This window comes from Ahaetulla prasina, chromosome 8, assembly GCF_028640845.1.
Source record: "Ahaetulla prasina isolate Xishuangbanna chromosome 8, ASM2864084v1, whole genome shotgun sequence".
NCBI classification, from domain to species: domain Eukaryota; kingdom Metazoa; phylum Chordata; class Lepidosauria; order Squamata; family Colubridae; genus Ahaetulla; species Ahaetulla prasina.
This window is the reverse complement of record NC_080546.1, coordinates 32,155,755-32,444,112: the sequence shown is the minus strand read 5'-3', so window position 1 is coordinate 32,444,112 and position 288,358 is coordinate 32,155,755. Positions and strand designations below refer to the sequence as shown.

The window sequence follows — 288,358 nt, the reverse complement described above, 5'->3', positions numbered from 1 at the left end:
TTAAGTTCGCAGCGGAAAGTCCTAAGGTCAGGTATTTGTCGGAGTCCAGGGGGAAGCTCGTTCCATAGGGTAGGAGCCCCCACAGAGAAGGCCCTCCCCCTGGGGGCCGCCAGCTGACATTGCTTGGCTGACGGCACCCTGAGGAGTCCCTCTCTGTGAGAGCGCACCGGTCGTTGGGAGATAGACGTTGGCAGTAGATGGTCCCGTAGGTATCCCGGTCCTAAACCATGAAGCGCTTTAAAGGTAGTAACTAACACCTTGAAGCGCACCCAAAAGACAACAGGCAGCCAGTGCAGTCTGCGCAGGATAGGTGTTAAATGGGAGCTCCGAACCGCTCCCTCAATAACCCGCGCAGCCGCATCCTGGACTAACTGGAGTCTCCGGGTGCTCTTCAAGGGGAGCCCCATGTAGAGAGCATTGCAATAGTCCAGGCGAGAGGTAACGAGAGCATGAGTGACCGGAGAAGGAGAAAAAGCTGAGGAAATTGTTGGCAGTGCACATTGATGGGAAAATTCTGCATAATATTGGGAAGAAGGATGTGGGTCTAGTGACGAGTAGAAAGCCTGGCAGAATGGATTGCTTGAATGCTCTGAGTAAGATCTAGTACTATAAGAAGCCTTCTGTCATGAAAATTAAGAATCCGCTCTTTCCAATCTCCATGCAGGATTTCATTTTGCAAACAGCTGGCAATAGCTGCGCTTACTTGGATTTGCCTTTTCACTCCCTCACCATATGATCTATTCATGCCTCAGGATGGCTAGAATAGTCCTAATCAGAGAACTGTACCCCTTTTTACATAAAACCAAAGACTGGGGACTGGGACTCACCTGACAGCATACCCTTAAAGAAGCTTTATCTTTTTTTGCATTCACCTAGTGGCTATGGAGTTGCAAAAAATACATGTCTGAGTTAAGAAGTCTTTTAATAAGTCTTCAGATATATGCCCATACATGCTGTAATCAATCAAGTCACTCCTTGTTGGTGCCTTCTCAGCTGAGATATGTATTTTCCTGGAACTGCATGGCTACCCTATGATGCCAAGGAACATTCAGCTTCTTGAAAGATGACAGGTGTGGCATGACAGCCCACACCCACTCTCAGGCACATTTTCAACTTTGGATCCAAAACACGGCACATTCTTAGTCAAACTGTGATGTGTTGAGTCACACCGTTTTGAGACTGTATCTTGGCAGTGGGCAATTTGGAACATATTTGTCAAGAAGATATGGTTTGTGATGATGGCTTCGGTCTTTTTTATATAATACTTTTGTTTTTTTTTAAAAATACAGTAATACAAACCTAAACTAATACAAACTACAAAGAATAAAAAGGATAAAACTATGAAGAATAAAAAAAATGGAAAGTGTTCTCTCTAGCACGCTTATGGGTTTGGAGAGAAGATACACTGGGAGCTGTAGTCATGGATCTGCACACAGGCAGCTCAGGTCTTAGTAGACAGCCCACAACCTGTTAGATGTCAAAGTTCTTTTCAAGCACGGTGGAGGAACATCATCATTATGGGTTTGGAGAGAAGATCCCTGCTATACTTTTACTTCCCTCTAAAGCTCCAGGGAACTTATGTGAGAATTAATTCTTTTCATTTGCAGGATAATTTGAGCTGAGATGGCTCAAAGACACCAGGGAGAGAGTTTTAGAGAATATAGCCTTGATGTTTCTTCCTTTTATTTAATTATGTGCCCAAGAATTGTGCATGACTTCCATGGTTCTGCTTTCAGTGGTCTGCCACATTCTTGGTTGGTCATGCATCCGTAAGTCTTATTGAATATTTCAGGAGGGAATTCTTCTTTGTGACTTTTTCGGCAGGATTGCTGCTGTCACTTCTCAGCAAGACTTCTGTCCTTGAGAAACTGTTGGGGGAAAAAAAGTATTTTTCCTCTAAAGAATTTCAGAGAAAGCTTCCACTCAATTTGTCTGCTCAAATTGCATGGAGAAATTTAAAAGGCCATTTATGCCAAACTCTGCCAGGAAGGAAATGAGAGATATTATTCACTCAAAGCAGCAGCAGCAACAGCTGTTGTTAAAATCAATCGGATGGGTGGTAGTGGTTATGTTATTGGTGGAAATAAGAATAAGATTTACACCTCGTCATTCTATCTGAGAAAGTTAAGGGATGTGAATTAAGAAAAAATGCAGTTTAACGTGGGTTATCGGGAAAAGTGCCAAGCAGCAGCAAAATCAGGAGATCCAGACAGTTAAAATGGGTATAAAGCTTTATTGTAAGCACGAGCTCTCTATAAGAAACTGAACTATTAATGGCCAAAGGAAACTAGCAGGAGACAAGAGTAGAAGGAATTCTAGGTGGGATGGACTTAGAGCTCTGGTGGGCACGAAGGGACTCATGACTAATGATGCATATGACCCCTCCCTCAGGCTCAGCCTGGTCATTTCCTACAAACAGATCTTTAGTGATACCAAAGCTGAATCAAATTGTTGAGGGGAAGTTCATGCCCTATAACTGTAATGGCATTAATGATTTTTGAATTAAAGTTCAAAATCCTGAAGGTTTATCTGAATATCCCCTGGATAAAATTCTGAACTTGTTGAGTCCTTGTTCTGAGTCCGGTTGAGACATTCAGCTGAAGAGATGGAGGGGTGACTGGAAAGACAAACAACAGTGCCTGTTGACCCTATTGCTGTAAAGGCTAGTCTTTTAAATGAGGCATTGCAGTTATTTTCCCACAATTCTTTTCTTATGAAAACAACACAGTTCTTCTCAGAATTATACAATGGCCCCTGTGGATGACAGATAATCAACGATCTCTAGTCTTTAAACTTTCTTTCTTTTCATGGAGAATTGCACTACTTGACTCAAAATTGGTTTTTCATCTGTAAGGACAATAGTATTTGTAATATGATGATTGAAAATAGTGTGAGTAAAAGAATCCAATTTCTATAACTACTTTTCACCTCAACGTCTCAATGTCTTAATACCTCAAGGCATTAAAAGACAATGGATGGATTTATTTATTGAATTACTGCTTATGATAAGGAGAAAATACATAAGAACATATTGATAGGATTCCATAAAGTTATAGACTTTAGTTAATTTAGACTATTTGTGATAGACTGTTATAAGTCCATCTTTCATGGATTTCACTGTTATTTTGCTGAATTTTTCATCTACTCTGGGAAATTGCTGCGTTGATATAACTATCTCAGTCCAAAACTTTATCTAAAGCAACATATAGAGCAGTATTACAAAATGATTGTGTTGTCTCTTTTCTTGGGTTGTCTCTTTAACTTGTTTCTTTGTGTAAATATGTCTATGGAGATTCTCAGTCATCTGGGTCATAGTTGTTTTTCTCCTTGAGGAAGAAGATGACGTTTTGCTTCTCATCCAAGAAACTTCATGGGTTCTGACAGGATGGTGGGGGCTATGGAGGGATTAGTTCTGACAATATTGGGAGGGGGGTTGGAAGGATTGTATTTCTTTGATGTCATCTGGTCTTAGCACTCTGCCTAAGAGCTCTTGAGGCCCTTTGGGGGCCCGCAGAGTCATCCATATCCAGTGGTGGGATTCAGCCAGTTCGCACCACTTTGAGAGAACCGGTTGTTAACTTTCTGAGCAGTTTGGTGAACTGTTTGTTGGAAGAAATCATTAGGGCAGAGAACCGGTTGTTAAATCATTTGAATCCCACCACTGCCCATATCAGAGTGGAAATGGGGTTGGAATCTTCTTAGAACTGCTGAAAGGACTGTGTTGTAGACAGGAGATAAGTGGTGTGTTAGCCCACCCCCCCTCTGCTGAGAGAGGCTCAATGTTAACATAAATGGCCTTTTTTACCCATCTTTCAAACCAATGATTGGGCTGAAAATTTCTGAAATGGAATCCAGACAGAGCAGTTAACCACCAATACCCTGTGTTATTGTGCTTGGTCATTGTGAGGCAATATATCAATGGGTTGTTGTCAGTCTTGACTTCAAACTCCTCCCACACAAGTAGTATTTCAGCTTATCCACCACTTCCCATTTTAACACCAGGAATAAGTCACTAGGAAAGAAAGAAAAGGGGTATACAGTATGCAAAATAAAGAATAAAATGTTCCAAATTAAGAACACAGTCGCATCATTCAGAAATCCAGTGTTTCCAATGCTGTGTTCTTTAGAACATTTTGAGTATTTCAACACTGAGAACAATAAAAACTCAAAACAATCTCTTGCATCCTTATTTTTCATTTTATAATTGCTTAAATAGTTGGGTGTTATCTATGCTATCTAAAACCTACCGCTCTTCTAAATGAAATGAAAATAAACATTAAAAAATAAAATGTTTTAAAATCCCTACAGCAAACAAAAACATAAGTTGAGCATGTATTGTAAACACAAGCTAAGCTGCATGAACAACATCACAACTATAAAAACACACTTCATTCTTTGGATTTGAAGCTTCTTTCTGTAATGCAAATGCAGCATTGTGTGCACTTTTTCTTACACAGTTTGTAAACAGTCTTTTAAAAAAAATTATTTGTACAAAAACAAGTCCTGAATAGATACAATTTATATTTGAAAATATATTACTTTTCATTAAAAGAAATTCCAAAGCAGGATAAAAATTTTAAAAAATGGAGGACACTGTAGCCCATGAAGTTTAAATTCTAAATTTAAATAGGAACAAATATAAAATCTACAGTAAATATACCATTCAGATAAAAAATTATGGGTTTTTTAAACATCTAAAATGGCTTTCAATCTCTGAGCATTGACTCTATCAATTGTTGCAACTGAGTTTATTCTTGACCTGAGCTAAATAGCTTGGAGTAAAACATTAGAACATGAAATGTTTTCTTTGGGGTGTTGAAAACTTGAAAATTGTGTTTCAGAACAGTGAATAAACCACTACAGTGTATTGACTTTTCAAAAGTATAAATGTGCGTACATATTGTTTCTAACGAATTGTATAAGATCAGCTCTGTGAAAAATTAATATTTACAGTTACGTAATCAGTCAATGTCAAATTAGTCACATAGTTATATTTTAAGGAGAATGTGAACCAATTGTATTTGAAATCTGTCCTCCATTATGATATGAATTTTAGTTCTGCTGTACCTGATTAGAGTATCAGAGAAAAATATTTGGCGCGAAGATCTTTCCCTATCTTTTATAAATCAGATTTAATGACAGAACTTGAAATGTTTCCTGAAGGAATCTCTTATTTTTGTAATCAATTCTCTGGAACTTAGTGACTGATATTACAAGAATTTTTTTATTTTGGTTTCAAAAAATCTGCATTCGTGGGGTGGGAGCAGCAAAAACATAAAAATAATAAAACCTATTTATTTTAATCAACTATTGAGGAATTGAGAAGAATAAGAAAGAACCCTGAAAATTCAGAATTTTCTTCCTTGTTTTCTCAAAAGGAATCATCACTTGTCAGTTCTTCTGCATAAGTCATAAGACAACAGCATGGAATATTTGGAAAATATAGATGTGATGTGGGAAATATTAACTGAAGAATGTTGTTTCTTTCTTTCTTGAAGTATTGGTGGCAACTGTTAGACGACAAAGGATTTTATTTTTAACTCAGTAATATACAGTGCTTAAATTGGAGGAGAAAGACAGGATCAAGCAATTGCACAGCCCTGAAGTTACTCACTGGCTCAGTTCACATATGGCGTAATACACTTGATTAACTCACAACAAATGGGGTCACATAATATATTAAATCACCATAAGCTCTTCCAAGTCTAAAAACCAGGTGGGCATGTACAAAGGGAAAGAGGGAAAGAGAGAGAAGGAGAAAAGGCAAAAACCAAAGAAAAAAAGCAATCTTTTTTTTCCTTAAGCCATTAACCACAGATCTATTCCTTTCCATTGCTAAGACAGTAGATCAGTGGCTCATTCATCACTTTAATCAATAATGTAGTTTGCCTGTTTTGCTTCTTGTGTTGAAGAAACACCAGTCATGGTTTGTGAAATAAACATTATGGCTTTACATGATGGGTGGATTCAAGCAATTATAGTTTATTCAGCAAGTCATAATTAAAAACTGCTTTAATGTAATGTCTGAACTTGCAAATATATGACAGCCTTTGCCAACTAATGCCCAAGGAACCAATTATTTAATACTGCATGTATATGTATGTTATCTATGTCCATATCTAAACCTACATGTCAGGGATGTCAATTTTGATCGCGTCATGTGACGTATCATGACATTTTTTGCCTTTGTGGAGCTCTGGTGGGCATGGTCTGCGCATGACACATCCAGCCCACGGGCTGCCAGTTTGACAGGCCTGCTACATATAGTCATTATTTTATACAGAATAAATTTCATTCAAGAAATGAAGTTAAAATAATAAATTTTGAACACGCACCAATAGTGATCTGCTTGGATATATTATATCGGGGTGTCAAACTCAATTTAACTGAGAACTGCATCAGGGTTGTGTTTGACCTCAGGGATCTGGGGTGGGCATGGCCAGTGTAAGCATGACCAGCTCAACATCACTCATCTCAGGGGCGCCTGTGGCAGCCTGAGTGCTCTGCCAGTGAAAATGGGCTCCTGAACTCCGTTTTTGGCTGTGACGGCCTCCTGCAACCCTCTGCCAGCAAAAACAGAGTCGGGAGGGCTGTGCATGGCCCTTGCAAGCTCCATTTTTAGCTACGATGGTCTCCTGCAACCACTCCCAGCGAAAATGGAGCCTGGGAGGGCCCTCCAGAGCTCCATTTTCACTGGTAGAGGCACCATGGGCCAGTCCTTCACTGTTTCCAGGGCGGTCTGTGGACCAAATCTAAACATCCCATAGGCCGGATCTGGCCCATGGGCCTTGAGTTTGACACTTCGTCTTATATGATTAATGTCAATTGTCTATATATTCTCTTCATTATGTTTAGTATTGAAGAATAATTTAGGATGAATAAAACCCAAATACTGCACACCTATAATATTTACATCTTGATATGATTTTTTATTCATCAACAACTTCATTAGAGTCATTTGTAGAGATTAGAAGTAAAGCTAACATTCTGACACAATGTTTACTGCTGCTATATCTAATCTGGCCGTTAGAAATAGTTTATTATTAGAACTATGCAAGATTACTTAAAACATTACATATTTTGGGACTGTATCAATTGCCTGTGGAAAATTTGATTAAGTGCCAAGTTAAGGAAACCTTGGTTCTTCACTGAAGAGGTACGATATTAGAAAATCTGACATCTAATAAATATGCACCTTGTTTGCCAAAAAACCAAGTCAGATGAATCTATTTGGGTCAGCCAAAATCTAGCAGAGCTTGAGAACGAACCAAATCTCGTGCCCTGCTTGTTTCTTTTCAAGTCTTTTCAAACTAGAGCTGCAACAATGGATTTGGCTAGTTGGGATCAGCCAAATCCAAGTTTGTCAACACGCTTGAAACACAGCACACATGTGGTGCAACAAAACTGGGGAGACAATGAGAGAGCTAGAACATTTCCTTTCTGGACAATGTCCAAACCAGGGTTAGATTTGCCATCAGAAGCTGCTCCTAATTGGAGAATTGGTTCATTGCAGGGCTCTCTCTGCTAACTGACTTTGAAATGAGCCCAACGCTCAATTTCATTAACCACTGAGGAGGCATCCAGTAGGGAGAGACGGTGCAAGGCACATCCTTCTTTTATTCACAGATAAACAGTGCTCCTTGAGTCTATTATCTTCATGTGACAAATTTCCCCCATATATTGTAAGTAGTTTTAATTACATCTTAGGCTGTATTTAATTGTCTGGTTTTTTACTGCTGCTCCTGACAGCAAGACAGGTTTATATATATAATCCTGTCTTCAAGTCCTTGTGCTATGGGACTAGAATATGTGCCTTGAATATGAGGTATCTTTGTTATGCATCCTGGGTCATCTTGTAAGATCAGTAATGGGTTAAAAAGAATCACATGCAAGAAAAACCTGGCAGAGGTGGTCCTCAACATACAACCAAGATTTATTTTGCTAACCGAGACAATTGTTAAGTAAACTTTGCCCCATTTTATGACTTTTTCTTGCCACGGTTGTTAAGTGAATGATTATAGTTATTAAGGTAGTAACGTGGTTGTTTAGTGAGCCTCATTTCCCTGTTGACTTTGCTTGTCAGACGGTCGCAAAAGCTGATCACATGACTCTGGAACACTGCCACCGTCGTAAATATGAACCAGTTGCCAAGCGCCTGAATTTTCATCACATGACCATGGGGATGCTCAAGGGTTGTATCAGGGATAAAATTCACTTACCTTCCCTCCTGGTTCGCAAATGTGCGCGCATGTGCAGAGGCTTAAAATCATCGCAAAAAAGCAATGTCATGACATCTGCGTGGGTGGGGAAAGCCTCCCGCAGCCACTCGCCCGAGCCGGGTAGAATCGGCTGAATTTCACCCCTGGGTTGTATGTGTGAAAAATGGTCATAAATCACATTTTTTCAGTGCCGTTGTAACTTTGAATGGTCATGAAATGAAGTTTTGTAAGTTGAAAACTACCTGTACTAGATGAAATAGAAAAGATAGCTTGAATTAATGACCTTTTCTTTTTTTGCCTCTCTTCCTGTCAGGGCTGCCACTGAAGAGAAATCATCAGAAAAAATCTTAATTATAATAATGCAATAATATTAATATATAAGAATAGACATAATCCAATCACAGTTTAAATTAATGTTTTTGTAAAGCAAATGGTTTTCAGGATGGACACGGCATTGGAAGGGAAATCTTTAGCAATTCTTATGTTAAAAGGGCAATGAATTGAGGAAGATTTCATTCAGCTTTAGAGGAACGTATTAAAAAACAATATGATGAAAAGGGGTCACATTTTTCATCAGACATGATTTAGTATAAGGGAATTGAATGCCACACATTGAAGTAAAACTTGGTGCAACTCAGCCTTTTCCAATTTGGTGCCTTCAAAATGTGATAGGTTGTTATCTCCATCAACCCCAACCAAGGACACTCCAATTTTCTATATGACACAGATTACTTCAGCCTGCTTAATAATAGGTTTGGCCCATAATTCACATATCAGAGGCAGGAAAATGTTTGCCCTAGAGATGTTACTGAATTATAATTCCCATTCAGTGAAGATACCAATGAGGAACAATGTTTGCTTGTTTATTCATGTCAGAAGCATCACAATTCTATATTTTGGATGCTTCTGGATTCAAAGGATTATTCAGCTGTAAATTGTTGTCCAGGGGATGCCCAAATGTATTATCAGCACACATTCTTTGGGGAAGCTCTTTTCATATACCCCATGAAGAACAGTTATTCAGCAACATTTGAAGGATTCCCTTGTCTCTTCTTGATGTCTACATCTTTCTTTAATTAGTGTTCTAGATATTGCTTTTCACATGGAACACATCAATTGCTATTCCGTATTATTCAAGTTTCTGATTGCCCTCCCCCCATTCCTGGAAAATCCATTTCAACACAGAAGCCTAGTAGGACAATATATGAATGGAAGGAAGGGTTTCTTATAAAAGAGAATATTTGTAGCTGAGGGTTGAAATTAGGGTCCTTGGTGCGCTCTATGCTTGGCTGTTTTCTTGCAGACGTTTCATTGACCAAACTAGGTAACATCATCCGTGTTAGTAAGGAATGGAGTTTGCTCTCAGTTTATATTTTAATGGCTTGCCCTGGGATGGTCTTACAGGTTCTTTGGTTGATTGGGCAGTTTACTCTTGGCTTGTTTGGCAGTTTCTTGATTGGGGTATCGTTTGCTTTATTGTTGGTCTGATATTAATCTTGGAGTTAATCTATGCTCAGCTGGGTGCTGATTGTTGCTGGGGAGGTGTTTTTGTCATTTTGTCCTCTTTTTAGCTTGTTGATTGTCTCTTTGGCAAAGTAGATAGATATTTTTTACGTCTATGTATCAGTGGTGAAATCCAAATTTTTTTACTACCAGTTCTGTGGGCGTGGCTTGGTGGGCGTGGCAGGGGCAGGATACTGCAAAATCTCCATTTCCACCCCACTCCAGGGGAAGGATACTGCAAAATCTCCATTCCCACTCCAGGGGAAGGATACTGCAAAATCCCCATTCCCACCCACTCTGGGGCCAGCCAGAGGTGGTATTTGCCGGTTCTCCAAACTACTCAAAATTTCCACTACAGGTTCTCCAGAACCTATCATAACCTGCTGGATTTCACCCCTGCTATGTGTCTATTGATGGCTAACTTGTCACAGTGCCAGGCTTCCCTAGCATTTTTGGACTTGGCTTGGTCTAAGGTAGTCACAGTTTCTCAACTGAAACTATGAAACTAAGTCTGTCCATTGGGCTTCTTCCTTTTTCTCTTCAACAAGTCTTCTGCTGTGAAGGTAAAATCAGCAACTTGATAAATTGCTTCTCAACATCACATTTCTAGGATGTGCTCCTTTTTCCCTTCTACGGAGATCAAAAAGGAAGAGCTGTTTCTGTTTTCAAACGCTTTCAGATTTATCTGCATCTATTTTCTTCTACCTATTTTCTTCAAACACATAATTTTCTAAAATATATGTTTTTGAAATATAAGGCTGTATTTCAACTGGCTAAGTGGACGACATGTCTGGCAGTTCAAACAATTCTATTTTGCATAGTAGTAGTTTTAAAAAAAGGATTGAAAATAACATCTTATAATTCTGTAGTGCTGTGTTTTTAATCCTACATAAATCCTTTGCTATTCCACACACACACCCATCTTGTGGTGATGTTATACATGTAAGTTCCCACAGTCAGAAATAAAATAATGTCATTTATTTGTTGAATCATTGCTTAAGTAAAGAATACTGTATGTCCCATTATTGTGGCTAATTTGCTTTTGGAGCCAAGTGATACAATTCAAAGTGTTAAAATTAAAACAGACTTATACTACATCTTGAAGGCAGGACAAGAAGCAATGGATGGAAAGTAATCAAGGAGAGAAGCAACCTAGAACTAAAGAGAAATTTAGTGATAGAACAATTAATCAGTGGAACGACTTACCTCCAAAAGTTGTGGGTGCTCCAACACTGGAAATTTTAAAGAAAAGATTGGACAACAATTTGTCTAAAATACTGCAGGATTTCCTGATAGGGAGTTGGACTAGAAGACCTCCAAGGTCCCTTCCAACTCTGTTATTCTGTTATTTTGGGGTTTTCATGGAGAGCTGATCCTTCTCAGTGTCTCTTCTACTTATGTGAAAATTAAGAAACACATATCTTTAGATATCTTTAGGTATGTGTTCTATTTTTAGAAGAATGGAAATGTGACTGGTGTCAACTTTGAAATGATATTAAAGTTTCAAACATTTTGCTTCATTGGGTATTTTAAGTTACTTGAACTGTCTTAATATATTCAGTCTGTTCATATGCTTTGTGTTTATATTTTATAGCTATTTAGTTTTAAAATCACATATGTGTGTGGTAGTGCCTAAGTTGATTGGTCATACAAATAAATGCATTGCCACATCTGGAATACTGGCATGACTTGAGGGCTGAACCAATAGAACCTCTGACAGTCATAAAGCTGAATTCCAAGTTTGTGTTAATTGGTATACTGCCTTTAACATGTTATTAGGATAGAAATTATATGGAAGGAAACTTAAAATGAATGCATAACTACAGATTTATGAATACATATAACATCTATGTTTTATTATTTACATGCAGCTTCATTTCATATTAACTTCTCAAACTTAACTGAAAACAGTTAAGATGGCAAAAGTATAAAAAGAAAAATTACAAAGCCTGGGTTCCTGTTTAAAATACCACATCAAAAGAATATTGAAAACTTGTAATATATTCTGTAAATCACTGTAAATACGAACACTTCTGACTGTGCGGAATGAATTAAAATATAACCCCCTTCAAAACACTATTTATAATTGAAACTACACCCAGTCTTTTTATTCTTAGAACAAGAATGTGATGAATGTAATGCATTTTATATATGTAATGCATTTTATATATATATGTATATATATATATAAATATATATATATATATCACATCACATTCATCAAATAGTTAGCAGCTTAATCTCTGTGCAGGCTATCTATTATATTTAACATTAAAGGTTACTTAGTTTCCTGCCTAGATCACAATGTAGTCTTCAGGTGGAAGGAATCAAGTGCCATGAATAACTATGAATTGCTGTACAGCTGCATGCATTACATTTTTCTATGGCTGAGTGTATATTGTAATTTCACCACGTCTAATTCAATAAGCCAGTTTGTTAAAAAGTTGTGCCACATACATACCCCAAGGTGCTTTTCCAAAATTCAAATGGAGTTGAACTGGAGTTTGGACTAAACATAAACTGAAGAAGCTTCTTGGATGAGAAGTGGAATGTTTTCAAAGAAAAAAGAAAAAACCCAAGAAAGCCCAGTTACCTTTTGGAAATGCACCTTTGCGACAACCATGACCTGGATAATTGAAAATATGCATAAACATCACACACACACATGTATATACACACACACGCATACTTGTATTCATTCATTCATTTGATGGGTTCTGAGTATAAGCTGCAATGTTTTAACCTTTAATTCAAACAACCTGTTTTTCTTTTTAAATTAAACTTTGATGCTTCTCTTTCTCACAGGAAAAGAAGATGAGAAGGTTGGATCTACTGCAGTGCAGAGATATTCCTTTATAACAGTGTTTCTCAACCTTGGCCATTTAAAGATGTGTGGGCTTCAATTCCCACCACCTGGGAATTAATTGATTAATTAATTAGTCAACAAGTACAAGGAAACAAGTAACAGTATAGACATAGTCACATGATTATTTTTTTTGACACAATTAAAAGGAAATAAATAAGCAAAACATAACCATAAACACATAAAATGAGTACATATAAATGGGGACAGTAGGACAGAGACAGTAGGCACGCTGGTGCGCTTATGCAGGCCCCTTAGGGACCTCTTAGAAAACATGAAAGGTCCATGGTAGACAGTTACGGTAAAAGGTATGGGGATTAGAGAGGCTAACAACAGGATCAGATAGAGTGTTCCAGATATTTACTACTCTATTGCAAAAGTCATATTTTCTATAATCAAGATTAGAGTGAATTACATTGAGTTTGAATCAATTGATAGCCCTTGTGATATTATGGTTGAAATTAAAGTACTCATTTACAGGTAGGACATTTTGGTAAATAATCTTATGAACTAGGCTTAGGTTGGAATGTAGACAGTGTAGTTCGAGGCTATCAAGGCCTAAAATTTGAAACCTGGTGATATAGGGAATTTTGTTTCGAGCAAAGGATTTGGGTACTCTTCTAGTAAAATTCTGGGATTTGAAGTCCACATATCTTAAAGTTGTCATGATTGCCATGATGTTGCTCTATAAAATTTTTGTGCCGGTTTTACTAATATGCAATTTGTTCCCTTTGAATGTCATGCTGTAAATAAATCTTGGAGGACCTTTAACAATAAGCCTATATTACACAGCACATAATTAATCCTATAGACTGAGCTATTAAATAAATGATACAGATGACTCTGGCAATATTTGTTAAGCTTTAGACAAAATTCTTATGCTATCATCTTTGTCTAAAAGTTGAAAGATACATTCTGATAATCAGAACTACCTACATAGCACTGTTACATTTTATTTATTTATTTATCAGAGTTATAAAACTGTACAGTATAAATGGTTGTGTATTATAAGAATTCATTCATATTGTTTAATATTATGTGTGAACTATGTCATTTTGTTTATTTATTTATTATTTATTTTATTTATTTGATTTTTATACCGCCCTTCTCCCGAAGGACTCAGGGCGGTGTACAAGCAAATAAAAACAGACAAGACAATATTATATAAAATGCAAGATTAAAAAACTTATTATAATTTGCCTAAAAATTTAAAATATATAGAAACTAAAACCCCGTTTAAAATTAATGATAAAAACTATAAAATCCATAAAATTTAAGCCAGCCCCGCGAATAAAAGATGTGTCTTCAGTTCGCGAAAGGTCCGAAGGTCAGGTATTTGGCGTAAACCGGGGAAGTTCGTTCCAGAGTGTAGGAGCCCCACAGAAGGACCTTCCCCTGGGGCCCGCCAGCCGACATTGCTTGGCGGACGGCACCCTGAGAAGTCCCTCTCTGTGAGAGCGTACGGGTCGGTGGGAGGCATGTGGTAACAGTAGGCGGTCCCGTAAGTACCCAGGCCCTAAGCCATGGGCGCTTTAAAGGTCATAACCAAAACCTTAAAGTGCACCCGAAAAGCCACAGGTAGCCAGTGCAGTCTGCGCAGGAGGGTGTTACATGGGAGCTCTGTGACGCTCCCTCTATCACCAGCGCAGCTGCATTCTGGACTAACTGAAGCCTCGAGTGCACCTCAAGGAGCCCATGTAGAGAGCATTACAATAATCCAGCGAGAGGTAATGAGTGGTGACTGTGCACAAGGCATCCCGATCAAGGAAGGCGCAACTGCGAACCAGGCGGACCTGGTGGAAGGCCCCCTGGAGCGGCCGTCAAATGATCTTCAAGCGACAGCCGCTCATCCAGGAGGACACCTAAGTTGCGCACCCTATCCTTTGGGGCCAATAACTCGTCTCCAACAGTCAGCTGCTGCTGCAGCTGACTGAATCGAGATGCCGGCATCCACACCCACTCCGTCTTGGAGGGATTGAGCTTGAGCCTGTTTCTCCCCATCCAGACCCGTACGGCTTCCAAACACCGGGACAGCACTTCGACAACTTCATTGGGGTGACCTGGGGTGGAGAAGTACAGCTGAGTGTCATCAGCGTACTGATGGTACTTCACCCCAAAGCCACTGATGATCTCACCCAACGGCTTCATGTAGATGTTGAACAGAAGGGGCGAGAGAATCGACCCCTGCAGCACCCCACAAGTGAGGGCCCTTGCGGTCGACCTCTGCCCCCCTGTCAATACCGTCTGCGACCGGTCGGAGAGATAGGAGGAGAACCACCGATAAACGGTGCCTCCCACTCCCAATCCCCCCAGCCGGCGCAGCAAGATACCATGGTCGATGGTATCAAAAGCCGCTGAGAGGTCTAATAGGACCAGGGCAGAGGAATAACCCCTGTCCCTGGCCCTCCAGAGATCATCCACCAATGCGACCAAAGCTGTCTCCGTGCTGTAACCGGGTCGGAAGCCGGACTGGAACGGGTCTAGATAGACAGATTCTTCCAGGTTTCTTTAAGATCTTTCCAGATTCTTTAAATGTTCTTCTTTGTAATTCATGATTTATGCCTTACCTATTGTGGGTTTTTTTTAATGAATTATGACTAATAAATTATGGCATAATATGCATACCAGGTTATAGTATGGCATAGGGCCGGGTTACTTACGGGACCGCCTGCTGCTACCGAATACCTCTCACCGACCCGTGCGCTCTCACAGAGAGGGACTCCTCAGGGTGCCGTCGGCGTGACAGTGTCATCTGGCGACACCCAGGGGAAGGGCCTTCTCTGTGGGGGCTCCTGCCCTCTGGAACGAACTCCCCCCAGGACTTCGTCAACTTCCGGACCTCCGAACCTTTCGCCGCGAGCTCAAAACTTACTTATTTATCTGCGCTGGACTGGGTTAGTTTCTTAAGTTATGGGTTTTTAATGGGTTTTATCTCCAAATTTTAATTGTGGCCAATTTAAATAAGTTTTTTACTAGTATTTTAATTGTATTTATAATGTATTGTGCATTTTTTACTTGGCTGTGAACCGCCCTGAGTCCTTCGGGAGAAGGGCGGTATACAAATTTAAATAATAAATAAAATAAATAAAAATAGTTCCTTAAACAAATTTTGGATTAAAATAATTGGCTTTATCATTATACACAATCTTTGTAAATCAATTCAATTTTACAAAGCTAATTAATAAAATTCCTTGGTGTAAGAAATAAATTGCTTTTTTGCAAGAAGGAAAAAAAGAAAATAGAGCCACAAATTTACCATCAGTCGTTATGAAAATAAATATTAAATGAGGCATGTTCACATTTCAATTCTATTCATTTTCATAAGATAATGATGGACTTATCATGCCAACGGTTGTTTAATCGTTGTTTACTGACAATGACTCAAAGACATAGGATTGTACAAAGAAAAGTCCAAGAGTTATTTTCAATCATATAGCCATAAAACAGATCATGACCACTCCTTATTTGAACCCACAGCTGACCATGACCCGGGGGAGGCGCAAGACTTAGCTGAGGTCCCGGAGGTCCAGCGACGCCATCAGGTTTCCGAGGGAAACGGCAGGGAAAAGTACAAAAGTAATCCAAGGCCGGATGGCCAAGAAAAAGAGTCTGCAAGTAATCCAGGGCCCGATGGCCTAGAGAAAGAGCTGGGAGGAGAAAAAAGCCCCTCCGACCAGCTCAAAACACCACCCAGGACTGAACCGCGCAGGTCTGAAAGAATTAGGAGACGCCCAGGTTATTTGCGTGACTACGTCGAAAAATAACATGTAAATAATATGTAAATAGAAGCAAAGTGTTTTCTGGGAGGGGAGGAGTGTTATGTATTCATGTATGTACCTTTAAATATTTGGGCGGGAAATCAGCACGTTGCTGATTGGACGAAGCCGCCCATAGAACTGTATATAAGGAGAGGTTTTTCCCCAGCTTGGTTGCTGGGTTCACCATATATTAAAGAGCTGTTGTCACTACCCTGGTCTCCAGCCTCGTTACTTCCCGAACTTAACAAGTGGAATGACTTACCTCCAAAAGTTGTGGGTGCTCCAACACTGGAAATTTTAAAGAAAAGATTGGACAACAATTTGTCTAAAATACTGCAGGATTTCCTGATAGGGAGTTGGACTAGAAGACCTCCAAGGTCCCTTCCAACTCTGTTATTCTGTTATTTTGGGATTTTCATGGAGAGCTGATCCTTCTCAGTGTCTCTTCTACTTATGTGAAAATTAAGAAACACATAACTTTAGATATCTTTAGGTATGTGTTCTATTTTTAGAAGAATGGAAATGTGACTGGTGTCAACTTTGAAATGATATTAAAGTTTCAAACATTTTTGCTTCATTGGGTATTTTAAGTTACTTGAACTGTCTTAATATATTCAGTCTGTTCATATGCTTTGTGTTTATATTTCATAGCTATTTAGTTTTAAAATCACATATGTGTGTGGTAGTGCCTAAGTTGATTGGTCATACAAATAAATGCATTGCCACATCTGGAATACTGGCATGACTTGAGGGCTGAACCAATAGAACCTCTGACAGTCATAAAGCTGAATTCCAAGTTTGTGTTAATTGGTATACTGCCTTTAACATGTTATTAGGATAGAAATTATATGGAAGGAAACTTAAAATGAATGCATAACTACAGATTTATGAATACATATAACATCTATGTTTTATTATTTACATGCAGCTTCATTTCATATTAACTTCTCAAACTTAACTGAAAACAGTTAAGATGGCAAAAGTATAAAAAGAAAAATTACAAAGCCTGGGTTCCTGTTTAAAATACCACATCAAAAGAATATTGAAAACTTGTAATATATTCTGTAAATCACTGTAAATACGAACACTTCTGACTGTGCGGAATGAATTAAAATATAACCCCCTTCAAAACACTATTTATAATTGAAACTACACCCAGTCTTTTTATTCTTAGAACAAGAATGTGATGAATGTAATGCATTTTATATATGTAATGCATTTTATATATATATATATATATGTATATATATATATATATAAATATATATATATATATATATATCACATCACATTCATCAAATAGTTAGCAGCTTAATCTCTGTGCAGGCTATCTATTATATTTAACATTAAAGGTTACTTAGTTTCCTGCCTAGATCACAATGTAGTCTTCAGGTGGAAGGAATCAAGTGCCATGAATAACTATGAATTGCTGTACAGCTGCATGCATTACATTTTTCTATGGCTGAGTGTATATTGTAATTTCACCACGTCTAATTCAATAAGCCAGTTTGTTAAAAAGTTGTGCCACATACATACCCCAAGGTGCTTTTCCAAAATTCAAATGGAGTTGAACTGGAGTTTGGACTAAACATAAACTGAAGAAGCTTCTTGGATGAGAAGTGGAATGTTTTCAAAGAAAAAAGAAAAAACCCAAGAAAGCCCAGTTACCTTTTGGAAATGCACCTTTGCGACAACCATGACCTGGATAATTGAAAATATGCATAAACATCACACACACACATGTATATACACACACACGCACACTTGTATTCATTCATTCATTTGATGGGTTCTGAGTATAAGCTGCAATGTTTTAACCTTTAATTCAAACAACCTGTTTTTCTTTTTAAATTAAACTTTGATGCTTCTCTTTCTCACAGGAAAAGAAGATGAGAAGGTTGGATCTACTGCAGTGCAGAGATATTCCTTTATAACAGTGTTTCTCAACCTTGGCCATTTAAAGATGTGTGGGCTTCAATTCCCACCACTTGGGAATTAATTGATTAATTAATTAGTCAAGTAACAGTATAGACATAGTCACATGATTATTTTTTTTGACACAATTAAAAGGAAATAAATAAGCAAAACATAACCATAAACACATAAAATGAGTACATATAAATGGGGACAGTAGGACAGAGACAGTAGGCACGCTGGTGCGCTTATGCAGACCCCTTAGGGACCTCTTAGAAAACATGAAAGGTCCATGGTAGACAGTTACGGTAAAAGGTATGGGGATTAGAGAGGCTAACAACAGGATCAGATAGAGTGTTCCAGATATTTACTACTCTATTGCAAAAGTCATATTTTCTATAATCAAGATTAGAGCGAATTACATTGAGTTTGAATCAATTGATAGCCCTTGTGTTATTATGGTTGAAATTAAAGTACTCATTTACAGGTAGGACATTTTGGTAAATAATCTTATGAACTAGGCTTAGGTTGGAATGTAGACAGTGTAGTTCGAGGCTATCAAGGCCTAAAATTTGAAACCTGGTGATATAGGGAATTTTGTTTCGAGCAAAGGATTTGGGTACTCTTCTAGTAAAATTCTGGGATTTGAAGTCCACATATCTTAAAGTTGTCATGATTGCCATGATGTTGCTCTATAAAATTTTTGTGCCAGTTTTACTAATATGCAATTTGTTCCCTTTGAATGTCATGCTGTAAATAAATCTTGGAGGACCTTTAACAATAAGCCTATATTACACAGTACATAATTAATCCTATAGACTGAGCTATTAAATAAATGATACAGATGACTCTGGCGATATTTGTTAAGCTTTAGACAAAATTCTTATGCTATCATCTTTGTCTAAAAGTTGAAAGATACATTCTGATAATCAGAACTACCTACATAGCACTGTTACATTTTATTTATTTATTTATCAGAGTTATAAAACTGTACAGTATAAATGGTTGTGTATTATAAGAATTCATTCATATTGTTTAATATTATGTGTGAACTATGTCATTTTGTTTAAATGTTCTTCTTTGTAATTCATGATTTATGCCTTACCTATTGTGGGTTTTTTTTAATGAATTATGACTAATAAATTATGGCATAATATGCATACCAGGTTATAGTTCCTTAAACAAATTTTGGATTAAAATAATTGGCTTTATCATTATACACAATCTTTGTAAATCAATTCAATTTTACAAAGCTAATTAATAAAATTCCTTGGTGTAAGAAATAAATTGCTTTTTTGCAAGAAGGAAAAAAAGAAAATAGAGCCACAAATTTACCATCAGTCGTTATGAAAATAATATAGTATTAAATGAGGCATGTTCACATTTCAATTCTATTCATTTTCATAAGATAATGATGGACTTATCATGCCAACGGTTGTTTAATCGTTGTTTACTGACAATGACTCAAAGACATAGGATTGTACAAAGAAAAGTCCAAGAGTTATTTTCAATCATATAGCCATAAAACAGGTTACCAAAATTGTGACTCAGTTCTATTTGTAGCCAACCACTTACAGCAGGGGTCTCCAACCTTGGCAACTTTAAGACTTGTGGACTTCAACTCCCAGAATTCCTCAGCCAGCAAAGTCCAGAAGTCTTAAAGTTGCCAAGGTTGGAGACCCCTCACTTACCGTATATATAGCCGCAGAGCATTCTCACAAAAGACGAGGCCAAATATTTCCCCCTTTTCTCATTTTTTTAGAACTAGAAGTAAATTAGGTGACATTAACCTTACAAGCCTTAAGACATCCATCCTACTCCTTGTCATTTGAACCTGTCTTCAAATATGTTAGTCCTCTCTACTTTTGAAGTGTGACCTTTGATGTGCCACACAAAGCCTGCGACAGCGCTTGTGTATTCCTAGCATAGTGTAATTAAAAATGCAGCTTTAAAAATGCTTCATGTAAAGCCACTTACATCCGATGCTGAAATTGTTTTATTATTGTGGATTACCTACAACCGTATCCATTTATATTAAAAGCAAGGTTGCAAAGGAAAAAAAATCAATACAATGTAGATTCGCTGTTTTTCTTTCTAGATTTTCCATCTCAGAAAAAGAAAGAGAAACTGAAGGCTGTTTTTTGTTCTTGACTCAAAAAACACATTAGTTAGCTACTAAAGCTGTGTGAATCAAATTCTCTTAGTGTATCAATCAAAATTACATTTGTGCTTGCTTACCCACTGCATAGCAATTTCTGTGTAGCCGTTTCCTTTTAAACCTGCTGGAATTAAAAAGCAAAGTTCCAAATATCCCTTCTTTCAGCCTATCCCTCCAAGCCCTATCATATTAAGTTACAAATGGGTATCAGTTGTGACCCAATTTAACATCAGGGCAAGTAGATGTTTTAGATTCTGGAGCTGCTCTCAGCCATCTGAGACAGACGTTTTGTATAACTTCTCATAAACATTTGGAATCTCGCTGCAGCCCAGTCACAGCTGTTGAAGGTACCAAATGCATTTATGTGGTTCAAACTCTGGCACCTGCTGCAGACAAGTTGTGGTTACGTGATAAGACAAACACAAACCCGAGCTATGTTTACTTGACCCCTGTGGCCGAGCACTTTTTTTTGTAACACATGTGTTTAATAGTAATTATGATATCCATATTTCTTTTAGGTAATGCTGCTAACCATCCCCATTTTTTCAAAGTATTTCCATATACTCTAGAACAGGGGTCTCCAACCTTGGCAACTTTAAGACTTGTGGACTGCAACTCCCAGAATTCCTCAGCCAGCTTTGCTGGCTGAGGAATTCTGGAAGTTGAAGTCCACAAGTCTTAAAGTAGCCAATATTGGAGACCCCTGCTCTAGAAGAGTTACATTTTGTAAAGTTCTTAATAGAATCTTCCTCAAACTGCTACTTATCAAACTATTTCATCCTCAGCAAGAGCCACCATGCTAGAGATTATGCATAAGAAACCTCTGTCTACCAACTTGGACTGGATGAACATGGTAGATTATTGTCCCTAACTTTTAATGAAGAGCCTTTCATCCTGGATTGATTTGGGATGATAATAACAGCATCATGGATAAGAAGCGAAACGTCTTCAAAAGAAAAAACAAGGAAGTCCAGTTGCCTCCTGAAAAAGCACCTTTGTGACAACCATTTATTTATTTATTTATTTATTTATTTATTTATTATTTAGATTTTTATACCGCCCTTCTCCCGAAGGACTCAGGGTGGTGTACAGCCAGATTATAAAAACAATACAATGTACAAATTAAAAACAGAGATTTAAAATAACATATTCTATAAATGGCCGAAAATTTAAAACCATCAAATTGAACCCATAAAATTCATAAAAATACCCCAATTAAAATTATTTAAAATTCAAAAAGTTTAAAAAATTTAGGCCAGTCCCGCTTGAATAAATAAGTGCATTTTCAATTCACGGCGAAAGGTCCGAAGGTCAGGTAGTTGACGCAAACCAGGGGGAAGTTCGTTCCAAAGGGTAGGTGCTCCTACAGAGAAGGCCCTTCCCCTGGGGCCCGCAAGCTGACATTGCTTGGCGGACAGCACCCTGAGAAGACCCTCTCTGTGTGAGCGTATGGGTCGATGGGAGGCATAAGGTGACAGCAGGCGGTCCCGTAAGTACCCAGGCCCTAAGCCATGGAGCGCTTTAAAGGTGGTAACCAAAACCTTGAAGCGCACCCGAAAGACCACAGGTAGCCAGTGCAGACTGCGCAGGAGCGGTGTTACACGGGAGCAACGTGTGGCTCCCTCGATCACCCGCGCAGCTGCATTCTGAACTAACTGAAGCCTCCGAGTGCACTTCAAGGGTAGGCCCATGTAGAGAGCATTGCAATAATCCAAACGAGAAGTGACAAGAGCGTGAGTGACCGTGCATAAAGCATCCCAGTCAAGGAAGGGGCTCAACTGGCGAACCAAGCGCACCTGGTAAAAAGCTCTCCTGGAGATGGCCGCCAAATGATCTTCAAATGACAGCCATCCATCCAGGAGAACACCCAAGTTGCACACCCTTTCTGTTGGGGCCAATGACTCGCCCCCAACAGTCAGCTGCGGTTGCAGCTGACTGTACCGGGGTGCCGGCATCCACAGCCACTCCGTCTTGGAGGGGTTGAGCTTGAGTCTGTTTCTCCCCATCCAGACCCGTACGGCTTCCAGGCACCGGGACAGTACTTCAACAGCTTCGTTGGGGTGGCCCAGGGTGGAAAAGTACAGCTGCGTATCGTCAGCGTACAGCTGGTACCTCACCCCAAAGCCACTGATGACCTCGCCCAACGGCTTCATATAGATGTTGAACAGGAGAAGCGAGAGAATCGACCCCTGAGGCACCCCACAAGTAAGGCGCCTCGCGGTCGATCTCTGCCCTGACCTGGATGACTGTGTATCTCTACAGACTTTTAGCTATACAATTTGAGATGAACACCCTTTGAATGGTGTGGGAATAGGAATGGATTTCCAGAGGAAAAAATTGCAGACTACAGGAACCAGGAACACTACTCAGGTGACACAGATAAAGCTGCAAGTGCTTCAGCAACCTCTAAAAGGATGCAGATTATCAGCCATCTGCAAGGAATATAAATCCTTCCATTCCCCACCATCCAGTCAGAGCTGAAGAAGCTTCTTGGATGAGAAGTGAAATATCTCCAAAAGAAAAAACAAATTGCCTCCTGAAAAGCACCTTTGGGACAACCATGACGTGGATGACGGAAAATCTCTACAGACTAATAGTCTTATGGGTACAGTACATTAAAAATGAAAGCCAGTTTAGTGCAGTTATCAAGGCATCAGGCTAGAAACTGGGAGATCGTGAGTTCTAGTCCCATGCTGGACCTGAAGCTAGCTAGGTGATTTTAGTCACTGTCTGGTAGCCCGAGGAAGGAGAGAATGGCAAATCACTTCTGAAAAAAAACTTGCCAAGAAAATTTCAGGGACCTGTACAGGCAAGCTCCAAAAAATGGGAGCAATTGAACGGAAGAAAAAAAGAAAGAAACAATATTTACTGTTTACTATTTCAAAGTTATCATTCATTGTTTGATTGTGAACTATTTGTTTTAGTATCTTTCATTCTGTGTTTTATATAGCACAATAGAAACAGTCATTTGTCATTGTTTACTGCTTCTTTACCGTAACATCAATTACACAAGTCCTTGTAAAAAAAAAGAGTTTAGCCTTTCTCATAATTCTTCTAAGGAATGCAAGGACACTGCTCCATGCTTTGTGCTCATGCATGTACAAAAACACTCAATGCGTATATAAAATGATGCGGGCATAAGGCATCTCTTTTAGAGGTGTGACATTCAGAAAGGATATTTATGTGTTCCGTTTTAACAAAATGGAAATATCTCCTTCTAAATGAAAGATAACTGTCTAAAACCACTCTTAGAATAAAAAAAATCCTCCACAGTTATGTTCTTCATACGCAAGCAGACTCATTCATGGTACAAAGAAAAAATTTAAATCCACGAAGATGCTGAATGCTTGAGCAAAGAGAAAAGAGAAATGATTCAGGGATTGGGTAAAAGAAGTACAATTTAAGATTGTACGGTATTGATTCAGAGTACCCTCTAAATTAGAAGGCAAGGGCTCCCGATGAAATCGGTCTACACTTCTCTCCTTCAGTTGCAGATTTATATCTGTACCTGGTTATAAATCTGTCACGTTAATGGGAAAAAGTTTTCGTAATAGGGGGACAGTGGCGTCTCTAACAAACAGGGAGAACACAAAATGATGGCACTATTACTCAAATGCTACAATTATATCCTCTCATGTCTGATTTAGGGAAGTCATAGCATTGGTGTGATGATGGTGTCAAATGTATAAGAAGCAGTAAAAAAAGTAATTGAGAAAATAACTATGCAGAAGCCGCACGTTGAAAAAATATGCCCGTATTATGCTGGTGAAACTGCCATTTCTGGAACAAAATTGGAGTTTGAAACACGATGTTGGATAGACAGCTATAGCAGTTTGCTGCTTGTCTCCAAAAACATCAACCAAAAGTATAATAATAATTATTTTTTATCTTTTCAATTTTTTATTAGTTTATATTATACCGTAGCATACAAAGAAAATACAAAAGTAAATAGTCGGGAAGTTAGGGAAGGGAAAAGGGAAGAGACAAATGGAGGGGTGGGGTGGGAAAGGGCGAAAAAGGAAGAAAAGGCATTGATTTCTGACTCCTTCGTGCAGTAGAACAAGGCATTAGCATCAAACCTCAACTTTTTAGTTTTACATAATAGTTTAAACCAGCCATTTCTATAACAACAAATCTATCTAATTGGTGAAACCCAAAATCAAAGTTTCATTTTTTCCACCTCAAGCACAAAGTCCAGAAGCGGTTTCCAAGTAGAAATAAAAGTATTTGTATTTTTTTTCCCTTTAGTCAAAACAGTCAATTTAGCCATCACCATCAGTTTTTGAAGCCATTCATCCATTTTGGGGATCAAGGTGACCTTCCATTTCTGTGCATAAAGTAGTCTTGCTGCCATCAACATATATAACATCAAAGTTCCTAATTTTTTTTTCCAGGTCTTTTTCCATTAAACCCAAAAGAAAAGTATCTGTTTTTCTTTCTATATTCACTTTAAGAATTTTCTGTATTATTATTTTTAAGAAAAATGCTTGTATATGTATGTGTGTGTTTATTAGCAAGATAGATAGATAGATAGATAGATAGATAGATAGATAGATAGATAGATAGATAGATAGATAGATAGATAGATAGATAGACAGACAGACAGACAGACACATACACATACACATACACACACACACACACACACACACACACACACACACACACACACGAGGGTAGTTTTGTACTACTCCAAATATTTATTTTTTATTTTTATTTTATTTGCATTTATATCCCGCCCTTCTCCGAAGACTCAGGGCAGCTTACACTATGTCAGGCAATAGTCTTCATCCAATTGTATATTATATACAAAGTCAACTTATTGCCCCCCAACAATCTGGGTCCTCATTTTACCTACCTTATAAAGGATGGAAGGCTGAGTCAACCTTGGGCCTGGTGGGACTTGAACCTGCAATATTGCAGGCTGTTGCTGTTAATAACAGGCTGCATTAGCCTGATGAGCCACCAGAGGCCCATTATATAGCCCCATTAGATTGACATTGGTCATAAAAGACTTCACCAACATATCTGAGTACAATCCTTGGATATTGATGGATTGATCTCTTTATTGATATCATTGATAATTGATATCATTAAGGAAAGCCACTTATAAAAATAATACATAAAAAACAAGTGCACTATTGCCTTAGCCCATAAATCAGAACAGTTAGGGGGAAAAAAACCTTGTTATATTTCCTGAAAAAAAAAATACTTTTTTTCAAATAGGTCTACAGAAGAAAGAAAAAAAGTGCTTTAATTATCTGCCACAGGACCAGAACAACCATTATAAAGTTTATATTTTTAAAATAATTTTCTGGAAAAACTTATTCTTTCATGTGTGTTTAACATTCTCAGTATAAAAAGGTTATGTAATAGCAGTGCAATTGTGTTTTAAAAAATGAACAAAGGGATCACTTTTTAAAAGAAATGTATGTGACATAGACATCTTTATTTCAAGCTATAGTTCTATCACCATATAGTCCCAAACTTGAAAGACAAATTAGGTGAAGAACTATAAATAAATACTTATAAAATAGCTCTTATGAACCAAATTATTAGAAATGGAGGTGACCTTAATAAAGTTCTATGGGAGATTTTTGAATGCTTCATTCAAAAACCCAAAGACTGCATTTATTTATTTATTTATTTATTTATTTGTTTGTTTGTTTGTTTATTTATTTATTTATTTATTTATTTATTTGTCAAGAACGTATTAGGTAATAAGTATAAACATGGATCGAATATATAAAATAGATACAAATAGAGGAAACATTAGGACAGGGACGGTAGGCACACCAGTGCTCTTATGCACTCTCTTACAGACCTCTTAGGAATGAGGTGAGGTCAACAATAGACAGTCTTAGGTTAAAATTTTGGGGGTTTGGGGATGAAACCACAGAGTCCGGTAGTGCATTCCAGGCATTGATCACTCTGTTGCTGAAGTCATATTTTCTGCAATTGAGCTTGGAGCGGTTCACTTTAAGTTTGTATCTATTGTGTGCTTGTGTATTGTTGTGGCTGAAGCTGAAGTAGTCATTGATGGATAGGACATTGTAGCAGATAATTTTATGAGCTACGCTTAGGTCATACCGAAGGTGGTATAGTTCTAAGTTTTCTAAGCCCAGAATTTCAAGTCTGGTGGCATAAGGTATTTTGTTGCGAGCAGAGGAGAGGACGACTCTTCTTGTGAAATATTTCTGGACGCATTCAATTGTATTAATGTCCGATATGTAGCGCAGATTCCAGACCGATGAGCTGTATTCGAGAATTGGTCAAGCAAATGTTTTGTATGCTCTGGTTAGTAGTGTGATATTACCGGAGAAGAAGCTACGCAAGATTAGGTTTACAACTCTTAATGCCTTTTTGGCGATGTTGTTAAAGTGGGCTTTGGCACTTAGATATTAGATATGAGTACTCCAAGGTCCTTGAGAGAAAAGGGTCATCTACAAGGTCATGTCCACTCAGCTTGTATTTTGTGTTCTGGTTCTTTTTGCCAATGTGTAAGAGCATTTGTTCATTGAGATTTATCTTTATCATTATCATTATTTATTTATCATTATCATTACTTATGGGGTCCAGATTTTATTCAGCTCAAATGTTTATGAGTTCTGTAGAATGACATCATGAAAGGAGTTAAGTTCAACAATAACTTGAGAATTACATGTCATCCAGTCTTTTATAAATCCTCCTGGAGTATCAATCGTGGTGAAGCTGCAATTTCTAAAACAAAAATTCTGGACAGAGATGAAATATATGCAAAACAACTTCACAAGTGGACCATTCTGGCAGTAGTGTATAAATTTACAGACAGCCCACACATACAAACTCACCTCTCAATCAAGTAGGGCCGGTGAATAGCGCAGGCTGGTAAAGCCTGTTATTAAGAACACAAAGCCTGCAATTACTGCAGGTTCAAGCCCGGCCCAAGGTTGACTCAGCCTTCCATCCTTTATAAGGTAGGTAAAATGAGGACCCAGATTGTTGGGGGGGCAATAAGTTGACTTTGTAAAAATATAGAAATAGAATGAGACTATTGCCTTATACACTGTAAGCCGCCCTGAGTCTTCGGAGAAGGGCGGGGTATAAATGTAAACAAAAAAAAAAAAAAAGTCCCTGAAAAACTGCCTCTCCTTTTAAGAATTAGCATGGTTTCTGAGTATTTCCTGTATTTTTTTAGAAAGAGGAAGTTGTGATGATGCTTCTTAAGTGAGAACATTTTCCTGATATCTTACACAGAAAGAAAATATGTTGAAGGTGGCTAATGGATTTGCAAGTGTCCAGCTCAAAGACAGAAGGCTGAGTCATCTTGTTCCTTTTTGAACTACTAATGTGTATCCTGAAGGTGCTTTTTCAAAAGGCAACTGGACTTTGTTTTTCCTTAAAGATGTTTCGCTTCTCATCCAACAAGTTTCTTCAGGTCTGAAGTGAAGAAGCTTCTTGCGTGAAAAGCAAAATGTCTTCAAATAAAAACAAAGTCCAGTTGTCTTTTGAAAAAGCACCTCTGGGGAAACCATGATCTGGATAACTGAGAATCTCAGGGGTGAAAAGCTCCCGGTTCAGACCAGATCAGGCGATCTGGTAGCGATGGGTGCGGGTAGTTCGGAGAACCGGTAGCAAAAATCCCCCCCCCCATGTCCACCCAATCACCCAGTCCCCATTTGCCTACTTGCTGCTTCTTTCAGGCTCGCAAAGCCTTGCTTTGGCTGCTGCAATCAATTGCATCAGCTAGCAACTGAATCTGCCTGCCTGCAATCCATCTCATCGGTGAGCAACTCAATCTGCCTGCCTCCAATTGGGTAAGTAAACGTGGGGGGGAGCTTTAAAAAATAGTTAATTGGGGTTTTTCTAAGGAGTTTTATTTTATTTTTTTAGACAGCAATTTAAAGTTTAGGAAGTTTTAAATTTAGCTGGTTTTATCTAAAATATAAATAAAATAAAATAATAAAATAAAATATTTGTGCAGCTTTGTGAGATTTGGTGTGTTTCTGTAGTGTTTCACTGTAACTACAGAAATACAAAAAATCTCACAAAGCTGTATGTGGCATTTTGTGTGTGTGAGAGAGTCAGTTGTATTGTGTTGTGCATGTGTAAAGTGTGAAAGTTGGTTTTTGAGCTTTTTGTGGCTGTGTGAGGTTCCTGCTTGTTGCAGGGGTCATTTTGGGTGAAGTGCAGCTGCTTTTACATTGTGTGTGAATCAATTGTGTTATGTTATGTTGTGGTGTGTGTGTGTAAAGTGTGAAGGTTGGTTTTTGTACCTCTTATTGTTTTGTGTACTTTGTTTATTATTTTTATTATTTTATATTATTGGCCATGCCCACCAGTCACCTGACCACCAAGCCATACCCACCAATTAAGCCATGCCCACAGAACCAGTAGGGAAAATTTTTAGATTTCACCCCTGGAGAATCTCCAAGATACTAATGTGTATGCCTCTTTAGAGATCCGATCTATTTACTATTGTGCAGCTAAATGTCTTGTTCCATTTTTGTCATCTGTAAGGGAGTAGCAGTAAAAAAGAATCCATGTACAAACAATTCTATATCTATAAATTATGCAGTAGTTTAGCCAGATATATAAAAGCAGTGATATGATTTTTATGCCCCAAACAGCTGGGAATTATACGCTTTAAAACAGGGGTCTCCAAACTCCGGTCTGTGAACTGGCACTGGGCTGCGGCATGCCAGAAACCAGGCTGCGCAAACAAACAAAGCCTGATCTATGGGATGCAGACAGCATGCAAAACCATACCCTCTCCAAGCCGCGGGAAAACCACTCTCTGCAGAACTGGTCCCTGGATGCCCAAAAGATTGGGGGCCGCTGCTTTAGAATGTCATTTGGCTATGTTATCCTTTAATGGGTAGAAAAGCAGGAGTGGCTACACGTGGAATCTAAATCAAAATCTTGATGCATTCTCTTCACTGGTCTAATTTATTTATTTATTTAATTAATTAATTAATTTATATACCGCCCTTCTCCCGAAGGACTCAGGGCAGTTCACAGCCAAATAAGAGCAAAGTTACAAAAAATTAAAAACATTTTAAAAAATCTAATTCAGATTAGGCCGAAACAAATAAAAACAGTGATAAAACCATAATAAAGCCTACATTTAAAATATGTTAGGCCAGCCCTGCGCGATAAAACAAGAAGGTCTAGTTCGCGCCGGATGGTCCGGAGGTCGGGGAGTTGTCGTATCCCCGGAGGCAGCTCATTCCAGAGGGAAGGAGCCCCCACAGAGAAGGCCCTCCCCCTGGGCATCGCCAGTCGACATTGTTTGACTGACGGTACCCTGAGGAAGCCCTCCCTATGGGAGCGCACAGGTCGCTGGGAGGCTATTGGTGGCAGCAGGCGGTCCCGTAAATAACCTGGTCCTATGCCATGGAGCGCTTTAAAGGTGGTAACAACACCTTGAATTGCACCCAGAAGACCACCAGAAGCCAGTGCAGCTTGCGCAGGAGAGGTGTTATATGGGAGCTTCGAGTCACTCCCTCTATTACCCGCGCAGCAGCATTCTGGACCAGTTGGAGCCTCCGGGTGCTCTTCAAGGAGAGCCCCATGTAGAGAGCATTACAGTAGTCCAGGTGGGAAGTGACGAGGGCGTGAGTGACTGTGCATAGGGAATCCCAGTCTAGGAAGGGACGCAACTGGTGTATCAGGTGGACCTGATGAAACGCTCCCCTGGCGACGGCCGTCATATGATCTTCTAAAGTCAGCCATACATTCAGGAGGACGCCTAAGTTGCGAACCCTCTCCATAGGGGCCAATGACTTGCCCCCAACAGTCAGCGATGGGATCAGCTGGCTGTACCAGGATGCCGGCATCCACAGCCACTCAGTCTTGGAAGGGTTGAGTCGAAGCCTGTTCTTCCCCATCCAGATACCCATGGCCTCCAGACACCGGGACATCACTTCAATGGTATCGTTGGAGTGGGTAAGGGTGGAAATGTACAGCTGAGTATCATCAGCGTACAGATGACATTGCACCCCAAAACCACGGATGATCTCACCTAGCAGCTTCATGTAGATGTTGAACAGAAGCGGCGAGAGAACCGACCCCTGTGGCAACCCGCACATGAGGCGCCTTGCGGCCAATCTCTGCCCTCCTGCCAGAACCGTCTGTGACCGGTCAGAGAGATAGGAGGAAAACTACCGATAAATGGTGCCCCCCACTCCTAAACCCTCCAGCCGTCACAGCAAGATACCATGGTTGATGGTTTCAAAAGCTGCTGAGAGATCTAATAGGACCAGGGCAGAAGAACAACCCCTGTCCCGAGCCCTCCAGAGATCATCTACCAACGCGACCAATGCTGTCTCCGTGCTGTACCCAGGCCGGAAGCCGGACTAGAACGGGTCAAGATAGACAGTTTCATCCAGGTACAGGGGGAACTGATGTGCCACCACACTCTCAACAACCTTCGCCAAAAAACGAAGGTTGGAGACAGGACGATATTATGCTAAAACGGCTGGATCCAGGGAAGGCTTCTTGAGGAGGGGCCTCCCCACCGCCTCTTTCAAGGCGGTAGGGAAGATACCCTCCGTCAAAGAAGCATTGACAATTCCTTGAAGCCAGCCTCGTGTAACCTCCTGTGTGGCCAGTACCAACCAGGAGGGAGATGGGTCCAATAAACATGTGGTCACATTCAGCCTCCTCAGTATCCTGTCCATGTCCTCGGAGCCACAGTATTGAACTCTTCCCAGATGATATCCTCAAAATCTACCTCCATCACCCCGCCCGAATCTACCCAATCTGAGTCCAGCCCTTCCCGGATCTGAGCGACTTTATCGTGCAGATATTGTCCAAAATCCTCAGCACACTCTTGCAAGGGGTCTTCCCGTGCTCCCTGATAAAGAAGGGAGTGGGTCACCCTAAACAGAGCAGCTGGGCGGTTATCTGCCAATGCAATAAGAGCAGAAAAATACTCACGTTTTGCCGCTCCTATCACCACTAGGTAGGCCTGAATATGAGACCTTACTAGTATTCGGTCGGATTCAGGACGGCTGGCCCTCCAACCACTCTCTAGGCGTCTTTTCCGGTGCTTCATCTCTCTCAGCTCCTCAGAGTACTAAGGAGCCAGTGAAGATCAGCACTGGGTCAGAGACCGCAAAGGCACGACGCGGTCCAAAGCCCCCATCACCGCCCTTTCCCAGGCGGCGACTAGTTCTTCAGCCGAGCCGTGAGCTAGATCCTCAGGAAATGGCCCAAGCTCCGTCAGAAACCTCTCTGGGTCCATCAGGCGCCTGGGACGGAACCAACGAATCGGCTCCGTCTCCCTGCGGTGTGGGTTGGCGGTTCAGAAGTCAAGTCGAAGGAGCGAATGATCTGACCATGACAGGGGTTTAATAACTAAATCCCCTAATTCTAGATCATTCAACCACTGTCCAGAGACAAAAATTAGATCCAAAGTGTTTCCCCCGATGTGAGTGGGGCCATTAATTAATTGGGTCAGGTCCAAGGCCGTCATGGAAGCCATGAACTCCTGAGCCACCGCAGATGCTTCACCAACCGATGGCAGGTTGAAATCCCCCATAACCATGAGTCTGGGGGTATCGACCGCTATCCCAGCTATCACATCCAGCAGTTCGGGCAAGGCTGCTGTCACGCAGCAAGGAGCCAGGTACGTAATCAGCAAGCCCACCTGCCTCCCCTGACCCCACTTCACAAAGAGAGATTCACATCTGGCTATCTGTGGTACAGTGACCTCCCTCAGTTCCAGACCTTCCTTAATAATAACCACCACCACCCCACCTCTACTCTGGGCCCTCGGCTGATGAAATGCACGAAAGCCCGGTGGCTTTTTCAGAGGTCATTTTTGTCTTCCGCCTTCTTCTCTAACTATTTCAGCCTCGGACCAGGTGTAATTTAGTCACTGTGGTGAAGTCATACCATGGTGTGAGGATTCCATTGCACATTGACAAAAGGCATGACGTTCCTCTAGATTAGTTTTTCTCAATGAGGTTTCATGAAAGATTGTGATTGGAAAAAAAAAACGTTTTTGAACTTTACACATTGCACAATGCTAGCACTTACAGTGATGGTTATTTTTATCAGCTACAACTCAGTTTCCAACCTGATACTTTTCTGATATTCTAAACACTGTAAAACATGAATTGTGTAAATTGGAAGTGAATTGTACTGTGCAGTGGTGGGTTTCAAGTTTTTTTACTACCGGATCTGTCTATTGTGGAGGTTTCCCCAAATATTTCATGTGTCATTTATCTTCAGAACCTGTTTGCAGGCAATATTATTGTTGCCACTCAGGTATCCCTTATTGTAGCAATTAAAAATTCCCATTTATCCATATGTATTATGTTTTTGTTCAAAATAGATAAAAGGTAAAGGTTACCCTCGCACATACGTGCTAGTCGTTGCCAACTCTAGGGGGCGGTGCTCATCTCCGTTTCAAAGCCGAAGAGCCAGCGCTATCCAAAGACGTCTCCATGGTCATGTGGCCGGCATGACTCAATGCCATAGGCACAAAGCCACTCTTTTTGTTCAAAATACTTGGGATTAAATTATACATTTTTTTCGCCAGACATTGCATAGATGAGTCTTGAGAGAACTAGTCTTAAATCAATTGTATTTGTCATTATTTATTGATAAACTTCGTACTGCATTATCATATTTAGCTTTCCATTTATATGCAGACATCTCAATCATTTATGTTAAGAGATTATGCAGAGAAGAATCTTAATATTATCATCATAGTGATTTAAATGAACTTTAAATTCATCTGGAACAATCTAAATTATTCTTAAATATTAATGAAACAAAGTTTGCTTAATTTGGCACAACATAAAAACTGAGTAAACTGAAGATGGCAAAACAAGGTGACTTTGGAAATAGTTATTGGCATGATAATTTTAAAGACTTCCTAAAAGGAGAGAATATTTCCCCCACCCTACCCTAAACCTGGATGTTTCCTTTTCCACCAGGGGGGTCCAACCTTCACAACTTTAAGACTTGTAGACTTCAACTCCTAGAATTCCCCAGTCAGCATAGTCTAAACCAGGGGTCTCCAACCCAAAGCTGGCTGAGGGATTCTGGGAGTTGAAGTCCACAAGTCTTAAAGTTGCTAAGGTTGGAGACCCCTGGTCTAAGCAATTGATTATTACAAGATCTGGAAAGAAGTCCACAATTCTCATTTGGAAACAGTAAATATTATTATGTTGTTTGGTTTGCTGGACTGGAGGAAAAAGTTGTTCATGTTTAGATCATTGGAGATACCGTAGAACAGATTGTGAAAGTTGCAACACATCTGTTGGGCGGGATAATCCATCTTTAGTTTGAACCTGTAGGCAAAATTTTTGGAACCATAAATTGCAGAAATATTAGCATATGCCAGTGTAAAAACAATTAGGTAGCCAAATCCATGTTAAACTTCTTCATGCTTTTTTTTCCTGAGCATTCATTGAACCATTCTAATCCTCTGTCTCTAATCTCTGAATATTTGCATTTTATGGAAAAGAAATACTGGCCCAGAAATAGATACTAGAGGCACTGTTTCAGTTATTTCAACTATAAAACTGAAAGTCAAATGAATAGACATATGAGATGCTTGAATAAAATAATATGATGGCATAACTTTTTATCTTTGGATGGAAATGTTTTTTTATTGAGTCATCACCACTCCTCTAAATAATTTAAGGAATACTTGGAATCACAGTACCATGATGGAATTGGACAAATGCTGTGTTAGGAGTGCATTTAACTTCCTGAAGGTTACAGAGGTGACTACATAAAAAAACAGTCTTTTCCAACATAACATTTCTCAGAATTATTAGGAATGCAAATCCCAGAATTTATTTGAATCTGCTAGCTAGAGCTATTAAATACAACCCATGTGGAAATTATCAGATTAGGGAAGGGTAGAGTGGAGTGGAGCATTCAGTGCAGGCTGTTTCTTTTGGAAAAGATCATAATCTGGATTCTATAAATAGTTTTGACAGCAATGCCAAGCAATCAGAAAGGGTGATAGTTTGTTTTTCTCCTGTCCAAGTTGATTAGTTTTCCAGTCCTTTTCATAATCATCACAACATGAGTTTGACTTTCCCATTGTGGCAATGTGCTGCCAAAGCTACAAAACACTGCATAGTTTACAGATGACTATCAGAAGTTCCTCTGAGTTTAATTAAAAAGAAACAAGCAAACTTTTCATCAGGCTGAATGATAGGTAACAAGAACCCTACAATTAGAAACTTGCAATTTAGAAGCTTCCCATCCTCCACAGAGTATTTCTGCAGTCAAGGAGAAGCCAACATTGTTTTGCTTGTCATTTACAATTTTGAGAGACTTGGAGAAAGGAGTTGGCAGAGGGCAATCTGATCAGTTTGATCTCTCTCTCTCCAGGAAGTTCCTGCTATTTCGCCACTTTTCTTTTTAGGCTGATTTCTACATTTTCTTTAAAAACAAATGTTTGGGGTGCAGGCACCCATGTGTTTTATTTTCTAAGGATGACTAATGCCTGGAAGAATTCTTTTGAACAAATATTTTGTTGGAGGATAATGCATTACTGTGCAAATGCCACAAAGTACTGAGGGTTGGTCTGTTTTTAATTAAAAGGATTACTTTTTAAAAAAAAAGTCAAGACACAATGGAGCGTGTCCATGGCAACATGTAACCCATGAGAGTATGGTTTTCTGTTACTATTCCTTTAATATAGTATTAGTTGAGGATCATATTTCTTTCCTCTGTCTCTGTGACCTGGCTAACCATTTCTCCAATCCATATTTTTCCCTTGCTTATTTGTATGTCTAGTAATCTGTAGAATTAATACTATGGTAAGGAGCAACCATAGTCTAGCTTAAAAGTCAGCAATATGAAAAAGTACATAAAGTTGAACCATAATTAAATCAATTATATGAAATTAAACACAGCTGGAGAAACAATATTGTATTTCTTGAGGCTTGGGATAAAGAACAAAAAATAAATTTAATTTAACTGGTGATATTTCTATGTATATTCTCATCATCCTAATAATATTAAATATATAGAACAATTTCTGTTAGAAACTACTGCTATTGATAGCTCTGGTAGATTTTATTTACTGTTCTGTTCTCTGTATTGCATTGATCTGAGGCATTTGAATAAATTTAGAGTGAAGAAGATTTATGTTAATATTAAAGAAAGTGGGTATGCTTAACACTAGAAAATCCATAGCTATTATAACATAAGCAGTGTCATAATAGGGAACTAGGAACATGCGGTTCCAGTTTCAAAGAGAACTTCATTGATCTAATAATCCATATATTATACACAAACATAGGCATAAACAATAGGCATAGCTCTGCAAGTTGTTTTAAAGATAGCATGGCCAATGAACAGATTGCATCCTTGATTTTGGCATTGTTTTGCTGTGAATATTATTCTGCTAAATTCAGTGCCTTTATTACTTTTATTGGAGCTAACTCACACATACACTTGAGGCTAGATAGAAATATTTCTGGTTCAGTTGCATACCTAGGAAAAAAAATGAGCCATATGTATTGCCTAACATCAGCACAAGCTGCTAAATATATTATGGATAATTCTATTTGGGAAACATGGAGGATAATTCAGTTCTTTCAGCGGGAGCAGAGTTTAGAGGCTGTAGCATTTTTAATGTTTTGCTGAGAAGAGACCCAAGATGGAATTGAGGATAGAAAATCATACTTGTATGTCTTTTTGCCCCTAACTTTTTAAAAATGTAATTCTATATTTTAGGTTAACAATATTCACAGTGCTGGGAGGCATAAAGGCCTTATCTTTCAATGTTTGAATATCCTTCAATATTATTTTTTTTTGTTTACATTTATACCCCGCCCTTCTCCGAAGACTCAGGGCGGCTTACAGTGTATAAGGCAATAGTCTCATTCTATTTGTATATTTTTACAAAGTCAACTTATTGCCCCCCCAACAATCTGGGTCCTCATTTTACCTACCTTATAAAGGATGGAAGGCTGAATCAACCTTGGGCCGGGCTTGAACCTGCAGTAATTGCAGGCTTTGTGTTCTTAATAACAGGCCTTACCAGCCTGAGCTATCCGGCCCCAACTCTGCTCCCCTTCTCAAATATCAAGTCTCTAAGCCTCTGGAATGAGAGCCTACCGCAGAGGTCTTCAAATTTGGCAGCTTTAAGACTTGTGGACTTCAACTCCCAGAATTCTCCAGCCAGCATAGCTGGAATTCTGGGAGTTGAAGTCTACAAGTCTTAAAGCTGCCAAGTTTGAAGACCTCTGGCTTACATCCTCTATAGAACAGTGCTTCTCCATCTTAGCAACTTAAAGAGGTCTTGACTTCAACTCCCAGAATTCCCTAGCCAGCATGCTAATTGGAGAATTCTGGGAGTTCTTTAAGTTGCAAGGTTTTGCAACTTTTCCATACCTTCTTAGGGCCATTGGATTGCATTCTTTTGTGAATTTTATTGCAAAAAAGAATGGGAAGTGATTCAGGGAAGTGAATTTCCATCCAAATGAGAAAACAATTTATGTCTTTCAATGCCAAACAGCTATGATCCATATATTGGTCTACTTTGAAATGAGAGCATTGCTTTATCCAAATAGTGTCATATATGGTTGCAAAATGAATGTTAGCATTTATTAAATATTATTATAAAGTATAGCAGAGAAAGAACATAAACCTTGACACAGTAAGTGGTCAGCAACTAAAGATCTCTTCTTTGATATACTGTAAGTTTAAGGGAATTTAAGATAGTTCACCTATTTCAAACCCATATAACTTTGAATACAGTATGATTTTCTACTCTGTTTCCAAAATAATCCACTTTTTCAAAAAAAAAATGCTAAAATTATATTTAAATTTGTTCAATGAATAATATGTTTCATTACAAAATCTGCATTTGTATATTTAAGTATATTAAAATGGTTTTTAGACATTTAAATCCCTAATTTTTTAATAGATGAACAAAGTCCCAAACAATGAGATTTGAGCCTTGAGAAATGTGAACGTTCTATTATTCCGGTGTCTAACTTTTTAAAAAAATACATAGAGAGATTCTCTATTGGTAATGATTATTATTATTATTATTCATATAACATGTAACAAAATAAAGCATGTTTCACTCAGACATAGAAAGAGACTCTGAAATATTTTTATTCTAGGAAACTTTGGCTTTTTTCTTTTAACTAGGGATAAACATGGAAATAAAAACAGTCTTTGATCAAGCTTCCTGTGTTTTCTGTTGAAAAGCAGCTTGTAATTGCATGCATTTTATTCAAAGAAACAGGAACTTGGTGGTCCCATTTCCTTCAAATGGAGTCCCATGCTAATTCATTTCTTGCAGCCAGTCTCATTTCAAGAGTAAACCTTCTTATATAATTATAATTATGGGTTGTTGTTTTTTTTTAAAGGAAGTACTAGCTTTTATCTAATATATCCTTTGGCTGAGGAAGTATAGTGAGAAAGCCTTGCCCAGCATGAATATTCAATGGACTAAGAAGAACACCAGCATGGGGATACTGAGATATACTACTGTATGCCAGTCTTCCTGTTTATTAATAATTATGGCCAATAACTTTAACAATCAATTTAATGAAAATATAGTTGAAAGGAGAGATATCATTACTTACCTTTAGCTTCATACAAAACCAGGAGAATAAAATGAATCCTCATTCTATTCAACGTTTACCCAAGACAGTCCTAGGTATATGTTTCACTATGAGGGTCACAATTACAGTTAAATCTCTCAAGTGGTAAATTACAGCAATGTAAATGCAACCATCTGCTAAGCTGGTTTTCTACCACCAAGGAATCTTTACTTTGCAAACACATAAAGTTTTAAATGTCTCAAACAATGCTATCCCTTTTCATTGGTCCTTTGGCTTCTCTTACTATTTTGATGTTTTAACACTATCTGGCTATTTGAAAATTGGAAGGAAGTGCAATAAGTAAACCTTTTAATATTGTTAATATGTCCCTCCTGGCTTGTGAAAGCTTCCTAGGAGTTGAGAGGCGGGTGGACTCTGGCAGTGATTAATGCTTCCCAACAGGAGGGGGCACTGCCCCAGCACTTTAAGGAGGCTGTGGCCCACCCTCTTCTGAAGAAGCCATCACTGGACTCAACCCAGTTGGATAACTTCCAACCTGTTTCCAATCTTCCCTTTTTGGGGAAGGTTGTCGAGAAGGTGGTTGCTCAGCAGCTCCAGAGGTTTCTGGATGAAATGGATTATCTTGACCCCTACCAGTCAGGATTCAGGCCTGGATTTGGGACAGAAATGGCATTGGTTGCACTTTTGGATGATCTCTGGTGGAAACGGGATGGGGGTAGTACATCCATCCTTGCTCTACTTGACCTTTTGGCAGCTTTCAGTATCATCAACCATAGTATTCTCCTGGAGCGGCTTCGGGGGATGGGAGTGGGAGGCCTTGTGCTATCCTTTTTCATTTCCTTACTCTGAGGCCGCTTTCAATCAGTGCTGATAGGAGGGGAGAGATTCAGCCCTCACCCACTGCTATGCAGGTGCCACAGGGCTTGGTACTCTCTCCACTCCTGTTCAACCTTTATATGAAGCTGCTGGGTGAGATCATCTGTCACCATGGACTGAGGTATCACCAATATGCAGATGATACTCAGCTATATGTCTCAGGCCATGGTGAGTTAAGTGATGCCGTGTCCTCCCTCTCACAATGCCTGGAGGCTGTTAGGGGTTGGATGGGGAGCAATGGATTGAAACTAAATCCTGGCAAGACTTGAGTGGCTCTGGGTTTGGAATTTGTTGGCTCTGGGACAATTGCCATCTTTGGTCTTGGATGGGGTGGCACTACCCCAAAGAGACCCTGTGCATAATCTGGGGCTTCTCCTGGTCTCATGACTCCTGCTTGAAGAACAGGTGATGGTCATGGCCAGAAGGGCCTTCGTGCAACTGCGAGTTGTGCACCAGTTACACCTTTTCCTGGACCGGCAATCCCTACTCACAGGCACTCATGCCTTAGTCACTTCCCATCTTGACTATTGCAATATACTTTACATGGGGCTGCCCTTGAAGAGCATCCGGAAGCTTCTGTTGTGCAAAATGCAGCAATCCGCAGTTTTGTGCAGATCCCAGTGTGCACATATATCACCTCTCCTGCGGGTGCTGCATTGGCTGCCGATTTGCTTCTGGGTACAATTCAAGGTGCTGGTTGTCACCTTTGAAGCCCTTCATGGCTTGGGACAAGATTATCTGAGGTACCGTCTCTTGCCGGTCACATCTACCCGACCCATTAGAGCAGGGAGGCAGGGAATGCTGCGGGAATGGTCCATCCCCAGGGAATGCTCCATCCCTGAGGGAGATACACTTGGTGGAACCCAGAAGAAGGGCCTTCTCTGTGGTGGCTCCCTCTCTCTGGAACATCATTCCCCCCGAGATTAGAACAGCCACACCCTAATTCTCTTCCAGAAGCTGCTGAAGACCTGGTTCTGCCAGCGGACCTGGGGAACCCAGAACAGATGGAGCCCATTAAATGGCTTGGGTGATCAGCTGTCGCTGGGGTGGGAGGTGGGGGTCAGGGATGATTTTATTACATTAATTTATTTGATTTTTTTATGAGTTTTACTGTTTTTAAATGTGTTTTTTTATATTCTGTAAACCACCGTGAGTCGCCATGGGTGAATAGGCAGCAATATAAATCTAATTAATTAATTACTTCTATAGAATGAAAGAGGTTTAATGAAAACAGCATATAACCAGAAGTCTTCTCTCAATTCTTCATAAACAGCCAACATAGATGAATTTAATGCAGATTTACTTAATTTTCAAATGCATATAATTGCTGATCTCACTGGATGATTCTGGGAGGCATATTTGTTGCATGATCCATGAAAATCACTTTCATTGTGACCAATATTAAACCCCAAAGAAAAGAAACAATGTGAACTACATAGAACTTTTTGTTATTACCCAGTGGATCACTGGGGAAATTACATGTTTACTATGAAGAAGGGTTATAGCTTACCTATATTGTCTTTGCCAAGTCCCAACCTAACCCAGGTAATAACATTTCTGAGTCAATAACTAACTTGTCTTTGTATGGCTTGAAATGCTACACAGCTAGATTTTTACAAAGACTTCAGAAATTATGGTACAGCACATTGTTTCTTTGAATTCTTCTGCAAATAAATGGTAAAATGCAGCTACTTCACTGGCTAATATCAATTCTCAAGACAAGGTTAATATGTGTGCAAGATTTAATGATGTTCAAGACTATACAATCATTCACTTTTTAATTTTGTCATTTTTGTTATAATCTGAAAATGATGTGAATATCCCATGCATAAATATGCCCTTCATTCTCATAGTGTAGGTGTACAAAATGATCACATGACCATAACAGTGTTAGAGAAAGTGCACACAAATAATATTTCAGAATTCTCTATCTAATTTGCAGGCAGAGAAACTGGACTACTCTGAATTTCTCCTGGGCAACCTTCTCCAAAAAGAATTATATACAAAGAATGTATATTTGTAAAGAATGAAGCCAGCATCAGCCAAATGATTATGTTACGCAGCTAACTCTTAGGAGTAATAATTCAGTTATATTTGATTAACCATTGGACTCTAGTAATTTCCTCTGGCTGTAGAAGACCAATCTTCATGTATAGCATTTGCAGAAAGAAGATGTAAGTTATGAATAGCAGAACAAACCCATCTGCATGCTGTTTCATCACTCAGTAGCCTTTGTGTATAGTATAGTATTCTGGGCTCAATGACATTGGAGATATTTAGGATCCAAGGACTTCATCACAAATTTTGTGATACAGATATGTATTAAATAATAGAAGCTAATGTTGTAAAAGAGAATTATGAATGCAAAATGACTTACGGCACTAAGAGAATTGAGTGTCATTTTAAAAAGAAAATCAGTGCTTGTTTATATTAGTAATCATTTTCTTCTGCTTTTAACAAGTTTTAATACAAACTAACCATATTGTTTTATAAAAATATATACACAATAGTATTACAAACACAATGTAAAATCAAAATTAATAACCATGGTAAAAATAATAAAAGGGATAAAAGACCTGGGAAATTATGCTACAAAAAGAACTATAAAATTGACTATATTGCTTATCTTCCTGTTCTCTGATTTCAAACGTCAATTTACTCATTTCTGCACAATCCATTATTTTCTTGATAATTTCATCTTGCAATGGCAATTTCTCATTTTTCCAATTCTTTGCAAATACAATTCTAGCTGCTGTTATTACATTCACAATCAAATATCTCAATTCTCTACTATAAGTTTCAGGTATGATTCCCAGTAGAAAAACTTCTGGTTTATAAGATATGGGACTTATTTTACCAATGGTTAGAAGGAAATTATGATAAAGAAGAATAGAGTTTTTAATAAGGTAAAATTTATTGAATGATATAATTGTTTTAAAATGATGGAATAAAATAGGCTAATAAGATAAAATATTGTTCCAGAATGACTATTAGGGATCAAGTGATTAAAATATGTGACTACAATCGGATGATAAAATGGATGATTAAATTAATGATAGGTAATTGTTGTTTGCACAAAAAAATTGTAACCCATACACCGACACATTGTATTTGAAATTTGAATGGAAGATGTTTTTATGTTTATGTTTGTATGTTTTTTTAAAAAAAATCTTTTAAAAAAAACTTTTCCAAAAAAAAATTGACTGTATTGTTCAAAAGTCATTTTTCTTGCTCCATTGTCAAAAAAGCCTGACAAAATACACCAACAATTCATTGATAAAAATCAAGTGTAGATTCCAGTGCTGTATAATAATTATTTTACTCAGTCCCATGCTCAGTGATATCATAAATAATTCAATTTAATTTTTCAAAGGTAGTGACCCTGCTTCACTGTATGGGATAGAGATTATATTTCCACCAATGATTGTTATTAAAACATACCCTACTAATCAATTATTTTTTGTTTCTATCCTGAACACAGTTAACTTCAATAGGATTTAAAGATACATATTCTGAACTTTTCTATTTTATTATTTCTTTCTGATGGATAATTCTATGTGTGTTCTTCAGGGAGAATAATATCTCTTTATTTAATAATAACGCTATCATTTAATTAATTGAAATCCTTAGTTATTCATGTAGAACCAACTGATAATACACAAATTAGATTATGAATGAAGAACGTTCACTATCTTCTACTTTTTCTGCACAAATATATATACTGTTCAATTGTTTATATTGTTCAATAGATGATCTATTGGGGCTGTTATAAACTAATATGGAATGCCTACATTCAGGCCACACAATATGTTGTTGTTGTTATTATTATTATTATTATTATTATTATTATTATTATTATTATTATTATTATTATTATTATTATTTATTAAATTTTTATACCGCCCTTCTTCCAAAGGACTCAGGGCGGTTTACAGCCATAGTAAAAAACAACAGCAATATACACGTAAAACCATAATTAAAAAACTGATTACACAAATGGCCCAATTAAAACATTTAGAATAAAACCCCATAAAATACAAAATATTAAAACATTAAAACTAATTAAAATCCCATTAAAAAATCCTATGCCAGTCCTGCGCGAACAAACAAATAGGTCTTCAGCTCGCGGCGGAAAGTCCGAAGGTCCGGCAGTTGCTGAAGTCCAGGGGGAAGTTCGTTCCAAAGGGTGGGAGCCCCCACAGAGAAGGCCCTCCTCCTGGGGGCCGCCAGCCGACATTGCTTGGTGGACGGCACCCTAAGGAGTCCCTCTCTGTGCGAGCGTACAGGTCGGTGGGAGGTATTCGGTAACAGCAGGCGGTCCCATAAGTACCCTGGCCCTAAGCCATGGAGTGCTTTAAAGGTAGTCACCAACACCTTGAAGTGCACCCAAAAGACCACAGGTAGCCAGTGCAGACTGCGCAGGAGTGGTGTTATATGGAAGCAACGTGTGGCTCCCACTATCACCCGCGCAGCTACATTCTGAACCAACTGGAGCCTCCGGGTACTCTTCAAGGGGAGCCCCATGTAGAGAGCATTACAGTAGTCCAAGCGAGAGGTAACCAGAGCATGAGTGACCGTGCATAAGGCATCCCGGTCAAGGAAGGGGTGCAACTGGCAAACCAGGCAAACCTGGTAAAAAGCCCTCCTGGCGACAGCCGTCAAATGATCTTCAAAAGACAACCGTCCATCCAGGAGGACGCCCAAGTTGCGCACCCTTTCCACGGGGGCCAATGTTTTGCCCCCAACAGTCAGCCGCGGCTGCAGCTGACTGTACCAGGGTGCCGGCATCCACAGCCACTCCGTCTTGGAGGGATTGAGTTTGAGCCTGTTTCTCCCCATCCAGACCCGTACAGCTTCCAGGCACCGGGACAGCACTTCGATGGCTTCGTTGGGATGGCCTGGGGTGGAAAAGTACAGCTGCGTATCGTCAGCGTACAGTTGGTACCTCACCCCAAAGCCATTGATGATCTCACCCAGCGGCTTCATATAGATGTTGAACAGGAGAGGCGAGAGAATCGACCCCTGCGGCACCCCACATGTGAGGGGCCTCGCGGTCGATCTTGCCCTCCTGCCAACACCGTCTGCGACCGGTCAGAGAGATAGGAGGAGAACCACCGATAAACGGTGCCTCCCACTCCCAAACTCCCTGGTTAGATGTCAGCCTTTCTCAATCCAGTTAGGGGTGACATGATAGCAATGTTCCCATATTTGAGCGGCTGCCATAAAGAAGAGGGAAGAGATGTCAGTCTATTTTCCAAAGCGCCAGAAGGCAAGAAAAGAAGCAATGGATAAAACCTGAACAGAGAGAGAAACAACCTAGAACAGGGGTCTCCAACCTTGGTCCCTTTAAGACTTGTGGACTTCAATGAAGTCCACAAGTCTTAAAGGGACCAAGGTTGGAGACCCCTGACCTAGAACCAAGGAGAAATTTCCTGACAGTGAGAACAATCAATCAATGAAACAACTTGACTTCAAAAGTTGTGGGTTCTCCAATACTGGAGACTTTTTTTTTTTAATTTTTTTATTACTTTTTTGCAACAAACAAACAAAAAGAAAATACATTATTACACCCTTGTGCTATACATAAAAAAAGGAAGATTTGGGTCTTCGGATATATCCTCACGATCGCCAAAATCCACGTTCTCGAGGTACAGGTACCGAAGCGTCCAATGTTCCAAGCGCAAAGTCCACAAATGGTTTCCAAGTCTTCCAGAAAATATCTTCTTTATACACACCACTTCTAATTTTAATATCACATGTCATTTTATCATTTAAAGCTAATTTCCACATTTCAGAATTCCACTCTTCTATTCTAAAAATCACATCTAGTTTCCAATATCTAGCTATTATAATTCTACCTATTATAATCATAATTCTAATCAATTCTTTTTCATATTTTGTTAATTCTATTTCCTTAATTACCAACAATAATATAGTTTCCACTCTCAATGTTATTACTTTCCCCATCATTTCAAATATCATTTTCTCCAATTGTTGCCAAAACTTTCTAACCTTATCACAATTATACCACATATGTTCATAAGTCCCCAATTCCATCTCACATCTCCAACATTTTTTACTAATTTTTTTATCCATTTGTGACAATCTTACTGGAGTCAAATACCATTTCCAAACAACTTTATAATTGTGCTCTTTAATCCTTATAGATAAAGTTCTCATAATTCTACTCTTCCAATTCACATTCCAATCTGACTCTGGTATTTCAATATTAAGATCTTTTTCCCAATTTGTCCTCATCACTCTTTGTAATTTTTCATCAGAATTTATAATCTTATAAACCCTACTAACGAGTCCCTTTAGCCCAATTTCATCTTTCATAATCCGAGATACTAAATATTCAAATTCAGTTTCACATCTATTTATCGAATAATTTTCCCTTAATTTTTTTGTCCATTTTTCTATCTGTATTTTTTCAAACCAACTTAACCCTAATTTTTCAATAATTTCTTTATTCCTCCTTTCATTTTCCATAACTTTTATCCAATCTCTAATAATTTCTATATTTTCCTCTTTAATCACTTCATTACGTTTTATATTATTTTTAATCGGCCAAATTCCAATTGTCTCCCCCAAAAAGATTATATCCGGAATTAAAATTTTAACAAATTTATTCCACATTTTACTTAATCCCTTTAACCAATAACTTCTACTTACACATTTTAAATTTGCTTTATCTAAAAACCACCTTGATCCAAATTTCTCTATATCCCTTAACTCTAAGTCTCTCCAATAGTTATCTTCACCTTTAAATATTTTTACCACTATCCGGATACCATACGCACAGTAATAATTAAATAATTTGGGGATTCCTAATCCACCTTCCTTTTGATTTTGATACCACATTTTCTTCACTAATCTAGGTCTTTTGCCACCGTTACAAAATTTATCCAATTTTTTCTGATATCCTTCAATATCTTTCTCTGTCAAATTTAGTGGTAGCATCTCGAATAAAAAGTTGAACTTGGGCAGCAACATCATCTTACACATTGCAATTCTACCAAACCAAGACAACTTTAAAATTTTATATTTATCTATCTTCTTCTCAATTTCATTAATCACCACATCATAATTAAGTTTTTTCAATTCTTTAACCTTGAGTGAAAGCACTATACCCAAATATTTCAATGTGTTTTTAATCCTTATCCCAAATTGCTCTTGCATATTCTCAGACTCATTACCATTACTATCCATCAATAATTCTGACTTTGACCAATTTACTTTCAATCCTGTCATTTCCTCAAATTCTGAAAATGAAAAAAATAATAATACTGGAGACTTTTAAGAAGGGACTGAACAATCGTTTGTCTAAAATGGTATACTGTAGGGTCTCCTGCTTGAGTAGGGGGTTTGTCTAGAAGAACTCCAATGTCCCTTCCAACTCTGATATTCTGTTATTAAGTGTCTTTGAGCATTAGAACTACCATGCTAAAAATTGAAATATTGGCTGGGAATTCTGACAATTTTATATCTAAAGCATCTGTGAGGTTATTATGCTATGGAAGGATGACCTTCAAAGCCCAGTAAATAGATATTAGCCCATGATTAATCACAAAAAGTAATCAATGTCTTGCCTAAGGTGTAAATAATTAGCTGTAGAGAAACAGCTGCTACATGACCTTAGACTAAAATCTTATACTTTCACTTCATGGACTCTAGTATTGTCTATGCTACTTTCCTGAAATCTTTTATCACCTCTACTTGGGCTAAGTCTCCAGCTAGCATCCCTATGTTCTGTTTTCTTAGGCTTTGTTTTCAGTTACATTATATTTAATTACAAAATTAAAAGTTGTCTTCATAAACTTTTGTACATTTATTAATTCAGAATTTATTCACAAGGTAACTAAATTATACTTAGGTAGCTAAACAAATTATGCAAAATTATACACCATGTTTTATATTTTAAAACCTGAAAGACTTCCAGTTTTAAGTTTGCCAAAATCTGCATCAAACCCAGTTGAACTGAGCCACAGATTAGCTTCTCTTTACCACATTCCAGCTGTTTTTTTGTTTTTTTTTAGAAACTGTTATAAGAAACATAACTTGTTAGTGTCATGTTTTAAGCCTCGTGGAGGTTGTGCAATCAGTTCTTGAGACATTATCTTCTTTATTATAAGGGCCAACCACATTAATTTTTGGTAAAACAGCAATCAAGTCTAATTTCTGGGCCAAATTTCTCCTTGTTGCTGTTGTTTTGGTAACAAGTTGGCCTCCCTAATCTTGCAGGATAACTAAATATCCTCATGGAAGGCAGTCAACTTCATGGAGTTACAAAACTGCCAGTTATAGTCCCACTATCTGACTTCAGTTTACCCTAAGAGAACTTGGTCAGTTCGGCCTTTTGGCACTAATATACAGTTCAGTCTAAGAAGAAGTTTTTGAACAGATCTAGTCTCTTCAGGAAGCTGTTCCCAAGTGCTAAATATTTAGCAAATACCTTTGCCCATAAAACAGAAAAGGATTCACCCTTGCCCATTATAATGTCCTGACATTCTTACTCCTAGAAATAATAATTCACCATATCTCTGCCCAAGAAAGATTCTATTCCTGTTTACTGGAAAAATTAGAAACAGTTTTTATGTGCTTCTATATCCTCTCTTCTATGCAGTCTGGCAGGTCCCTTTAATAATCTGTCTACCCTCTTATTTGCCAGCATTCTTCTAAGAAGAAGTTTTTGAACAGATCTAGTCTCTTCAGGAAGCTGTTCCCAAGTGCTAAATATTTAGCAAATACCTTTGCCCATAAAACAGAAAAGGATTCACCTTGCCCATTATAATGTCCTGACATTCTTACTCCTAGAAATAATAATTCACCATATCTCTGCCCAAGAAAGATTCTATTCCTGTTTACTGGAAAAATTAGAAACAGTTTTTATGTGCTTCTATATCCTCTCTTCTATGCAGTCTGGCAGGTCCCTTTAATAATCTGTCTACCCTCTTATTTGCCAGCATTCTTCTAAGAAGAACATATAATGAGGTACCTTCAGAAGACCAATTAAATTCACTGCAATCGTTAGAGGCTCAATTGTTTAGCAATTGAGTTTACCCGAAGCCTTTTAGGTAAGCATTTGCTTCTAATTTGATTGTGTGTTTGTTGCTTTCTGTTATGTTATGCTATTTATTTATTCATTCAACTTTATTGACTGCCCAGTGCCAAAACTGTTGTTCTATCTTTTTGGACCTAAAATTAAAATAGCTTATTATAAGCATTAAACCTGCAATCTAAATGAAACCTGGAGTGAACCGGCTGGAAGCAGAGTGATCCAATCTCAGAATATCTATGGCAAATCTAGACATCATTCTAAAAAGCAGAGACATCACCCTGCCAACAAAAGTGCGTATAGTCAAGGCTATGGTTTTCCCAGTTGCAATGCATGGCTGTGAAAGTTGGACCATAAGAAAGGCTGAGCACCAAAGAATTGAGGCCTTTGAACTCTGGTGCTGGAGAAGACTCCTGAGAGTCCCTTGGACTGCAAGGCGAACAACAAGTCAGTTCTAGAGGAGATCAACCCTGACTGTTCTTTAGAAGGTCAGATTCTGAAGATGAAACTCAAATACTTTGGTCACCTAATGAGAAGGAAGGACTCACTGGAGAAGAGCCTAATGCTGGGAAAGATTGAGGGCAAAAGAAAAAGGGGACGACAGAGAACGAGGTGGCTGGATGGAGTCACTGAAGCAGCAAGAGTGAACTTAAATGGACTCTGGGGGATGGTAGAGAACAGGAACGTTGTCCATGGGGTCGCGATGGGTTGGACATGACTTTGCAACTAAAAACAAAGAGTTTATTCTCCTAGGCTACTTCTCTGCTTTTGAATCTCCAGCACTGAAACTTGGAGAATAAGGCTTTCCAGACTGAAGTCAGAGGCAAATACTATTATTTTTCATAAACTTTTGTACATTTATTAATTCAGAATTTATAGCTAAGAGGAATCCATTAGACAATATAAAGAAGAAGCCAATCTTAATGAAATACTGTAGCATAAAAGTATAAATAGTATAATAAGGCATGAGCATGTTTTGCACACACATCTGTTTTCATCAATGTATGTAAGAATGTATGTTTAATCTTCATCGTATATTCCATCAAGGCAAAGATTAGCCCTGAAAAAAAATTACAGCTTTTGATTTCTACTCAGGATTTATTCACAAGGTAACTAAATTATACTTAGGTAGCTAAACAAATTATGCAAAATTATACACCATGTTTTATATTTTAAAACCTGAAAGACTTCCAGTTTTAAGTTTGCCAAAATCTGCATCAAACCCAGTTGAACTGAGCCACAGATTAGCTTCTCTTTACCACATTCCAGCTGTTTTTTTTGTTTTTTTTTAGAAACTGTTATAAGAAACATAACTTGTTAGTGTCATGTTTTAAGCCTCGTGGAGGTTGTGCAATCAGTTCTTGAGACATTATCTTCTTTATTATAAGGGCCAACCACATTAATTTTTTTGGTAAAACAGCAATCAAGTCTAATTTCTGGGCCAAATTTCTCCTTGTTGCTGTTGTTTTGGTAACAAGTTGGCCTCCCTAATCTTGCAGGATAACTAAATATCCTCATGGAAGGCAGTCAACTTCATGGAGTTACAAAACTACCAGTTATAGTCCCACTATCTGACTTCAGTTTACCCTAAGAGAACTTGGTCAGTTCGGCCTTTTGGCACTAATATACAGTTCAGTCTAAGAAGAAGTTTTTGAACAGATCTAGTCTCTTCAGGAAGCTGTTCCCAAGTGCTAAATATTTAGCAAATACCTTTGCCCATAAAACAGAAAAGGATTCACCCTTGCCCATTATAATGTCCTGACATTCTTACTCCTAGAAATAATAATTCACCACATCTCTGCCCAAGAAAGATTCTATTCCTGTTTACTGGAAAAATTAGAAACAGTTTTTATGTGCTTCTATATCCTCTCTTCTATGCAGTCTGGCAGGTCCCTTTAATAATCTGTCTACCCTCTTATTTGCCAGCATTCTTCTAAGAAGAACATATAATGAGGTACCTTCAGAAGACCAATTAAATTCACTGCAATCGTTAGAGGCTCAATTGTTTAGCAATTGAGTTTACCCGAAGCCTTTTAGGTAAGCATTTGCTTCTAATTTGATTGTGTGTTTGTTGCTTTCTGTTATGTTATGCTATTTATTTATTCATTCAACTTTATTGACTGCCCAGTGCCAAAACTGTTGTTCTATCTTTTTGGACCTAAAATTAAAATAGCTTATTATAAGCATTAAACCTGCAATCTAAATGAAACCTGGAGTGAACCGGCTGGAAGCAGAGTGATCCAATCTCAGAATATCTATGGCAAATCTAGACATCATTCTAAAAAGCAGAGACATCACCCTGCCAACAAAAGTGCGTATAGTCAAGGCTATGGTTTTCCCAGTTGCAATGCATGGCTGTGAAAGTTGGACCATAAGAAAGGCTGAGCACCAAAGAATTGAGGCCTTTGAACTCTGGTGCTGGAGAAGACTCCTGAGAGTCCCTTGGACTGCAAGGCGAACAACAAGTCAGTTCTAGAGGAGATCAACCCTGACTGTTCTTTAGAAGGTCAGATTCTGAAGATGAAACTCAAATACTTTGGTCACCTAATGAGAAGGAAGGACTCACTGGAGAAGAGCCTAATGCTGGGAAAGATTGAGGGCAAAAGAAAAAGGGGACGACAGAGAACGAGGTGGCTGGATGGAGTCACTGAAGCAGCAAGAGTGAACTTAAATGGACTCTGGGGGATGGTAGAGAACAGGAACGTTGTCCATGGGGTCGCGATGGGTTGGACATGACTTTGCAACTAAAAACAAAGAGTTTATTCTCCTAGGCTACTTCTCTGCTTTTGAATCTCCAGCACTGAAACTTGGAGAATAAGGCTTTCCAGACTGAAGTCAGAGGCTCACGAAGAATGATGACAGATTTTCAGCTCATCCAGGACAAAGACATGCACCCAAACCAACAACAGATCTATGACATTCTAGGACTGATGTAGATTAATTTCCTGCCACTTGAACCAAGACAAAGCAATTTGTTACAAATAATAGCCTGAAAGGGAAAAAGCAAAATGAAGCAAAAAAAAAAAAAAAAATCAGCTCCTCTTTGTCAATGTAAACCTGCAGGAGTCATCTTTCTGTCCTTGGATCGCCCTGCTGCTCCTGCTAACATTTTCCTATAATTAAAGAAAGTAATTCACTTATGATCTACTGGGGTATAAAAATGAAGTCAGAGGCAAATACTATTATTTTTCATAAACTTTTCACGACCTCTGATTAGCTATTCAATGAAAAGATGGAAAGCAATAAACCATATAGAAACTGGTAAAGATATCTCCCCAATGAAAATCTGTGACCTTTTCAACTCTACTGGGTTAACTGTAGATTGAACTATTGGATCAAATATAAAAAGCTTCTATACTCTGCAGCGCTTTTTCTGAATGCATACTTTTTCCTAGTCACTTACCGTATTTAGTGACGTCGTTCAAATAAAGAAATAATACTGTAAATTTTAGAATATCATTGGTTTTTAAATCTCGGATCAATCAATTAATTAATTGATTGATTTTCCGCCTTTATTATTTCTACAAATAACTCAAAGTGGCGAATGTATCCAATATATCTTTCTCCTCCCATTTTCCCCACAACAATAAACCTGTGAGATGGATTGAACTGAGAGAAAGTGACAGCCCAAAATCACCCAGCTGGCTTTCATGTTAAGGTGGGACTTGAACTCACAGTCTTCGACTTTCTACTCTGGTGCCTTAATCACTAGACAAACAGATAACTCTCTTTGATTAATCAACTGAGAAATCAGATGATTCCAGTGATGATTTAATTTTATTTTCTGCTCAGAAGACTTAATACTCTATTTTCTGATATGTATAGCAAAATTAAAATTAATATACTTTAATATTTTTTTAAAAGTATATATTAACCAAGAAGGATAATTAAACAATTTGGTATAGTCAAAATTGGGCTTTCTTTCATGTAATATTAACTGGTATTGGGGGTTAATATTTTCCATATATTATTAATGGATTAATTAATTGCATCTTTAAAATATAATTTGACTGCTTTGATTATTGTAATGGAACAAATTTAGTTTAGTTTAGATTAAACTAAATTAATTAGTTTAATTAATTTATAACTAGTTTAGATTAAACTAACTGGTCTGGTCTGGTAATAGACCAGAGCAACTTAAAAATCAAAATAAAATAGATCAAAATAGCAAAGAGGCTAAAATTCAGCCTCGGTCAACATCAGTAGTCAACACAGCACCAAAATAAAGCTGACTTCAGTTGTCAACTCCTATTTCAGTGTAAGACATTCTCATGTAACATTTTAATAACTACCAGAAGGCCTCTATTAACTGATGATGTCTCCAGTTTCTTCTATAAATGTTCTCTAGAAAGAAAGTTAATAGTTGCTTTAAGGTTCATGAATGCCACATAAAGTGCTCTCTGAGGGCTGGTAAGCACTTTTTATAAATCATTATAAAACTAAGCCCTGAACCATGCTGGATCTCCTCATCCTAAATCCAGCTTGCCCTTGAGCAAGTCTACCTTCCTCTTCTATGCCGTCCACTAATTTTCAAAATAATAATCTAACATATAGTTAGATTATATAACATATATAACACTAGGAATAAACTGATTAGAGGATGGATAAAGAGCCAGACCTGTCTCCTTTTCAAATTATGGGATCAATAATAGAGTTTTTCCATTTTGGCAATATGTTCTGTATTCAGATGACGGCTATGAGCAAAACCACTAAAATCTGTTCCTACCAGTCTACCCATCCACTTGATTTTTAACAATGTAGTAGGGATATTGTCCTCTCCTGCAGCTTTCCATGTTTTCAGCTATAACATTAGCTTAGCAGTTTCGGTTGGGAAAACAAGTGGCCAATCTTGTGCCTGTATGGAGTTATAAATGTTCAGTTTTTAAAATGGATTGATTTAAAAAAAACCTTTCCGTGTGGAGGCAGGATGGCGGATGTATAATGATCCCAAAATTCAGGAAGACCTTATCTTTAGCCAGATTTAATGCCCTCCCACCAGCCATTGCTGAAGGAAGACACCAAAAAATCTCCTTGAAACAATGACTAGGTCCTGTTGTGACCCAGGCCCAAGTAGGTAGTAGGAAACTCAGTCCATGAAAAAGCAAATGAACTTTATTTGAACAGCTGAGAATTACTTCATTCCCAGCATAGTTCAACTAAATTAAAACAAATTCCTCCCGACACAAATTCCTCAGTCCTATCGCAAACCTTGGTACATTTAGGCAAACTGCCAAAGGCCTTTCTTGGCAAACGTTCAGAAGTCACAAAAATAAATGCAAGGCATAGACGAAGCAGAAGATGAATCTACCAAAGTTGTTTTCCAGCAAAGCCCAAATGCCGTTGTTGGTGTGTTTTAAGCCTTATGGGAGGGGCCAATCATCTCTTGGCCCTACTCCCAAGTTGTCCTTTTTGCTTGAGCTGCTCTTGCCTTCTGGCAGCTCTTCTCATGCGTGCATTAGGAACAGGCTCCTCCTACTATCTACTACTACTACTACTACTACTACTACTACTACTACTACTACTATCAGTCTCTGGAGGCTCTGGAGTCTGCACCTCATCCCCCGATGGCCCTGGTCTCACCTCAGCCTCATCGCTGTCTGACTCGGTTGGCAGCTCCACAGGCTGCTGGTGGACCATAACAGATCCATACAGTGAAGGAATATGTGAATCAATGGAATATGTTGCCCTATTGCCCTCTCTATACAGATGCTCACCAGGAATTATTATTTCCATCCTTTAATAAATATCCATTCCAATCTATTTTGTCTCAATATTTTATTATTGGATCAATCTGATTTTCTACATCTTTTTCTACAGTCTTATGATAGTATTAACTCTGTTTTTAAATATTTTATTTCTTGTTCTAAAGTCTTACGGTAGTATTAACTCTAATGTTAACTCTAATGTTTTTAGATATTTTAGAATAACTATATTTTTCCTTTTATCTGAATCATCTGTGCCTTTTGTGTTTTATTTGTTGGTCTATGACCAACTAAATATTTAGTTTATTTGGAAAGCTCAATTGTTTGCATAACCTATCTGAATATCCCTTTTATTCTTTTTTCAATAAAGCTTTTTTACTTCCTTTTTTTGTTTATGAAATGAAATCAAGAATAATGTGGTCATTGTTCTTATATAAAATACACTGGTGACTTATGGAGGATGAAATGGCAGACTGAAGACATCTCCACAAAAAATAGAGTCAACAATGATGGCAGAATAAAGAGAGTGAGTGGACCAGTCAGTTGAAACCTTCCAGACAAGGAGAGGATTTGAGATCACCACAAATGCTCCAGACAGCTGCTCCTCATAAGGGAACTACAAAATGGTGACTTTAGAGTTCTGGGTGGTGAAAAAATAGCCATCTTGTTGGAGCGTTTGAAAGAAATTGACATTTGCAAAATCCCTATTTAAAGCCTGTGTTTAGATAATTTGTTAAATTGTTTAAATTGTTTAAATAAACAAACAAATAATAAATTGACATTGTCAGTTAAGGACTCCTGAACTTTTGCATTTTCTTCATCAAACTGTGGTTGGATCTTCTTTTGCTAGAACCAGTTTTACAAATCAGTACTATTTAAAATGTGGCAATAATATCAGTTATAAAATCGTTCTGAGGCTTTTTCAATAATTCGTAAATATCTATAACTGTAATATGGAAAAATCTGAATTGGAGACCTATAACCATCATAAACAGGATACAGGATTTCTATGTAATCATCGCTTGAGTCTTGAATGTTATTTGAGACACAAAACATTTCCCCATTTGATGTTCCTCCTTCCTAGTTCTAGTATCTTTGAGAAATTTATAGTATACAGTATTTGTTGGATGCTATGTTCTCAGTAGATCAGAACAGAATAATATTGTAATTAGAAATATAATCCATGATCTAGTTCAACATTTAGAATGCCTACCAACAGTGTTCCAGGAAAGAAAAATACTTTTAAATGCCTTGATTGTCACTTAACAACCATACCTAAAGTAGGAGGTATATTATAAGCACAATCAGCCTTACAGTGGGTGAGATATATTTGAGCTATATGTATATGAGCTCACTGCTTTCATGGTGACTAAATTCTAAAAGTCTAATTTTAACATTGCCAGCAATAGCTAGTACAAGGTGAACCGCTGATTTTTCTTTTAGTAGAAAAGAATATGGAGTTTGGAATCCCGTACATATTCATCTGCTGTTTTGTATCTGCTTTTATTTGATTTATTATCTGTTGGTTTATGCATTTGTTTTCTTTTATTATGTATTTCTTGTTCAACTTCATGCATATGTGTATAGATAACTCAAAATATATACTCAAAAAGATTTCTTTAAATAACTATTGATTATTTTAACTAAGTGACATTAAAATTGAAGTGAGTTACAAATAAACATTTAAAACAATTTATTTTTAAACATAATTTACAACACAATTGTAGATAAGTCTCCCTGGAAGTGTTGTATGGATTTAGAAGTGATTAAATTTATTGAGATGTACAATGAAGTAAGCATGGAATACTATCTAATATTTCCTAAGTAATATCAAAATGCTGCCATTATTGTCATTTTGATAACAGAAAATTAGATTACGTGAATTTTTTTTGGGATTGTATTAGTTTCCCAAAATGCTAATGCAATGATGGCTAACCTTTTCGGCACCGAGTGCCCAAAGAGTGCACATGTGCCCCGCCCCCTGCACACATGCTCCGTGCATGCACGACAGAGACCCAAAGACCAGCTGGCCAACAGGGTACATGCACACATGCACGGCAGAACTGAGCTGGGGTGATGTGTCACATGCCCACAGAGAGGGCTCTACATGCCACCATAGGTTGGCCACCACTGCGCTAATGTATACTTCTTCATGGAGACAATAAATGCAAGGACTAAAAATATTTTAGCAGGAATAGGATAGAAAGATCTGCTACATTTCTCCCCATCCCTCGTCAAAGGACATATGGACTGGGACATTGGACCGTTTTCCAAATCCTATTTTACATTTTTACAGTAGATGGTTATGCAGAGAATAATATTTGTGCCAACAAAATTTTATTTGTTGTGATCAATGAGCAGAAAAAAGAGAAGCAGATATTTGCAAAACTGTTTCTTCCATAATGGAATGCCAGTAGATTTTTAATCCTAGCTGTAGGAAATAATAAAGGAAGGGAGGGAGGGAGGGAGGGAGGGAGGGAAGGAAGGAAGGAAGGAAGGAAGGAAGGAGAAAAAAAAGGAGGAGGAGGAGGTGGAGGAGGAAGGGGAAGGCATGTATTTATGTAAGTAGGTGAGTTCTAGTCTCTCTTATGTATAAAGCCGTTGGATGATCTTGGAGCAGTTATACTTTTTCAGCCCCAGGAAAGAAACAATGGCAAACCACTTCTGAAATCTTGCCAAAAAAACCGCAAGGATCAGTCCAGGTGCCAAGAATAACCCAAAGTCACAATAATACCTATTCTGAATATGTAAATAAAATAGTGATCAATGTGGTTACACTGTTTTCATCATTTATTCAACCATATACTGGCTGAATTTAAGATGATTAAAATAAACTGGAAATTATTCAGCGGCATAAAAAATGTATTCATGTAGCAACTCAGAATCTCCAGTAAGGATTTTTGCAAAGTTGTACCATTTTTTCATAACACTGAGTGAGAAAGAAAAATACAAAACAATTTATTTTTAAACATAATTTACAACACAATTGTAGATAAGTCTCCCTGGAAGTGTTGTATGGATTTAGAAGTGATTAAATTTATTGAGATGTACAATGAAGTAAGCATGGAATACTATCTAATATTTCCTAAGTAATATCAAAATGCTGCCATTATTGTCATTTTGATAACAGAAAATTAGATTACGTGAATTTTTTTTGGGATTGTATTAGTTTCCCAAAATGCTAATGCAATGATGGCTAACCTTTTCAGCACCGAGTGCCCAAAGAGTGCACATGTGCCCCGCCCCCTGCACACATGCCCCGTGCATGCACGACAGAGACCCAAAGACCAGCTGGCCAACAGGGTACATGCACACATGCACGGCAGAACTGAGCTGGGGTGATGTGTCACATGCCCACAGAGAGGGCTCTACATGCCACCATAGGTTGGCCACCACTGCGCTAATGTATACTTCTTCATGGAGACAATAAATGCAAGGACTAAAAATATTTTAGCAGGAATAGGATAGAAAGATCTGCTACATTTCTCCCCATCCCTCGTCAAAGGACATATGGACTGGGACATTGGACCGTTTTCCAAATCCTATTTTACATTTTTACAGTAGATGGTTATGCAGAGAATAATATTTGTGCCAACAAAATTTTATTTGTTGTGATCAATGAGCAGAAAAAAGAGAAGCAGATATTTGCAAAACTGTTTCTTCCATAATGGAATGCCAGTAGATTTTTAATCCTAGCTGTAGGAAATAATAAAGGAAGGGAGGGAGGGAGGGAGGGAGGGAGGGAAGGAAGGAAGGAAGGAAGGAAGGAAGGAGAAAAAAAAGGAGGAGGAGGAGGTGGAGGAGGAAGGGGAAGGCATGTATTTATGTAAGTAGGTGAGTTCTAGTCTCTCTTATGTATAAAGCCGTTGGATGATCTTGGAGCAGTTATACTTTTTCAGCCCCAGGAAAGAAACAATGGCAAACCACTTCTGAAATCTTGCCAAAAAAACCGCAAGGATCAGTCCAGGTGCCAAGAATAACCCAAAGTCACAATAATACCTATTCTGAATATGTAAATAAAATAGTGATCAATGTGGTTACACTGTTTTCATCATTTATTCAACCATATACTGGCTGAATTTAAGATGATTAAAATAAACTGGAAATTATTCAGCGGCATAAAAAATGTATTCATGTAGCAACTCAGAATCTCCAGTAAGGATTTTTGCAAAGTTGTACCATTTTTTCATAACACTGAGTGAGAAAGAAAAATACAAAACAGATGTTATTTACAAGCTTAATGCACTGCTAGAAGGTGAATGGATAGTGGATTAATTAATGAGTGCGGCAAAGGAACTGCATAGGGCAGAATTCTCCATAAAATTAAAATGTACAGAATTATTATTGGTTTGGGCATAATTATCCATAATAATTTATCTGACTGTGCATGAAGTGCAAATAAATTCATTATTATGCTTCCAGGAAAGGGAAAGAATGCAAAATAAACTTTTTAAAAATGCATTAATGTTTAAACTTGTTAGTCCAAACTTTTAATTTTATATCTTTAAATACATTTCGCTTTGATGAACAGGAGGCGAAATTTTCACACACTTTATTCATTACCTTTGCAACCACAGAAGCAGATGCATTGTCAGTATCCAATCCATAAAGCATCAGATGCCAGCAATGGATTATGATCCCAACACCTGATAACAGAAGATGCTTTCACCAGCAAATTAATTTCACAGTTAGAAATTAGCAGCCCAAAGCCTCAAACCTCCTGCTGACTTTATGAATAGGCAAATAAACAAGATTTAATTCAGAGTGGAATGGTCCCAACTAAATTTTGGAAACAGAATTCTGCCGTCAGATGGAATTCTGCCATCAGACATTATTTTGGTGAGAAAAAGGAATGAATGAAAATGAATAAGGGGGAAAAAAATCAGAGAAATGAACAGGACAAGCAGTACAGGTATGCATCATAAAGCGATTATCCCATTTAGTGACTTATTTCCAGTTATAACAACGATGAAGAAATAACTTTGTGACCAGTTTCGCATTTATGACCTCCACACAAGTCTGTAATTCACAAAGAAGATTATAAGATTATAAAATTGTGATGTACGCCTCGAGTCCACTTCCCTTAACAACTGAGTTGCCAATCCCAGTTCTGGTTGCTCTATGTAGACTATTTTTTCACTAGTGAATAAAGACCAAGGGAGGACATATCAGGCACAAAAAGGATCAGGACCATACATTAAATTGCAGTTCAACAATTTATTACCAAGCCTATGAACAAAAATTTAGTCACCTAATGTTCAATATTAAATAAGTGCCAGATGAGGATCAACTGAATTCAAGAGAAGCTGGAGTTAGATAATTTGTGGCAACGTTAAGCTGATGATGTGCTTAACTCCGACTCCAGCCCTGCCTGCTCTTTTCCTACTTGGGAGTGTCATCAATTACTGTAACAAAAAAAAGTTATTCTGAAACTATCAAAGATGGATAAGCAAGATAACTTGTTGATCCCAGGCAGGCTAATGAGCCCATGAAAACTAAGTTATGTGGCCAAACAAAGATTCTTTTTATCCCAACACTATGCTGGGCATGTCACTTGCTCCATATGTGAATTCAAAGGAGCTTATAAAAATGTTGCATATTGACCAGGGGTGGGTTTCACTTACCTTTGCTACCGGTTCGCTTGCACCACGAGGCTTCTGCGCATGCACAGTTCATATTTAATGACATCCAGGCGGGTGGGCAGAGTCTCCCGCCGCCGCTGCTACCAGTTCTCCTGAACTGGGACGAACTGGTAGCAACCCACCACTGATATTGGCTGGAGAGAAGATGAGCAACACCACAAAAGAACAAATTGAATTAAAATGGCCACTGTTAATGGATTTGCTGCAAACCTTGTTTGTACAACAGTCAGAGAGTCAGAGAGTTGTGAGTAGCTTTCTATGGGTGGAAGACTTAAGTAGAATTAAGTGGTATGAATGCTTTGATAAAAATGATACAAGACCAATTTTGTAACTTGGGAAGAAGAAGAGCAACAAAATGGATGCTTCCCTTCTACAGAGGAACAATTGCCCAAGATATCTTCAGATTCTTTTTAGGAAGAACTGCTCAGAGTTTACAAGAGCAGGGAGTAATATTAGAGCAATCGCTGAAAGATTTGTAAAAGGATAATGGCAGCAGATCTATGCAGAATCTAGGTATTGTGTTACTGTCAAGTAACACAATACCCAGTGGTGGGATTCAAGTAATTTAACAACCGGTTCTCTGCCCTAGTGATTTCTTCCAACAACCTATTTGCCAGACTCCTCAGAAAGCTAACAACCGGGTCTCCCGAAGTGGTGCGAACTGGCTGAATCCCACCACTGACAATACCCCATTTGGGAAGAAACACCTGAGACATTTGAGCATTCACTATGGGCAGACCCTCCTCATGGAATTAAGCCTTTGAAAACATGGGAAATTAAAGATTAGTAAAAAATATTCTGAATAAAGCTTCTTTACCCAGTAAGAGGTTTTTTAGTATGAAGTCCCGTTGCTAAGAAACTGTAATTACAAAATGTCAAGATGAAGTATTTTTAAATAGGAAATATTTATTGTTGAAGGTATTTATCTGTGAGGGTTTTTGGGCAGAAACAAACTGTGGATTACATTGTCCAAACTTGTTTGAAACAGCCAGTAATATCTTTTATATAATTTTATAAAACAATATTCATTCTTTCAACAGTTCCATCGCTTCACATTTTTATGACTTTTTTTCAAAGACATCTATTTAGAGAGATAAATAAAATGTCTTCCATACTAGTTAGATACTACAAAATAAATCTCATGTTTCAATGGGGGTGGGGGGAAGGGCAGATTATCCTATATCAGTGATGGCGAACCTTTGACGTCACTGCGTGCCAGCCTGCATGCGGGAAGTGGCCTGCAAAACCATCCCCGAGGTATGCGCGGCCCCACTGGCCTTTGAGCATGTGGGAGCGCTGATATCCAGAAGAGCGGCGGTCCATCGCTCATGTGGGAATCGGCACCCAAACACCCGGATACCAGCATGGACATGCACCCGATGAACAGCTGGCCATCATACATGCGCGTGATGTCAACCTGGACATTCAGGTGCCGGCCTGCGCATGCATGACAGAATGCTGCTCTTCTGGGTTCTGGCGCTCCTGCGCGCACGTCGGCCAGCTGACCGGCGCACGTGTAATCACAGAAATGCAGAATAGGAGCCAGCAAGGACGCGCATTCTTCACGGGATGGTTTTGCATGCCACTTCTGGCACGCATGCCATAGGTTTGCCGACACTGTCCTATATCATGAATTTGCCAATCCTGGCACAACTCCCCTGAAATCAAATATATTCTCAAGCTCTTTTCCAGAGGCTCCACTCATGATTTCCATTCACAAGAGTGTCAGAATGAGGTAAATTTGGAAAGGCAGAAGATTTTCAAAAAAAAAAATGCTGGTGGTACAATATGGAGAATGAAGAATTAATATGACAGAATGGTGCATAAAAGCTGAGCAGCACAAATGATCAGGTTGAAATATTTGCTAATTTGATTAACCATGGTTTAAGTTAACAAAAATTGGCAGAGTTTACATAACATGATAAGAATGTGTAGAAAACTTCCATTTTGAAGAACAGCATATCAATCTATAAATTAAACTCCCCACCCAAAGCCTGAACCCAAACAAAACACTTAGAGTAGCATGCTGGATAAATCAAGCATTAGTGTTTCCTTCAGAGAGACATACAATTCTAAACTCAATTGTACGTATTTCAGCATTACAAGATTTGCAGTCCGGATTTTAGATTTTAGTTAATTTTGCACCTGTAGACATTAGTTAGATACTTGGCTAAAACATTAAAATTAGATATTTCCAAGCTGGGAATCCTTCAAGTTTCATTTCACTTGTCAAATAATTGCTCCAGGTATGCAGGATGACTTTTTGGAAGGGACATTCCTTTCTTTCTACTTCCTAAATAGATCCAGGAAACTTCAGACCTATCAGCTGACCACAATACCTGGGAAGATTCCGGAAAAGATAATCAATGAATTAGCAAACACCTAGAGGCAAACAAAGTAATAAACAAAAGCCAACATGGTTTTGTCAAAAATAGATCACACAAATCTTATTGCATTCTTTGACAAAGTGACACAATTAGTGGACCAGAGGAATGTTGTGGATATAATTTACTTAGACGTCAGTAAGGCATTTGATAAAGTAGACCATAACCTACTACTTGATAAGATAGAAAAATGTGGGTTAGACAGCATCACCACTAGCTGACTGGCTGATCAACCGCACTCAATGTGTAGTCCTCAATGGAACTGCATCTACATGCAAGGAAGTATGCAGTGGGGTAACCCAACGTTCTGTTTTAGGCCCAGTACTCTTCAACATCTTCATCAATGAGTTGGACAAGGGATAGAAGGGGAACTTATCAAATTTGCAGAAAAAACCAAGCTGGTAGGAATAGCCAACACTCCAGACGATAGGCTTAAGATACAGAAAGATCTTGACAGACTTGAACATTGGGTGCTATCTAACAAAATAAAATTCAATGGTGAAAAAAGTAACGTTCTACATTTGGAAGAAAAACAAAAAGCACAGATACGATATATGTGGTACCTCACTCAATAGTAGTAACCATGAGAGAGATCTTGGAGTCCTAGTGGATAATCATTTAAATATGAGCTAGCAATGTGCAGCAGCTGCCAAAAAAGCCAAGACAGTTCTAGGCTGCATTAACAGAGGGATAGAACCAAGATCATGTGAAGTGTTAATACCACTTTATAATGCCTTGGTAAGGCCACACTTGGAATACTGCATCCAGTTTTGGTCACCATGATGTAAAAAAGATGTTGAGACTCTAGAAAGAGTGCAGAGAAGAGCAACAAAGATGATTAGGGGACTGGAGGCTAAAACATATAAAGAACAGTTGCTGGAATTGGGTATGCCTAGTTTAATGAAAAGAAGGACTGGGGTGACATGATAGGGGGTTGCCACAAAGGAGAGGGAGTCAAGCTATTCTCCAAACCACCTGAGAGCAGGACAAGAAGCAATGGATGGAAACTAATCAAGGAGAAAATCAACCTAGAACTAAGAGGATATTTCCTGACAGTTAGAACAATTAACCAGTGGAACAACTTGCCTGCAGAAGTTGTGAATGCTCCAACACTGGAAGTTTTTAAGAAGAGATTGGATAACCATTTGTCTGAAATGGTATAGGGTTTCCTGCCTAAGCTGGGGTTGGACTAGAAGACCTCCAAGGTCCCTTCCAACTCTAATATATTCTAAATTAAAATACTTAATTACTGTTCCTAGAAACTTATACAATTAAGTAAAAGAAAGCAAAATTAGCCTTTTACAGCAAGGGTCCCTAACCCCTGATCCCAAACCATCTCCCCCACCGCTGAAACCACCACTACCAGTCCATGGAGCCAGGAAGGTTGGGGACCACTTGGGCTACAGCACTAATAGTAATTGTAGATACTTTTCAATTTACAACCACAATTGCAACCAGAATTGCCATTGCTAAGCAAGACAGTTATTAAGTTAGTTGTTCCTGATTTTACTACCTTTTATGCCAGGCTTGTTAAATGAATCACTGCAATTGTTAAGTCAATCAGATTTTCCCAATGGACTTTGCTTGTCGGAAGCCAGCTGGGAAGGTTTCAAATGGCAATCGCATGACCCCAGGATGCTCTAACTATTATAAATTCATGCCAGTTGCCATGCACCCCAATTTTCACCATGTGACCATGGGGATGCTGCAGCAATCGTAAGTGTGGTGACTAGTCATAAGTCACATTTTTCAGTGCCGTTGTAACTTCAACCGCTTGCTAAACAAATGTTTGTAACCTCTATGGTGCAGACTGTTGATATTATTGTTGTTAAGTTCGGGAAGTAACGAGGCTGGAGACCAGGGTAGTGACAACAGCTCTTTAATATAGGGTGAACCCAGCAACCTGGCTGGAGAAAAACCTCTCCTTATATACTGTTTAACCGGCGGCTTCAACCAATCAGCAACGTGCTAGTTTCCCGCCAAAATATTTAAAGATACATAACACTCCTCCCCTCCCAGAAAACACTTTACCTCTATTTACATATTATTTACATGTTATTTTTCGACGTAGTCACGCAAATAACCTGGGCGTCTCCTGATTCTCTCGGACCTGCGCGGTTCAGTCCTTGGGAGTGGGTTGAGCTGGTCGGAGGGGCTGTTTGCTCCTCCCAGCTCTTTCTCTAGGCCATCCGGCCCTGGATTACTTGCAGACTCTTTTTCTAGGCCATCCGGCCTTGGATTACTTGCAGAGTTTTCCCTGCTGTTTCCATCGGGAACCTGATGGCGTCGCTGGACCTCCAGGAACTCAGCTAAGTCTTGCGCCTCCCCCGGGTTATGGTCAGCTGTGGGTTCAAATAATGAGTGGTCATGATCTGTCTCATTTAGCTCGGGTTGTTCGGCTATTCGTTTCCTTATCTGATCTATGTGGCGCCTCCATACTCGGTTGTCTTTTAACTCAACTAAGTATGATTTTGGACCGGTTGCTTTTATGATTTGCCCTGCTAGCCAACTTGGGCCGTCCCCATAGTTGCGGGCCCACACTCGGTCGCCTATGCCCATTTCTCTCGTTTTTTCCAGTTCCCCCTTGTAACCCTCTGGTGTGTAATGGGGATTCAAACGGTCAAGTGGGCACCGGAGCTTCCGTCCCATCAATAATTCGGCTGGGCTTCTGCCTGTAGCAGTGCTGGGGGTTCTATGCTGGACAGCCAGAAAGAAATCTATCTTTGTTTGCCAGTCGCCTGGCTTGAGCCTGGACAATGCCTCCTTAGCGCTCCGGACGGAACGCTCTGCAAGGCCATTCGACGCAGGGTGGAAAGGCGCAGAGAGGGCATGTCGGATGCCCTCATCTGCCAAGTATTCCTCAAACTGGGTTGCCGTGAATTGCGGGCCGTTGTCGGATACTAGCGTGTCAGGCAACCCGTGGGTTGCGAATAGGTGGCGCAGGGCTGCGATTACTGCCTCGGCTGTCATGGATTTCATGAGGATGATCTCCAACCATTTAGAGAAAGCGTCGACAACCACTAGGAAGGTTTGGCCGTGGAAAGGGCCAGCAAAATCAATGTGGATTCTCGACCAGGGCCCTTGGGGTTTTCCCATTCCTGACTGGGGCCGTTGGGGGTAGAGGTCTGGACTCTTGGCAAGCCTGGCATTTTCCTACCCTCTCAGCAATTTCTGAGTCCATGAGTGGCCACCACACATAGCTTCTTGCTAGCCCCTTCATCCTTACGATCCCTGGGTGACCCTCGTGGAGGAGGTCCAATACCCTTTCCCTCAATTTCTCCGGGATCACCACTCGATCGCCCCATAGCAGGCACGCCCCTTGAGCCGAGAGTTCCCCACGTTTTTTTACAAATTCCTTAAACCGTTCGCCCGGCGCAGCGGGCCACCCCCTTTGTACCCAACCGAGTACAGTCCTCAAAGTAATGTCCCGGTATGATGCCCGAGCCACCTCCTTAGATGTGACTGGGCCAGAGTCCAAAGAGTCAATTAGCAGGATGGGCGTCCCCGGAGTGGGGTCTTCGATCGCCCCTGGTAGTGGGCATCTGCTTAACGCGTCCGCATGCCCCACTTCTTTTCCCGGTCGATGCTGCAGCTTGTAGGAATAAGCGGCTAAGAAAATAGTCCATCGGGTCAATCGTGGCGAAAGTGCCACAGGCGTTGGGCGGTCGCCAGCCAGTATCCCTAACAGCGGTCTGTGGTCAGTAACAATTTCAAAGTCTCTCCCAAAAACATATTCGTGAAACTTTTTTACCCCTGACACAATTGCTAGCGCTTCCTTATCTAACTGGCTATAGTTCCTCTCTGTGGAGGACATCGTTCTGGAGTAGAAGGCTATAGGGGCTTCTGTGCCGTTTGGGAGTCTGTGGCTGAGCACAGCCCCCACCCCGTAAGGGGAGGCATCGCAAACCAGTAATAATGGCAATGAGCTATGATACTGGATCAGCAGGCTATCGCTCGAGAGTAGGTTTTTTACTGCTTCGAAAGCCCTAGCTTCCGACTTTCCCCAAGACCAAACAGTATTCTTTCCCAGAAGCTTATGCAGCGGTTCAGCAACGGTCGCCTTGTTTTTTAAAAAGACCGCGTAAAAATTCACTAGCCCCAGGAATGCCTGTAGCTCTGTTTTGTTTTTGGGCGCTGGAGCCTTTCTGATTGCCTTGACCTTGCTCTCAGTGGGGTGAATTCCTTTCTTGTCTATTCGGTAGCCCAAGAATTCGACGGATTCTACCCCTATCTGGCATTTGTTCACTTTAACCTTTAGTCCGCTGACCGAAAATGCCCAGAACTTTTCTCAAACGTTCCCCCAATTCCTCTACGTTTTCTGCCGATATCAATACATCATCGAAGTAGGGAACTACCCCTGGGAGCCCTTGCAGAAGTCGTTCCATTAAGTTTTGGAACAGCCCCGGTGCCACACTCACCCCAAATTGTAATCGGGTACACTTGAAAGCACCCCTGTGAGTTACAATCGTTTGGGCTTCGCTGTGTTGGCGCTCACGGGCAGTTGTTGATAGGCTTGAGCCAAGTCTAACTTTGCAAAGACTTGCCCTTGCCCCAAAGAGTGCAGCAAGTGTTGCACCTCGGGAAATGGTAAAGCCCTTTTCTGTACGGCTTTGTCTTACGTGGCCTTGTAGACAGCGCAGATTCTAATTGACCCGTCTGGTTTTACTGGGGTGACGATTGGCGTCTCCCACTTTGCGTGATCGACTGGCACCAGAATCCCCTGATTTATGAGCTTATCTAGCTCCTTGTCAATTTTGGTTTAAGGGCAAAGGGACTCTCCTTGCCTTTAACCTAATGGGGCTACCTGGGGTCTAAGTTGAAGGAAATAGGGGTCCCCTTGTCCTTGCCCAGGCAGTCCTTGAAGACATCTTGGAACTCGTTCATGAGTATGTCTTTCAGGTTACAGTCACTTTTGTAGATGCCAGTCACTCCCATGCCCAGTGCACGAAACCAGTCTAGTCCCAACAAACTAGGCAGGGTCCCCTTGACGATCGTGATGGGCAGGGTCTTCTTGTGTGGTCCGTACTCGACTCGGACAGAGGTGGTCCCTCGAACAGGGATGCGATTCCCTTGGTAGTCGTGGACTCGTGGCCGTTGTGTTTGCAGGTGGCGCCGCGACTGATGGCAGTGACTTTGCCAAAGTGTCCCAGGACATGATGGTGATCGCTGACCCGGTGTCCACTTCAGTCGGCACGGCACTCCTTCTATTTTGGGCTTGGTGAAGATCTTCTTCTCCACCCGGTTGCGCCTATGATCACCGTCGTTTGATTCGAGTTCGCGCTTTTTGTTTGAGCCAATCACGGGTCGCCTTGCCGATCCAGCGCTCTGATTGGCCGATTTGAATTTTCGGCGGAAGGTTGGGGAGCTCGACAGACTTGAGCTAGGTGCCCTTCTTCTCGCACCGCCGACATGTAGCGCCCTTGAACTTGCAGTGTTGGCGCTGGTGTTGACCTCCGCAACTTCCGTGATTCGTCCCGGTCTTCTTTGTCGCTTTCGGTTCGACAAACCCTTCCTCATCCTCACCGCCGGATTCGGTCTGGATCTCTTCTTGGTGCACGGGGTTGACTTTGCTCGCCTTTGTGTGAGTGGCTTTTGCAGGGTCTCCGCCGCTTGGGTGGACATTTCATGCGCTCTGGCTTCGCCCAGAGCGCCCAGCGAGATTGCTTTTGATAGCAGCCGCCCGCAAACGCATGTCTCTGACCCCGGATGAGTTGCTCCAGCAGCGCCTCGCCCAGGTCTCGTACCCACAGTCTTTGGAGGCTTTTCGCAGGGCGGCCATGTAGTCGCCGATGGATTCGCCCTCTAGCTGTCGGCGCTCTCCAAATTCAAAACGCCGCACGTATTTGGACGGCGTTTGCGCGAAATGGTTTTTTAGCAGGGTTTGCAGAGTTTGCCACGATACCGATTGTACCGGCGTTGGCTCTGTCAGGGCTTCCGCGATGTCGATGACCTCGGGACCGCAGTGGCTCAAAAAGTATGCCCTTTTGCGGTTGTCTGGAACTCCTTGCAGTTCGTTTGCTTCTAGAAAGCTTTCGAAACGGGTCATGTATGTTCCCCATTTCTCTCTAGCTGGGTCAAACGGCGCGGGCGGAGTGTAACTGGCCATCTCCGCGTTTCTGCCCTGTGTTTGCTGGGTTCGGTTCTCCTTAGCCTCGAGATCCCTCCTTCGTCGCCAGTGTTAAGTTCGGGAAGTAACGAGGCTGGAGACCAGGGTAGTGACAACAGCTCTTTAATATAGGGTGAACCCAGCAACCTGGCTGGAGAAAAACCTCTCCTTATATACTGTTTAACCGGCGGCTTCAACCAATCAGCAACGTGCTAGTTTCCCGCCAAAATATTTAAAGATACATAACAATTGTTGTTGTTGTTGTTAGTTGCGAAGTCGTGTCCGACCCATCGCGACCCCATGGACAATGTTCCTCCAGGCCTTCCTGTCCTCTACCATCCTCTGGAGTCCATTTAAACTCATGCCTACTGCTTCAGTGATTCCATCCAGCCACCTCATTGTCTTTCGTCCCCTTCTTCTTTTGCCCTCAATCTTTCCCAGTATTAGGCTCTTCTCCAGTGAGTCTTGTGAGTCCAGTGAGGTTCTTTTCCAGTGATATTATTATTGCAATATTAAGGACAGTTGCATACAGAAAATATTTATTTTCTAGCCGTGTACAACATGTTTTAAGTATGCATTTCTTCTTTCATTTCTTCTATATTTCACACATTTCAGATATAGTTATTGGATTGTTTACAGATGATGAATTACAATTGTTGAATTGTAGTTAGGATTTGTTCCTGACTGGAAGTTTTCACATTTGCTCGCCTTGTAGCCTAATTCATGAAGCGTTATGTTTATTCCTAGCTGACATCTCAGCTGATCATATACATTGATCCCTAGAGAGAAAAGAAATTGAAGTAGCCTTCATTCTATTTATAACACTGTTTGATACAAAAGAAGAAATCTTGGCAGCAACTGAAGGACATCCTTTTCTGTGTACAGTAGCTTGAAAAGAAAATTAGTGTACAATCCTCCTGGCACCAAAATATGAAGGAATTCAATATTCAGTAAAAACTTAGACATACAGCCCCGTCTGTGGATGAAATCAGCATCTGTTAAGTTGGCCAACTTCTAAATTGATAGTGCTCAGTCTTAGCAATCAGGTCTGGCAGTTATTTATTTTTTTGCAGCTTGCTTACAGATGTCCGATACCAATTTACTCATTATACTGAGAATTTCTTAAGCATATAAGAGAATTATCTAAAAAAATATAAGTGTCCCTCACTGCAGCTGAATGCAGATGAAATATTTTTCTTGGTTCGAGAGGAACTATCTACTAAAGCTGTCTAGAATATTTTATGGAATGTCTCAGAAATGAAAATGATTTACTGTCGTGCTAAAAATTGAAGAATTTATCCTTCTTATGTGACTTATGCTGTGTGCAATTGGGGAGAATAAAATTAGAAAGTTGTAGAACTTGAAAAGACTATGAATATGAACTACGAAACATATACCTTTTCTCAGTCTATTCCCTTTTTAGTTTTCTAGGGGTTACATTTTCTTTTCAATTTACTGAATCTTTTTCACCTAACAATATATCATTATTGCCATGTCTGTTGTCTTATGTTAAAAATTGGTTTTTCTGTTGTGACTTGTTGAAACCCCATTTATTTTGATGCAACAATCTGTTAGTCTAAAAATTGATACCAGAATCCTCCTGAGTTTTACATACCATACCTAATACAGCTCTCCTCCTAAAATTACTCTAGGAAAAGTTATTCTTTGTCATGAATAAGTACTACAGATGTAATGCATATTTACAAGGATATCGGGGAAATTATAAACTCAGTCAACTGGCATTCACTAATATTCCAGAGATGCCCTCATCTTAAACTGTCAAGTGAATGTCATGCAGGCAACGTTCTGAATTTAAATCTTTATCTCAAGCAGGGAAGTTAAAACCTGCATATAGGTCTCAGAGTTTTTTTTAACATTTCTCTTTCTAGAAAGTAAAATGGTTTGTTGTGGCTCCAGCCCCACCACCACCCCAGGCCTAGCCCCCTGCCAGAGAGTGACTCAGAGAGTGAGGGGGAAAGGCTGTCAGGGCTCCCCTCTGCAGGGCCAGCCTCTCTGGCTCAGCTCCAGGAGCCAGAGGCAGGCCAGGTGGAAGAAGTAATGAGGCCTCTGTCTCCTGTATCTCCCCCTGCCCAGGCAATGCTCCCAGACCCAGCTGTGGACAATCAGTCCTGGTTAGATCCCAGGTTTCGTAGACAAGAGAGGCAGGAACAACAGAAGAAGGGGTGGAGCAGGCCTAGAAAGTGCTGAGCCACACCCCACAGGGTATAAAAGCAGGAGGGGCTGCTCTACGACTTCGTGACGGACAAATCAAACTGACTGGAGAAAACTTGAACTGAACTATTTGACTGAGCATTTGGCTTGGAGTGCTGTTTGTTCCTGACTTCCTGGTTGACACGCCAGCATTAAGAAAGATAAAAGAAAACCTTGGCAGATGCCTGCTGGTTTGCTGCCAGAGCTGATAGCTGCCGTGGACTAAATTGCCAGCTAATTGAGTCATTTCTCGTGCCTCCCGGACTGAGGTGGGGGGACAGAACATGGTTATTTTAAATATCAGCAAGTTAGGGAAGGAAAGGGGATCTCTGGGAAAAAAACATAGCAATCTAGTGGTATCTTGGTAGTCAACTGCTTTGAAACTCATCAAATTTGATACTCAAATTTTGACGCAAATATTTTGTCTCAGTACTCATAATTTCTTTAGTACTCAGTGCACAAGCTAGAAGTTGCTGGGGTCAACTGCCTTATTTTATACAAATTAGATGGACATTACCTTATAGATGACCCTCACTCTTCAAGGACCTTGCCTAAAGATCTAAGTGCCAGAGCCCATTGTAACAACATTCGCAAAAAGGCACTAAGAGTTGTTAATCTAATCTTGCGTATGTCTTCTCTGATAGTATTGTACTACTAACTAGAGCATACAAAACATTTGCTAGACCAATTCTTGAATACAGCTCATCTGTCTGGAACCCGCACTGCATATCAGACATAAATACAATCGAGAGAGTCCAGAGATATTTTACGAGAAGAGTCCTACACTCCTCTACCCACAATAAAATACCTTATGCCACCAGATTCCAAATTTTGGGCTTAGACAACTTAGAACTATGCAGACTTCAATATGACCTAAGCATAGTACATAAAATTATCTACCACAATGTTCTACCTGTCAATGACTACTTCAGCTTCACCACAACAATACACGAGCAAATAATAGATACAAACTCAAAGTAAACCGCTCCAAACTTGATTGCAGAAAATATGACTTCAGTAACAGAGTGGTCAATGCCTGGAATGCACTACCTGACTCTGTAGTTTCTTCCCCAACCCCCCAAAACTTTAAGCTTAAACTGTCTACTGTTGACCTCACCCATTCCTAAGAGGTCTGTAAGGGGCGTGCATAAATGCATCCACGTGCCTACAGTCCTTGTCCTAATATTCCTTTTTTACTTACTCTTTTCATGTATCCAAATTGTATTTATACTTTTACCTGTTATCTTATATATGATTGACAAAATAAATAAAAATAAATAAAATAAATAAAATAAATAAAAATGAGTCACTACATTATTTCTTATGGAAAAGATGTGTTTGGTACTCGTTTTTGGTACTTATTGCATGTCCTGGAATCAATTAGCAATGAGTACCAAGGTAGCCCTATACATGAAATTCAGGAATTTTGGGAATCAAGACGAACCCTTGGTTTCAGGGACTCTGTCTTCAAGAAATGAATAAACATATTAACTAAAAATCTACCTTAAGGGTTTGTGCTTTACTTTGACCTTGTGTTTTTAAAGATCTTGGATGATATTTTGATAGCTATCTTTTTTTTATCTCTATGCTGGGTTTATATTTTGGTAAACTTTGAAATTAGATCTAGTCAATCAAACATCCATTGATAATTAGCAAATCGATGTAATTTTGTTATGCTCAAAATTTTATAATCTTAAACTGTCAAGTGAATGTCATGCAGGCAACGTTCTGAATTTAAATCTTTATCTCAAGCAGGGAAGTTAAAACCTGCATATAGGTCTCAGAGTTTTTTTTAACATTTCTCTTTCTAGAAAGTAAAATGGTTTGTTGTGGCTCCAGCCCCACCACCACCCCAGGCCTAGCCCCCTGCCAGAGAGTGACTCAGAGAGTGAGGGGGAAAGGCTGTCAGGGCTCCCCTCTGCAGGGCCAGCCTCTCTGGCTCAGCTCCAGGAGCCAGAGGCAGGCCAGGTGGAGGAAGTAACAAGGCCTCTGTCTCCTGTATCTCCCCCTGCCCAGGCAATGCTCCCAGACCCAGCTGTGGACAATCAGTCCTGGTTAGATCCCAGGTTTCGTAGACAAGAGAGGCAGGAACAACAGAAGAAGGGGTGGAGCAGGCCTAGAAAGTGCTGAGCCACACCCCACAGGGTATAAAAGCAGGAGGGGCTGCTCTACGACTTCGTGACAGACAAATCAAACTGACTGGAGAAAACTTGAACTGAACTATTTGACTGAGCATTTGGCTTGGAGTGCTGTTTGTTCCTGACTTCCTGGTTGACACGCCAGCATCAAGAAAGATAAAAGAAAACCTTGGCAGATGCCTGCTGGTTTGCTGCCAGAGCTGATAGCTGCCGTGGACTAAATTGCCAGCTAATTGAGTCATTTCTCGTGCCTCCCGGACTGAGGTGGGGGGACAGAACATGGTTATTTTAAATATCAGCAAGTTAGGGAAGGAAAGGGGATCTCTGGGAAAAAAACATAGCAATCTAGTGGTATCTTGGTAGTCAACTGCTTTGAAACTCATCAAATTTGGTACTCAAATTTTGACGCAAATATTTTGTCTCAGTACTCATAATTTCTTTAGTACTCAGTGCACAAGCTAGAAGTTGCTGGGGTCAACTGCCTTATTTTATACAAATTAGATGGACATTACCTTATAGATGACCCTCACTCTTCAAGGACCTTGGAGTACTCATGCCTAAAGATCTAAGTGCCAGAGCCCATTGTAACAACATTGGCAAAAAGGCACTAAGAGTTGTTAATCTAATCTTGCGTATGTCTTCTCTGATAGTATTGTACTACTAACTAGAGCATACAAAACATTTGCTAGACCAATTCTTGAATACAGCTCATCTGTCTGGAACCCGCACTGCATATCAGACATAAATACAATCGAGAGAGTCCAGAGATATTTTACGAGAAGAGTCCTACACTCCTCTACCCACAATAAAATACCTTATGCCACCAGATTCCAAATTTTGGGCTTAGACAACTTAGAACTATGCAGACTTCAATATGACCTAAGCACAGTACATAAAATTATCTACCACAATGTTCTACCTGTCAATGACTACTTCAGCTTCACCACAACAATACACGAGCAAATAATAGATACAAACTCAAAGTAAACCGCTCCAAACTTGATTGCAGAAAATATGACTTCAGTAACAGAGTGGTCAATGCCTGGAATGCACTACCTGACTCTGTAGTTTCTTCCCCAACCCCCCAAAACTTTAAGCTTAAACTGTCTACTGTTGACCTCACCCATTCCTAAGAGGTCTGTAAGGGGCGTGCATAAATGCATCCACGTGCTTACCGTCCTTGTCCTAATATTCCTTTTTTACTTACTCTTTTCATGTATCCAAATTGTATTTATACTTTTACCTGTTATCTTATATATGATTGACAAAATAAATAAAAATAAATAAAATAAATAAAAATGAGTCACTACATTATTTCTTATGGAAAAGATGTGTTTGGTACTCGTTTTTGGTACTTATTGCATGTCCTGGAATCAATTAGCAATGAGTACCAAGGTAGCCCTATACATGAAATTCAGGAATTTTGGGAATCAAGACGAACCCTTGGTTTCAGGGACTCTGTCTTCAAGAAATGAATAAACATATTAACTAAAAATCTACCTTAAGGGTTTGTGCTTTACTTTGACCTTGTGTTTTTAAAGATCTTGGATGATATTTTGATAGCTATCTTTTTTTTATCTCTATGCTGGGTTTATATTTTGGTAAACTTTGAAATTAGATCTAGTCAATCAAACATCCATTGATAATTAGCAAATCGATGTAATTTTGTGTTATGCTCAAAATTTTATAATCTTAAACTGATTCTATTAGTTTATTCTGAGGGAGGTTTCTCTGGAGATCAATTATCAGCTATATGTTTTATGTCTCTTATTACAGAATGTTTTGACTCATAAAGTTCCCCAAAAAAGTCTCTTCTCTTTTCCCTTTTCTTTTAAAAAAAACCCCCTTTAAGTTAAATAATACTTTAAGTAATTAATCAGACTCCAAAGAGACTGATTTCTCTAGTCACATCTTTTAATGCTGCAGAGCCAGGAAGTGATGCTATTAAGACAACAACCACAATATACCTTCTATTACTTTGTCAGTTTTGGAGAACCGGTAGGGGAAATTTTGAGTAGTTTGGAGAACTGGCAAATACCACTTCTGGCTAGCCCCAGAGTGGGGAGGGAATAAACATTTTGCAGTATCCTTCCCTGGAATGGGGTAGGAATGGACATTTTGCAGTATCCTTCCCCTGCCATGCCCACCAAGCCACATCACGCCCACCAAGCCACGCCCACAGAACCAGTAGTAAAAATTTTTTGAATTCCATCACTGGCAGAGAGGGATAATCCCCAAGCAGCTGCCCCAAGGCAGAAAGGCTATGTTGAGAAATAAGGCACCCCAGAGGAGTCCTAGGAGAGGAGATGAAGATGTGCAACCTTGTGAGTGCAACCTTTGTTTCTACATGTGAGTATCTATGGAGATTCTCAGTCATCCAGGTCATGGTTGTCCCAAAGGTACTTTTTTCAAGAGGCAACTGGATTTTCTGGTTTTTCTTTGAAGATAACATAACATAACATAACATCAGAGTTGGAAGGGACCTTGGAGGCCTTCTAGTCCAACCCCCTGCCCAGGCAGGAAACCCTACACCATCTCAGTCAGATGGTTATCCAACATTTTCTTAAAAATTTCCAGTGTTGGAGCATTCACAACTTCTGAAGGCAAGTCGTTCCACTTATTAATTGTTCTAACTGTCAGGAAATTTCTCCTTAGTTCTAAGTTGCTTCTTTCTTTGATCAGTTTCCACCCATTGCTTCTTGTTCTACCCTCAGGTGCTTTGGAGAACAGCCCGACTCCCTCTTCTTTGTGGCAGCCCCTGAGATATTGGAACACAGCTATCATGTCTCCCCTTCTTTTTGTTAAACTAGACATGCCCAGTTCCTGCAACCGTTCTTCATATGTTTTATCCTCCAGTCCCCTAATCATCTTTGTTGCTCTTCTCTGCACTCTTTCTAGAGTCTCAACATCTTTTTTACATCGTGGCGACCAAAACTGGATGCAATATTCCAAGTGTGGCCTTACCAAGGCATTATAAAGTGGTACTAGCACTTCACGTGATCTTGATTCTATCCCTCTGTTTATGCAGCCCAGAACTGTGTTGGCTTTTTTAACAGCTGCTGCACACTGCTGGCTCATATCTAGATGGTTATCCACTAGGACTCCAAGATCCCTCTCACAGGTACTACTATTGAGCAAGGTACCACATATACGGTACTGGCACATTTTGTTTTTTTGGCCTAAATGTAGAACCTTACTTTTTTCACTGTTGAATTTCATTTTGTTAGATAGCGCCCAATGTTCAAGTCTGTCAAGATCTTTCTGTAACTTGAGCCTATCTTCTGGAGTGTTGGCTATTCCTGCCAGCTTGGTGTCATCTGCAAATTTGATGAGTTCCCCATCTATCCCCTCGTCCAAGTCATTGATGAAGATGTTGAAGAGTACTGGGCCTAAAACAGAGCCTTGGGGTACTCCACTGCATACTTCCCTCCATGTGGATGTAGTTCCGTTGAGGACTACACGTTGAGTGCGGTTGGTCAGCCAGTTACGAATCCATCTGGTGGTGGTGCTGTCTAACCCACATTTTTCTACTTTATCTAGTAGTAGGTTATGGTCTACTTTATCAAATGCTTTACTGAAGTCCAAGTAAATTATATCAACAGCATTCCTCTGGTCTACTAATTTTGTCATTTTGTCAAAGAATGCGATAAGATTAGTCTGGCATGATCTGTTTTGACAAACCCATGTTGGCTTTTGGTTATTACTTTGTTTGCTTCTAGGTGTTCGGTGATTCGTTGCTTGATTATCTTTTCCAGAATCTTCCCGGTATTGAGGTCAGACTGATAGGTCTGTAGTTTCCTGGATCTGTTTTTCCTTTTTGAAGATGGGAACTACATCAGCTCTTTTCCAGTCCTCTGGCAGCTCCCCTGTGCTCCAGGATCTTTGAAAGATATAGTTCAGTGGTTCTGAGATCACGTCTGCCAGTTCCTTCAGAACCTTGGGGTGTAATCCATCCGGTCCTGGTGATTTGAACTCGTCTAGGGTAGACAGGTGTTCACTTACCATTTTCTTCCCTATTTTAACTTGTGTTTCTAATCTGTTTTTGTAGTGCTGTTTTTGATAGGTTGGATTGTTTTTTCCTTTTGTGTAAAGACAGATGCAAAATATGAGTTAAGTAGATCTGCTTTCTCCCTGTTGCTTGTCATCTTCTTGCCACTTTCTCCCAGCAATGGGCCAATTGTTTCCTTGACTTTTTTCTTGTTTTTAACATGTTGGAAGAAGCTTTTTTTGTTATTTTTTACTTTTGTCGCTAGCCTTTGTTCATTGTGAGCCTTAGCTTTCCTCACTTCATCTTTACAGGCTCGGGCTATTTGCTGATATTCTGCCTTAGTTATTTGCCCCTCTTTCCACTTTTTATATTTGTCCTTTTTGTCTTTCAATTTGTATCCAAGAAGCTGAAGAAGTGAAACGTCTTCAAAGAAAAACCAGAAATTCCAGTTGCCTCTTGAAAAAAGCACCTTTGGGATATCTGCCACTCACCACAAATCATTACCATATTAGCTTAAAGTTGAGTTAATTAATCTGTGATTTCAAAAAGGTGGTATCCTAAATAGGCAAAATTAGCATGTATAAATGATGAGACTATCAATACCACTTCAAAAGCTTTTTTCCTCACCCCTGCCAAAGGTGCATCATTTCACGCCTTTGCATGGAAAGCTGAGCCTTTTCAATGAGCGCTCAAGCTTTTCTTCCCGTGTCAGAATCTTATACTTATGGATCCAATGCCAGGTACTTAGTGAATGGTTGATAGTCTGAGCACGTTTGCTTGCGCCAGACATGCTCATTGTTTTTAATGATCGTTGCAGCTAAGATTGAATTGAAAGGAGGCTCAGAGGTGTTGCAGAAATAAGTTCGGAAAGTGCTATGCAACTAATGCTTCAGAGAAAAAAAGAAGAAATGAAAGTGAGCAAAACGTTTTGTATACTAACATTAAATCTCAAAAGTCTTAGTGTGGTTACAAAGACTGAGAAGAGAAGGTTTCAGCTCTTTTGTTTCCCCAATATACATTTTGAATAGAACAGAATTTGCCCTTTTTTTCCAAGAAAGGATTTGCCATTCAAAGGCCCAGTAAAAATGCAGGTGTTAATCCACTTAATTTTTTGGAAGACTATCTTCATAGCTTTCCTAGTTAAATGGCTATGGCTATGGCTATCTAACTAGGTATGCTATGGTCCATACAGCAGGAAGGAATCAACTTGAAGATGAGAAACCCTAGAAAAGAGCAAATACTTTTGTAAATAATGATGCAAAATGAATCTTCTTTGTGCATATCTATTGTGAGAAAATTGCCCGTTGTTTGATTATCTTGGGGAATGCTTGCAACCTACCTACAAAACAGAAAGACTGTTAGATTAAAAGCTTTTTAGTATCAATTTATTATAATACCTACAGTTTGCCTTTCTTAAAGAGAATGGTGCTCTGTTAGACATCAAAGAACATATTTCTCATTCTATTCTGGGTGGTGTTTTAGATCTTTAGTAAAGTTACCCATATCTACCTCAATATTAGAAAAGTACTGAAGAGTTGCAGAGTCCAAATGTCACCCCATTTATTTCAAATAACCAATCTTCTTCTATAGCCTTATTTGTACATAAATTGGGGGGGAACCCCCACAAGGCTCAATTAGATTTCTTTCCAGAATAATTTTTGGACATGACTCCTTAAATCAGGAGTGTCAAACTCAAGGTCTGCAGGCCAGATCCAGCCTGTGGGGTGCTTAGAGCTGGCCTGCAGGGCCACCCTGGAAACAGTGAAGGATAGGCCACAGTGCCTGTGGCAGCAAAAATGGAACTTGGGAAGGCCTTGTGCAGTCCTCCCAAGCTCTGTTTTCAGTAGCAGAGCTCTCGGGCCACCCCAGGTGCCCCTGACACAAGTTATGTTGAGCGGGACACACCCACCCCAGCCCCCCAAGGTCAAACACAACCCTGCTGCAGCCCTCACTGAAATCGAGTTTCACAATCCTACCTTAAATTAATTGGGTTATTGAGAGGTTATTCCTCATAGTACCTCACACTTGATAAGACATTATATGAAATATTAGTATACAATCTCCCTTTAAATTATGATACACAGTTGAGGAAAAACACAATAAATTCCACTGGACTCTCAGGTTCTGCTCAAAGAGCAGATGATGGACATGGTCAAGAAATCTTCTGCAGTACACAGATATATCACATCTGCCAAACTTGCCTATTTCTACATCAGGAGGTTCTGCTCAGTCACTCATGCCTTGAATTCTGTTTGGATTATTGAAACACACGCTACATATGGCTGCCTTTAAAATCTCCCAGGATTTGGCTCAGAATTCAACAGTACATATAGTTATAGCACAGGTCAGTACACTCGTGCTTCCTAGGTGCACTGGTTCCCAATAGGCTTCCAAATCAGTTAAATGCTGGCTGTGACCCATAAAGCCCCACATGGCACAAGGATGGGTTATTTGCAAGATGGTTTCTCTCCAATTGTCTCTGCTCACCACATGTAGAGAGTAAGGAAGGTGACCTTGACAGACATAAGCAAGATATTACCTAAAGAATTGACACTGAAACTTTTTTTGTATTCCAGAGCATAAGGTAATATTCAGAAGAAGCTTGGGTAGACATCTCCTTAATTCAGAAGGTATTGTACAATGATACATCTATGATTATTACCAACCTCAATAAAGTAGTTTTAGGAAAAAAAGTTGTTTTCCTGCCCTGGTTTATTTAGTGGGGCTGATACCATGATATTTGATATGATGGCCCTTCTTTGATCTCTTCTATAAAACAATGTCACCTAGTGGGATCCAAAAAGTGTGCCTTCTCTGTTGCAATACTGACCTAATTGAACAACATTCCTCACCCCCACTCCCACCTCACCCCTATGTTTGGATAGTTCCAACCTTGCTGGACTTAATTCTTTTCACTTGTTTTTCTTTCAGTCTCTGGGCAAGAGATGAATCCATTCAGAATTAGAGGATTTTGAATGGATTCTATAATTCAGAATAGACAATCAATTCTCTGTAATTTTAACCTGCTTTTATATTTATAATTGGTTTTTGTATCTATATACAGAATAACAGAGTTGGAAGGGATCTTGGAGGTCTTCTAGTCCAACCCCCTGCTCAAGCTAGAAGCCCTATAACATTTTAGGCAAATGATTGTCCAATCTCTTCTTTAAAATCTTCACTGTTGGAGAACCCACAACTTCTGGTGGCAAGCCATTCCACTGATTAATGGTTCTGTCAGGAAATTTTTCTTTAGTTCTAGGTTGGTTTTCTCCTTGATTAATGCATTGTCAGATAAACTTAGAGAGCAATTATGATTTCTTAAAAACATGTGTGTGCGTGTGTGTGTAAGGTATTATTCCGGACCACCACAGTGCAAGCTGGCCAAGGAGATTAGGGAAAACTGTAGAGAAGGGATATTGGAGATTCTATGATGTAAAAACAAACAAAACAAAACAAACCATTCTTTCCTGATACAGCTTACAGCTGCATCAGAAGACATAAGTCTGTTCAGCTTCTCCTTCAAAAACAAGAGATTCCTAGGCCTGTGAAGATCTCTAGACAAAATACACAAACAAAGCATCATGACAGATTCATAATTTGGAGGTCCAAAATAGCAGCCAAAGATTGCTTTCTATATGTTTTATTCCATTACAGTTATTACATTGTAAATTGGCCAGAGTTGTCTTGAACTGAATGGTCAGCATATCACAAGAAAGGAAGGAAGGAAAAAAGGAAGGAAGGAAGGAAGGAAGGAAGGAAGGAAGGAAGGAAGGAAGGAAGGAAGGAAGGAAGGAAAGACAGAGCTTCGTTATTTGTTATTTCATTGTTCTGTATTTCTTTTATATGTATTTTTATTTTGTTTTGTTTTGTTTCTGGTCCCTTGGTTTTTATGCTTCTATCAAATTGTAAGCTGTCCAGAGTTGCTTTTGTGGGTACAACAGCTATATAAATCCAATAAATATAAAACAACCACTAACAGCACGAAAGACTTATTTGATTGAAATTATTCAAAAGGCAGATTCTTTATTAATTTCCATACTACTAAAATATGGTGCTATTTGCTTTTAAAAATCTAACAAAACTAACAATTAAAGTAAAAGAAAGGAAAAAGTAAAGAATGGAAAGCAAAGGAAAGCCAAAAGTGCAAAAACAAATTCAAAGAGATAACTTCCAATTTTCCTTTACAGCAGATATAAGAAATATGGTGCTATTTGCAAGGTTAGATCTGTTTGTTTATTTTTTAGCTTCTGAAAAGTAACATCAAGTCAGTAAAGTCTCCTAGCCTGAGGTTATCCTATGGCAGAAAAAAGTGCAATTTGATCCTAGAAAGAATTCTCCAGTAAATAGGTTCATAAGGTTAGCTGAGAAGGACTCTGTAATATATTGTGCTCAAAAGCACAAGCAATAATTTTATTTTCAGTAAAGAAGTATCTTTGGTAGTGCCTTAGACTTATCATACAGACTTTCCTTCTAGCCCATAAGCTCTTTCTTGGCTGTATTAGCATTTCCTATTATATCTCACTGTGTGCAAGTTATTCACTCTGCTAAACAAATAATTCCCTCAACACTGTCAAACTATTTACTAAATCTGCACTGATATTAATCTTCTCATTGTTCCCATCACCCATCTCCTTCCACTTTTGACTGTATGACTGTAACTTTGTTGCTTGTATCCTTACTATTTATATTGATTTGATTGTTTCCTGATTGCTGATTTGTACCCTATGACTATCATTAAGTGTTGTACTTTATGATTTTTGACGAATGTATCTGTTCTTTTATGTACACTGAGAGCGTATGCACCAAGATAAATTCCTTGTATGTCCAATCACACTTGGCCAATAAAATTTTTTATTCTATTCTATTCTATTCTATTCTATTCTATTCTATTCTATTCTTGCATGTAGTACACAGGAAAGATTACGTTTTATTTTTCAGGATCTAGGAAGTTGGGTTAATGCAGGGGTCTGCAAACTTGGCTCTTTTAATACTTGTGGACTTCAACTCCCAGAGCTTTGCTGGCTGAGGAACTCTTGGAGTTGAAGTCCACAAGTCTTAAAAGAGCCAAGTTTGCAGACCTCTGGGTTAATGGAAGAATGTATTTGGACAGATGGATATACATATATGGATAGGGTCATGTGAGAGCTTCAGTATATGATAGGTGAATCTATGTGTCTTGCAAGAAGTCTGGATTGTATGACTATGTAAAAAAGCATGAGAAAAAGCCAAACAGAAAAATAAATAACAAGTTATCTTTCTCTACCTGTATGATTACAATCCTATACTCTTGTCAGCCACAAACTACCAGCATAACACATGAAGAGTTTGATTAGTTATTTTATTGCTCATGCCTATTTTACAGGAATCTTCTCAGACTAGCAGTTTGCCCCTGGGCCAGACTAGATAAGGTTCAATGGTATTCAGGGATGAAGGGGTTGGACCTTACTCTTTGTGCCTATATAATGATTTCAGACTAATTCCCCATTGACTCCTTCCAGTGATTCAGTCAGACTCTCTCCAACTCCCTCTCATAAGAATTCCTAGCCACCTTCCAATTTGATTATTGTAATGAGATCCACAAGGGGCTCCCCTTGAAGAGTATCTGGAAGCTTCACAATACAAAATGCAATGACCTCTGCTCCTTAAGTTGCAAGCCAGTCTGCTTCTGGGTACAATTCAAGGTGTTGGTTTTGACCTTTAAAGCCCTTCATGGCATGGGGCCAGGTTATGTGGGGAATCAACTCTCTCCAGTTATAGCTTCCTATCCCAGCAGAACCAGCAGAAGAGGCATGCTATAATCCCATCTGTTAGGAAGCTACACTTGATGGACCCAAGAAGCAGATCTTCTCTGTTGTGGTACTCGCCTTATGAACACACACACACACCCCAAGTGAGGCTGGCTCCACTCTGTTGATTTTACTGAAGTCCCTAAAACCTAATTATGCCACCAGGCCTGGAGACACAAGGACTAATGAGATACTGAGGTGGCCCAATTGTTGTTAGCATCTTTTACCCCTTCTTAGCCTTTAATTGCTTTTTTTAAAAAATCCTGGTTAAGATTATTTAAAAATATGCTAACAGCTTTATAGTTTTGTTGTATACCACCCAAAGTTATTTTTTCATGAGATGGGCAACCATATAAATTTGATAGCTAAATAAATAAAAAAACAAAGGGGTCAGATAAACGGCTGATCAACTCAGCATGTACTCCCTAAACATTATCCCCAATACTAGTAGCACCTAGTAGAAAAGATTTTCCTACACCTGCAATGAACATTAATAATACGTCAAAATTTTAACTAGTTATATATTAGACCACCTTAGGCTTTTTGTCTTAATTGCTTCACAACCAGCATATACCAAAGAACATAATCAATGTTGTTGTTTTTAAAAATGTTTTTAGCGATTTTATGATTGGTGCTTCCTATTTTAGGTGCATTGAACAAATAAAGCAGAAATAAAACAAAACAGAACAGCAAATTAACAAAAAAAGTAGAAACAACAAGCAAAGGGAAGAAATTGTCTAAGCTTATAGGAATGACAAAATGTGATTTTTTAAAAATAAACTCTGATTCACTAGCAAAAACAGCAAAATTCTCAAAGTCCCTGAACATTTTATGAACATGTAAGCATCTTTGAACATTAACCAGAGTGTTTCATCAAAGTTTTCTCTCTGCTATTCTTTACAAGCTGTTTCTGAAAAGTAGGCAGTTTAGTTGCAATATTTAAAGTTTAAAGCTGTCTATACCAGTGAATAGCAAGGTGAAATTGAGAGATATTTGTTTAATATGGCCCTAATAGTTGAAGGGGTGGCGGATTTGTTGGCTAGAAAGTTTTCACCCCAGGTTCGACACCCAAGTTCCACACGATGGGTGGGCTCCCATCCTCGTCCCAGCTCCTACCAACCTAACCGTTCAAAAGCATACAAATCATTATTATCATCTTCTTTTAACGACCCCATAATCCCTTGCAGAGTGTAGTCTGGGCAATTACATTGGAGCTAGCAGAGTTCAAAAGCATACAAATGCAAGTAGATAGATAGGTACCACAGCGTAGGTAACAGCATTCCATGACATCATGCTGGCTACATGACCACAGAAATGTCTTCAGACAGCGCTGGCTCATTGGCCTTGAAATGGAGATGAACAGTGCCCCCTTTAGATGGCACTGACCAGCAGGGTAAAATCCGCAGGGATTCCTTTACCTTTTGATAATTGAAGAGACACAAGAAAATGAACAAAGTTCAGACACACAGGCAGGGTAGAGAGTTTGCATTTATTCCTGTTTTGGTGAGATATTGATTTTTTTTTATTTACCTTTGTTAGTTAAGCTATATTTCAGTTTGCATGTATTTTCTGCCTATGAATGGCAGGAACTTGCTTCACAATTTCCGACAATCATGTCCGGATGAGCTCCAGGGCAACACAAAAAATCTGTAAACAACTGGTGCTTCTATTATCCATATCTGCCTTAAAATTCAAGCTAAATCTAAAAAAAATATATTAAAAAAGGAAGAAAAGTAAATATACGCAGTTGAAATGATACATCTGATTTAAAATTAAAGTATGCAATGACATTAAAGGATGAAGCAAATGCGCTTTATATGTGCATATTTGTATATCCAGATTTCCTTTCCAAGCAATCTTGCCAACTGACTCTTTCATTTCTGGTAATAATGATCCTGTGTGGCCTTAATATAATTTTTTGCTCATAGGCAACTATGTTAACATGTGAAATTGAATTTAATCCCTAGGTATGTTCCATGGATAATTGTTTTTATCTATGCTGCATTTGACAAAGGTGCATAGAGAAACAGCATATAATATAGTTAACAGCAGAAGTTAAGACTAAGTAGAGGCAAGGAAATTGTAAAGATTTCTCAAAAAAGAAAAAAAACTAAGAAAAAGGTAATTCACTGCTTCATTTTGAAATGAGTTCGCTTTGTATAATTGATTCCAAGTTACTGGAGCCTAGGTGTTCAGTCTGAGAACTTACTAGCGATACTATAAAGAGTAAATAAAAGCTTGGTTTTTTAACATTTAGGATAACCATAACATTAGAGGTGTGTTATGGGCTCTGAAGTAAAGCACAGCCTTCCTGTTGATTCCCCTTCACATGTGTAGCAGGACTTACTAATTGTTTTCTTATCTGTGATTTAAATTGCGCTTCATAGCTAGTGATACTTCATATGATACTGAATATAAAGCCACATTATCTTTACATGTAATTACTCTGGCACAGGGGTGAAATCTAAAATTTTTCCCTACCGGTTCTGTGGGCGTGGCTTAATTGGTGGGTGTGGCTTGGTGGTCAGATGGCTTGGTGGACGTGGCCAATAACAATAAATAATAAAAATAATAAACAAAGTATAAAAAAACAATAAGAGGTACCAAAAACCAACTTTCACACTTTACACACACACAACACAACTGATTCACACACAATGTAAAAGCAGCTGCACTTCACACTTCACATAGCCACAAAAAGCTCAAAAACCAACTTTCACACTTTACACACACACAACACAACACAACACAACACAACTGACTCACACACAATGTAAAAGCAGCTGCACTTCACACTTCACACAGCCACAAAAAGCTCAAAAACCACCTTTCACATTTTACACACACACAACTAACACAAACACACACAATACAGCTTTCTGAGATTTTGTGTGTTTGTGTAGTTAGAGTGAAACACTACAGAAACACACCAAATCTCAGAAAGCTGCACAAATATTTTATTTTATTTTATTTTATTTTATTTTATTTTATTTTATTTTATTTTATTGTGGACTTCAAATCCCAGAGTTCCTCAGCTAGCAAAGCCAGCCAGTTGATCACCGGGGAAATAGATTAGCTGAGCGATTGATGCTGTCTGGCTGAAACTGAAACTGCTTTTGGGCTGTGGCCATGAGTTCCTCAGTAATCAGGTAAGTGCCTTAGAATCTCTACTCTTACTTGTAGAAAACATGTTTTCTACAAGTAAGAGTACAAGTAAGGTTCTGCTATTTTTTACTTTTAAAGGCCTGTTTTGACTGAAGCAAAACCGGCTTTTAAAAGTAAAAAAAAACAAAACTCTGCAGATGGTGCAGTTCAGCAGAGGCAGGGGGGGCGGGGCCAGGGATTTTTGCTACCGGTCCTCCGAACCAGCAGCTGCCATCGCTACTGGATCGCATGATCCTGTCCGATCCGGGAGCATTTCACCCCTGCTCTGGCATAAGGATAGCACAACAAAGTTAGACAATTAGATTTGTACGAAATTTATCTACAAATAACAAAACTGATAAAATACATATAGTCAAATGTTTTCTCAAATGTTAGTTGCCAATAATTATTTTGCATCAGTCCAGTGCTAATGTGCATTTATTAACATGCATAAAAGTCACTTGTATACTGAATTTACCATATTTCCTTCCTCAGCATTTAGATCTGGTTATTCATTCAAATTGTTGTTGCTTCTTAGTTATTTCTAAGAAGCTAAACTATACTGGACAAACATAAACAGCCTAATTTTTAATATGAGAAGTTCTATCTTTGCTTCCATTGGATCAATTTCTTAAACTTGCTTGCTTGCTTCCTTACTTATTATTTCAATTTATAAAATGGCCCATTTTCCAAAATTGTCTCTCAATAGAATCCATAATACATCAAATAACAGGCCATTAAGGTTGTCTATATTCCAAAATACTGACAACAATTGTTTTCAATTTTCAGGAACGAGAATTTAAGATCAGTTAACTGTTGATTTCTACTTTTCTATTCATAGTAATAATGGTAGGTTCACACAATACGCATAACCTGAAAATCCATATTTGTTGAAGGATCTTGCAGGATAGTGTAAGACACCAACAATGCAGTCTCATTAATTTGCTGCTGAGACCTAACTTATTGTGCAAATTAAATTTATGTACACACTGCTCACCTGACTTTATAATGTGCAATGTCAATGTAATGTCTCATAGGACTGGGTTTTGATAAAAACATTCCCTATATTCTGAATATATATTCTGAATATGTTTGTATGTGTATTTTTTGTAAACATACATCTACCTATATACAGTTCTACAGAGGAATTATTGAGTCTGTCATCTGCACCTCTATAACTGTCTGGTTTGGTTCTGCATCCCAACAAGACAGACACAGACTTCAGAGGATAATTAGAACTGCAGAAAAAATAATTGCTACCAACCTGCCTTCCATTGAGGACCTGTCTACTGCATGAGTCAAAAAGTGGGCTGTGAAAATATTTACAGATCCCCTCACATCCAGGACATAAACTGTTTCAACTTCTACCCTCAAAACAATGCTATAGAGCACTGCACATCAGAACAACTAGACACAATAACAGTTTTTTCCCTGAACACCATCACTCTGTTAAACAAATAATTCCCTCAACACATAGTACAAACTATGTACTAAATATGCACTACTATTAATCTTCTTGTCTTCTCATCGTTCCCATCACCCATCTCCTTCCACTTACGACTGTATGACTGTAACTTTGTTGTTTGTATCCTTATGATTTATATTGATATTGTTTCCTGATTGCTTATTTGTATCCTATGACTATCATTAAGTGTTGTACCTTATGATTCTTGATGAAAGTATCTTTTCTTTTATGTACACTGAGAGCATATGCACCAAGATAAATTCCTTGTGTGTCCAATCACACTTGGCCAATAAAAATTCTATTCTATTCTATTCTATTCTATTCTATTCTATTCTAGTCTAGTCTAGTCTAGTCTAGTCTAGTCTAGTCTAGTCTAGTCTAGTCTAGTTTAGTTTAGATGATCAAGCAAGAACTGGGACTTTCATTGTTTGCATGCAGGCCAAATTGTATATTACAAATGTAGCTTCATATATAGATAGCATTCTTGTTTACACCATCATCTGTTACAAAAAAGAAAGCTATGAATAATTTTTAAAAATTCAACGTTTCTATAATGTTTACTTACTTTGAGTGCATTTAATAAAGATATTACATTAATAAGGAATCTGTATTTTTTTTAAAAAAAAATCTCAACCCTCAGATTACCTTTTCAACATCTGGCAATGGATTTTATTTAGCAATGCAGATATAACATTTCTTGGAAACAATTGGAAAACATTATTTCTAAATAAAAGTAATTTTGAATAAACAGAAAATTAAATCTCCACTACCAACAGAGACAATAAAGAATTAGTTCATTTGTATTAAGTCAAAAGCAGCAAACAGGTTTTAGGGGAAATTGTTATTATATATCTACATCTTGATTTTCAAATATATACCCTGTTTTCCCCAAAATAAGACATCCCCTGATAATAAGCCTAATTGGGCTTTTGAGCACATGGCGATAAGGCCAAGCGCTTATTTCAGGGTTCAAAAAAATATAAGACAGGGTCTTATCTTTGGGGAAATACTGTATATATTGAGTATAAACATATTTGGAAAAAGATGTAAAGTAAATTCATCATTAAATATTCCTCAATCTAACAGCTTGATCACCATATTTCTGCCCATCGCAAACAAAAAAAATCCAACAGTTAATTATAAATAAAATTGGCTACAAATGAAAAAAAATACATCTAATGTTAAGGTTTTCCAGTAGTGTAAGTTTCAAATAATTACAGAAGAAACTGTCAGCATCATTTTATAAGAGGGCATCTCCTCGAAAAGTCAATGTGATGAGTCATTTTTAGTTTAGTTTTAAGGCACTTGAGCTAGCAAAATCCTTAGAATGGAGAAAATAACCAATAGTTCAAGAGACCATTTTCTGACAGATTTACTGACTTGAAGGGAACTATTTTTTCCCCGTGTCTTACCTGCTTTGGTAAAGCTCTCAATTTAGTCCCAGTGTTGACTCATAGTTTTTCACATATAGGCTGACATTGTTGAAGAACAAAATATTTAAGGCTTTAAAATGGTCTAGTTATTGTACTTTGGGTATCTAGTAGAAGCCAGACAAGTGGCAGCTGGACTTGACTTTCACAGTTTGTCACACGGTCAGCTGAAATTATTATTGATAACATGATACTAGAGGACCAAGGCAGTTTAGGAGAAAGAGTATATATGTGTGTGTGTGTGTGTGTGTGTGTGTGTGTGTGTGTGTGTGTGTGTTGTGTACATACATATATCTTCCCCGTTCCCTTTTGTGGAATAATGAGTAAAAATAAACTATGCATACTGATTTTAAGAAGGAAAGTCACAATTGCTAAAATAATAATAATAATGATCCTATTTAATAAGACATTGTTATTGTAGAATGTAGCCATGCCTTAATCATTACCACAGTTGGGCTATAATGTTGAAAATGCTTTTAACAGTTGCTAGTTCTTTTAAGGCTGTTTCCCTGTAGGCTGCCATTAGCAATGTAAAAAATTGCATCATGAATTTTTCTGGAAGCACTTTAGTGAGTTTTGTTCCCTTTGGATTTCATAACTAAGCAAATGTTAGTTTTGAAGTCTACCTAACACTTCAAAGATTTCCAGTAAAAATACCTTGGAAAAAAAACTAGGAAAAAGTATGCTACTAAAAAATTGTGTTTTATTTTTTTATTTTTTATTTTATTTCATTTGTCAACAAATACAAGAAAACAAATAACAGAGTAGACACAGACATGGACATATGAAAAAATTTTGGCACAAAAAAAAGGATATAAATTGGCAAAACATAGCCATAAACACATAGATGTCAGCTTTGGAAGCCATACTAGGCTGAAGGCTTCCACACGCTGCCACATTCTCCTCTGTGGGAAAGGAGGGGAGAAGGGTGGTAGAGCAAGGGATGATTAGACATAACAACATTTTTTCCTGCCTGTCAAGGTCAGGCTGGGTTCGCATCTGGAGAAGGAGTGGCTGGAGTGATGCTTCAACATGGGACGGTTGAGGATTGGAGCATGTGACCGGCAGAGGGATCATGAGGGTGGAGATCTTGGGGTTTGTATTAGTGAGGGAGGAACCAGAATTCCCAGTTTCGGTTTTCATCCAACTGTGCCAGTTTACCCATGCTAGTAAAAGAACTTTGAAAGATGTTGGCTTGGGAGTCTTTTCTGCAGGAGGGGTTTTCTGGAACGCTGACAATAGAATGATTACATATAACTGGGAACAGTAGGACGGGGATGGTAGGCACGCTGGTGCGCTTATGCACGCCCCCTTAGGGACCTCTTAAGAAACATGAAAAATCCACGGTAGACAGTTTACAATAAAAGGTATGGGGATTAGAGAGACTAACAACAGGATCAGATAGATTGTTCCAGACATTTACTACTCTATTGCAAAAGTCATATTTCCTGTTTTAAAACAGTGGTCACCAACTCTTTGGGCACCAGCAACCGGTTCTATGGAGACAGGTTTTACCATGGACCAGAGGGGGCGTGGTTTCATGTGCTGCCTGAATCTTATGGATGGAGCTTCGCTTGTTTGCAGGGCCTGGTTTCTGGCATACTGATCAGTGCTGGTCCACAGATTGAGGAATTGGGGACCCCTGTTTTAAAAGGTATGTTATAAAGGAAACTTTCATTTTAAAGTCTGAGAAATTCACAAATTGAAGAATGACAAGAATTCTTCTGTATTTTAAAAATACGTAGACAAATTATTAAACATCTGGAGTGAAGTGATTTGTGCTGCCTTCAAATGTTGCCAGATGTTATGGATGTAAACAAAAAATCCTTTTAAAAAAAATAGCCATCTAAAACTGCTTTACTATTGAAGACAACAGTGCAGACAGGTTTTTAGTGATTTTTCACTTTCTTAACTGCTGTGATACAAAAAAACCCCAAAGAATTCAACTGGGATGCGGCTGAGCTGTCAGGTTGTAAAAAGTGGAATATGAAGTGCAAAGGCATCTTGTGCAAAAAAAAGAAAAAAGAAAACTACTTTTTAACCTGAAATTTTGATTTTCATATTGGTGCTGGTTACAATATATTGAATAAATTTCTTCTTATTTTTAAACTCATTTTTAAGAAGCATAAGTCTAAGTTTTTGTCATCTGAAGAAACAGATTAATAGATCTGAAGATATCTAGGGCCTAATATCTTCACAATGTACATTCAAGCTAGATTAGGAATTTCTATAAATGTATTTGCCTTCCAGAAGATTACAAAGGTGAAGGTCTGCCAGATGGTACATGACAAACTTCTTATAAAACTAAATCCTACGGCATCTCAGGAACCCTCCATAATTGGATAACAGCGCTCCTGTCAAACAGGCAACAAGTGGTCAAAATAGGCAGTGCCCTATCAAATCCCGCTCCTGTCAACAGTGGTGTCCCCCAAGGCAGCGTTCTAGGACCAACACTCTTCATATTACACATTAACGACCTCTGTGACCATATTATAAGTAATTGTGTTCTCTTTGCCGATGATGTTAAACTATTTAACACTACCAACAATGTGGCTACCCTTCAAAAAGACCTTGACTTTGTGTCAGAATGGTCAAAAATTTGGCAACTCCAAATCTCAACCAGCAAATGCTCTGTCTTACACATTGGAAAAAAGAATCAGAACACTAAATACAAGCTTGATGGACATTACCTTGTAGATGACTCTCACCCCGTCAAAGACCTTGGAGTTTTCATACCTGACTCTGTGGTCTCTTCCCAAAATCCCCAAAGCTTTAACCAAAGACTATCTACTATTGACCTCACCCCATTCCTAAGAGGTCTGTAAGGGGCGTGCATAAGAGCACCAGCATGCCTACTGTTCCTGTCCTAATGTTCCCTTTGATTATATCCAATTCATATGGTTATTTCATACTTATACTTATATATACTGTTGTGTTTCACAAATAAGTAAATAAAAATAAATAAAGATTGCTTGGGGAAACTATTCCATAGGGCAGGGGCAGCCACAGAACAGCCAAACTTCCTAGGCCCACTAGATGGCAATAGTTTAGGGAAGGGAACTAACTAAAGTAGTGGGATGGGCAGATACCTCCAGTAAGACCCTGAAAGATGCTTCAGTGGCCTTATCTCCCAGAAAAGCTTAGGTTTAGGTGATGAGATTACCAGGTTTTTCTTTTTCTTTTTTATTTGTTAACCTAATCTTGCGTAGCTTCTTCTCTGGTAATATTTTATTACTAACTAGAGCATACAAAACATTTGCTAGACCAATTCTTGAATACAGCTTATCTGTTCTGTTTCCCTTCCCCCAATACTCCCAGCAAAGAGTCCGTCAGAGGCCTTCCTTTTTTTTCCTTTTATTTACATAGATACATGTCCTGGCCACGTCTACCCACGGGCCTGCCAAGTTTCTGGAGATAACGAGGAAATTATAGATAAGGCCAGAATTACTCACGAATATATTCTTCCCTCCATGAAACAGTTAGCTCGCGCCAAATTCATTGCTTTGTCCAAGACAAAAAACCAGGAAGTCCCGCCTCCTATTTATAGTCTCTGCAGATGTCACTGCATGACAATTATGACTTGGCTTTGTCCCAACTCTTCCGCTGCTACGCCGATCAAGTCTTCGTAATCTTGCGTCACTCCAAAACTGTTCTTGGGCGTTGCCAAATCAGAAGAAGGCCGGGAGAATCAGGCCGTGCCGGCCTCCTCCTCCCTTTGAGTGGGTGCCAGGGAGGAGAGGGCTCAAGAGAAACAGGGCTTGCCAGGTCTTCTCCCTCATTTTCTGAATCATCCGAGTCCAGGAGTCTGGGTCCAGGAACCTGGGTCACAACACTATCCCTCACCGCAGGGCCCTTCCCCCGGGGCTGACGATCGGGATGCGGTCGGGCTGGGTTCTGCTCATGGAAGGCCTGCACCAGGTCAGGGGCATGAACGTCGGAGGCATCTACCCAGGAGAAATCAGTCCCGTATCCCTTCCACGCGATCAAATATTGGAAACGACCCTTTAGCCAGCGAGAGTCTCGTACGCTGTGGACTTCGTATTCCTCCGATCCGTCCTCGGCGACAGTGACGGGTGCTGTTGGGCACCGAAGGGGACCCGGTGTGGCCTCAGGAACCAGAAGGGACCGGTGAAAACGGGTGGATCCGCATGGATCGTGGCAGGGTCAGTCGGTAGGCTACGGGTTGATGACTGCCTCGACAGGGAACGGGCCGATGAATCGGTGGTCCAACTTCTTTACCGGCGGTCGGACGGGAGGTGTTTGGTGGAGAGCCACACCGGTCTCCAACTGCCAGCGGGGCGTTGCCCGTCGGGAGCGGTCGGCGGACGTTTGTAGTCCTCCTTTGCCCGATTCAGCTGCTGGCGTACCAACTGTTGGACCGCATGCAATTCCGTCAGGAAGGTCTGCGTTCGGGAACAGGAGAGTCGGTGGTGCCAGAGGAAGAGCAGCGGATGGTACCCACATTGGCAAAGAACGGGGTCATCTGAGTAGAGGTGTGCTGAGAGTTGTTAAAAGCAAACTCCGCCAGGGACAGGTAGTCGGCCCAGTTGTCCTGTTGCTGGTTGATGAAGCAACGGAGATACTGTTACAGTATACCGATGACCTTCTCTGTACCCCCGTCGGTCTCCGGATGGTGCGATGGCGACAGACATACCTGCACCTCCAACGCGGCCATCAGGCTCTTCCAGAAGCGGGCTGTGAACTGAACTCCGCGGTCCGAAACCACCCTGTCCGGTACGCCATGGGGGCGGAAGATGTGGCGCAGAAAGAGGCGGGCGTTTTGCGGCTGTGGGCAGTCCGCGGCATGGGATGAAGTGTGCCATCTTGGTGAGCATGTCCACCACCACCAGCACCGTGGTGAACCCAGAGGACGGCGGCAGGTCTGTCAGGAAATCCATAGAGATCGCCCCCCAGGGTCTGTCGGGTGTCGGCAAGGGCTGGAGGAGCCCGGGAGGGGCCCCCGTGGCGGTCTTGGCTTGCCGGCACGGTACGCAGGATGTCACGTAGGCATGTATATCATGCCGCACTCGGGGCCACCAAAGGTCCGTGTCACCAGGTGGAGGTCTTGAAGAACCCAAAATGTCCTGCTGCAGGGTTGTCGTGGCACTGGGTCATGACGAGGGCTCGGAGTGGTCCTGTGGGCACATATAATCGCCCCCGAAACTTGAGTAAGTCCTCCTCCAAGGTCCAAGGAGACGTGGGGCCCACCTCCGCTCTCCTTTGCTGCGACCAGGCGTCCTGGCGCTGCGCCTCGCACCTGGGCCCGCAAGTCCACTGGCCCCCGTGCTGCGGCCAAGGCTTCTGCCGGCAGCACTGTCCGTGGAGGAAGGGGTCCTTGGCGCAGAGGTACTCTGGCTTGGGGACAGGGCATCCGCCCTCCGGTTGTGACCGTTGGGAATGTAGGTCACGCGGAAGTTGAACCGGGCAAAAAATTACGACCACCGGATCTGCGGCTGGTTCAACTTCCGAGCTGAGGTGAGGTGCTCGAGATTCCGATGGTCCGCTCGACCTCCACCTGATGTCGGGCCCCTCCAGATGGTGTCGCCAAGCCTCGAATGCAGCCTTGATAGCCAGCAACTCTTTTCCCAGATAGTGTAGTTGCGCTCGGAAGGTTGAGTTTCCGGGAGTAGTAAGCGCAGGGAAAAGTGTGCCACCATTCGTCGGAGCCTGTAGCAGCACCGCTCCCAGAGCCACATTGACGCGTCCGTTTCCACCACAAAAGGCCGGAGCGGGTCGGGATGCCTCAGGACGGGTTCCGTGACGAAGGCTTTCTTGAGGGCTGTGAATGCTTCTTGCTGCGGGGACCCCACGAATGCAACCTTCTTCCTGAGGAGCTGGGTAAGTGGAGCTGTCAGTGTGGCGAAGCCGGGATGAAGGTCCGGTAGTAGTTGGCGAAGCCCAGTAGGCGCTGAACATCCTTCACCCGACGAGGGCTTCCCAGCTACACAAAGCTTCTACTTTACATGGGTCCATGGCTATGCCCTCGGGCGAGATGATATGCCCGAGGAATTCTATGGAAGTCCGGAAGAAGACGCATTTCTCCAGCTTCGCATTGAGTTGTTGCTCCATAGCGTTGCAGAACCAGACTGGCGTGTCGAAGGTGGCTTTCCCTGGACCGGGAGTAAATCAGGATGTCGTCAGGTAGATAACCACGAACCGATCCAACATGTCTCGGAACACGCTGCTCATGAAGTGCTGAAAACGGCGGGAGCATTGGTCAACCCAAATGGCATGACAGTGTATTCGTAGTGTCCGTATCGGGTGCGAATGCCGTCTTCCATTCGTCTCCTTCTCGTATCCGCACCAGGTTGTAGGCCCCGGAGATCGAGCTTGGTGAAGATCGTGGCCTCCCGCAACCTTTCCAGTAGCTCCGGGATGGCGGCAGGGGTAGCGATTCCGCACCGTAATGGCGTTTGGCGGTAATCACAGCATAGGCGCAAGTCCCTGTCTTCTTCTTCACAAAGAGGACCGGGGCCGAGAGAGGGACTTTGAAGGCGGATGAACCCTCGGGCCAGGTTTTTGTCCAGGAAGTCCCTGAGGCGGCCAACTCGGGCTCCGACATGGAATACAGGCGTCCCACAGGCAGTGGTGCGTTGGGCAGAAGGTCCACGGGCAATCGTGGGGCCGATGCGGGGTAGTCGGTCCGCCTCCTTCTCGCTGAACACGTCGGCGAAGTCCGTCAGCTCAGGAGGCAAGGTGATGGCAGCGGTGGGGCGTTCTGGCGGCACAGGTGTGGCGGATGTGATCGACGCACTGCAGACTCGGGAAAGAGATGGCGTTCGCGACCAGGCCACCTGAGGATCGTGGGTCGAAGCCAGGCCAACAAGGACCAAGGGAAAATGAAGGTCCGCCGTGACATAAAACTGGATCGCCTCCTCATGGTCCCCAATAGCCAGGCGCAAAGGCTGGGTGGCGAATTTAATGGGGCGGACACCAGTTCTCGTCCATCAATTGTCTCTACCCGCATCGGAGGGTCCACGGAACCACGGGACCGCAAACTGGGTCACAAAGGCCTGGTCCATAAAGTTTGTTGTGGCCCTGAGTCCACCAGCGCATGCGCCTGGAGCCCGTCCGACTGGTTCCCCAACCATATCCGTGTGTCCAGAATCAGATGCCGAGGGGCCCAGAGTCTACTTCCATAGCGTCCAGTGGGGCTTAGTACGTGCCCGACCTAGGGTTTCCCGAGGTCGGGCCTGCTCCGTTCGATTGGTCACGCTGTGATTCGGGGACGGCGTCGTGCCCGCCGCTTTCTGGGGCAAGAAGCGGCGTGGCGGCTCCCACAGTACAGGCACAATCCCCTTGGCGCCTCGGTTCCGCTCCTGGGCTGTTAGGCGAGGTCTGGCCGCTCCCAACTCCATGGGCTCTTCCGCAGCGTTACAAAACGTGGGGCGACCCTGGGTGCTGGTGGTGCAGGAAGTGGGGGTGCAGATGTCGACGGAGGGTCCCGGGGTGCGACGGTCGCCGCTTGCAGACGGGCATCGAGGCGGAGACAAAGGGCACCAAGTTGTCGAGGGTCCGGCGCCCACGCGGGCCAGCTCGTCTTGCAATTCCTCTGAGAGTCCCTCCTGAACGCGTCCCACCAGCGCTGCATCATTCCAGTCAGAGTCCTGGCACAAAAGACGAAATTCGCGATGTACTCCTGCAGGGGCGTTTCCCTTGACGGAGTTCCTTAAGGCGCCTGGTTGCCGCCAGCATTCGAACGGGTCCTCATACATGGTGCGCAGGTGCTGCCAAAACGCTGTTGGTCCGCCAGCAGGGGCTGTCCTGGAGCAAGAGGCGTGGCCCATCGAGCAGCCGAGCCGGAAAGAAGGTTAATCACGAAGGCCACCTTAGCCCGGTCGTCTGGGAAATCCTCTGGCCTCATAGCCATGTAGAGCTGGCACTGTCCCAAGAAGGTCGGGAACATCTCAGGCTGCCCAGAAAACTTATCCGGCACGGTTATCGGGCACTTGCGGCGAGGAGGAGGTGGGAGGATGGGGGGCTGCAGGCACATTCCTGGCAGCAAGTTGGCCTGCCAAGTGAGCCACTTGCTGCTGGAGCTGTTGATTAGCGCTGTAGCTGCTCTAACTGCTGCTGTACCTGCTGCTGATCCATCTTTGGTGGAAGATGTTTTAGTCAGGTCTTGGACAAAATGTTCTGTTTCCCTTCCCCAATACTCCCAGCAAAGAGTCCGTCAGAGGCCTTCCTTTTTCCTTTTATTTACATAGATACATGTCCTGGCCACGTCTACCCACGGGCCTGCCAAGTTTCTGGAGATAACGAGGAAATTATAGATAAGGCCAGAATTACTCACGAATATATTCTTCCTCCATGAAACAGTTAGCTCGCCAAATTCATTGCTTTGTCCAAGACAAAAACCAGGAAGTCCGCCTCCTATTTATAGTCTCTGCAGATGTCACTGCATGACAATTATGACTTGGCTTTGTCCCAACTCTTCCGCTGCTGCGCACGATCAAGCCTTCGTAACCTTGGCCCTCCAAAACTGTTCTTGGGCGTTGCCAAATCAGAAGAAGGCCCGGAGAATCAGGCGGCCCTCCTCCTCCCTTTGAGTGGGTGCCAGGGAGGGAGAGGGCCCAAGAGAAACAGGGCTTGCCAGGTCTTCTCCCTCATTTTCTGAATCATCCGAGTCCAGGAGTCTGGGTCCAGGAACCTGGGTCACAACACTATCTGTCTGGAACCTGCACTGCATATCGGACATTAATACAATTGAGCGAGTCCACAGATATTTCGTGAGAAGAGTCCTCCACTCCTCTACTCGCAACAGAATACCTTATGCCACCAGACTTGAAATTTTGGGCTTAGACAACTTAGAACTTCACACCTTTGGTCCGACCTAAGCGTAGTACATAAAAATCTGCTACAATGTCCTACCTGTCAATGACTACTTCAGCTTCAACAGCAACAATACACGAGCACACAATAGATACCAACTTAAGGTAAACCACTCCAAACTTGATTGCAGAAAATATGACTTCAGCAACAGAGTGGTCAAGGCCTTGAAGGCACTATCTGACTGTGTGGTCTCTTCGCCAAACCTCCACAACTTCAACCTTCGACTGTCTACTGTTGACCTCACCCCCTTCCTAAGAGGTCTGTGAGAGGTGTACATAAGCGCACCAATTGTGCCTACTGTCCCTATCCCAATGTCCCCATTTATTTGTAACTATCTTATGTATTCATAATCATGTTTATCATGTTTATACATTTCATGTATTCACAGTCATGTTTATACTTTATCTGTAATTTTATATATGCTTGACAAAAATCAATCAATCAATCAATCAATCAATCAATCAATATTCTTAATGAATTCAGATCCTGACTTCCTCATCCATCCAATTTCCAGGCTTCAAACATAATGACCAGCACCTTGAATTGCATCCAGAACTGAACTGAACTGTTCTGAACTGAATTTGGGACCTTATGCCTACAATCATATGTTCTAGCTCTAATGCTCTTCGACCAATTTCACCGAGTTGATACAAAGAAGCCATTAGAACATTTGTTTTTCATTTTGTTCTTTAGAATTTAGGAAAGAAAATGAAAACTAACTAAAATAAAAAGGTTGACTAATTCATCAAAGTGGGGTCATATATTGTATCTTCATTAATTCCTCTCTCTGCTTATAAAAAGTGAGTAACCTTTAGTTTGTTAATAATAAACAGAACAGGCAACTTATTGATCTGCTTATTCAATTTTTCTTAAACTGTAATGTCATGATCTTGCTAGGATATGATGCTTCTGAGTATTCTTACAAGAATCCTAACAATTGCTACAGTTGATTGATAGGAAGAGTGAGTAGCTGATGAACTGAACTCTCCAACTACTGGTGAATTTCTGCTCTCAGCTGTACTCTCCAGGAAAAGTAACTAAGACAGTAAAAAGTGAACAATCCCCGCTTGCAACCTGGAGTATTGCAATATTTTCCACCAAATACATGACACCCTTTACAGTTTCATAGATGTAAGAGATATTCTCAAAACCATTAAGACTTTGTGAGGAAATTGAGTAGCTGTTTGCCATTTCTAGTGGTTTTTTTTTCTCTCATATTCATGCCCTTTGGAAGCACCTGGCAGGGTACAGCAGGATCCAGAGGCAACCCATTAACTTCATGCCAGTTGAACATCCTTAAATATTCAAACTTTTTAAATAGACTTGTGATCCCAATGTGAGAATAATGCATCAAATGAAACTAGTACTGCCCATCATTTATATTTGTCCTTTAGCACAGTACCAGAGGAAGTGCCACCAGACATAGCAAAAATGTTTCAAAATGGCACACTTATTCCTTTCCATCCTGAAGAATATACCACAAGAAGATAATCAAGAGCCCAGCTCTACATCTAAGGATGTTGATCCTATAACATTGATCAGAAGTAAATTTAAGAAAGATAATGCATATTTGTTCTGTTTATGGTTTTATGATTCTGTCTCATTGTATATGATAACACTTTTGAAACTGTGAAGTAGTAATTCTGTGCACCGCCTAGAATAAATATTTATCTGTACATTGAATTACAATTCCCATGACTTCTAGACACCAGACTTGAAATCCTAGAATTAGAACTCCATCTACTTCGACATGACTTGTGTTTAACACACAAAATCATCTATTGCAATATCCTTCCTGTAAAAGACTACTTCAGCTTTAATCGCAATATTACAAGAGCAAAAAATAGATTCAAGCTAAATGTCAACCGCTTCAAACTTGATTGCAGAAAATATGACTTCTGTAACAGAGTTGTTAACGCTTGGAACTCATTACCTGACTCCATAGTCTCTACTCAATATCCCAAAATCTTCAGCCAAAAACTGTCTTGACCTCACCCCATTCCTAAGAGGACTATAAGGGGCGTGCATAAGAGCACAAAAGTGCCTACTGTTCCTGTCCTATTGTTCCCTTCATTATATCAAATCTACATAGCTGTTGTATACTTTTACTTATATATATATATATTTCATTCATGATGTGTTGTTTTTATCTATGACAATGTTTGTGTATACTGTTGTGACAAAAAAAGAAGAAGAAAATAGTTCTAAAAAAATTAAACAATAACTGACTAAACAAGTAATACTGGTGGTGTTAATAGCAATAAAAGCTAGTTTTTAAAAAGTAATAAGACAGGCAAAATAGATACAATACAAACAAAACCTCAGATAATATGCCAGTGTTTTTCCTCAGCCTCCCAAATATTAAATGTAATACTAATTTTAACAATAATAGTAGTATATAGTAGGACATTTGAAGGAGAAGGAAGCAAAGGAGAAGGAATTAATGCAGAAATGAGGGATCTTAATTCTAGTTAAATAGTGGGATATAGACTATCAAGGATGGCCTGAGTATACAACATTTTCATGTTAGAATAGAAAGTGAGGATGCTGTTTCTCAAGCTGCTTCTTAATTAGTGGGTATTAGTGAATATACCAGAGAATAATGTGCAGTGGTGATAGTTTCAAATTCTTCTTAGCATTAGAGAGAAAAGAAATTACAGGAAACAATGCTTTTAGCTATGGAAATCTCAAATATTGACTATTTTATTATTTCATATGCATACAACTGTGGAAGAGGAAGTATTATTAGAGAATCAAAAGGCAAAGATGAGTGCTTAATTGTATTACGGTTTCCCGAGGTTATGTAAAATAGATTATTAGATTTCACTAAGGATGAGATCAAAGTGCTTGCTTTTATAGTAAGCAATTTGCTATCTTAGCACATTCAGTTTTAGCACTGCAACAAGGTTCCATATTATCTAGAGACAATTTCTGAGAATACCATGAAACCAAATAAATGGATCCTAGAATAAATCAATCACTGAGATACCAGCAAGAAGGCCCAAGTTTAGACAAAGATGTTGTAAAGGGCTAACGCTCTGGAAGAGTCTTTAATACTAGACAAGTAGAAGGAAAGAGAAAAAGAGAAAGAGAAAAAGAGCTTGACCAAAGTGCTATGGATAGATTCAACTAAATTGTGATGAGTGTATCACTAGAAGACCTGAAGGACCAAAGTGGAGATAGATCATTCTGGAGAAGCTCTGTCTATTACTATTACTAAGTGTTGACACTGACTTAATCAGTCAGCAAATCAATAAATCAATCACCTAGAACAAGTGAGAACAAAGTTCATTCGAAACAAGCATAAATAAATAATGGGGTGATGTGAATTTTAAAATCAAGGATGTAAAAAGAGGGCATAGGATTAAATATTTAAGATTCTAGCTAGCTTCTTTTAGGTAAACTACATTCAATTACCATCTCCTTCCTAGTTTGTATAGTAATATAATGATTTTATGAAATTTGTTAGTAGGCTAATATTTTGAAATGTGATAGCCTGCATATACAGTAATTTTTTCCAAACCTTATTTTTAATTAAGCATTGGTACAAGTCAACAGTATTATGAGACCTTGATGATAAGGCCTTGAAAAATCCATATTGATACATCTGGGCACTTCCAATTTCTGCTTTGTAATTCAACTGGTTACTTTCTCCTGGTTATTTTGTCCTGGTTATTCCCCAGGCATCATCCCATGAAGCAGACTCGCAGCAGGTTGGCAAAGAAGTGTGACAAGGCTGTATATTATCCTCTTATTTATTCAACCTATATGCTCAATATATATTATAGGAAATTGCATCTATGGGAGAAGATGGGTGGAAGAAATATCAATAACAATACATGCAATTTACATAGACTTCTGTAAAGCCTTTGACTCAGTGGTATACGACAAATGTCTAAAACTAAAATCCTACGGCATCTACGGACCCCTCCATAATTAGATAACTGCGTTCCTGTCAAACAGGCAACAAGTGGTCAAAATAGGCAGTGCCCTATCAAATCCTGCTCCTGTTAATAGCGGTGTCCCCCAAGGCAGCGTTTTAGGACCAACACTCTTCATATTATACATAAACGACCTCTGTGACCATATTATAAGTAACTGTGTTCTCTTTGCCAATGATGTTAAACTATTTAACACTGCCAACAATGCTGCTACCATTCAAAAAGACCTTGACTTTGTGTCGGAATGGTAAAAAATTTGGCAACTCCAAATCTCAACCAGCAAATGGTCTGTCTTATACATTGGAAAAAAGAATCAGAACACTAAATACAAGTTTGATGGACATTACCTTGTAGATGACCCTCACTCTATCAAAGACCTTGGAGTTCTCATATCAAATGATCTAAGTGCCAAAGCCCACTGCAACTACATTGCCAAAAAGGCATTAAGAGTTGTAAACCTAATCTTGCGTAGCTTCTTCTCTGGAAAGATTACGCTACTAACCAGAGCATACAAAACATTTGCTAGACTAGCTTCCGGTGGCACCACTTTCCTCGCCGGGCGCCTAATCAAGGCGCTCTGCGCTGAAATCTCGTAAAAGTCGGCGAAACAGCGAAAATCAGCTGTTCGCTGGCTTCAACTTCTCTCCCTGGGAGAAAGGGAGAGGATAGAGTGGCGGGAGAGTGTAGATCTCCCTAGGGGCTTGGCTTTGTGAAGCAGAACCCCAGAGGGTTGAGTCCCACTGAAACCCTGCCGAACTCCGAACTTCAGCGCGCTCCTGCAGAAGCAGGAAAAGAAGAAAGTGTCCATCTCTGCCCAATTGATTTTTTCTGTGGATTTCTACATGCAGACGAAATAAACGCGAGTGAACAATTATTGGATCACAAGTATTTTTGACTTCCTAACTTCTACTCTTTAAAAAGTGGGGGGGGGATTTTTTTTGCCTTAACTGACTGTTTAAAATGGCGTCTGAGAGGAAGTGAAAGTGAAGTGAAGTGAAAGTGGAAGCTGGCTGTGTAACTAAGAAACGTTATTTGTGGATTGCAACGAATTGAGCTCTTCTATACGTAAAGGGGAAAAGAAAAGTTTTAAAGTTAAATTTTGTGACTTTAAAAACTGAAATGGCTACTAAACCACCTAAGACTGCTGGCAGAAGGGGATCTGAAGTAGCTTTGGAAAATATGCTTAAAGATCAAGGGAAAATGTTTGAAGAGAGGTTTAAGGAGTTGATGGAAAATAATGAGAAGATAAGAGAAGAAATGAAAGAGAATAATAAAAAAATAAGAGAAGATATTTCGATGGCTTTTCAAGGTTTGGCAAAAAGACTGGAGGGGTTGGAGGAGGAGGTGCAAGAAATTGCCCAGTCAAACCAGCAATTAGAAAATAAAATGGGAGGGATGCAAATAAAATTGGACAAAAATGAAGATCAAGTGGTGGTGATGCAGTATAAGATGATGGAAGGAGCACTGAGAATTAGGGGCTTACAGGAGGAAAAAGGTGAAGATTTAAAAAAAAATTATCAGAAGCCTTGGCTGAATTTATTGAATTTGATCCACAAGGGGTTGCTTATCAATTTGATAAAATATACAGAGTTAATTCCTGGATTGCTAGGCAGAAGAAACTCCCTAGAGACATTGTGGTTTACTTTATGAAAAGAACAATGAGAAACCAGATCTTGCAAGTTGCATATCAGAAAAAGCTGAAAACAGGAGATCAGGAGTTGAAGGTTTTGAAAGAGATTCCTCCCAAGATGCTAAGGGACAGGAAAGACTTTATATTTTTTACACAAGAACTTAAAAAGTACCAGATTCAATTTAGATGGGAAGTTCCAGTTGGTTTGAGAGTGTATTATCAAGGAAGAAGATATCAAGAGAGTCAAATGAATGTGGAAGTTGAGGTGACCCCAGTGATGTTATCATCTGAGGAACAACCATAAGAACAAAGAGTGACGAGGGGAGTCCTTAAGCACAAAGAAAAGGAGCAACAAATTCAAAGCAAAGGTCAGGATTCTGCTACAGAAGCGGTGGGAGGACCAAGGCCGAAGATAAGGGAGGAGGATCTTCAGCTGATTGCTCAAAAGCTTCAGGAGGCCAGTAATGGCAAATAAAATTCTGACCTGGAATGTCAATGGTTTGAATTCAGCTCAGAAAAGAAGAAAAATATTTCATTATCTGAAACAATTTAAAAATGATGTGATTTGTTTACAAGAGACACATATTAAATTATCAGATCAAAAATACTTAATAAATTCAAAATTAGGTAAACATTTTGTTGCTTCAGCTTTGGATAAGAAAAATGGCATAGTGGTATATTTAAGAAAGGATATACCAGCTAAGTTAATAGAGGCAGATATTCATGGAAGATATATTGCTATTAAACTTACATTAGAAACAAAAAAGATTCTTCTGCTGGGTATATATGCACCTAATCAGCAACAAGAAAAATACTATAGAATGTTGTACGATAAGTTGATTCTATGGGATTATAGATCGTATATTATATTAGGAGATTGGAATGGAGTAATTGATACACGAAAGGACAAGAGAATTTCTTCTAAAAAGATACCTGCACATGCAAAGCTCCCTAAATCCTTCTTTGAGATGATAGAAGATTTTGAGTTGAGAGATGTATGGAGATTGCGGAACTTGGAGGAAAGGGACTATACTTTTTTCTCTGATAGGCATCAATCTTTTTCATGTATTGATTTTATAATAACCTCTAATGATTTGCTTTCTAGGGTAAAGAAAATTAAGATATTTTCAAGATGTTTATCTGATCATAGCCCAGTTTGGATGGAAATGCAGTATGAAAAAGAAGGCAGAAGAACATGGAGATTAAATGAAAATTTGTTTAGATATCAGGATAATGTAAATCAATGTAAAAACCAGATGAAAGAATTTTTTTTATTATAATTTGAATAAGGAAACATCGATAGAAATGGTTTGGGATGCCAGTAAAGCTTTTGTGAGAGGTGTATTAATATATATTAACAACAGACAGAGAAATAAGCAACAAAGACAGCATAGGTATCTAGAAGAGAAATTTATAAGAAACAACAATTATTAATACATAATCCGCATGATCAAAAACTTAAAGATGCAATAAAGTTATTACGGAGTAAATTTAATATGATAATGGCTGACCAGGTGGCAACAAATATATACATTATGCCAAACATAATACTTTTTGTAATGCAAATAGACCTGGTAGGTGGTTAGCATACATTTTAAGGAAAAAATAAAAACAACATACTATAGAAAAAATAGAATATAAAGGTAAAGAGAGATATCAACCGGATAAAATTAAAAAAGCTTTCTTAGAATACTATACAAATTTATACGCTAAAGATAATATATTGAATAAGGATATCGATAATTATTTGAAAGATTATAAGGTTAAAAGTTTAACTTTAGAACAAAGGGAAGAATTAAATCAGCCTATAACTTCTGAAGAAATTATTTTGGTAATTAAGCAATTAAAAATGGGGAAAACTCCTGGTACGGATGGGCTTACAGCAAGTTATTATAGGAAATTACAGGATGAAATGTTAGGTCCACTTAAGGAATTATTTAATCAGATACAATTAGGAGGGGGAATTCTCCCTTCATGGAGAACTTCTTTTATTTCATTGATACCAAAAGAGGAACAGGATTGTTCTAAACCTGGGAATTATAGGCCAATTTCACTTTTAAACAATGATTATAAGATTTTTGTTAAAATAATAGCAAATAGATTAATGTTAGTTTTACAATGAAGAATTCATACTGATCAATCTGGATTTATAAAAGGAAGACAGATGAGGAATAATGTTAGGCAGATTGTAAATTTATTGGAATATTTAGAAAAGAAAAATCTTATTCCAGCAGCATTTATCTTCTTGGATGCAGAGAAAGCTTTTGATCGATTGCATTGGGATTTTTTATTTAAATTAATAGATAAAATGCAATTTGGAGATGGTTTTGTAAGAATAATTAGAGCGATTTATGGAGAGCAAACAGCCCAGATTAATGGTAATTTAACGGAAGCTTTTAAGACTGCGAAAGGAACAAGATAGGGATGTCCTTTATCACCATTATTGTTTATTTTAACTCTGGAGCCATTATTGGATAAAATACGAGAATCAAAGGAGACAGAGGGAATTAAAGTTAGACAACATGAATATAAACTGAGAGCTTTTGCAGATGACTTGGTGATTATTTTAACAAATCCCACAAACTCAAGTGTATCTCTGTTGGAAATAATTGATCGATATGGAAAGGTTTCAGGGTTTAAGGTAAATCAGAATAAAACAAAAGTGATAATAAAAAATATGACAAGACAACAGAAAGAAAAATTAGAGGAAATAACAGGATTGGAAATTGTAAAAAAGGTTAAATATTTAGGGGTTTATATTACACCATCAAATGTGAAATTGTACAAGAATAATTATGAGGTGTTATGGCAAAAAGTTCAGAAGGAGTTGATTGTTTGGAAAAAAATTGCAATTATCATTGCTGGGGAGAATAGTTATCAAAATGAATGTTTTACCTAGATTTTTATTCCTCTTTCAGATGATACCAATAATTTAAAAAGATAAAAATTTGGAGGAATGGCAGACTGGAATTAATACATTTATATGGGAAGGTAAAAAAGCGAAAAAATAATTCAAGATTCCCGGGAAAGGGGAGGTTTAAAAATGCCCAATTTTAAATTATACTATGAAGCAGCTGCTTTCTCTGCAATAAGTGATTGGTTTAATCTAACAGAGGAAAGAATCCTGAATATAGAAGGTTATGACTTGCTATATGGATGGCATGCATATTTAATTTATGACAAAAAGGTGGATAAGGCTTTTAAAAATTTATTTATTTATTTATTTATTTTTCATATTTTTATACCGCACTATCTCCCTAGGGACTCAGGGTGGTTAACAACCAGATAAAAATATACATATAAATACAAATAAAAACATCCATTAAAAAACTTATTATAATTGGCCGAATAATTAAATGATGATAATAAAAATAATAAAATCCCCATTAAAACCAATTCGAATTTAAAATCTAGTCCAGTCCTGCGCAAATAAATAGATGTGTCTTAAGCTCGCGGCGAAAGGTTCGGAGGTCAGGAAGTTGGCGAAGTCCTGGGGGAAGCTTGTTCCAGAGGGTGGGAGCCCCCACAGAGAAGGCCCTTCCCTTGGGTGTCGCCAGCCGGCACTGTCTGGCCGACGGCACCCTGAGGAGTCCCTCTCTGTGAGAGCGCACGGGTCGGGGAGAGGTATCCGGTAGCAGCAGGCGGTCCCATAAGTATCCCGGCCCTATGCCATGGAGCGCTTTGAAGATAGTCACCAAAACCTTGAAGCACACCCGGAAAACCACAGGTAGCCAGTGCAGTCTGCACAGGAGAGGTGTCACATGGGAGCCACGAGGGGCTCCCTCTATCACCCGCGCAGCCACATTCTGAACTAACTGGAGCCTCCGGGTGCTCCTCAAGGGGAGCCCCATGTAGAGAGCATTGCAATAGTCCAGACGAGACGTCACGAGAGCGTGAGTGACTGTGCATAGGGCATCCCGGTCTAGAAAGGGGCGCAACTGGCGAACCAGTCGAACCTGGTAAAAAGCCCTCCTGGAGACGGCCGCCAGATGATCTTCCAAGGACAGCCGTTCATCCAGGAGGACGCCCAAGTTGCGCAAAATCATGTATTAAGAATTGCTTTCTTGCGTGTTTGGAAAAAATACCCTTATAAACTAAATTATAAAGTTCCTATGTGGGCGAGTCCCAGGCATACAATAGAGAATATAAATATGGAATCAGGAAATGATTAGATATAAAGATCTTTTGTATACTGAAAGAGGTAATTTGCAATTAAAATCTCTGCATGTATTAAAAGAAGAAGGGAAAAATTATACTTGGTTTCAATATGGGCAACTATGTGCTAAATGGAAGGAAGATCAGAAAATTGGTATAGTGCAGAATGAGGCAAATTTGGTAAAGCAAATTAGAAATCAGTCTCAGGAGCATATAAAGAGATTGTATAACGTGTTACTTGAAATAGATTATGAAAGGGATTTGGTAAAGGACTGTATGATAAAGTGGGCACAAAATTTTCAGGAGCCAATATTATTGGAAACTTGGGGAAAAAATTGGGTTAGAAATATTAAATTTATGCAGGCACAGAATTTAAGGGAAAATGTTTTATAAAATGTTTTATAGATGGCATTTAGATCCTAAGAAATTGTCGTGTATGTATCCAGATATGCAAGCAAAATGTTGGAGATGTAATTGTGATGATGCTACATATTTTCATATTTGGTGGACTTGCAAGAATATTAAGGCTTTTTGGATAAGAATTTGGTGGATTTTACAAAATGTTTTGAAGAAGAAAAAGTTCCTACCGCAATTTTTTTTACTGGGAATTATCACGGACTGTACAGTAATTGAGACTAAATTGATTTTAAATCTAATAACAGCGGCAAGATTACTGATAGGACAGTATTGGAAGAAAAAAGAATTACCTACAATAGAAGAATGGATATTGAAAGTTGCCAATTTGACTGAGATGGCAAAAATCTCAGCCTTTTTGAAAGACAATACGCAAGAAAGATACTTAAATGAATGGAAAAAATGGATTGACTATATAGAATAGAATAGAATAGAATTTTATTGGCCAAGTGTGATTAGACACACAAGGAATTTGTCTTGGTGCATATGCTCTCAGTGTACATAAAAGAAAAGATAGATATCAGATGAAGAGATATCAGACTTCCTTTGAATGATTAGGATGTATTACTTCTGATTGCATTGGGGGAGGTTAGGATTTGATGAGAAATGCGGGAGTATAATTGAGTTAGGAAGGAAAATTTTTAGCATATGCTTATTTTATTTTTAACTATACCTTGTGTTTGTTCCGGGAAGTCGGGGGGGAGGTGAGGTTTTGAATGGACGGGGAGGGGGGGTAAGGGGGAGAGGGGAAAGGGGGGGAAAGCTTTTTTTTGTAAAAACTTTTTCAATAAAAAAAAAAACATTTGCTAGACCAATTCTCGATTACAGCTCATCTGTCTGGAACCCACACTGCATTTCGGACATTAATACAATTGAGCATGTCCAGAAATATTTTACAAGAAGAGTCCTCCATTCCTCTGATCTCAACAAAATACCTTATGCCACCAGACTTGAAATTCTGGATTTAAAAAATTTGGAACTACGCCACCTTCGGCATGACCTGAACATAACTTATAAAATCATCTGCTACAATGTCCTTCCTGTTGAAGACTACTTCAGCTTCAACCACAACAATACACAAGCACACAATAGATTCAAACTTAAAGTGAACCGCTCCAATCTTGATTGTAGAAAATATGACTTCAGTAACAGAGTTGTTAATGCCTGGAATGCACTACCTGACTTGGTGGTCTCATCCCAAAATCCCCAAAACTTTAAACTAAGACTGTCTACTGTTGACCTCACCCCATTCCTAAGAGGTCTGTAAGGGGTGTGCATAAGAGCACCAGCGTGCCTACTGTCCCTTTCCTAATGTTCCCTTTGGTTGTATTCATTTTGTGTGGTTATTTCATGCTTATACTTATATTATTTATTATTATTATTATTATTTATTCATATTTTTATACCGCCCTTCTCCGAAGACTCAGGGCGGTGTACAGCAAATAAAACGACAATATATATTGTTGTGTTTGACAAAATAAATAAAAAAATAAAATAAAAATAAAAAACTTGTGCTATGACACTACCCCGATAGCCCAAAATGCACAGGAGCTCCAAAGTCTAGAAGTAAAAATCAAAGAGCACAGTGAGAAAAAAATGGGACTAAAATTAAATATAAACCAAACTGAAAGACAAGAAGTAAAGTTACCAGCCTTAGAATTGGCAATAAATATATCAAACTGGTGCATAGTTTTTGCTTTTTAGGTTAAATCATCCACACTAAAGGAACAAGTAGTCAAGAAATATATTGCAGACTTGCAGTGGTTATAACAGCCATGAAGGCCTTGAAAAAGCATTAAAATGCTATGAAATATCTATAACTACAAAGACCAGAGTTGCGTAAGCCATGGTATTCTCGTCTATAAAAGTGAAAATTAAATTTTGAAGAAACAGGAGAGAAATAGTATTGACACCTTTGAACCTTGGTGTTAGAGAAGATTCCTTAGAATACGAAGGACAGCCAAGAAAATAGACTGATGGATAATTGAACAAATCAACTCATAGACTTCACTCAAGCCACATACAACCAGATGCAATTTATTTTACTTGGGACACACATTTTGTGAAGATGTAGTTTTCTGAAGAAAACTCCAATGCTGGGAAAGGTAAAAGTAAAGAGAAGAAGACAACTAGAAGCAATTTAGATGAACTTAATCACGATAATAAATACACCATTGAGTCCTGGAAGAACAGATTAAGGATAAATTGTCATAGAGAAAACCTATATATGCCGTTGCTAGAAGTTGAAAACAACTTGATCACATGTAATCAATCAAACAATTTGCCAAAATAATGCTCATGAGTCTGTTTCAAGGCTAATTATGTCAAATTTAAAGTTAAATTGACCCCCAATAAAGCCCATTCATGCAAAGTCAAATTTTCTGAACCAGTCAGTCATTGCTTTGATCCATTTTGCACAACTTATTCTCCAAAAACAAAAAATGTAGAGAGTAGTGGCTGAAAAAGTCAGATCACCATTTTAAAATAAGCTGTGATGGCACAGTGGTTAGAATGCAGTACTGCAGGCTACTTCTGCTGACTGCCGACTTCCACAGTTTGGTAGTTTGAGTCTCACTGGATCAAAGTTGATTCAGCCTTCCATTCTTCTGAGGTTGGTAAAATGAGGACCCACATTGTTGGGGGCAATAATACCCACAGATATTGGGGACAATATCTGTAAACCACTTAGAGAGGGCTGTAAAGCACTGTGAAGCAGTATTTAAGTCTAAGTGCTATTGCTATGGCTAAAATGCAGTAGTGGAGCCTTGGTGGCCATTGATTGCAGTCCTACTAAATGCCCCCTTTTCCCCCCTTTTGTTCAATTGGGTCCAGTTCTCAAAGACTGCCTGGATAAGTCCCTGCAGTTTTCTGGAAAGGTTTTTCACAGGTGATTTGCCATTGCCTCAGGGGTGAAATGCTCCCGGTTTGGACTGGCTCGTGCGATCCAGTAGCAATGGTGGCTGCTGGTTCGGAGGACCGGTAGCAAAAATCCCTGGCCCTGCCCCACCGCCTCTGCTGAGCCGCACCATCAGCAAAGGATTTTTTTTTTACTTTTAAAAGCCAGTTTTTCTTCAGCCGAAACATGTCTTTAAAAGTAAAAAAAAAAGCCTTTGAGGATCCCGCCCCTCAGCTGAGATCAGCAGAGACTTTAAACTTTAAAAAAAAAATTTAAAGTCTCCTCTGGCGATCTCACCTGAGTTCCTCATCAGCAGAACCTTACTTGTACTCTTACTTGTAGAAAACATGTTTTCTACAAGTAAGAGTAGAGATTCTAAGCCACTTACCTGATTACTGATGAACGCATGGCTTTTTTTCCAGCCCGAAAGCCGCAGCTTCACTTTCAGCCAGACAGAATCAATTGTTTAGCTAATCTATTTCCCCAGTGATCAACTAATGCTGGCCGGCTTTGGTGGCTGAGGAACTCTGGGATTTGAAGTCCACAATAAAATAAAATAAAATAAAATAAAATAAAATAAAATAAAATAAAATAAAATAAAATAAAAAAATAAAATAAAATAAAATAAAATAAAATAAATATAAAATAAAATAAAATAAAATAAAATAAAATATAAATAAATAAATAAAAATAAATAAATAAATAAATAAAATAAAATAAAATATTTGTGCAGCTTTCGGAGATTTGGTGTGTTTCTGTAGTGTTTCACTCTAACTACACAAACACACAAAATCTCAGAAAGCTGTATGTGGCATTTTGTGTTTGTGTGTGTGTGTGTGTGTGTGTGTGTGTAAAGTGTGAAAGTTGGTTTTTGAGCTTTTTGTTGGTGTGTGAAGTGTGAAGTGCAGCTGCTTTTACATTGTATGTGAGTCAGTTGTGTTGTGTTGTGTTGTGTTGTGTGTGTGTAAAGTGTGAAAGTTGGTTTTTGGTACCTCTTATTGTTTTTTATACTTTGTTTATTATTTTTATTATTTATTGTTATTGGCCACGCCCACCCAGTCATCTGACCACCAAGCCATGCCCACCAATTAAGCCATGCCCACAGAACCGGTAGGTAAAATTTTTAGATTTCACCCCTGCATTGCCTGCTCCCTAGGGCTGAGAGAAAGTGACTAGCCCAAAGTCACCCAGTTGGCATTGTGCCTAAGGCAGGACTAGTACTTATAGTTTCTGGATTCTAGCTTGATCCTTTAAATAGTACAACAAACTGGCTCTAGCAAATTCCCATTATTTGCAAAGAAATGAAGGATTTCTGCCAGCATTGAAAACCAACATATGAAGGGGAAAAAATCTCAGTGGCGTTTGTTATTTACCAATAGAGGAGAATATTTGTAGTTCAGGGCTGAAATGAGACTAACACTGATGATGTTACCTAGTTAGAGTAATGAAACATTTGCAAGAAAACAAGCAAGCTCAGAGAGCACCAAGGTCCCCTCAGTTTCTTATTTCTAAATATGCCAAAACAATCCCATCTATTGTTAAAGGTAAATGAAAAAAATGTGGATCACAAACATCCAATTCCCCCTTAGAATTCTCTGACAGAAAAGGAAAATTCAAGATTCCTTCAATGATAGGTAACCTTCTAGTCTCTGAGCAGTAAAGTTATCCTAACCATGATACCACCACCTGTGTGCTTGACCAATGGTATAAGATTTTGCTGCGCAGTGCAAAGTTGGTTTCCAACAGACGTAATAACACTCATGTACTTCTGAATGTTCTATTCATCTAGCCCACGGGTCTGCAAACTTGGATCTTTTAACACTTGTGGACTTCAACTCCCAGATTTCCTTAGCCAGCTTTGCTGGCTGAGGAACTCTGGGAGTTGAAGTCCACAAGTCTTAAAACAGCCAAGTTTGCAGACCCCTGATCTAGCCATAGAACATTTATCCAGAAACCTGAAAAGTCATCTCAGTACTTTTTTGACAATGAGAGCCAAGCATGCATATTCTTTATTGTAAGCCACAGTTTCTTCTGTGCTACTCTTCCATAAATCCCATTTTTACTAGAATGCTTTTCTGATGGAGTCATGAGCATCATTATCTTTCTTGCAGAACTGATTGAATTATGGTGGCAATTGTTTGTATACTACTATATACCAATTTTATTAACCTTGTCTATGAAATAAATGAAAACTAAACTTTCCTGGGATCTTTTGCTTTATATATCAATGAGACTACCTCTTTCAAATTTGAAAATAGGTACAGAATATGGAATACAGGGAAAGGGAGAAATTTACGTAACACTGATGTTTCTAACCCTTCTTTCTATCCATTGCATGTTCCAGTGTCCAGATGAAAAGAATATGGAAGAAGAGATGAGGTCTTGTTATTGGAACAGGCCTCCAGGCTGATATGCCTCCTGTATCAGTGATAAATGGATAAGAGTATTTCCAAATCCATGAAGATCTTCTTAGTTAGGAAACCTCTAACTGTAACAAAAGGTTCTGCATAGTTAGAAAAACTCTGGGGGAAAAAGTGGGAAAACATCAGGTAACTACAAATCTTCAGATAGAAATTACAGACTGTAGGGATAGCAATAGGAACAGCAATAGCACTTATATACCACTTCACCATTCTTTACAGCCCTCTCTAAAGCGGTTTACAGAGTCAGCATATTGCCCCCAGCAACCTGGATTCTCATTTTACCAACCTTGGAACGATGGAAGGCTAAGTCAACCTTGAGTTGATGAGGATCAAACTGCTGGCAATCAATAGAATTATCCTGAAATGCTGCGTACTAACCCATGTGGATAAAATGATGGATAAAATATGTGAGACAATACTGGAGCTAAAGAGCATGCAGATTCAATAGCTATGTGAGGATCATCTGCTCTATACCTTCTGTGCCATGTACCCAACTGGCAATGGCATGAAATGTGCAATCATGTTCCCATTTAAAACAATATTCTCTGTAGCTTATTCAGTTAGCCATGCAACTGAACTAATGTGAGTAGCCACTCAACACTGTGTAGTATCTTGACATGGCCCCATTTAGATAAAATTTTATGAATTTTGGAAAAAGGAGACAATAAGCAGACATAATAGAAGTCGTTCAAGTGCCATGAACTTCTGTCATTCTTAAGTGGATATCTTTCTTCAAATTCTCTCTAAGCCATAACAGCTTTTGCAGTAAAGTTGAAGAATGGAGTAGAAGTTCAACAAAGCTTTACCGCAACAAGAAAATGTACTGAGTAACTGAGAAATGAGGAAAGGAAGTGTGTAGCTCCTGGTTTTCTTGCCTGAGGCAAGCAGAAAATGGGGCATACCATACCTAATGAAAAAACATTTCAAGACTAGCTTAATTATTTTGAGACCTGGGAAGGAGGAAGAGGAGGAGTCACAACTACCACTCTGGCAGTAAGATGAATGATGCAATAAATAAACAACTTTTTTTGCACTTTTATTGCATGCAATGTTAGCCGCCCCAAGCCAGATGGTGCTGTGATTATTTTTTTCCCCAATCTTTTCATTAACTAATTTTTATTTTAGGAAAACCCTTCAATGTCAATTAATCTAACAGTAAACTTGCCAGGCCATGAAAATAGAAAAGCATGTTCAGCCATCATCTATTAAAAAGAAACAATGTCTAGTTATGGTCAACAGAACTGTAGTTTTGAAGAAGACAGGCAAAGAGCAGTTTGGGGACAATAAGGAGCTATCCAATTTAGTTGCAATAGTTAGGCTGAAATTTACAATGGCCATCAATTCTCATGCTTTTAAACAGATACTGATCACCAGCTGGGTATAGGAAAAGATTTTTCCCTCTGGTACGGTGCCCCACAACTGGCTGTGTATATTTTGTCTCCTGAGCATCAGGCCATTGTCAAAAGCAGAATATGAGACTGGATGGATCATTGATCTTTCCAGGGCATCAATCTCTCTGTTCTTAATTTTCTTTGCAGGCTGCTCAAACTGGAATCAAGTTATTTATACCAGTGTAAAATTTTCACAGCATATTGTAATAGTTTCAGCTATCATGCTGTTATCACAGATAACATCTTTAAATAATCCAACATTGCATCCCAAGCAGTACAACATCTTTTTATAGGAGTTGGGTGATTGGCTGGTTTTATTCTTAGTTGCACGGGGCGAAGGGAGTCAGCTGCTGTTGTCTTAATTATATCAGTTTAAAATCAAATATCAATGACAACATATTGCCAAGCAAACAGTAACAGTAACGCGAAGAAGCAACACTGATGAACTTTGAAGATGTAATTGAGAATTTGGTTTTGGGTTTCTTTAAAAAGAACTGTGTAAGCATTGCCTTATTACTTGGAGATTTATATGTTCCCTGCCTTTCCATTATTTCAGCAGTTCACCTGGCCTAGAATACGTGTGTACCACAAAGTCAGCAAGAGACAGGTGGGTATTTTTATAGATATAAATTACAGATACTCCTCTGAGCAATATATTCAGATTTTCTGAGAAAACTGGCTTGTTTTTTTGAAGAGGTTATTGTCAGCCGTCATCTCACGCTTACTTGTGCTTCACTGATATGCGGTGACAGTCTGCCATGAAGTGGGAAGGGGAGAAACTGAAAGTAGATACTATGCCATCTCGAGAAGCTGCTTCAAGGTCGCCCAGTTGGAAGAAGGAAGGAGTGGCTTACCAGATCATGCTTGAACTGACCATTAGGAAAACAGCTTGCAAGATTTTAATTGGTTACCTTGAGGTGGGAAATGAAAGACAGTTAAGGAGAAGAAAGGAGGGGAAAATATAACATAGGTATTTTGCAGTGTGAATCTCGGTTCTGGCTATGTGTTACTACAATATACTTGATCTCTTAATAAAAATATACCTTTCTCAGCAAATGGAGCCAAGGATTGTTTTCTACTTAGAGGTTTATGTTTGTGGCAGGTCTGACAATTATTGGAAATGAAAGTGAAGGTGGTTTGCCAACCTAATTTGTTTTATGAGGGATACTTTCATTTCTGATCCCAAGCTCTAATCAAATCAAAGACAAAATAAAATCTCTGAAGAGCAAAGACAGACTTGACTTTAAGATTTCACTTGTTACAAAGGTTCTTTCTCCAGTAAAAATTATTTTAATACAATGATAGCATAGCAAACCCATTCACTGTGGGCCGTTTGCTGTGGGCCATTTGCAGCAGCCTGTTCACCGCCACCATGGTCCATTTGGCATGGCCTGTTCAGTGCTGCACATTCGGTGCTACCTGTTTGCCATGGCCCATTCGCCACTGCCGCCAGGGCCTACTCTAAAACAACTGATCGGCGCCGCATCATTTACTGTATAAGACGCACCAAAATTTTCACTTACTTTTAGGTGGGGGTGGGAAAGTGCATCTTATACCCCAAAAAATACAGTAGATGAGATTCCAAAAAAAGAAAAAAATGGGGGGGGGGAAGGATTTGATGTGTACATGAATTAATGTATCAAGCAAAGTTCCTTGGAATCTTTCCCACGTTTATGAGTTCACAGGAAACCACTAGCCAAGAAGTGATGCGCTTTCTGGCTAACAACTTCATGCAAAGAACTTTCAGCTAATCAAGCTTGCTTGCCAGACAGAAATTGAATGTCTTGACTCAGCTTCTCCAATCCATGCCTTAAAAGAATAACCTTCAATTGTTCACAAACCCTAAGAAAGGAAAATGCAATGTAGTAATGGGCTTTTCTTGTTATGGCCATGTGTCATCACAGTTTTGCAAGCTGCATTTGGCTGCAAATTTAAGGTTGGCTATTACCTACAAAACTGTTCATGGTATAGGTTTTAGTTATTGGAGAGATTGCCTACCTCCTATTGTTTCAGCCCTCTCTGTGCATCGTGGCAGAATGGGTGCACTCAATTAAAAGTGATTATCCTATAGGACCGTGATGGCAAACCTATGGCGTGTCGGAAGCAGCACGCAAAGCCATCTCTCTGGCCACGCCAGCTGTCACCCATTGCTTGTCTGGGTTCTGGCGCGCGCATGCATGATGGCCAACTGGTCTTTGCATGCACGAGAGCACTAGAAACTGGAAGAGCAGCTCCCTGGCACATATGTCTGTGCTGGGAAGCTGAGCTTCCGGTTCTGGCGTGTGCATGCATGCCAGCCAGCTAGTCTTTGCACGCACATGCACGTCAGAAACCAGAAGACCAGGTGACCAGCATGCATGTGCATGCCGGAAACTAGAAGATCAGCTTCCCAGCACGCGCATGCATGCCAGGGAAGTGCTCTTCTGGTTTTCAACGCTCCTGCATGTGTGCATCAGGGAGCTGCTCTTTCGGTTTCCGGCTCACCCCTGTATGTGCACACGCACTCCCGTTTCGGCATTCGGTGCCAAAAAGGTTTGCCAACCCTGCTATGTAGAAGTATGCCTTCTCTGTTGCCACCCTTGCCTGCTGGAAAAGCATCCCCCAAGAAATGCATATGGTGTCTACTCTTCCAGGGTTCCAGCTTCCTAGCTTTCTTTCTAGGCCTGGGAAGGCATGTTTGTGTAGCCTTGAAAGTGTTTTGAATTGTGTTTTAATAGGTAGGGCGGTTTTAAATTGTGCTGCCATGTTTGTGTCACGTGTTTTAAAATGTTTTTAATTGTTTGGTTTTGTAAGCCTCCCATAATTTTCTGGAGTGGGCAGCTATACTACATTTGATAAAGTAATTAAATTTGCCAGCTTTTCTATACTTGTCATGGTGGCCAAATTCTGTTGCCTTCAAAGCTCCTAATGCTAGCATGGAAGTGTTCTATATTGAAAGTATGATCCTATGCAAAACACAACCACAAAGATAAAGTGGATTCTAGGAATTGAGAGATGGACTGAGCAAAAAATTCCTATTGTAAAAGAATGAACTGAGCCTCATATTCCTGAAGAAGCACCAGGGGTGGGTTCTACTTACCTTTACTACCGGTTCGCATCGTGCCCGTGGTTCTGCGCATGCACAGAAGAGTTTTGATGACGTTTGGGTCAGTGGGCGGAGCCTCCTTCCGGTTTTACTACTGGTTCTATAGAACCAATCCGAACCGGAGACAACCCACCACTGAGAAGCACCATTCACTGCCTTGAACCAGCATTTCCCAGACTATAGAAACCTTAATATATTAACATTGCTTGCAATCCTCACCCATTTATGATATCATGCAAATAAATGTGTGTGGGAGAGGGGAGCTCATCTCACATAGGTTCTGAATCAGTACTTTGGTTTGGCAGACTTCCAGGTAAGCTTATAAAATTATAGCCTCAGTAAACTGGAAAATTGGAAATAGCAGTGTACAACTAAGCTTTGGATGTTTCCCCATTACTGAATTAAAGTGCTCTCCATCTATCCTTGAGTTAGCAAAAAATTATACTGGCATGAAATTTGCTGCCCCATTGCTGATCTCTCTCTGTTCTGTCTCACTGCCAGTGATTGGAGATATGCATAATATGAATGAATCCTCTGGCTTTCCTGGATTTACTCTTCAGAATGCCACAGCCAGCAGGAAAACACAATGCAAAACTAGATTGACAGAGATCAGCTCTATTTTTAAAATTGTAAAAAGGTTTGAAATTAGCCATGCAGAAATGCTACCGTAAAAATAATGCAAAGCTATTTAATATACAACAAATAAAACATCTAGCTATAAGGAAAAAAGAAACAATGCAACAAATAAGAGATGCACCCACAGAGGGCCAAGTTTAAAAAAGTCAGATGGTAGCCATGATCAAATGAATGAAGTCCCCTTTTTGGATGCATCACAGTACATATTATAAAGGGGTGGGGGCTTCGCTCACGTGACTTCTGATATTCCCCCCTGGCAATCCTACCTGACAAGCAATATCACAAACTGCTTTGTATTTTATCCTTGAAGAAGGTTTACATGCAACCTACATGAGACAGTTACCTCATGATGCTGTGTTCCTTTGAGTGGAACGTGGTTACAAAGGCCTTTGTATTCAAGGCCTGACTTAGTACCATAAGATCAATGGTGAAATTCAAAAATTTTTGCTACCGATTCTGTCGGAGTGGCTTGGTGGGCATTGTGTGTCTTGTTGGGCATGGCAGGGTAAGGATACTACAAAATCTCCATTCCCTCCCTACTCCTGGGAGAAGGATATTGCAAAATCTACATTCCCTCCCCACTCCTGGGGGAAGGATATTGCATAATCTCCATTCCCACCCCACTCTGGGGCCAGCCAGAGGTGGTATTTGCCTGTTCTCTGAACTACTCAAAATTTTGGCTACTGGTTCTCCAGAACCTGTCAGAACCTGCTGAATAGCACCCTTGCATAAGATCCTACAGCTTGTCAGCCATTAAAAATGAACCATTTATGTTTTAAGTATGGCTGATTCAACAAATCAACATCTGCATTTATTTAATGTCCAGGTTATTTTAAAAAAACTGAATTAATCCATTTTACTGTGTCATATAACCCAAAACCTAAACTACAGTTAAAGCAATAAAAATATTTATTATTATTTTATTAAAGAAATATTTTTGCTTATGTTTATATGAACATATGTATATGAATTTGCAGTTCCATAATCTAGGAGAATAGTTTTATGCTAGTATTAGAAGGTTGCAATGTAGTTAACAATTCAAAATATGCATATAAATAACAACGTATCATAAGAATACGCAGATTATTTTACAGGATCTAAAAGGGATGTGGCCAAGTGTAACTTTTGAGACTCAATAAATAATAAAAATAAACAAGTAAGATACCTGAAAACAAAATAATTGAGAAAAACATCTGCTTATTTATAGTATTAAAAATACAAATAAATTTAATTTGAGTGTTTTTCTGATTGTATTTGAGAAAGTACCCTAAAAATGCATGTTTTTTTCAAATGATTTCCTCTCAGTGTGAGAAAAGCTGTGCACAAAAAGGCCATAGTTAAATAGCTGTGCGTGTATTTAGGTGTGTATGTCTGTACATGTGTGTGCATGTGTGTGTGTCCATGTATGTGAATGTACATGTGTGTATACATACACACACACACACATACTTTTAGTCTTTAAAAGTCACAAAGTTATGAAAGTAGGATAGCATAACAGAGTAAGAAAAATGGGACACGGAATCAAAACAAACTTAATAGCTTTGTTCTTTTGGATGCTTTGAGTTATACTTTACAATCAAAGAGATTCACAAAACCTGAGCTAATAATATCTTTATGCTTGTTCAGAATCTGCTTAAAACTTTCCTCTTTACTAGCTTCTATGGCTGAGATAGTTCTGGAACTTTAAACCTAAATGACTTCTGATTAATATTCAGAAGATTCAATTAGTATCCTGCACGAATCAAGAAGAGGGCCGTGAAAATATTTGCAGATCCCTCGCATCCTGGACATAAACTGTTTCAACTCCTACCCTCAAAACGACGCTATAGAGCACTGCACACCAGAACAACTAGACACAAGAACAGTTTTTTCCCGAAGGCCATCACTCTGCTAAACAAATAATTCCATCAACACTGTCAGACTATTTACTGAATCTGCACTACTATTAATCGTTTCATAGTTCCCATCACCAATCTCTTTCCACTTATGACTGTATGACTATAACTTGTTGCTGGCAATCCTTATGATTTATATTGATATATTGACCATCAATTGTGTTGTAAATGTTGTACCTTGATGAACGTATCTTTTCTTTTATGTACACTGAGAGCATATGCACCAAGACAAATTCCTTGTGTGTCCAATCACACTTGGCCAATAAAATTCTATTCTATTCTATTCTATTAGGCAATTGCCAAGCAAAATTTATTTATTTATTTATTTATTTATTTCGATTTTTATAAAATAAGCAGGAATGGATCAGAATAATAATAATTAATAATAATTATGCACATGACTTGTCTTTTCCAAACCCACCTGTGTATGTCTTGTTCGTGTAGGTATAAATTACTATACACCAAGTAAGCTCTCAAATATACAAGTGTTAAGTGATTCCTTCTGATCTGCCACAAAATACATGAAAGGTCAAATCCCATTTCTATTCTGCTTAGCCTTGAGTACTATCTGAATGGTCTTATTGTAGGGAATAACCACAACTGTCAATCTATGTATTCCACCTGAAAAATTAATAAGGCTTTCCTAAAACAGTCTCCCTCATCTGTCAAAACTGTAACAGTGGTGAGCCAGGAGGCCTTAAGGCATTTAAGCATACATGTTCCTTAGCACATGTGCAGTCATTACTATGCCAAGCCTAGATAGATTCCACTTAGCAACCATAAAATATATATTGCACTTTTTTTTTAAAAAATGAATGCCTGTTTCTTGGATAGTCAAGTGTTCTTCACCTATTAATCCTGTTAGGGAAGCTTTGGCAATATATTGATAAATGGGAGAGTAGAGAAGGTGGAGAAAATAAATCTGAAGTAAAAAAAGGTAAAGTCAAGCAAGTAAGTGCTCTGATTTTTCACTAAACTGGCAGGGTTTTAGATACTCTTTAAGTACTCTATACTTTTTAAGCTTTTGAACTGCAGGGTTTTATATACTCACAAATTATTTAATACTAAATAATAAGCAGAATGACTATCATTTGTCTGTAAACTGATAATCCTGCATATCAAGTTGAATAAATGTATCTAGTGTCACAAGAATTTTGGGACCCCAATTCAAGCTGGGATTTGCATAGGATGATAGTAGACCCAGCGGTTTGAAGAAGAAAAGGTTTATTTAAGAGTGTACAGACAGCCCTTAAAAGATAGCTACAAACTGGGCTACAGAGACTGATAATATTTATAGGATGGGTGATCCTTTGGTGGGGTGTGGGTACTTATATGAACTTGCACTCAGTAATGTTTAATTTGTTGGGTGTGCAGGTATAGTGGAAATGTTATCTTATTTTGCTGAATGTATTGTTTCTCTTTGATGTGTGCCTATGTGGTGGTTTTGTAATCAGGTACATCATGTGTGTTCCTAGGGAAATTCTGTATTGTGAAAGGATTTTCCCTGTCTGCTATTATTTCCATAAGTTAATTAGTTTAGTCTGGTCACTAATTACCAGAGGAGGAAGTGGATTAGCGATTTTTGCAACATAGTTTTTTAGTTTGGTTACTTGTGGGCCATGATGATCAAAAGGAGAGCCAGAAACAGTACAGGAATCAATTCAAGTTTGAATTAAAATTCTGTTCACAATTATTAAAAGTCTTTCCATACCAGTATTTTTAGTATTTAATATTTTTCTTTCTCTTTTTTCACAAAATTCTTCCAAGCTTTAGCAAGCATTTTTTGAAAATCCAATGTAGGGAAATAATTCAGGTCACTCTCTTAGTTCGGTATACCCTTTATAATTATTAAGAAACCTGCTGGTTCCCTTTTATGCCCAGTGTTACATATTTTATTTCATTTCATTCTTGTAGCCTGTCATTTTTAAATCCACTTTCATATCAGTCTCAGCCTTGTCAAGTAAAACTTGTTCTGTTTTCATAGCCTCTCTTAAACACAATCTATAGAGGTAGACATCTGGGTACATTATTCAAAAATATTCTTCTATATGTCCAATAATAAAATATTTTGCAACATTCTATATTTAATTCAAATTTAAGTGCTGTTTTCCTTTAATTGTTCCCTCTAATTTCCTCTAGTGTCCACTTCTGAAAGTCAAAATTCAAGTCAAAAGTATTTTCCCATGGGAAGGATTCTTATAATTAATTCTAAAATCTTATTTCTAATTTATCTGAAACCTTAGTCCATTTGTAATATTCTAAAATCATCCCTTTCTGTCCTCCCTCCACACTTTTAAGTCATTAAACTTGTATTTAATATTTCTGCCACTAAATATTAAGGAAAATTCACCTGACGATATAAAACATATCAATCCAAAGGTCCCTAATAGCTGAAAAGCAGACAACTTCCAAAAATTGCTGACTCCAATATCTGGAGCAATTCTGAGCGATATCAAGTCATCTCCTTGTGCAGAGAATGATGAAGAGCCAGCTCTTCATTCTGCTGTAGCCGTTGGCTTTTAGTGATCTTTAGTCTGCCATTTCTTCTTGAAGAGAAACTTCATTCAGAACATTATTACATCTCTAAAGACATATCCAGTAATTACTAGTTTCAAGAGGAACGTCCTTACTTTGCATATGCTTTTTACATGCACTATTTTTGCATTTGAATTTTTGCTATCAGATGCAAGTCCTTATATTTGTCATTAGTAAATATCCAGGCTACTCAAATCACTTCATTCATGGTTTTTTATTCTAAGGTATTAGACAACCTCTTCACTTGGGGTCATCTGCAAAATTAATTAATTAATTAATTAATTAATTAATTAATTAATTAATTTAGTCAAACACAGCAATATATATAAGTATAAGCATGAAATAACCACACAAAATGAATACAACCAAAGGGAACATTAGGACAGGAACGGTAGGCACGCTGGTGCTCTTATGCAAGCCATCATAATTTATGCAATAAATTGATGTATTATTTTTATATCTGCCAATAGATCATTGATAAATGTGTTGAGCAGCATGGGTCCCTTGATACTTTTTCACTAGGTTGATGCAGAACTATTTACAAACAGCTGTTTTGTTTAATTATCCAATCAGTTGCAAATCCACAGCTTGTAGTATCTTCTAGGTCACATTTATTTAATATCCACAAGAACATTGTGAGATCCTTAATCAAATGCTGTATCAAGATCAATCTATTGTATATCCCATTCTTCTACTAAACTAATCATTCTGCCATAAAAAAGAGTGATTCATCCCCCCAAAATTGTTCCTGACTAATGTGCTACCTGCTTATAAGGTAATTTTTTTTCTGTGCTCTCTCGTTGTAAAGTATCATTTTTTCTATATACTGCCAGACATGCTGTTTAACAATCAATTCTATTATCTTTCTAGTACAGACTTTAAATTAACTCATCCATAGTTTGCCAAATACTTCTTCCCTGTGTTGAATAAGTCTTCCAGCACATTATTGGAAGTTTCAGTCTTTAGAAGATTTTGAAGATTACAGTCAGCAGTCCACAGATCATTCCTGCTAGTTCTTTCAATACCCTGGTGCATAATTCATTTGGTCTGAGAGACTTAGATTCATTTAAAGTAGCAAGATTGATTCTTACTATATATCTATCAATCCATAATTTATTTAAGTGTTTCTATATTCGTCCATCTTAGATCAAACTCTGGGTGGTTTCCAAACAACAATTAAAACAATATGAATAATAAAACAACATAATACAAAATTGTATTAAAACGATAAACATTAAAAACTTGATATCAAAGTTATTTCAGGCCATTCAGCAGGTTCTGACCAGTTCTGGAGAACTGGTAGCAGAAATTTTGAGTAGTTCGGAGAACCAGTAGTAAAAATTCTGACTGGCCCCGCCCCCATCTATTCTCTGCCTCCCAAGTCCCAGCTGATTGGGAGGAAATGGGGATTTTGCAGTAACCTTCCCTTGGAGTGTGGTGGGAATGGAGATTTTACAGTATCCTTCCCCTGCCATGTCCACCAAGCCACACCCACCAAGCCATGCCACTTCCACCAAGCCACACCCATGGAATCTGTAGCAAAAAAATTTGAAACCCTCCACTGCTTCAGACGTATGTTCTCTCTTAAATCTTCTCACTTATCTCGCCCTTTTCTAATTCTTGGGAGATAAGACAGTTCTTCAGTGCTTTTTGGAGGATTAGGAAGGTAGAGGCTTGCTGAACTTCAAAGGGCAGAGTGTTCCATAGGGTAGGAGCATTTATGAAAAAGTGTCAATGTTTCAGGGAGGGGACTAGGAGCATGCCTACCCTAGCTGATCTCGTAGGATGAGTAGATGTCCTTATGGAGAGACAGGCTTGTAGGTAACTTGACCCTGTGCCACGTAGAATTTTAAAGGTGATAATCAGCACTTTGAATTGTACCCGCAAGGAATTGACAGCAAGTTATAGCTTCCAGGTAGTATTCAAGGGCAGCCCCGGGTAGAGCACATTGCAGTATTCAAAATGGGAAATGACCAAGGGATGAGTGACCATGAATAAAACCACCTGGTCCAGAAAAGGGTGCAATTGGAGCACCAGATGAATCTGTGCAATGGCTGTCATCTATTCCTTGACCAGCTGAAGGATTTCCAAATTGTGCACCAACAGTCTGGAGGAGGGCAACCCCATTCATAGTCAGAGGATATATCATGTAGGTCTGGGGGGAACTACTCTACCTTGCCAGGATTGAGGCAAAACCAGTTCCTCCCCATTCAGACCCTTATACCTCCAAGCACTTGGCCAATACTGCTACAGCCTCACCTGTCCAACTAGGGGTAGAGATGGTATATAATTGGCTTGCACAATGCACATTATCATTAGTATAGTGATAATACCACACCTCATATTGATGGATGGCTTCCCAATCAATTTCATTTAGATATTAAAAGGAAAGGCAAACGAGTTGAGTCCTGAGGCACTACACATTTCAAGGGCTTAGTACTCAGCCTCTCCTTTCCCATCGACACTGATTGGAATTGGCCATAGAGGAAAGAGAATCACCAGAAAGTTAGTTTACCTCAGAAAACCTTTCATTTTCCACCATTAAGGGCCTAATTCCATTTCACTGTATATTGATTCCTTTCTGTAATGTTGGCTATTCACTTAGCAGGTTTAGATAATAAAGAACAGATACGGCTCTTGAAAGGTAGCCCTATATTGATTTCATTACTGAACAAAATATTGACGAGAATAATAATTTAAAAATCCTAATTAATTTAGAAGGTGGTATAGCATTCAGCATCTTTTAATTCAGAAAAAATAAGCTTGCTGAAAATACATTAGAAGTTAGGCATAACAGCTGCCGATATTCACTAACTAATGTTATAAAAAGGAAAGTTAGATAAAAATGGAAGATACAACATTTTTAGAGAGGTTAAGAAATATAACATCCAGTTATATTTTCCAGTTACTGGATGCCGTCTAAATTGCCCTGAAGTTTAGCCCTAAGTTTCTTTCTGTTGGCTTAGTTTCATTTGTCTCTAAAGTACCTTTTAAATGAACCACTGGAGATTTTGAAACCCAACTGTCCTTTCAGACTTTTGTGATGTGTTGAAATTAGTTTTACTTTCTTTCAATGCTAGAGAATGTTAAGGAAATTTAAATAATTTGTGTTAGATAATGATATATATATATATATTTGTTTGTTTTCTGAGGTTTTCGTGGGTGTTTGTATGTAGGTCTTTGGTTATTTGAGTTTTCTCCCGCGTAAAATTGGAAGTGTCTTGCCAACGTTTCAACAAAGTCTCATTCGTCATCTTCAGGCTGGTGTTTACAGCTTCTGTGTGATCACAGCTGTTTCTTCCTTTTAACTGCTAGTGGGGGTTTGAACTGATTGGTTGGGAGCTTGGCTGTGTTCTGATTGGGTGGAGGTGTGTTCTGATTGGGTGGGGGTTTGGCTGTGCTCTGATTGGATGGTGGGGTTGGCTGTGCTCTGATTGGATGGGTGTGTGTTCTTTTTGGGTGTGTGGGGGCTTGGTTGTGCTCAGGTTAGTCTGAGTTGCAGGGAAGTTTAAGTTGGTGAGCTGCATTGCTGTTGTTTGGCTTCGCGTTCGTGGTCGTGCTACATCTTCATGGTGGGTGTCAGTCTGCTGCATGTATGGATTGGAGGGGTTTGAAATGGCTAATGTTGCAGCTGCGGTCTGGCTTCTGGTCCTTGGTTGTGCTTCCTGATCAGTGTGGGTTTGGGTCTGCTTTCTGGGTGGATGTGTGGTGGTGACATGTTGTGTGGTTCTCGTGAGTGTGGGTCTTGTGGGTCGCCAAGACACTTCCAATTTTACACAGGAGAAAACCCGAATAACCAAAAACCTACATACAAACACCTGCGAAAATCTCAGAAAACACACACTCACACACACACACACACACACACATATGCATCATTTAGATGTATATATAATGTGACTCGAAAAAAGGTGACCAGTATGCTTTCTTATATGTCAGTATGAATGCTCCATCAAGATATTTAACTACTTTCTCTATACTTTATTGTTAATAATCTTATTTAATTTAATTAACAATTATTTTAAAACAGCTTCATTTACAGATCCTGAACTTGTAGTTACTATATCTGAATTATTAGAGAAATGATCCCATTAACTGGGTACGAACAGATCTATCTCTTACCATGCATTCTATAAACTGTGCATTCAATAATGCAATTTACTGCATTACAATGCAGTAGCTAATTTACAATTTTTTTGTAAATAGGTCACTAATATTCTTCCCATTATAAACTTTAAACCTAATGATTCTTTCAACTCCACCCCTCCTGCCGAGAGTGACTGCTTCTTGCCAAGGATACCCCAAACAAATATATTTTGTTAACAGCGATGACACATATCCGACATTCCACAAACGTACCAGCAATGAACATGATGACTTAACTCATATAGACTTCACAGAAGAAAATGTTGGAAAAGCTCTTCATAACATAAAACCATCGCTATCTATTGGACCCGATGGACTATGTGCCTACTTCTTAAAAAAACTTTCCACTAATAAAGCAGAACCCCTAAGCATAATCTTTGATAAAGCTTTCACTACCAGTTCCCTTCCCAAACTGTGGTCACTGGCCACAGTCATCCCCATCTTCAAAAAAGGAGACCCCAGCTTAGTCGAAAATTACAGACCAATCTCTCTATGCTGCGTCACCTGCAAAGTCATGGAATCAATCATCAACCAATACATTACCTCACACTTAGAAGCAAACAACCTACTCTCCAATAAACAATTTGGTTTCAGGAAAAAATTATCATGCAACTTACAACTTCTCCACTGTAAAAACATATGGACTACAAATCTTGATCAAGGCAAAACAATAGATGCAATCTACATAGACTTCTGCAAAGCTTTTGACTCAGTAGTACACGATAAACTTCTCCTAAAACTAAAATCCTACGGCATTTCAGGACCCCTTCACAAATGGATATCTGCTTTTCTGTCTAACAGACAACAAGTGGTCAAAATTGGCAATGCTCTATCAAATCCTGTTCCTGTCAAGAGTGGCGTTCCTCAAGGCAGCGCCCTTGGACCAACACTCTTCATACTATACATTAATGATCTTTGTGACCATATCTCAAGTAATTGTGTTCTCTTTGCTGACGATGTCAAACTATTTAACACCACTGATAATACATCTATCATTCAAAAAGACCTTGATCATCTAACCGCTTGGTCTAAAACTTGGCAACTCCAAATCTCAACCAGCAAATGCTCAGTCTTACATATAGGAAAAAAGAACCCAAACACTAAGTACTTGCTTGATGGACATTACCTTACAGATGACCCCCATCCTGTTAAAGACCTTGGAGTTTTCATGTCAAATGATCTAAGTGCCAAAGCCCACTGCAAATACATAGCAAAAAAGGCTCTAAGAGTTGTAAACCTAATCTTGCGTAGCTTCTTTTCCAAAAACACTACACTACTAACCAGAGCATATAAAACATTTGCTAGACCAATTCTAGAATACAGCTCACCTGTTTGGAACCCTCACCATATCTCTGACATCAATACAATTGAACGTGTCCAGAAATATTTTACAAGAAGAGTTCTCCATTCCTCTGTAAACAACAAAATACCTTATCCCACTAGACTTGAAATCCTGGGCTTAGAAAACTTGGAACTCCGTCGCCTTCGACAAGACCTAAGTTTAACTCATAGAATCATCTATTGTAATGTCCTTCCTGTCAAAGACTACTTCAGCTTTAATTGCAATAATACAAGAGCAACCAATAGATTTAAACTTAATGTCAACCGCTTTAATCTAGATTGCAGAAAATATGACTTCTGTAACAGAATCATCAGTGCTTGGAATACTTTACCTGACTCTGTGGTCTCTTCTCATAATCCTAAAAGCTTTAACCAAAAACTTTCTACTATTGACCTCACCCCATTCCTAAGAGGACCATAAGGGGCGTGCATAAGCGCACAAACGTGCCTACCGTTCCTGTCCTATTGTTTTTCTTTTCTTCTATACCTTTATATACTATATAACCTTTCTGTATGATAGTTACATATATTGTTGTGACAAAATAAATAAATAAAAAATAAATAAATATTCTGCCAATGTGTTTGTATCTGGTGAACTCTCATATTTCAACTGCATCATGCTTTAGCACATGGATATAATTAGAAACAAATTATGTTTGCCACCTTTTGTTCTTTGGCATAGCAGTTTCAACAGGCCAACCTTTATGAAACATGATGTGAATGTTATTTCAGATATCAACTTTTCCACTTTTATAAAACTAGATTAGAAAGTGTCTTCATGTTCAGCCCAAAAACTCCAGCTATTCCTGCTTTCATCATTGCACAATCGTCTACATTAGTGATAGTACAATATTTTTTATATATGATAGTAACTGAAATATCATCTTGATATTTGCTATCCCATCAGTTTTTTTTTTCTGATTCAGATTCAAAAAGTATTCCTTCTGTGCCTCATTCAAAATCACTAGTGAATTTTTATTACTCGGTCTCTTTAATTGTAATCTTACCATGCATTCTATACATGTTAATCACTGTAAATTATGCTGGTGTAGGAAAATAGGAGAAAGAAGAGATATATTTTCCAACTTCCTTTTGCCATATTTTCTTTACCAAGTTTTTCTCCTCTGCTGTCAATATGACCAGCAGTCATATTTAGAAGTTATATTCTAGAACAGCAGTCACCAACGGTAGTCCGTGAACCACTGTTGGTCCACGAGAAAATGTTTGTGGTCCATAGAAAAATTATTTGCATTTATTAAATTGCATTAACTACGGCCCCTGGGACAGATATGTGCAATGAACGTTTGTGTTGCTGCAGCGAGTCTCCCCCTTTGGGGTCTTTTTGTGTGGGTCGGAGGGGGACAGAAATTCCTACTTGGGGTCTGCTTCAGCCTCCTGGTGCAGGGCTTTGGGCAAAGGCTGGAGGGATGTGCCGCTGGTGGCAAAGAGCTGGAAGGCCTTGTTCCAGTGGGATTGCATCATGGCCTGGAACTGGCTGACCATCTCAGCCCGCTGAGCCTCCAGATGCTGGTACCTGGCCTTGCACTCCTGCAGGGCTTCCCTCTGCTTGGAAAGCCTATGCTCGTAGTTCTCAGTGTGGTGTTTCTACTGCGTCTCCTTCTGATCCAATTTGAACTGAGTTGTTTTGCCAACTCTTTCTCATGGTGGCTGCTTAGCTTCAATAACTGCTTCCTGTTTGGGCCCTAAGGAGCCTGGGCAGGCAAGCGAGGAGTGGCTGGGAGGAAAGGGGTGAGTAGAGGCTGGCGAGGTGCCGCTTGAAGTGAGTGACATTGAGTTGGCCACGCCCCCCCCGTCACATGATCACCTACCCACGTCCACCCAGCCAGCAGATTAGGCAGATCGTATTAGTGGCCTGCGGGATTTAAAATTATGAATTTAGTGGTCCCTGAAGTCTGAAAGATTGGTGACCCCGGTCTAGTAATACTATAAGTTCATGAAATAGGAAAATCACATGAAATTAATTATTAGTAAAAAGGAGTCACAAGAAGCATTCCTAGTCATATTAATACATAATGATAGTGCCTATACCAAATTCTAATTAAAACCTTTCTTTTATGAATATGTCAGAACTATATGGGGACCTGTATTTTATTTTATTTGGCTAAATTTGAGTATTCCTTTTTTAGTGACAAAGCTAGGAAGCATAGTGCAAAGGCCTAATTGTTATTGCTGCTGGCACCAAAACTCATTAAATGAGGATGTGTCACTGAGGCAGAAAATACATCTTGAATGGGTGGGCATAAATAAAGGGACTTGGGTACTAAATAGAGAACCAAATATAATAAGGCAGAAAAGACGAAAGGAATTCCCTCCATGCATCACTGGTTGTCGTGTATTGTGTAAGTGAGCAGTTCTGCAAATCAGTCAGATACTTCAATTAGTTTTATTTTGAGCTTTTATGAAAAGGAAGAAATAATAAATCTCCATGTAAAAAAGGAATATGTTTTGCCATACAACCAGATTAATATATGTAGTAACTTGAGGTAGATCTTTAGAGTTTGAACATTAGGGATACAAAGAGAAAAGACTCGAGGAAAGTGCTATGCTTACTGGATCGTGATTCTGCATCAAATGCCATTTTAATCAACTCTCCAATTGCTAAACATAAATCTGTCTTTTTATAATGAAGCAGAAACAGCAAGCCAGATTTAGTACCACACCTGTTTCTACCACAAGAATAAATTAGCATTTACTATTTTTCTGTTAATTTATTCGTACAAAATTGGCCTCTGCTAATATAGAGGTCATAGTAATGAGAAACAGACCAAAAATGCTAAGTAAATCCTTTGAAAGTTTTGCCTTTTTAAACAACCACAATGTTAAAAGTAAAAAAAAAAGGAAGTACTTGAGCCAAATATACGTAAAGTAAAATGATTACACATTGAAAGGAGTATAAAAAGTTCTTAAAAGTTCTTAAAATGGAATTAAAAGTGTCACAAAGATAAAAGTTAAAATAACATTTGTTTCTTTTTAATTGTTTCTTGTGTATAATTTGATCTTTTGACAGGTTGTATGTTCTAAATGTTAATGTCTTTTGAATTCCATTATACAGTTTTAATGTAATAAAAACGGATTCTTGGTTTTCAAATGTTCCTTAAAAACTCCTGAGAATTGCAAATGCATTGACAGTATAGTTAAGAAATATCGTAAAATGAAGCCCCATAAACTGCCATGGTGTATTAGACATTCACAAACTCAGCATGAGCAGATTATGTTGGGCAGGTTTTTAAACATTATTTTTAATACACACTGACAACTTGTTCCATCCCAGCTGTGCTGGATGTCAGTAATCCTAGAAATTGTAGAAACTGTTTTAGTTATATTTGTTAGTTGCAAAGAAAACTTGTAATTAATAACTTGCACAGTGCCTAATTCTTTCAAACTTGAGCAACTGGCTCTGGATAGTGTATTTAAACCCTTGATCTGCTTTCTATAGTTTGGATTATGAAACCAAACAATACACAATTGATGTTTTCCCATGTCTTAGAATAGATTACGAACCACAGTTTTTCAACTTCTTTCCTCTATAACAGGGGTTTCCAACTTTGGCAAGTTTAAGACTAGTGGACTTCAACTCCCAGAATTCTTCAGCCAGCAAAGCTGCTCCATAACTCCAACCTTCTTTCATTTTTCTTCTAAGCTAGGGCTGTCAAACACGCAGCCCACAGGCCAGATGCATCACAGGCTGGCCACACTCACGCCCGTTTTAGCGAAGGGGAGAAAAGTCACAATACATGACGTTACAACGCCGTGACGACACGAGCTTGACACTCCTATTCTAAGCAATACTTATATTTTAGCTTCCCCTTATGAAATAAACCTGGATTACCACAGTATGTTATATGCAGAGCTATATGTGAAGATATATCCGAATCTCCAGTTAATGCATAGCAGTGAGAAAAGGACATAGTGATTTTGAATGGATGATTCCACCTGACTGGAATGTATTAATTGCTAATGTATTAATTAAACTCGAAAGCAGGTCAGGGATGCTTTGCGAGTTGACATTTAGCTTTCAAATCCAATTGAAAATGTTGGTTCTGAAGCTCTGAATAGATAGGCTATGAAGAGGATGTTTATTTGAATAGGCCCTATTTCTTGCTTGATTGATGAGAGATCAGTCTCAGAGGTTTTTCTTCTAGACATCCAGTGTTTGAAAAGGAAATTAATTTTCCTTGCAAAGTACTTTTATTTTTGTAATATCCTTACCATACGTCTTGCCTGGTATCTTCACGACAACATATCTAGAAGGAAGGAAAAAAGCTTTCATTCCTGGCAGACTTGCCTCAAAAAATTATCAGCTTTTTAAGTTGCATTGAAAATAATACTCATTTTAAGTTTCACAATTCTCTTGCTTTTGCTTTCATATTTGCAAACAGTTGCAAGGGATTTACTGACTAAACCCATGACAGCGAACCTATGGCATGTGTGCCACAGGTGGCACGGGGAGCCATATCTGTGGACACGTGAGCGTTGCCCTAGCTCAGCTCCAGCGTGCATGTGCATGCCAGCCAGCTGATTTTTGGGTCTTCCGGGCCCACTGGAAGTTGGGAAACGGGCTTTTTCCAGCCTCCGGATGGCCTCTGGAGGGTGGGGGAGGCCATTTTCGCCGTCTCAGGCTCCAAGAAAGCCTCTGGAGCCTGGGGAGGGCGAAAAACAGGCATACCAGGCACATCGGTAACATTTTTGCCATCGCATGCCAAAAGCGGGTGGAGTGCGGGGGAGTCACATGCATGCGTGGGAGGGAGGGGCATGGGGAGTCATTGAATTATGTGTGTGGGCATGCACTCCCCCGCTTTTGGCATGTGATGGCAAAAAGGTTAGCCATCACTGGACTAAACATTAATGTAATAGCACTTAGACTTATATACCGCTTCACAGGTCTTTACAGCCCTCTCTAAGTGGTTTACAGAAACAGCATATTGGCCCCAACAATCTGGGTCCTCATTTTATCGACCTGGGAAGGACGGAAGGCTGAGCCAACCTTGAGCCTGGAGAGATAAACAAAAAGCAAACTTTGTATAATATCAATATGAAAGATTGCATTATTTATTTGTAATGCGTCCTCCCTATTGTACACTTCTTAACTCTTCCATTTAACCTAGTTATATTAACCTAGCCATCCTTCAGCTGACAAATCAGAACAGGTATTAGAAAAACCCAAGTAGGAAGGGCTATTTCTTCTGCCTAGATCAAGTGTATCATAACTCTTTATTTTAACTATTGGAAGGCAGTTAATTTTCAGATTTCCTTACCAAACCTCCCAAGTGTGTTGTATTCTATGTACAACTAAGGGTATCCATATATAAGCATTGTTATCTAGCAATCCAATTGTAAGTTCAGACTTAAACAATAACCCAAATATCATCAAAGATGCCTTGAAACTATACCATCAGCAATTTTTCTACCTTTGTAACTTAATACTAGTATGGAATGCTGCAGGATGTCCAATAGTTTTAAAAATTAAGTAGATAGAAAAAATGTTTTTTAAACACATGCTTCAAAAGGGAAGTATTAATGATCTAGGTCAGAGTCCCTAAGTCCCAGTCTGTTGACTGGCACCAGTCCACAGCATGCCAGAAACCAGGCCGCACAAACAATTGAAACCTCATCCACAGGATACAGGCAGCACATGAAACCACACCCCCTCCAGTCCACAGAAAAACCTCTCTCCACAGAACCATTCCCTGGTGCCCAAAAGATTGGGGGCCAATTGATCTAAGTGATAACTGGCAGGACTCAATCTTTAGAAGCACTTTCTTATAAACTGGAGGTTTCATCGACAAGTATTACCATGAAGAAATTCAAGACTCTCTATTAGGATGCAAACTATAGTAAATCAATTATTTTATTAGTTAATTGATTAGTAAAATCATTTATTTGATTTTATTTTACTTACATCTTGCCTTTCACTGAGAATATATTGGTGCATGCAGAGCTATTCCTATTTTCCCTGAGCTAAGAAAGAAATGAGCCAACTCAGCCATTCAATGAGCCTCCATAGATGGTAGAATCTTCCTACTCCTGTTCCAACATTTTAACCATCTTTCTTTCTTTCTTTTTCTTTCTCTTTCTTTTTCCTTTTCTTTCATCTACCTACCTATCTACTTTCCTACCCTCTTATCAGTAATACACTAGAAGCTAAAGTTCAATGGTAATCATAAATATTCACTTCGCTGGCTTACAGCTTTACTATTCTTGCCATCCAGGGTCATTATGAATGAGGTAGCATATAGATTTAATAAATGATTATGGTTGGTCACACAGTCAGCCAGATAGAGCTGACATTCCTAAGGACCTGAGATAGCATATTTTAAAATAATTTTAAAGGTACCATTGCAGAATATAAACTGTTCTAAAGAAAGTTGCCTTTTGCCGTTGACGGGTGGTAATTTTTATGTGCACCAGATATTTAATTTTGTATTACTTTACTAATTTCAAAATAGCAATATCGATGAAAACTTATGCCAACATCTATGCAAAACAGATTATTTCTGTCCTGATCCAAAATTCAGACATCTTCCAGAGAGAATTATTTAGAAATATACTAACATTTATAATGCCCTCTATTTTTATTGCTTTTTGAATTAATTTTTATCTTTGTGGTTTAATGGGCAATTTGGTTGTTTTATTTTTATGCAATTTTATTTATATGTTGGATGTTTGACTGTTAATCTTATACCCCTCCAAAACCTTGTTTTGTATGGCAAAAAAGTCAATAATTTTTTCAAATTGATGTAGTAGCTCATTCACTTCATGGAACATTGGTGGATGGTTAGCTACAAGTACTGATATTTATCCAAGTTAGATGTTTTATTTATGCAGGAATCTTGCACTTAGGGAGTGTTGAATATATTGTAAATAGTTACTGCTCAAATTTGAATAATGCCTCTTGTTGAGAAAAAAGGGCAGATCTAGGAATGGTATAAAACCATTGATTTTTAGCATCTTCAAACTGAAGTTGCTTAGGTACAATTTTATGCTAATTCGAGGCTCATATGTGCAACTGGAACATACACATTTTTGTTTCATTACTTATTAACATAGCTGCTCCAATAAAGCCAGCATTCTCAGATCAAACTTTTATGAAGTGGATTAGAGAGATATATTTCCTACTGTGAATAATAATGCATCTTCATATATAATTGTAGGGGGAAACGTAACTGCTAAGGTGAGGTTCAGTGATTTAGCCCAATATGCCAATTATAATAGCCCAAAATAATGGAGATAGTCCCACTATAGCAACATATGCCTTTAGGGATTGTGTCTGGCAAAGATCAGTGACCTACTAATTCTATGCAGTGACAAGTGAACAATCAAGACTATTTGTATTTTGCATTAAATAAGAGCGGTGATTTGTGCTTATTAGTTGGTCTCTTATAGATTGATTGACCATGTCATATACTTGAAGTCTGATAAGCAGAAAATGTTAACTTCTAAAAGATTTGCAAAGAACAGAATTGGAATCAGTTTAGTTGCAGGAGTTGCAAGGACTTGAGCAAGCAGTTCCCAGGATTCAACACTGACCAGAAGTCACCAAATAAATAAATAATAAAAAATAAAATTCTGGACAGCAGAGAATAATTAAAGGATAGTTGAAAAGTAATTAACCTTTTGTCTATTACCCAAACTATTTTAACTGATAATTATAAGGCCCTTTCTCTCAAAGGTGGAAGTAATGTATTTCAAAATTCAAAATCTTAAATATATTTTCTGCAAACTTAATTTTCATTGAATTATTACTTTAGTTACTGTTGTGATTTTTCATGCTTTGAATGAATTGTGGAAATAAAAGGTTTCCAAATATTGCATGCGACTGACATAAGGAGAGGCATTTTTATATGCTTGATCTCATTTTAAATAGCAAAATTGACTTTGTCAAAGCAAAATAATCTCATAAACCATTAACTTATATATCAGTTAGCAGTCCATTAAACAGCAGTTTTAAATTAGCAACATATACCTTCAAAAACCCCTGCAAAAGTGTGTAAAAAATGTGTGCAAAGATAAGAATCATGAAGCCACAAACCTTCAAATTATACCAATCCGTTCAAACCTTTCAATTATTAAATATAAAATCTGAATTTCACCCAACTGAAATGAATATCAGAAAGATAACAACTGTTTATAGACATATCAAGGAGTTACTGTTTTACTTCAGCTGTTATGCAGCTTTCAAACTGTCAGTTTATTCCATATATATTATGTGCTTCCTGAAATTTCAAACCAACAAATGACATAATGTCAGGTTAAAGGCAGACATCCATATTCAAGTATTTTAAAAAGCATATTGTATTTCTGGCCGAAACAGAAGTTTGTTGGGAATAAAATTGAAGCAACTTTGAAAAATGAAGATAGCATTGAAATACAATTTTACCTACATGCTTAGTCAGAAAGGCAGTACAATGAATAAAATTTAAGGTTTTCCCAAATTAAATCTACCTTAGAATTTTTAGTGTAGCAGTTTGCAGTACAGGATAGCTTGTGTATATATTTATTCATCTAAACCAAATAAATTAGTGTTTATATTTGATTTTTGGGAATATTGGTATCAGTGCCTGCTAAGAAGCGTAATTTATTTTTATAAAATGTTATTGAACATTTCTTGCTTTTTCAGGTTCAAATTCAGTTTATTGAGAATAAACTGTTTATTGGGAATTTGGAAAGCATAAAATTATAATTTGGTAACTGTTATAAGGAGGCATATATAAAGTATCTAATTGCATTAGGCTAAAGTGAGCATTCTGCATAATTTTATATTATCAGGAAGGTAGGAATCACAGTGAAATGACTGTATTATAACATGCATTTTCCCATTCTTGAGATTCATTCAATTTCTGCATGTAACCCAGTTCTGTATCTTAAATAATTCTACAAAAATTTGTATTTGAATGTATATATTAAAAAAATGGTTAACATTAGTGACTTAGGATCTTTGCTTTGTTTTTACCCTTTTTGTTTATTCAATTTCAAATTTATTTTCCATGACAAAATTTGAAGGAAGAAGACTGCTAATAGAACAAAATAAAATACTATTCTTTACCTTTATGCTCATATGACAAAGATCATAATGTGGTGAAATAATTTTTCCTAGTGTCTATAGACAGACATTATTTCTAATTATTTGAGTCCACATATACTATTTGTAGGCATGTACATGAATATCACAATTATGGTGTAATTACCCTTGCTATTTATTCCAATTAATTTACTTATGTGTGTGTGTGTGTGTGTGTGTGCATATAGGGAGGGTTGAAAGAATTTTCAATATTATATTGCAGTGTTTTAATTACCACTTTGATTTAGTGCAACATTCCAGTTATTTGCCTCAAGACTGTAGACATTTCCTCCTATCTCCAAGAATTCCAAATTAGCTTCTTTTGGTACCGGTAGAACCTGTTATACTTCCTAGATATTGTATGATGATTTTCCCCAAGTGAAAAAAAATTGCAAGCTTATGAAACTCTTTATTCATCATATTTCTATTTACTTTATGCTCTTTAACTTCTCCTTATTTTTCATTAAACTGAATATTATTGATGCAAATTTCTGAATTAGATTTTAGCATTTCCTGATTATAATTTTCTAATAACTAGTAACTAAAAGAAATATGTGAAGTTCATTCTTCTGAAAGATGGGCTGACCATCTCAAGTATTAAAAAAGGAATACTGAAAGATGTAACCCATTATGAAATGAGGATAGGAATCTGCCAACAGACCTTCTTGGTGGCTCCCCATAGACTCCAAATAGCTTTCTATAGCGAGGAATGTCCCATTATTTCCTGGCTGATTATTAAATTTGCAGGACATTTTCCCTATTTGGTGATAGGGCAGCTTTTAGGACAGAGATTCTGTGAAGTGTATTTTGCTGTTCATTTGTTGAGTCTTAAGGCAATAAGAAGTATATCAGAAGTATATCAACTTACATGTAATAAACAAAAACCATTAATAGGGTTATTCTCTATGAATTGCAACTTCCTTTTGGTAGCTATTATTAAAACTCATGATTCACAGAAGTTGTTCTCATCCATCTGGAATCGTCCAGAATGCAGCTTGAGTTAGTGATCCAGTTTTATTCTGCTTATCAAGGGAAAAAGATTCTACGTACCAATTTTCTAATCATATGAAATTTCCTGTCCCTTTGCTTGCTGTCCCTTTTCCAATCCAAAAAGCCCCCATGTTCCAAGTATCATCATAATGGAGCAACACCGGTCTATTGATTATTGTGCCTTTTTGCAATTTTCTCTACAATATCTCAATGTTTTAAAAATAACTATTCTAGATCTGGTTAAATTTGTAATGAAAAACAATAATTTGTTTTATTTCCACTTCTACTTACCTCCAAAACATTTGTTCTTTGCATAGAAGCTGTGTATTACTTTGTTTTCATTAAGCTACCAGTTGTGCTTCCAAGATTTCTTTCTTATTCATTACCAATTCAATTACCAATTATCATGAAATTAACCTTTTTTTTGGTACCATCACTTTAAAAATGACTAATACTGAACCGTATTTGACCTGTCAATACCCTACTTTTCTAGTTTACAGATGTATTTTTGGTGCTTTTGATTAACTTTTTTTGTTCTAATTGCTTTAGGTAATTATGTCAGAAAGGCCAGTCCTTATTGCTCTGTAGATCATGTAGGAAAATATTCAATACCTTATTTACTTTTACTTAACTTAGGCTGTTTACATTTATAAAATCCAACTGTTGCTCCAATTCCTTCAAAACATGGAATCAAAAATGATTTTCAGTTGATTCTAACAACCAAGGAAATGAGGATTTTGCTGGAAATCTGAAAAGTCAATTCAAAATGTGTATGTTTATCCTATCACACAAGTAGATATAAATGCTTTTGTAATGTTCCATTCCATCCAAACTTGGAAATATTGCAGTATTAAATCATTAGTAGGAAGACTTTTTAACATGAAAAAAACACATTTTATTGCACTTAATTTATAAGAAAATAAAATTTCTAAGTGAATCAAATCATAGACACAATCCCTTTAAAGGTTTTTCCTCCATCCTGTCAGGTTGTTACATATCTAAAATTAACAAATTGAAATCTGATTTCTTTAAAAGAAACAGACTATAAATAAAACAAAACCATTAATAGGGTTATTCTCTATGAATTGCAACTTCCTTTTGGTAGCTATTATTAAAACTCATGATTCACAGAAGTTGTTCTCATCCATCTGGAATCGTCAGAATGCAGCTTGAGTTAGTGATCCAGTTTTATTCTGCTTATCAAGGGAAAAAGATTCTACGTACCAATTTTCTAATCATATGAAATTTCCTGTCCCTTTGCTTGCTGTCCCTTTTCCAATCCAAAAAGCCCCCATGTTCCAAGTATCATCATAATGGAGCAACACCGGTCTATTGATTATTGTGCCTTTTTGCAATTTTCTCTACAATATCTCAATGTTTTAAAAATAACTATTCTAGATCTGGTTAAATTTGTAATGAAAAACAATAATTTGTTTTATTTCCACTTCTACTTACCTCCAAAACATTTGTTCTTTGCATAGAAGCTGTGTATTACTTTGTTTTCATTAAGCTACCAGTTGTGCTTCCAAGATTTCTTTCTTATTCATTACCAATTCAATTACCAATTATCATGAAATTAACCTTTTTTTTGGTACCATCACTTTAAAAATGACTAATACTGAACCGTATTTGACCTGTCAATACCCTACTTTTCTAGTTTACAGATGTATTTTTGGTGCTTTTGATTAACTTTTTTTGTTCTAATTGCTTTAGGTAATTATGTCAGAAAGGCGAGTCCTTATTGCTCTGTAGATCATGTAGGAAAATATTCAATACCTTATTTACTTTTACTTAACTTAGGCTGTTTACATTTATAAAATCCAACTGTTGCTCCAATTCCTTCAAAACATGGAATCAAAAATGATTTTCAGTTGATTCTAACAACCAAGGAAATGAGGATTTTGCTGGAAATCTGAAAAGTCAATTCAAAATGTGTATGTTTATCCTATCACACAAGTAGATATAAATGCTTTTGTAATGTTCCATTCCATCCAAACTTGGAAATATTGCAGTATTAAATCATTAGTAGGAAGACTTTTTAACATGAAAAAAACACATTTTATTGCACTTAATTTATAAGAAAATAAAATTTCTAAGTGAATCAAATCATAGACACAATCCCTTTAAAGGTTTTTCCTCCATCCTGTCAGGTTGTTACATATCTAAAATTAACAAATTGAAATCTGATTTCTTTAAAAGAAACAGACTATAAATAAAACAAAAAAGGAGGAAAAAAAAGATCAGCTAGGATACAGTGTTAAACCACTTTCACAGTTCAACTTGAGTTGTGGCTCTTGGAGAATGAGGCAAATCAATTTGACAATTGCATTCTTTTTTATATGACAACTTTAACAGAAAAACTGAAGCATTTTTGCTTTGTCAGTTACTCACCCAACTGTAACAGCTATTCTCAAATTCTGTAAAACACTACAACCGACCAGCAATTTTGTTTTCACTTTCGAATATTTTTTTAAATATATTGTCAGTTTCGTGTCTGTTTATTCCATTCACCACAGCCCTCACAAAGAAACTTCCCCACAGAACAGGCTGCAAGAGCTTTGTTCTAAGGAATGTATTTTAATTTTTGTCCAGGAAAAAAGAAAAAAAAAGAAAAAAGAAAATAAGCGTTGCACACACTCTCTTTACTTGCAAGCAAACTTCACTCTAAACTGTCTGAAACTTTTCCATTCACAGCCTCTTAGAGGCACAGTTGGCTCAAGTTTCAGTGGCAAAAAAGTCTCTTCTCTGTAACCAAACTAGAGCAAATTTGGAATTCAGTCTGGGACTAAAACGTCACAGCAGAAAAAAAATAAAAATATTTTTTTTTCCTTTCATTTAGCAGCATAAATAAGTTTGGCCACTGGGAATACAGTACAGGGCTGGGACAACAATCCCATAATTGAAGACCTACTTCTAGCACCAGCATCATATATTAAATCCATCTGAGAAATCTTCAAATCCAGGACAATTTGCCACCTCAGAGTAACTTATGCATTGAAGAACATAGATGGAAGCAAGAGTAAAAGAGATCAACAAAGACTAATACTGTGATTGACATTGGCAATGGTTGGCAAAAAAAAAAAAAAGCTGTAAAACTGTACAAAACAATTCACAGTAAGTTTAGCTTTTCCACACATAAAGGACTCTGCTTTCCCAGATGCTGTCTTGTTTGAAAGACAATAACTGATAATGGAGATATGAATCTCCTTTCTAGAATAAGGTAGAGTAAAAGAACAGGATTAACAAGAATTGTAACAACTTCTACATCTCAACAAAGCTCAGTGATCATTGAGAGGAAAACAGAAAAGAAATAATTGCACCTGGCTTGATACAGAAAGTCACATTTTGCAAAGCTGGCCCTTTCCAAGGTGAAGTCTTTGATGTAAAGAGAAAAGCAAATGCCTCTTTTGTCAGTTACAGTTTTCAATTTTGTGTCTTCTCTTTTGTAGCCTGTAGGTCTTTAGGATCTGTTGCCCCAAGCCAACATCCTGCACCACCAAGGACAAGGGTTTTGTTTTGTTTTTTCCTTTTTGTAGAGGGAGGGAGAAAGGACAAGAACATCATTTGCATTTCTGGACAAAATAATCTTTTCAAGCTTCACTTTATATCCACATCAAAGTCCAATACCAGCAGCTTGGTTTCCTCAGTCCCATTCCGGCTTCCAACTGCACACACTAGCTTTGTGTTGGAGGCTCTGATCCGCCATACAACACCTCCACTTCCTCCACTTTCCAATGTAACTAGATTTCGGATAAATTCACCCGTTTTTAAGTCCCATAATTTTACAGTCCCATCATCTGAGCTGGTAATTACAAAGTTCTTGTTGAACTGTAAACAGGTCACAGCACTTTGATGCTTGTTGGGACCTAGAGTAAATAAAAATTCAAAATTAAGTTAGCAAAAAAAGTAACATCAGAGTCTACTAAACTAGAAAATACTATATTTTTCTATAAAGATAAAGATTTTCCTTGTCTGGTCGTGTCTGACTCTATGAAACGGTCCCCATGTCTGTTTTTTAGCAGAGGATGGACATTAAATCAATTAAAATCCAAAATACAATAGGTGGAAATGGGTTCTTTCTCCTAGTCTACTAATGACCTCCAGCATGGAATGTCATCAGAGATCCAGACCAAACAGCAGGCCTAGGTTTGGAGACAACCAGTGCAGCTTGGGCAAAGGGGTATTTACTTACCGGATGTGATGTAAAAGCTTTTTTACATATAATTATAATTTATTAAATTATAATTTATGTAGTACTGATTTTATAGCCCTTACATTTGTTTTACATTTAACTATTTTCTTTGGTTAAAATAAGGAAATTTGGAAATTTTTGTTTTTAAAAAATGCAAAATTTATTTATTGCTGATACATTTATCTTCAAAATTTTCTCTATTAGGACACAGATTATTTTAGACTGGTGAAATGTGGATCTGTCAATAGAGTGGACATATGAATGTGTATCTGAAGATAAGATGTTTTTCGGAATATTGTGCATTGGAGTTTATCTTTTTTAAAAGGGTAATGGTTCCTCTTTGTCAGGTTAAGCTTGGGTTTTTTGTTTTTTTTTTACATTTGTTTATATTATGATGTTGGGACAATTTCATGACTTTTAAATGAATTTTGTTACAGTTAAGAGGCGAGTTGTGGAATGTTCAGTTTTATATATGTTAATTAACGTTAAAGCTTTGAATGGATATTTTTGCTGGTAACTGGATTGAAGATGTTACTTATCTGATTTGCTATTAAGAAATGGGTACCGTATATACTCGAGTATAAGCCGACCCGAATATAAGCCGAGGTACCTAATTTTACCACAAAAAACTGGGAAAAACTATTGACTCGAGTATAAGCCTAGGGTGGGAAATGAGGCAGCTACTGGTCAATGTAAAAAATAAAGATAGAGCCAAGTAAAATAACATGAATATTTATTTGAACGAAAAACAATAAAAGTGCAAAAGGGGGAAGGAGGATTCCCAGCTCTAAACAAAGGGAAATCCCGGAATGCCAGCGCGAAAGGCGGTGCTCGCGTTCCTCCTCCCTTGCTCAAAAGCCCCAACATGATATTGGAATTGGATGCCATTATATACCTGCTGAGGATAATTTGAATAACTTGAAAGATATAAAAGCTCTAAACATATTTGTTTAAAAATCTAAAATCTATACTTAAAATAAATGAATATAAAGTAATAAAGTTCTTTAAAGTTGTAATTCACTTTGCTGCTGAAAAGAAAAGAAGCTTAACACCTTAAATGGTATTTATTAACTGAAATATCATCAAATCAAATATATAATGAGGTATATTATAATGACCTTTGTTTTCAGAAAGAAGCATGATGGAAGTTTTTCAATAAAGGGAAATATAGAAAAACTTAGTGTCATGCTCATATATCATCTTTACAGATGTTGTTAACACTATACTATGGCAGCATATGATGGTACAATGTTTCAATCAATTTCAGGATGAAAAACTCATCAATGAGGAGGAGGAGTATAATTTATTAACCTTGTATGATTTCAGTTTCTCAAGGACTCTAGAAGGACCGAGGAAGAAATCTCTGCCCCTCCCACTTTCCCTTTCCAACCCAGCCTTCCAAGGGGACCTTTGAGGAGAAATCTCTGCCCCTCCCACTTTCCCTTTCCAAGGCAGCCTTCCAAGAGGACCTCTCGAAAAGAGCGAAAGCTTTCTCCTGGCCGTTTTACCACCACCACACCCTCCACGCCGGCCATCCTAGGCTGGGTTAGAAACAAGGAGGGGGAAGTTCAAGGACCACATCGATGGCACGAGCTCAGATTGCCGGCTGGGGATGATGGGCGCTGCAGTGCGATCTCGGGAGAGACTAGGGGGGAAGAAAGAATGACTGTTTCCCCACACCCTAGGATTGGGGAAAACATTGACCCCCCCCCTTAGTTGCGGGAGAAGGGTTGCGCTTCAAAGCGGTCGCCTCCATCCATCAATCCATCCTTCCTTCCTTCCATCCATCCATCCATCCTTTTTTTTCCCCAGCGAGCGGTGCGTGTGTGTGACATGCAAGCAAGACGTCTCACGGGGCGTGTGTGTGTGTGTTTGTGGTGGGGGTCTCGTCCCAGCCACCCACCCACTCGCTCCCTTTCCCTCTTCGGAGCGTGGGCTGGTCTTAGAAGCCGCGCTGTCCCGGCGGGGCCGTCGCCTCCTCCTCTTCCTCCACGCTCGCTCCTCTTGCACGCCCCTCAACCCCCCCATCCCCCACCCTCTCCGCGCGTGAAGGTCACCTCCTCCCTCTTCCAGGCGGCGGCGGCTCCGAGCGGAGCGCCACAGCCGGCAGCTCCGCTTCCCTCCCACCTTCCTCCTTGCTAAAGGGCCAAAGTCGGCGGTGCCCGAAGCCGTTCGCTCGCTCGCTCGCTCGCTCCCAGCGCAGGAGATCGGAGGACGGAGGCCAGGGCGAACGGGAACCATCCCGCTTTCCCGGGACTGGCTTGTAGCCGCCCCTCACCCGGCTTTCTCTCTCTCCAAAGACGGCCAAGCACCTCCGCGCAGCGCCGTCAAAAGCAGTTCGACCAGGCGAAAGAAAAGAAAAGAAAGAGAGAGAGAGAGAATGAAAGAATGAAAGAAGGGAGGAACGGCCCTCCTTTCTCTCTCTCTCTCCAAAGATGGCCAAGCGCCTCCGCGCAGCGCCGTCAAAAGCAGTTCGGCCAGGCGAAAGAAAGAAAGAAAGAAAGAAAGAGAGAGAGAGAGAGAGAGAGAGAGAATGAAAGAATGAAAGAAGGGGAGGAACGGCCCCTCCTTTCTCTCTCTCTCTCTCTTCCAGCGCCGCCGAAGAGAAGGAAGGGGACTAGGGCACACAGGCGCGCACACACACGCACACACACAAAAAGGCCTTTCCTGCCCGCTCGCAAGATGCTCTTGGCAGGCTCGGAAGAGAAAGAGAATGGAGTAGGGAGTGGGTGGCTGGGGGCGCAATAAGCACGCGAGGCTATTTTTGGTTCTGCGAAAAGGAGGCGTGGGTAATTGTGCGTGAGGGGGTGTGCGCGTGTGTGTCCACATAGGAATAAATGCAGCGTCTTGCGCACTAACGAGAGCTAGCTGCCTGCGGTAGAAAGGACTCGCTGCAAGAGGAAGGGGCTGGACTGGGACCGGCTTGGCTCGGGTCCGCGCGGCGAACTGCTCAGCCTTGGGCAAATCCCGCCTCTTTGGCGTCTCCTGTGCGGCGTTCCCGAAGTACATCAAGACGTAGACTCGAGTATAAGCCGAGGGGGCGCTTTTCAGCACAAAAAACGTGCTGAAAAACTCGGCTTATACTCGAGTATATACGGTAATTGGATGAATGGTTTTATATTTCTGTTAGCTAAGAGAAGGTAAGGAGATTAAACAATTGCCACAAACAGGAGTTTTTTCCTTAGGGGACGGAAAGTTTTTCTTTATACATTTATTTTTCTTGCAATTCTCTCTCCACCCCCCAGCTTCTATTATGTTTAATTGTTTTATTAAGAGCTTTAATAAAATTATTTGAAAAAAATACTGTACAGGTTTTGTTTTGGTCTTATTCTATAAGAAACTCACACCAGACTGAATACAATTAATTGTTTTTAATTGTTGCTGCCACATTACAAGTGTGCTAATCCAACAAAGATACCTTTTGTGGAAATTTTAATCTATTATTTAAAAAATCAGTTCCTATAAGGTAGTTGAAGGTTTTATTTATGAGGAAGAGTATAAAAATTCAAAAAACTGAAATACGTTGTCTCAGATTATTTTTCTCATAGAATGCTTCAGTATAGATATAGTATAGTTCAGTTGTTTTAGTTGAGAAGCCAGATTTTTCAGTTTTTTCCTGTTGCCAAAATCTAGTTAAAACTCTTCAATGAATATTCAATTTCAGAGGCATACAAATAGCTAAACATCAGGTTGGCAGACCTAAAACTACTATATAATTCTGTGGTAGGAATTCTTACATGAATATTTATTTTATTTTATTTATTTATTTGATTTTTATACCGCCCTTCTCCCGAAGGACTCAGGGCGGTGTACAGGCAAAATAAAACAGATAGTACAATATACAATTTAAAATGCAATTAAAAAACTTATTTTAAAAATTGGCCTGAAAAGTATACAATGAACTAAAAACCCCATTTAAAATTAGTTAATAAGAAATTAAAATTTAATAAAATTCAATTTAAGCCAGCCCGAATAAAAGATATGTCTTCAGTTCGCGACGGAATGTCCGAAGGTCAGGTATTTGGCGTAAACCGGGGAAGTTCGTTCCAGAGTGTGGAGCCCCACAGAAGGACCTTCCTGGGGCCGCCAGCCAACATTGCTTGGCGGACGGCACCTGAGAAGTCCCTCTCTGTGAGGCGTGCGGGTCGGTGGGAGGCATATGGTAACAGCAGGCGGTCCCGTAAGTACCCAGGCCCTAAGCCATGGGCGCTTTAAAGGTAGTAACCAAAACCTTAAAGTGCACTCGAAGGCCACAGGTAGCCAGTGCAGTCTGTGCAGGAGGCGGTGTTATATGGGAGCTACGCGAGCTCCTCTATCACCAGCGCAGCTGCATTCTGGACTAACTGAAGCCTCGAGTGCACTTCAAGGGAGCCCCATGTAGAGAGCATTACAATAATCCAGCGAGAGGTAGCAGGCGCATGAGTGACCGTGCACAAGGCATCCCGATCAAGGAAGGGGCGCAACTGCCGAACCAGGCGAACCTGGTGGAAGGCCCCCCTGGAGACGGCCGTCAAATGATCTTCAAACGACAGCCGTTCATCCAGGAGGACACCTAAGTTGCGCACCCTATCCTTTGGGGCCAATAACTCGCCTCCAACAGTCAACAGCTGACAATTTCTATTTACAATTTCTTTAACTTGGTTTCCAAATCCAAATAATATTTTTCCTTCCATGAAACATATACCCTTATAAGACCTTTGAAAGCATCCAACAAAACCCTTGAGTTGTTTTTACTAATTGAAGAAAAATATCTCAAACCTCAAAATCCACATTGACAATTTAAGAGTGAAGCATTAAAATACCACCTGGAGAAAACTGAAGATTTATTTCTAAACCATTTATAATGTATCTGGAGCATGATCAAATATTGTTACCAAAAAGAGTGCAAGGAAATCTTTTTAAAAGTATATATAGTTCACAAATATGCAATAATATATAGACATGCATACATGTATATAGATTAGTACTGAAACACTTTTATGACTTAGTTACACAAGGCTGTGAAATCTTACCTTGTAACGTCTGTAAACACTGTCCTGTTTTGATATCCCAGATTTTGACGGTAGAATCTGCATTCCCAGACACAAGAATGTTGTCTTTGAGTTCCATTCCACTTGTTAATGACTGGTGACCTGTTAATGTGTGAATGCAATTTCCTGTTTCCACATCCCAAACTCGGATTGAAGTGTCAAGAGATCCACTCACCACATGGATACCATCAAACTATGAGAAAAGAAGTTTACATATATCAACATATTTATATTGAATTGTGATTATTCTTAGTTGCCTAATTGTATTCACAGTTTTATCTCTTCAGAATGTAAGTTGATACAAATCTGTGAATAGTTTGATATTACTAAGTTCAATATATATTAAGGGAACGTATGATATGACAAATTTATCAAAATTATCCAGTTTTTGTTAAGAATAAACACTTTGCCTCAGGAAGCTACTTCCTACTCATTTGGAACAAGAAGTCAGTTTTGGATATGGAGTAACTTTGCATTTTAAAAATGATTCGGAGCATATGTGCCGGCATTATTTGTAGGAGGAAGTGCAACCTGGAACAATGTTATCACAGTGAAAGTTATTCCCATATATTTAAAGTTTAATATGATTTAGACAGGATGAAAGATTCATTTTCTGATATCTATTAACAGACTGAAAATCATTTCTGCTCACCTGTAATTCTATATCTGAAAGGCATACTACAATATAGGGCACATTAATGCATATTTTCTTTTATTCCTGATATATTTTGATTTTAAAACCATTCAAATTAGAAGCACTTGTTCTTTTTTTAAAAAAAGCTAGCAGATATGGGTTACTAATTATAAAACACAGACTATATTCTCAACTATAGTTAACAAAACTGAGAATGATTAGCTAAAATAAAGGTCAACACAATTTAAATTCTCCATTATATGGTTAAAATTTGAACATAAATGTTTTTAAGCCATTCTGGATACATGTTTTACAGTTATAACAAATATTCTATATTCTTCATGGACAGTAAGTCATATTTATGTCAAAGTGTCAACCTTCCATATCCTTAAAGAATTGCAATAGAGAAATTTTAACAAGGCGTACTTGTTAAACATCCTTAGATACAGATGTTGTTAGACTTTTTAGTAGTTTGACTAAAATCATCAAAAAATGTAGTCATGACTAGCCTATCCCAGTAGTTTGCATGGATTTAGTTTAAATCTGACAGTCTGGATCCAACCCACTCAAACAATCAAAATATAAAATGTAAAATTTAATTATGACATATAGCTATGAAGAAATTGTAGCCTTTCAAGAATGTCTAATAATTTGAAGATTGTTTAATAATTTGAAGATCGTTCCTTTACCATTAAAAAGTACATTTGCAAATAAATAGATTTAAATAGATACTGTAAAACCAAATTTAAAAGATTTTTGTCCTTCCCAAAAGCTGGATTTACACATTTATTATTCTACAATCAAAGTATCTTACACATTTATAAAGCTTGTTTTTAAAAATTTCAAATGTTTCACTATTGCACAAGACAGTTTATTCCTTTTCTCTTTACAGGTTATCAACTCTGGGTAACTTTTGAAAAAGTATTTAAAAGTTAATGAGAAGAAATATAACCCCTTATTTTTAGTCTCCACTGCAAAAGGAGAAGGGCGAGACAACACACCAAAAATTAACTATTTTAATATTATGATGAACTGGAAGTTGGAAAATGGAAACTGTGCATTGCATGTAGACCATGAGTGCCTAACCTTGACATATATGACTCAATTAATGTTCATATCTGTGTGAATGTGTATGACAGAATGCCAGGTAGCTTGCCACCTTTCAGACATACTAAGATTAAATGTTGTTTCAAACCCTGCAAGATACACTGTCATCACGTAGTGGACTTTATATCTGATCTCTATCGGACAGAATCTAGTAATTGTTACAGAATCTAATAGTTACTTGTGCCAGCAGCTGCACACCTCTTCATTTACTAATGATACACATGCCATTCTTTGTAAGCAACCTCTTATTATACTTTGCATTGTATAAATTGATCCATCTCTATGCAAAAGAACAACTAGATTCAAATCTAGCACTGAAATGTCAGTACCAAAAAAAGAGGCATAGTAAGTCTTCTTCTCCCTAGTACAACCCAAACCTGATATTGATGTGGGTAGCCTTAAGCAAGCAAACAAGATTTTACTCCCAAATACCTGAGCTATGCTCCACTAAGGGATTCAGTTTTCTTATAAATTAGATAGTAAAGATTTGTACATGTTAATTAGCTCAGCATAATAATGCCAGTGTCATATCTAATAACTGTTTTGTGATATTTCTATTGCCAATATTATGGTCACTGACATCTTCTACATTTCACTACCATTAAATCTCACTTTGTACGTATATGTGTGTGTGTGTGTGTGTGTACACATATACATACATGCATACACACACACACACACACACACACACACACACAGAAGGGTATATAGACATATTCTTATCTAGGAAGTTATTCTGATAAAGTGATTTGTAGTTCACTTACACGATAATAAGTTTGTTAGTCTACATAATATTAGAAAATTCTCTATAATGATGTTCTGTTATTAAACTGGCTTTCAATGAACCTCAATCAGTGGTTATGGACAACATGCCATGATAAATATCTAATTGTCAAAAAAAGAATGTAACTTCAAGTGCTATAGATCAGATTCTCTAATCTCCACAATGCAACTGAAAAATAAAAAAAATAACCCTTGTTAAAATAATTTCATGTTTTTCTTTTATTTGTAGCAAGTATAGTAGAAGTGGATCCAATAAATGAAAAATGCAATAATCTCTATTAAACTGGTTTAAAAATTCATCTTAATGTTTAAAACATTTCAATTTGATTCAATGAAGCAAATTAATCAATACAACTATATGTACACTTTCTATTTTAGAAGTAGTTATATGTTTAAGTATGTGCATGAAAAAGAAGACAATTAAAATAAAACTGTTATAACTGTTTGCAAAACACTTTCTTTAAACACAAGTACCACTATTTCATGGTTCTTATTAACTTATTTCTTGGAATAACAAAAGTATCTCTGACACTCTAAGAAATGCTTTAAATATAAATAGACATTTATTGTCATTAACAGACACATTCAATTAGAATTATTTTTTTCAATTTAAGTATATTTAAAACTTACAAAGTCCATCTAAAATATTTTACCCAATTAATTAGTAACTTATTAGAAAAAAATCTTTACAGATCTTTCTGTAATACAAGAAAACACCATAATAATATATAATAAACATCCCTATTCATTCTCAATGATTATTATATAATTGCACAAGTTGTTCAATTTTAAAAGATATGCTTAAATTTATCTCTGAGCTAAATTTAAGAAACTCATCTCAAATGGATATGCAGTCAGAACAGCTAGCGCACTCCAGATTATCTGAACTGAATTCTTGTAAAAGTGCTCTGTGGCACTTTTACAAGAATTCTGAACACTCTGGCTGTGCTCTGTTTTTTAATGTCATAACATAAAAGATTAGACAAATAGGGAAAAGAAGAAAAAGGAAAATATAGAATGCATAGGCCAAATGATTTGACCTCGTTAGTTGCCAATAATGTACTGGGTGCTTAGCAAATATTAGGCACCAATTAATTACTTTGGTTGAATACTGAAGGCACAGTACAAAATGCTTACCTGTAATGAATAGACTCTATTAGTATGCCCTTGCAAGGTGTGTAGACAGGTTTCAGTTTCTGGATCCCAAACCTTGACCATGAAATCATAAGCTCCACTAACAACCCTCCTGCCATCATATTGTACACATCGGACTGCAGCTACATGACCCATCAGAACATGTAAACACTGGCCTGTTTCTATGTCCCAAACTCTCAGGGTGGCATCTCGAGACCCACTGACAACTCTAGGAAGTGGAAAAATAAAAATAATGTGGCTGTTTTAGCAGTATTTAGTCCAGACTAAATCCAGGGTTGTATGTTTAAGCAGACATTTAAATTGACCCAACTTATAGATAGGATGATAAAAAATATTTAACTGAAATATTACCACCAGATTTTTAGGCTGAAAAAGAAAATATATTTCCAGTAAGTTCTGGGATTTCAGAAATAAATTTGTCTTCGTCAGGAGATATGGAATTTAGCAACACATTAACATATAAAGATTGAGATTAAGACTCTTAAAATGTGTCCTCTAAACATCTTTATACAGGTATTTACAACAATTTACAACAAGTGAGTCCAAAATGTCTGTTGCAAAGCAAGACAACTGTTGAGTTTTGCCCCATTTTATGAATGTTCTTGGTACTGTTGTTAAGTGAATTATGCAGTTGTTAAATTACTAACATGGTTGTTAAGTGAATCTGCCTTCTCCACTGACTTTGCTTGTCAGAAGGTCACAAAAGGTGATCAAAAGGCCCCTGGGACATTGCAATTGTCATAAATAAGAACTAGTTTTCATGCATCTGAATTTTGATCACGTGATCATGGGGATGCTGAAAAGGTCATAAATGTGAAAAATGGTCACGTCACTTTTTTCAGAATTGCAGAAACTTCGAACAGTCACTAAATGAATGGTTATAAATTGAGAACTACCTGTATTTTTCTTCTATTTAATATCACATTATTTTACTTGGAACACCTGATTACAAAATAATCATATTGAACATGATATCAGGTTTAACCTACTTGCAGGTGTCACACCTGATCTGCCTTATATTTTAATATCTTGACTTAGAAACTATAACTGTTTACTTTCTTTGCAAGAAAATGTGTGAAGTACTTAGTACAAATAAATATTACAGTAAAAGAAAAAAACAGCAGGAAGAGCCTTCATATTGAGTAATTAAGTTAAGCAGTTTTCTATCACATCTTTTTGTATTCTTTTTTGGACTTCGCCAACTTCCTGACCTTCGAACCTTCCGCCGCGAGCTTAAGACACATCTATTTATTTGCGCAGGACTGGACTAGTATTTTTAAATTTTTAAATGTTTAAATTTTAAATCTGGTTTTAATGGGGTTTTATTATTTATATCTCTATTTTAAATATTCGGCCTTATGTAATAAGTTTTTTAAATTAATGTTTTACTTTGTATATATATATGTTTTTTATATGGCTGTAAACCGCCCTGAGTCCCTAGGGAGATAGGGTGGTATAAAAGTATGAACAAGAAATAAATAAATAAATAAATAAATAAACCTTTTTTTTCTCAGGAAAATTTTGATTTCTCTGAATTTGAACATAAACAAAAGAATAAAATGTATAACGCATAACAGTTTATTTGTATTTACAAGTTGTCTAATATTTTTATATTAAATATAAAACTTCAACAAACTATATACATAAAATATAATACTTAAATGTCAAAAGTATGTTTGTTACATTTAAAACAAAGGATGCAAGATAAATGCTTACCTTTTTTCATGGAGATGCATGCAACGCACAGTTGAGGTATGCCCATATAATGTATGTATACATTCTCCGGTCTCTGCATTCCACACTTTCAGGGTCCGGTCTGTAGATCCACTGATGATTATATTGTCCCTCATCTGTGAAGACCAGACCCCACCTGTATGTCCAACAAGTGTTCTTAAACACTGAAAATAGACAATTAAATCTGGTTATCATTTAGACAAACAAAATACAGATGAATTATTATTGCACATAGTAATATTCTGCATTCTTCAGGCTGATACCTGAGATAGTCATGTGGTAACATGAACACAACAATTTTCTCATTGGCCTTCTTCAATTGTCCCATTATATAAAAATGGATTAGTGGAACTGCACCAGCAAGTTAGTCAGGATGCATTGAAATGTATACTTGATTTGAATATGACACAGGAACAGCATAAAACTGTATGTTATTGCAACATGTGTAAGAAAGGAACAGGTTGCTTTTTAATGTTACTGCATCTTCAAACTTTGTTGGTTTTTTGCTGTCCAGAACTAACTTATGTCCCTGGATGAGGAGCTCATGAGACCCATGGGTTGCTTACCTGTTGGAGGGGTTCATAATTCTAGGAGAATGAGACTAGAATTACAGTAGTTTCTATACTTGTACTATAGAACAGGGGTAGTCAACCTTTTTATACCGCCCACTTTTGTATCTCTGTTAGTAGTAAAATTTTCTAACCGCCCACCAGTTCCACAGTAATGGTGATTTATAAAGTGTATCATTGTCTGCACATGTCCCTCGCGCATCGTGGATTGGGTTTGGGGGGGTTGCGGGCTACCAGCTCTGCTTGTCTGTTACAGCTGGGTGGTGTGGGGGGAGATGCGCGAGCTATTCTGGGATGAGGCTCGTTTGCCGTCGCGCTATAGGGCCATTTAGTTTCACTTATGTAACTTGAACTAAACTTTGCGCAGGCAATACAAATAGTATATTTTCAGAAATTTAAATTGTCATGGGGTATTTTATGAAAACCTAATGAAAATGTTTTTAAATAATGCTATAAAAAATTTTTAAAAAGTCAATTAAATTAAAAATGGATGCCGGCGGCCCGGTACAGTCAGCTAATTCCATCACTGACCATTGGGGACGAACTATTGGCCCCCACGGAAAGGGCTCGTAATCTGTGCGTCCTCCTGGATGCACGGCTGTCTTTAGAAGATCATATGATAGCTGTCACCAGGGGAGCTTTTCATCAGGTTCGCCTGATACGCCAGTTACGCCCCTTTCTGGATCGGGCTTCCTTATGCACGGTCGCTCATGCCCTTGTTACATCTCGCCTGGACTACTGTAATGCTCTCTACATGGGGCTCCCCTTGAAGGGTACCCGGAGACTCCAACTGGTCCAGAATGCGGCTGCGCGGGTGATAGAAGGAGTACCTTGTGGCTCCCGTGTAACACCCCTCCTGCGTAGTCTGCACTGGCTCCCGGTGGTCTTCCGGGTTCACTTCAAGGTACTTGTTATCACCTTTAAAATGCTCCATGGCCTAGGGCCGGGATATTTACGGGACTGCCTACTGCCACCATTAACCTCTCACCGACCAGTGCGCTCTCACAGAGAGGGCCTCCTCTGGATACCGTCAGCTAAACAATGTCGGCTGGCGACCTCTAGGGGGAGGGCCTTCTCTGTGGGGGCCCCTACCCTCTGGAACGAGCTGCCTCTGGGGCTTCGTCAACTCCCCGATCTCAGGTCCTTCCGCCGCGAGCTGAAGACGTTGCTGTTTCGAAGAGCAGGACTAGCTTGAACGTAGTTTTTAAATTGGGATTTTTAAAAAAGGGGTTTAATTGAGGTTTTAAATTTGTATTTAAAAGTTTTAGGGCATCAATTGAATTTAACTGTCTATTCTTTTAGCTGTTTATATGTATTATATGTTTTCTGTTGTTTTTTGGCTGTGAACTGCCCTGAGTCTTTCGGGAGATGGGCGGTATACAAATATAATAATAATAATAATAATAATAATAATAATAATAATAATAATAATAATAATAATAATAATAATAATAATAATAATAAAGTGCTTCAGTATTGGACAAAACCCCTACCGCCCACCATGAAAGCTGGAACGCCCACTAGTGGGCGGTAGGCATCAGACTGACTACCACTGCTATAGATCTATATTATACTACCAAGAATAAATATATGAGGTTTGAGAACACCACTGCATCCAGATCTCTCTCTGATCTCCCAGGCTGAAACAACAGGCAGAAACACATTTTACCAGCTGCAGCTTTACCCCTTTTTAGAAGAAATTCACTTTAAGGATGCAGTGCTTATGCTGAAAACATCCATGCTTAAAATGCTCTTGAACAGACTTTAAATGACAGTGATTTAAATTTGGTTATCTTAGAATTTAAAAAATTAACATTGAAGTTAATAGTTTTATTAATATTACAAATCACTGCAAGCTAATAGTTTCAGGGATAGTAGCATCAGGGATATAAATACAAACAAATGCTGTTCTATACAAGGACATTAGTAAAAATCACCATGCACCACGAAAATGTGATGCTCTTTTTTTTGCCTCCGCACAACCCGTTTTTGAAATCAGGGAAGAAAAAGAGCATCGCGTTTTCAGGCGCTGCACAGGAGATGTAAGGCAAGGTGCTGCCACCTGAAAACACTGTTGCCGCGATTCTCCACTGCTTGGAGATCTCCGCTGCCTCCCCAATTCCAAAAACGGGGTGTGCGGAGGCAAAAAAAGAGCATCACGTTTTTGGGCAGTTCCAGGCAGCGGAGATTGAAGCAACAGTGTTTGTGGGTAGCAGCGCCTTGCCTTATGCCCCCTGCGCAGCACCCATTTCGCCAACTGAGTTCCGACATCTGCACTTTCCCAGGCCGCTTCTGGAATCAGGCTCCAACCAAGGCAGCAAAGGCGCAGGGGGCTTGCCGGGAAGCCCAGCACTGTGTTTATGAGATGGCAGCGTCCAGGAGGATTGAGGTGCTGCATCTCTATCTGGCCTTGCTGCAAGAAAGCCAGGCTTTCAACTCCTACTGCTACAGGTAGGAAGATGGGGATGTCTCAAGAGTGGAGCCTTTGGTGCTAAGTCCCTCTTCTGCCCCCCATAAAAATCATCCCCCACCCCATCCATTACAGTTAAATGCACGTGGAGTGATAGGATTTGTTTTAAATGGATAAAAAGATCTGTGCTGCTCGTTAACAAAATCCGAGTGGAAGTGCCGGAAAATGCGACACATGGAGGCTGGCAACCTCCGAAGGGTGGGGGTGGGTGGGGCTACATTCGGTGTATATGATGTACCCAGATTTTCACCCTCTCTTTGGACGGAAAAAGATGTGTCTTATACTCCGAAAAATACGGTAGTTTTTTCTAACTTGAGGGGAGGGAAACTAGACTCCTTATAATTAATATAATGTGCACCCCATCTTCCTAAGCTAAAGAAGAAATGTATGAAAATCAGAAATTAGGTCTACATTCAAACACCTCTAGCAAAAGAGGTTTGCAGAAGTATTCGTTGTTCCCAATTGATCATTCTTCCCAATTAATAAGAACAAATAAACTCAGATTTATGAGTACTTCCCTAAAGCATTTCTTTATTATTTCTTAGAAGCATTTTCCTTCCAAGAACATAGAGGGTAAAGCATTAAACCATGTTAGAATTAACACTCTTCTGTGGAGAATATTAATAATTATTTGGTTAGATTACAGTTTTTTCAAGCTTCCCTTAAACATGGTTAGCCACTCAGATTGTTTTGAAATAGCTTTTGTATTAGCCAAGAACTTGCAAACTCCAAGAAATTAACAAGCATGTGGGAAAGCCATATTGATACAAATTTTATTTCTTTTTTTCCAACAGGGCTTATAGCAATCTGGCAGAATCATATCCATGAGGGGTTGATATATTAATTGAACAAAAAATTGAGATAATTTCATGCACAAATTCCATATGGATTATCTTAAATTACAGAGAAAGAGAGAGAGAGAGAGAGAAACAGACAGACAGACAGGGTTACTTGAAAATAGCTTTTAAATTTTTTGCTTTGAATAATTCTAAAAGATTCATAATTTTCATAAACTGCAACTAATTCAACATTTTGGCCAGTGACCTAATTTTAAAAACTAAACTGTGGCTAGTACATATGGTACCTTTGTCCTGGGCTGGAAAATATTCTAAATAGCCCTATTGTTTCTTTGGGCACTTTCTGCTACTAATTTTAGTTGTGTATAAGTGCTGGAAATGTGAAAGACAATTTAATTGGAATTTGAAAGTTCACAGTATTTTAAATATAATGGTTTTCAAACAGGTATTACCCAGACTGTAATAAATGAAATGGGTTAAATTCGAGTAATTAGTTTGGCTTAGTAGCTTAAACACCATCATAAAGGTAGTCTGAATTCTAGTGAACAGCGCTAAATGAATTAGCTATATCATCATCTGAGGAGACACACAAATTATTATAAATAAACACATATTTATTTAATTGTTATTTAAATTAAATTAAATGCCACATTCTATCTGTAACATTGCATTTTTTTCCTGTTTATGCACTACAATTATATTAAAATCATTTGTGGGGGGGAACAGCTATGTGGGAATACAAGAACTGCTAATATGCTGCCAGTGACAATACTGGATTCATATAAAAGAATAGTGCATATAGTGCAAAGTATGATATTGATCTCCACTTAACATTAAAGTGATGCTCAAGTAGTAGTTCAGTTTTTAGCTCAAACGTGCCTAAAAAATTATTGGTTATGAACCTTATATCATCCCCAGGCTTTGGGTTTTGTTCTCCATCTTGTAAGATGGCCTGCTCTGTTATAAAGCAGAATACCACATTTCATATATTAATAGGGAATTCTGTTTTAAAATGGGGACTGAAGTGAATAGGAAAGTATAGAAGATGAAATAGAACTATGCATTACGAATATCAGACTGAACTACAGAAAGCATGTTTTACAAAGCAAGGAATATATTTGGGATGAACTTTATTAAAAATGCAATAAACATATTTGATTTACCTTTCCTGTAACTGCTGACCAAACCTTTAATGTATTATCATCAGAACCACTGACTATTCGGTTACCACAAAACTGTAGACATGTGATTACATGATCATCATGACCTTTGAGCACCTAATAATATAAGAAAAAAACCCACACATCTCAGAAAAAACCAGAATTGATCATACCATTAAAATAAGAATTGTAGTTATTGTTTTTAATTAGGATATATTTATCCTAATACGATGGAACATGTGTTTCATTTAGCTCTCGGCTGTTTAATCCAGTTTACCTATGTGAACAAGTAGCAATCAACCCATAGCAAGCTGCCATACTGCAATATATAACATGATTTATCTTTCTATGCTTCTTTCTAGTATCAGTTTCCTACTATTAATTGTGACTCCATTTTCTATATATATAGGCTTTTTCAAATGAGCAACATTACAAATCCATCTGAGTCTCTGCTGACTTTTTACTAACCTGATATCTGGATTTCATTACTCACTGGACTGGGAAAGAAAAAAGAAGCCAATCCCATTGTGAAATTAGACAAAAAGCAGACTTTCTCTGTTTACTGGTGAAATAATTTATATCATATTTTTTTCCATAAAAAATTAAAAGGCATTCACAAGCTTTATATAAACTTCCATATGATAATGTTTGCATAGGCAAGTCCCTTACTAGTTCTTCCCTCAGAGGAACTAATAGATCTAAATATCCCAAATAAGTTTTTTCAAGAGGACAAACTTCCTTGTTTGTTTGGTTTTTTGAGCATGTTTCACTTCTCAACCAAAAAGCTCCTTCAGAATAGAATGTGATTGTTCTATTAGTACAATCTGGAAGTATTAAATTTACTGTGTTCATTTCATGTTTATGACATATTAAGGTAAGATATATACATCTTCCCAGGAGGTTCTTGCAGCAACCTGTTGTGGTTTGAAAACAACTGGAGATTTTGCTTTTCAATCTAACTTTGTTAAATATTCTCCTAGTTTGAATTATTTAGTACTTAATCTGTGAGGTATCATGACCAAATTCAATTTCCATAAGCTATGATTAATCATAATACTATTGGTTAAGTGACATGTATTTACAGTCACATCCAATTTTGTTAATATACACTGATACAGGTGTAACTTGATGCCTTGGCATATTGAAGGAGCACCTTTAACTGTTTGCAAAGTTCGCAAAAGGATAACACCATTGGAACTGATGATTTAACTATTATATTTTGCATACTATAATTTGCCTTATTTTTAGAAATATTTGCCCCCTCATTTGGTAAGACCCTGACAATTGCAGAAATCCATAAAGAAAGCAAGTATCTGTTAATGTAGGATATTATACCTGCTAGGGAGCCTCTGGAAGGAAGAAAAGCCACACAGAGACCAGTAAGATATAGAGTAACTTCCATTATTCAGAAAATGGATGTGTTCTGAGCAGTTTTACCTACCATAATTTCTAACTTGAATTTCTCAATAAATAGCATTGAAAACTGAATACAGCTCACTTTTAAATTCAATTTTTGTTGACTGTGAAAATTAACATATAAATGGAAGCATTTATACATTTTGTATAGGATATGCTAAATTGCAATGTATGCATTAAAATGGATATAGCTGCCAGCATAACAAGAATTGATAAAATTGTTTTGAGCTGCAGTACTTATAACATGTGAGAGAAAAAGATAATACAAAATATTGAAGCTGAACTTTTGCAAATTATTTGAACAAAGTTAGATTCTTAAATATTAAAAATAATCAGAACAGATCGATACTAACATGTGATTTTACTATGTTCATAATAGTCTATTCAAAGATGATTAGTTACCTTAGGAGATTTAAGTTCACCTCGCCGCCAGTTAGTATCAATTCTGTGCTGTCTGATGTAAGCACTTTTCCATGGGCTATGAATAAAGCCTGGTTTTATTACTTTTCTCCTCTTGATATGTAACGGTTCATCAATTCCTATATATTTTAAACAAACCCAAAATGATGTTAGTTGCATGTTTCATTACCCTTCTTTTCCAAAATGATAAACTATTACCAAATGTGTAACATACTTAGCGTTTCTCACCTGTTTGTCATGCAACTCAAAACTATTCTATCCTCCATCCAATTTATCCTAAAGCCTTACACTAGAACCCCTATTTATTTGTTATCTCAAATATCTCATTTAAACTTTTTAAAATAAATAGTTACTATTCTCTGTATAATAGCTGAGCTGCTGTGACTCATTTTCAAGCTTTATATATGATCTGGAGGAACATGAGGCACATCTCTTTCTGTTCTTTGAATCTACAAACAAAAGGTTCAGCAACTCTCAGGTGAATTCTACAATTGCAGCCTCAAATACCAGAATTTGTATTTATTGGCTTGTTCGATTTAACGTAACAAGTTAACATGTATTTGGATCTGTATTGCTGGTGAAATATAAATATTCAAAATAATTATCTTTCCATAACCAGAGGCATTTTTTCAATGAATCTCAGAAGTTAAAAATTTTAACCTTACCTTCTTCTCTGCACTTCTCTCTCCATAGAAGATTGTCTTCTGCCAGAATTCTCCAGTATCGACATGTTTGTGCTGCCTGCAGCAAGTCCTTGGGATCCAGGAAAGAAAGCACATATAGAGCCAGCTACAAAAATTAAAAAAAAAAAAAAGTGGAAGTTGAAACTCATTGAAAGAATTAGGCAATTTACTGGGCTTTATAGATTCACTTATATAATCAAGAAAGAGTGATTATAACAAACACAACATGCACAATGCCTGTATCTTCCCAACTTCTCCAAAATCCCAAGAAATAGCCTTGAATTTTAGAGGCATCTTCTACTACTACTACTACTACTACTACTACTACTACTACTACTACTACTACTACTACTACTACTACTACTGTGGAGTCCTTGGTACGCTCTTAACTTAATTGTTTGCTTGTGGATATTTCATTACCCTGCCGGGTGACATCAACAATATGAATGTGTATGGGGTTTGCTCCCGTATTAATATTCAGTAGCCTGCCAGTTTTGGTGTGTGGTTTTGTCCTTGGTAGTTTTTTGATTAGGGCATTGTTTTCTGTTTCATTGTTTCTCTGATGGAAATTCCAGTTAATCTGGTGTTAGCTGTTGGAAGGAATGTGTTTAATCTTTTTGTTTCCTTCTTAGCTTTTCTATTGTCTTGTTTGAACGGTGTATAAATATGGTTTTATATGGTGTCGACTTATGGCTGATTTGTCTGAATGCTAGGCTTCCAGGAATTCCATAGCGTTTTTGGATTTAGATTGGTCTAGGATGCTCATGAGCCAGCTTGTTCACAAGCCAATTTGTAGCCAGCAGTCTATAAACCAGGAGATCCACATTAGACATAAAATCAACTAGGGCTCTCTTTCAGCCCTAGGAAGGAGGGCTGGGAGTCAGTTTGATCTAGGTATCAGGCTAGTAACCATAATTCTCTCCTTAGGCATGAAAGCTAGCTGGGTGACTTTCAGCACTCTTTCTCTCTCAGTCCAACTCATCTCACAAGATTGTTGCTATGGAGAACATAGGAGGATGAAGAAGTATTATGCATGTTTGCCCTGTTGAGTTACAATATTTTTAAAAATAATAAAATAATTAATGGGGGATAAAAATAAATGAACAACCCACTTCCAAAAATCTTACCAAGAAAACTGCAGGGACTTGTCTGGGCAGTTGTCTTGACTTGAACACACACATATGCACACCACAAACACAAAAGGATGCTCAATTTTCCAGTTGAAATTGTAATTTAGCCAATCCATGTGTGGTAAGATCAAGAAGTTTTTATAGTGTTGCATTCATTGGATAGACTCTTCTGCCAAGCTCAGACAACACCAAGGACTCCACCTTTCAAACCTAAGCTACATATATTCTCTTCTATTGGAATCATCTATGGGTGTCAAATGCTTCAGAAAGCATGCAAATGGGAGATAATTGCATGTAGCAAACCTTGATTAAGAAATGACTATTTTTCTGCATGAATGCCTACGACAACATGCCCTGCCCACCACAGTCAAATATAAACCTCTAATAAACTGCACAGCTGGATGGAAAATAACTCAACAAAGCAATTGATAAATGATGTGGCTAATGATCATAGATGCTCACAAACACCAGCACACCATAAATAATCTCAAGGAGAAACTGGAGCAATCCCTAATCCCAGAACACAGAAAAATGCTGATAACCCATCAAGATTAAATCTCTAAGACAAGCTGGAAAAAAACAAAACAAAACTCCAAACCAAACTATACAAACTAAACCAAGAAACAAAGACACACCTGAACCCAAATGGGTAGTCAACATATCCAGCTGCCACTATAGAGCACAATATCCTCCAGAAAGGTCTCAACTATTTAACATAGACACTACTTATCAGTTAGAATTCTTTGCAGTCTTAGCAGCAGCATTAAACATCACAAGAAATCCAAGAAAACATAAAGCAATCTATCAATCATACCACAGAGCAGAAGAATACTGAAGAAGAACATCTTCTAAGTAATAAGGAAAGAGGAAAACATTAACACACTAGCACTCCTGGATATCTTCACCAGCAAGGGAAACAATGGCAAATTAGAAATGTAATTCTATTGAAAAATAACTCACACTAATCAAGTGCTCCATTACCAAGCAACAATCCAACCTCACAGAAGTGGATCTGTGTAAGAATGTTATACAGCAGCAACAGGGAACACCAGAAAAGGAAACAAGACTGCCTATATGGTATCTTCCAATAAAATGGATGCTCCTACAAGTTTATCAAAAAGTGCCTGACCACTCAACCCACCCAACTAACACAAGATATAAAATGGACAATATACCAAAAATATATCAGAAATAATTAACAGACAATTATAACCACACAACATTGCCAGAGCACAAAAAGCAAACAAATCCCTCCAAAACATCTTAAGTAAATGATCCAGGAGCCCAAGAATACAAAACAGAAACCATTTATAACACATAGTTATAGTGCTATTGCTATAGTGTAAGGAGTGTAAAAGCCACCAAAAGGAACAGAGATAGAACATTAGCAGAGAGTATCCATGAACTAAACTAAACATTAACTATATAAATATAAAATATAAATATAAAACATAAACTAGTTCTTAGAAGACACACGAAAACTCCTTAATCTCACAACACTTGGTCACTTTCAACCATAGTTTCAATTGTGAAACTGTGAGCATCCAAGGTAAATCCAAAAATACTAGGGAATTCCTGGAAGATTCAGACAAATCGGCCATCAATAGACACACAGACAAAAACTATTTTTACTCTCCATTAAAAAGAGACAGTAAGAAAGCCAAGAAGGAAACCAAAAGACCAGAACACATTCTCTTTAGCAGTCAACATCCAAATAAGCAGAGATTAATACCAGATAAACACTTAAGCAGAGAACAATACCCTAATCAAGATTCTACCAAGGGGGGAAAAACACATCTCCACCAAAACTGGTAGGGGAAGCTACTGAATGTTAATCAGGGAGCAAATTCATACTCACTCACATTGATGATGTTACCCAGGAGGGTAATGAAACTTCTGCAACCAATCATACTCAGAAAGCACCAAGGACTCCACAGTTCAACCATGAACTACATACAGTCTCCTCTATTGGTACTATATGTATTTCAAACTACCAGGTTACGGTAAAAATAATAAAACAGTAGAATAGACTATAATTTTTGAGAATAAATGGAATTTCTATATAACTAATAAGAAGAGTTGAAGACTTAATTTAAAACAATAAGAATGGTTTCTGAGGAAAACAGGTTGCAGCATAACTACACAATATAATCTGTGATTCTAATTATTTTGCTGAAAATAAATGATGTTCATTTATGAGGTGATCCTGAGTTGTGAAACTATATATAACAATATTATATTGCCTTATTTATTTAATGAAGCATTATGTATTTTGGTCTCCTTGATTTAATCAAAAATATTTATAGTTCTGCATTTGAATTTTCTTCAGTTCTTAATCTGGCAATTTATGCTCTGTAAAATGTGCATATTGTCCTAAATGTTCTTAATAGTATTGACATATTTTAACAGGCTAAAAACCTAATTCAAAGCAATTATATAAAGAAAAAATGAGACCATGATTGGAAAGAAACAGCACATCAATGAAAAAAATATAAAAGAAAAATACTACTCTATTTTACACTCAAATCATTGAAATGAACAAAAATCATTCTGAGAATTAGGGCAAATTATAAGTAAAGGTAGTAGTTCTAAATCTACTTTATTTTAGTAGTTCTAAAATAAAACTGTAAAGTCTAAGACTCTAAATACTTCCATTTAAGGGATATATATGAGTCCAAGGAGAGTATCTTAGATCAAATTCAAAATATTTCTGAACTAATCATAATCCTATCTTCTCAATTACAGGATGGTTTAGAAAATTATAGAGTATGGGGCCATTAGAAATTACCTCTTGAATATAGCTATCTCCTTCCAAACCCTTTACCTGCCATAGTAAATTATCTGTAAATTATTTTGTGCAACGAATCAATTTGTTGCACATTCATTTATTTCTTTATGTGATACATGATGGCCGAGGACTACCTATATACCAGGGGTTCCCAACCCTCCAGGCCACAGCCCACTACCAGGCTGTGGCCTATTTGCAATTAAGCCACGCAAGCGGCAGGCTGGCGTGTGCACACATGCACACAAGTCAACTTGCACAAGTCCAGGTGCATGTGCGCCAGCCTGCTGCTTGAGCAAGTTGAACTGAATTTGCACGTGTGCACCAGCCCACTACTCAATATGGCCCAATTCCCCTCTCCCCTCCCCATTGGGCTGCAAAACCGCAAAGGTTGGGGGACGCTGCTGTATGCAATGTTGAAATTCTAAAAGCTACCAAACTCTTTTAAGCGAATCAGTTTGATGTAGTGGTTAAGGCATCAGACAGAAACTGGAGGGCTATGAATTCTATTCCCATCTTAAGCACAAAGCTAGTTAACCGACCTTGGGGCTGCCACTCTCTTTCAATCCTAGGAAGAAGACAATGGTAAGGTACTTCTGAAAAACCTTGCAAAGAAAACTGCAGGGACTTGTCCAAGCAGCTGCCAAGAGTAAATTTAAAAAAACAAAAACACCTAGCTTAAAGAAACCGTCCAGATAAACCTCACCTGACTCTTGTTAGGTAATTGGGTTGTTGCTATGCTAAAAAAAAAAAAATAGGCCCAGGGCTTCCATCAGGCTCCCAACACTGGCTACGGAACTGGTTAACTGCTATAATAAGCTTTTCAAATGAGAACATACAATTGTTCTAAATCCAGGCTACTCACTCACCTTCTCCATTTCCCATGTCAAGACTACCATTTTGTCAAAGACCATGAAACACATATTTGAGAATTATTAATTCCCAAATTAATAATTCCCTCTATATTCAATTTGATCTTCATAATATGAGACAAGACAATGTTCCATCCCATAAATAAGTGAATCAGAATATTATTTAAGTAAGAATTCCTTAAGCTGAATATATTGAAGATATATTGAAGATATTGCTGGGAAGCAGACAGTTAGTAAAGTTGGGAAGCCTAGTGGAATGCAGCAATCTGAATTACTTTCCTTTAGGCCAAAATTATCATCATTTTGCACCATAATACCTGTGCCTTCCTTTCCCTGTACACATTGCAACAAAACGTTAAGACCTCAAATATGTTTAGAATGTTCAGTTTCCTGAAATATAGTATAGGTGATGGAAATGATTAAAAATACAGTCAACCAAACAACATCTATCCTGATAGGCTGAATGTGGCTGTTCAAAACTAGCTAATGCATTTTAAAATACATCCATCAAAACAGGATGATATACTGTTAAATGTGTTCATTAAAATTTGCCAAAAGATATTGGGACTGGGAGGGGAAAGGCGTTTGACAAAATAAGATTACACTCAAAATTATACAGCATTCTCATGACATTTTTTCAACCTTATTTTCACAGATTGACAAAAAAACCAATTAATTGAAACAGAAAGCATTCTTTGGAAAAATGGTCAACTAAAAAAAATGATTAAAACCTACTTGTCCACTTAATCTTTCCTTTCTAATTAATAGGATAGGATAGGATAGGATAGGATAGGATAGGATAGGATAGGATAGGATAGGATAGGATACTTAGCACATGTACTCCCAGTGACAACTTTACTGATATTCTTCAAAGACATAGTAGACATCCTTCTATGAGAAAGGATTTTAGGTAAACTGAACATTTAATTTTTAGGCAAAAGATTTGAAGAAATAACAGCAGGATCTTCTATTTAAGCAAAATTATTTTAACTAGAGAAAAGCTCATTCTAGCAAGAATCATTTACATATTTCTGGAGCTTTACCAACTTTTATCTGTGGATTGGGTGACATTTCCCTAGTCAGAGCTAGCTCACAATATGCGTTTCTTTCCTGGTCAAGGACCAGATGACCTCTTTGGTTAGGAAGGTTTTTTGATATATTCATCTGATGGGCCAACTGCATCCTTTCCTGGATTGGGAGGCCCTACTCATGATCATTCATGCCTTAGTCCTCCTCCCTTTAAAATCACTGCAATATGTTCAACATGAGACTATCCATGAAGACCACTCAGAAACTACAATTGGTACAGTATGGTTGGCACCAGCTGTAGCATGGTACCCTCCTGTAACACTATTACAGGTAGTCCTTGACTAAAAAATCATTTGTTTACCAACAGTTCAGTTACAACAGCACTGAAAAAAGGACTAACAACTGGCCCTCACAACTTACGACTGTTACAGTATCCCCATAGTCACGTGATTAAAATTCAGGCTCTTGGCAAGTGGCATATGTTTACAATGGTTGAAGCATCCCAGAATCATTTTCAACCTTCCCAGCCAGCATCTGACAAGCAAAGTCAAGGGGGAGGTACTTAATGACTGCATGGTTCACTTAAGACCTTCAGTGATTTGTGACAAGTGAGAGTCATAAAATCTCACTTAACAACCCCCTTAGTTAAGAACTGAAATTCTGGTCCCAAATATGGTTGTAAATTGAAAACTACCGGTATACAAGTTGTATTTGTTATTAGTATTAGTAATTGAATTTGTGAATTCAATTCAAGGTGCTAACTGTTATCTAACATGTCCTGCATATATAGAAGCAGGACTGGTTATATCCTATTATGTCTGCCCATTTGATAATACCCAACAAAGTCAGCATGCTTTGGGTTCATCTATTAAACAGTGTCAGTTCATGAAGTGTGGTGCTTCTGTCATTGTATATGCCCTCTGGAACATTTTCTTTAACATCTAACCAAATCCAATTTTATCTGCCTTCAAGAAAGCACTGAAGACCAGGCTCTTTCTGCCCGGTCACTGAGATAAGGCATAAAGAGTGTCCTTTAGTATGGCTGAATATTTTGTCACTGTCTACCCATCCTCCCCCGCATGGTTGTAAGAATTTTGTTTTAACTGTTCTACTTTCTTAAAATTTGTGAGTTAACTAGGGTCATGTATAAATAGGTGGCCATAAAAACTGAATAAATGAATAAGACTGCAATAAGATTGCAATAAAGATTTATATATTTAAATAAATAGGTCCTCTGTCCATTTTGTTCAAGGAAAATTCTACAAACTCTACAAGAGATTATGTCACACAAAATGAAACTAGTCCCCCCAGGAAAGATAATATGCAACCTTTGGGAAGCTAAATGCCAACAACGTAGAAAGTATTTAATCTAAATTATTTTAAATTAATTGTAAAGCTTCAAAAACACTACAAATAACAAAATGACCATAACAAAAGTAAGTTAATCAATGAAATGAAGCATTGGTCTTGCAAGCATTTTTATTTAAGCTAAGAACTACATTATTAAATCATAGTTTTCATCTTCCAGACTTTTTTTAACACCAATTAACAGTGTTATGCTGAAAATATTGAGGACTATAATTAGTTAGGAAATGCTTAAGGGTGGCAAATGATAGATTATATAGTCAAACAGTACCCAGAGCCCAATATTAAATAAGAATCCTCACCTCTTTGGGGAGCAAGGAAATGAAATCTCTTTGAAACTGGGGTTCGATCACTTGCATCATATGTTTCACTTGGGTAGGTTCACAACTATCAATCAATTCATCTAAGGCAAGCAACTTCTCCGGTCCACTCCAGCTCTGAGATATACAAAATTGCAGTTCCTTTTCATACTATTGTTTCAACAAACTGTACTTAGAAAATCTTTATAACATTTGGAAACTATTATAATGAACTCTTGAATTAAAAAAATATTCTTATTTTATTTAATCATTTAAATTCACTGGTCAGCTATCTCCAGTGGACTTAGGGTGGAGTACAATTAATAAACAAAAAAGCAGCAAGAAATATTAAATCAACAGGCATCCTAGACTGAAATACTCTGCTAACAAATCGCACAACACAAAATAGGGGCCATTAAATGTGACAAATATCAACCCCAGGTTGGGACTAGAATCAGGTTTTCAAGGCTTTCTGGAACCCTAAGAAAGATTACTAAAATTACTAAAACCTAACAGGTATGTTTAAGAGAACCAGTTTGGTATAGTGGTTAAGGAATAAGACAGGCAGGAAACCAGGAGTCCATAGTTCTAGTCCCACCTTAAGCAAAAGCCAGATGATGACATTGGGCCAGTCAGTCTCTCTTAGCCCTGAGAAGAACGGAAGGGCAAGCTACTTCTAAAATCTTGTCAAGAAAACTGCAGGGACTTGTCCAGTTAGACACCACAGTCAACACTGACTCGAAGGCACAAACTTAAAGTTAGCAGAATGTAAGCAAAAAAAAATGTTTAGTTATACATTTTTTTAAAGTTTTGAATAAAAATAAAACAGATTAAAACAGGAGTTCTATATTCATAGTTTTTAGCAGTTATCTGCAGATAACCATGTGATCAAAGCTGTACTCCTTTGTATTTTTGTGTGACATCAACACAGATAACAAAGGAAGTGACTACCATTTTGACTTTTTTGAGAATTACCCCCTAAATGTGGGTTAGACAGCATTACAATCAGATGGGTTCATAACTGGCTGACAAACTGCACTCAACGTGTATTCCTTAATGGAACTGCATGTATATGGAGAGAAGCATGCAGTTGACCCTCTGGAGTACAGAAAAGAACAAAGATAATTAGGGGACTGGAGGTTAAAAAGGAATGAAGAATGGTTGTAGGAATTGGTATATCTAACTAGAACTGACGTGACAGCAGTCTTCCAATATCTAAGAGGCTGTCAGAAAGAAGAGGGGGTTATCCTATTTTCCAAAGCAGCTGAAGGACAAGAAGTAATGGATGGAAATTTATCAAGAGGAAATCCAATCTAAAACTAAGGAGCAATTTCCTGACAGTGTGAACTCAGTGAAATGGCTTGCCTCCAAAAGTGAGGTTTTTAAGAAGAGATTGGACAGCCATTTGCCCAAAATGGTATAGTGTCTCCTGCTTGAGAAAGGGACTGGACTAGAAGACCTCCAAGGTCCCTTGCAACTTTTTTATTCTGTTCTATTATTGATTCCTGGAGTTAGATAGCAATGAAAAATGCCACATATTCAGTCTTTAAAATGTACTTCCTTAAACATGAGTATGCAAATTATACAGATAAGCATAGATTGCTTTATTGTATTATGATTCATCGATCAAAAAGTATCATTTGAGATTTAGGAGTACGTAATTTGCTCACTGACTGCAAATAAGGTCATTCTTATATGGACACAGAAAATAATTTAGTGATATTTAAACCCCTGATGTTTAAGTATTTTATACTTAAAATACGTACTTACGGGACCGCCTGCTGTTACCACACGCCTCCCACCGACCCGTACGCTCCCATAGAGAGGGACTTCTCAGGGTGCCGTCTGCCAAACAATGTCGGCTGGCGGCCCCCAGGGGAAGGGCCTTCTCTGTGGGGGCTCCCACACTCTGGAACGAGCTTCCCCCGGGTTTACGCCAAATACCTGACCTTCGGACATTTCGTCGCGAACTCAAGACTCATCTTTTTATCCGCGCGGGGCTGGCTTAAATTGGGATTTTAATGTTAAATTTATTAATTTTAAACGGGGTTTTTTAGTATGGTAAATTTTAATCACTGGGCTAATTTAAATAAGTTTTTTAAATCGTATTTTAAACTTGTATATTGTATTGTCGGTTTTATTATGCCTGTACACCGCCCTGAGTCCTTCGGGAGAAGGGCGGTATAAAAATCAAATAAAATAAAATAAATAAAAATAAAATAAATACGCTTATTTTGACTGTATGAAAATTCTGCTGACAATTAGCTGTCAAAATTTGCTAAATTTTGCTAATTTAGCTAATTTGGAAATTTGCTAAAATTTCCTTATAATTAAGATACATATTAATAATTGAATCAGCTCACCCTTCTATACTTTAAAATAGGATTAACAATTAACAATCCTATTTAAAGTTTGCCTATTTAAAAGATAAATCACTTTATCTTTATGATTACCCAATTCTCTAATATCCATTAAAGATGATCAACACTGGAAATTTTTAAACACTGGAAATTTTTAAGAAAATGTTGGATAACCATCTGACTGAGATGGTGTAGGGTTTCCTGCCTGGGCAGGGGGTTGGACTAGAAGGCCTCCAAGGTCCCTTCCAACTCTGATGTTATGTTATGTTATGTTATGTTAATTATGTTTCTTTTGTATTATGGAAATTCTCTATACACTTTTACAAGTATCAGATATACTTTTGCCAAATCTAACTCTGTCATTTATCTCAGGAATGCTGGAGAGTTCCTCAATTTAAGCACCCAGGTTGCATTATACTCTGGTCACCCTGGAGATATATCTTGTACATGTATGTTTTTCAGTATTTGCTTTGTTATATACCACCCAGAACCTTGTGACACTTCACTTTTTAAAAAATATATTTATTTCAAGAAAGTTGCATTAGGATGAGATTTTAGGAAGCAGAAATTCTACATGGGACATTTTCTAACATATTGAGGGAATCAAAATATGCATGCAGTTTTAGTAATATGCACTTTTGTTCTTGAATAATATGCATGTTCATTGTTTGACCATATATTTATAAAAAGTATTTTGGAATTATGTAATTAAGCTTATTCAAGAAGTATTAATTTTGTTACTATTATTCATTAATTTTATAACAATCGAACATAGTCTAATAAGGATGATTGAATTTTAGTTTTTTAGGTTTTGTGCTAGTAAATAGCTAATATGGTATATTATATGCTGAACTGATATTTTTAAATATTCAATGTCAGTAACTATATTCAACTATACTAAAAAATTTGAAATTACAACATGCTGATTTCTATGGATGTTATTGCATTTAATGTTTTTTAAACCAATACCATACACAATGATTTCTATATTAAGTGGTTTTTTTAAAAAAAAATTAATATATGAAGTATTTCAAGTAGAAATCTTTCATTTTAATTTATAACTAAGATCTATAAAACTTTATCTTTTTTGATTATGTGCCATCAAGTCAGGGTTAATTCGTAGCAGCCACCTAAAATAGATTTTCTCCATGACTACCTGTGTCTAACCTAGTTTTTCAATAATGCAACCATCACCAATGTAATTAAGTCCATCCACCTTGTTTTATACTTGGTACTGTGTCTTTAAACATACTTAATTAAAACACCGATACAGGACCAATTAAATGTGTACTGCATTATAATTTATTGTTTGACTTTGAAATTTAATAAAGATAATCAAAGAGGCGTGGTGGCTCAATTTAAACATGCTGGAGAAGGTCTGTGCTCTAGTGGTTCAAGTCCTACCACTGCATGATGGAATGTGTTCCCATCACTTGCCTCAGCTCCTGCCCTGCTAGAAATTTAACAGTATATAAATGCGGCGGGAAAATAAGTGTTTTTGTGTTTCACCACATGCTCTCCAATGCAGTGTGATGTCATGCTGGCCACATGACCACAAAAACGTTTTCAGACAGCACTGGCTTAATGGCCTAGAAATGGAGATGAGCGCTGCCCCCTAAAGTCAGCTATGACTTGTGGACAAAATACACAGGTTTAAAAGGTTTTAAAACCTTTTGTAAATGTTACCTTTATTTTATTATAATAAAGATTGGGAAAAAGAGAAAAAAAGAGCAGGATACACACAACACACAGTTTATTAATTTTCATTATTTCAAAAGAAGAGTAAAGAGAGAAAACTAAAGTGGTGTAACTTTATAGTGAAATACTCTGCATTTGTTCTAATAGATTCACAAAAGGGTATTCTGAATTATTACAATTAGCTAATTAAAGAAACTTATTATTACCTGAAACATTTTCAGCCATTCCTGAAGCCCAGTTGGCGGTTGGATAGATGTAATGCGACGGCGTTGCTGTCCTTGACCATTGGCTGCTCTCAGATCTCCAAATGTAGTTGGTGTTGCTGAACAAGGCACAAGCCCAGTAGTGCTATGGCAGGAAGTATAATTAATTCAGATTCCAGAAATATTTATTTCTATTAAATATCATATTTCCTTTAGCAAGCTCAATTCTAATTATTTAAGCAAATTTCATTATTATTAGCACATTTTACCCAATCCCTTCTCCTTTACAAATTCAGTGTTTTGATATTTTATGACTATGAAACTTCCAAAAAAGTTGTACTTAAACCCTATAAAAATTTTAAAGTGTGAGTCAAGTTTATTGAAGAAGGGATATTATCCAAAAGAGTAACAAGGAATTTGAAGTACTACTTTAGATGTATCAAAGGCCTTACACTGATTCACTAGTATTTTTGAGCTTCAGTTATGTAGTCAAATTACTTTAAATCTCATGATCCCTGGTGTTTATATACCAGTTTATAGTCATCTGGGCATTGCAAGGTACTATGCTAAATCTTAGCCATAAAACCTCAAAGTGAATTCATGCAGAAAGTGCAAACAAAAATAGAGAAAAACATAGCCACTGGGAATTAAAGAGAGCAACACTATACACAGGAAACTTGACTTTTTAATAAACAAACAAACAAATATACCCCCCCTCCATATGCACACTGAAAAGCAAAAGCAAATAAACCAATAAAACTTTTGAAAACATGTCAGGAAGAATTAGTACATCCAGTTATCATGGAATGATGACTGTCCACTGAAAACAGTAAGGAGTAAAATACACTAGTTGAGTATTTTACAGCTTATAGTATGCTCGGAAAGACATAGAGGGCTGGAATTACTATCAAGAGTAGAAGCATAATGCACAGATATTTTATTGCACCTTTACTTGTTAACAATTAATATGCAAGTGGTACTATAGCCGTCAGTTGACCATATCATTATGTAACTGGACCGCTGACTAATTCAACTTTTTCTTTTTCCTTCTCCCTTTTATAAGCTATCTAAATCTGTTCTGGATTGTCCAGAAAATATAATTTTAGAATTATCTTTATATAAATATCAAAACTAAAAATAGAATTTTAATCATCTTCCAAGTTAAAAGTACAAGTAGCTTCGACTTATGACCACAATTGAGGCCAAAATTTCTGTTTTGTCCCATTTTATGATCTTGTCTCAGTTGTTAATTGAATCATTGCAGTTGATAAATTAGTAACCCAGTTGTTAAGTGAATCTGGCTTTCCCATTGACTTTGCTTGTCAGAAGGTCACAAAGGGTGATCACATGATCCTGGGACACAGCATAAATATGAACCAGTTGCCAAGTATCTGAATTTTGATCACATGATCATGGGGATGCCACAAAGGTTGCAACTGTGAAAAACAGTCATAAGTCACATTTTTCAGTGCCATTGTAACTTTAAACGGTCACTAAACAAACTGTTGTAAGTCGAGGACTATGTGTATTAAAAAGTAGAGCTAAGAAAATATTCACGTTTTAAAATAATTTTAACCTCTATGGTATGTTGTTGATTACAAGCATATTTCATATGGACTTGCCTTTGAACAGACTAAATTATGAAAAATACTTAGCAAAATGTCTGAATAGCAATAATTTTTGCTTAGAAATTCAAAGCTTGAACTCCGTTTTTCTAATCAGTGCATCTATTGCTAACATACATTTGAATACTTAGCTGCTGACTTATTTCCTTCCCAGTTTTTCTGAGACTCAATTACTATAGGGCTAAATATTTGAAAAACATTTGTGTAGGAATACTAAAATGTATTTTTTTTAAAAATGGAGCTATGGTTTTCAATTCTCAAGTATTTACACTTAAGAAGGACTTCAGGAAGTAGGACTACGAAAAAAAACTTCTGCTTCAGAGACTACAATTAGGTAGACCAGAAGTCAAAAACACTCAGCTGGCTCAGTTAACTGCTTCAGTGTATAAGATAGCCTTTTGTGTTTAACAGCATCATTTTTCATTATATTCTCTCACTGAAAGAATGTCTATTAAGGATGGTATTACAGTGCAAATTAAATTGATTTTTCATAGAGTTAAATAAATTTTCTCTTAAGATTATAGTAAGAATTCCTTTGTATTAACTATTATTTTCATTTGTCTAATAAAAATTCAAGGAATTTTTGATTTCATGGATACAGGTTACTAAATGATGTGAAATCAATTCCAAATATTCGTGCCGTAATTCAAATCCAAAAAGTGACATTGCTTCATAGTAACATTGTCTTTAAAAATGCATTGTTTTATAGGAGTATTTATAATATCCCACCCCCACCAAAGAAACAATCAGAACGATTAGGCTAGAATGGAGTTCTCATATTTTTAATGTTAACTTCAGTCTCAATTTAAATCCAGAGTCACACTTTTGTAAGCTGGCGATCATACAAATATTTATTTATCAAATTTATCTGCTGCTCATCTTGCAGTTCCAAGAAACTCTGAGTATGATAGAGAATTTTTTTTAATATCTTAAAGTTAGCAGTGTTGAAGACATAATTGTGAATAACATATAAATGAATATATTTCAATTCATAAAGAATTTAGAAAAGAATTTATATTTAAATAATAGATAGCCTGTTAAAGCAAGTTTTACAGTGATGCAGATTTGTACATGACAAAATGCAGCAGAATTGTATTTAGTTGTTATGGCAACCAGTTAGTAGTAAAGCTGAACTGAATGCACTGATACTGAAATTCCTGGCCAAAAGAAATTAAAGGGTTGATAAACTGACAAGGCTGGCTCATGATGAATGTATGTTGCTTTAATTTATAAATGGAACTCCACACTCTGGTACGGTTATAATTCAATGAGTCAGGAAGTATCATGCTGTTGCATGCAAGAATATTATGATTAGCATCAAATATATTGTCAATTCTATATTCCAAACAATCCAGTAAACTGTTAAGTGTCCTGACCTGCAAGAGTCTTTGCATGAAGATAGTGCTATTAAAGCCCTATGACCCGTTATTTCTAATTCAGAATTGAAATATTTCTGCAGTTAGCACTTAAATGTCAAATTTCAGTCCTTTGCAGAGAACTGAATTTTGGTTTGACTATAAACATGAAATAGGTGCCTGGACAGCATATGATAAAGTATCTGAAAACAGATGACAGTTTATTATACCAAATTACCTTGTATATTCTGAGACTTTACAGGGCTTCTTTCCCAGTGAGAAAGAACGGACCTCCGAGCCATGGTCTAACTTTCTTTTCATCTGTAAAATGGGACAAGAGAAAAGATGTTAGCTTACTACCTTAAGGTAGAACTGTAATGAACAGTTTATATTACTTTGGGGGGGGGGAGAACCTTCTTTTTATCAACCCTTTAGCCCTTTTGAATGACCACTCTGATTTATAATTTAAAAAAATACAATTTAAATAATTCCAACAGTTCAACAACCTTCTGTGCAATCTTGCATGCCATAATTATTAGGCTTCCAGAATATTTGCTATATTTATTTTTACATGCTTACACATTATAATTTGTCTTCTATAATCTGGTTACATAGGTTTATATGTACTAGCTTTTTAAATTGCTCAGAATGAAAAAAATTGCATAAAAATACAAAGGAGGATGAGATTAAAATGAGATCCACACTGCCCTCACTTTAATAACTTTCTGAAAAGGATTAAAATATGTTTATTCTCCTGGGCCTTGGTATTGGATAGTTATGGAAGTCCTATGAAGTTTTTTTCGATCAGCTGTGTTCTTTCATATATATTTTTTCCCTATTTTTTTTTAATTGTAAGTTGTTCAGAGTTGAGGATTCGGGTGGCCTATAACTGAATGAATAAATATACAAAAAGGTTCTTGCATAATTATTTGGAAAACATTTTATGAAAAGGAATCAAAGACATTAAATTCCTTTTCTGTGAGATGTTCCTTGCATTTCTAACTCCTCTTGACAGATTTAATAATTTTTTTTTTAATGAGAATAATGCGGGGGGGGGAGTGTGAATGTATGGTGATTTAACTCCAATTTGCAGCGAGTTTTTTTTAAAGGTTTTGTTTTAAAAGTATATCTAAAAAGAAAATATACCCAGTAAACAACATATTGAATCAAACAAATTATTAAACGTTAATGCGCTCAGTGATTTTTAGAAACTTCTAGGGAAGCAATTGAAATTAAAACTGTATGCAAGAATTTTATAAAATAGTTTCATTACTGTATGAAATTGCTTAGAACAAGTTTATTAAAATCTATTTATATGCAAACTTTTCAAATTTGACCAATGCAGCCATAACTTGCTGTACACTTGCTAAATAACATAGCATATGTTTGAGCAGAATGATGAATATAGAAATGCATGGATTTTTATCATTGTAGATATTTTATAATACAATAAATGTTTTAAATAACTGCTATCATACCAATACTAATTTTCATATTGGTTTTTTAAAATAGCCTTTGTAATGTCCAAGGTACACTGCCCTTCAAAGCAAATTATGCTTATTTTTTATATTAAATGGATATACGTTAATTATTGAGCTGCTACTGGTGCTTTGGTGAGGATAACAAAGATACAGTAACATTTTCCAAGGCTTTAAAATGTACTTATGGGCTTTAACCCAATGTATTACATTTCATTTTGGACAATATTCTATGTAAATTGCTCTGCATATTCATTTTACTTTCTCAGTATTGAAGCTGTTCATACAGTTAACCTATCTTATGATTCTGGCTCATATGGAGCAGAACTCCGCATGTTACCAAACAAAACTAAAAACCAAAATGTGAAAACAACCTTCTTTTACAAGCATGCCTCTTCTTTAAAACAAGACACAGAATAACAGAAACCATATTTTTACCCATGTGCAGAATAAGGAAACCACTGAAAAAGGACTCCTCATATTACTACGGACAACCCCATATTAACATTAACATGTTTATTCAGGAAAAACGTTTTCAATCTTTAATTTGATTTCCTAAGGGATAGCATGATAAAAAAAGGCGTTCACAGAAAAAAAATATTTTTCTTCAGGCAAATTTTGGGAGTCAGAGCTGTAACAAACTCCCACTTTAAACACAACTTCATTGTCTGAGAAGTACAGGATATATTCAAAACAGTTTCTATAGTTGCCAAACTCTAATTTTCTCAATATTTATATTATAAACTTTTTCAATCCCTGTTTAATCTAGATTGTGAAATATGCAGTAGCTCTGCAATGCACACTGTATTAAAAAAAAGATCGTAATAAATTATTATACATCATCCTATAAAGAAGTTTATTTCCTCCAGAATAATCTAATGCAGAGCTACTACATAATGTAAAACATAATTCATAAATACTTATGAAAACATTTGCATTTTATAGCAAAGTATTATATAGTATTAGCATTATTATTTGAAAGAACAGATCCTGTAGCCTGTTTTCTGCACTGCTATTAGGAATGCACCAGGCACATCTTTAAAATTCCTCCCTGATGCAAATATTTACCTAGAAGCAAATAGAATTATTTGCTTCAAGGGCAGCAGCATTAATAAAAATACTTTTGTAAAGGCAATATGCAAAAGAGAATATGGAGAGAAAGTCTGCTTTAATAAACAGCTTAGAGTGCCGAGCTGAATGTGAAGACCCATTTCAGTCGAAGGTAAATAATTTGATCTTTCCCTGGCTTCTCATGCTGATTTTAAAATAAAAGCATTTCGCATCTCGCTGAGCCTTTTCGCTATTTGCCTTTATCCAGCACACAGAATTTTAAGCATCCAGCCACCCACCAAGAGGCGGGGGGAACCACGGAGATACTGCAGCCATCTACAATGATACGGATTTTTCCTCCCTTCCTCTTCTGCCTAACATACAGAATAATAATGCCTCTTTCGAAAGCGCGCGAGTTACTTACTTTGTAAAAAATCATCTTTAAAGTGCCGTAGAAGCCCATGTTGTCGGTATTTTTCCCCTTTAGAGATTCTGTGCCCCCAAGTATCCGGCTGCTTGGTAGTCGTTGACAATATAAACCTTTTTCAGGTAGATATGTCACAGACTCTAATGTGGACATGCTCGGGCACGTCAGAAAAGGAAGACTGGGCAACAGAACCAGCAGCCAAACTCCGCTGCGAACGAGAAGGAAGCTCGCGGTCCAACAGCTTCGCCCGGCACACATACATACATACGCAGGGGCTTGTCGAAGAAGAACTTGAAGGAATAATGAGATCGGGAGGGAAGATTATTGGAGGAGACTTTGCCCAGTCAAAGCCTCGACTGAAAGGATTCCTCCCTCAGCGGCGCAGAGAGATCGGATTACATCTTCCCTCACGCTGAGAATGGTGCAGTCCAAGTTTCAGCAATGCAGACTGCACATCAATTACATGGTGCTCCGTTCCAAGGAGCCTGTGAGCATACAGCATGGGAAGGACTTCGGCAGGAAATTAAAGCAGCCCCATGCCTTGCTCACATTGGCCACTGGGACTGGGGAAACACGGAAACTCTATCGTTCCGAGTCCGATAATTTATCTCTCTCGTTTTAGACAAGCCGAATAGTACTGGCTAATTCTAAATTGCCAGCTGCAGCAAACAAGTTAATTTTCTCTCATTACAACTGTACTGTGGCCCTCAGGCAAGCTGTCTGCACCTTTAAGCCAAACCTAATGGGTACAGACAATGCTCCATAAAGTACAGTTAATTGTATAATAATCTGAGGTAAGCATTCCTTTTGGCAATCTCATTTATTTGAGAAAAAAAGCTCATGACATTGGAATATTTAACATTCAATCCAATCTTATTAAGCATCATCTACCAGGAAGATACAAATATTAAGCTGCAATTCCAAAATGAGATCATCTAATTCATCTTAAATGTGGCATGCTGAAAATGTTTTCTAATTGCTTTTTGGTTAAAACTAAAATGAAAAATATTTTTTCCATGACTTTCCATAGTAACTTGCTTCCATCACACTTTTTTTGAAGTGTATTTTTAAATCTGTATTCCTTGTTTTAAGATATACTAATTGTAGCCTTTATTCAGAAAGTATGAAATGAAAAAATGAAAGTTACTTAGAAATGTTAACTGAATCAATATCTCAGGAGTCATGTGACCAATTTCTCTTTCACCATTAGATACTCCACAGTAGCCTATAAGGAGGGACATTCAAAGGGAAGGCTTGCATATCCTATCAGGAAACAAGCAGTGCCATGTTCCCTTTGATTAGTTCCTACTATTAGTAAGTACAGCTCACTAATAAAAGGAAGAAAAGAAACTTTTTTAAAATATGTATCAACTCGGAGCAAGACACAATTCTTGATTTCTTATGTTGATTTTAAGAGGAATAAACCATCATCACTTCTTCAGCTAACACATCATGGACAAAGCCATGGTCATTGCTACGAAGAGCTAACCAGATTTATATATATATAGCAGTTCAACATCTATAAAAGGAAAATAAATTATACTGCAGGGAGATAAAAGCAGTACAACATTATTCAGTATGTTCTAGATGACAAACAAAAAACGATCAGCAGAAGTTTGCTAAATCAAGTAGAACTATCACATATTCTGAACATGATGCTTTCTCTACTGTTAATAACTGCAGAATGGCACTTGTCTGCAAGATATGTTCATAGTTTCTCCAGATGGCATCCTTGCCATTAACACTGTACTTTGCCTCCCTCGTACTGTAGTATAAAATATTAAGAAAACGTTTTTCATTTTTTAAAATACTACTTAATTTGTCTACAGTATTATTTACTTGAATAAAATTCCCTTCAAGTAATTTGTTACGCTAAAAATGGTTCTTGGTTGCTGTTTTTTAAGTGTGCATAGAATATGTGAGTTTCTAACTTATTATCTATTAGTAAGCAACTCCACACACCATGATTGTTGTGATACATTTGCATCGTTGTGCTAATTCCAATCATAAGCAATGTAAGAATTATACACATTATATATGTAAGTCGTCGACTTACAACCGTTTGTTTAGTGACCATTCAAACTTACAACGGCACTGAAATAAGTGACTTATGATTGGTTTCCCCATTTATGACTGTTGCAGCATCAATCATGATCAAAATTCAGACATTTGGCAACTGACTTATATTTATGACAATTGCAGTGTCCCAGGGTCATGTGATCACCTTTTGAGACTTTCTTACAAACAAAGTCAATGGGAACTTTGCTTAACAATTGTGTGACAACAACTTAATAACAGCAGTGATTAAGCTGTGGCAAGAAAAGCCATAAAGTGGGGCAAAACTCACTTAACTGTCTCTCTTAGTAACAGAAATTTTAGCTCAAATGTAGTCCTAAATTGAGAACTACCTGTATTAGATAACAATAATGCTGCAGAGAATAAAATATATTTAAACCATTTAATGATTGCTATATATTTGCTTTTTATGCTATTGCTTAGCATAATTGCTTAGCATACAGTCCTGAAACAGTGCAGTTCTTGCCATATTATGAAACATAAGATATAATTCTGTATTTTTTTTCTTCTGTACAGTTGTGTCCAATTCTTAGACTGTCTATAGTTTTCTTGCAAGGTTTTTCAGAAGTGGTTTACCATTGCCTCCTTCCTAGAGCTAAGATAAAGTGACTGGCCCAAGTTTACGCATCTGGCTTTGTCCCTAATGCAGGGCTAGAACTCATAGTCTCCTGGTTTCTACATTGATGCTTTAACAACTACACCAGACTGACTTTCAAAATTCTATATAGAGATAACCAATAAGACATACAAGTATTGCATGTTTATTCTCATCTAATTACAGTCTCATGACAACAGATAGTGGGATCTTGTTTGCTTTTCTTCCCTGGTCAGTCACATCACCCCTTCCATCCACATTACCTCTGAATATTGGAAATTAAGTATGGAATAGGAAGCCAGCTTATGTAGAACCTTTATAATTCAAAACCCTGATAAATTTTCTGATGAAAATTTGATTTTCCAGTAATATTAGAGAATGAAAAACTAGTTTCTATATTATTTCATCGTAGGAACAGTTTAGGAGAGTACATATATGTACCCCAGGATAAACATGGGGCACCAATACAGTATATATTGTATACTGTATACATACATACATACACACACATACACACATACATGGATAATTCACAAATAGCAGAACCAGTTTGGTGTAGTGGTTAATGTGCTAGCCTAGAAATCAGAGACAGTCAATTCTAGTCCACATGAAAGCCAGCTTGGTGACTTAATGGCAGCCACTCTCTTTAAGCCCACCCCACTTCATACAGTTACTACTACAGTACAAATAGAAGGAATATTATGTATGCTTATCATCTTGAGTTACTTATAAAGTAATAAAGATAGGATAAAAATCTAATAAATTAAATATAATAAAATAAATAAATTTAGTTAGAAAAATCTATTTGAAATATCACACAGTACAATATCCAATTTAGAACACAACAGGTTTATAGACAAGAAGTAACTCAATGGCCAAATACATGCCCTAGATTCAAACCATTTAAAAAGTTACAAAGTATCTTTGTCTATGAAGTGATGAGATGATAGACTTTGTCTATGAAGTGATGAGATGATAGACTTGCTGTGGAGAAAGTCAAACAAAATGTTCACTTTACGTCCTTAAAGACTTATTACACCTGGTCTCTCCAACTATTCTTGATACAGTTATTAGATATATTTTGTATCTTGTTGGCATGCAAAACAAATTTCTAGAGGAAGTAAGAAGTTAATATTATTTTAATCATTATTTTTTCAGATATACCTCTATTCTCTTCAAAACAGATATGTAGCATAGTTTAATGGACTCCTGTGTTTCATTTTATTATGACAAATTCTCCAAAATTCAGGAAAAAAGCTGGTATTAAATAAGGTAATAACATAAAAATTTACAGGAAATTAGGCTGTTGTCTCAATAGTAAGGGGGGAAGAAATGAAAGTCCACAATTTACAAAAAGAATTGAGGTGCCAAGATTAAGTCTGTCAAAAACAAATACTTAATTAACAACTTTCCAGTAATAATAATAAATAAATCAGGCATAAAAAGGAATCAAGTGAGGATGAAGGAATCAAGAATACTCTGATCTGTTAGAGAAGGCAATCAGCTCCCTCAAGCTGCAACCTAAGTAAGTGCAGGTTATTTACTCATGCACAATTATTTTAAATAGTTGCAAGAACAATTTTTAAAATTTAAAGTTAGCAAATGTAAATACTAAATTATTAATTATAAAAATTATATCCTTATTATGAGGAGGAAGAGGAGGAAAACTTATTAGGAAGCCAAAATTCAAAATTGAGGAACCAATATTGAGTTCCACTCTATAATTTCTTCATAACCAGTATCCTATAATAAAATAGTTGCTCCATTTACGTTGGTATAGTTGAGAAGTTTTAAAGCATATTGTAGACTATCATCTGAATGTCTTAAAATTGCCATGGTGGTTTAGAAAGACAGGCAGGCAGGCAAGCAGACGGATAGATTCAGAGCTGTACTATGTAGTACTATATAGAAGGCAAATTACTTGGAGGCTTTAAAATGAAGTCTAAAATGAATATATAGCTGTTCATCTCGTTTTGGTTAAAAAAAGGAACATTTGTTTTGTTTGCTATTCATCCAATTAATGGATGAATGTTAGAGGAAAAGAAGGCTATGCCTATAGTTTTATGCCCTTTATCGATAGTGCTTGTTCTTGGTTGTTACTATTAAAGACCAGAACGATTACAAGACCATCTTTATAAATGATCATGAAAAAAGCAGCCTACCTTCCATATATAAATGAGACCTGCGTAGACCCAGAGGGTCAGTGTTTCTCTTTCAAAATTGTGCCTGTCTGGATTTCCTAGGTGATATCAGCTTGGACTCCAGATCAACAAAGATGAGGTAGCAGTTGTCATTTGGGAAAGCTTGATGGCTTTCAGAGGTTCTGTAATGCATTTAAACTGGATGAGAGACCTTGATGCAAAAGATGATTCTATCTACAAGCTGGCAGTGAAATCCCTAAATCTTGTAGTCCTTGAGGATTTTAACACGTTTCTGGATAACACAGACTTATTCTATCAATTATGATCCTGATCGAAAAACATTTAAGATCTTGAAGTATCCTAAAGGAAACACATGATCTATTTTTTGTCTTGGGGCATTGCAACATGATTTGAAGGTAAAGATGTTACTATTACTCCTCTATCATAATCGGATTAGTCTTTAACGGTATTGCAGCTTGCTGGAGCTACTCCACCCTTAAAATTAGGTAGAACCATTAGATAGGTCTGCCCCAGGCAGTACTGGACCTGGAGGATTTCAGCAACAGCTTAGGGTTTTTCCTAAGGTTCTGGTGGGCTTTGTGTCCGGGGCTATCAGTACTCTGAGGTATACCAGATAAAAAATAAGATACCAGAATTTCAGGAATGCTACTTTATTATTATAGGGGTAAGAAAAAAAAATCTTAAAAGCTTGTCCAAGTTCTCATATTAAAGATTACATTGCTGTAATAGAGCAGTGAAATATAATTATTTATATATGGTTACCACATGCACATATAGGTGACAAATAGCCATTTTCAGATGAATCTTTTCTTGGATTACTCAAATCACACAATCCAAAGCAATCTGGTGAAAAGGGTTCTCAAAAATGCTGATAGCTTTATTTTGATTAAGCTGTTCCAGTCAAAGTAAAAATATTTATTTTTTGTTTCATTAGCTGGGAAGGTATTATTCTGTGTCTTTTAAGGAAGTAGATGGTATACTTAAGGAAGGACTTGAATTCAGAGTCTCCCACTTTCTAGCGTGGTGCCTTAACCACTAAACCAAAGTGATATTGCCTTACCTTACAGTTGTAGATGTATGTCTGCATAATATAAAGTTAGGCTATGTCTTATTACAGATCACCTTCTGATCAGAAAATACTGCAAATCCAAGAAAGATTAGGAAAAAAAATTATGTTCTGTTTCATATATGCCCACTGACAATAAATTTCTTAAAAATGAAAACAAAATCCTACTTTAATATATATTACCTTATCCAAGCTGTGATCTCTCTGAAGTAATTACAAAAATAAGAAATAGAGGTTTTAGCAAGTTCTTTTAAGTTTTTTTTTAACTTATTGTCATTCAGGGTCTTATAAAATTTTAGAATAGAATAGAATAGAATAGAATAGAATAGAATAGAATAGAATAGAATAGAATAGAATAGAATAGAATAGAATTAGCCAAGTGTGATTGGACACACAAGGAATTTGTCTTGGTGCACATGCTCTCAGTGTACATAAAAGAAAAGATACTTTCATCAAGGTACAACATTTACAACACTTAATGATGGTCATAGGGTACAAATTTAACACTTAATGGTACAACACTTAATGATAATCATAGGATACAAATAAGCAATCAGGAAACAATCAATATCAATAAAATCAGAAGGATTACCAGCAACAAAGTTACAATCATACAGTCATAAGTGGAAGGAGATGGCTGATGGGAACAATGAGAAGATTAATAGTGCAGATTTAGTAAATAGTTCAACAGTGTTGAGGGAATTATTTGTTTAGCAGTGATGGCCTTCGGAAAAAACTGTTCTTGTGTCCAATTGTTCTGGTGTGCAGTGCTCTATAGCGTCGTTTTGAGGGTAGGAATTGAAACAGTTTATGTCCAGGATGTGAGGGATCTGTAAATATTTTCACGGCCCTCTTCTTGATTCGTGCAGTATACAGGTCCTCAATGGAAGGCAGGTTGGTAGCAATTACTTTTTCTGCAGTTCTAATGATCCTCTGAAGTCTGTGTCTGTCTTGTTGGGTTGTAGAACCAAACCTGACAGTTATAGAGGTGCAAATGACAGACTCAATAATTCCTCTGTAGAACTGGATCAGCAGCTCCTTGGACAGTTTGAGCTTTTTGAGTTGGCACAGAAAGAACATTCTTTATTGTCCTTTTTTGATGATGTTTTTGATGTCAGTTGTCCATTTTAGATCTTGCGATATGGTAGAACCTAGAAATTTGAAGGTTTCTACTGTTGATACTATGTTGTCTAGTATTTGAGAGGTGGAAGTATGGAAGGGTTTTTCCTAAAGTCTACCACCATTTCTATGATTTTGAGTGTGTTCTATTTGCTCGGTATGCAAATTGCAAGGGGTCTAACAGCGGATCCGTGATGGTTTTCAAGTAGGACAGCACTAGCCTTTCAAAGGTTTTCATGATTACAGATGTTAAAGCAACTGGTCTGTAGTTATTCAGTTCCTTGATGGTGGGCTTATTCAGCAATGGGATGATGGTAGAGCGTTTGAAGCAAGAAGGAACATAGCGCATCTCTAGTGATTTATTGAAGATATGGGTGAAGATGGGGGCCAATTGGTCAAATTTAATAAATAAAAAAATAAAAAAAATAAAAAATAAAAAAAAGTTCATACAGACCAAGGCTTCAACTGAAAAGGTAAGTGAACACATTTATCCAAATCAAATCAATTATTTTGCTATGTTGCAAGATCAGAAAATACTCCTCAAGCTGGTGGGAAAATTTATTTGAACAATTTCTATCTATGATTTATAAAGTGAGGGCTTTTAAATCTGTATTCTCAGAGATTTCCCATGATAAGAAAACAGCCTCTTTATTCTGATAAAAGACTTGGTTATGAAGAGGCCTTGATTCACAAGCATTTCACTTTCACTTTTTTTATATAAAAGATATTTGCCCTGGCGATAAGGTTTGGGGGTGTTGAGATTTTTTTATCCCACCCTTTATTATTTTTTATAAATCGCTCAAGGCAGCAAACATACCTTCCTTCCTTTACCAATTTTTCCCCAAGAATACTGTGAGATGAATTGGGCTGAGAGTGTGTTACTGTTCTAAAATCATCCAGGCATCTTTCATGCCTAAGGAAAGACTAGAACATACAGTTACTACCTTTTAACAACTAAGTTGAATTCAGTGTCTTTTTAGAGTAGGAGGGGGAAATGTTTTGTAACATTTTTAAGTGTCAGGATTTTTTGCAGCAACTTGCTTTGCTTGATTGTTTAACAGCAAAATCTCCATCAATTCATCTAAACAAATCTACTTGTGGGTGACATAATAACCTCTATATAGTACTCAAATGTAGCAGATGACAAGTTCAAAGCTAATAAAGCTTTTATCTCAAAAGGTCATTGTTACTTAAATTACTTTGGATAATTTAATGATAATGTTATTCACTAAATCATTCTCAATGCTTAAACAAAAGCCTCATTAATGTAATAAAACATTAAGTCCCCACCTACATTCATCATGAAGAAATACCTTGCAATTAAGAATGTCAGACGCCGTGAGCTGAAAACGCACCTATTTATTCAAGCGGGACTGGCCTAAAATTTTATTGGGGTTATTTATTTTTAATGTTTTAAACTGTTTTAAATTTGGCCACTTATAATATGTTTGTTTTAATTTCTTTTAATGTTTATACTGTGATTTTTACTTGGCTGTACACCGCCCTGAGTCCTTTGGGAGAAGGGCGGTATAAAAATTCAATAAAATAAAATAAAAATAAATAAATAAATAAGTAACTAAAAACAGGAGTTAAGTTCAAAGCGGTAACCATTTATTGCATGCTACCTATACCCAAGAATACAATCCACTAATGGTCAAGGCAAATTGGCACTAGATAAGGGTCAATGGAATTCACAGGGGACTGGACATAGAACTCTTGTAGCTGCGTAAGGATTCCATGAGATTCTCAGTTATCCAGGTCATGGTTGTCCCAAAGGTGCTTTTTCAAGGAGAAGTGTCTCCTTCCTTTCTAATTTCATAAGACCGCTAATATCTAACTGTCCCAGGGCCTTTGGGGAATAATATGGGTAGTTTGGGGAATTCCAGTTGCTAAGCAATACAGTCTTTCAGTCATCATGTGACCAGACTCAATATTACATCCATTTTTCCCACAGTTATTAAGCAGATCACTGTAATGCATCAACCAAATTATGCAGATGTTAAGCAAATATATACCGTAGTTGTTAAACGAATCTGGCTTTCTCCATTGACTTTACTTGTTGGAAGCCAGCTGGGAAGGCCATAAATCACAATCCTGGGACTGCAAGAGTTGCAACCGTCCTACATGCAAGCTGATTTCCAAGCAACCAAGTTGAAATCATGTGACTGTGGAGCTATTGTGACAGTTGTAACTTACAGGATGGGTTATAAATTACTTTTCCGCACCATCGTAAATTTGAACTGTCATTAAATGAATGATCTTAAGTTGAGGATTATCTGTATGTGGCGTGAATAAGTTACATCACCATTGATTGCATTTCTTATGTTGCCCTTCTTTTACTACTTATAATGTATAATAATGCTGTATTTATTGTTTTATGTATGGAGTCTTTGTGATACAAACAGCATATACTTTGTTTCATCTTTATTTATTTATAATAATCTGCCAGACCAATATCTTTTTAATAATAAAAAGACTTAAATTATATTAAATTTTGCTATTTAGCTTTGATTTTCTCTATTCTTGCCATTTTTGATTATCCATTTTATAAAGAATAAAAAATTTTTTAAAAAAGCTTTCAAATACAGCAATTTTTCTGTCCTTATAGCTTTAGCCCTTGATAAGAGTTTCGGTGAATTTTTTTAAAATTAATAGGTTCCACAGTCTGAAAAAGTTTGGGAAGCACTGATTGATAGCTTGGGCTGGCAGACCAAAGGAACTTAGAGCTAGATGTTTCCCATTCCTTCAATAAACTCACAGCTAGCATGCTGTCATGAGATTATTGTTTTTTAAAAAAGGAAAAGACAATACTTTCATTTAAAAATAACAAATATTTTTAGGACGAAAATAAATAAGCTTCCAAAGTGGAAGTCTTATTCTCTTGGAGAGCATACAGCTCATATAATAACTGAAGGGCTGAATGTTCTTTATCTAAACAAATCTGATCTGAGTTTTATTGTTCTGGATCTAAAATCAGTTACTATGGCTAGACATTGTTTTAGCATTCCCATGGCTTCACGTATATCACAAGGAAAAAGCAGATTTGTACATAAAATCATTACTTCATTATTTTCTGTAGAAAATATGGAATTTTACATGACTTTAAAAACTAATCCCAAAAACTAAATTAAAAAATATCCAGCACTACTCTTTCTAAAATAACTGTTCAAATATGAATAGAATCACTACAATATTCTCTGCTGCATCTCAGTTCAAATAATATTTCCATGAAGATTCTGCAATTGATAGTATGAGAAAAGGCATTCAAGCAAGTAGAAACAATAAAACTGTATTATAACATGAAGTAGTTTGGGGATGATGTAAACAAAAAAATATATCTTATTACAATCTCTATCCTAGAAGGATAAATTTATATCAGATTTGCTGCAATGGGATCATGTGCATGTTACATTTGCTTTTTAGGAAAAAGACAAAAGAAAGGCATTTTGACTTAGCTGGTCAAGATTTCTGGGTCTGCTTTATTTATAAATTCCCAGATTTTTTTGCATTTTTAAAAAAACAATTCATATCATATGTGAGAAATTTATATTGGTAATTTTTAATTCTGACTATATCATTTCTCTATATTTTTAAAATGTTAACATATTTATTATTATTTTATCTCATATTTATTACTTTAAAACATAAAGTTTGCATTTCTTTTCTTCATGATGTTGCTATTATAATTCCTATGGGATGAATCAAATGTAACAGAATCTTTCAGTTTATGCATAACTTTATGCAGGGCCACGGTGTGGCTCAGGCTGTAAGATAGCCTGTTATTAAACACAGCTGCCTGCAATTACTGCAGGCTCGAGTCCCACCAGGCCCAAGGTTGACTCAGCCTTCCATCCTTTATAAGGTAGGTAAAATGAGGACCCAGATTGTTGGAGGCAATAAGTTGACTTTGTATATAATATACAAATGGATGAAGACTATTGCTAACATAGTGTAAGCCGCCCTGAGTCTTCGGAGAAGGGCGGGATATAAATGTAAATTAAAAAAAACCCAAAAGCTACATTTATACTAGTCTTTGGATGACATAAATTATTAAATAATTAATTGAAGTCCATTATTGTATTTGGATGATGTACAAGATGATTTTGGAGTTTTAGGACAAAAATGTTTCTAAAGGATGCCTGCTAATTAGTTAAAGAGCCAGTGTCATGGTCAGATCATTTTCTTCTTCGCCTAGACTTTCGGACCGCCGCTCACCACCGCAGGGAGACGGAGCCAATGCGTTGGTTCCGTCCCAGGCGCCTGATGGACCCGGAGAGGTTCCGGACGGAGCTTGGGCCGTTCCCTGAGGATCTTACCCACGGCACGACTGAAGAACTGGTTGCGGCCTGGGAACGGGCCGCGGCTGGGGCTTTGGACCGTGTCGTGCCTTTGCGGCCTCTGACCCGGCGTAGATCTCAATTGGCTCCCTGGTTTTCCGAGGAGCTGAGAGAGATGAAACGCCGGAGAAGACGCCTAGAGAGTACTTGGAGGTCTAGCTGTTCCGAGGCTGATCGGACACTAGTGAGGTCCTTTACTAGGACCTACCTAGTGGCAATGAGGGAGGCGAAACGTTCCTACGTTTCCACCCTCATTGCATCGGCAGATAACCGCCCGGCCGCCCTGTTTCGGGTGACCCGTTCCCTCCTCCATCAAGAGGGACGGGATGACCCCTTACAGGGACGAGCTGAGGAGTTTAACGGTTATCTATACGATAAAATCGTTCAGCTTTGGGATAGTTTGGACCAAGATTGCGATGATCCAGCTGAGATGACAGAGACACGTCTTGTTGAGGTTATTTGGGATGAGTTTGAGTCTGTGGCTCCCGAGGACATGGACAGGTTGCTGGGGAGGTTACATGCAATTACATGTTTACTGGACCCGTGCCCTTCCTGGTTAGTGCTGGCTGCTCAGGAAGTGACACTAGGCTGGCTCCAGGGGATTATAAATGCTTCTTTGATGGAAGGGGTTTTCCCCGCCGCCTTGAAAGAGACGGTGGTGAGACCTCTCCTCAAGAAGCCTTCCCTGGACCCAGCTATTTTGGGTAATTACCGTCCAGTCTCCAACCTTCGCTTTGTGGCGAAGGTTGTAGAGAGTGTGGTTGCATGGCAGCTCCCTCGGCACCTGGAGGAAACTGTCTATCTAGACCCGTTCCAGTCTGGCTTCCGACCCGGTTATAGCACGGAGACGGCTTTGGTCGCGTTGGTGGATGACCTCTGGAGGGCCAGGGACAGGGGTTGTTCCTCTGCCTTGGTCCTATTAGATCTCTCAGCGGCCTTCGATACCATCGACCATGGTATCCTGCTGCGCCGGTTGGAGGGATTGGGAGTGGGGGGCACCGTTTATCGGTGGTTCTCCTCCTATCTCTCTGACCGGTCGCAGACGGTGTTGACAGGGGGGCAGAGGTCGTCCTCGAGGCGCCTCACTTGTGGAGTGCCTCAGGGGTCGATTCTCTCGCCTACCCTGTTCAACATCTATATGAAGCCGCTGGGTGAGGTCATCAGTGGTTTCGGGGTGAGTTATCATCTGTACGCTGATGATACTCAGCTGTATTTTTCCACCCCGGACCACCCCAACGAAGCGGTCAAAGTGCTGTCCCGGTGTTTGGAGGCTGTACGGGTCTGGATGGGGAGAAACAGACTCAAGCTCAATCCCTCCAAGACGGAGTGGCTGTGGATGCCGGCATCCCGGTACAGTCAGCTGCGGGTGCAGCTGACTGTTGGGGGCGAGTTAGTGGCCCCAAAGGAGGTGGTTCGCAACTTGGGCGTCCTCCTGGATGGACGGCTGTCTTTTGATGAACACCTGGCGGCCGTCGCCAGGAGGGCCTTTTACCAAGTTCGCTTGGTTCGCCAGTTGCGTCCCTTCCTTGACCGGGATGCCTTATGCACGGTCACTCACGCTCTGGTTACGTCTAGGCTGGATTATTGCAATGCTCTTTACATGGGGCTGCCCTTGAGGTGCACCCGGAGGCTGCAGTTAGTCCAGAATGCGGCTGCGCGAGTAGTAACGGGAGCCGCTCGTGGCTCCCACGTGACATCGCTGCTCCGTAGCTTGCACTGGCTTCCTGTGGTCTTTCGGGTGCGCTTCAAGATTTTGGTAACTATCTTTAAAGCGCCCATGGCTTAGGACCCGGTACTTACGAGACCGCCTGCTGTTACCCTTTGCCTCCCACCGACCAGACGCCTCACAGAGAGGGTCTTCTCAGGGTGCCGTCCGCCAAACAGTGTCGGCTGGCGGCCCCCAGGAGTAGGGCCTTCTCTGTGGGGGCAGTGACGCTCTGGAACGAACTTCCCCCTGGCCTGCGTCAAGTGCCTGATCTTCGGACCTTCCGCCGTGAGCTCAAAACATATCTATTTATTAAAGCGGGACTGGCATAATTTGTGTTGAATTTTAAATTGGGTATTCTTAATATTTTTAAATTTTTAAATCTAAATTTTAATAATCAGCCTTTAAAATTTGCTCTTTTTAATTGTTGTTTTAAATTGTATATATTTTGTTTTTATTCTGGCTGTACTCCCTGAGTCCTTCGGGAGAAGGGCGGTATAAAAATTTAATAAAATAAAATAAATAAATAAATAAATAATTGCAGCTATTAATAGAATTATATGAATACCCAATAGAATATCATCTAGAATATTTATGCAAGCAGTTTATTTAAATATGTTCAGTTTAATATTAAATAAAATCTTATCTTCAAGTAGAAACTACTTCCCTCCCTCAAAATAGGAAAATGTTGATTTGTGTAAAATTTTTGGTTCAGTGCTCTTATTTGTTTATCAGTAGTGGCTCTGTAGTACTCTGAAATTCTGAAACTAAACACGTTGGGTTCCACTAGCTAGGTCCTTTTATGTGCAAAGATATATTTTACAATTGTCTTATGATTATTTCCCAAATTTGTAACTATTGTTTCTTTATTAAAATATTTATGTTTTGTCTTTCAGTGAGATAATAAAGGCCAATAGATAATGAACAAGTCATATCATCAATGGGAAAATTGAGTAGACAGTTGTGCATTTTCCACTTTCGTCCATTAATTTATATTCTTAAAAGGGTTTCCAAAAGCTGAATACCTCTCAAGCTCTGAATTCATAGGCTGACCTTAGTCTTTCTCAGAATGATTTTTAATGTAGTCTGCTATCAGCAAAATCCGTTTAAAACACATGCCCCATCTGCCAGTTTCCCAAATGCAAAAGAACTTCTTATACTTGCAGACAGTGCAGCTTCTGCCTGCTTCACTCTTCTAAATACCAGCTGTATGATAATGAGCAAAAACAGCCGAAAAATACTGCATAGTAACAAAGCTGGTACGAAATGGGCAAAACAACGCTCCCACTCAAAGCAGCAGTGGCAGCATGAACTTTACAGATTATCCATTGAACAGAGATGGGGGAGGTTTGGGGGGAAAAGAAAAGGGCCTGTACAGATAGTTAAAGAAGGGGGGCAATCCACGGGGAAGAATGAAACTCAAGAAGGGGTACAGGCACTGAATGAAAAGCCTAAATTCTAAAGTACTTTTGTTAATATGCATGAATCAGTTCTTCACATTTTCTACAGCTTACTTCTGATGTACTAATGATATGCCAATTGCCATTCTGATCATTTACATATTCAGCCTATTTCCCAAAAAAGGCAGAAATTTCCTATAAAAGTTGTCTATTCATAAATTATCATTGGGATCTTCAGAGGCTATGAGGAAAGCAGTATTTAAAAATTACCATACATTATTTCTCATAGCTAAAGTTTTCTATTTCAACGAGACGTATCAATCACATTCTTCTGTTTATTTATTTCCCCTCCCAAAAAGGAGGGGCCATTTCAAAGCCAACAAGAAAAAAAAGTATTTTCAATGTGTGCTTCAGGAAATGTTAGTTTTGTTTTTCAAATCATACTGTATATACTTGCTCAATTCTTTGATTACCTGATACTCCAACCATGATAAAAACATGTTTATGTTAGGCATTCAAATATCTTACAAGCAGTATTATCTTCAGTAATGTACACATTTGTATAATTTGTATTGTTAGTCATGAATGATAAAAATTATGGCACCCACTAAAGCAGAAGGCAATGATCATCAGTTTCTTCTTCATTATCATCATCATCATCCCTTGTTTGGGAGCTTTCCAGATTAATCTTGCCAGTATTAATGCTGGCTGGAATGTAAAATCCATGAATCAAGGCAAGTTGGATGTGGTCAAACAAGAGATGACAAGACTGAACATCGACATCTTAGGAATCAGCGAACTAAAGTGGACAGGAATGGGCAAATTTAATTCAGATGACCATCAGGTATACTACTGTGGGCAAGAATCCCTCAGAAGAAATGGAGTAGCCTTCATAACCAATAAAAAAGTAGGAAAAGCAATACTGGGATACAATCCCCAAAATGACAGAATGATCTCAGTCCGAATCCAAGGCAAACCATTCAATATCACAGTAGTTCAAGTCTATGCCCCAACCACTGGTGCTGAAGAAGAGGAAATTGACAGGTTCTATGAAGCCCTACAGCACCTGATAGAATTAATACCAAAAAATGATGTGCTTATCATCATGGGAGATTGGAATGCTAAAGTAGGAACATAACCGGAATAACAGGCAAGTATGGCCTTGGAGTACAAAATGAAGCAGGGCATAGGCTGATAGAATTCTGTCAAGATAATACGATGGTCATAGCAAACACTCTTTTCCAGCAACCTAAGAGATGACTCTACATGGACATCACCAGATGGTCAACACAGAAATCAGATTGACTATGTGCTCTGCAGCCAAAGATGGAGAAGCCCTATACAGTCAGTAAAAACAAGACCAGGAGCTGACTGTGGCTCAGATCATGAGCTTCTTCCCTTGTTTGGGAGCTTTCCAGATTAATCTTGCCAGTATTAATGCTGGCTGGAATGTAAAATCCATGAATCAAGGCAAGTTGGATGTGGTCAAACAAGAGATGACAAGACTGAACATCGACATCTTAGGAATCAGCGAACTAAAGTGGACAGGAATGGGCAAATTTAATTCAGATGACCATCAGGTATACTACTGTGGGCAAGAATCCCTCAGAAGAAATGGAGTAGCCTTCATAACCAATAAAAAAGTAGGAAAAGCAATACTGGGATACAATCCCCAAAATGACAGAATGATCTCAGTCCGAATCCAAGGCAAACCATTCAATATCACAGTAGTTCAAGTCTATGCCCCAACCACTGGTGCTGAAGAAGAGGAAATTGACAGGTTCTATGAAGCCCTACAGCACCTGATAGAATTAATACCAAAAAATGATGTGCTTATCATCATGGGAGATTGGAATGCTAAAGTAGGAACATAACCGGAATAACAGGCAAGTATGGCCTTGGAGTACAAAATGAAGCAGGGCATAGGCTGATAGAATTCTGTCAAGATAATACGATGGTCATAGCAAACACTCTTTTCCAGCAACCTAAGAGATGACTCTACACATTGACATGACCAGATGGTCAACACAGAAATCAGATTGACTATGTGCTCTGCAGCCAAAGATGGAGAAGCCCTATACAGTCAGTAAAAACAAGACCAGGAGCTGACTGTGGCTCAGATCATGAGCTTCTTCTTGCAAAATTTAGGCTTAAACTAAAGAAAGTAGGGGAAAGCACCAGGCCACTCAGGTATGAACTAAATCATATCCCTGATGAATATACAGTAGAGGTGATAAATAGATTTAAAGAATTAGATCTGATAGACAGAGTGCCTCATGAACTATGGACGGAGGTTCGCAACATTGTACAAGAGGTAGCAACTAAAACCATTCCAAAGAAAAAGAAATGCAAGAAAGCAAAATGGCTGTCTGAGGAAGCTCTGCAAATAGCTGAGGAAAGAAGGGAAGCGAAAGGCAAGGGAGAAAGAGAAAGATACACCCAGTTGAATGCAGAATTCCAGAGAATAGCTAGAAGAGATAAGAATGCATTCTTAAATGAACAGTGCAAAGAAATAGAAGAAAACAATAGAATAGGGAGGACCAGAGATCTATTCAAGAAAATTGGAGATATGAAGGGAACATTTCATGGGCATGATAAAGGACCAAAATGGCAGGGACCTAACAGAGGCAGAAGAGATTAAGAAGAGGTAGCAAAGTTACACAGAAGAACTATACAAGAATGAGCTTAACATCCCTGATAACCACAATGGGGTGGTCACTGACCTTGAGCCAGACATCCTAGAATGTGAAGTCAAATGGGCCTTAGGAAATCTGAGCAACAACAAAGCTACTGGAGAAGACAGTATTCCAGCTGAGCTATTCAAAATCTTAAAAGACGTAAAAGTGCAGTAAAAGTGCTACACCCAATTTGCCAGGAAATTTGGAAAACTCAACAATGGCCACAGGATTGGAAAAGGTCAGTTTACATTCCAATTCCAAAGAAAGGCAATGCCAAAGACTATTCAAACTATCGCACCATTGCACTCATTTCACATGCTAGTAAGGTTATGCTTAAAATCCTACAAGCTAGACTCCAGCAGGATCGAGCAGGATCGAGAACTACCAGAAGTACAGGCAGGATTTCGTAGAGGCAGAGAAACTAGAGATCAAATTGCCAACATACGCTGGATCATGGAAAAAGCTAGGGAGTTCCAGAAAAACATCTACTTCTGCTTCATTGACTAAGCTAAAGCCTTTGATTGTGTGGATCATAACAAATTGTGGCAAGTTCTTAAAGAGATGGGACCATCTTATTTGTCTCTTGAGAAACCTGTATGCGGGTCAAGAAGCCACAGTGAGAACTGGACACGGAACCACTGATTGGTTCAAAATTGGGAAAGGAGTCCGGCAAGGCTGTATACTATCACCCTGCCTATTTAACTTATATGCAGAACACATCATGAGAAAGGCGGGGCTAAATGAATCAAAAATTGGAATTAAGATTGCCGGAAGAAATATCAACAACCTCAGATATGCAGATGATACCACTCTAATGGCAGAAAGCGAAGAAGAACTAAAGAGCCTCTTGATGCGAGTGAAGGAGAGTGCAAAAGTTGGCTTGAAATGCAACATTAAGAAAACTAAAATCATGGCCCTCTCAATTCCTGGCAGATAGAGGGTGAAGAAATGGAGGTAGTGACAGATTTTATTTTCCTGGGCTCCAAGATCACCACAGATGGGGACTGCAGCCAAGAAATTAAAAGACGCTTGCTCCTGGGGAGGATAGCTATGGCAAATCTAGACAGCATACTAAAAAGCAGGGACATCACCCTGCCAACAAAAGTGCGTCTAGTCAAGGCTATGGTTTTCCCAGTTGCAATGTATGGCTGTGAAGGTTGGACCATAAGAAAGGCTGAGCGCCAAAGAATTGAGGCCTTTGAACTCTGTTGCTGGAGAAGACTCCTGCGAGTCCCTTGGACTGCAAGGCGAACAAACAAGTCAGTTCTAAAGGAGATCAACCCTGACTGCTCTTTAGAAGGCCAGATCCTGAAGATGAAACTGAAATACTTTGGCCACCTAATGAGAAAGAAGGACTCACTGGAGAAGAGCCTAATGCTGGGAAAGATTGAGGGCAAAAGAAGAAGGGGACGACAAGAGAACGAGGTGGCTGGATGGAGTCACTGAAGCAATAGGCATGAGTTTAAATGGACTCCAGAGAATGGTAGAGGACAGGAAGGCCTGGAGGAACGTTGTCCATGGGATCGCGATGGGTCGGACACAACTTTGCAACTAACAACAACAACAAAGTGAGTTGTTATGTGAGAAATTTGATGTGCATTTTGCCCCATTTTATAACATTTCTTGCCACAGTTAAGTAAATCACTGTAGTCATTAAGTTAGTTACACGGTTATTCAGTGAATCTGGCTTCCCCATTGACTTTGCTTGTCAAAAGGTCACAAAAGGGGATCACATAATCCTGGGTCACTGAACCAGTTGCCAAGCATCTGAATTTTGATCACATGATCATGGGGGTGCTGGAAAGGTTGTAACTGTGAAAAACAGCCATAAGTTGCTTTTTTCAGTGCCACTGTAACTTTGAATTGTTGTAAGTCGAGGACTACCTGTATATTAATTCAGAGAAAACTTGTTTCGACCAAGATATACTTCTGTACACTTGCACTGAAGTATGTATATTGGTTGATATTTTTCTTATCTCAATGTTATTATTTTTCCTTAAAATGTAGTTGTATTTTAATGGTTATAGGATAGGTCCTATAACCATTTTTTCCTTACATCTTAACTATTTACGATAAATGTAGCCTGTTGTACAATCCTGATTTTTATTCATAACATTTTTCATTATATGCTGTATTATGTTCTGCATTACTGCTTTAGAAGCAACATATAAATCCAGTCAAGTTAGTATGCTAATTCTGATATCTAAATGCCCATCAGTCCTCAAAGACTGCTAAGCATATCATAGTCAATACTTTATAAAAAGTAATAAACTTCCACTGCTCACTGCTGGAAAGGAAAAAGAGATATTAACAGTTTTTCTTTTCTCAGTATATCTGTAAAAGAAATAGAGAAAAGTGTATTAAGGAATGAATACCAAAAAATTAAATTATTTTTCTGTTTGTTCATTTGGATTTTTTAAATACATTGGATTATTAGATTTAACTACAGCTTTATTGTATATATCTGAGTAGATACATACAAATACTAATTATCATACTTATTAATTCTAGAATATGTTAATTAATTTTTATTTATATATTTCTTTCTTATCAAATCCGTTTAGGTCAAATAGAATAGAAAGAAAATAGAAAAATTAGCATTAGCTTAATAAGATTATTTTTCCATACCAATCTACCTAATAATGCTTTAAATACAATATTTAAACCCTAAAATTTGCAAGGGATATACATAATTTTTGCAGAGGCAGAATTTGTTTAATGAAGTATAATTTCTGCAACATACTTATAGAGTTTGTATTAATTCATCTCAACACTTTTTTATCACAGTGTTGCAGTGCCCCTACATGTTCAGTAATGGAAAAGCATGTCATTTTATTACTAAACAGCATCTAAAGGTCTCAAAAATTGCTAGTACTTACTAAGTACTAGAATACTATGTTTTTTTAATAATGCATTTATTTCATGCTATACTGCATGTGAAAACAATCATATACAATGAAATAGCAAACTACCATAATTTATATAAATGAAAAATTGAGATATTAATACTTAGAAAAAAGTCTAGATGTTGCTAACATTCTATGGATCTGATTTCAATATTCAACCACCTTGTTCCATATAATTCAGGCTTTCATGGCATTCATGACAGTTGCCAAACTGTTTCAGTATCCTCAGTTTTGTTTATAAATTGGGATCCAATATGGCAGTCTGATATTTGGAAATCATGCTCCAATTTTTTCATCAGAATTAGAACAATGCCAATTGAGTTGAAGGTTTTGGAGCTAATAGTTTACGGCCTAAGTAGGAAATCTGTTGCAGACTCTAAGAAACTACAGGAGATTCCTGGAGGGATTAGATAGTACAGATCTACTCTTGTTGCATTTTTAGTTATTCCAAGGATGCAAATAATTTGATAGTTACACATAACATCTCTCTAGACAGAATCCATGCAATTCATTGCTAAGCAATCAAATTGAGAACAATAAAACAAGTTTAAGCATATATTAAACATTGCCAAATATACTTCTTTAAAAGCCACAAGCAGTCCAATTAAGCACAAATAAAAACTTAATGGTACAGTCTGCAGAAATAATGTACAAAAATTAAAGGTGTTTTTTTTTTACTAACTTCAACTGCTTTCTCAGAATAATTTAGAAAAACTCCTCTCTGCTTAAAGAGGCATCTAGGAGATTCCCTCTATAATATACTATGACATGAACTAGGCTTGTTAGAAATGCCCCAAAAAAGAAAAGTTATTTTTTAGGTATGTCAGAATTTAAATGCCCCAAAACAGTTATTTTGTTTAGGAATGTTAGAACTTAAAAGGAAAGGCTAGAGTTTGTAGGACTATTGGAAGGAAAAACAAATGGAAAAGTAATGAATAAGAAAGCAGAATGTCTTATTCATATTTATATATTTTATCAGAAGAGAAAGAAGGCACTAACGGTCCATTATTAGTTGAAGGAGAGAGCTTCTTAGGATAAGCAAGAAGAGAATAAAAGAACAGAAACTTTAATCATAGCGGACAATATGGCAGAACTATAGTCTCTGAAAATAACTAGAGAATTGGAATGGAAAAATGGAGAACAAATAAGGACAAAAATCTGAATTCCTAAACTCCAGAAATCATGAGCAATTCTTTTCAAGGAATACACATTTTATATTGTGTGAATATAAAAAGTGTATTCCTAATATAAAATCCCAACATTTTATGTTAATGAAAAGAAGGGCTAGGGGAGACATGATAGCAGTGTTCCAATATCTCAGGGGTTGCCACAAAGAAGAGGGAGTCAAACTATTCTCCAAAGCACCCGAGGGTAGAACAAGAAGCAATGGGTGGAAACTAATCAAGGAGAGAAGCAACTTAGAACTAAGGAGAAATTTCCTGACAGAACAATTAGTGAGTGGAACAACTTGCCTGCAGAAATTGTGAATGCTCTAACACTGGAAATTTTTAAGAAGATGTTGGATAACCATTTGTCTAAGTGGTGTAAGGTTTCCTGCCTGGGCAGGGGGTTGGACTAGAAGACCTCCAAGGTCCCTTCCAACTCTGTAATTATTATTATATTATTATTATTTAATCAGAAGAGCATCAACATGCAGCAGAAAAATAGTTGTCACTAGAAGGACGTCATTAAGATTTAAAAGGTTTCCATTCACTTCTCCAAAACACAGACTTTTTTATTTTTATTTTATAATTAAGAGGCTAAAACACACAAAATGTTTTAATGAGTTCAAAACACATCCCTATGTACTTATTTTCTGGTAAGGATGCAAACGTATTTTTCATGTGTTTAGAGAAGGCTGCCTGATTACTGCTGAGGGAAGGGGAGCAATAGATTGAGGTGATAAGTGGCTCCTATGAGACTTCTGCACTGACCACTGAGGCAAGAGACAGCTTTTCTGCCAGCAGCCACCAGGAAGCTGAAGGGATCTCCAGCTGCATTGATGTTGATAGTGTGACTGATATGAACTGTGTGGGTAATCCTCAGGGCATGTTCTGCCCCTTATTCAATGAAAGCCCCGTCAATTTACCCTCTGTCAGCTCCACTATTAAGGAAAGTGGAGTGAGGAAGCCTATGTACTCACGGGGAGAGTGTGTGAAGGAGTATTAAATGCAAACTTTTGAAATTACAAAAAATATTCTCAACAAGATAATCTTCCTTAACCCAGATTTTGCCCATTTTATGTTTTATCAGGGACGTGTGTTTGTGATGCTTGAAAATCATAGAAATCATAGAGCATAGAATCATAGATAAAGGCCATTTTGGGGCTGCCCCATCCTATCAATTGTTCTGGGCCCCAAAATTTATACTTTCTCTAATATTATTTAGGAAAGAGGTGAAGAGTATCATCGTTTTTTAGGCTTAAATGTAGGTGATTGTTTGATAGAATGTTATTATATATTGTCCTGATCATTGCTTAAGTACGTACTAAGCAATGTATGTACTACTTTGGTTTTTGTGTTGATTTTGATAGGGCTTATCTTTTTTAAAAAAAACCTTTTGTTTTATATTAATTGTTGTGAACATTTTAAGAGACTATGATTGAGCAGTGTACAACATTTGTGAAATAAGTTAATATGAACTACATTTTTTTATTTATTTATTTATTTTGTCAAGCATGTATTATATAACAGATATAAGTATAAACATAATTATGAATACATGAAATGGATACGAATAAAAGGGAACATTAGGACTTGGACGGTAGGCACGCTAGTGCGCTTATGCACACCCTTTCAAGACCTCTTAGGAATGGGGGTGAGGTCAACAGTAGACAGTCTAAGGTTAAAGTTTTGGGGGATTGGGGAAGAAACCAGAGTCAAGTAATGTATTCCAGGCATTGAGCACTCTGTTGCTGAAGTCATATTTTCTGCAATCGAGTTTGGAGTGGTTTACCTTAAGTTTGTATCCATTACTTGCTCATGTATGTAAGAACTGTATGTAAGAACCTGTAAGAACCTGTAAGAACTGCAGTGCTACACTGAAAGTATGTACAAGGCCACTATTTACCGTTTCCCCAAAATATGACATCCCCTGATAATAAGCCCAATCGGGCTTTTGAGCACATGGCAATAAGGCTAGGCCCTTATTTCAGGGTTCAAAAAAATATAAGACAGGTCTTATTTTCAGGGAAACACAGTATTTGTCAAGTATATATGCAAGCAGAAACTGAAAATCTAAATCAATGAATTAAAACTGCATCAGTCCAGACATTAGTTATTACCTTATCTTGAGATCCTTAAGCCAACCCTTGCACCACAAACATTCCAAACCTTGTTTTACCTATCTGATAAAGTAATAGTTAAACTGAATGTAAATTTGAAAATTCACTATATACAATTATGTCAATAATAATGCTGTTCAGGAAGAAGACATATTCTCGAGGAACAAGATCAAAAATATATGCAACCAGTAATTAATTAAAACCAAAATGAAATTAACATCAGCAAGATAAATATTGTTAACATCAAAAAGTAGGTCTGCAATAAACACTTCTTTCTTTCTCAAGTGCAGGGAACTTTGCCAAAATTATGAACTGATACTCATCTTGGAATTAGGGAACCTCTTAAAATGGGATGTTGAAGAACAACGTGCTATGAGAAAAATGTGAATGGAATGCAACTGCACTAAAGCAAATAGGCAAGATGGCCTGCATTCTTGTCAGCTGTTGGCGTTATCATGAGAAGAAAATGTATAACAGTGTTATTAATAGCAACTTGCTTTCAGGAATGTCTGCCATTTGTAGCTCAGAACAATTAGAACGGCATATTCATTTATGCACCACTAAAATACTAACATTGCATTCCATTGCAAATATTTAATAAAACAGATGTGATAGTCTGTAATTCAGTATTTGCAGACAAAATGTTAAATAGGGCAGACTTCTTTCACAGAACTAGATGAATTTTTGCCCTGAAAAGTCAACTTAAAGGTCCTCTTCCCTCGAAGTAAAAGGGATGAATTCTGAATTTCAGAGGTGGAATCTTCATTCTTGATGGTTAAAATTCTGCGAACTAAGAAATAACTGTTTTCAAATTTCATTCAGAACACAGAATGAAATGCTTTATCAGCATGTATTTTTACAAACATATATTTAATATAGTAAAAGTGCACTATTACAATATAGAGTATACTTATGCAACTTGGCCAAAGATTAAATTTCCGTGTAGTTAGATATATGTATTTCAAAACATTGTTTGAATTCTGCAAACTTTGTGAACTAATGAAGCCTAATAATAAATCCTTTCTTTCAAATGAATAGTTTAGTTTATAGCAGCGGTTCTCAACCTGTGGGTCGCGACCCCATTGGGGGTCGAATGACGATTTGCCAGGGGTCGCCTAAGACCCTCGGAAATATGGGAAGTATGCTTGCAAGTCGAAGAATCGCGCTCCAATGGTTGACTCCACAAGCTAGCTGCAGGCTCTTCAAATCGCTAGCCAAATTCAGCTTCAGGCGCGATGAATTCAAAAAGAGAGAAATCTTTGCTCTGATGTCTCCCTCTCAAGCCAGCTGCAATCACACCCAATCGCTAGCCTAATCTGGCTTCAGGCGCTATAAAACTTAATAGGGGAGGAGTCTCCGCTTTAATGCCTCCGTTCTCAAGGCAATCGCAAGCAGGTCAGATCGCTAGCCAATATGGCTTCAGGCGCGATAAATTAAAAAGAACAGTTTGCTGCTTTTTTTCCCCTTCTGCAGCTGCTGAGGCGCGCTGAGATCGCTGCCTATTACCGCGATGAATTTTATGGTTGAGGTCACCACATTGTGGGGAATTGTATTAAAGGGGTCGCCACATCGTGGGGAATTATATTAAAGGGGTCGCAGCACTATAAAGGTTGAGAACCACTGGTTTATAGTCTTTATCCAAGGATGTAAACTTGCTATGGTCACAAATGACCAAATGACCAAGGTCTTTTTAAAGCTGGCACTCTATAAGGACTCTCAATATGTAGCGACTTGGACAAGTCTGGCATTAATAAAAAGTTAGAGAATACAAAACCAGGGCATACATTTTGCTGAGATCAACTAATGGAGAAGCTGTTCAGATTGAAAGAGATGGAAATAAAAAGTAGGAGCTGCCAAACAGTACACTTTCTAAAAAAATGTAAATGCTAATCTTTGATTCATTGAACAATGTTTTGGGGATATTAACTATGAATCCAAGCAGAGATGCAAATAGTTGGTTTATATGTTTGAAAATATCTAGAACAAAGTTGGCAATCTGATGTTTTTGTTACCTGCCAAAGTGTATTTTTATTCCAAGAGGTAGAAATAATCAATCAAACAAACAATAACTAAATGAGATTACAAACATTTCCTTTGCAGCCCATCACACTTCTGCCCCATGCAACTTTTGCATATTAAATTTTAGTTTTAACTTTAATATAATGCTCCATTTCACAGATTTATTAGTTTCTAGGATAAACTTTATTTTATTAGGATGTCTTACTTATTTATTGTAAAATAAAACCTGAAGGTGGCTACAGTTCATTGACTAATTTCAAAATATGCTCAGCTGTTCAGGTTAGGGAGAAAAAAATTAAGCTAGGAAGCTATAGGTCATTTCAGAGATAAGAAAAATGAGCAAGGTCAAGTTTATTTGTCTGCTTTCTAGTACTCTATGACTAGCCGTGTGCCTCCATTTGGCTCTACTTGATTATTGCAAGTATAGATATTAAAATTTTATGAAGTTATTACTGTTTTACAATACTCAAAAGAGTAAAGTTAAAATTGTAACACTTTCAATATGAAGTTGTTATAAGTGTTTTTCAGTGTTTTTCACTAAATATACTACATAGCACCAAGAGTACAAAAGCAATGCATATAAAGTCAAGTCTAAACATCGTCTATAAATGCTATTTTTATCATTATCTACATACCATTAATGACATTATCAAGAAAACTTTTGGAACATCATAGAGCAAATAATTCTTCCAAATGCTACAAATCATTTATACATTTTACTGGATTGAATTGTGCACAAAAAAAGTATGAATAACTAATCATACCCCTCCAATCATTTCAGTATTGCATTACGTTAGGTTGCTACAATCTAAGTATCTCTATGTCTATTCCTCTTTCAGAATTTGCACATGGAAAACACTTGAGTGAAAACAGCCCTGTAGGCAACATACGCTGTGCTATATGGGGCTTTAAAGGTCATAACCAATATCTTGAATTGGACCTGGAATCAAACTAGTACCCAATGTAGCTTGTGCAGCAGAAGTATTATGTACACCCTTCTTTGGGCACCAGGATTGCTCACACAGGTGCATTCTGTAGCAGCTGAAGCTTCCAGATATTCTTCAAGGCTAGCTCCATTTAATCTGCACTGCAATAATCCAAACTGATGATGATGGTTATCAAACTTGCACTATATTAGCATAAGTTGTATGTCCATGTAGGATGTAAGTTTTTACTGTTAAGTGAGATAAGTAGAACTACTAATTGTCTAGAGCACCAGTGTCAAACTCACAGTCTCATGTGATGTTTCGTGATGTCTTTTCCCTTCGTGAAGCTATGGTGGGCCTACACATTTCGTATCTGGCTCATGGGTCACCAGTTTGACACCCCTGGTCTAAAGATATACTAAACGAACAAGCAGACTTCAATGTGTAAAATAACAGGTATATGACTAGATAAAATTAAAATAACTTCAGTTTCCAATTATTAGTAGAAGGCTGTAGCTTCTAAAATCCACTGAATCATATTGCAAAATTGCATGCTGTCATGGGAATAGTGAAACTGACAGATACTTAATGTTTCTGCTCAATGGATGACTGAATCAAGGCAGGAACACTATTTAGAATATGCTTCTTTGCAGTGAAATGAGCAAACCAAAATGACAATGTAACTTTCTTTAGTATTAATATTAAGCAAGATAAAAGTTTCAATCAGGAATTCTAATGATGAGCTTCTTAAGAAATATTGTATAAGTGTTATTTCATTTAGTTGAGAAATAGTTTACCTAATAGATGTTTCAGTTATAAGCTAGAGTGCTAAATAAGTTTCCATGTTAACATGAACACATCCAACACTTAATATATAGAGTTAGACCTCTTTATGCTTCTTGATTGAAGTAACAGAAATGTAGATGGCCACTGTTGTGTTCTATGGCCATTTATAGTAATGTGCTCAATGGAAGCTGAATATAACTAGTGATAGAGACACATAAGACATGAACTGTCAGATCTCCTAACAGAAAGTATTTTTACTGAACGGATTGCTGTACGCTTTTGCTTCCTGTACAGTGATTGAGTTCAAACAAGGAGAAAACTGGTGCTATAGAGGTTTAAATAATTAAGAATGTTCAAAATATTGATTGTATTTAAAATTTAAATATGCTTCCAAATGGTTTATCAGTCAACTCTTACCCATAAAGTAAGAGTTACTTTTTTTTCCTAAAAAGAAATAGTCTTAACCTTTCAGAAGTATTACTAAGCATCATTACCACCTCTGTCTTAATGTAAGTAAACTGTAGCATACATATCAGGTAACCCCACTGATAGATCATCTGACCTCAGTCTAAATGAGAAGGAAACTTTCTAGCATTATGTGCAAGCAAGATCATTTAAATACAATTATTTTCAGTGGTTTCACTGTGTAAATTTTTGAAAGAACAACAAATATCTTGCTTGGTTCGATATCTAATCATATCACAGGGGAAATTAATTCAAAAATACAAACAAAGCTTAAGTATTTGAGAAATATAAATATACTATGTTAAATTAAACAACTCATGTAATATTGTGTGATCAAAGCATGTTGTTGAAGTATAATTTAATTAGAATTCTTTTAAAAAGTTTTTGGAACTAGGATACATTTTAAAATAGACATGAAATATGAAAGCAATATAAGAAATAATTAATTGACTTTATTAGTAGTATTTAAAATTACAGTAACTTAAAAGCTAGCAATTTATTACTGAGAAACCAAGACTTTTTATAAGACATAGAAATGTTCAGTGCACTTTAATCATATAAAATATTAATGTTAACATTTCAACAAGGTTTAAAAAAGTTTCTCAAATAACATATATTTATTCCTCTTCTGTATCAGCAGTTACAAAGAGAGTTATCTTGCTGCAGCACTGAGAAAATTTCCAGAAAATGCTACACATTATTTTTTATAATCTTGTATTTGTTCTTTGACATTTATTTTGAGATTAATGTGTGCTAATTAAAAGGAATCAAACCTCCTTAAAGCATATATATATTTATTTTTCTTACTCTAACGTAATAAAGGATTTATGAACTGGAAATAATTACAACCAAGTTACAGTACTTAAGATACATAATTTCATACCTTAGATATATCCCTTCCCATACAAGGGGCAAACATTTTCAAACTTACCCGTCTACGACAAAAAGGAAGACCTTGGGTAATGATGCTGATGCTAAATATCTTCATCACAGTTTGGTGTGGCAAAGGCTCTTTTGTATTTGGGAGATCAAAAGAAACCAAGCCATGATTTAAGGGAGTTTTCCCTGGTTTTGACATTATACTACTGTCTCTTGGTCCAAAATTATTTGCAATCAAAAGGCATTACTAAAAAATAGTAATACAAAAAGTATCTGGTACAACTGAGGATTCTAAAGCAGAGATTCAGCTTTTCAGGGCCTTCTTTGCCTTTGTCTCAGTCTCTTCTAGTAAGTGTCTTGACCTGTCTGCTGCTAAGTGAAGTGCAAGCTATCCTAGCATAGACAGGAATTATAAATGACTATAGCGACAGACTGTCCCTGCCAATCAAATAGCTATTGGCCCACCCATGCAGTATCACTAACACATATACTATCAACATAAGTGACATGGAAAAAAAAGCAAATGCTTAGAACTAAAACAGCTGAGTTACCAAATTAAAGTCAATTATGGTTCTGATAGGAGTTTTAAATGAGACTAGGCTTTAACGTTTCCAATTACAACTATTTCAAACAAATACACTATTAAATCTTAATCATAGAAGCCATGAATAAATTATACCTATTAGGGCTTGTATTAATTGTGTACCCCTGTCTTACTGTCCGCACATATGTGTCTGTGTAACTCATTTATGTAAGATTTGATTAATTTGAAATATATTTTTATATTATTTTATATTATTATAAATATATTATTTATAATAAAAGGAAAAATGTCTACATTAGATTACAACAGTAGAATAAAATAGGGAGAAATGAAGAATTAAAAAAAAGTCATGGGAAAATTTTCTAGTAATACATTCGCCATTTCTTTCCATTTGTTTCCCACGATCTGGATATTGTGCTTTACAGTGAACCTTGAAGATTGCTATTATTTGTTTAGTTTATGTATCTTTCTATTATAATGGTTTTTTTTAATCATATTTCAAGAGTCTAAAATTGTCTTGCTATGTAATATACAGTGCATAAGGAAGCCAGTCCCATTTACACTTGATTAGACTTCTATTATGGATATATTCTCCATTTTGCCACTATTACATATTCTACAATTTTGCTCTCCAACTCCGATACTAGCAGCAAAATTCCACTAATATATAATTCCTCTAATATATAACATATTGTAACATGAATAAAGATTAACATGAAAAAAATGAAAAGTTAAGAAAAAGACAAAAGTGCAAGAAACACTATAAAGTAAAAAATGCCAAGTTGATTTAAAGAAATGAATTCCGATTGTCTTTATAACAGTTACAAACAGACCTATTCTTCTCCCTGCTTCAAGATTATATTACATAATTTCTGTCTTCCTATGGTCAACCCTTTTTAATCAGCAAATCCAAAAATAACTCATTTTATTTTCATTTTCAAAAGTTAATAAAGGATCTTTAGTCTTTTATAAATGTATTTATTGTTTAATCCCCAATCAAACAGGTTACTTTTGCCATTTCTGCAAATTCTGCCATTCTTCATAGTCAATTTCTCCATTGGGGAGTATTTTTCCATCTTTGTGCATGTAATAGCCTTGCTGCTGTTATCATTGGGAAAAAATCTTCCATAAATATTTTCTATTTGGCTGTTCATAAGAAAAGTTCTGGGTTCACTCTGATTATTAATTTTTAAATATTGATCTCAAAAAATTATTTCAATTTCTTTTTACAATCCTCCATTACTGGTTTCTTTTGTAGCAAAGTTTCCATTTATAATCAAAGCTTCCATTTATAAGTTCTAACTCTCCTCTTATATGTTAAAATCACTGGATTATTGAAAGTCATTGGCACTATATCCATTTTGCTAATACATGTAACAAGATTTTTAAAATCCAAAACATATTTATTCTTCAGCAAGATCTGTGTTTTTCAAAGAAATGTATTGTAGTTACCATGCCTCTATACATTCAAAGTTATCAATCATTTTTTAAAAAAAAAATGCCATCCGTTGCAGTCTACGTTACTGCTAACTTCAGGAATTCAATCCTGACTGGCTCAAGGTTGACTCAGCCTTCCATCCTTCTGAGGTCCGTAAAATGAGGACCCAGACTGTGGGGGGCAATATGCTGACTCTGTAAATCGCTTAGAGGGCTGTAAAGCACTGTATATAAGTCTAAGTGCTATTGCTATCGCTAATGTCTTTCACAGAGATTCTATATTTTTGTGGGCAAACTATGCCATTTCAGTCTCCAAAAAACCCGATTTCCATATGGCAAATCTATTTAGTTTTTCATTGTCCTTTAAAGAATGCAGCTTTGTTATCATTTGAGGCATATATCGGAATCTTGGTTTATTCAAATTAATTTCAACCCCCACATATTTATCATAATCACCAGTCAATACCCCTTTTTATCATAATTGTGGGTTTACATACAAAACAACTCCATTTTCCTTACTTGTCCCTGACATAATAAATTCTTGCCTCAAATGTTTATGAATCAAATATTTTTTTCCTTTTTGTTTCCTGTAAACAAATTACATCTTACTTTTAACTTTTTAAAATAGTGAAATATCTTTTTTTTCTTATTTGCAAGGTATTTGCCCATTTTATATTCCACATTAGGCATTTAAAACCCATGTTTATGTTGTGAACATAAAAAGTCTGTACCTGTAGTGTCCATCGATCCATTTGTATCTCCTCCAATTCCTCTTTAAATCTTTCAAGTAAATACCCTGCTACTTAGACTGAGTTAAGCAGAAATCTCTGCTGCTTAAAACGTAAAACTCTTACACGTGTCTGTTTTAGATTTTTTTTTTCTAACTTATGCAATAGGTCTTCAATGAGACACTCATTTATTTCTTCAAATATTGTTTTGTATTCATAACAATGAAGTTATTCAGTTTTCCTTTTTTTAGGCAAGATATTACAAAATTTAATGGAAAGATATGATTTTATGCATTGTCAAACCACAATCTCTCTGCTAGAAACCAGTAATTTTGAAGATGCATTCATCTTGAAGTTATTTTGTTATGATTCCTAATTTTCAATACCATTGTTCTTCTTCCTGCCATAACTGCTATATTTATGCCTAGCGCAGATTAGTTCTCTCTCCCCCCCCCCCCCAATGCAGGTGCACATTTTTCTCAAAGTAAGGATCTGGGAAAAGGTTTGATCCAGGTTGAGAATTAGTTATTTTTCATTTTTCTGTGCGTATTTTATTTTCATGGTACTATTCTGTACTATGAGTAAATACTATGAGAGAAAGAGAGAGAGAGAGAGATCTTTAACACAAAAATATCTGGCATTTAGAAATATGTTTTTATATAACACAGAAATATATTTTCAATAACAGATTTCTCACACAGATTTGAAATTCTGCATCTATTTAAAAACATATTTTAAAGACCATGCTTTGTTTTGTAAATTTTATGTCAGAAAGTCTACAGTGCAAAAATAATCATTAAAGTGAGATCATATTTTATATGATACTTTGCATGTTCAAGTAGCAACCTGCAAGAGCTTTGCAAAGGTAGGATTCCCCTTCAAATAGATGACCCGTAGTAACCTTCCTGTTATACTATAAGAAGTATATGTATTTGTATAAAATCTCAAATCCTGAGTTTACTGAGAGCTAATCACAATCAAAAAAGCAATTTTTTGTAAAAATTTTAATACTTAGAATAGTATTATAAAGGATAGTATTATAAAGGATAATACTATTTCTGTGCCTATATGAAATTTGTGAAACTTATTCAGAAAGCATTACATTATTCATGAATATTTATGTTTTAAACATGTTTTCATTACCTCATGCAGATATTTTATTTTTTTAAAAATACCTTGATTTTAAATTTTAGTATTGCTTGCTATTTAATTACTATTACACTGCTATGAACTGTTCAGCGGGGCACATAAAAATCCCAACTTATCTAATATCTTTCTGCTGTACCATCAGCATTACTTTGTGAAATATCTAAATACAAATTAATCTCATTTGTGTGTAGATAGCAGGATGGTAAGAGATTATTACAGGATATATTACTAGAATCAACCCTGTCCCTATAGATGACCAGGTTGAACCCGAATCCCTTCGTGCCAACAAGAGATCTAAGTCCAGTCCACCTTGAATTCCATTGACTCTTATCTACCGCCAATTTGCTTTGACCATTAGTAGTTTAGATTCTTGTAGCTATATTCATTTGAACTACCTGAACTCCTGATTTTCTACTCTCGACAGCCCCTTTTATTATAATCTCAGATAAATGTACTGGTGTTATAATTTATCTGGAAGGGGATTCCAAATTAGAAGAGGAAGGGAAAAGTTAGTTTCATCCATTCTTTGATTGGTTCAGCAACACAGTAGCAACAGTTTGCAAAATAAATTTCAGTTAACCATGTGCTAATCCCAAACTAAATAAAATTATCTCAGACAATTCTACATGAAAATAATGAAAAATATGTTCACAAAGTAAATAGTTAAACATGGAGGTTTATTTTGTGCACAGAACTTCAGCATTTCTTCAAATATTGTTTTGTATTCATAACAATGAAGTTATTCAGTTTTCCTTTTTTAGGCAAGATATTACAAAATTTAATGGAAAGATATGATTTTATGCATTGTCAAACCACAATCTCTCTGCTAGAAACCAGTAATTTTGAAGATGCATTCATCTTGAAGTTATTTTGTTATGATTCCTAATTTTCAATACCATTGTTCTTCTTCCTGCCATAACTGCTATATTTATGCCTAGCGCAGATTAGTTCTCTCTCCCCCCCCCCCCAATGCAGGTGCACATTTTTCTCAAAGTAAGGATCTGGGAAAAGGTTTGATCCAGGTTGAGAATTAGTTATTTTTCATTTTTCTGTGCGTATTTTATTTTCATGGTACTATTCTGTACTATGAGTAAATACTATGAGAGAAAGAGAGAGAGAGAGAGATCTTTAACACAAAAATATCTGGCATTTAGAAATATGTTTTTATATAACACAGAAATATATTTTCAATAACAGATTTCTCACACAGATTTGAAATTCTGCATCTATTTAAAAACATATTTTAAAGACCATGCTTTGTTTTGTAAATTTTATGTCAGAAAGTCTACAGTGCAAAAATAATCATTAAAGTGAGATCATATTTTATATGATACTTTGCATGTTCAAGTAGCAACCTGCAAGAGCTTTGCAAAGGTAGGATTCCCCTTCAAATAGATGACCCGTAGTAACCTTCCTATTATACTATAAGAAGTATATGTATTTGTATAAAATCTCAAATCCTGAGTTTACTGAGAGCTAATCACAATCAAAAAAGCAATTTTTTGTAAAAATTTTAATACTTAGAATAGTATTATAAAGGATAGTATTATAAAGGATAATACTATTTCTGTGCCTATATGAAATTTGTGAAACTTCTTATTCAGAAAGCATTACATTATTCATGAATATTTATGTTTTAAACATGTTTTCATTACCTCATGCAGATATTTTATTTTTTTTAAAATACCTTGATTTTAAATTTTAGTATTGCTTGCTATTTAATTACTATTACACTGCTATAAACTGTTCAGCGGGGCACATAAAAATCCCAACTTATCTAATATCTTTCTGCTGTACCATCAGCATTACTTTGTGAAATATCTAAATACAAATTAATCTCATTTGTGTGTAGATAGCAGGATGGTAAGAGATTATTACAGGATATATTACTAGAATCAACCCTGTCCCTATAGATGACCAGGTTGAACCCGAATCCCTTCGTGCCAACAAGAGATCTAAGTCCAGTCCACCTTGAATTCCATTGACTCTTATCTACCGCCAATTTGCTTTGACCATTAGTAGTTTAGATTCTTGTAGCTATATTCATTTGAACTACCTGAACTCCTGATTTTCTACTCTCGACAGCCCCTTTTATTATAATCTCAGATAAATGTACTGGTGTTATAATTTATCTGGAAGGGGATTCCAAATTAGAAGAGGAAGGGAAAAGTTAGTTTCATCCATTCTTTGATTGGTTCAGCAACACAGTAGCAACAGTTTGCAAAATAAATTTCAGTTAACCATGTGCTAATCCCAAACTAAATAAAATTATCTCGTAGATTACCCTCTTTTTTGTTACGCATTTCCTATGTCATGTGTGTGTGTGTTCGTGTGTCTATGTGAAATTATCTCAGACAATTCTACATGAAAATAATGAAAAATATGTTCACAAAGTAAATAGTTAAACATGGGAGGTTTATTTTTGTGCACAGAACTTCAGCATTTCTTCAAAGAAAACACCAATTCCTGTTCACTTCCCCTACCTGCTTTAAATTAGTGTTTCAAGAACATTTGTCTTCATTCCTACATTAAAATATTCCACAAACTATTTCAAATATGTAACACAAACCCAGCTGCATCATCTTGTGTTCTTCAAATATTCTAGAAATGTCACTCCAATCCTTATTGGATATAACATGATTTATGTGATTAAGTTAAACTCTTTGGTTTTCTTAGGATAGTACCAGCTGTTAGAATAACTACTACAGTTGCTCTTGAAGAATTTGCTTGATGATTGTTTTGTTTTTTTGTGTACTGGTACACCTTTAAAATATATGCAATAATACAGGCAATCTTTCTTTTATATGCATTTAAGATCCTAATTTTTAACAGAGTAAAGACTCGGAGGGTGATAATGCAGAAAAGAAAAATACAGTATTAGGGTACATCAACAGAAGTATCATTTTTAAATAATGGAAATAATTTCCACTTTACTCTGTGTTGTTCAGTAGATATATTGACTATTGTGTACATATGTCATTAAAGGTGATTACATACCTAATATGATCATTAAAAGAACAAAGAGAATGATCAGGTTGCTAGATAAAAAGTTATATGAGGACCTTGGTGGAAATTGTGCATTTAGCCTTCATAAGCAAAAGTGCTATCATATCCCATGGGATATGTTTTCCATTGTTCCAGACTGCAGAAACTAAACTAATGGATTATACTTTTCAACTGAACGTTAGAAAAAACAGTAAGACTGGTTTAATAAAACCAATAGTTATGAAAACTGGTAGGCTCTCCTTTGCTAGATGTGCTCAAACTCAGTCTAGAAAACCAGCTATCAGAAATGATTTCTATCCCAATTTATGCAATTTAGATTATAAGACTTAATCATATCACTAACTTTGTAAATAATCTTTGGAGGTTTTTTAAGGAATAGAGCAGGGTAAAAATGATAACAATACTACTTTTTTTAAAAAAAACACTATTTTCTCAATCAGTTCTATAAACCAAATATTATAATTTACAGTAGTATGTGCCTAAAAGCTATTTGAACATGAACAGGAAGAGAAAAGTAGACCAGAAGTCATTTTAACAAGCAATGGCAGCTGCATGATAAGACACTTAGATAAACAGTACTCCTGTATTAAGGGGGTAAAATGTCATGCATTGATTCTGTAGTAGCTGGAGAAAGTGATAAACCAGACTGTTACCTTATCATTTTTTTCTACTAAGGAAAGTTCTTGAAATCTGCTGAAATCCCTTCACTGAATGGTCTGGGCTGTGTTTGGATGGTTTATTGCACAAGGCCTTGTGATCTCTCGGTTGTTTAAAAATTGCTGAGAGGGTCTTTTCCTTTGATCCATCCTGATAGGCCACAAGTGAAACAGATTAACATGACTGGTGTCATGCAGTGTCAACATGGCACTTCTTTTTCCTGATTTTTTCATAGACTTAAAGTGTGAGAAGGAAAGAAACTCTGTTATGGCTTCTGGAATAAACAGGGAAGCTATCTGTAGCTTTATTTGGATAGTACATCAGATGAAAGGCTGTCAGTGTTTCATTAACTAAGCAGAAGAGAATGCAACTCGGACACAAACTCTATATGATTCACTAGTGTCAGCTCTTCAAGATAGGCCAGAAAACAGACACTGCAAAAACTATTTGAAGTCAATTATTGCAGGGTACAATATCAGATCTTAAAAGCCTGCCAGAAAGTACCCTATTTAAATTCCTGAAATTACACAAATTACAGAATTCTCCCATTTGCAAACTAAGGTACTATTACAAGGTTTCTTCGTGATCTGGGAGTTAACTTTCTTGTGAGATTAGCTGCAGGAAACTAAGGATATCTTTTTTCTTTTTCTTTTTTTGCATTTATATCCCGCCCTTCTCCGAAGACTCAGGGCGGCTTACACTATGTTAGCAATAGTCTTCATCCATTTGTATATTATATACAAAGTCAACTTATTGCCTCCAACAATCTGGGTCTTCATTTTACCTACCTTATAAAGGATGGAAGGCTGAGTCAACCTTGGGCCTGGTGGGACTTGAACCTGCAGTAATTGCAAGCAGCTGTGTTAATAACAGACTGTCTTAGCAGTCTGAGCCACCAGGCTCTGATGCAAACTGGTTTCTGCTACCTGTTTTAAGTAAGTCCTTATGAATTGATGTAGTTCCTTCAAGAGTTCTTTAACATCCTTTGTAAATATCTTCCCTCACATTAGCATTTAAACTGTCTTATGTGCCTCTGAATAGAAAAGTGAATAAAAATTGAATTATAGGTAATCCTCGTATAACAACCAATCATTCAGTGACTATTTGAAGTTACGATGGTGCTGAGCACAGGGGACTTACAACCACTTCCTATTGCAGCCACCCTAATGGACATGTAATCATGACTCTGGAGTTTAGCAACCAGCTTGCTATTACAACATCCCAGCACCCCATAATCACATGACCAACATTTGTGAAGCTCACTGCTGGCCTCCAACAAAGTCAGTAGAGAGACCATCTCGAAGTGACCACAGGATTCACCTAACAATGGCAATTGGGACTGATGGAACTGCCATCATAGGTCAGTGTGGTCATGAGTTAATGCTTTATGACATTGTTGCTCAGTGATAATTGTCAATCCCAATTACAATCAGTGAGGGTTACCTGTAATAGAAATATGATCAAGATAAAAGTGCCATAATATACAATTGGAACAGATCACTACATGTTGGCAGACTCTAGCTGTTACATACTGACAGTTGACTAGATCTAGAAATTAAGATCTCTTTATTCAGTATAAACTTTTTAGGATCTTTTCTAGTTTCCTAGAGGTCTAATTAACAGAATCTATTAGAGGAAAGATTCCAGTGAGTGCTCTTTGTTCAAATGAAAAATCTATATAAAGACAACTTTAAACTGCCTTGTTTATGTTCATTTCTTCCCATTCTTTCTAAAGGGCTTCTTGCTTCTTTTCAGAAGGAAGGGCAATTTGTAAATATTTATTATTTTTAAATTACTTTTTATTTTTTAAAATATTTTTAAAGATGCTTTTTGTATTGTTTTTAATTTTGTACATTGCTCAGAGTCATATTTGTGAGATGACCAGCTAAATAAATTTACAAAATAAATTTACTTTGATGTCTGTCAGTTTTTTTTTATCAGTGTGAGAAATAATTCACACAAATTAGTGGATTCACTCACCATGTCTGACTGAAATCAAGAGGAATCTTATTTTTGGGTACTTCAAAGAATAAAGGCAAAAGTTCTGAGGAAGAAAATTGAGATTGTTAAGTTAAGTCCAATTATTATGGTTTGTCTGGATAATTCAGTTCTGCATACAAAACTTTCAACAAGATAGAAAGATAACAATGTCCTCAGATGTCAACATTTTGTGGCTAGATAAACATGACAATGTTATGAAAGCAATTTGCGATTTTTTTTTTCAAAGACAGGGGTGTCAAACTGGCAGCCCGCAGGCTGGATGCGTCATGTCCATCCCAGCTCCATGAAGGCAAAAACTGTCACGATATGTCACGTGACATCAACATGACACGGCAAGTTTGACACCCATGTTCAAAGAGGTTTTCTGGATTCTTAATTTAATGTATAGGCCATTTATTGATAGTCTCTGATCCAAATACTAATCAACCCAATCCTGTTTAGTTTCTGAGTCCAGACAAGTCTAGCACCCGTTCAAGTCAGCATCGACATCTGTTTTCAACTGATGAGATGTTGCATTTTTTTTAGTTCAGTGCCACTGTCCTATACCATCTTAGTTCAATATCACAAAAATATTCCTTATTCAATGTATATATAATTGTATAGACAGCAAAGCTTTTTTCAGTTCTATCTGTACAGAAAATCCTGTACTTCTTTCATTTCTCCTATCTTTAAGACATTTCTGAGAGGGATCATAAATTCTGTTTGTCTTTGATTGATCACATTTTATAAATATACTTTGTGCTGACCAATTGTGCATTGTATCTACTATTTACTTCTCCCTAGGTCTGAAAAATGTATATTAATTTTAAATATTATCTATTTTCATTTTTAACTATTTTATTTCTTTCTGTCTGTTGGCCTTAGGGCCATAATAAAAAATTGATTTGATAGTCCAGTGCGTGCTGGAGAGCATCCTACTAACACCTTTTTTCTTATTATCATAGTTTGCTTTATAATATTTGTGATACATATGTATTATACAATCCTCTAAGCGTCAAGATCTCTTAAGTACTTCATACCTTGTCAACTTTGTTTATACTAGCTGCCCTACAGACCTAAAGCCTACACTATTAGGATTCAGGAACATCTGAAAACCTTCAAATGTATATCAAATAATTCCACTGACATCAGAGAGAGTGATTGAGGGAATAAGGCTGTTGTTCACTTAGTAATAATAATACTGATATACCTTCCAGTGATTCTGGGTGATTCACAATAAATTACAATAAATTGATTTTTTTTAAAATATAAAACAAGACAAGAACAACAGAACAGATGGAATGAAGGGAAAGACCTCACTGTCCTTTACCAAAGGCCTCAGTGGACAGCCAGGTTTTCATGACTCTTCTAAACAACAGCCGAGTGGGGCCCATCTGGATCTTGAGAAATTCCAGAGGGCAGGCACTGGTACAGAAGGTACATTTCCTGAGTCCTGATAGATTATATTGTTTAATTAAAGAAACCCAGAGGACGCCAATTCTAAAAGATCAAAGTGGTTGGGCAGATACTATAAAATAAAGGTGGTCCCTCAAGTAATTAGGCCCTATATCATGTAGGATTTTATAGATAACAGCTGCCACACCCAGAAGCAAACTCACAACTAGTGCAGGTTGCAAAGCAGAACTGTTATATGGGCATATCAAGGCATGTTCACCACTGCTCCCACTGCTACAGTTTGGACTATTTGAAGCTTCTGGATTGTCTGTTTCCAGGCAGCTGAATATGATAAATCTCTCTAGTCAACAGGAATAGTTTTTACTTCTCAAATAGATACTGCTTCAGTCTTTCAAATATTATAATAAAAGTGTCTGAATAAAGGTTAATTAATTAAGAATAATTAATTAAAAAAATAAAAAGTTTTTCAAGCAGTTTCAAATAGACCACTGTAAGATAATGCTAGCAAGAATACATTTAAACTACACATGAAAAGCTTAAATATTCAACAACAGAACAAACTACACTTGTCATCAAGTGTCCATATTAATGACTCCCAACTTAATAGCAATAGTAATAGCACTTATATACAGCTCCCTAGTGCTTTATAGCACTCTCTAAGCTGTTTACAGAGTCAACATACTGCCCCCAACAATCTGGGTTCTCATATTACCAACCTGGGAAGGATGGAAGGCTGAGTAAACCTTGAGCTTGTGAGGATTGAACTCCTGGCAGTGAGCTGAATTAGTTAGCACTCTAACCACTGCGCCATCACCACATGTGATTAGAATTCTCCTTAAAAGCTATGTACAACATTGTGATGCTGATACAAATCTTAAAGATATTTACCAAGTGCTTATGTAGATGTTGTACAAATTGTTCATTTCTGCTTAATATATCTATCTTCATTGAAGAGAGACAAAGTTTCCTGCCTGGGCAGGGGGTTGGACTAGAAGGCCTCCAAGGTCCCTTCCAACTGTTGTTATTATTATTATTAGATTCAAATTTACTGTTTCATATGGAAGCTGACTAAGTGACTTGGAACTAGTCACTCTTTCTCAATGCATTTCATGGAATTCTTGGTTAAAGAAAAGTTGAGGGGAAGGTTTTATACACCATCTTCATCTCCAGGAAAAAAGTGCAATAAATCTATCAAACTTTAAATAGCCAGATAACACAAGACAAGAAAATAGAACAAAGTGCACTATTAGTTGTAAGCTTGTAAAATTTATAAGGATATTGAAAATACACAATTATATAAAATATTCAATATATTCCAAATCCAATGTTTTATTCTTTACACTCAAGTGCCTTGACTGGTTCTATAATTAATTTCAAATATTATCTGACACATACATACAAATACAAATTAATCATTACAGGAAGCAGTTGCCTTAAATTGCTGGCAAATTGCATAAGCATTACAGTCTTAGTCTTTATTGAGTAATGTAAATATTTACTATGTAAATAGTAATCTTTGCTCCAAGAATATTTACTATGTAGTTAGCGAGTCCAAATTCTTTTTACTGGAGAGAATTTAAATGATTCTTATCAATTTGTTTGGATGAAATCTTCAAAAATCAGGACAAATACTCGTTTAAAATGTAATTCCATTCCATTATTGTTATAGTCAAAATCTAAGAGAGGAGGATTATCCATAGTTTGTTACTAATAATTTACATACATATAATAAACAATTACAGGTAGTTCCCATAATTTAGTGTTATGACAATACTGAAAAAAATGGGACTTGCAACCACTCCTCAGTGTTTTGCAAGAGAATCAGGTGATCCATGCCATTTGGTAAGCTGCTGATGAGACACAAGAAGAAACGGACTCTTAACTAAGTGCTATGGGGTTGCTTGTCATGCTGCAGCTTGGAGATCATTCGGGGCAAGATGCTCACAAGCCATGATGTGACAAAAATCCACATGATGTGCAGTACTTCTCGCTGCATTGCAGTTCTGGGACTGCTTGTACAGCACTGTTCAGGGGCTTTTTGGTATGCTGCGCCATGGGGTTTGAGATTGCACACCTCAGTGGCAGTGACAAGTCCAGGGGAAGGGAGAAAGAACACTCAACAATCAAGCCAAGGAGAAAGGTCCACTGGTAGCGGTAGTGGGAGAATACAGTAGGTTTTTTATGATGTTTCATTGGCCAAAAGAGCAGGGATGGAGGAGAGACAGACTAACGGGGAAATGCAGGGGAGGTAGTCCGTTGCCTTGGAAGAATGAAGGCTTGATGCTGGAAGGACTAAGTTGGATCCAGGTCGGTCCTCCCCTAACAATCTACAGGATACTAATACTAATGGATTTGCCAGTCCCAATTAAGGTTGAAGACTATCTGTATTCCATGTTTTAAAAAGTATGGCCACAATTGAGACCAGAATTTCAGATGCTAAGTAAGGCAATTATTAAGTGAGTCATGTTCAGTGATCCCTTTTGGCCATGGTTTTTAAGTGAATCACAGCTGTTGTTAAGTGAACCACACAGTTGTGAATCTGGCTTCCCCTAATGCTTGTCAGAAGCCAGCCAGGGGATCACAAATGGCAATTACATAATCCTGGGACACTACAACTGTCATAAAAATGCCGGTTGCCAAGCATCTGAATTTTGATCACATGCCCCTGGGGATATTGTGACAGTCGTTAAGTGCGAGTAGTTTGTTGCTTTTTTCAGTGCTATTATAACTTTGAATGGTCACTAAACAAATGGTTCTAAGTTAAGGACTACTGTACCCTTTAAAAAATATCAAGAATATGAAAAACAGTACAAATGTTATTTATTCTGCAGTATTATAGATGAAGACATCTAACTGCACCCTCTAGCGTTCGCAGTTGAAAATGGCATTTTAATAAGTTTAGGCAATATACAGCAACCTATTATGAAGTTTTTTAGTAATGTTTTATTGCCTTGTCAATTCATGCTTTTAACCTTCTTTCTTGAAAACTGCCTTGAGTTACTAGTCCATTGAGTGATCCTTTAAATCAGACAATAAATAAAATGCTACTGTACATCATCATCCAACAGAAGGAAAACATTGGCTAAGTTGCTAACCTAAACTGCAGCTTGCTGATAATGGCTTATGCACAAAGGCAATACTATAGTCCAGGGGTCTGCAAACTTGGCTCTTTTAAGACTTGTGGACTTAAACTCCCAGAACTCCCAGAAGACCCCTGCTATAGTCAAATGATAAGGAAATGAATTTTTGGTTCAGGAACCCAACCCAACTGCAAGATCAAATTAGGTTTGTGAATATATGTAGGAGGAGGCAAGTCTATTCCACATTCTTTCCTGATTAGCTAAAAACAGTTGTTAGTCCTCGACTTACTGTACAATCACAACTGGGATCAGAACTGCTGTCTTAAGCCAATATAGTCATAAAGTGAAATGTCACATGGCTGCACTAACTTATTGTGGCAACCCCAGTTCTTCCTGTTGTGGTTAATTTGGAATCACGGATCTTTAAGCAAATAACCACCCCAATTCAAGCCATTCCCAGCTTGATCCCTCCCAGCCTTGAGCTTCAGTAAGATAAGGGGCAGCCTCCAACTCCTCCCACCCACTTAAATTGCTCCCTGCTGTGCCATTTTGGCCACCCAGCCTTGCAAGCAGTCCCAGAACCAGGCAAGCTCTGGGCTGCTTGTCACATCCTGGGAAGCCTTCACTCCCTAGCAAGTGTCATTATTTCTGTCCCCATCCTGCCCCAGCAAGTGGCAGCATTCATTAACTTGCCAGCAAACATCAGCATTCTCCAGGAGCATGGTGCAAAAGGAAGTTTTGTGTACTGTGATGCCTTTAAGCTGCTTTGTGCAGGGTTTTATTTATTTATTTTCATGCCATGACAAGTCAGCAGGACAGGCACATCTCATCATGAGTTGGGACCAAGAAGACCTTGGTGAACCTCAGCAAGGGCAGTAGAAGGGTAGGATGGCAGGGGACCAAAAGGGCACAGATGAAAAAATAGGCAGGACAAGTTGCAGCTACTAAGTAGGAGAGTTGCCAAACACCCAGATTTTGATCACATGAGGTATGAATATGGGGGTGCTGCAATAGCCATAAACTTTGGACACAATGTAAGCCTCATCATTCAATGTCATCATAACTTCAGTCATTGAACAAATGGTTATAAATCAAGGACTACCTATACATACTTTTTCCATGTCATATCTTAATATAAGGGACTAGATTTTTGTTGTTACTTACACTGTGGATCCCTGTTTCACCTTCATAGCACTCGAAATAGTATTTTCGTTCCAATAGCAGGTTCAAATTAATTTCAGTAACTCACAGGCTGCCTCCCTGACATCTTTCCTGTTTGTACTTGGAATAGAAAGGGCGTTGGTTTACCTGAACGCATCTTCTGTCGATTGCAGGGACAGCAGTCAGATTGGGGAGTGACTCCTGTCTGATGACAACTGAGTCTGCCGGTTGAGAAGCTCCTCCTCTTCCTCTTGCCTCCCACTTTCAGATGAAGGAGATACGGCAGACTGGCATGCTGAGCTGAAAAAAACAAGGGGAGACCCCCCGTCCCGCCCCTCCCTGCCTAGCCTGTAACAGATCCCCGGAGGACCAGGAATAAATGACAGGGTGGGGCTGACTGCTGTCCCTGCAATCGACAGAAGATGCGTTCAGGTAAACCAACGCCCTTTCTCTTCGATTGCTGGGACAGCAGTCAGATTGGGGACATGCCAAAGCTGCTACCCTATAGGGAGGGATGAGAAACTGAGTCCGACGGTCCCGGGAGTGGAATAACCCTCTGGAGGACCCTACGACCAAAGGCACATCGGCTGATGCAAACCTGTCCACCTTATAGTGTCTAATGAATGGTGAAGGAGAAGACCATGTGGCAGCCCTGCAGACCTCCTCTAAGGATGCCTGCGTAGCCCAGGCAGCAGAGGTAGAGGCGCTACGGGTTGAATGGGCTGTGATGTGGCGAGGAATGGGAAGGGCTTGAGAGGAATAGGCTGTGGCAATAGATGCCCTAAGCCATCTCCCTAAAGTGGGTGAGGAAACCTTCTGACCTAAAGAGATTGGTTGAAAGGAAACAAAAAGAGCCTCCGATCTCCGAATGGGAGAACTTCGCTTAAGGTCTATCTGGAGAGCCCTGCGAACATCAAGGGTGTGCCAGGAACGTTCTAGGGCATGAGATGGGTTGGGACAGAAATTAGGAAGGACCAACTCCTGAGCCCTATGAAAGGGAGTGTTGATCTTGGGGACAAATGTGGGATCTAATCTAAGGACTACTCTGTCCGTGTGGAAAACACAAAGGTCCGGTCTAGAAGAAAGGGCTGCTAGCTCTGAAATCCGACGGGCGGACGTAATCACTACCAAAAAGACTACCTTATACGTTAGGAATTTCAGGCCCACCTCCCGTAAAGGTTCAAAGGGGGGTTTGGTGAGGGCATTAAGAACCCTAGAAAGGTCCCATGAAGGGAAGCGGTGTAAGGTGGGAGGTCTGAGATTGGAAGCAGCCCGTAAAAATTCCCGAATGAGAGGGACTTGGGAAAGGGAACCTCGAGCCCTGCAAACCCTGATGGAGGCCAGGGCGGCTACCTGCCTACGTAAGGTGTTAGGGGAGAGACCCGCATCTAAACCGTCCTGGAGAAAGTCCAAAATACGAGAGGTGGAAGCCTCAGTGGGAGCCAAGTTCCTCTTGGAGCACCAAGAAGCGAACCTAGCCCAAGTGGCGTCATATATTCTGTTCGTGGAAGCTCGTCTAGCTGACTGTAATGTCCTGATGACGCGAGGAGATACGTCTACTTCCCTCAGGAGGTGCCTGACAACCGCCAAGCGGTTAGCTGAAGCCAGCTTGCTGACGGATGTATCAGGGATCCCTGAGTCAGAACCACCTTGTGAGGCAGAATCCTCCAGGGAGGTTGGACTGATAGGGCTTGAAGATCCGCAAACCAGGGCCGACAAGGCCAATGAGGTGCTATCAAGATGATTTCCGCTTGCTCCTCCAATAGTTTCCTGACTACTTTGGCAATTAAGGAGAGGGGGGGGAAGCGTATAGAAGGCCGGGAGGCCAACTGCTGCATAGAGCATCCACGCCTTCGGCCCCTGGAGAAGGAAACCTGCTGAAGAACCTCGCTGTCTGGGCATTGGCCCGTGTGGCAAAAAGATCGACTTCTGGAGAGCCCAATCGGTTCGACAATTCCTTGAACAAATCCGGGTGAATGCTCCATTCCCCCTGGTCCAGTGTGGTTCGACTTAGCTTGTCTGCCTGGACATTCGCCACCCCTGAGATGTGAGTTGCCTTTATCGATCTGAGGTGCCGTTCCGCCCAAAGGCCCAAGCTCTCCGCCTCCCTCATCAAGAGCCGAGAGTGGGTCCCTCCGAAGCGATTGACATGGGCCTTTGCAGCCATGTTGTCTGTTCTTATGAGAATGTCGTGACCCTGAACTCTGTCCTGAAAGACCCGTAATGTCAGGTGGATGGCTCTCAGTTCCAGCCAATTGATATTGTGAGATAGATCGTGAGGGGTCCATTTGCCCTGAGCCATTTCTGACTCTAGGTGAGCCCCCCAGCCATAAAGGCTTGCGTCTGTGGTCAAGACCAGACGATCTGGTTCTCTGAAGACCGTGCCCTTGTTCACTGCTGGAGAAATCCACCAACGAAGAGACCTCCGAACCTTGGTGGGAAGAACTACTCTGCGAAGGGAGGCTCCCTGCAGCTTCCTTTGGAACGGGAGAAGAAACCACTGCAGGGGCCTGCAGTGAAGGCGTGCCCAAGGGACTATCCCTATGCAAGATACCATCTTCCCCAGAAGCTGGGATAAAGACCTCAGAGGAACAGGGTCCCCTGACGTGACTGACTTGACCAGTGACTGCAAACTGGTCAGGCGTTCCTGAGACAGAAATACTGTGGTGATAGATGTGTCTATGACTGCCCCCAGGTGTTGGATACGCGTCGTCGGTACCAAATGGCTCTTTTCTGTATTGATGGAAAACCCGTGGCTCCTTAAGACCCGAAGGGTCATAGACAGATCCAGTAGGGCTAGATGTACTGACCTGGATTGAATAAGGAGATCGTCTAGATAGCACTGAATTCTGATAGGCAAGGTCCGAAGATGACCTGCCAGAGCAGCCATTATTTTGGTGAATACTCGAGGAGCCGAGGCAAGGCCGAATGGGAGAGCCCGATACTGGTAGTGCCGACTCGCATGACAAAACCTTAGGTATTTCTGATAGGCTGGATGAATGGGGACATGGAGATACGCTTCCGTCAAATCTATTGAGGTAAGGAAATCCCCTTGGCGCAGGCCCTCCAGGATGGACTGGAGAGAGTGCATCTTGAACCACCGATAAACTACACGACGGTTCAGGGATTTTAAATCCAGAATTGCTCTCCATCCCCCCGAAGATTTCTGTACCAAGAAAAGGCGAGAGTAAAACCCCTGCCCCTGCTGGTCCTGGGGAACTGGCTGAATTGCTCAAATTTCCAAGAGGTGATCGATAGCCGATTCCAGCAGGAGCCGCTTTGCCCGATCCCGTGGGAGGGGGCATCGGAGAAATCGAGACGGAGGGGTGGAAAGAAATTCCAGAGAGAGGCCCAGCCGGACCGTCTCCCTCACCCAGGAGTCCGTGGTTGAGATCTCCCACTGGCTGGCAAAGAAAGCCAGGCGGCCCCCAATGGGAAGATCCACGGATTTGTCAGCGGTATCTATGGAATGAGCGACCCCTTCCCCCTCGAAAGGGATGCTTGGAAGGACCCCTCTGACTAGGGTTACCTCACCTATCCTGTGACCTACCCTGACGGGAGGGAAAATAACGCTGGGGTCTGTTACCTGAAGGTCCCTGACCTGAACCTCGAAAGGAACGAAAGGAAGAGCTAGCTGAAGGACGGAACTCAGATCTGCGAGAGAGAGAGGGAAGAACCCTACGCTTATCCTTAGTCTCAATGAGTAAAGGTTCCAGAGAGTTACCAAAAAGCTTATCCCCTTGAAAAGGAGCAGAGGCTAAACGCCATTTATTCTTAGCATCTGCCTGCCAATGACGGAGCCATAATAGGCGGCGTGAAGCCACCGTGGACCCTATGGCCTTGGCTACAAAACGGGAGGCATGCATAGTAGAGTCAGCTGAGTACTCTAAGGAAGCCACAATTTTATTGATGTCCTGATGAGAGCGGACATCAGAAGATGGTAAACGCTCCTGTAATTGTTTGATCCAAAGAAGGGCAGCCCTATTGAAAAAGGAGGCTGCCAAAGATGACTTGACAGACCAAGCAACCGCTTGGTGAGTTTTAACTAAGGAATATTCGGAACGTTTATCCTCTGGCTTAAGGTTCTCTTCCGGAGGTCCAGCCGTGACTGAAGGGGAAACTAATGCTGCTACAGGGGAATCTACCACAGGGACCTGAAGCAATTTAGAAACCTCGGGGGCCAAATTGAATAATCTTCTATCTAGTGCTGAAGGGTTGGGCCCCGAGGCAGGAACATTCCATTGGCGTATAAGAACATCCTGGAAAAGCCTGGGGCCTGGGATCTCCTCAGGTTCCAGAGCTGGTTCCTCAAATAGAGGAATGGAAGACTGACTAGGCTTGGAAACAGAATCAGAGGTAACTGGTGCAGCAAGGCCAGTGGAAACCCTGGCCTTATGCAAGAGAGACCTAAACAGCTGAGGCTTAAAGAGACCTACGAACGAAGGTTGGTCTGGAGAAAGGTCCTCATCCTCAGATAAATCTAAATCCCTTACATCCTCTACTCCAGAAGAGGCCTGGCTAGGAGGAGCCCCAGTGAGAACTTGAGCCCCTGAACGGGCCTGGTCCAAAGTCAATTGAGACTGGCATTCTGATGCACTATTACACTGTGACACCCAGGTCTCTGTTCTACGCTGCCATTCTGTAGCTAGACTCTTTTGAATTGCTGCTTCAATCATGTTGGCAATTTCAGGAGCAATAATTGGTTCTTTTTTAGAACCCCTGGGATCTGCTGTTTCCTCCCCCCCTACAGAAATACCTTGCTGAGGAAGGGGTAGCTGAGATGGAATATCAGAGGAAACCTCCTGTGAGCCATGCCAAAAGTCTCTCATTAATCCCTCCTGCTTTAGCCAAGAGAGATTCTCTATCAGGAGAAAGCGATAAAGGGGCATCTTGCTCAGTGATGGGGACCCCAGGACTTTGAATGGCAGAAGTGGATGGCTGGGCTGTGGCAACAGAAATGGTCTGCTGAGGGGAGGCCTCCTGAAGGGCAGAAAGTCGCACAGCCTTTTCAATGGCCTTCTCAATGGCCTTATGGCGTTTGAGGGCATCCTTATCCTGGGCTGGAACAGATTGCCTTGATTTAGAGGTTTGATGTCTAGAGGACTTGGACCTCTTAGAGGAATGAGATGACTCAGGAGATTCCTTTGAAGAAAGGCCTCTCTTGCGTGATTGATGAGAGGCAGAGTCAGCCATTCTAAATATGGACTAGGCCTCAAAGAGCCACGAGGCAAATCCAAAATGGAGGGAGCTAATTGTCCGATTAAAGCGGCCCTAAACAGAATCCAAACAAATAACAATAATGAGCTATAAGGGGGAATGGGAAAGAAACCCCCTAAGCTCTGTGCCCTCCAAGGAAAATCAAAAGAGAAGCTTCTCACCGTCAGAATAGTCTCCAGAGGTCCTTCCAACGTTTCCAGGCCCCTTTCAATCCAAGGAGAAGAGGCCTGTTTCCCACGAGGCTTCAGAAAGCCGAGGGAGGAAGCCGGTCCCAGGAGCAGCTGCAGCAGGAGCCTCCCTCCCAGCTCTGGCGGGAAACTTGAAAAGAAGGCTGTGAGCAGCTTCCTCGAGGCTTTGGAAAGCCGGGGGAGGGGGAGGGGGCGAAAACCGGTCCCAGGAGCAGCCCCTGCTGGTGCCTCTCTTCGCTGCAGCCAGGATACAGGCAATTACCTCTGCAGAGCTTCCTGGCTTGCCCACGAGGCCTTGAAAGGCCGAGGGCGAAAGCCGGCTTCTGAGCTTGATTCCAAGGCGTGAAAGGGCTGCAGCCTTGCAAAAAAAGACGTCCAAGCTCTATCAGAGAGAAGCCTGCCACCAGCGGGCTTGGGCATGAGCCTTTCTCGCTGGAAAGAGGCCCCCAAAGCAGTTAAATAGGGGAGCCTCTGAGGATAGTAAGGAAAAATTCCTTACTCCTCTAGTCTCTTTCTTTTCCTTTTTTTCTTTTTAAATCTAGAATAATTGCTGGGCAGCTCAGCAAAATGTGTCTTGTCTGATCAGAACTGAGTCTGAAAGTGGGAGGCAAGAGGAAGAGGAGGAGCTTCTCAACCGGCAGACTCAGTTGTCATCAGACAGGAGTCACTCCCCAATCTGACTGCTGTCCCAGCAATCGAAGAGAACTGTTGTGGAACAATTAATCCACAAACAGAACATCTTTACAGATATGTTAAACTACATCTGGCAGTACTACTAGAAGCTACCTACCTATCCAACCATGGCATGCGTAACCACAGCAAACATTGTGATGTCTAGCTAACATACCTTGTTTTTTATTTGATTCTTTTAACTTGTAAAAACTTCAAATGAAAAATGAAAAACTTCACTGACATTGGCAGATCTGAGAATAGCAGACTCTAAAACTGGAACAATTCCTCTTTGTACTTCCTCTTTTTCATGGCAAAGAGTAGAAGGAAAGGTAATCACAGCTGTATACTATATCAGAGATCAGCAACAGGAATCACACTTTATATTTTTGGGGTAAATATGATAATGCAAAGTGAATAGAACAGATTTTTTAAAAACAGGAATTGTTTTGAAAGGCCATCTTTTTTAGAGATGATTCTTTTTTCTTGCTTTTTAAACCTATGTTAAACCTATTTTTGGAATTAATTATATTAAAGTTTTTGGGTACTTCTCATTTCAGAATGGCAGGGAACTAGAATACCAGTTTTAACATATCTGGTAAAAGGCTGGTCTAGAAGACCGTGTCCAATAGATATATGAGTTTGCACTGTGTTTTAAGTGAATTAACCCTTGATAGTAATAATCATCAATTACAATTAAGGCATTTCTTCTTAAACAGCTTAAACCATAATTCACATTCAGATGTTATGCTAGATTTAACCACATCATGGCTTAACAAGTCATCCAAGCAAAATCACAAATAATTAAATTCCTAATTTCTAATATATAAAAACCCAAAATACTAAAATGGAAAACATTTCTTAACAAAACATCAGAATATCAGAAAAAACATATTTTGTTATTCAACCAGGTTTTGACAGACTATTGCACTAGTACTTTGTACAGATTTATAAACAAAAGTAAGAAGTTAAAATATTTTTCTGCAAAATCCGAAGTTTCAGAAATTATGAGAATAAGCCTATTTAGAATTACGAACATTTAGTTCAGAAATTAGAGAAGGAAAAATGCTTTGACGTAAATCTTAGCAGTGATTTTTAAGAAAGCAAGAACAGAAATAGAAATGCTATTTTTATTTAGTTATGGATATTATGCTTTCAAAGAAAAATGTTTGAACAGTGCTACAAATAGTTGATGGTAAATTGAATATATTCATCTTGGGAACTTTACGCTCTACATTCTAAAACTATACTTAAAAGTATTTAAAGTTACTCACCTTAGATTTAATATAGAATGGCGATGACTGCTGATGTATTGCTAAGTCCATGTTACCATTTGAATTTGTGATACTGTTACAATTAGTTTGCTCATCTCTGCTGCTTTCATCAGATTGATCAAAATCATCACTGTCTTGGTCCATTTCTTCTTCTTCCTCCATATCCTCCTCTTCCTCTGGTATGCCAGTATGTTCATCTTCTTCCTCCTCTTCTTGATTGCCAGAATAATCTTCATCTACTTCAATAAATCTGTTGTTGTTTTCTTCCAATTGAGATTCATTTCTATGACACAGTCCAGGTTGGCCTCCACCAATTTCCCCATTTCTTGCAACAACTTCATCTTGTTGTCGTAACTGTTGTTCCTCCTCCACAACTCGATTCATCTGCTCTTCATCCACTTGGCTTGATGAAGTATTACCTCGAATAGACCCACCAGTTCGTCGTCTTTTGCTGCCAACAGATATCAGGTCGTGATTCATTTCCAAAAGCCAGTTTGCTACTTCTTGGACCTTCCCTAAACTATCTGAAGATGCAAATGTTTTTACATTCTGAAAAGAGAAAAAGAAGAGAATTGTCACAATTATAAACTTTATTATACTCTTTAATTATATACATCTAGATATTAAGGATATCTCTTAACACAGAATACTTTTTATTTGTATTTGTATTTTTATTTGCAGTTATATCCTGCCCTTCTCCGAAGACTCAGGGCGGCTTACACTATGTCAAGCAATAGTCTTCATCCATTTGTATATTATATACAAAGTCAACTTATTGCCCCCAACAATCTGGGTCCTCATTTTACCTACCTTATAAAGGATGGAAGGCTGAGTCAACCTTGGGCCTGGTGGGACTTGAACCTGCAGTAATTGCAAGCAGATGCTGTTAATAACAGACTGCATTAGTCTGTTGAGCCACCAGAGGCCCTTCAACTGCAGTATTACAGGCTACTTCTGCTGCCTGCTGTTCGAATCTACCATATTTTTTGGAGTATAAGACGCACCTTCCCCTGCCCGAAAAGTGGGTAAAAATTTAGGTGAGTGTTATAGATAGAATAAGGGCATTTTTGGCCTCCCAAACCCACCGTGCATCATGTTTTCACCACCCCGGCCCCCAGAAGCACATTGCAAGCCAAAAATGGGCCATGTGGAGCATTGCAGTGTGCTTTTGGGGGCCTGGGAGGGTGCAAATGCATGGAGGCCAAAAACTATTTTTTTCTTGTTTTTCTCCTATAAATTTAGGTGTGTCTTATAGTTTGATGCGGCTTATAGTCTGAAAAACACGGTAACCAGGCTCAAAATTGACTCAGCCTTCAAAGTCAGTAAAATAAGGAGCCAGATTGTTGGGAGCAATATGCTGACTCTGTAAACTGCTTAGAGGGGGCTCTAAAGGGCTGTATATAAGTCTAAGTGCTATTGATATTAAAAATATTGCCATAACTGCTCAGGATGTTTTATTATCCAAACTAGGAAATATTATCAGTGCTCAGTTAGATAACAAAATGTCTGCAAGAAAACAACCAAGTTCAGAGAACACCAATATGTATCACATAAAGCTATGAGAGTAGATACTGTGTAGCTATGAGCCTGGACATATATGTATGCTCAGCAAATGTCAATTGAACTGTAAACACATGTTGAATATATTGTAAGAGAACCAATAAAGGAGAATATTTGTAGCTCAGGGTTGAAATGAAAGGTACTCGGTTTCACTAGCACTAATGATATTACCTAGTTTACACTAATGAACACTAATCACTAGCACTGATGTTGTTACCTAGTTTGGTAATGAAACATCAGCAAGAAAACAACCAAGCTCAGACAACACCAAGGACCCCTCATTGTAAGAGAACTCAACACTAGTCCTTTCCTTCCTACTAGGAGAAGTTCAAGCTCAGTCTACTTACACGTTGTCAGAGGCTGAACCAACCAGGAATGGAGACAGAAAAAAATCTCATTCTCCCTCCCTCCCCCTCCCCGCCCCCTACACACACACGTTTACTATTTATTAAATGTTTGTCACACATCTTGTCATGACAATGAAAAAAAAAATGAAACTGTGATGACCATAGCAACTGAGATATTATTTTTGTTGTTCTTCCCAAATTAAAGCTTGAGTTCTATGAGACAAACAAAACTGCAATTATACTAATATTAACCTAATATTAAATTGTTAGCCTTACATAAATAAAAATTAATTTCCAAACATCTGTGAAAAGGAATTAGCATGCAACGTTTATACTGAGAATTCACTCTTTTTAACAAAAGAAAGTAACAAACTGCATACCATTTTAAAGACATTGAAAAATATAAAATCATTCCATGTTTAAGTGAAATTAAAAGTTTATAATAAAAGCATGACCAATAAAATTTTAATGTTATTCTAAATTTATTAAAAATGTAAGTTATATATGATTTTATCATAGTCTGATCTTTCTAAAGGGGATGAGATGTAATAGCAAAGGATGTTATGTCTGCCGAGACCCAGAAGCATTGTTTCTCCATTACTGATCAATATTGTGGAATAAACTCACTTCTTAGATCTGAATAGACTCTACTCTGGTCAACATGAAAAAGTAGAATTGGCTCTTCCTTCAAAGATTAGCATCAAGAATCTGCATTCTACTGTATAGGTAGTCCCTAACTTACAACCACAATTGGAACCGGATGTATTCATTACTTTGAACCGTTACTTAATTATCATAAATCAAGGACTAATAATCCTATTTTGTCCTATTTTATTTTAATTGATATTCTGATGTAGCAGGGTATTTACTATGTTCTACTGCATTACTGTAAAATGCATAGAATATTTGTAAATTGGGTTTTACAAACACTGTGAAATAAATACCGGTAGTAATCCCTAATGAATCATTTGCTGTAGTAATTGACCCCAATCCTAATTTTTCAAAAATATTGAAGAACTGAAATGGCTTGAAAATAAAAGTGCACATTAAATAGTTTTAAAGCCACTTGTCATCAATCTGATAATATAAGCATACTGTATAAACAAACTGTATTCTGTATATAAAAATATAAATGACAGACATTGATAGTTCTCAATGAACTTTTTAAAATTTTATACGTTTATATAAAAGGCATATGTGCTATTAAAATATTTTAAGTTGTAAATATTTTCTTAAATATTCATTTTAAATTTAAACTAAATCTTCAGTTCAAAAGAGTAATTTCCAATAGTCTTCAGGAGTATGAGGCTATACTTTAAATCTTTATGGCCTTTTTGCTTTACTGACTGTAGGAGTAAAATTTGTAGACCTAAGAGAAACAAGATTATGGAATACTAATTTATATTAAGAGGTAATAAAGAACTAGCTATTGACATTTTAAATTGGCTAAGTATATAACATTAGCATAAAACTGTATGAAAATATGGCAGAGACTCAAAGAAATATTGGGATTCAATTCCTCCAGTTAAACCAAACTGTTTTAGAAATTTAGTCGTAATCAAGAAAACAAAGCCAACAGATCTTTGATCAACACAAAAGTACTATTTGATTCTTTAAATTCTGCCCAACCCCAACCCCAACCCCCCACACACACACACAAAACAATATGATAATACGATATAACACTGAAAAGCCAATTAATTTAATTTGTTAACAGGAGATGTAGCACCAACTGATCCACTGTAATGAGAATAATGCTATATTTGAACAAAAAATAACAGTTAAATAGCTAATGTATGATTCTTTGGGAGATGTTATGAAAATGTTTTAGCTTGCTATAGTATACTACCACTCTTGTATTGCTAAGTTTTGTTCCCTAATAATATACAAAAGTAATATACTTTTATTCACTGAATTTCTCTTGCGTATGCAATGATTTGATTTCAAATTTGATTTCAAGCTAGACTAAAAATGAGAAACATCACATCAGATGCATTTTTGCATTACTCCACTAGAGGGTAGCTCTTTCTGCTTATTAAAGTAAGTGACATTATTTTAAATAAGCTTAAAATGTAACTGGAATCATCAAGTAAGAAACCTCTACAGCCTCTACAGTTAATGTGTTATTTTAAAATAAATCTTTCATTCTAATGAAAACTAAATAATGAGTATACAGATCTCAGAAGTATCTATAAAGAAATCTTTCTATACATTTGTTTCCATAAATGTTAAACTTGTCTTAGATTGCCTAATTCTAAGATTATCTTAATTACATTAATATCTATTTATTCATGAAATAAAGTTTCAGCAGCTCAAATCGCAGGATGTTGTGCTGGAGATAAGACATTTTTTGTTAATTGCTATCTAAAATTAGAATACAAAGAAAGTTCAAATACATAGTTACTAAGAAATAGAGTTATTCTATCAGAATTACAACCAATTCAAAAGTCCAAATTCCTAATTTTTTTTCTATTCAATTTGATATATCTGTTTTGGCTAAATCTGGAACATATAGCTTCTATATTTCTAGGGAAAAAGTATTCAAATTTAAAGACAACTATAGATCTTTTTTCCAGTTTCCTAATCAGAGTTACTTAAAAATTAGTTTTGCAATTAAGAGACCAGGAAGATCCAGGTTCAATTCGTGCTTTTACTTCACAGAATAAAAAACCTACACATAATCCTTGACTCATGACTGGTTGCTTAGCAACTGCACAAAATTACGATGGACCCCCCAAAAATGCTATTTACAACACAGTTCTGAAGTTATGACATCTCTCCCCACAATCATGTCATCACATTTGGGCGGTTTGGCAACTGGCCCACATTTAGCACCATTTGTATCACACCCTGGTATACATGACTATTCTTATACTTTTTTCTGAACACCTGCATTTACTTCCAGTTTCTGAAAAAAAAATGCCCCATAGAGAATAATGAGATCACTTAACGACTACTGTGTTCACTTAGTAACTGCCAGAAAAAAAGGTGGAAAGTCAAGCCTGGTGATGTTTTATGACTAATAATTCCCAGGCTCAATTAAGGTTGAAAGTTGAGGACTACCTGTATTACTGTTTTTCCAATATTTTGGTAAGTCTTGAATAATATTTTTCAAGAGCATGAACAAGTTGAAATTGTGTTTGGAGAAGAAGGTAGAAGTATGAGTATAGAAACTAACTATTCTGGAGCGAAGTTTGCAAAATCAGGTCTGCATTTCTCTCAAGTGACCAAACATATATTGCTAACCGAGCAGGTTCAAGCAAGAAGTGCTTTTTACTAGTTTAGACCGGTATGTGTACTTGAAACTGAACTGGAATAGATGTAATTTCAATTATTCATGGTAACATCATTAGGTTGGACTGATGTAGTTCACTCACTTTCATATCATCATAGACAGTCTAGCTGAAGAAATTGGGGAAATGCCTATGCAGGTTGGAAAAGGATGGTTTGTTTGTATGAGGTATAATAACACAAATGTGACCCAAGCTTAATCAGAGGCAAGGCTTGCCTAGTTCAACATCCTTTCTCATGCAAGCTAGATGTCTGTAAGAAGAAAAAAAATGTAATAGATTTTTCCCATTCATAACTCCCTGAAGAACACTTCCAATACTAGTATTATTTTATGTTTATATATATACATAAAAATGCCCTTTCCACCTCATGGATGGTCTGTGTCTGCCTCAATCTCAGGTCTTCTACCAGTAGGCTGGGCCTTTGAGAGTTCTATGAGGTATCTTAGCTGTTCCTAGCACTGCGCTCTTCAAGAGAGCTCTGATAAGCCACTCTCCCAGCTTAGGAGTCAAATCCCAAGTGCTCCTATTACCACTGGGACCACTTTCGCCTTCACATCCTCTCCACTCATGACTCTCCTAGTTCATGTGTCACTCTCATATTTTGAGGTAGGCAGGTGAAGCGTATGGGGATCTTTGCCCAAGGACCCTTATTGGTAAGTTAGGTACCAGAAGTGATTTTGACCACCACCCCCGGTCTCCTGAATCAAATGTGGCACCCAAACCACTACACTATCCAGCCACTACCAGTAACTATTATTTGAAATGATAAAACATTACGTTGTAATAGCATGTACTGTATATATTAACACATATAACTGAAATATATATAAATATTTCGTAGGTAGTTTTCGTAGGTTTTCACGGGTATAGGTATGTAGGTCTTGGCGTATTTGGATCTTTTCCCATGTAAGGTTGAGGGTATCTTGGCGATGTTTCGACGAGGTCTCACTCGTCATCTTCAGGCTGGTGCTTATGGCTTCGTGCTTGTGTGAGCAAAGCATGGTTGGAGCTGCCGTCTCTCTATAAATACTGGTGCAGAGGTACAACACAACCTACCACCCAGGATGTTACAGCACAAGAATCAGGAGATCATATTCCCAGAAGGGGCCTCTGGTGGCTCAGACTGGTAGGACAGTCTGTTATTAACAGAAGCTGCTTGTAATTACTGCAGGTTCCAGTCCCACCAGGTTGACTCAGCCTTCCATCCTTTATAAGGTAGGTAAAATGAGGACCCAGATTGTTGGGGGCAATAAGTTGACTTTGTATATAATATACAAACGGATGAAGACTATTGCTTGACATAGTGTAAGCCGCCCTGAGTCTTCGGAGAAGGGCGGGATATAAATGCAAATAAAAAAAAATACTCAGGACGTTTCCAGGAAGCCCATTAACACTACAGGGGGTCACATTCCCAGAACTCAGGATGTTTCCACAGAGCCCATTAACCAGGTCGTTACAACACAAAAGATTAATGGGCACACAACTAGGACCACACCCACATAGGATGCTACGAAACAGCCAACTAATCTGCAAACACCCACTCCACCTACCAATCAAGATGCAACCACACAGCCAACCAACCCACTTACAGCAACACTCCCCACCTCCCCACCAGTATTTATAGAGAGACGGCAGTTCCGACCACACTTTGCTCACACAAGTACAAAGCCGTAAGCACCAGCCTGAAGATGATGAGTGAGACCTTGTCGAAATACTATATTATATATTATTATATATAATCAAACCATTTGTTATGTCATGTACTAATTAGTATTAATTTACAATTATGTGAATAGTATAGTATAGTGTAGTGTAGTGTAGTGTAGTGTAGTAGTATAGTAGTATGGTACAGAACAGAACAGAACTCAAAATAAAACACTCCTAGTCTGACTGGACATTCCAGAAGGCAATTCTTTTTAATTAATATGTCACTCTATTTCATTCTTTCCATCCATTCATCCACAGGACTGTTTCTACTTATTTTCCCAAATGTTTTTTCCTACTTTCTCTTTAAAGTCTGATCCCATCCTTCCTACAGATTAATAGTGTTATCTGATGTCAGGATTCATCTTTAATACAGAACTTATATATGTACTTTATACCCTTTAATGCATGCATTTTAGAATTCCAAATCAAAGGGTCAGCAAAAAAATAAAACATGTAGATTAATTTATATTCTACCTTCCTGTATTTCATTCAGTAATTTCTTTCCTCTGTGAATCAAATAATATTTAACATTAATGGTCAAATCACAGAATAACATAACATAACATAACATAACATCAGAGTTGGAAGGGACCTTGGAGGCCTTCTAGTCCAACCCCCTGCCCAGGCAGGAAACCCTATACCATCTCAGTCAGATGGTTATCCAACATTTTCTTAAAAATTTCCAGTGTTGGAGCATTCACAACTTCTGAAGGCAAGTCGTTCCACTTATTAATTGTTCTAACTGTCAGGAAATTTCTCCTTAGTTCTAAGTTGCTTCTTTCTTTGACCAGTTTCCACCCATTGCTTCTTGTTCTACCCTCAGGTGCTTTGGTGAACAGCCTGACTCCCTCTTCTTTGTGGCAGCCCCTAAGATATTGGAACACAGCTATCATGTCTCCCCTAGTCCTTCTTTTTGTTAAACTAGACATACCCAGTTCTTGCAACCGTTCTTCATATGTTTTATCCTCCAGTTCCCTAATCATCTTTGTTGCTCTTCTCTGCACTCTTTCTAGAGTCTCAACATCTTTTTTACATCGTGGCGACCAAACCTGGATGCAATATTCCAGGTGTGGCCTTACCAAGGCATTATAAAGTGGTACTAACACTTCACGTGATCTTGATTTGTTTATGCAGCCCAGAACTGTGTTGGCTTTTTTAACAGCTGCTGCACACTGCTGGCTCATATCTAAATGGTTATCCACTAGGACTCCAAGATCCCTCTCACAGGTACTACTATTGAGCAAGGTACCACATATACGGTACTGGTGCATTTTGTTTTTTTGGCCTAAATGTAGAACCTTACTTTTTTCACTGTTGAATTTCATTTTGTTAGATAGCGCCCAATGTTCAAGTCTGTCAAGATCTTTCTGTAACTTGAGCCTATCTTCTGGAGTGTTGGCTATTCCTGCCAGCTTGGTGTCATCTGCAAATTTGATGAGTTCCCCATCTATCCCCTCGTCCAAGTCATTGATGAAGATGTTGAAGAGTACTGGGCCTAAAACAGAGCCTTGGGGTACTCCACTGCATACTTCCCTCCATGTGGATGTAGTTCCGTTGAGGACTACACGTTGAGTGCGGTTGGTCAGCCAATTACGAATAAAGGTTCACAGCTAACAAAAATAAAGTACCAGTATATAAACATCAAAATTCTTTTAGTAAGAAAACTAAGATGAGGTAAGTGAATAGGATAAATGAATACAGCAATTTTTTTATGGAAGATGGGCCTGTAGAAAAGTGATAAATAGATAAAATTACTGAGACCAAAATGTAAAGTATATTATTACCATAGAACTATGGTAAAGAACACATAAAAATTATTCTTCTGACTGTACATCATCTTTATATTTAGTAACAGCTGAAACAGCAATATAGATGCTTCACGGAACTAATTAGATTACTTTCTGTTTCAAGGTAAATTGATATATGCACTCCAAAGAAAAGAACAGTCATAAATGCCACCAATTTAATCTATTAATGTAATGAGATTTAAACTTTCCAGATGAATGAAATGAAATGAGGCCAAGAATATATTCAACCATTAACACGACTAAAACAACATTATTTCTTATAAATAAGATTTTCTGCCAACATATAACTGTTTTACTGTCCAGAACAATTTTGGTTTTATTATAATATATAATGTAAATGCACATTTATGCAGGCTTTAAAAGAGGAACCCAGAATTCACAAGCAGCATAGAAAAACTTTTTAGGAACAATAATCCATCTTTATAGTTAGATATATGTAAAACATTTTTATGGCAAAAGAAATAAAGACATGTGCTGATATGAAGTGAAAGTCTTAAGTGATCCACGTCTTGGCTTAAAATAAACATTCTATAATTTCAAATTTCACTTTTTCAATACATGTAAGAACGTATTTTAGCAATGGTCTACATATTTTAGCTACCAAATGTTCACGGAGTGGCTGTGGATGCCGGCACCTCGGTACAGTCAGCTGCAGATGTGGCTGTCTGTCAGGGGTGAATCATTGGCCCCGATGGAGAAGGTACGCAACTTGGGCATGCTCCTGGATGGTCGGTTGTCCTTTGAAGACCATTTAGCAACCGTCTCCAGGAGAGCATTTTATCAGGTTCGCCTGATCCGCCAGTTGCGTCCCTTCCTGGACCGGGATGCCTTATGCACAGTCACTCATGCTCTCGTTACCTCTCACCTGGACTACTGCAATGCTCTCTACATGGGGCTCCCCTTGAAGAGCACCCGGAGACTTCAGCTAGTTCAGAACGCGGCTGCGTGGGTTATTGAGGGAGCGGCTCGGAGCTCCCACATAACACCTATCCTGCGCAGACTGCACTGGCTACCTGTTGTTTTCCGGGTGCACTTCAAGGTATTGGTTACCACCTTTAAAGCGCTCCATGGCTTAGGACCGAGCTATCTACGGGACCGTCTACTGCCGGCCTCTATCTCCCATCGTCCGGTACGTTCCCACAGAGAGGGACTCCTCAGGGTGCCGTCAGCCAAACAGTGTCGACTGGCGGCCCCCAGGGGGATGGCCTTCTCTGTGGGGGCTCCGACCCTGTGGAACGAACTTCCCCTCGGACTTCGACAATTACCTGACCTTAGGACCTTTCGCCGCGAACTTAAAACTTATTTATTTCATATGGCTGGACTAGCCTGATTTTTATCTTTATTGGATGGGTTTTTTAAATTTTGTGATTTTATGGGGGAGTATGTTTTTTAACATTTGGGCATTTAAATTAGTTTTTTAAGGGATGTTTTTAATTATTGTGTGTATTTGTATTTTATCTGCCTGTTCACCGCCCTGAGTCCTTCGGGAGAAGGGCGGTATACAAATTAAAATATTATTATTATTATTATTATTATTATTATTATTATTATTATTATTATTATTATTATTATTATTATTATTATTATTATTTAGAATAGAAGAAAAAACAAACTATTTATTGATATAAATCTAGTTTCTAGTTTATTTTCATATCTTTTGTCTTTTTTGTGTATGTGCTTTCTAGTGAAGAATGTTTGCTTGCTTCACTAAAAATTGTTGCAGTGTCCCTAATGTAGTCTTTTTTTCAATCTAATAATATTTTTTACTAGAACAGATTCCTCTTCCCCTCAAGTTGCTTTCAGGAGATTCCAAACAGGCCAAGATTCCTCCACATATCACACAGTTGCTTTGAAAAAAAATATGCTTATCATGCTATTTCTTGGGTGCATAAAGAGCTTCATTTTTAAATCACTGCCATTACAACAAGTCATTAGGGAAAATTTTTCTTTCTCCCCATCATAAAATCAATGTCCAGAACATATTTCTAGATTGAAATTCTGAGGACAGTATTGTGGTCCGCCAGCAGCCTGCGGAGCTGGCAGCTGAGTCGGACAATGAGGAGGCTGGGGAGGACAATGGGTCAGTCCTGGAATCAGGGGAAGGCCTGGACGAGAGCTCTGCGTCAGAGGCAGAAATGGGGCCAGGGCCATCTGGGAGCGATGTGTGGACTCCAGAGCCGCCAGAGGCAGACAGCAGAGAGGCAGAAGAACAGGCAGAGTGTTGTGACCCAGGTTCCTGGACCCGGACTCCTGGACTCGGATGATTCAGAAAGTGAGGGAGAAGACCTGGCCAGCCCTGCTTCTCTTGAGCCCTTTCCCTCCCTGGCACCCACTCAAAGGGAGGAGGAGGGGCCGGCAAAGCCTGATTCCATGGAGCCTCCTTCTGATTTGGCAACGCCCCAAGAACAGTTTTGGAGTGATGCAAGGTTACGTAGACTTGATCGGCGTGCGCAGCAGCGGAAGAGTTGGGACAAAGCCAAGTCATAACTGTCATGCCGTGACATCTGCAGAGACTATAAATAGGAGGCGGGACTTCCTGGTTTTTTGTCTTGGACAAAGTAATGAATTTGGGCGGGCAATCTGTATCAACGGAGGGAAGAATATATTCGTGAGTAATTCTGGCCTTATCTGTAATTTCCTTGTTATCTCCAGAAACTTGGCAGGCCCGTGGGTAGACGTAGCCAGGACATTTATATATATATAAATAAATCAGAAAAGGAGGCCTCTGACTGACTCTTTGCTGGGAGTATTGGGGGAAGGGAAACAGAACACAGAGCCTGTTCCTAGTGCACGCATGCGAAGAGCTGCCAGAAGGCAAGAGCAGCTAAAGCAAAAAGGATGATTTGGGAGTCAGGCCAGGAGATGATTGGCCCCTCCCATAAGGCTTAAAAGAGCAGCAACAGCTCTTGGGTTTTTTGTAGGAAAGCAATGTTGCTACAATTGTTTCTTGTCTCCTGTTTCTGAACTTCGTGGGGTTCTTGCCAAGAAAAGCCTCTGGCAGGATAAGGCTGAAGGATTTTTTTATGAAGGACTTTGTTTTGCCCTTAATTTGGACTAAGATGAGAATGAAGTAATGCTCAGCTCTTCTAATAAAATATGTTTGTTTAGGACTGATTGTGTCTGGTAATAATTACTTGGGCCTGGGTCACAACAGACAGGATTTCAGGGAATTTTTCTGACTGAGCAGCCTGGTATATAAGTTTTAAAGATCCTTCTGAATACTGACGAACCATATAGAATAGAGTTAACAGATAAGAGAAAGAAAATCGCTTTTAATTGCACAACATTAGTAGACTCTTCCTAGCAGATTCAGTGTTGGGTCTTCATATATTGGGACACAAGGTAATGCAAAAAAGAAACCTAGAACAACATACTTCATAATTGTGAGACAACCAACGTTTCCATTCTACATTATGATAGGAAAGCCATAACACTAGAGGACAATAATTATAGTGCACTACTTACAAAAGGGCCATTTCAGCAGAGATTGAAGCTAAAGAATGTGTTTGTGAGAGGAGAAACAGTGAAAAGGAAGAAGCCAATTATTAGTAAAGGTCAGGACTGAATGTAAAAGGAAAGCCAGATTGGTGTAGTGGTTAAGGTGCTGATCTGGAGACTGAATTCTAATTCTGCCTTAGGCATGAACCACTCCTCTCTATGTTGCTATAGGAAAATGAATATTCTGTCACAAAGCATTATTTTCCTTTAGGAAAAAGTCAGTCCTAGCCCAATCTCTACCTTTTTCAAAAATGCAAACACATTTGTTTTTCAGTATACTTCATTTCACCTGTGTTTCACTGCCAATATAGTAACAGTAATATATAAGTTACACACATATGTGAGTCATTTGGCACAGACTCTGGAACTTCAGAAGTTGATGAAAATTGGCCCTGACAATGAAGTGAATGTGTCCTCTTACAGAAAGCATACTAAACATGTGAGCCATCATACATTATTCAACAAGCATAAAAAGTTGCGTGGTGTCAGAAAACTTGCTTTTACTCACTACATTTAGCCATTTTGTTGATGCATTCATTTACAGTTATCTAACTATACTCTGTTCCCAGGATAATATTTTCTGAAGTATATTGTAAAGAATAGTAATTCTTTTTAAAATGCAGTTGAAATAAAATACTGTAATCATTGTGACTTTGTTTAGAAGGCATTTCAATTCATCTTCCAGGAATCAAGACAGGATTGAAGAGAAAGAAAAGTAGTGTGATGCCTTAAAAATATACTACACCGTCCCCCAAAAAGGAAAAGCTTGAAGCCATTAAGACAAAATAAAAATATCTATGTCACCTGTGTAATTATATTACCCTATTTTATACATAATAAACCATAATACATACACTGTAAGCCGCCCTGAGTCTTCGGAGAAGGGCGGGGTATAAATGTAAACAAAAAAAAAATGTGAAGGAACTAAGCAAACATACTCCCTAGAGCAGGCGTGTCAAACTGACATTGTCTTAATAGCATCATAATATATATCGGGACTTTTTTCCCCTTCGCTAAACCGGGCGTGGCCAGCATGTGATGCATCTGGCCTCTGGGCCAGGAGTTTGACAGCCCTGCCCTAGAGCCTGGTTTAACAAATAATTGATATGTAGTTTAATCCAATGCCCTCCAGATGTTTTGAATGGTATTATATGTTATATACTCCTACCCCCAAAATGATGCTACAGAGCAGTGCACACCAGAACAACTAGACACAAGAACATTTTTTTCCCAAATGCCATTGCTCTGCTAAACAAATAATTCCCTCAACACTGTCAAAACTAGTTACTAAGTCTGCAGTACCATTAATCTTCTCATTGTTCCTATCACCCATCTCCTTCCACTTATGACTGTAACTTTGTTGCTGGTATCCTTAAGATTTATATTGACTGTTTGCCTATGACTATCATTAAGTGTTGTATCTTATGATTCTTGATGAACGTATCTTTTCTTTTATGTACTCCGAGAGCATGCACCATGACAAATTTCTTGTGTGTCCAATCACACTTGGCCAATAAAGAATTCTATTCTATTCTGTTCTGTTCTGTTCTGTTCTGTTCTGTTCTGTTCTATTCTAGTGTTATATGGCTTAAATTATAAAGCACAAACATCAACAAATACAAAAATAAAGATCTGATAGCTAGGTTGTCCTATTGAAGTTTCCATAAACCATCTGAAACTCACTAGGTTTCCTCTGTATCTGGGATCTCCTATTTTGCCAACTAGCTACTTGTTTACATAGTCCTCCAAGCTAGCTGCATTTCAATTCTCTTGTATTCTGACTTAATGATCTTATTCATAGTGGCCTGGCTACTATCTGCAACCAAAATTCCAGCAATCAAAATAAGCATGTTATTTGGACAAGGCGTGTGTTTAGAAAAAGGATAAAACCATGTATAATTTGGGGAGTATTTTCCTATCGATCGCTATGAAAACACATCAAAATAGATTCTCAAGAATCTATTTCATAAGACTCAATAGTATTGTATCAAAATGCAATACATGATACTAATAAATAAATGCCTTTCACAGTTTGTAGAAGAGAGGTATGCTGTCACTTACTGAAGTTTTTGGCAGAGAAAAGGGAAGAAAAAGCTACCTTCCGAAACCTGAAGGGTACAAGGGTACAAATTCACATTGTAGATGATTCTAGTCTATTGACACTTGCTCCAGAGGGTAAGATTAGAACTAACAATGCAATTTCAGGATGTAGGTCCAGATACCTTTTCTTAGATATTAAGAAAAACCTGTTAACAATAAACACTGTCAGTCAGTGGAATAGGTAGTTATTGTAGGGGGTGCAGTAGTGAAACATGTAGCGTGCAGGGGATTGGATTTGATCTTTAGGTCCTTTCCAACTCTGAGTCTCAAATATATTTTTGAACCCAACATTTTACAAGAGTAATGTACAGGAAAAGGTTTTTCTTTAGAACTATAAAAACAGGAACTTACCTATTAAGTCATATTTTTCCCATTTAATCACTATTCTCATTTACCTTTCACTTTTTTCTATTTTTTTAGAATTTACAAATTCTGTGGAATCTAATAGTTATTTGATCACTAAAATAAAGTAGATTAAACAAAACAAACAGGTATGTTATATGTGGTACCTTGCTCAATAGTGGTGACTGTGAGAGGGATCTTGGAGTCCTAGTGGACAATCACTTAAATATGAGCCAGCAGTGTGCTGCAGCTGCCAAAAAAGCCAACACAGTTCTAGGCTGCATAAACAGAGGGATAGAATCAAGATTACGTGAAGTGTTAATACTACTTTATCATGCCTTGGTAAGGTCACACTTGGAATATTGCATCCAATTTTGGTTGCTACAATGTAAAAAAGATGTTGAGACTGTAGAAAGAGTGCAGAAAAGAACAACAAAGATGATTAGGGGACTCAAGGATAAAACTTATGTCTAGTCTTATGAAAAGAAGGATTAGAGGTGACATGACAGCAGTGTTCCGATATCTCAGGGGTTGCCACAAAGAAGAGGGAGTCAAACTATTCTCCAAAGCACTTCAGGGTAGAACAAGAAGCAAAGAGGAGCCTTTCAACTTGCAGACTCAGTCCAATTGGATCAGAGGGAGTTATCCCATGCCTGATTGCGGGTCCCTACTTTCTGGAGAACTAAGGAGAAATTTCCTAACAGAACAATTAATCAATGGAACAATTTGCCTCCAGAAGTTGTAAATGTTCCGACACTGGAAGTTTTTAAGAAGATGTTGCATAACCATTTGTCTGAAGTGGTGTAGGGTTTCCTGCCTAAGCAGGGGATTGGACTAGAAGACCTCTAAGGACCCTTCCAATTCTGTTATTCCAAATAAATTAAAACCTCAAAATATTATCCAAATAGGATATTTTAGAAAAACTTTAAGAGACCATGATGCTAATCATAATACATCTGATTGAAATTCACAATCTGATAATAAATACCATTGCAGTATATACTATACAAAATCTCTGCATCTCAGAGTTATTATTAGTAATCCTCAATTTACAATCACAATTGCGCCCAAAATTCCTGCTGTTAGCAAAACATTTGTTAAGTGAATTTTGTCCCATTTTACGTCCTTTCTTGCCACAGTTGTTAAGTGAATCATTGTAGTTGATAAGTTACTAACATGATTGTTAAATGAACCTGGCTTCCTCATTGACTTTGCTTGTCAGAAAGTCGCAAAAGGTGATCACATGACCTTGTCATAAATATGAATCAGTTGTCAAGCATCTGAAATTTTGATCACATGACCATGGAGATGCTGTGTAAAAATCAGTCATACCATAAATCACTTTTTTCAGTGCTCTTGTAACTTTGAATGGTCACTAAACTAACTATTGTAAATCAAGGACTACCCATACTTCCTAAACTTTAAGAATTACCTCTATACTTCCAAAGAAATTAAAAATAGTTCAGAATAACAACATTAGTGACACAAAGTAACATAAATCCCATGTCAAAATAAGAAAACGTATGTGTATTTTCAGGAATTTACAAACAATTGCTATGTTTATGGTCTTGTGAGCTCTGAAGCAGTTTTTTTCTCTTTATTTCAAAATTATGAACTGTATTATACATGTAGGTGTGTACAAAAACAGCTGGACCGGTAATATAAAATAATGCTGTTTACCAATGTGTGTACACACGGACATATACAAAACAACATACCCCCCTTATTTCTTGATGTGACTTCAGCCATTATGTCAATATGGATTCAAGCCAAATCAAAAGTTTTCTCCATCCACATGGCTATATCAATCACAGGAATAATAATTATTAAGATTAGAGACACTTTAGATATATGTTGATTCTTAAAGAACTACCCTGTTTCCCCCAAAATAAGACATCCCGATAATAAGCCCAATCAGGCTTTTGAGCGCATGACAATAAGGTCAAGCGCATATTTCAGGTTTCAAAAAAATATAAGACAGGGTCTTATTTTCAGGGAAACACGGTATAAAATAGCAACATTAAAAAAACAAATAAAACAGCAAAATATGTATGTATGCTTCATTAAATTTATCAATAATAGTCTTTATACTTATTTAGTAAGGTAAAGGTAAGGTATACGTGCTAGTCGTTGCCGACTTTAGGGGGCAGTGCTCATCTCCGTTTCAAAGCCGAAGAGCCAGCGCTGTCCGAAGACGTCTCCGTGGTCCTGTGGCCGGCATGACTCAACACCAAAGGTGCATGGAACGCTGTTACCTTCCCACCAAAGATGGTCCCTATTTTTTCTACTTGCATTTTTACATGCTTTCGAAACTGCTAGGTTGGCAGAAGCTGGGACAAGTAATGGGAGCTCACCCCGTTACACAGCAGTACTAGGGATTTGAACCGCTGAGCTGCCGACCTTTCGATCGACAAGCTCAACGTCCTAGCCTGAGCCACCTTGTCCCTTATATTTAGTACTTATTTAGTACCTATATACTAACTGCCCTGACTATCTTGGCTATAGTCAGTAATAGAAGGCATCTGAAACCCAACAAACTTGCAAAGCCACAGTTTTATTTTAAACCACAGAGGGTCAAAGACATCTTTCTTGTTGCCTAAGGATATTGTTAAAACTGGCATCATAAATATATGTTTACAAAAACACAGAATTATAAAATTCTACAAAACGTATTACTAAAACCCAAGTTCTAAAGAATATAATTCACATATAGGAGAACTGCAATAGAAAAAAATTAAGCAATTCTAATTCAAATGAGACACCCCAGAATGTCTAACCCTCTTACAGCAACTTCATACTTTAGTTCAGGATGTTCTTAAAGCTTTCCACAATTCAGAGCAAGCAAGTGGTTATCAGGGAAGCTAGTAAATCACCTGATTCCATTATAAAATCAATTACTGCAGCACATTTCTTTTGCTACACAACCTAGAGATTGCAAAAGCATATTAGATAGCTGCTGCAAGGTCAAGAAACCTAAAGGCACTTTAAAATGTGGCTTATATTTAGCTCAACATTGTCTTCATATTAAAAGAAATATTTTAAATAAATCTAAATAATTACCTTCTTTGGCTGATTAGGATATTTGATGGATAATTTCTGCAACTGGTCTGATGTATGGCTGCAAGATAGGAGATCCGAGCAGCAGGTCGAACGGCCCAGCCTCTTCATTAAAGAAGAAATAATGCTGCAGCCACAGCCACACATTGACTTGCTCATCAGATGAGTTTATTCCTTAAGAAATCAGTACTGGTACTGGCCCATAAACAACCAAAATTGGCTGACTGCCTCATTCTGCAGCTTTCTGGCAAAAATTAATACTGCAAAAAAATTTAAAAAGCGGTTCTCTAAAGCTGATGCTAGCCACTCTCTCTACGCTAAGCAAAGCTTGCAATTTTAAAGTGCCTTTTACAATTACACTTCCATGAGAAAAGCAATTTTGATAATGTCCACTGCTTTGTAAAAGAGCTATTAACTAAAGTAACAGACACTATACACTAAGTAGTTTGTTGTTTTGTAGCTTCATGTCTGCAATGACATTCTCTGTCTAAGTTATTCCCGCTCTGAAAGCTCAGTCCTTTAACAGCCAACAGAAAATAACCACGCCCTGTTCTGTTCCCATATTCACTATGCAAGATCCGCCTAATATTGAAAAAAAAATTGGCTGTGGTAGGAGTAGAAACCATGAGCAATTTAAATTACATTTGAAATATGATTTGCAAGAACACCTGCCATTTAAAGTGTTTAATATATAGGGTATCTAACAATTAGACTTAGAGTGATTTTTTTTCTCTGTTAAAACTTTGAAGTTCTGCCTTTGATACAAACATAACTGTACTTAAATTGAAAAGTAGAAAGTATTTTCTAAACATAAAGCTTAACAAAGATACAACTTAATGCAAGACAACACAATAACAAAGAGGGAAACAAATTTCAGCTAAAGAAAACCCAAAGCAATTAAAAATAAAATCCTTGCAATGAAATATTGTATTGTTATGCAATGCCAACTTAGACATATGTTTGCAAACTAGTTTATTCAAGTTGGAAAGAAAAGTAAACAAAAATGTTTGTCCTTTGTATACAAAAGCACTGATAAAGTATTTAAAAAGTGGCCTAAATAACAGTGATTTTTCAAATTTCACTTACATGAATTACAGTGTAAAATAAATGCATATAGAAAACTTGAAGCATTACTAAGTGAAAAACCCTATATACTAAAAGATAGCATGCTGTCCTTCAGCTTTTAAAAGCAATGCATATATTTCGTTTAATGCAGCATACATTAAAGCATTTGCAAAGAGCACACTCACATTAACAAAGATGCTCAATCCAAGTATAGTATAATCCGACTTGAACTAATTGTCATTTATACTGATAGCACTATTAGCAGCTACCTACAAAACCTTAGTCATCAGGTAATTTAATAAGCAAGGGGCAGGACAGCAGCTTAAGGACACATATTTAAGCAAAACTTCTTGTTTTCATTCTGCATCAAAAGCTATATTTGTTCTGCCTCCTCCCCTCCACAGAGACTGGTTACAGCTATAGTGTGCCAGCATTGCTTCTTCCTTCAACCTTGCTCTGCCCTTTTGATATTCACATTTTTATTAATTCATTTTCCAGTAATATTTAAATTGAAGCAGCCAGTGCAAATTAAATAAAAAAAGCCTTTTGTATAAAAAGATTCTGCATGCAAACAAGCAAATAATGCAGTAACCTTTTACTCGCCTGCTGGAGGTACTGTCTGCTGCATAGAATTTTAAATCCTCATCTGCAGATGCAACTGAGCTGGTATTGCCAAGGACTTTGCTCTTCCTGTGCTGATTCTACACAGCTATTCATCAGAGAAAAACATTACAGGGAAAATGTAAAGTAATATTAAGTGGAATCACTCAAGATGACATGGAATAGGTCAACTTGGAACAAGTCAACTGCATCTTGTGTCGTCACATTAGTGAGCTAATAAGATGTTATTGCTTATGCAGGGTTGCACCGATATGCAGCAATGAAATCACAGAAAGCTAATAAAAAAACATAAGCAGAATTAAAGCTAATTGAATATCCTTTGCCTGATATCTTAAAAGTGTCTTTTCTTGCATCTACATCTCAAAGAAAAAAATGCATGACTGTTTTCCACATTCACCTTTTTCATGAATGTCCAGGTGCATAAGAAATCTAATCTAGGTGCATCTAAGAAATACGATTAAAGCTATCCCATGCAATTTTGAAAGAACTTTTCTAACTTGGGTTTTAGCTTGCTAACAACCACTACTACCATAGAATTTATTTACAAAAAAACTTCATATACCTGATACCATGGTTTAAATAAAAATGTAAGGATCAGTTTGTACTGGCCCAGAGAAGACAAAATAAGTTTTAGGTTTTTAGGTTTTGGAAGATTGTAAAAATGTAGCTGTTGCTTTGAACACAGATACTGACTTGAGATGAAAATAATCCACTTAATAAGGCTGCTTCATCAACTTCTATATTTGTAATTTTTCTTCAGGAAAATCAGGCTATAATGTGCATCAGATCCAATGCCATTTTAATGGCATCGACTTCTCTGGTTAAAAGAGAAACCGCTTCTAATCTATACAATATATAATTCAAGATTACTAGTTATAATAATTTTGGGCTACACTGAATATAAAACATATAGCCATTCAATGAAATTTACATTTCCCCTAACAGGAATGAAAGATTAGCAATTAAGGTTGTTATTCATTATTTATGTGCTTTCCCTCTCACCTCATGTCAGTCTCCTTAATGTACTATTGATTCTCAAGATGCATAAAGATGGAGCCAGTGACAGACCACACATAGGAAACCATCCAAGAAATAAAGCAAAGTGATGGCTTACATAGATATCTTCACAAATAATTTGAGAGGCATAAAATCTGAGTGACAAACATACAAATATCACTGTTTTGAAGCAAATACTAAATATGAACCAGTTTTTTCTAAAGCAATTAAATCATCAATATCACTAAATGAAACTTTTAATCATGACTTGTTGAACAAGAAACAATAAGCTACTTTAACGCTGAACCATACTCAGTAAACTCACACTCATACTAAACCAAAATAACAACCCATTCTAGTTTAGTACAATGTATGAACCAAGCCATTAACTGCATAATGACTCTACTTCAATATTTAAAGTAATTCTTTTAAGACAAAAATACCTTATATTTATAGTTATTACATCTGCTTATGCAGTAATATCATTTAATATTAAGATTTCATTATCACAAATGTGAGTAATTTCATAACTTTAAAAATTATGAGATATGTGTGATAACCATTCTGGATGTAAATATATTATGAATACTGAAACAATAATGTATGTGTATTACAACATAAAATGATACAACCAAACTTCATGAAATCAGCTAAAAATCATTATCATCTTAACTGTAACAAACTTTTTTTAGAAAAAGTTCAGGTAGTCTTTGACTTACTATTGAACTACTAATGAACGTACTAATGAACGTTCAAAGTTACAACAGCACTGAAAAAAAGTGACTTACGATCTTTTTCACACAACCATTGCAGCATCCCTTGGTCCTTGGCAACTGACTCATATTTATGATCGTTGTAGTGTTCCAGGATCATGTGATCACATTTTGTAGCCACTTGATAAGCAAAGTCAATGGGGAATTCACTTAACAACTGTGTCACTAACTTAACTACAGTGATTCACTGAACAACTGTGACAAGAAAGGAGTAAGTGGAGCAAAACTCATTTAACAAATGCCTCACTTAGCAACAGAAACTTTGGGCTCAATTGGTTTGAAAACAAGAGCAATCAATGCAATTTCTATCCCATGCTGCTGTCTGAACGCTAATTGGAAAGAATTTAGGTTGTTAACAGATTAACAGAGTTGGAAGGGACCTTGTAGGTCATCTAGTCCAAACCCCACCCCCCCGCCCAAGCAAGAGACCCTACACCATTTCTGACAAATGGTAGTCCAATCTCTTTTTGAAAGCCTCTAGTAATGAAGCTCCCACAGCTTCTGAAGGCAAGCTGTTCCATTGGTTGATTGTTCTCACTGTCAGAAAATTTCTGCATATTTCTAGGTTGAATCTCTCCTTGATCAATTTTCATCAGAGGTTGTTCACTCTGCCAACAACCTTCTCAACAACCTCCCAAAAACAAAAGATTATATATACTACACAAGAATTGACCAGTAGAGTTAAATCTTTAGACAGTTTCTTGAGCAGATGCATTAATACCTTCCTCAAAGACATCAGCACTTTCCCCTCTCAGAGCAAGTCATTCACTACAGCCCAAATTCAGCCTATTGCCCTTAACACCAAGTCAGGTAATTCCCTGCCTGCCACTCAGGGTGCCAATAATCTAACTTTCCCATCATCCATCTAATCTTCTACCTCAATCTCTTCTTTCTCCCATAGATTCAACAAGATTTTCTCACTTGTTCTTTCTTCATTCTGGCACTATTCTCGTTCAGCCTAGATTCCTGCACTTTCTTCTCTCTTATTTCTATAATTCCAACTTCTAATACAATCTTTTAATCTGGTCACTCCCACTGTCACCTTCAACCAGAGGTGGGTTTCAGCAGGTTCTGACCAGTTCTGGAGAACCGGTAGTGAAAATTTTGAGTAGTTTGGAGAACCGGTAGTAAAAATTCTGACTGGCTCCACCCCCGTCTATTCTCTGCCTCCCAAGTCCCAGCTGATCGGGAGGAAATGTAAACAGTTTTGATGCAGTTTAGGAAAGATTAGGGAAAAGTTTTAGTGCAGCCAGGTAGGAGACGGAGTGTAGGCACCTAATATGAAAGTAGTTTGGGTGGGAAGAGAGAAAGAGTCAACAGCATAGAAAATCAGAAAGAAGGGCTATGCTGGAGGGCTGAATTGGAGTTAGGGAAGTGAAGTCAGCAAATTAAATTGAAGGACTACATTGAAGGCAGTGGTGGGTTTCAAATTTTTTTACTACTGGTTCTGTGGGTGTGGCTTGGTGGGTGTGGCATGGCTTGGTGGGCGTGGCTTGGTGGACGTGGCAGGGGAAGGATACTGTAAAATCTCCATTCCCATCCTACTCCATGGGAAGGTTACTGCAAAAATCCCCAATCTCTTTAACAATTTTTTTTTGTTTTTCTCTAAACAGCACTACAAGTTTTAATGGCAACCAATTTGACTTCCACATTCACTTCAGTCCTTTATAGATCTCCAGACAGATATAGCCACAATGGTTCTGCAAAAGGTAATTTCCATTTTTGCTTTTCTGCCACTGCTTCTGCTGCAGAGTTCACATGGCACAATTTTTGGACCTTGCCCATTGTCTCTCCAGCCTATACTCATTCCGTCTAATTCCACTATCAATTAAGTAGCTCAGTCTCAGTTTACCTCATTTATTTACTTTTCTCTCCTTTCTCAATATCCATTACAAACACACTACTTAACTATCATTCTATAACACACTTCTTAAAGAAAATTACTTATCTTTAATCTCCAAAATATAGCCATGTAACTTACCTGATTAAAAAGACTTCCTTCCCTTCAGGATTAGTATAGTTGTCAATTTGATTTTTTAGAATATCATTTTCTAAAGAAATACAGAGAAACAATATATTTGCAGAACTTTAATTTATCAAAGTCTTTAAATCCATATTTTGTCATTTCTACTTTTTCGGTTGTTTATGTTTTCCCTCCCCTCCAAAAAAGTTTGCAGTTGAAGATAACTGCAAATAATTCATTGAGGTTCTGTGCAATATTCTTATATTTTGTTTCTTATAGTCTTACCATGTCTTCTCTGATTTCCCCTAGAATATATTAAAGTATTTTTAGTTGCTGCTCTTAAATGAGGTAATCCTCATTTATCATCCACTCATTCAGCGACTGTTCAAAAAGTTACAATGGGGCTGAGTGAAAGATGTTTATGACAGTTTATTGCAACTGAGGCCATATGGTGTCCACACAGTGTTGTGATTACAATCTGGCTGCTTGGTAAGTGGCTCGCCACATTCCATGGTCACATGATCATTTGCAACCTCCATGGCCAGATTCTGGCAAGCAAAGTAAATGGAAAAGCCAGAAGGTTATAGACGAACCTAATGATGGCAACGGCCAGAACTGTATTTTAAGTTGATGTAATCACATGATAGTAATGCCTTACAACTTAGCATTGGAATTTCCAGTCCCAATTACCACCAGTAAGCAAGGATCACTTGAATCATTTGCCATATCAAAATCAACTTTTTAATATTCTTTATTATCAATTTGAATTTCTTTTGGTCAAGTTTATATTGTTTTTAGTTCCAGTTTTTAAAGAAAATATTTTCTTTTCTTATCTCTGTTCATTAATCATATTACATTGACTTGGATTTAGTTTTTGAAATACATTGTTTTCTAGAATTTATTTTGAGAAAGTCTACTTTCTATGTTTATTTTTTTTTCCTATTTCTTACTTTGTACCTAAATCCAATCTAATAATATTTTTAAGATGGGCTTTTTTGTCAAAATAATTAAGGATAGTAGCACAAGTGGCTGCAGAGTGAATTACAGTTAGCAGCTTTGCTAAAAGACGATAAATGGCATCCTGCAGAAGGAAAAAGATGCAATAAGCTAAAAATGAGCAAAGTTCTATCTTTAACTCATTCTAAAATTGCCATCTCAAGTAATCCTGCCTAATGAAAAGGTTAAATAATTCTGGCTCCTTTTTCATATTATGATAGATAAATTCATTTTGTAGCTTATTTAGAACCAACTTTTGAAATATTCACACATGATTTTGGAGTATTATTACCTATATGTAAATTACAATTATATTCTACCAGAAGATAACTGAAAACAGTTAGAAGGGAGTTGGTGCAAGTCCAAGCCTGTAAGAATTTGAAAACCCTACTGAAACATTTGTCAGAAGTGATATATTTAAGACATTTAGCATTCAGAGGATAAAAATAAGACATATGGCCTAACTGGTCTTTTCACAATTCCCAGAATTTTAAAAGCAGATGTTGGTTAGGGTTAGGGTTAGGGTTAGAGATGTATGAAAGATTTCAATGGTAAGAGGAAAAAGCTGTAACAAGCTTGACTTAACACAAGAAAAAAAATAGATATTCCATGTTTGCAAAACTAAGGAGGAAAAATGTACTACATCTGAAAGGGGTGTTGGTCTTACCTGAGACGCACCTTCTCATTGGGTGGAGACAGCAGCCAGGCATGGGTTGTACTTGTCTATTCAGATGAAGGACTGAGTCTGCCAAAGTTATTAAGTCCCACCTGTTCTGTCCCCCACAACCACAATCAAGAAGACATGCGAGTTGACTATATTTGCCAGCAATTTATTCCTACGACAGAATCAGTTCTGGCAACGAACCTGCGATTGCCTGCCAAGTTCTCTTATCTCCTCAGAAGCCAGCGTAACTGCAGTTAATAAACAGAACTCCAGAAGCCAAATTCTTAGTCTCAAAATATTGCAGCCAAAGTTTCTAAGAGTCAGTTTTTGTCCGTCATAAGAAGCTATAGAGCAGCTCCTCTTGCTTTTATACCCTGTGGGGTGTGGTTCCGTGACTCAGCATTTTCTAGACCTACCCCACCCCTTCTTTTTTTGTTCCTGCCTCTCCTTTCTGCAATACCTGGGATTTAACCAGGACTGATTGTCAGCAGCTGGGTCTTGAGGCGTTGCCTGGGAAGGGGAAGGTGCAGGAGAAAGAGGCCTCATCATCTCCTCCAACTGGCCTGCCTCTGGGACCTGGAGCAGAGCCAGAGAGGAAGGTCCTGCAGAGGAAAGCCCTGTCGGCTCTTCCCCTCACTCTCTGAGTCACTCTCTGCCAGGAGGCCCGGCTCAGGAGCCAAAGACACGACACCGCCCCTGTTGCTAGGGGCTTCCAGCTTTTGGTGAAGATGAAGAAACAGACTCAACGCGTTGGAACAAAAAGGAGAAAAAAAGGTTAGTTACGAAGACCAGATTGATCAAGGGTGGGGCTGGTTGCTGTCTACACCCAACGAGAAGGTGTGTCTCAGGTAAGACCAACACCCCTTCTCCATTGTGGGTGAAGACAACAGCCAGGCATGGGATACACCAAAGCTTACTGTCCCTAACTATGGGCGAGCCCAGTCTGGTCAGAAGACTCTCCTTCAGTATGGACCCATTGCAGAATCCTACGGCCAAATGCTGCCTCAGCTGAGGCAAACTTGTCCAATTTGTAGTGTTTTATAAAGGGCGAAGGGGAAGTCCAAGTCACCGCCCTGAAGATTTCAAGCAAGGAAGCTTGTGTGGCCCACGCCGTTGACATAGCCAAACTGTATGTAGAATGCGCTGTCAGATGAGCGGGTCTTGGCAAGGAACATAGCTCATACACCTTGATGATTGTCTGCTGAATCCATCTGCCGATGGTAGAAGGATCTTCGCCAAAAGCTGGAAGCCCCTGCAACCTAAGGAGACTGGGATAAAAGAAACAAACAAAGACTGTCTTTCGTAATTCAACCATTCTCTTAAGGTATATCCGAAGAGCCCTTCAAACATCTGATGTATGCCAACGGCGTTCCAAAGGATGAGCAGGGTGCGAACAGAAATGGGGCAGAATCAGTTCCTGTATCTGATGAAAGGTAGTATTAACTTTGGGAATGAAGATGGGATCGAGGCAAAGGACCACATAGTCAGCAAAGGTCATTTTGCATGGAGAGGGCGGCAATCTCCGAAATCTGCCTGGCGGAAGTAATTGCCTCCCATAAGGGAGCTCAGAACAACAGATAAATCCCAGGTGGGGTATCTGTGCACTACTGGAGGACACAAGTTAGTGGCACCTTTAAGAAACTGTTGTATAATGAGATGTTGCAATAAGGAAGTAAGGGAGCCACAAGCCGGGACAGATGAGAGGGCCGCCACTTGCCTTTGAATGATATTAGGCGATAACCCACTATCAAATCCATCCTGAAGGAAGTCCAGGATCTGGGCTATTGAGGGCTGGAGACAGGGAAACACCCACATGATCACACTAATTACAAAACATCCACCAAGTGGCAGAATAAATACATTCAGTGGAAGGCCACCGAGAAGCCTGAATAGTCCGGATGACCCAGGAGGAGAATCTGTCCCCACTCAGAGCATGCCGCTCAAGTGCCAATTGAAGCCACTGTGGGTCCAAGTGGACCAACACCCCCTGGCTGAGTGAAGCCACGCCCTGAGGGATCCTCCAGGTCCATCAAGTCCCGGAAGAGGGACAAGTGCAGGCGCTACTCCGCATGGTCAGTGACTGTCCAGCTGAGCCAGTCCCCCTGCACATTGGACATCCCAGAGATGTGCTCCACTTTCAAGGAGTGCAGGTGTCGTTCCACCCAGAGGCCTAGTCTGGCAGCTTCAAACATCAGACCCGTGGACCTGGTGCCCCCTTGGTGGTTTATATGCGCTTTCATTGCTACATTATCTATCAGCACCAGAATATGCTTGTCTGAAACCAAGTTCCAAAAGTGCAGGAGGGCCAAGCAGACTGCTCGCAACTCCAGCCAATTGATGTTTCGTCGCAGGTCGCAGCCCAATCATCTGCCTTGCACCACCTGATTCTGGAGATACACCCTCAAACCAAGGAGGCTGGCATCCATCATCAGCATCAGACGGTGAGGTTCGTGGAACAGTTCACCCCTTGGCTATGGCCTGAGATCTCCACCACGTGAGAGATCTACAGATGCTGGGGGAAAGCTGGACCCTGGCAGGGGAACTGCCTTTGCCCGCCTTCTGAAAAGGCAAAATAAACCATTGAAGGTCTCTTGCATGAAGGCGAGCCTATGGGGCAATATGAATGGCCGAAACAATCTTGCCTAGGAGCATTGACAGCAGCGCCAAGGAAACCTTACATTCTTTCTGAACCTTAACAACTATCTCTCTGAGGCTGGCCTGCCACTCCTGAGACAAATACACTTTGCCCTCCAGGGTATCAATCACTGCCCCAAGATGGAGCAATCAGGTCGAAGGGGTTAGGTGGCTCTTCTCCATATTAATGGAGAAACCGTGTTCCTTAAGAGTAAGAATAGTTATTTGGAGATTCTGGATGGAAAGGTGCCTCGAAGAGGACTGGATTAAAATGTCATCCAAGTAACATTGGACACGGACAGGGATGGCCCTAAAATGGGCCGCCAAGGCAGCTAGTACTTTAGTAAAGGTGCGGGGTGCAGAAGAAAGCCCAAAAGGCAATGCACGGTACTGGCATAACAAAATCTAAGGAACCTATGGTGATGTCGACAAATTGGAATATGCAAATAAGCTTCAAGTAAGATCAATAGAGGTGAGGAAGTCACCTCTCCTGATGCCAGCCAAAACAGATTGTAAAGACTGCATCTTGAATGTTTATAAATGATGTAGCGGTTCAGCCGTTTAAGGTTGAGAATGGATCACCATCCACCCGAGGACTTAGGAACTAGAAATAGAAGGGAGTAAAACCCTTGCCCTGTCTGGTCCTCAGGAACCTTCTGGATGGCTCTAATGTCCAGAAGATGTTGCATGGCCAAATCCATGTGGACCTTTTTGTTCCTATCCTTGGAAACAGCGGATAAAGAACCTTGGGGGGTGGAGAAGAATTCAAGGGATAGGCCGAATCTCATACTATCCTGACCCAGGTGTCCAACATAAGAACGTCCCATTGGTCAGCAAAGAAAGTTAACCTGCCGCCGATGGGGAGACCGGACAAACAACATAATCATGGCGTCGGAGTAAATGACTTCCAACCCCTCGAAAGGGACATTTACCTCGGAAATTCCTACTGCGGGGCGGCCTGTCCTGTCCCCATTGTCTAGACCCAAAGGATCCCTGGAAACAGGAGGATCCTGCACCCGACTCGGATCTCCGATACTGAAGTCTGTGGTAAGGGAAGGAGTATCGGAGATCACTCCTCCTTTGAGCGCTTGGTAGGATCTTGCGCTTATCCTTTGTTTCAACCAACAGCGAGTCCAAAGCTGGCCCAAATAATTTGCCCCCGTAAATGAGGCGGAAGCCAGGCACCACTTATGACGGGCGTCAGCTGGCCAGTGCTGCAACTACAGCAAGCGACACATTGCCACTGCAGAAGCCAAGGACTTGGAAACAAACTGGGCAGAATTTAGCGTTGCGTCTGCTGAAAATTGGATCGCCGCAATAATTTTATTCAAATCTTGCTCCAGCCGTATGTCATCCACTGGCAGCTTATCCTTGAGTTGCTGGAGCCAAAAAGTGTGTCCCGGTTGAAAATGACGCCGTAGTAGCAGATCAAATCGCTCAAGCTGCCCTTGGTGGACCCACTGGAGAGACTGGTCAAAACGACGTTCCTCAGGCCCCAAGCCATCTTCAGGCTCCCCTAGAATAGTAGAGTTAGACCGCAATGCCACAATAGGGGCATCCACTGAGGGAACTTGGAGTAAGGACGCCAGTTCCAGAACTAAACTGAAAAGACGGAGATCAGTCAACGAATAAAGTGATGCAGAACTAGGAGCTACCCATTGTCGCTGTACAGCATTAAGAAATGGGGGGCAGGTGGAACATCCACCACCCTGTTTGGCTCTAGGAAAAGAGCATCTGGACAACTCCCGGGAAGTCTAAAGCTCATCTCTGGCCGGGGAAGACACCAGACATGCGGTACTGGTAGCCTTAAACAATAATGACTTGAAGATAGCCGGCAGAAAAAGCCAGGTAAATGTCGGTGGTTCTGGCAATAGCCCCTCATCATCAGATAGATCATGGTCTTAATGCTTGACCTCCTCTTCAGAGGAGGAATGGCTATCTTGCGAGGGATTCAGAGAACCAGGATCCTGAAAGGACTGAAAATCCTCCTGGCAAGGGTCAAGATGTGAACCCGATGCCACGGACAGAGCCAGAGAATTGCGGCCAGGCTGATATAAGCTGGCCGACAGAGTTTGCTGAATGGGTCTAACAATCATATCTTGCAAATTATCCGGCAAGGGAAGTCCTTGACCTACCACCAGTGCCAAGCCAGTGGCTGCAGGGGCAGCCTGGAAAGATGTGTCTGCAGGAGGTAATGAAGGGCCCCACAAGGCGTCAGCTGGGATGGCCAAGGAGCAGTCCCGCAGTGAGACTTGATCCAGCGTAACTCCTGGCAACCTGGGACCAGATGTGGAAACAGGCAAGATGCCAGCCTCATCCCCAGGTGTCAATTGTAGACTTTACTGGCCTTATAGCAGATTTTTTGTAAGGCCAGATCCCTGCACCTTTCATTTCGAGTGGGAGTTTGGAGCTATGCCCAGATTTAGAATGAGCAAGGGCCATTGAATGGTCCTTAGACCTGGCCTTTGCAGTAGCAGCCATGGAAGTTCCAGGGGTGGACTCCATGTTATCCCGGTCAAGGCTGTCAGCCTCAGGTGGTCTCCTCTTGGATTTTTACTGTACCTTCGGCATCGTGCTGTACAGTATCCTGGCCATCCAGCCACCAGGCCAAAACCAAAAATGGCTCCGGATGACCACATGGGATCTGGCGCAGATTACAGGCCAGGCTCTGATTGCTGCACTGCACACACCCACACCACAGGTGATGTCGCCGATGGAGAGTGAAATTCCTGACACTTGTGATCTAGCCGCTAACAGAGCGTGAAGCTCTTGACAATTTATTTATTTATTTATTCATATTTTTATACCGCCCTTCTCCGAAGACTCAGGGAGGTGTACAGCAAATAAAACGACAATAATCCAAAAAACAATTTAAAATACCGTAACAAGATTAAAAATCTAATTAAACCGCTGTATACTTAAAAATATTGGATAAAAAATTACAAAAGATAAAAACCCGTTAAGAAGCCCGCTAAAACCCCCAAATATTAAAATCAATCAATCAGGCCAGCCCCGCTTGGTGAAAAAAGAAAGTCTTGAGCTCGCGTTTAAAGGTCCGAAGATCAGGGAGAAGACGGAGTCCCACTGGCAGCTCGTTCCACAGAGCCGGGGCCCCCATAGAGAACGCTCTCCCATGGGGGTCGCCAGCCAACATTGGTTGGCCGACGGCACCCTAAGGAGGCCCTCCCTGTGAGAGCGCACTGGATGCACCGGACGATGGGAGGTAACTGACAGCAGCAGGCGGTCCTGTAACAATGCGGCTGAGCTGCTAACGAAGCGCGAAGCTCCTGACAATGGTGGACTATCCGTTAACAGAGCGTGAAGCTCCTGAAATGGCAGCTCTGGAATGGTGAGAATAAAGCTCTCATGCAAACGTTGGTAGCAAGTGATCTAAAATCCGTTGATGGTATATGAGCGCAGCGGGGGGGGGATACCACTGACAATGGAGTGTGAAGCTGCTGACAGCCTTGGCTCAGCTGATAGTGGTACATGAGGCACCCAAATGGCGGTCTGGCTACTGAGGGAGTGTGCAGCTCCTGAAACTGCAAACCCGGCTCCCTGGGAGATCGCAATGCTGCTGCTGAATTTGGGAACCACTGGGCTGCAAAATGTCGGACCAGCAAAGGATCCAAAGTTCGAGAGGTTGAATTATGTCGAGGCGGTTGCTAGCTAAAACATAATGGCCACCCTACCAGCCCTTGGGAGCACAAAGCTCTTGCCGCAGTTTGAAATTAACTTGGAGCGTAGCTCCTGCAATCGCCTCAGCCCTTAAAATTCCTCTTCGCTGCTCTGGAATGCTAAATTTGATGGAGAGCACAAGTGACAGATGACAGATAAGTCCAGAGGCTAGAGTAGGGCTAAAGAGGTGAGAAAGCCCTGAAACCAGGGAGCCACCAGGCTCAACCTGTCAGGAATCCACTCCTTTACTACTGACAGTCAAGCAGAATCAATCATGAGAATAAGAGATAGTCCTGAAAGATGAAATTGGAGAAATAGCTAGGCAAAAGGAAGAGAGATAATCCGACGCGTCTGTCCAGTCTGAAGGACTGAGTCAAAAGCTGGGAGCCCCTTAACAGGGGCGGGACTCAGTCCTTCATCTGAACAGACGAGTACAACCCATGCCTGGCTGCTCTCTCCACCCACAATGGAGAAGAGGTACTCTGATGGGTTGAAGTAGATTTGAAAATTACATACAGGGAATAAAGAGATGGGTTTATAATGAATACAAAATTAACATGCAGAAGGTATTATATGATATCATTAGACTGCTGTGAATACATATCAAAATGAGAATGCAGTGGTTGATGAGAGCACTGTGGTTGATATTTCATTTCATAAAATGATACTAGCACTTAACAATAGCATACTTAACAATAACATACTTAACAATAGATACTAGCACTTAACAATAGCACTTAAGACTTATACAGTGCTTTACAGCCCTCTCTAAGCGGTTTAGAGTCAGCATATTGCCCCCAACAATCTGGGTCCTCATTTTACCCACCTTAGAAGGATGCAAGGCTGAGTCAACCTTGAGCCTGGTGAGATTCGAACTGCCAAACTACAGGCAGCTGGCAGTCAGCAGAAGTAGCCTGCAGTACTGTACTCTAACCACTGCGCCACTGCAGCTCTTAATACATCAAATAATAAATTAAATGAGCATTTTCGGGTGTTAAAATTGAAGTTTTGGGGGAAACTGTACAACATTCTGTGTGATGTGACCCAGCTTAAAAGTTTATTCTTTTAGGTGATATAAATGGACTGAAAGAAATTTAATGAATGTACAAAAACAATGACCAGTCATTCAGAGACCCATGAATGAATAAGATGACTGATGATCATCAGCTTATGAAACAGCCTGTTTTCAAATATCTACTTTAAGAATAAGTCTATTCATGCATGGAAAAGCAATCAATGGAAAAAACATGACTTTTTTGTTATTTATGATAAAAGACTGAGGGTATTTGTGAAAGATACAAGAATAATGAGATATTCTAAATGTTGATAGTGTCAAAATGGACACAGAAGAAAGGTGAAAGAAATGAAAGCAGTATGACTGCAGGAAGAAAACAAATAAGTCCCATATTAAAATATTATTACTAGATATATTAATATCTACAGAATGAATTAGGTATGAGTGAAAAGATATTGTGGATCGTATTTGAAACAGGTAAAAAACATGGTGTTATGAGTACCACTCAAGTATGCTGGTAATATAAAAAAGAATGTTTGATGAAGCAATGAGGTAAAAAGATTGTAGATGAGAAAAAATACACATCAGATAAAATTCCTACAAAAAAAGCAAGCATAAAAGATACAATATGTACACAGAGAAAAAGATGGTTGCAAGAATGAAGTCAAAGAGAATGAAAACAGTTAAGACTGAAAGAAAGTAAAAAAGAAAGTAAAAAAAATTTTTTTGAATTAGATGAAAAAGGCTAAGCAAGGAGTCTTCAGCAGTGTGAATGACATTAAAAATAAAACTAATAAAATGATTTCACTTGAAAAGAGGGACTACTAGAAGCAAATATGGTTTGCAATTATATAAAAAGTTGAAGTATTATTAAAAGTAAATTAGATTTAGCTATTTAGCTGTTGCTTTTATCTGACATGTTTATTTTCTTTTGCTTATTACTTCTTAAAACATTTTTGCACAAATATCATTTATTCCAAAAGGAACAGAATGAAGTAGTCCTGGTGATGCAATGATTAAAGTGTAGTACTGCAGTCAAACTCTGCCCACAGCCTGGAGTTTGAACCTGGTGGGGCTCAAGTTTGACTCAGCCTTCTATCTTTCCAAGGTCAGTAAAATGAGGACCCAGATTGTTGGGACATTGTAAATCACCCAGAAAGTTCTGTAAAAGTACTATAGGGTGGTAGATAATTCAAAATAGTATTGCTATGTATAATGCAGTGAAATTCTTTAAACGAGGAATGTCAAACTCGATTTCATTGAGGGCTGCATCAGGGTTGTGTTTGACATCAGGGGGGCTGTGGGGGGATTGCCGGAGGAGCATGGCCAGCTCAACATCAGTTGTGACATGGGTGCCTGTGGTGGCCCAAGTACTTTGCCAGTGAAAACGGGCTCCCAAGCTCCATTTTTGGCTGCCACGGCCTCCTGCAACCCTCTGCCACTGAAAATGGAGCTTGGGAAGGGCCATGTGTGGCTCTCCCTAGCTCTGTTTTCGCTGGCAGAGGGTTGCAGGAGGCCGTGGCAACCAAAAATGGCGCTCAGGAGCCTGTTTTGGCTGGCAGAAGCACCGCGGGCTGGACCTTCACTGTTTCCAGGGCGGCCCTATAGGCCAGATCCAAGTACCCCACAGACCAGATCCGGCCCCCAGGCCTTGAGTTTGACACCCCTGCTTTAAAGGGTAACAAGGAGCATATAAGTAAGTGACATGACTAATAAATTAAGCTGGGATATGGACAAAATAGCTGAAAGAAACAAGAAATTAGAGTGCATTTAAAGAAAAAACGTGCATATACAAGAACTGAAGAAAATCAAAACCAAAGCTTAATGCTAAAAACAGTCCATTAATTCTGGACAACAGTTATTACTGGACTAGCCAGTAGCTTTTCCTACTTTCATATGTGAGGTTTGTTGTGAGATTTTAAAAATGCACTGTAATATAAGATAATGTAATGTGGCAAGCAACGCCCTCCCTCTTCCTTTTAATCAGAAATTGACTTAGTATTGTCATGCATTGCTGCCATATTAATGGCAACTCTCTCAAGTTACATACATAACCCTTCTGAGGCATTATTGACCATATGTGATTAATAAATATAATCTCAATCCATAAGGAAGTGGAGCAAGATGAACAAGACGAACCATGTTCTCCCACTCACTGATAGACCGATAGTGTGTTACAGCCTCATCTTCCCAGAGAGGTCAACAAGAATGGTAATGGAGGAATGAAAACCTTTTTCCTTTCTTCCTCTTTGCTTTCGTATGCAGAGACTACATAATATAATAACAATTTAGAATAACTATAATCATATTTAAATTCTGCATAGGATGTGATTGCTTAGAAGAACATAGATAGGATGTGATTACTTAGAAGAACACAGAAGCTACCTTGTAGTCAATAGCATACATTTCCCTCTGTACTGTATTGTTTTGGACAAAAGTACATAAAGAAATGCTAAACTACTATGGTCATAGTTGTCAGTTTCATGGAACTCTAAATAAAATAACTTTCCTCAAATAAATTATAGTTTTTTTGCATACTTTCAAAAATTATCCCATGGGGATAATTCACATTAAACATTTCTGGGTGACCAAATATAAATTTGTATTTTGTATCTCTCTATATTACTAGCAGTTATTCATTTCCACATTCATTTTTTTCTCTTTAAATCTAGATGTATTAATAATATCTAAAATTTCATAATTAATCATCATGTTTCTTTGAGAAGATAGCCCATTTATAAAGTCACTAGTTCCGCCTGTCTCTTTCAGTATGAAAGGTAATTAGTTCAGAAAATTAATCATACGTGTAACAATTGCAGGATTGTCAGAATTTAGAACATTAAAAATAGTAGAAATTATAAAGTGCATTAAAAATATTTTTGCATTAAAAATTGTAAAATTTGTTTTTGCAGAAATTATTTCTCATTAAAAAAGAAAACATTTGCAAACATAACTCACATTAAATTTGTATATTGATAACTGCATTGTCCAGTCCAAAAAAAGTAATACCTTATTTTATCAAGTTATCTATAGAGATTGAAACATTATTAATACCAATAAAATGTATGTTCTCTCTCCCCCCCACCCTTGTCCTCTCCCTCTTCCCTCATCCCCACCTCAATTCCCTAAGTCGGTCTAAATAGATATCCTGATCAATGGTATTGAAAGCCATCAAGAGATCGCAAAGAGCAAAGAGCACCACCTTCATCCTGCTCCTACCACATACTATTTAAAAGTACAACCAATGCTGTCTTGCCCCACATCAGGGCCTGAAACCTGAGTCTGGATAATCCATTTCATCCAGGATTCTCTGGAGTTTGCAATGCCACCATCTTCTCAACCACTATCCCTAAAACAGGAAGGCGGGAGCCTGGATAAAAGTTGTCCAGAGCAACAGTGAAGGCTTCTAAGGGAGAAAGCACATCACCCCTGTTTTAAAGAAGCCAGAAACTTCCTCTCCATCAAGGATGAATTCACCATCAGTCGAACCCACCCACATCTCCTCCTGGGTGGACTTTGACTTTGTTCACTTTCTCGGGACAAACAGGGTTAAATTATTCCAAGATAACTGGGTATGTTTACTCCTCTGGCATCTTAACAGGTTTAACATCCAACTGGGAATAAAATCAGGCAATTTTATCTGCCAGATGCACAGAAAATTCCTCTACGTGGTCCTGAAAGTAGGCTTCTGGGCTGCACTTCCCCCAAAAGGTTAGGTGATCCTAAATAGGCCCACTGGGTAGATATACTGAAGACATGACAAAAGCAAAGAAATACTGATGTTTCACTGCTCTTCCCACTATGTGATAGCTGTTAATAGCAGCTCTAGTTTGTACCTGATCAGACTCATATCCTGTTTTTCTCCAGCAGTGCTCTAGATGTCTCTTGATCTTTTTTAACCCCCTCAACTCCTCACAGGGAGTACTGGGAATGATGGGACAAAACAGAGGTTGTACACACACAATTCTGTCCAAGGTTCCAGCCATCTGCCCCTTTTAGGCAGCAGCCAGGGTATCCACAGGACTGTGCAGATTATCAGATATTAGCCCTAGCTCCCTTTAAAACCCTATCAGGTCTGTCAGTTGCCAGAGATTGCTAGATTCTGTATCACTTTTGAACAGAAAGAATCCTTTCATTCCTAAAGTCAGAATGCTGATAATCCTAGAATTATCCCAGAATATATGTTTTTGTGTGTGTGCGCGCCTACAAATGAATATATCTGTCAGTTAATATACTCCTGTGCCGTAATACAGGTACAAAAATACAATTGAAAGCCAAAATGCAAAGTTAATGAACTCATAATAAACAAGCATTAATCATTGTTAATCCTTACCTTATTTTCTACTGTATTCCTTGGTCAATGACTTTCCATCTAAAGCAGGGGTATCAAATTCAAGGTCTGCGAACCAGATTCAGCCCAAGGGGTGCTTAGAGCTGGCCCTCAGGGCCACCCTGGAAACAGTGAAAGACCAGCCCATGGTGCCTCTGCCAGCGAAAACAGAGCTCGGGAAGGCCACATGCAGCCCTGCTGAGCTCCGTTTTCACTGGCAGAAGGTTGCAGGAGGCCATCTCAACCAGAAACGGAGTTCAGGAGCCTGTTTTCACTGGCAGAATGCTTGGGCCACCACAGGCACCCCCAACACGAGTGACATTGAACTGGCCATGCCCACCCCAGCCACTCCAACCCCAGCCACCCAAAGTCAAACACAACCCTGATGCGGCCCTCAATGAAATTGAGTTTGACACACCTGATCTAAAACCTCAGTATCTAATTTCTCTTTACTTCCAAGTTCCATCACTTTTCACCTATCATCACTTGCCTTTCTGCAGCTATTCACAAACTAAGCTATGCTCATCTGATTTCAGTTAAAACCAAAGAAAATATATTACCCCAAACCAAGTTGCTGTTCAATGGAACCATTCCCATTTATGCAGGAATATAAAATAAGATTTAAAGACAAGTAAAAAAAAAATAGCCTGCTTCCTGAACATGAATTTCAGATATCCTAACTGATTCTCATACAGGCTACTTCACAGAAGCATTTACATAAATATTTCAATAAATGAGAAAGGCGGGAATGAAGAAGAAATTCCTCAACCACCTTCTCACAATAGGTTTTGCAGTTCTATTTTAGAAAAGGGACAACCTAAGCAGCTAGTCCTAAAATGTCTTGGGAAAACGAAAAGGAGCCCTGCTATGCTTCCTCCTTTCTAACTAATATTACTTATTTCAAAGTTCAACTGAGTGCTCAGCTGAAACCTAGCCCATAAACAATCAACAGGACACAAAATGCAGGCTGTTATCTATTCACAACCATCTCTGATAATAACGCTAATTGACATTAAGCAACTTAAAATGTGTGTATATGTACCACCTTTTAATTCTGCACTTTAATTATTTGGGTGAAGGGCTGTTTTGAAGAGCTATGAAAGCACCCAGCCATTTATGGCTTATCTTCAGAAAAAATAAGCAGAATTGTTAGTTCTTGAATGGGAGGTCTCTATAAGAAAGCTTCATGAAAAAATATCTCTGTACTATTTTTGAAGTCCTTTCTAGCCATTTGATAGTGAAAGCAACATTTCAACTTAATTTCACAGTATAATTTCTTCAATTATAGTGTGACAATTCTTCATCCAGGACACTAATTTAGTACAAAAGCTATATATATAACATTATTTTCAGCTATATAAATTTCATTGTGTTTTGAATCCAAGAGTAATAATCCATGGATGAAATACAAATTAAATATGAAGTTAAATTTTTAAGCAGGTCCACTAAAAGACAATTAATGCTATATTTTTAAGGCTATATACTGAGAACCAAACAAGAGCTTATCTGAACACACAAGCTATGAAGGCATTGCAGTTTTCCTTGCGTACTTCTGTTCTTCACAAAAAAACTTTTTTATTGTGCTTTAGTAGAAGGTCAATGGCTATCACTTCACTACTTGAGCACAATAGTGAATTGAAATAAGAACTCATTGCTGTTTGGACCGACAAAGCTACCAGTATGCCTAAGCCAATAAAGCGATTTGTTCATTAAAGCTACTAATAAAGCAACCTTTTGTTAGTCTATGAAACATCAGAAGCATCGGAGAATGCATCAAACTGCAATATTTCTGGCTTTCCCACAAAGTCTAGAAATGTCTCTTAAAGTCTTAGTATTTTTATATAGGTTGAAAACATTAACAATTCCCTATTTTTGGCCAGTTTATTCATAACTAAAAATCAAACTCTCTCCTTACAATCACTACACATTAAGAACATACAATGCTTTTATGTAAAAACATAAAACTGGTTTGCAAAAATAAAAAGATTGAAACAAATTTAAGTAAGACATTAGTCCTACTGTGATGGTACTTGACAAAGTTTTACATGTCTGTTTACTAGTCCAAGAGACAACAGTCAACAGGATTCATCCCCATTACTGAAACTGAAACATAGCAGAGTCCCTTCTTTTGTATTGAGTGATGGGACATAAATTGCTCTAAATCTAATTTTCCTTTTCCTTATGCATTTTTTCATCTCACAGCTAACAGTTCATTTTAAGTTCAGCATTACAAATTTCAAGTGTCCATTCTAAAAAAGATTAAAATAACATCCCAAACTATCAAACATCTCTTCTTCCTTTCATGTATTAAATATTTTACTTACATGGAGCTACCCTTGAAGACCATTCAGAAGCTACAGCTGGTGCAGTGTGTGGCAGTTTTGGGAGGCCCAAGAATGGCACCTGTGACACCACTGCTGCACAAGCTGCATTGATTACCAGTCTGCTTCCGGGTGCAATTCAAGATTGGTGATCACCTTTAAATCCCTTCACAGCATGGGTCCAGGTTACTTGAAGGACCATCTCATCCCACTGGGATTGGCCTGTCCCTCTCATGCCAGCAGAGGAGGCATGCTGCAGTGCCGGTCAGCCTGATTATTCCAGCTGGCAGGGTCCAGGGTGAGGGCCTTCTCTGTTGTTGCTCTTGCCTCTGGAACATCTTGCCCCAATATGAGGTTAGCCCCAACCCTCCCTATCTTTTTGTAAGAGCCTGCCAGTCAGTAGGGGCCCCAGAGGGAAGTGAAAGTCGCTGACTGAGTAACAACAGATTCCAATTTTCTACCCCCATTTTGCCTCCACCCTCCTCACATGCCCTTAGATGTTAATGTTTGATTTTAATTTATTTTTTAATTGTATATGTGTAGATATATTTTTATGACTGTAAGCCACCCAGAGTTACCCTATGATAAGATGGGCAGCCAATAAATTTTATAAATAATAATAAAAAATCCAAGAGAAATAATAAACAATCAAAAATATACATTTCCCCAAAAATAAGACATCCCCTGATAATAAGCCCAATCGGGCTTTTGAGCGCATGCGCTAAAATAAGCCCCCCCCAAAAAAAAATAAGCACTCACCAAAAATATTTAAACGCATGTGCAGCCGGTCCCCACCATTTCCTCTGATTAGGATTAGGGAGACAGAGCTGGAAATCAGGTAAGACGGCAAGAGGAGCCTGTCTTGCTCCACACACCCCAAAATAATAAGACCTCTCCAAAAATAAGGCCAAGTGCTTATTTTCGGGGAAACATGATAATTTGATTCTTAATACAGAGAAATGTTGCGAGTCAAACAGTCATTTGTTGCACTTCAGTTCAAATGTAAAAAAAATGCCCTGCTTAACTGCTCTTTGCAATATTTAACATAAATATAATCTCAACACATAACATATCCATGGAACTAGGGCAAGCTAAAATTTTGTCTAAACCACTTGAAAAACCTCTTTTTTTTCTTATCTATCAAAAAATAGCCAACATAAATATGGTGGATAAACAATCTACTTATACAAATTAAGGTATTTCTCTTTCTAAGGTTGAATATGCTGGTATGATGAATTTCATATAGCAAGAATACAGCAAAAGAATATACATATCCTTACTAACAATTATTATAGTATAATTATGCTGGACTGGCTACAAAAGGAAAATTTAGACAATGTTACTTTCATATTCACACTATCTGTGTTTGGGTCATCATAACCAACTTCAAAACTTACACCATCACAATCCTTTCATCTAACTAATGGATGAGCATAAAAAATACGAATTGCTGACAATAGCAATCCCACTCTCCCATTACATGCAGGGTTCAGTAGTTGGCATTTCGAACTCAAGATAATTATAAATAATGACATGATAGTGTCTTGGCATGAACCTTTACAGTGGCTTCCCATCAATGAAAAAACAGCCCAGTCTCTACAACTTCAGAAAACTGGATTTGCAGCATTTTTAATTCCATCACAGAAATGTCAGAAATAGATTGGCTCAAATGCCAAACAAGGAAAATGTTTTGGAATCACAGGCACAGAATAATGTAAATCCAAAATATGGAGGAACCCATTTATTATATGTTGATGCATATGCATGTATCACATGTTTACGGCTTTTTTGAGAATAATGGTAAACAATAATTAAATATTCAGGAATAATTTACTATTACAAGTATCCTATGTCAACACAAATCTTAAGTGCTTTCATTCCTTTCTCTTAAGCTAATACTGTATTACATATTTCTCATAAGTGTTATAAATCTCTCTATTTAAGTCAAACCTAACAAACTGTGTATATACAGTATGACTGGATCTTTTAGTTACAGTGTGAGAGAAGAAATAGGCAAGGAGGGTTCATGAGCCACAGGATCCCCTTATATACTTCTTCTGTATATAAAATCGCCCTTTGGAAAATCTTTCCCCAGATTGTCCCCAGAATTAGGTTGGTTCCAACCCTCCTGAATTTCTACAAGAGTTTAAAGACCTAGCTCTGCTTAGGGCACCAAAGGAGGGCAGTGGTGGGTTGCTACCAGTTCGCCCCAGATCAGGCAAACTGGTAGCAGCAGCAGTGGGAGGCTCTGCCCACCCGCCTGGATGCTTCTGCGCATGTGCAGAAGCATCACGTGTACACGCGAGCACCTATGAGCGAACCAGTAGCGACATGTTTTGAAACCCGCCCCTGAAGGAGGGGCTTCAGAGATTAATAAAAAAGATTAATATATAGATTAATATACAGATCCCACCTCTCCCCCTGCTCATCCTAGTCTCTCCCTATCTTTTAGCGGATGTGTATTGTGTTTTGAATGTTATAGTATTTTATTATACAGATTTATCATTTTATTTATTTATTTATTTATTATTTATTTATTTATTAATCATATTTATATCCCGCCCTTCTCCCGAAGGACTCAGGGCGGTTAACACCCAATTAAAAAAACACGTTATTATACAAGTTAAAAACAGGATAAAATTAATATAACTTATGGCCAAATTTCCTAAAAACTAAACAATAACAATCTAAAACCCCATTAAAACAGCATTTTTAGGCTAGTCCTGCTCGATGGAATAAAAGAGTCTTCAGCTCGCAGCGGAAGGTCCGGAGGTTGGGGAGTTGGCGAAGCCCCGGAGGCAACTCATTCCAGAGGGCAGGAGCCCCCACAGAGAAGGCCCTCCCCCTGGGAACCGCCAGTCGACATTGTCTAGCCAACGGTACCCCGAGGAGGCCCTCCCTGTGAGAGCACACAGGTCGATGGGAAGCTGTTGGTGGCAGTAGGCGGTCCCGTAAATAGCCCAGTCCTAAGCCATGGAGTGCTTTAAAGATAGTAACCAGCACCTTGAATTGCACCCGAAGACCACCGGAAGCCAGTGCAAGCCGCGCAGGAGAGATGTCACATGGGAGCCACGAGGGGCTCCCTCTATCACTCGTGCGGCCGCATTCTGGACCAGTTGGAGCTTCCGGATGCTCTTCAGGGGGAGCCCCATGTAGAGAGCATTGCAGTAGTCCAGGCGGGATGTAACAAGGGCATGGGTGACTGTGCAAAGGGAAACCCGGTCTAGAAAGGGACGCAACTGGCGGATCAGGCGAACCTGATAAAAAGCCCCCCTGGCGACGGCCGTCAAGTGATTTTCTAAAGACAGCCGTGCATCCAAGAGGACGCCTGAATTGCGAACCCTCTCTGTGGTAGCCAACGACTTGCCCCCAACAGTCAGCAATGGAGTAAGCTGGCTGTACCGGGAAGCCGGCATCCACAGCCACTCGGTCTTGGAGGGGCTGAGCCGAAGCCTGTTTCTCCCCATCCATTTTAATATTGTAAACCACCAGAGGTGCCCTATGGAAAGATGGACAGCCAATTAATCAATCAGTGGCCAGCAATACAGAAATTATAAATTGTATAGAAGGCCACCATTAAACTCCAAATAACAAACATTAAAAATTAGAGGAGGAAAAGGACATTGCCCAGTAAATTAAATTTTTGAGAAGCCAATCATGAGAGTGTGTTAATTCATGCATGAGCTTTACAAGAAGGAAAGCAGTCTTCAATTTTGGTTTTGGTTTTGGGGGCATTTGTTTTGAATTTACTACTTAAAAAATCAAGTTTTAGAATGCTTAGAATAATCAGCAGCAGTTATTCAGGGAAAGAGGTGTAATCTGTACCATACGATTTTAGAACAAGTAAAACTACTGAGAGGGTGAAATCAAAATCCAAGTGTCAGTAGAAGATAAAAGCCTTATTTCAAAATGTGAAATGGGTTAAACTCTTTGCCATTCAGTTCTTAAGCTTCTTTTTTCTTTGATTCTCACAATCAAAACAGATTAGACTGAAAAGGATGTTCATTAGTTCAATTCATTGTTCAGAAAAATATTTTATCATTTTAGGAAGCCACAAAGTTTGAGAATAGACTAAACTATTTCTTCCTTTGCTTCATCTTCAGTTTTCTCTTTTTCTGTTCCCTTTCAGTAACATAAGCCTCTCCTCCTACCCACAACCTTTTATCTTTTTTGATGTTTCTAATGGAATCAAAGAGAGGTATGCGTGTATACCGTAAGTTGTGATAGTCCTCAACTTATGATAAAATTGGGACCAGATTCTTTTGAAATGTAGTCATTAGTAAGGCATCACATGATTGTACCCAATTTTCTGGGTTTTCTGCCAAGGTTGTTAAGTGAGACATCACATGATCATGACTTAGAATCTTTACTGCCAGCTTCCCCATTGACTTTGCTTGTTAGAAGCCAACTGGAAGGATACAAATAGCTATCACATGATCCTGGGATTCTGCCACTCCCATAAATGGGAGATGGTGCCAAGCACTTGGATCATGATCACATGACTGCAGGGATGTTGAGATGATCCTAATTGTGAGGGCTGATCATAACTCATTTTTTCAGCAATGTAATAATTTTGGATGGTCGCTAAATGATTGTACCTTGAGGATTATCTTTACCATGTCTCTGTTTATGTGTGCAAGTTGATGGTTTCTGAGAAAAAGATAATGGAATATGCAGCTAGATTTTTCTAATTTTTCAGGCAATAAGTTAATCGGACTGTTTTTGAAAAGCCATTTCTAAAACAAAGTTGTTCTAAAGGACATCAGGATTGGGGGTCAATTGGATCTCAGGAAATGATATGTGGTTAACTTGGCTGCTTATATAGAACATGGAATATGAAGGCAGGTGGAATCAGGATCTCAGTTTAATATACATTCAATGACATTTTAGATCCCTTGCTTTACTTATTGGTATTTTACTATAGATATTTACTATTTATATTTTTATTATTTTATCTTGTTTACTTGTCTTTTGTCTCTTTGTACTCTTTTTCTAAAATGTCTATAACAAACAAGAACAAATAACTAAGTTGTGAATGCTCCAACACTGGAAATTTTTAAGAAAATGTTGGATAACCATCTGACTGAGATGGTGTAGGGTTTCCTGCCTGGGCAGGGGGTTGGACTAGAAGGCCTCCAAGGTCCCTTCCAACTCTGATGTTATGTTATGTTATGTTATGTTAACTTGTACTTACAGTGAACATGGTAGCGCACAAATGATGGGCAAGCAATTAAATTTAAATAAGGGGATTCTGAATTTCTACAGACAGTATTTCAGTAGGAAAGGCATTAATGGTACTATGAAGACAGTTTACGTTTCATGCAATTTCCATCAGCAATGCACCGGTCTTGTGAATCCTCAATATTTATGCACTTACAGTAGTATAACTAACTTAGATTAACTAACTTAGACTATCTATTTAAATGTTCCCCAACCATTCCTATTGACAGATAGTGATTACAGGAAAAATTTAGCTTTAAATTTTTATATAAAATTGTTATTTTAGAAAGTATTTCTTTCATTAAAATGATTTGCCAGCTTTGAAGAGGTCACAATCTCAATCTAAATACACAATTTTGTTTCTTTAATGCTATTTAAGACCATATTTAAAAAAGCAATACAAAAATAAAAACATTTCAAGACATGTAGCTTATTTAACTGATTAAAGACTATATTACTACAAACTAAATTTCAACATACCATTTTTCTTATCCATCCACATCATTTATCTCCTTTGAATCTACCATACTAATTCTTCTATAGATATCTACTATACTTAAAGCTGAAGTTTTAAGCAAAAATAAATCCCAATTTAATTTCACTTTGAATCGTTGAGGTTTCTGGTTGGTTTTTTTACATTTGCATCTTTTCATATAGTCAACCTTTTTTCTAGGCCTATCCAAACTCAATGTGTATGCTGTTCTTGGGAACTTCCAGCTTTCTTCTGAAAGCCATCTTGACTATCTTTTTCCTTCCAACAAATAAAAAATCAATTAGGAAAATCAAGTATGTTTTAAAATATTGGTAAAAATACATCTACGATATCTCTTGAGGTAAGTGCAAGTAAAACAATGCCCTTGACTGGTAGGATCTAGGAGGACCTTATCTCCTGTGGCCTTCGCCACATCTTATCCACAGAAGTAAGGAGAGCACCTATTCCTCTGGTTTTCCAGAAGTTAAGACTTGGCTCTGCTAATTAGTATAGCAATATAAAAGTGCGATGCAACCCTGGTAAATAATAGTAAGGATACTCAATGTCCAGTCAAAGGGACAAATTAAGCTAGAAGACATGGCTTGTAACACCTATATACTACAATTTAACTCTCCACCATACACTGCCCTTCAAACAGGTTTTGTGGCTTAACATGTCACAGGTTGTAATTTTCAGTTATCAGCACACAAAGTCAAAACAAGCAGTAAATTTTGTTACTGAGGTACAAATAGTGCACATAAAAACAACATTTGTTCATTATTTTAGCATATTGTGGAACCACAATCACTGACCAATACTTCCCTGTGTAATGTTGTATCCAAATCTATAAATTTAATACCTAGCTGATGAATACTAAACAATTTACGGCCCACTTTTAGCTGCCTGAGTTGAAACTGATGAAGAGTTATTCAAGGCAAATGTTCATGAGGTAAATAGCACTTAGCAATTAGAACAACTTTTAGGAAGCCAATTATTTCATATTAAAAATATAGATACACAAAATATTCTTTTAATTCTTTATTATAGAATATACTTCACTACTCGAAATATCAATCCAGAGTTACAGAATTCAGTAAAGTCAGTAAATATTCAGAAGACTAAATCAACAAACTGCAGAACAGCAAATAGCTAATAATAACAAATACCAACCTATTTTAAGTCGTATCACAGATACATATATTTTGTGAGACTAAAACAGAACAAATAATATGCATTTGCAATATAACACACATAAAGTCATGCTCTTTATTCAGTTCAAGACTGAGCAGAACTTTAGTTACAAAGCAGCACATAAGTAGATTGGCAATCCCACTAAAGTCAACATATTTAAGTAGATAAATTGTGTTCTATAAATGCACTTCCAAAATATAACTTTAAATACTAATATGCCTCTTTAAAAATCTAGGTTTTATTCTGTTTCCAGTTTATTAGGGGTAAACCAACAACCAGCAAAATGAAACTATATGTAAAATGGTAAAATATAACTTTTAAATACCAAGCATTCTCTGTATTATAGTAATATTACCAATGATCAATTAAATATTTTGAAAAAGAAACTTGGCCTCAATCACAATTATTACTGGAACATCCGTTTACATGCAGTATACTTGTAAGAAACACCTAAATGATTTTTAATTTTTTTTGCATTTATATCCCGCCCTTCTCCGAAGACTCAGGGCGGCTTACACTACGTTAAGCAATAGTCTTCATCCATTTGTATATTATATACAAAGTCAACTTATTGCCCCCAACAATCTTTATTTATACCATTGGTATATTTGTTTAAGACTCATTCATCTAAATAAGAAAATATGGTTGTCATTTTCAATTGTATTAAGACAATTTTATTTAGTCTTGAAATCATCCTGATGTGTCAAAAATTCCATTCTTAACACTCATCCTATACGGTCCCATCTGGTTGGCACAAGGTTGGAGATACTGATTATAGAAAATGATCCACAGTATTAATTTTTACTACACAAGTAACAGTTTTTCAAAGCTTTTCCTTATCTCAAAATCATCGTTGAGTTTGAACTACCAATTATTTTAAATAGTATTTTCACATAAACTATTTATCAAACTTAATGCTACCTATTATAATATGTAAAGACGCTCAAGTTGCTTATCACCAAAGCTAGATTAGGATCTTATGTCTCTCTATAACAAAGGATATTTATCAAATTTGAAAACATTATAATAAGATTCTGCCTTTAAACATGAAAACAATTTCAGAACCTGAACCCACTGATAATCTATCTACAACCTTTCTATCTACAAAAAATACAATGTATTGCTTATGTGTATTATTATCTAAGGACACCACTTTTCAGAAACTAGATATCTAGCATTCTTTATATCTTCAACACAACGTTAAAAAACAAAACAATTTGTATGTTGTAATCAAAACACCCTGACAAATTTGTGAAATGCTAACTGAAAACTAGAACTCTGTCCTATGGTGCATGTTTATTATAATACAGTTTTTAATTATAGTGATATGCAATTTTTGCTATACATTCCAACATCAATTAACATTTATAACAAGCTAGCAATCATATTGTACTTTATTTGGACTTTCAAACAATTCAAGTGAAGCTAAAATCCATTCAGGAAAAAAATCACAGAAAATGCAATCGTGTTAAAGCAGAATTACTCCCTAAGGATTCAAAAAGTACACAAAAAGTACAATTGAGAAATAAATTATATGAAGTTTTTAAAACGTAAGCTTTCTTACTGTGTGCTCTGATCTACCAGTCTTAAAATAACTTTGAAGACATTTAATGAGAAATCAAGTCCAATAATAAAAGATACACTGTGAATAATTTTACTGCATGAAATTGACATAATTTTTAGGTATCTTAAGTATGAGAAAATGCATACTAGTGTTCTACTTATTCATCTCTTTTTCGGAACTCACTAGATTCAGTGGTGAAAAAAAATCAGTTTCTAATCACTATAAGAAGTAACGGAAACTATTTCACTTGCCAAATTTCTCACTTATATACACAAGATATTTGCTTTGTTTAAACAAGGAGGATGAGTCCACATAATTACCTAAACATATCAGAGGCACTTTTTCATTTCAAGTAACTTATTTTCTATATTATGTGAATGCACATTTTTTCCCATTCTTATACATCAAATCGTCTGATCAATAACTACCTAGCCAACTATAAATATTTTAACATATATTTATTATTTCGAATTCATTAGTGAATGTGAGAGAGACAGTTTCCTTTCTTTGATGTTACTCAGATAGCATAGATAACATCATAGATAATGTCTGTTTTCAGAGGTTTGAAAGACCATATAGAGCAGATTTTAGGGGAGAACAAGATAACAGAGAAGTGAAAAGGATAATTGCCCCAAGTGTAAGAATTAATCTTGCCCTTATTCTTCAGAAAAACTCATAAAACTTAATATAAGAAATTAATATTGTTATCTTGAACCAGGGTAGGTAAAACAGGGATATGCCAAGCAATATCCATAATTGCTCAAAAATAGTCAAATCAAAAAGGCAAGCTGCAGGTCTGTTGATAAAGTAACCTCTGAAAACAAGGCCAAATTCAGATCAAGTAAAAAGAATACTAATAAAAACTAATTAGAAGAATCTGGGGAAAGCATCTATTTCATAGTTTCCAGGAGGTAATATGTAAGTATTTCGCTATCAGTCTTTAACATTAAGACTGCAATAAAAGTAATTTATGTAGTTTATAAAAACTGAAGTACACTCATTTCCATTATTTTCTGATGTCAGACTGGCAATTAACCAAACATTCAAAAAATGTTTGTTCAGAAGCATGTGCTCTTAAATCCAGTAAAATTTATTATCTAAGGTTCTCTTTTAGGATTGAATGTATAATAAAGAGTTGACAGAATAACCTGTTATTCCCTCCAGAATAAACCAATTCATTTTTACATATATTACTTCTGTAGTAAGCCTATAATTTAAGGCTTAACCTTTCTAAATAGAAAATATAAAAATTAACTATTGTGTAGACTGTGTAGAATTTTTAAAAATCATTTTTACTCAAGCCCTTTCCATTTTCTATCAGTAATTTTTCTCAATAAAATTTAAAAACTATTTTTTATAAACAAATTACATTTGAACTACCATTGTAATACTAAAGAAGACACTACTGGATAAGTAGTGAAATATTTCAAATTAAAAAGGAAAAGAAGTACAGTTGCCATGACTCAACTTCCACCCAATGTGGTTTTATTTTGACACAGTATACTATACAAACCCATGTTTTCATATGCATTGCAAACTCATACAATTGTGATTTAAAAAATCGTGGATAAGCAAACTAGGCCTTATTTAATTATGTGAATGAAACTATGTTTACTTTGATATAAATGTCTACGTTCATTTAAAATCAGTGCACAGAAAATAGTATAATTGTAAAATGCTATGCAGAAAAAATAATCTATTCAGAGACATTTCCCACTGAATTTAGTAGCAATTAGTGAGAAACATATAGTCACAGTTGTTTTTGCCTGCTCTTCCATAACCTGAGTCTTCACATACTGTGTTTCTCCAAAAATAAGACCTTGTCTTATATTTTTTTTGAACCCTGAAATAAGCACTTGGTCTTATTGCCATGTGCTCAAAAGCCCAATTGGGCTTATTATCAGGGGATGTCTTATCTGGGGGGAAACAGGGTACTAGATAGATAGATAGATAGATAGATAGATAGATAGATAGATAGATAGATAGATAGATAGATAGATAGATATAGATATAGATATAGATATAGATATAGATATAGATATAATCAAGAATATACACCAAACACTTCAACGGTATCTGTTTTCAGAAGATCATCATGTTAGTTGAAACAAAAGCAAAGTCCTCTGTTATCCTTAAAACCAGCAAATGTATTATGGGTCAATTTTTTTATAACTAAGTCTCATTTCATCACACATGGAGTTTAATCTTAGCAAAATAAACATTTATGTTTGGTAGTATATTATACGTGCAATTTATATACAATAAATCATACACACAAATAGGGTTTTCTTTCAGAATAATATTCTGTGCATCTGGTGAACAAGACTACAGTAAATAGAGATCTAATGCTGCAACAAATGTACCACTAGACATTATACACATTTTCATTGTTTGAGACAATATATGGGATTTTGAAGCAACATAAGGTACTTTAAAATAGAATTTAAAACTTTGCAATAGAGGAATGCAAGACTCAAGGCAGAATGTTTGATTCCTCAAATACAAGGAATCCCCAACTTTTAAGCAATATTAAAATTAGAATACTATAACTGCTGATAACTTTATTTCGTAACACACTACTGTTTTAATATTAAGTGGTGTTGCCATTGTGTAGACAGAATATATTTAAATGCACTTTAGTTTTATTGCAACGTGGAACCCATTCTGGGTAAATAAAGCTTACGCTATTAAAGGTAAAATGCTAAATCAGAATACTTCTCATCACCTATTACAGTCGAATCGTTGCCTCCATGGTGCAAGAGATCAGTGCACTTAAAACTACAGTACTTTGTTTCTAGGGAAAGGAAAAAGAAAAAAGAAAACAGTCGGAGCCCTCTCAAACCCTTCTCTCCTCTCATTAGTTGTTCAACAAAGGCATTTAAAGTTTCCCTCAAAATGTACCAATGCTTTTTCTTTTCTTTTTTCTTTTTTGGCTGACCCTGAAGAAGAACTCCCCACCGTAGTTAACAGGGTGGGTCACCGAGCGCAGCAGACCATGCAGACAGTCCTGCAACGTGAGGCGCATATGAAACAAGGGACAGCGACTGTCCTTTATATTCCCACCAGGAGCCATTCAGGATAAGAGCCCAGCCATTCTCTCCGGCATCCTTCCCATCCCTTCTCATGCGATACCGGGTGGGGACGGTGGGGGGGCGAAGAGGGGGTGGAAGAAAGGCACCACGTGGATCACCCAACTACCGGGCCTGGAGACCCCAGGATGCTAAGTTGAGCCCCCCACCCCTCCCTCTCTTCTCCCACCCCCCCAAAAAACTTCATTCTCCGTTGCACTCGCCTTGCACACTTCGGAAGCTAAAGCAGCGGCGGCGTCCAACCGGCTTTCCAGGGATAACGAAGCGGAGCTGGGACCAAGCGGAGAGATTGGCCGGGATCACCCTTCTTCACCCCACAGGGGGAGGGGGAGGAAGCGGCCAACAGGATTGATTGGGCAGCAAGTTCGAGAGGAGCGGGACTCCTCCGCTTGGGGGGCTTCCGAGGCGGCCGCCGTTTGACGTTCCAGGACTGGTCACCGAAGCTTTCGTTGCCTCAAGGCTTCTGGGAAACTCAGTAGCAGCGGCGGCGGGGGCAGCAGCGGTGGGTCGGGAGTCGGTTCACGCGGAGCAGCCGCTGCCGCCTCCACCACAGCGCTACCCGCCGCTTCCCCCGGGACCGGTCCGGCCACCCCCGGTCTTGGAGGGGGAGGCGGCCAGAGGGTCGGGCCGCGGCCCCAGACCGGCTCTCGCTTTCATACACTCCCGAGTTACCGCCTCCGGTGGTGCTAGGGCCCCAACCAGGCAGACGGAGCGCGGAAGCGGCGCCGGACGGCCAGGGTCAGCGCCGCTCCCGCCCCGCACCCAGGCATGTGGGTAACTAATTCTCCGTGCGGGCTCCGGTCACTCCGCAGGACGGATTCTGAGGGACGCGGAGAGCCCGCTTCGGGCTCGGGAGGAAAGAGAGAGGGACGCGGAACCACGAGACGGTCCGCCCGGTGGTCCGGAGCCGCTTATTTGTTGTCCCTCGCATACAGCCAGCGGTGGGAGGGAGGAGGAAAAGAAGGGACGGCCCGTCTACGGCGGCGCAGGTAGATGACATACATCGTAGCCTGGCAACAGGAACCTTCCACCCGCCTCCCGCGGACGCGAAAGAATGACGTAAAGAGGTTGAAAGGCTGCGTGTCTTCGTGGAGGGGTTGTGTAATCCCGGACGCGGGGATAAATCATTGAGGCGGGAAAAAAAAAAGCCTGGCCCTTTATTCGGGTGTGCGCAACCGCAGTTGGCGAATTAGACAAAGAGTCTGGAGTTGGTGGAGAGGGTTACTTCGTTAATAAGGCAGCAGTTGTGGCTAATCAACATGGAAGATAGGAGCAATAGTTGTGGGTGGGACAGAGAGCCGGATTTGCCAAACCCAGACTTGATATTCAGTTGAGATCTTAATACCAAGCAGCCGGTTCTGCTCTGATATATATATAATGGCTATACTCCTTGACGGCACTGACTATGGTTAATTCTCCGTTTCTTCAAGCAGGGCTTTTTGGATTCACACAAGTAAACTCCCTGCTGGATACACTGCACCGTAAATGAAGGTCCAATTACTTCCTCAGCCATGGAACTAATTTGTTACGTGTAGGCAATATGGTGTACTTTGTGTTCTGGTTATGTTGCGTGAACCCAAAACAAAGTACACCATGTTGCAGTGATGGCGAACCTTTTTGGCACTGAGTGTTGAAAAGGAAGCATGTGCGCACATCTGGACCGCAACCTGGAAGAGGAGCTGCCCAGAGTGCATGCGCGTGCCCTAAAATGAACTTTCATCCAGCTCATCATCTGGGTTTCTGGCGGGAATGCGTACGCACCAATCAGGTAGCCGGTGCACATGCTCATGCAGGAAAACGGAATACCAGCTCTTCTAGTTCCTGGCACTGCCACATGCAAAAAAGCCAGCTGATCATCACACGTATATGCGCGCCAGAAACCCGGAAGAGAAACGGATGATGCTGTGTATGCCAGGCGACATGGCTACACGTGCCATAGGCTCGCCATCACAGCCATGTTCCATATACCATGTTGGCACACTATGATTAAACTAATAATGGTTCACAAATAATTCTGTAGTATGTTGTATGAACTTTGGTGCCGAATGACTTGAACTTTCATCGCACACTCATCTGTTAGAAGTTTGATTTTGAGAAACAATAAGGAATGAGAAGTTAACAATGCTAACAATAGAGTTCCCCACTTCACATATTGTTTTAACTAAGTACTTTGTGACTTGCCATATCATTGTAAACGCTAACAGGGGCTTCTAGATTTTCTTAATTAAGAAAATGCTGAGTGATTGACACTGTTGTAATCCACAAACTATAAGTTACATTGCTTGGCAAGAACCATACTTGGGTTTTTTATGTTAATCTTGCCTATGATCTGCTATTTAAAATACTCCCATACTTGCTCTTAAGCAAATTATATTTAACACATGGCTAATCTGGTGAATCTGATGATTGCAGTCAAATAGCAAGACTTTTGACCCATTTGCTGCAGCATCTAATAAAAATAGTTTTCCAGTATTTTCAATAAGACACAGAGAAAATATTTGCTGATTATTCAGCTAAGTAGCAGAGAGAATGTTTTAGCATTCAGAAGGCTCCTTGCTCAACTTCTAGCATTGCTAGTGTTAAAAGGAGCAAATGATAAAGGAAAATCTCTACCTGACACTCTGGGAAGGTTTTGTTGAAGCAAAGACTGTTGAGTTAAGCTTGGCAAATAGTGTTACATGTTGTAAATGCCCTCTCTGTGGGCACACGAGTGTTGCCCCAGCTCCGCTGCACATGCGCACATGCCTCCCACCAGCCAGTTGGTCTTCGGGTCTCCGTCACACATGCGCAGAGGATGGGGTGTATGTAGGGGTGTATGCACATGCCTGGGGTGTGTGCAGGGGAGCATATGTGGGGGGGGCATGCACATTGCATTTTGGGAATGAGTGCACGCACTTTGGGCACTTGGTCTGGAAAAAGTTAGCCATCACTGGTATAAGCTATCATGAACTGCAGCTACAGCTCACTTGATACTTGATGCAATTTTTGATTTTTGATATCGTAGGTTGACACATGGCTGTCTTCCTACAAGTCTACAAGATTGACAGTGTTTCCCAGACATGGGGTCAACCCTTTTAGCTAGGCAGAAAACTTAATACTAACTTGCACATTGATAATGACTGAAAACAAGTGGTCAACAATAAAAACCAATCCAGTCCTGCCCAAGTAAAGAAACATAAAGGAATCCCCTCAGTCATGCCCTTAAGCAATTATTTTAAAATTGAGGTCTCCGGTAAAAGAACTTCAAGAAGGGGACAAAATGAATTTTACCATTTCCCCATTACACACAGAAACTCGAACATTACACAAGAGCTAAAAGCAAGTCACGGTAACATTGAATTAGAAAGGGACATCTGATTCAAAGGATAGTTTGGGAAGATACAGTGAAACAAGTTCAGCACTGTTATGGTATTTTATGCTTTTTTTTAATGCGTGTGTGCACATTAAATGCTTTATTGTGCGAGATTTTAGTATCTGCAATTGTCTCTTGATTTTTATGTACTGTATGCCCAGTGAATTGTATATGCTGGAGGAGGGGGGTTGTTACTTTGGAAGCTTGTTATATCACAGTATTATAAACAAGAGCAAAGCATTGTCCTTCTCAAAAACATCTCTTTTTTATAACTATGGGAGAGTCTTTTTAAGGAATTTTCTGTGACGTGCCCAGTACTCTACAATTATCTAGGACTATGTTCTTCAATAGTGATGGTTTTCATAGGAAACTGCTAAAATGGAAGGGAAAAATTATATTGTCCCTATTTTTATTTTTAATAAAATTTTATTTATAAATTTTATTATCTTGCTCTGTCCCAAGCAAGAGAAGCATGTTTATTTTAGCACACATCTCAAGCTTACATTACATTTGTAAGAGATGATTGTAAACTTTTCTTCACTTTTATCAGTCTTGATGTTCTATTTTTTTGCTAACACAAGCTGTAGGATCTCTTATCTGCCCCACTTGCAAGGGTATAAAAGGAAGAGCACCAAGGAAAAGTATTGTGAAAGGAGATGGATGTTGGCTGCCATAAAACTATCAAACAACTTCCAAGGCAGAAATATGGGCCAGAGAATGTATAAAGCAAAAATGTATAGAATGTATAAATGCAGAGAATGTATAAAGCAAAAAGAAGCTACTCTGAAAAGCTAAAGAATCAATTTTCAGCAAATGAACCAGCAAACATGTGGAAAACTCTTAAAAATATCACCGGCTATGGCAAACCTCCTTCCCAGGCTGAAGGTAATCAACAACTGGCAGATGACCTGAATGAGTTTTACTGCAGGTTTGAAAGGAAACTACAGCCACCTATCTCCACAACCCCCATCTCAGACACACCAACAACAGCCAAGCCTCCTACAACTGACCCCATTTCATTGGGTTCACAACCCCTAGTGATCACAGAAAAGGAAGTGCAGGACCTATTTCACAGACAAAAGCCAGGAAAAGCTCCAGGCCCAGACAAGATAACTCCTTCTTGCTTAAAAGTCTGTGCTGACCAATTGGCCCCATCTTCACCCATATTTTCAATAAATCACTAGAGATGTGCTATGTTCCTTCTTGCTTCAAACGCTCTACCATCATCCCAGTGCCAAGAAGCCCACCATCAAGGAACTGAATGACTACAGACCAGTTGCTCTAACATCTGTAGTCATGAAAACCTTTGAAAGGCTAGTGCTTTCCTACCTGAAAACCATCACGAATCCGCTCTTAGACCCTTGCAATTTGCATACCGAGCAAATAGATCAACAGATGATGCTGTTAATATGGCTCTGCACTACATCCTACAACATCTTGAGTCTCCAAAGACCTATGCAAGGGTCCTTTTTGTAGACTTTAGTTCAGCATTCAATACCATCATTCCAGACATTCTTCTAACTAAGCTAAACCAGCTACAGGTACCGGAACAGACTTGTAAGTGGATCACAAGCTTCCTAACAAACAGGAAGCAGCAGGTGAAGCTAAGCAAGATCACATCAAATACCTGTACAATTAGCACAGGGGCTCCCCAAGGCTGTGTGCTCTCCCCACTTCTCTTCTCTCTGTATACCAATGACTGCATCTCCAATGATCCATTTGTTAAGCTACTGAAGTTCGCAGATGACACAACAGTGATTGGTCTCATTCGAGACAATGACGAATCCGCATATAGACGAGAGGTCGAACAACTAGCCTTGTGGTGCAACCAAAACAATCTGGAACTGAACACACTCAAAACCGTAGAAATGGTGGTAGACTTTAGGAAAAACCCTTCCATACTTCCACCTCTCACAATACTTGACAACACAGTATCAACAGTAGAAACCTTCAAATTTCTGGGTTCTATCATATCGCAAGATCTCAAATGGACAGCTAACATCAAAAACATCATTAAAAAGGACAACAAAGAATGTTCTTTCTGCGCCAACTCAGTAAGCTCAAACTGCCCAAGGAGCTGCTGATCCAATTCTACAGAGGAATTATTGAGTCTGTCATTTGCACCTCTATAACTGTCTGGTTCGGTTCTGCAACCCAACAAGAAAAACACAGACTTCAGAGGATAATTAGAACTGCAGAAAAAATAATTGCTACCAACTTGCCTTCCATTGAGGACCTATATACTGCACGAATCAAGAAGAGGGCCGTGAAAATATTTGCAGATCCCTCGCATCCTGGACATAAACTGTTTCAACTCCTACCCTCAAAACGACGCTATAGAGCACTGCACATCAGAACAACTAGACACAAGAACAGTTTTTTCCCGAAGGCCATCACTCTGCTAAACAAATAATTCCCTCAACACTGTCAGACTATTTACTGAATCTGCACTACTATTAATCGTTTCATAGTTCCCATCACCAATCTCTTTCCACTTATGACTGTATGACTATAACTTGTTGCTGGCAATCCTTATGATTTATATTGATATATTGACCATCAATTGTGTTGTAAATGTTGTACCTTGATGAACGTATCTTTTCTTTTATGTACACTGAGAGCATATGCACCAAGACAAATTCCTTGTGTGTCCAATCACACTTGGCCAATAAAAATTCTATTCTATTCTATTCTAAAACCTTGAGGATTTATGGGAGTGAGGATTAAGATGCCCACTTTTCTCTACCACTAGAGCCTCACATTTGTTTTCCAGCATGCTTGCATATTTTTGCCACTAAATATTGTCAAAGCTGTAAAGGGAATCTGAACAAACAAATCTATTCCAGGTTTGGTACTTTGTTAGAATGAGAAAAAGGCAACCAACTCATTTTCCCAGAACCTCAGATTAAAAGTGTTAACCTCAGTGTTACATTTGTACTCTATGACTATCATTAAGTGTTGTAAGTGTGGTACCTTGATGAAGGTATCTTTTCTTTTATGTACACTGAGAGCATATGCACCAAGACAAATTCCTTGTGTGTCCAATCACACTTGGCCAATTAAAAAAATTATTCTATTCTATTCTAAAATTGGAATTTCCAGGAGAAAAAGAAACACAGGTAAAAAAAATACATATGCATGAGATCTTTGTTCTAAGAACAATAGTTATTTCTGTAGAAAGAGGTATGCATTCTAACCTGAGCTAACATTAGACTATTTCTTCAAAGACAAATAGTACTAATATTATTTATTTGCGTGATCTAGTAAAGTCTGTGTAAATTTAACTTTTGTCAATTCTCACAGTGCTGTAGAAAGATAATTTTATTTATTATTCCATAGTCTGGTTGTAAATTGCATTATTTCCTGTCTTGCCGGGAGAAATTTGCACAACATGCTGATCAAGAATGGCTTTATGTCCCATATGAAATGAGCCACACTGTAGCATGATACCACCTGTCACTTACAATAGTGGTCAATGCTAAAATAATTTTATGTTCCTAGTACTTTCAAGACAAGCCTTATGCACAGTGCATTTCAGTAACCCAATTGCAGGGAAATAGTTGGATGAACCTCTGCTGTGGAACAGTTCCTGACTGGAACACCTATAATTTCATTATCCAGTAACACTGAATAGCTGGGGGAGGGTTCGTTTCTATCTGTACTTTTAGGTGAATTACTTAATGTCTTCCTGAACAGTATTTTAAGGGCATCTGCAGGAAACAGTAAGGGGGAGCAAATGATGAAACATGAAGGGAATCATCATGCAAATACCACAACATATGTATCTTTTCAGGTGTCAGTATTTGAGTAATGTCACTACTTCTGTTATTTTGGCATCATCATGGCTTTTGTGGATGCAATGCTTAATATTTCATATCCATGGAACAAAGTTATGTTCATTTAGAAACAACATAACTATAATGGCCCCCCTCAGTCTAATGCTAAGTTTGCCTGATGTGTTTATACTGAGGACTGTTTAATATTGGTAAAGTCTAATAAATTCTAATTCATGAACTTTATCTTCATTTTGCAGATTGCCTGGCAATGGCTGAACCTCTTTCTATTCAATTAACATGCTAAAAAGGTTTGCTATAAGGTGTTGCTTAGTCTATTAACAATTCAACAGGGAAAAATTATACTGTACTGGAACACAGAAATGCTTAGGACCATTTGTTTGCAGAAATGAAAAAAAAACATATAAGAAAAAAGAAAATAAATTCTGAGGTAAAATAAACATTTCTAGTCAATGTGATAATGCCTTCTCACCAAAGAAGCACTGTATTAGATTCCATTGTTTTTCATATATGGCAAGCCCTGTCATTATATCTTAAATCAAATTTTTGCTCTTCTACCCACCTTTTTAAGTTTTAGATAAAAACTTAAGTGACAGCTAGAAAACTGCTTCCGTTTCTGCCAGGTTTTTAATATTTTATTCTGCATTCTTTACACAAAGGCACACTTAGTTCATTTGTTCTTATTTTTTTTAATATTTCAGGGCAAATAAGATGCTTCAATACTTTTCATATTACGGTTACATAAAATCTGATTAACGTGGACATGCTAATAGGAAAGAAAAGCTGTTTCTTTAAAAGGAGATAATGGCCTATTTGACTATGAATTCTACAGAAATGGAAAAATTTAAATATTTATAAAATCATATCACAGTTTTTCATATTAAAATGTGGAATTCCTTGAAAACAATATAGAATTAATTCAAAACAATGAAAACAAAAATAATTCAACAATTTTATGTTAAAATCTTCAAGAATTTAAAAAAACTATGAAGCTGTGAAAAATGAAACAAGCCAGTTCAAAAAGAATTGCAACACCAGTGAACCACAGCATAGCCATAGATTTCCAGCCTGAAACAGTGATGAAATGCCATGAGCAGAAATGATGGGATTTTAGAATGTCATCTAACATGCACTTTCCACTAATCCTTTAGAAAAGAATGCATTTGATTTGTTATTTTTGTATGCCCTTGTCTTCCACTCAACATTTTCATCTGCCCCTTCTTGCACACAGATATCCATTTGTGGGAGGGGAGGGGAGAAGAGACAGGGTAAATACATCATCAATGGCACAAATTACATTGTGTCAATTGTGTACTCACATCATGATGTCTCCTACAAAATACCTAGATTTCCATGCAGCTGTCTCCAGTTGCCTAATTTTGTCATATTGTCAAAGTTATGCTAGTGATATTAGTGAAAATTAAACAATAGAAAACATAGATTGTAGATAATTTCACAAGTGGCAAATTTATGGCTAATATCCCTTTTCCCAATTATTTGTATCTTTCTTAATACTTGGAAGTTTATTCAAGGGCTAACAATACCTACTGTTCCCTATTGTTTAGTTGCTGAAAAGCCTAGTTTTTCCAAATTAACAAAGAAATGGCTTTGGCTAAAAAGAAATCATTTCCTGAACTTCAAAAGGAGGTATAGATACCATGCTAAGATGTCTAAAATTCCAAGTAGCACTAATACATCAAGTCCATCACATAATCTGCTGGACTTATGACATCTGTTCCATGGAGTTAAGCAGACCCTGTGACCACTGGTATGCTGCAACATCTTTAAGGACTCATCATAAAGCTACCTTTTCAGGGCTGTTAGAAAAATACTGTTAGAATACTGTTAGAAAAAAACTGGCAAAATCTGTTTGCAACCTGCATAACCGCTGAAGACCACTATAGAGTCTTCCTACTTGAAATCAATAGAGTAATTAAACTATATGTACCACAAATGACTACCATGACCAGGCAAAACAAACTACCCATATCAATAAAAAAGCTTCAATCAAAAAAAAAATCCCTCTGGAAAAGAAACAAAAAAGGCTATGTTGCAAATTTCAAAAACGGCTACAGAAATATATGCAACCAAATAAAAACTGAATGCACAAATTACCACACCAAGCAAGAAGAGAACCTTCTGCGCACAAATTCCAATCGTGCCTTTTATAATTTTGTTAACAATAAACTTAAAGACTCAAGATCCATCCCACCACTAAAAGATTCTAACAACAAAGAATGCAATGACGAAACAGTTAAAGCAAACCTCTTCAACATTTTCTTTGGCTCAGTTTTCGTTAACTCCGATAACACATATCCGACATTCCACAAACGTACCAGCAATGATTATGATGACTTAACTCATATAGATTTCACAGAAGATAATGTTGGAAAAGCTCTTCATAACCTAAAACCATCGCTATCTATTGGACCCGATGGACTATGTGCATACTTCTTAAAAAAACTTTCCATCAATATAGCAGAACCCTTAAGTATTATCTTTGATAAAGCTTTCACTACCAGTTCCCTTCCCAAACTTTGGTCACTAGCCACAGTCATCCCTATCTTCAAAAAAGGAGACCCCAGCTTAGTCGAAAATTACAGACCGATCTCTCTTTGCTGCGTCACCTGCAAAGTCATGGAATCAATCATCAACCAATCCATTACCTCACACTTAGAAACTAACAAGCTACTCTCCAATAAACAATTTGGTTTCAGGAAAAAATTATCATGTAACTTACAACTTCTCCACTGTAAAAACATATGGACTACAAATCTTGATCAAGGCAAATCAATAGATGCAATCTACATAGACTTCTGCAAAGCTTTTGACTCAGTAGTACATGATAAACTTCTCTTAAAACTAATATCCTATGGCATCTCAGGACCCCTTCACAAATG

General features: G+C 38.2%; 1 protein-coding gene across 11 annotated transcripts; it reads right to left on the bottom strand.

Annotated features, from left to right (window-relative positions):
- Positions 1-139,309: 139,309 nt before the first annotated feature.
- Positions 139,310-279,287, bottom strand: FBXW7 (F-box and WD repeat domain containing 7). 11 transcript variants are annotated; one of them, XM_058192146.1, is made up of 12 exons: positions 278,516-279,287; positions 228,009-228,557; positions 174,384-174,466; positions 171,169-171,310; positions 166,908-167,042; positions 159,407-159,530; positions 158,724-158,860; positions 156,909-157,022; positions 151,892-152,073; positions 150,158-150,383; positions 146,479-146,689; positions 139,310-141,140 (listed from the first exon to the last, which is right to left on the bottom strand). In XM_058192146.1, the coding sequence occupies exons 2-12, from the start codon at positions 228,486-228,488 to the stop codon at positions 140,872-140,874; spliced, it is 2,103 nt and encodes a 700-aa protein (XP_058048129.1). In that variant the 5' UTR covers positions 228,489-228,557; positions 278,516-279,287; the 3' UTR covers positions 139,310-140,871. The 11 variants fall into 11 exon arrangements, with proteins under 11 accessions (XP_058048129.1, XP_058048133.1, XP_058048131.1 ...); XM_058192150.1 differs by lacking the exon at positions 278,516-279,287 and adding an exon at positions 251,157-251,205; XM_058192148.1 differs by lacking the exon at positions 278,516-279,287 and adding an exon at positions 247,389-247,487.
- Positions 279,288-288,358: the final 9,071 nt, after the last annotated feature.

What these genes read in the sequence shown, in the direction of transcription:
- FBXW7 (XM_058192145.1), bottom strand. Translation starts at nt 245,879, where the DNA reads ATGAGCAAGTCAATGTGTGGCTGTGGCTGCAGCATTATTTCTTCTTTA. An exon ending in ATGCATCTCCATGAAAAAAG is followed by an intron (nt 150,384 to 151,891) that starts GTAAGCATTTAT and finishes TCCACTTCCTAG; the next exon opens with AGTTGTCAGTGGGTCTCGAG. An exon ending in ATAGAGTCTATTCATTACAG is followed by an intron (nt 146,690 to 150,157) that starts GTAAGCATTTTG and finishes CTTTTCTCATAG; the next exon opens with TTTGATGGTATCCATGTGGT.